We start from the raw sequence: 262,826 nt of genomic DNA on the forward strand, positions 1-262,826 counted from the left end.
CTTCCAGTCTTCTGGAACTTCCTGAGTGCTGAAAATCAACATTAATGGTCCAATGAACTCCTCAGGCAGCTCTGTTAAATTCTTACTTGCTCATTTAAAAATATCTAACTTTAGTAGCTTCTGTTTAACATCCTCCAGAGATAACTTAAAGGACTTACCAGTACGCTGGAGTCCTGAGCATGGGGGGGGAGCCTCCACCAAAAGGGGCATGGCCTCAACCAAAACAGGCGGACCTTTAAATCCCAGGCCCTTTAAATCTCAATTAAAGGGCCCAGGGCTCCAGCTGCGGTAGCAGCAGTTGGGAGCCGCAGGCCCTTTAAATCACTGCCGGAGCTACCAGCTGCAGAGGCGGCTGGGAGTTCCGGGGCTCGACGGCGATTTAAAGGGCCCAGGGCTCTGGCCGCCATTACCACAGTGGAGCCCTGGGCCCTTTAAATCATCACCAGAGCCCCTGGCTGCTGCCGCTACCCTGGGGTTCCGGTAGTGGGGCTCCAGCGGCGATATAAAGGGCCCAGGGCTCCCCGCAGCGGTCGGAGCCCCGGGCCCTTTAAATTGCCCCGATCCCCGCTGCTGGAGCCCTCGGGGTAGCGGCGGCAGCCTGGGGCTCCAGGAGTGATTTAAAGGGCCAGGGGCTCCTGGCTGCTGCTACTGCAGCGGAGCCCCAGGCCCTTTAAATTGCTGCCAGAGCCCCACTGCCCAAGCCCTGGGGTAGCGGTGCCAGCCGGGGATTCCAGTGGAGATTTAAAGGGCCTGGGGCTCCCAGCCACCACTACCAAGCGGGGCCCCGGACCCTTTAAATCACTGACGGAGCCCCAGGGGCTCCCAGCTGCTGCCGCTACCTCTGGGCTCTGGCGGAGATTTAAAGGGCCCGGGGCTCTGCTGCAGTGGCTGGATAGCTGTGTGGGCTGGACCAGGGATGACCTACGGAAGTCCTAGGGAGGCAAGTGAAAAGATGAGTTTTGGGGAGGTTCTACATCTATGACCTTGTCAATATGGACTCATGAATGTTGAAATCTCCCAGGGCAAGAAGCCTGGGGTATTTCGCCACCAACTAGATATCAGTGAAGTCCTTTCTGAACCATTTAGTCGTTCTTGGTCTTTAAATGAGCCTCAAGTCTGTTAGCTTTGGATCTGTTCCCTATTGTCAGATGAATTAATTCAAATGAAGTTGTTTTATATTCAATGCTTTGCCTCCTAGGCACAATATAACATACAGTGGTACGGAGCAAGAAGCTGTCCCAGTGGGTCACATCTGAGCAGTAAGAAAACCCTATAAGTTTGTATCAGAGAGAACTTAGGGATGGAGCCAGTGTGGTTTCACACAGGCCTGCAAATATCACGACTGCTTGTCCAGTACCCTTTACTTGCTTACTACACAAAACCAGCTTGCAGCCATTACCACAGTCCCATCCCATGGTTTGATTGTTGTTGCGAGAGGATGTATCCTTTTTAGAGATGAGCTTAATATGCAATTATCCTCATTATAGTTTAGCCAGATAATTGTTATTTCTGCAGTGCTTTTCCATGTGGCTATTTACTGGGGATTAGTGAATTAATAAATTAGGCTTGGGAAGCAAGGTGAAATTAGGACTATGATTTAAAAAGAAAGGTCAGTAGTTTGTCCATGAGATATCCAAACCCCTCATCCCCCACCTGAGAATTAATGTAATAATATCACATAATGTGCTATCATGCTTCCATATATAAAATAAGGAAATTGTATGGCTCAGTGAGTACAGTAAAGAGCTGGGACCCAGGAGGAGCCAGGATTGAAATTTTATCCAAGCAGCTCGTTCATCATAAGATCTCAAGGAAGTCTCTTGCCCTCCTGATTTCTCAGTCAATCCATGTGGAAAACTCCCTCAACGTAACACTACAATTATATAAGGAACACCTTTCCTTGCCATTAAAAAAATACAAGTACTAAAGGTGTATATTCACTATAGCATGTGCTCTCTCTCTGTCTTTCTCTGACTGAATAGCTACATGACTGTGTGTGCTGGCAAGTGTTACAGCACATTACTACAGAATTTACACCAGCTTGATGAAATGCAGTGCAAAATCTTGCTCAATTTTGCACGTTAAGGGCTGGCACATAAATTCATGCAGCCCCAGGGGCAGCAGACAAGGGAAAATATTGCCATTTTTATGTGTCAAATCTCATAAGAGATTTTAAAAATCACCTCAGTAAATAAGTTCTGCTCTCTGCTGAGAAATCAAAACTTTTTATTGAATTTAGTCACATTCCTGGAAAACGGTTTGGCCTAATCATTTCAAAAATACAGTCTCTGTGCACAGGAAAATGCTATGATGTGGCTCTAGAGACAGTTAATAGGTGGCTAGAGATTTTTATTTTATGCTATAAATGACAAAAAGATAAAGTATTTAGTATGTTCCAGCCCAACCTTGCCAGGTACCAAATGCCCAAAGACTGTATGCTCAGCACCTTGTAAGACTGAGCCCTTCATAAAGGTCATTGGACTGTAACCAAGCTGTTTATAAGTATTGTTAGCACTTGCAAGTTTGCTGAAAAGCTTAGTTTTGAGTTTGCCTTAAAAACTAACAAACTTTACCAAGCTGTTTTCTATGACATCTTTGCTTTACATCACATAATCACATCAAACTAAAGGCACCAGGCATGGTCCAGGGATTAACTTGAAGAAACACCCCCTTTATTAAATGATTGTGGAACATTTTAATATTTTTTTCAAAGAGCAGAGAGAAAACAGAACCCCACCAGTGTGGGTGCCTCTCAATAAGATGAATCTTCTTTATTGTCAATATTGAAATGTATTACCAAAGTCAATGCTGAGGAGCCAAAGATAAGCTGCTCTGGAAGTCATGGTAGAGAAAGGAATCATACCATACCTGATGAGCTGAAAGTAAATCTGACAGGAATGCTTGGCACCTGCAAAATAAACCTGCTGCTAAACGGCGTAATAACAAGCAAGGTGATTTGTACTATTAAACATCAGCAGCAGGTCAGAGAAAAAGTGGAACCAGTTCTTTGAAATACATTTTTCTACTGCACATAAAAATGAGAAACGGAGGAGAGATCATTAATATTCTCCTGACAATGCATGGAAAACGTGTCTACTGAGGTGGCTATTGAAAAGGCACAGTGCTGTTTCAAGGAGGCCATTTCATTGTTATTAGCCTGAGCTAGCTGATTTTCATTAGTTTTTAAAAGCTCATGTTTTGGTTCAGCTAAATATTAGAAATGTCTAAATAATGGCAAGAGTTCAGGTTGCACACTAGGTCTTGTTTTAAAGACCACCTGCCTATGGCATGCTGGCCTATTTTTTAAATACTTTCTTCATTTCAAATACCTAAATCCAGAGGCCACCTGTTTCCTGCCTTTGCCTTCTTCAGTCTCATAAGTTTTATTGTAAACACAGGTGAGCGAAAGACATTGCTTGATGTTAGGGCGTCTGAGGAATTTCAACAGCTGAAGCACAAGCCAGCTACTTCTGGAGCTTTCCAGCCTCAATGAACTCGATGAGAGAAGTAAAATCTTTCCCCCATGAAGATACTGTTTGTAAAAATTACCATACTGAATTTTGAACTGTGGACCATCTAGTCCAATAGTTTGTCTTTGGACTTTTAGCACACCACCTAAAACAGATCTATGGGCAGATTCTCAGCTGCTATGAGTGGAGCTACACCAATTAATATCAGCAGTGGAGCTGACCCAATGTGTTTGGGGAATAACCCTCTCATTTGCTTAAGTCTAAGTGAGAGTCAATTACCCATTCTGCTAACCCAATGACATCAAGCTTGAAAAAGGCCACTTTTGGACTATTCCTAATCCCACTCACTGGAAGTACAGTTTACAACAATAGGAAGTAAGCAAGTCATTGCAATGAGGGTGCAGGCATTATGTTCAGAAGACTGGCCTGCTGTCAACAGGCAGGTAGGATAGAAATCTACTATAAAGCTATCAACTCCTTGGTAGAGGTTTGTGACTATCTAAGGCAGTATTTCCCAAATGGTGGATTGTGGGTCACAGGAAGGTTCTGGATGGGTTGCGGGGCCGGTGCGGAGGGAGGATTGGAGAACGAACCCAACCCATAGTGGCAGTTCCTGTCCCATGGGGCTGGACCCTGCTCCGGGCATTGTGACCTTGCAACCAGGGTCACACAACCATTCAGCATTGTGACCCCATACACCAGGTCACAACACCTGGAGCAGGGAGCCAAGCCCAGCCCCATGGGACAGGAGCTGCTGCTGTGGAATCAGTATCCCACTCCAGCTCCCACTCCTCCCACACCGGCCTAGGAGGGTGGAGGGTGATGCTGCAGGTGATCAATGCTGGAGGAGAAGGATGCCGGCCTGTGACCGCCCCCCTGGCCCGGCCCCTGGTTGGACTGTAAAAAAAAAGACAAAGTACAGTTGGTGGGTCGCTTACTAAAAAGTTTGGAACCACTGATCTAAGACCTATGTGAAATGTGAATCAGTTTATCTACCAATTTAGGTTAGTCTGGTGTAATTCATTTGTTTGGAGTTCAGTCATTGCTGTGTTTGACAGTAGCAGAGTGCAGATACAAGACCGGACAGCACACATTTTAAAAAAGGTCTTCTAACTCTGTTCAGAGCATGAGAATGTCATGAAAGTTAAAACCTTCCAGAGAGGTACAGAATATTTATTAAATCCAACAGAAGTATACAAAGATTTCTGAAGAACAAAAGCCAAGAACAAGTCCTGGTTTATTATTCTCTAACATACCGAGTGAAAGTAGAAAGGTGGCTTCCTCCTTTATGGAAAAGCAGTGAAGTCTCAATGGGATTCAGTTAGACTAAAGATGCTACATGTTCTTCTCTTCTTTTCCCTTCCTATGGGAAAGCTTCATTTGGTGAATTTTAATGCTAATGTAAGTAAGGGCACTTTCTGTACACAGAAAGGCACAGTTATACCACAATACATCGCCAAACTGACCTACAGCACCTGTGCACAGAAATCATCCCAAACGCGGACTGATTCTCTGTTGTGAACAGACTTCTGCTAAGGTCTAAGTTGAGACCCCCAAAGACAGCCTCCTTCGTGAGCCATGTGTGAACCCAGCTCTGCGAAGCTGCAAGGCTAGGAACTCAGAAACCCAGCTAGTCTTCCAAGCAGAGTACATTTTTATAAACATGACAGCCCCCCAGGCTCACTCTTCCATCTTCCCCTATCATATCACTATTGTTAAAAAGTTACTGATTCATATTATGAAAGCTCACACAGCAGGCACTTATCTCTAAACATGGAAATCTGCATTTTTAAACTCAAGAGAAAAGCAACACTGATCTTTGCAGTTCATATCAGCAGTCTTATGATGGTGTCTTCATGACAGTTCTAAACATCACTACCTTTGAGCTTGTCCTTCTTTCTGTTGCTCCTTGTGAAGCATTGGAAACCATGTGTCATAAATTAACGATTACAAAAAAATGCTTTTAAAAAAATAACTTAATTGTTATATTTATGATGGGGAAAATCTTGCACTGAATATTAAATACTATTTTTAGAGCCTTTTGGTCATCGAGGGAGCAACTGCGTACAGTTAGAAAAGCAAAATACAATTTCATCCCAAAGTGCTACTAGTATTAGAAAATGCGCGATCAGAGGTAAACAATATTTTCTTCAACTCTCACTTCGCTTTCTGCATCCTGCGAGCTGTGAGACTGCGGGTTCACCAGGAGAACATCAGCAAGCGGCTGGGCCTGGGTGCAGCCGGGATTCAGACTGTGCGCTCTTGGACACCGGATCTGGGATGCAGTTAAATCTGTAACACATACAGAGCACATGGTACAACAAACAGCTGATTCAGACTCAGAATTGACAGACAAAATTCTTACTTTGTGATTGGCAATTTGTTAAACCACCACTGTGTACGTACAGTAATTGTGCATAAAGAAAACCTGTTACTATAGGAATGCACCCTACAGTGAAGCACAAAGTAGGCCTTAGTCACAGCCCAGTGATATCAATGGATATCTTTCCATTGCTTTCCAAGGGCTTGGGCTGATGGCATTGTTTTTAACTATGGTACTAAAACATAAGCAACTGATCCATAAAAGAAGTTTTTGTCTATTCTGTAGTTACTGTGTGTGCACTTATGGAATGGCATAAATACTGTAAGAGAAGGGTTTGAAAGGCAGCATACAGTACATAATACATGTTCTGTTTGCCCTTGTTAGTGAGCCCACCCCTTTCGTAAAGGTATTACACTGTCACACAGCACATAATGGGGTGTATTTTCAGCCAGGCTGAGACTTTATTTGTGGGTGCATTTTTGTGCTTGCAGATAAATTACGTAAGAATGGTCAGACCGGGTCAGACCAATGGTCCCTCTAGCCCAGTAGCCTGTCTTCCAATTGTGGCCACTGCCAGATGCTTCAGAGTGAATGAACAGAAAAGGGCAGGTATCAAGTGAGCCATCCCCCCATCATCCACTCCCAGATGCTAGTAGTCAGAGGTTTAGGGACACTCAGAGCATGGGGTTCTGTCCCTGATCATCTTGGCTAATAGCCATTGATGGATCTAGCCTCCATAAATTTATCTAATTCTTTTTTGAAACCAGTTATACTTTTGGCCTTTGCAACATCCCCTGGCAACGAGTTCCAGAGGGTGACTGCATTGTGTTAAGTACTTTTTTGTTTTAAAGAAGTTTGTTTTAAACCTGTTGCCTATTAATTTCATTGGGCGACCCCTGTTTCTTGGGTTACGTGAAGGGGTAAATAAAACTTACTTATTCGCTTTCTCCACACCATTCATGATTTTATAACCTCTATCATATCCCCCTCCCCCCCATCATCTCTTTTCCAAGCTGAACAGTCCCAGTCTTTTTTATCACTCTTCATATGGAAGCTGTTCCATACCCTTAATCATTTTTGTTGCCCTTTTCTGTATTTTTATTCCCAATTCTAATATCTCTTTTTTGAGATGGGGTGACCAGACCTGCACGCAGTATTTGAGGTATGGGCATACCATCGATTTATATAATGGCATTATGATAGTTTCTGTCTTATCTATACCTTTCCTAATGGTTCTTAATATTCTGTTAGCTTTTTTGACTGCCACTGCACACTGAGGGGATGTTTTCAGAGAACTATCGATGATGACGCCAAGATCTCTTTCTTTAGTGGTAACAGCTAATTTACACCCCAGCATTTTGTATATATAGTTGGAATGTTTTCCAATGTGCATTACTTTGCATTTATCAACACTGACTTTCATCTGCCATTTTGCTGCCCAGTCATCCAGTTTTGTGAGATCTGTTTGTAACTCTTCACAGTTTGTTTTGGACTTAACTATCCTGAGTAATTTTGCATTGTCTGCAAACTTTGCCACCTCACTGTTTACCCCTTTTCCCAGCTCATTTATGAATATGTTGAATAGCACTGGTCCCAGTACAGATCCTTAGGGGACTCCGCTGTTTACCTCTCTCCATTGTGAAAACTGATCATTTATTCCCATCCTTTGTTTCCTGCATGTTAACCAGTTACTGATCCATGACAGGGCTTTTCCTCTTATCCCATGACTCCTTACTTTGCTTAACAGCCTTTGGTGAGGGACCTTGTCCAAGCACTGAAACTCCAATTGTGGGAACAAATCTTAGGAGTTACAAGTCTATCTGATTTGTACTTGCAATCTGTAGTTAGATGTATAGTGAGGCTTGGAAGGATTAGATGTAATCGGTAAATGTTGGTAAACGTCAATTACACTGTACACACACAAACCGACAAAAATATTTCTATTGATTATTTTGAAAAATAATCAAAATTTACAGAAAGACAAAAGTAAGAAAAACACTGCTTGAGAACTTATTAGAATTTGATTTAAGGATATTTACTTTGTATATTTTCACGTGATCTTGACAATTTGTGTTGTAATGGTTATAAAACTAACTTTTTGTATCTCAACATAATTGTCTGACCCTCCCCATAATTTCCCACAACTGTGAAAATTTAAATCAATACAAATCTAAGAAAACATTGATATCCATCAAAATGATTAAAAAATAAAACATTCTGCCAAGTCTAGTTATAACTATTTAGATTTCACTGTTCAGCCACAGACTTCCAGTGTGACGCAAGACAAGTCAATCTACCTTGTGCCTCCGTTCTGTGTGTGTAAGATGAAGTCCAAGTATACTACAATGTGCAGTGGGCTCGGATTAATTTGAGTGGCTTACTGGTTTAACAATGACATCTACATATTTCAACAAAGTGATTCAGCCGTTCATATCTTCAGTGTAACTGCCTGTGATGCAAAGACACTTCAATCCATGTTTACTTTCTAAACCAACTGGTACAATAGTATTACTGTGTTTTAAATGTGTCATTGTGATGGATAAGATATTTGGTTAAACTAAGCTTTCTAGATTAACTCGTGTTCTTCTATTTTGCTAAATAGCATAACAGTAAAATGATACATCTTCCAAAGGAAACTGCATCCTCCGAGATGCACCTTTCATCACAGGGAGGAGGCATCATTGCACGAGGACTCAGCTCAGGGTATTGGCATCAGCAAGCCTTGAGTCCTGATCCTGGTTGTGCCAGTGACTTTCATTGTTACTCTGGACTAGTTGCTTCCCTCTCTTCCTCAGTTAACCCCATCTGGAAAACTGAGAACACATTCTGAAACTCTGATCACAAATGGTTCAGTTTGTACAATGAGACGCAAGCATTAAAATTTACAGCAGATGGAAACACTTCTGACTCCATCACTATTGAAAGAAATTATTTATGGAATTCTGCTCATAGACTCAGACTTTAAGGCCAGAAGGAACCATCACAATCATCTAGTCTGACCTCCAGCACATTGCAGGCCACAGAACCTCACTCACCTACCCACTCCTGTAATAGAACCTTAACCTCTGTCTGAGTTACTGGAATCCTCAAATCATGATTTAAAGACTTCAAGTTACAGAGAATTCACTATTTACACTAGTTTAAACCTGCAAGTGGCCCCATGCTGCAGAGGAAGGTGACCTCTGTGATGTTACAATGCTATGCCAAAGGCCTGCACTTTGTGGTCTAATGCGTGAGGCAGGGGGAGAGGGAACATGAGAACTGTGAAGGACCGAGTAGGTTAAGCCAAAGTTAGGAGTAGCCACTGCTTTATTATGAAGCTTTTTAAAGATAGCTCTTTCAAAGTTCAGGGAAGCATGAGTCTCTAATAGGGGAAGTTTCAGCCACTATAAGGGTGACAAGTATTTTTTGGCCTATGAATGCTCTGTGTAAGCCGACAGATGAGGAAAGCGCCATTCTTGGCTGCCATTTGGGTAGGCCGGAACATAGGCCCTGCCTAATAAAAGCACAATGTGTCCCAAAGATGACATAATCAGTCTATGAGTGGAGAGGGTGCCTGCTGTCTCAATGCTTCAGTGCCATGAGACCTCTCTAGAGAGCAGCTGGTACCACAGTAGGCAGCAAGATGCCATGATGACAGCAGCTGCTCGGAGAAGAATGAAGGAACTGCTCCAGAACAGCAAATAAGTATTTCAGGTGTAGGAAGAGTTGAACAAATGGGGCCTGCTGTACGTTTACAGTTATGCTATCCTGCTCTCTTGTTATGCATAGTAGTGACAGATGAAAAGAACAGTGCTTTATGAAGCTCTTCATACAAACTACCCACACTGGGACAGAGTTCCTTTACAAAAAGGAAGAAATTATAATAGTCAAGTGCTAAAGTGGATACTGCTAGAAATAAATAGTCAAGTATTATTCTCTAGTATTGATATGCAATGGAGGTAAGAAGCTGCTGTAGATTATGGGTAAAGGTACAGGACGGCTGTCTGTGTGAGCTTCTTTTGGTGGGTACCATCTTACTCCCATGCCTAGACCAGACACAAAATCAGTTTCATAATCTTCCTTGTGTGTCTCTGTTATATTTAGGATTAAGCAATAAATTTTTTGCTGATTTTCCACCCCCTACCCCCAACTTTGAAGCAAATTTCCAAATTTTAGGTGACCACTCTGGCTTAGCTCCAACACGGACCTCTTTTGCAGAACACGGTTTAAACCAGAACACTTCTTGTGAGGTACTGAGCACCATCAGCTCCCACTGATTTTTACTAAGCCCCTCACAAGATGTGATAAGCACCTGGCTGCACCAGCTCCTTCATGATTCAATTATTTCTCACTGACATCATTAATATTATTGCATATAACCATGCTGTGCTGAACAGGATGTTACTTCCCCAGTGACTCTAACCCCGGCAAAAGCAGATATTGTGGGAAAGGCAGAAGACGTGGCAGCCAACCTGAACTGAGGGCCAGATTCTTGGTCCCAGTTTCAGCAGCATGAAACAAGTGGAAAGTTGCCCTAGAGGAGCAGCTGAGGGTTCCTCCTGACAAAGGGGAGCCCTCAGGCAGATTAGTCCTGGTGCTGGCCTCAAAACATCCTGTAGCTCCTTCTCAGATATTAAACAAAATATACCATCACCATCTAACTGTTTAACTAACTCTTATTTAAACACACAAGGCCAAATCCTCAGCTGCACCACCTTTCCTCTAGGCAGAGCTAAGGAGAGCAGGGGAGAATGCGGGGTTGGTCAGACTCTACTCCAACTACCCTACCCCAGAGGGTGTGTCGAAGGCAGGAAAGGGTAGGAACTGGGTGACTTTGAGTAGCCCTAGACTGCTGTATGCTACACTGGGGGCTGCTTCAGCCCAGGCCAGCCCAGTATAAATGCAGTGGAAAAATGGCTTCAAGCCACCCTTCTCCCTCAGCTGAGGATCTGCCCTGTATGTTTAAATTAGAGTTACTGAAACCATTCAATGACAATTTATGTCAAAAGGAGCCGGAGGCTATTCCAATAGCTGGTGAGCTCTAAAGTCCACAAACAATTGAGACACAGAAACATATAGGCAGTTTCAGTATTAAAAATGAATCAAATTCTGTTTAAATGTAAATGAGAGCAGATATTAGCCAGCTGGCTAAAGTGCATGTAAATGAACTGTTCAAGGAACATTTTACTCATAAGGAGGTAGTTTCTGTACAGCCAAACTGGAACGACAGAGGGCAAGTATAAGCAGGTTCAGCTCCCATGGAAGTCTGAGCCAAAAGCGGACATATAAAATGTGGTTTAATTTAGGTGTAAAGTGGCAGAAAATGGGTGCAAATGACAAAGCAATGGAACTTGCACCAATCGAAGATGCAGCGCATGTGCAAAACTAACATAACCTGCACCTCAAGGGACTGGCATGGCGATCAGACAGCAAATGTGAAAAATAGGGACGGGGGTGGTGGTGGGGGGTAATAGGAGCCTATATAAGACGACGACCCAAAAATCAGGACTGTCCCTATAAAATCGGGACATCTGGTCACCCTAATGGCAATGCAGCAGGGAAAATGACTAACAGGACAGTGTAAGACAAACCAACTCCCCACCTTCAGTCCCATGTTATGCTGTATTGATTAAATACCACAAATGGTCTGCCTGATCATCACTCTGCCCTGGAAACAGTGCTCTTGAGGTCAGCCTTGGGTGCTCAAACACCATAATGAGCAGACAGGAAGGACAGACAGATAGGGTGTCAGGGAATTAGGGAGCAATCCTACCACAAAACGTGTGTGTATATAACAAAAAATCCCCTACAGCTCCCTCCTGCTCTGACTCAGATTCCTTCTCTCCTCTCAGGCCCCCTTAGGGTCCATATGCAGTGGCTTCCCCATAGAGTAGGTGTAGAAATCCTTTGCCCCAGTCCACCAATCCCAACTGTTGTCATGTTCTGCGCAGAACCAGTTTAACATGCTGAACGGGGCTACTGTGATGTTTACAGCCACACACTGTACATTTCAGCTACTTTTTGCATCAAATAGTTTAAAAAAAAAACCCAATAACTCCTCCATTTTTTCCTTTACAACTAAACAGTTTTTGTACCATGTGCCTGGTTTTAGCCCATGTTCATCTGGACTGACAGCTGACATGTCGAGTTCAGCCCAAAGCTATTTGAAATGGCAGAGGTACTGTATTTAACCCTGAAAGCAGCATTCCTACATAATGGAAAGCATTGGCAGAAGCCTGAAGTATTGTGTTGAGTGAAAATGTGATTGAGCCTGGGATTTTCAAAGGCAGGAGTTAGGCATCCACCAGCCATTGAAATTCAATGGGAATTGAGTGCCTAAGTCCTTTACGCGCCTTTGAAAATTCCAGTCTACATTGCTACTGCATCTGTCTATATTTCTGCCCATCACTGTAGTATCTGAGTGCCTTGCATATGAAATCAATAGCAATAGCCAAGTCCCTAGTGGGATTCATGGAGTCTCTAGCTCTTCTCCTTTTTTGGGGTGCAGACTACTTGAGGGTTGTTTGATTTTTATTACATGCTAGGTATTTTCCCAGTATTAAATCGATTTTACATGTTAGGGGTTCAGTTGTGGCTGTGAACAACCAGCCATGGGAGAGGACAGGATAAAGTGTGCTGCCCCATTGGGTGCCAGGAGGCAATGAGTTATTGGGTGCCAACGCAATTGCTAGATGCAGTCTCTCTGCATTCAGGCAAGTGCATCTGGCCCACGCCCTGCACAGAATGGGGAAGGCTTCTTGCACCCACTCCCCCCCTCCACAGAGGGCTGGACACAAGGAGGCCTTTGGTGTCTGAGAAGGTCTGGCATTACTTCAACTATCCCTCCATGAAAGGTTTCTCACTGGAAACTGGAAATGTTCTGAACCTCTCTCACACACCCAGAAAAATTCTGACCCTCATACCACTGAGGAAAGAGAAGCCTAATCCATTTCTTAACCAGCTGAATAAGATTGAAAATCGACCTAGGAATTTTAATGCTGCCCTTTACTTTTAACCAGTCCTACAGAAGAAAAAGCAGCTACTACATTTCTCAGGCAAACAAGCATCCTCCTGCATGAGAGATCTTTTCACAAAAAGCAGACGAGCAATTAGATCAAAACAGACCCAGGGTTAATTAGCCTTGTCAGTCTTTTGAGTATTTTGTTGTTAGTAGATTTAAAACGAAGGAATCCGAGTTCTGGTTCTATGACATTAAAGGTCTGTGACAGCATAATCTTTTTTTCTGTCTCTGCCTTCGATTGTTGATCACGGTAAAATTACTGGAATGTCACAGGGCTATATATGCCTATTATCTGTGCAATTATTAGTTTAAACAAAGCAGCATGGATTTTGTTTTAGCCTCCCAATTGTTTAGAAAGGTTCAGTTAAGAGCCTTTGGACCAAGTCCATGGCTGGCTTAAATGGGTGCAACTCCATGTTGATGACCTATGGAGTGGGGTCATTAAAAACAGTTTTGTAAAGATTCTCAGATACCATTGTTGACAACAAGGTTCAAATCTTGGACCTTCAGCATCAGATACACAGGTCTCTTCACCACTTGAGCTGAAGGCGACCTCCTTTAGGCTAAAATATTTAGTTTTGGTTTTTATCCTATTATGTAGATGTGTCAACAATTGTGCTGGCTTTAAAAAGTGCACAGCTTTTAAAACACGTTCTTTCTACAGTATTTCCATTGGACACTAACAGCAGAGATTTAAAAACAAGTTTTACTTGATATCACACCCTTCTACACATTAAATGCTTACACTCTCACCTCAGTGTGGAGCACTGCCTACCAGCTGTCAGATATTGCTTAATATTGATTTAATTAGGTGTGAATTCTCTACTAAGTTGTCTATGTGATAAGCTTTGAACCCTTAGATGGCTAATCACACACACACACACACACACACACACAGTCGAATGGATAGTCTGCGAACAATGAACACATTTTATTGACCTACTTCTTTTCCAGCTCATTAAACACAGCTGCACCCAAATGATCAAGAGAAAATAATCATAAAACCTTAGAACGCTTTTTTATACAAAAGAATCACAAAGAATGTTACCAGCTGTATGTATAGGGATCATTTCACCCATCACAGTAGCCAATCTGTGCCAGCATACTACACAAACATCAGCTTTAGAAAGAAAGTAAAGAATATTTTATCCAACTGATAAAACTGGGGAAACACAGGTAGATACCACACGTAATGTAAACACCGGAGCTGGAACTTAGCCAGGATAGTGAAGTTAAAACAAATTACAGTAAGTAGCTAAAGCTTCAGATTGAGCTATCACTGGAGAAACAGAAATTCTGTAACAAACCACACCTTAGGACAGTGCTCCCCATACTTTTGAAAACTGTATCCCCTTCAGGAAAAAACAAACCAATTGTATCTGCCCCCCACAACACTGCCACATACTGTTAAAAGCCTACACATTTTCATTTATACATCTTCTGCCACCTCAACTAACCCTTTGCACTCCGTGATGGGCACAATGCTAGCGTCGATGATCACAGTAAATCTCTCTCTCCTTTCCTACATATGTTAATGTACAGCTAAATCGTTAACAATGCAGTCATTTAAAGTATCAGAGGGGTAGCCGTGTTAGTCTGAATCTGCAAAAAAAGCAACAGAGGGTCCTGTGGCACCTTTAAGACTAACAGAAGTATTGGGAGCATAAGCTTTCGTGGGCAAGAACCTCACTTCTTCTTCTTGCATCTGAAGAAGTGAGGTTCTTACCCACGAAAGCTTATGCTCCCAATACTTCTGTTAGTCTTAAAGGTGCCACAGGACCCTCTGTTGTCATTTAAAGTATGATCATTGACATCTGAATTAGCACCTGTTGAAATGAAAAGGTCAATTCATCCCTCAAAACTATCGTTTCAGGGTCTCTGCAAACTCAGGCAGACATCACTGCATTGGTTAAACTGATATTTTGTAGGCTTTTCTGCACTCATAAAAGACAGACACTTATTTAAAAAATGAAAGCTGAGGTCCTGGAGAACTATAGCCACTGTCCCCACCTCTCAGGTCATCCTTCAACATGCCCCTCAAGGGGCCATGCCCCACTCTTTGACTAATACTGCCATAATATAATATTAGGTCACAGATTCATTACCCATACAGAAGGAAGAGTGCCTTCTACAGAGGTACTATGCACACTTTTTACTTGGTGATTTCCTAAGCACTGACCAAGTTCAACTTTCTAGCTTATAAAAGCTGACAAGACCAAAACCCAAGGTGAAGTGAGTACAAAAGGCCTGAAAACAATGTGAAGAGCCATTTCAGTAGCTAAAATAATGCCAAGTGCTTGTTTTAAATTCATTATATGCTTATCTTACCCTTTAATGGAAGCTGCTGCTGATTACTGTAGGAAAACCACGGGCATCACTAAAAGTGGAAGCATGTGATCAAAGCCTCTTATCTGATGGTCATAGTGAAAAAATGTTCATGCTCCACTGATATCAACAAACAAGGAAATGTTCCCTTTTTCTGGTCTGTGAGGGATCTCCTGACAGTCATCTTCATGTGGCCATTGCTGACTTTGCTTTGTCTTCTAATCAGCACTGGCAGGAAGCATGCTGTGATGATTTCACCTCCTGTGGTCATTTACAAAAAATACTGCAAAAACTAAACCTTGGCATGTAATTTGTGTTACCTGCATCTCAGACACAGGAAGTTTAGGGGTGTGCTTAAATACATTGAAATGGGCTCTTTTTAGATTGTTTGATAAACACACTGTTGAAACAGTTTGCGTAAAACCAAAGGGAATATTTTACATCAAGGCTGGCAAAAACACTTGCCAAATAAACTTGTGGCTTTCTCTCAACTCCTTTCAGTGAAGTGCTTCTCTTGAGCAAAAGGGACAACCTCAGACATTACTCTTCCTCCCTCCTTGACCTTCATTTTCCCCACTTGTCTCTTTTATCCATAACCCTGGCCTTACCCTTGAGTCTGACTTCATCAGCACTTCCTTCATCTCCCTTTACTAAAAATCTATCACCACATCCTGCAGCAGTGCCCATGTAGGATGCTGCTCTGATTTCACTTCTGCTGTAATCCGCAATTGTAATGTCATGTTCCCTTGCTTTAACTACTGCTAGTCCCTTCTTTATGACCTTCCCAAATGCTAGCTCTCCAGACCCCATTAGGTGACACTACAGGCCATCTCCTCCCAGAATGTAAAAAGTGGTACCATATCAGTCACATTCTCAAACTACTGCAAAGTCTCTCCAGTCATTTCTGGAGGCAGTCCAAAATTGCTCTCCATATTTTTATGCTTTTATGGAAATGCTGCAGCATATATTAAGACCAATTTCTTGCCTCGTCTGCTATGTATTATTGAATTCTGGAAATATATTCTTTACAGATACTCTTTGAAGTGGGGTTGGGTTTTTTTTGGAAGAAAGACTCTAAGCAAAATAAAATTGCACTATAGAGTAGAACTTCACTTATTCTCATTAGCATTCACATTTGGAGGATCTGGCTGTGGAACAAACTTCCAGAGGAGATTAGATTAATCGAGTCTGGCCAACCTTTAGGGTATGTCTACACTGGAGTTGGGAGGTGTAATTTCCACTCAAGCAAACATATCTGTGCTAGCTCTGATCCCGCTAGCACACTAAAAATAGCAGTCTAGCCCCAGTGATATGAGTATTTGGCTAGCCACCTGAGTACTCACTTGGATGGAATTGTACTCAGGCGGCTAGTAAGGGTATGTTTACTTGAACTGGAAATTACACCTTCTAGCTCGAATATAGACATACCTTTAGAAAATTCTACAAAACCTTCCAATTTGCTAAAGTTTTTCTACCATAAACAGAACACTGACATCATCAACATCCTCCTCACTACCACACCAAAACACCCTACCCAAAGAAGAGCTTTCTATAACCAGATAAGGAAGGCAAGCCAGAGATTCCATAAAGTTTACTAGGAATTTCACTATGGCCAATATATTTTATGTGGAAGGCACTCGGATACTATGGTGATAGGTGGCAGTACAAGACACAGACAGACAGACAATCTGCCCCAAAAATTTCTTAGCAAATATTAAGCAGATACTGTTGTGAGGTCTCATGTTACTAACACTCCATTATTTTTCTATAATTTGCTACAGGGCATTTCCTGGAATATTATAAAGTACTGTCATAAATAATTAAAGCTAGATTGCATTTTTCACAATAACCAAGCCAGGTACATTTTGTGATTCAGTAGCCATGACTTTTATTGGGGGTACTTGCATCCTATTTTGCAAAATTTGATCATCTTCAAAGGGTTTCTCTGGGCCATTAGAGCAATTATTTATTTATATTGGTGCATTGCATCTATTCCAGGCTCTAAGTGTATTACAAAATTTATATGAAACAGTTTTAATAATGTATTAAAACAAGGCACCCTACCAAGCCTACACCCATAGATCATACTGAATAAGAGAAACACAGCCTCCCCATCAGCTCTTCTTAACCTCAATCAGCAATTAGTAAAGTTTTATTGTATTGTGGCGCCCTTTCCTGAGAGACCACCTCTCTCTCCAGGACACAGCGTCACATGTGAGATCAGCAGACCCTCTCAAGTTTGAGCTCTTTCAACATAAAAAAGAGGAAGCTGAGGACTGAGTGGGTGGGAATCCTCTGTGTTGGAACTTGCTCCCCTGTCCCACTCCACTTCTCCAAATCCCAGCTAACCTTCTGGGCATGCTACAAAGCCTGTCCTTCTGGTCTCTTCTACAAGGATGCTGGGTCCTTCATTTACTTTGTGGTTTCTAATTTATGGGTTGGACACCTACAACTATATTTCAGAAATCTGAATGAATAAACGTAAATAAGTATCAAGTATCAGGGGGTAGCCGTGTTAGTCTGTATCTACAAAAACAACAAGGAGTCTGGTGGCACCTTAAAGACTAACAGATTTATTTGGGCATAAGCTTTCGTGGGCATCCGAAGAAGTGAGGTTTTTACCCACGAAAGCTTATGCCCAAATAAATCTGTAAATAAGTATGTAGCCATTGTTACAGTTAACAGACTCCGGGGATCAAGTCAATTTAATGGATTGAAAACTTGCATGTTGTCTCCATTCGATTTATGCTGTTGGAACGACCAGATACCTTATCTACCCCCGCCCCCAAAACCGAAGTCTATATGTAAAGGTTGATGATGGCCTTTATTTTTTATACCTACATAGCCAAATCCTCTACTTCTCCTTATTCTAGCAGTCCCATTGACATCAAAGCCCACTCCACCAAAATCAATGGGACTACATGTGTGAGTAAAATGAGAAAGGTTTGGCCATTATTCTGTTTTTGTGTGAGAAATTGGCATGTAAGACACCACTGAGTAAGAGGTGCCCACATATATAAAATGCCAGTGGTATGTCCGAAGGAAGGGGATGACTAATCTGAATACTGCACTTCCACAGAAGTATAATGCTATTTTAGACTTATCTCCTAATTAACAAAACCCTCAAACAGGGACATTGGAAATTGGAAAGAGTAAAATTATACAAGAAATCCTCTATTTAAATTAGCCGACATTATAAAAATGACACTTAGTTAACTGTTTTAATTATAAAAAAGAAGAACAGGAGTACTTGTGGCACCTTAGAGACTAACAAATTTATTAGAGCATAAGCTTTCGTGGACTACAGCCCACTTCTTCGGATGCATATAGGATGGAACATATATTGAGGAGATATATAAGGCTATGTAATACCACTTCATCCACTGTGGTTCAAAGACTAGATAAGATATTTTCACTAACAGAATTAGTAACAGAAGTATAAGACCCTACAACTACAGAGGCCAAAAGCAAGTGTTGGTTGAAATATGCTAATTGCAGATGACATATAATGACATATTTTTCACTTTGGTATCACACTGCCGTGTGATTTAATCCCTTTTGCCATCTGCTTTAAACAAATGGTGATGTTATTCCCGAGAGGAAAACATACTTCCCTTATGATTCACTTCCACCAAGCATCCCACAAACATTGCTTTATTAAAGTTGAACACAAAACTTTGTGTTATGTGGCATGAGACAAGACTAAAATTTGTTGCCAATTACAAAATTAAAGACGATTTTATTCTGCCCGTGAGGTTATCTGCCAGCATTAATGCATCTGTGCGATATTAGTGTTAGAACTGATGGAATTACCTTGCCTTACAAATATCTATATTTGTTCAATTAGTTGAATTACAACTATGCTTTGATCAATGGGTACCTTAGATGCAGTCACCCATACTAAGGGTACTGGGAATGTGTCTAGAACAAAAGACACAAACTACTCATCTTAGAATTAATGGAATGCTGTCAACTTGGCATCTAGTCAATTTAAAAAACCGTGTTAAAAGTAGTTTCAGATAACACACCTGCCCATGAGTCTCCCTGTCAATTTTGTGGCTTTGCAATCACGTTTCTCTATTTGAAAAAGGTTTTCTCCCCCTTATTTCTGGGTGAAAGACCTATAAAAGCAATGGAGGAATAGAGGGCAAACAGTAAAAAGTAACCATATACAATATGTTGTCAAATGCACAGAGTAAGCAAACTGGAAAAAAAAAAGTATTCTTTCATGCTAATCTGCATTTTTTTTCCCCTGCCAAAATAATGCAGATGGGATATTCAGAGGCCGTTTTGCTGTTTGCCATACAGGATTTCCCTAAATGAAATCAGAAATCCTGTTAAGTGTGTACTATAACTTGGGTGCAATTTAAAAAAAAAATGCAGATGTTGATTGCTACACCAGATGGCTTCCTAATCTGATAATTTCAAATGAACTGGCTCATTGCTGATGGGTTATGTAAGAGACAGTATGATATATGCAAAAGAAGTTTATGTTTCAATACAAAATTTGGTATTAATATTTAAAAATAAACAGTTAAAAGACAAATAAAGGAACTGTGATGACATTTTTGTAACAGTTACTCAACATCTTGAAAGTCCCAACTGATGAATGAAATCCCTATTCTATAAAGCACTTAAACATGAGCTCAAAGTTAAATATGTACCTGAGTGCTGTTCTGAATAGTGATGGTTTTCAGAATCAGGGCTTTGCTAACTTGGAACCCTAGCGAGAGAATATGAGCACTTTTAGAATGTGTTTAACACTATATAACATAAAGTGAATTTCACCTGATCATCATACTTATGCTATTTTATATGGTATAGCTCCTGTGACTTCAACAGAATTACTTCTGATTTATACTAGTGTAAATCCTAATCATGCCCATTCAGTACATTTTTAATTTCCTGGATGGAAAGCACACTGCAGCAAATTATGTGTAAATACATCTCACTATGTCATATCTAATGTTAAGGTTATTAAAATCAACATATTACTAAATACTGCATCTTAAATATTAGATTAAAGCAAGTGAAACTGGTTTGCGCTCGTTAAGAGTAGGTTCAACAAAACAATCATCAGTTTCTTTGCCTCACAGAGCAACTTTTTTAACGGATTTAAGAGTATCTAAAAGTATAAGACACTAAATAAAGACAAATATACTGGAAAAATAACTAAAGGAAAACCTCCTCCTTGGATGGGGATAGAAAGTCTAATAATAGAGTTTGCAGTGGTGTAGGCATGTTGGTCCCAGCATGAGAGATACCAGGTAAGTGAGGTAATATATTTTACTGGCTCAACATCTGTTGGTGAAAGAGACACAAGCTTTGGAGCTACATGGAACTCTTCTTCACGTCTGGGAAAGGTACTCAGAGTGTGTCAGCTAAATACAAGGTAGAACAGATTGTTAAGCATAAGGAGTTAATACATGTTGCAAGAGACCATTCAAGATGAAGTGGGCAATTAACACCTCTGCAGTCTTAGGACAAAGTAGGGTTAGTGGGTTACAGACTGGTGTAATAATTCATAAAACTGGTGTCTCTAGTGAGTCCATGATTTTTAATGTCTAGCAAAGTTATGAATGTAAGCTCCCTGGCCTGTTACATACTCACCAGCTAGACTTCTAATGGTTCACCTGAGTCTCCCTCCAACATACTTTGCTCTTCTGATCTAGAACACCTGAGTATTTATGAGGCTATCTGGGTTAACTCACTAAAGCGATAATGCTGGAAGGGGCTGAATGCCCTTAGCTTGACTACAAGGCTTGGTCTACACTAACCCCCCAAATCGAACTAAGGTACGCAACTTCAGCTACGTGAATAACGTAGCTGAAGTTCGAAGTACCTTAGTTCGATCTTACCTCGGTCCACACGTGGCAGGCAGGCTCCCCCGTCGACTCCGCGGTACTCCTCTCGTCTAGCTGGAGTACCGCAGTCGACGGCGAGCACTTTCGGGTTCGACTTATCGCGTCCAGACAAGACGCGATAAGTCGAACCCAGAAGTTCGATTGCCAGCCGCCGAACTAGCGGCTGGGTATAGACGTACCCCAAGAGGAGTTAAGGGCACTCAGCACATCATAGGGGTAAAGTGTACCCCTATTCAGAGGGACAGCACAAAGCCTTACATTGACTTAAACCCCACTTTAGCACTACTAGGGGGAGTACAAGTGGGATTTAAGTGGTGCACAGGTCTTGAGCTGGCCCTCTGCACAGGAATGAATTTTACCTAGGAGGCACTCAGCTCATGGCACACTACCCAATCTCTGAAAACATGTTTGTTGCAATAAAGACAAGGGTTCCCACCACCATGGCAAGGCTTCTGTACTTTGAAATGATGCCTAAACTGGGCAATAATTTGAAAATGATCGAGATGCCACCGAGAGGGGAGCATTGTGAATATATAAGCATGGGTGGAGCCCACCTTCGAGGAGGCTAGCTCCCAGCTCCGCCCCTTCCGCCTGCGCCGACTCCCCCACACCTGGAGCCCTGAAACCCCCTGCCCCTCCATGGCCGGAGCCACAAGCCTCCCCCCCCCCCCCCCCAGAGTCCTCCCCTCGGCTGGAGGAGCCCTGGGCCAACTGGAGCTCTGAGCACCTCCCCCCCAATGGCCAAAGGAGCCCTGGGCCAGACAGAGCCTCCCCAGCGGTGCCACACCTTTCCAGACCCCAAGCCACCCCGCGGGAAAAGCTCTCGTCTCTTCTCTTCTGGAAAAAGAACCTGAGCTTTTGATATGCGCCATGCAGGCTCCAGGGTGGCTGGGGAGGCAGTATGTGTTATTCAGCTTCCCAGGGTTCACCAATAATCTCCCTGGAGTCCAGAGAGGTTACTGATGAACCCAGGAAGCTGAATAGCAGATACTGCCTCCTTGGCCGCCCCAGAACCTGCATGGGGCATAATAATAAGCAAAAACTTCCACCAAACTTACAACCAGTGTCCAGCGGCAGCGGCTGCGCCAGGGGAGGCTGAACCTCCCGTAGCCTATTATACCTGCCACCCATGTATAATCTAAGCTAGATGAGATGAGATGAGATGAGATGAGATGAATAATTGGTGCATCCATTCAAAATTGTCTCAGGTCACTAAGGAAAACAACTGAAGACTTGAAGTTTTCATCTTTCCCCAAAAATGTGTTTTATGCTTTCAAAATGTGTCAGAATGAATAATAGCGAAAAACATATATAAGTAAAATGGTGTTATGAATTTTTTAATCTTTTGCTTGTTTGGAATGATATCAATAATTTTGGGTACATTCCCAAGAAATATTTATGTTATACTTTTCAGTACACTATACATGGACATATCTTGTGATGAGATTGCAAAAAATAAAAATAAAAAATCAAACTTCAATTTCCCCCCAGATCTATCTGTTGTTCAGACTTCAATACAATTACTGGTACAGATAACATCTGAATAGAAAATGCACTACAGCACCTTATATTGAAGCATTCATATAAGACTTTAAAAGCGTACACATTATAAGAGGTAAAGATTCAGTACAGTGCATGGCTAAATCCTTAGGCACCATTGTGGATATGAACTCAGACATGTCAATTGAATGCCGGGACATAATTTATTCAATTCTTAAGCTATCCTGACACAGAACAATATTTCATTCCTCCTTCCAATTAGCTGAAGTTGTTAAATTATCTGCATGAAAGAAGACAACAACTATTACCCTATGGTATTAAGACATTTTTCTTTCAATCATTTTCTTCCTTCTACTAAATGACTGTATGGGAGATAATGCCAGTTACAGCTTAAGGGAACTTGCCCTAGGTCTTTGGTAAGTGCGCGCGCGCGCACACACACACACACACACACACACACACACACACACTTTGTAATCATGTCAGCTATGTGAAGAAACCTTACGTCTTACCTTTTAAAATATTAATTCAGTATTATTAAGTAAAGGAATGTAGCTATTTTCATGTGGGTATATTTATAAAGTTAAATTGTGTTGCAGGTATAACACAATTTGGCAGAGGCCTGTCTCTCTCTCTATCCTGAACAGGTTTTTCCCAGGCTGCACAGTTTCCTACCTACACTATGAGTTCCCTAGCAAGCCAGACTGTTTAAGGAGGCCTACTTTGCCTCCTTCTCAGAGGTATAAACAGAGTAGTTACCCACAGGTGTTATGACCTGGCTCTTTCTAAGCAAGCACATTTATTCTTAAGGTAAAAGCATTACAGGAAAAGCATATTGAAAACCATTAAAAAACCTACGTGCATGCTAATACGCTTACCAGAGATCACACCCTCTCCCCAAACTCCACAAAGACTCTGGCTGGTGTCAGTCCTTCCAACCCTTCCCTAGAGGATTGGGGCCCTCCCTTTGGACCATACATCCTGCCCATTTGCTGGATCAGAACCAAGGCCTCAAGTCCGTTTAAACTCAGTTTATTTATCCAAAAGTCCATTCTTTGTCTGCTGTTCTCCAGAGAATCCAGTTTGAACCAGTATATGCAAGTCTCTCCAGGTGGTGGTGCCTCTCAGGAGGTTTTTTACAATCTGATCGAATTTGTCTAATCATACCCCATTGTTCTTAGTTCTTGGAGAGCTGGGGTCCCACACCCCATGGAATGAAATAGAATACCTGGCTCACGGTGATACATAAATTTAACACAGTAAGATCTAACTGAATTCAATGAGGTCTGTCCAAGATATTGCAGGATATTGCCATACCTGTCACAGTCAGAATTTTAGAACACTATGGAGCAGAACTGACTTTATCCTGAAGAAGTATCAGGAAATGTGTGCGTATGATTAGAAATCTCCCTGAACTCTGAAAGTTTAGCAAAATGCATGGGGAAAAAAATCAGTTTCCTGATATGAAATATCCACACAACTCAGCTTATTTTATGTTGGGAGATTTACTTCATTTCCATGTGCTGAGCCATTTGATTTTGCTTTAGAATGCCATCTGTCTTTCAGCAGAGAAGTTTAAAGTTCTTCTCATTCCATACTCTGTGTACAGCAGCATATGATGGATGACAGAGCGAGGCCTGAATCATTCAGACTCACACAGTGTATGACTGTAATACAAAATACCTTTCATCTCTCTTTTACAAACATTACAATGGAATATCATACCATATCTATTTGGGGGGTTCAACACACCACCTGCTCTAGCTGTACACTATGGGTAACATTTTAAAAAGTGCCTATGTGTCTTAGGAGCCCCAGGGCTTGTCTACACACAGATGTTGCACCAGATTAATGTAGAATCAATTTAATTAAACCAGTGCAACTTTTGGCATGTAACCCCTTCTGTAGGTTTAATACTGGTTACATTGGTTCAGCTTGCACCTACACATTTATCAATGCAAGCTAAACCAATTTCCATACATTTAATCCTGCATAAGTGTTGACACATTGAGTTGCATTAGTTTAATTACATCAGAATAAAAATCACAGCTTTAGTTAAACTGGAACAACCTTGACCAGGCCTAAGTCATTTAGGCATTTTTGAAAATGTTACCCTATATTAAATAGGGCCCTACCAAATTCACGGTCCATTTTGGTCATAGGATTTTAAAAATCGTAAATTTCATGATTTCAGCTATTTAAACCTGAAATATCACAGTATTGTAATTGTAGGGGTCCTGACCCAAAAGGGAGTGTGTGTGTGTGTGTGGGGGGGGGGGGGTTGCAAGGTTATTGTAGAGGGCATTGCGATACTGCTACCCTTACTCCTGTGCTGCTGGTGGCAGTGGTACTGCCTTTGGAGCTGGGCAGCTGGAGAGTGGCAGCTGCTGGCCGGGAGCCCAGCTCTGAAGGCAGAGCCGCTGCCAGCAGCAGCTCAAAAGTAAAGATGGTGTGGTATGGTATTGCCCCCTTTATTCCTGCGCTGCTGCCTGCAGAGCTGGGCCCTCAGTCAGCAGCCGCTACTCTCTGGCCACCCAGCTCTAAAGGCAGCAGGACAGGAATAAGGGCGGCATGGCACAGTATTGCCACCCTTACTTCTGCACTGCTGCTGGTAGGGCGCTGCGTTCAGAGCTGGGCGCCTGTCTAACAGCCGCCGCTCTCTGGCTGCCCAGAAGTAAAAGTGGCAATACTGTGATCCCCCCTAAAATAACCTTGCAATCCCACTGCAACCCCCAATTTGAGAAACACTAGTCTCCCCTGTGAGATCTGTATAGTATAGGGTAAAAGCACACAAAAGACCAGATTTCTCGGGGGGACACCAGATTTCACGATCCATGACATGTTTTTCATGGCCGTGAATTTGGTAGGGCGCTATGTATTAATAATTAGGTTGATTTGCTTTGTTACACAGTGTAAAACAATTATAATGATCAGACTGGCCCATTTTTTATCATTATAGGGTGACTGATCGTTATTGCTATATGGGAAGTAAGTGTGTTAAAGATAATGTTTGCTCAAGAAAGACTTGAGATGATTCTCTTTTTATGCATGAAAAAGGGAATTAAGGAGCCAACTCCTTAGTCAATTAAGTTCTTGTTTGAGTAACAACTTTAAGATCTGGCCCAAGATTACTGAAAATAACCCTGTGCGTATGCATGTTTTCAATTTTTGATCAACCCAGCTCCGCTCACCGTTTTTTTGCCCTGTTTTGAACATAACACCTACACAGTTGGTTGTAGGAAGAGTGATCTTTCTGCACTGCCATGAAGCAGGCTCAGATCTAATTCTCAGGACATTTTTATTCTTTGAGCTGGCAAGAGGTAATGTGTTCAGACCTCACCCAGTAATGCTAAATTGCCACGTGTCACTTGGAATCACAGAAGTTAGTGATGGGGGAAAAAAACCCTACTTGGTCATTTAATCTATTTCCCTGCCAGTGCCGGCTTGTCCCCTACGTCTACTAGATTTTATTTATTTATTGGCTTTTCTACCAGGTTCAGAGTGCCTTACAAACTGTAATGAATCAATGAAGATACTAAATAAGACCAAAACTGACCCAGAACCTGAAGGTACCCCAGCTAGCTGCCTCCTTGAAAACTTGATACTTTGGAGTTTATCATTAACTTTTATTTAAATCCTTCAGCAAGTTTTCAATCCATAGGACAATACTTCTTGCTAAAGCTCACCTGTACTGAGCGTGAGATTTCATGAAATAGTATCAACTGCAGTAACAGAATCCAAACATTTTATCTACAACTTTCCCTGCATCCAGTAATTTTGCAATTTGGGAGCGGGAAGGGGAGTAATCAAGATCTTACAGTAAGAGCTATTCTTCACAAACTCATACTACTTATTGTTCAGGATTCCTTTATTCCCTAGAAGTTATGTGATTTTCTTTCCATGATTAAGGTGAGTCTTTCAATGCCATTCTCAGTGGATCCTCAATGAGGTCCTGAAGCAAAGGGTGTGTTCAAGGATTACTCTAAGCACTAATCATCAGTTAGAAGTTATAAATTAAAAGCTGTTCTGACTCAGAAATTTCAAGTATTGAACAGGCAGGTTCTTGCAGTAGCCACTTGTCTGCAGCCTTGATATTTTATACAGTAATGTGAAATGCAGGCAAACCTTAGCATGTTGAAAAAAGGTCTTGATTTGGTGACACACAGGATGCAAATACAAAACACAGGATAGCTTTTGCAAAGACTGAGTTATTCATCTATTTTTGTTCCGTTCCTCTGACTTCCTTTTCTCCTCTCCCGTCAGTCAGTGTAACAGAGTTGTCTCAGTAAAATCTACTGTATTAGCAACTCTTCTTACACATCATCACAATCAAACGGTGATCAAGTATCACCCATTCATCCATTGGCACACACACACCAACTCACCACTGCAATATTATTAGTGTTCATTTTTACTACAGAATTTCCTTCATGTATAGGAATAATACCTTTGAGAGGCGATGGATTCCTTGTTTTCTATTAGATACAGATTTAAGGCATTAATTACCATTATTACAAGCATCCTTGTTGCTTTTGCAGGAGGAGGAGACCTGATGGCAGGGAGCAGTAGATTTCCAGAGTTCATTGGTGACTGCTGGTTGATTTTCACTAGTCCTGGTTACATCTGAACTGGTGATGTTTATCCCATACACACCATCCTGGTACACTAGAGATGGATTTGATCTGTTGAGACTGTTTAGTGACATCTGTACTAAAGCTTCATTTATGAAGAATGAATTTTCAGCACATAAGTTCTCCGATTGATTATGTCCTATTATCTGCACAAGAGAAAACAAGGAAAACATGTAGCTAACTACTTCATCTTTGCCTAACATCGTAAGTCCCCTTCTTATACTAGCTGCCAGTAAGGGTGAAATTCATAACAAATGCCCACTTTATTCAGCAGGTGCTAGGATGAACATATTAAGCCATTTGTGTTGTATAAGAATAATCAGCAAGAGTCTACTAAATAATGTCTCAACTCCGTTCATAACACAAGAAAACCAATCAATGTTTGCCAAATGGAAAATAACAAAGGGCCAGATCCAGGGAGGAGCTGAGCTTTTGCTGCTCACTTTGAAGGGGTTAAACTCTGTCCCTCTGCTCAACATTGGACCATGCCACTTAGAAAGAATGAGCAGAAATGGCAAGACAACCACTCCAGTTGCAAATTCATAGAGGCTTTTTAAAAGTCATCAGTGTCTTCTTTTCAAGCAGCTCTTAAGAGTGTCATTCTTTCAACAGGCAGAGAGGGTTTGTTAATACATGAGGCCACCACTGAGACAGCCTTCGGGGACAAAGACTGAATTTCAGCCATAGCAATGAGGAGCTTATAGATTTTAGTTAAAGGAATGGGAAGCAGGAACTTGATACCGTGGGCTGCCTAGATCGCTCTGGTGTTCTTCTCTCTCCATCACAGTCTGTTAGCATTTCTCCCACCCATTAGAACATTCCAATAGACACCCCCAGCCCCTCCATAACAGCTGATGGGCAGACTCTTTTTTGTCATCTCTTTTAGTAAGTCCTGCCCAGTGAGCCAAAGTACATTGGAAACTGAAATAATCTTCAGCTGCAACAGTGCTCAGACTGGTAAGTATACAGATTTAGTCACATTCACACTGCTTTCTCTGGGGTTAGATCAAATAGGGAGGTGAGTGGGAGGAGGCCCTCACTTGCCTCTCATTTTGAGCGCTGGCCAGTACCAAGCCTCAGCTGGGGCTGGTCAGGGACATATGTGGTTTTCTGCCAACTTTTTGCTCTCTGGCCCCCAACTCCCAGGATTGGGGGGGGGGGCGCAAAAAGCAATTTGGTTCTCTTCATAGCTCAAAGCAGTCTCAGGGATTCTGCAAATTGTGTCAACTGACAATGGCCCCCACCAGGCCATTATACCATCAGGGTTCACTGGCCTGAAGCACAACCCCTCCTGCCCACATCTAAGATGCTGTTTGTGAGAGAGGGTGACACAGAGGAGGTTTTATACCTAACAGGGAAACTCCCAGCTGCTCACTCGAGCCAGCACTGTTGCAAAGGGACTGGAGCAATTGTTGAGGATCTGTCCCTTAGAAGTTTCTAGACAGTCTGCACCCCACACATGGATCTAGCCTTCCTCTGAGAAACAAGGGGGTTCTATTGTTCCAGAAAACTAAACATTTCCCCAACTATTTAATGGGAAAGAAGAAGTGGCAGAGTAAAATGTGGACATGATGATTCTTTCTATTCCTCACGTTTATACCCATGGGCAGAGTGTCATTCTGCAGTGCTCCCAGCCTATGGGAAACCCTTGGATGCTCCTGAAGCTAGGTCCCATACACACTAACTCAACAAGTTGCCAAATGAAGTATCAGACTTGTCTCAGAAAACACTCTCTGCAATTTCAGCATCTTAAGTTTAGGTCACCATAATAATATAGACTGGCTTAGAGGAAAATTATTGAAGGGAAATCATGTACCTCATTGCTCCCTGAAGATGGAAATGCTGCAGGCAGACTGCTCTGGCGGCTGTGTTTCCAGTGCCACAATATCTTTTGTTGCATCTTCACGTTGTCTCTTTCCTTTTCCACCATCCTCTGGCCCTCCCTAAGCCTTTCCAGGTTCTGCTGGAACTCTTGCAGCTGAAGCTCCAGTTCTCCCCGGTTCTGGTGAAGAAGCTCTTCCTGACACAGGCAATCTCTCTCCCTCTCCTGCAGCTGATTCTCTCTTATCTCCTGCTCCCGTTGCTGCTGGTCACACTCGCGGGACCAACGCTGCTGCTCCTGTTGAAACTGTTGCTGAAGTTTGTGTATATTTGCCAGTTCTTCCCTTTGTTTTTCCAAATTTCGGCATTTTTCCTGGTCTAGCAGTAGGTTTCCACGAGAACTGTGACCCCGACTGGTCCTTTCATGCTCGTGCAGCAGTATCTTATGGATCTCCACGTAACTGTCCTGGATGGTTAAGGCTGCCTAGTAAAACCAAATATTAATGTCCACCTGGTTTTGAATTATTTTTAATAAACATTAGGTAAAAATATTACTATTTTCCTTAAGCGTCAGCACTCAAATGCTTCTTTGGAGTCTATTCATCATGAACATAAGAACAGCCATACTGGGTCAGACCAAAGGTCCATCTAGCCCATTATCCTGTCTTCCGACAGTGTTCAATGCCAGGTACCCCAGAGGGAATATACAGAACAGGTAATCATCAAGTGATCCATCCCCTATCGCCCATTCCTGGCTTCTGGCAAACAGAGGCTAGGGAGACCATCCCTGCCCATCCTGGCTAATAGCCATTGATGGACCTATCCTTCATTAATTTATCTAGTTCCTTTTTGAACCCTGTTATAGTCTTGGCCTTCACAACATCTTCTGGCAAAGAGTTCCACAGGTTGACTGTGCGTTGTGTGAAGAAATACTTCCTTTTGTTTGTTTTAAACCTGCTGCCTATTAAAAGTACAGAATTCTGTATTCATGCATGTTCTGAGAGACATTTTGTAATGAATTGAATTTCACTCTTTTTCAGGGAGTTTCTAGTTAGTGCTGAATATTATCATCTAGTTTTTATATTACAGACATGTCCAGAAACCCAAATTAGGATCAGGGCCTCATTGTTCTAGATGCTGTATTGTAATAATAATAATAGAGAGAAAGAGCTTATGCAGATAAACCTGAAATGAAGCTTTTCATCAGTAGATTTCAAAGAGCCTTATAAAGGAGGTCTGTATCTTCAATCCCATTTTACAGATAGGGAAACTGAGTCACAGAGTCATAGACTTGCCCAAGGTGGCCCAGCAGGCCAGTGGCATAGTGAGGAATAAACCCCAGGCCTCCTGAGTCCCAGTCAAGTGCTCTGTCCAGAAGGCCACACAATCCTTGTCCCAAAGGAGTTCACAGAGAAAAAGGATGGTTCAATGGTTAGGGCACTAGCCTAGAACTTGGGAGATCTGGGTTCAAGTCCCTGCTCTGCCACAGATTTCCTGTGTGACTTTGGGCAAGTCACTTAGCCTCTCTGTGCCTCAGTTCTCTCATTGTAAAATGGGGACATACAGCACCTCATATCTCACAGGGGTGTTGTGAGGATAACTACATTAATGATTGTGGGGTGCTCAGCTACTACATGAATGAGGTCTGCTTAAGTACATAGCAGAAAAAAGCCCTGTTTATTTTGTTATAGAGTAACTACTTCTTTCACTAAGAGCTGTGTTTACAGTGGGGAGGGAAGACAGAGAGAAGATGGATAATATAAACCAACACATATTATATTGCTTTATTATTTAAATTATGCAACAGTAAAAAGTCAATAGAATGTAACATGGTGACAATGTCTGAAAGAAGGGCAAGATAAAGAAACTTCTTCTAAAGGGAAACATTAATAGATGTATTACTGTACAAAGTTAACAGAGTAATCACCTGTATGCTGTACAAGAGGCGGGTTAAATTCTGGATTGCTTGTACAATCTGGAAAATAAGAGAAGGATTTTCAAAACTATGAAAACTGTAAAGTTTAACTAAATAATACATTCATATTTGAACTTTATACTCACCTCTGTCGGTGTGGAACCTGAGAAATTCATGCATTCAACCTACAATAAATATGAATACATATAGCTGTGAATAGCTGTTATAAACTTTGAAATAGGATATTCTAGGTAATGTTTTTTCCTAGCCCAAATACTCATATTGCTAATTCATGCAATACTAAGTCAAACCTTTTTATGTGTCATGTGACAAAAGACAGGAACAGTAATCTATGAAGACTAATAATTCACCAACACCAGAAATTACTTGGAAATCACTAGCGATCCCAAGGACAACTGTAAAAACAAAAGTATTTCATCCACAATTTTAATCCCCATGTGGACAACTCCTGCAAAGAAATGATATTTCCATTAACACTTTGTTTCCTTGACAATTTTGCAAATACAGTATCCTGATTACAGTATGTATAGTAGAGTGACTTGTGTGACTTACAGTCAGTTGTAACAGATTTCTGAAGAACTACAAACTATGTATTAACACAGCAAGAAACCACAACAGGGTTTATATTAGCAAACTAGGGTGAATGCCTTAAGTGTGTTATGAGGCATGAAGCAGAAGGGTGAATGCATTCAGCCCCCTGAAAAATACATCAATAGCCTACTAATATGCATCCTGTCAAGGCTTGTTGCTATTAGAGCTGGGTCATTAAGTCTACATTTCTTTTTTTTCCTAAGAACCTTTTTAAAATTTGGGAATAAGGATTTGGGCCGGGGTGGAGAAGTTACCCACAAGCCTTCCATCATGAAAAACAGCTCCTATGAGAAGGATGAGGAAAAACAAATAGTGAAGAAGCCAAACACAATCCTTTCTAGACTACTTTGAGTATACTTGCTATGTGATTACTGTTACACCATTTTTGGTTGCCTAGAATATCTGGACTCTCTCTCACTTCTCCATGACAACAGCAGCATCTTCAACAGCACTTTGTGGACCAAAACTCACTGCTGAATCTTACTTTCCATTATAAAGAGTAAATTAGGGGCCTGATTTAGTTTTGATATCCAAAAGTGAGAACAGAAAGGGAAAGGCCACAAGCTGCTGCTGAGAATGCAGCCAAGGTCAGGGGGGAAGTGGAAACATTAAACTTGATACATTTTCCCCTCCCTTTCCCTCTCCATCTTCTCTCTGTCTTCCCTCCCCACTGTAAACACTAACTGAAAAGCTGCTCAGCTCTGTAGCAGATTCCCCGCTGAAGTCCCAATGCAGCGGGAGCACTAAAAAATGGAAGAGCTGCTGACTCCCCTTCTGGCCCGGCTGCAGAGCTGAGCAGCACTGAAGAAGCAGCTGGGCTGCTTTGGTTAAGGTTTGGTTTGAGGCAAAGAAAGGGGGACAAGGAAGAGGGAAGGGGAAAGAGAAGGACAGGAGGGAAGGTTGGCACAGAAAGCAGGGCTGAGAGGGATTGCTGTAAAATCCTACAGCTCTTACGTTAAATGGAGAAAGAGGAGTATCTATGGGGGGAAAGATGACCAACCATTCCCCCTTATTTATTCTTATTAAACCTTTTGAATTCCATATAATGGGCATGAGCTGGAACTGAGATCACAGCTGGGCCTGAGTGGCAGTTGATATCACTAAAAAGTGCCGAATGGGCCAATCAGAACATAGCATTGGACAATCCGTGCCCATGACCATCCTCTAAGAAAGGTTTGAGAGCGTCAGCTGCCCTTGAAATCCCTTGTCTCTTCTCTTGTGTGTGCTTGTTCTGCCACCTCCTGGTGGCTGATTTATTACACAGCAAGAAGCTCTGGTTCCCAGCCGTTTTGCCTTGGAAGCCCAAAGTCTGCAATGGGTCTGAATGTGTCTCCTCAAACCCCAGGTGGGATTGGTGCATCTCACCTAGTTTTTGTTCATTCTCTCTCACTTTTACCCCTCTGATCTCTTTTTTCCTTTTTGTCTTTTCCCTGCCTTTTCTAAGCATTTTTACAATGTTGCTTTCCATGTTTAATATTTTCCCTCATCTTTCTCTCTCTCTCTCTCTCTCTCTCCCGCTTTCCCCCTTTTTCTGCTTCTCTGTAAAGCTCCCAGTTTGCCCCTTCTCTCTATAGGAAGGCTTTAGTTTTCGCTCAATTTTGATCCCCGTTCTAACTTTCTGAAAAAGCATCTTGCTACTGCCTGAAATGTTTCCCATGTATGCTCCGTCAGGGAGAGATTTTTCAGTCCAACAGTTTGGAATTAATTGCATGAGTTGTTTAAAGAGTTAAGGGATTTTGCAATATTGGTAGTTTCTCTTATTTTGAAATTGTTCTGTTTTGTGTCCACTTAAAATTCAAAAGTGACTTGGTGTAAGAACACCAAGTCTGTTTTACATGGGAGTTGGGAGTGAGGTGAAAGTCACCCTGGTAAGGACAGCCAGCACAAGTCCTGTTTGTGCCATCCGAGATCTATGCCAAGCAGGGGCTTTCACTACCCTGTGTCAGAGAGGGGAGTGGAGGGAGTCCCATTATCTGCCCAACATAGGTTGGTGTTAAGTAGCAGGTCAGGATGGATCCAGGAACCTTAACACTGCACAACTGGCACAGAGTGGCCCTGCAGCTGCTGCTCTAAGCCCACAGGCTTGTAAGGCTGCCACAGTTAGCTCCAGTGAACTTCATTTCATTTCATTTATTTATTTGGGCTTAATAAAATGCACTCATCCAGTGCTGTGGGCACAGATACAGTTCTTAAATACCACGTTATTATTCTTTATTTATCTGCACTGCAGGAACCTCTAGTCTGGATTGCAGAGCCCATTGGGGTGGGTGCTATACAAACACACAGGAAGATAGATCATTTACAGTACCTTATCCCCCATCAGAGAGCCTGCCACTTCATTCACGGCATGACAAATCCTGGGACTGAAGTCACAAGACTCTTCATCTCCTTTTATTTCTGTAACTAGTGATGAAAACCCAACAAAAGGTGTGGGATAGGCAGAAAAATAAGAAAAATGCTAAACATTACACAGTACACTCCTTTTCTGAATAGAGAAACAAACAGCACACCATGTGTTAAACTTACAGTATGCTGAAACTACAGATTTACATAAATTGTCCCCAACCCATACATAGATGCTGATGGGAAATACAACTGTGAGAGAGAAGGTGGCATTTCTTCCTTTTCTATCTCAAAAAATAAGAAATGCCCCACTTGTAAAAAAAAAAAAAAAAAAAAAACCCAACAACATGTTATGAAATAAATATAGCTGGAACTTCACTGTATCAGTAGTTTTACAGCGTTTAGTACCAGAATTTTCAACTGGTTAAGAAATCTACACTGTATAATAGCTCTTATGATTGGAATGTCAAGCTCTGTACCTCGTCTGATTTATAGGGCCTCTCATGAAAGTCAGCAGAAATTATTTAAAAGGCAATATATGCTTGCTATGGAGTTCAACAGTAAAGACAAGATAGTGCATTTTATACATATATGAAATATTAATGTGGACTGGAGGAAGGTACACATCAAGGCAGGTCCTCACCTGGTATAAATTATCCACTGACTTCAATGAAGCTATGCCAATGTACAGCAGCTGAGGATCTGCTCTGTGGTACTTTTTTATTACTACTATATTGTTCTTTATTGACCCTAGACTGTTATGGATTGCAGAAGGCTGGGAAACATCCTGAGACAATTAGTACTGTTATCTGGGCAAGTAAAAGTGTCATGTTTTACTTACGAGTAGGAGATTCAAATATTTCATTTGCACTAAGTGTGTGTGTCAAGCTTGGTTCTCCAGTACTCTCCTCTGATGACTTGTTTGTGTCATTTGCTTGTGATGATGTTACAGCAACATGGAGGCTTTCAGCTGGAGAGGAAAATATGTGTTACGGAAACCAATGAAACAGCTGCATTCTACATAAATAATTACAGTATTTTTGTACTGGAAAGTGATCCCCTTGGGAACTGCTGTAACATTAAACTCAAAACCCAGATGTTTAAGGCACCGTCAAGAGCAACAGAGATGGGAAGGAAAATCAAAATTAAAAATGGGCAGAAAAAGGAGGATGTGTGTATGCTCTATTATACTTAATTGTAAGTGACTTACACAGGGTTCCCATGTACATTATTGTTTTTATTCTATAAGCAAGAGATAATTATCTCGTAAGATGCACCCTCAGAGAGGTCAGGTTCCACTATGAAAATGGAGATACATCTTTCCAGCATCTAAGTAATACCTTCTTGGCAACTGATTAACTTACTTCAAATTTGGGGCTTTTCATTGTAAATCTATGTATTTCTCAGTAGACAGAATGATAACATTATACTCAGACAGTACATTTAATTCAAATATGACTTGTTTGAAATAATATTAGAAGAAAATATTCTTCCATCATGAACACCTCCAAAACATGGACAAGTTTTTTCCTATAGATTTCACCAATCATCAGTCAGAGTTTCCTTCTTTGACAGGGTTGGGGGGGGGAAGCAGTAGATGTGCTACATCTTGAGTTCAGTAAGGCTTTTGACACAGCCCCACATGAAATTCTCATAAGCAAACTATGAAAATGTGATCTAAATGAAATTACTATAAGACAGGGGCACAACTGGTTGAAAAACCATACTCAAAGAGTAGTGATCAATTGTTCACTGTCAAACTGGGAGAACGTATCTAGTGGGGTCCTGCAGAGGTCTGTTCTGGGTCTGGTACTATTCAACATTTTCATTGATGAGTTGGATAACAGAGTGGACCGTTTATTTATAAAATCTGTGGAGAACGCTAAGATAGGAGAGGTTGCCAGCACTTTGAAAGATGGGATTAGAATTTAAAATGACCTGGAGAAACCGGAGAATTGGTCTGAAATCAACAAGAGGAAATTCACTAGAGAAAAGTGAAGAGTACTATGCTTGGGAAGGAAAAATCAAATGTACAACTACAAAATGGAGACTAATTGGCTAGGCAGTAGTACTACTGAAAAAGATCTGGGATTTATAGCGGATCATAAATTGAATATGAACCAACGTGATGAAGTTGTGAAAAAAGCTAATATCGTTCTGTGGTGCATTGACTGGAGTGTCGTATGCAAGACACAGGAGGTAACTGTCCCAATCTTCTTTGCATTGGTGAGGCCTCAGCTGGGTACTGTGTCCAGCTTTGGGTTCCACATTTTAAGAAAGATGTGGACAAACTGTAGAGAGCCCAGAAGAGAGCAACAAAAATGTAAAAGGGTTAGAAAATCTGACCTATCAGAAAAGGTTAAAAATTGGGCATGTTTAGTCTTGAAAAAAGCAGACTGAGGGCGGAGCTAATAACAGTTTTCAAATATGTCAAGGGCTGTTATAAAGGGGACAGTGATCGACTGTTCTCCATGTCCACTGAAGGTAGCACAAGTAGCAATGGGCTTAATCTGCAGCAAGGGAGGTTAGATATAAAGCTTTCTAACTATAAGGGTAGTTAAGTTCAGGAATAGGCTTCCAAGGGAGATTGTAGAATCCTCAGCATTGAAGGTTTTTATGAACAGGTTGAACCTGTCAGGAGTGGTCTAGGTTTACATGGTCCCTTTTCCAGCCCTACATTTCTATGACTCCATAAAACATGCAACCCAGAGCACCACCTCCCACAGCACTAGGGTAGACGTTTCTTGGAGGTCTCTTATCCAGCTATTCACATAGCTCAAATCTGCTGAGCTTTTGAGACCTTGCTAAACCATACCATAAAGCAATATGGCTGCAAACTAAGTGGATATCAATGGATTATTTACTTCAAATACCTCCCTCGGGGCCTATCTACACCATAGGAGCTGACTCCGGAGATGCTCCAGGGCTGCAGCACGACGGAAAAAAAATTAGTGGGTGCTTAGCACCCAGCCGCAGCCAAGCTGCCCCCCCCCAGCACCTCCCACCCATCCGTGGTGTGCAGGAGGTGCTGGGAGGGAGGAGGAGGAGTGGGGACAGGGCACACTCGGGGAAGGGGGCGGAGCTGGGCAGGGGCATAGCGGGGGTGGGAAGAGGTGGGGCGGGCCTTGGGGGAAGGGGTGGAGTGGGAGCAGGGCCTGGGGCTGAGCAGGGGTTGAGCACACCCAGGGAAAGTTGGAAGCCGGCATCTGTGATCTACATAGTTGCTGCTTCATTTCCTTCTAGACAATCTCACCTTCCCTGAGTGCTGCTGCCAACAATGAGGAAGCCTGTGGCATTTCTCCAGAGTCAGGTTTGATAAGGAGATGTGGTTCCACATGGACATCCTCAAATCCACTCATATCTCCAAGCTCTGCATAGATATGCAGCTTATCTTCCAAATAACTGCAGATCTGCTGGTCCTGGTTACTCAGAGATTCTATTCACCAAATTTGGACATATTATGTTAGCAATAACACCATTCTGTTCTGAAGGTAAAGTACGCTCCCCACTCCTCCTCTTATCCATCTGCCACATTATCATTGCTAATTCAAAGCTACTACATACCTACAAACAAAGCCAAGGAGTGACTCAGCTTGCATGATACCTTTTGTAAACTGAAAGGGACAAGATTCATTCCATCCGTGGTCTGCACTGATAAAAGCTGACCCAGATCCTGACAAAGTCCCCACAGCGGCAGAAAGTCTGACTGGTAAGGAATTCTGATGACTACATTGTGGGCCCCTCAGCCATTTGATGCAGCCCCAAAAGTGGGCAATTCCATGAAGGAGGCCTGGCTAAGGCAGCTAGAGGAAGTGAGGATTCAGTGCATATCTAATTAGCCTCCACCATGAAGGTCCCAGTGGAGATCTAAAGTTGTCCTCCCCATTATGACCAAAGTATTCATAAGCACCCGAGTATTCATATCATATATGCGATTGTAATCTTTGAACAAAATATGCTTTGTGAGGTATCAATAACTTGCAGGTTAATAATATCATGGTGAAATTTGTCCACCAGACAAATCGGGGGGAGGAGGGGAGAAACCTGTTTTTCAAAGACAAAATACAAGCTGGCACCTCTAGCCAGGTGTCATCAAATCTGATTGGCAATCACACATCAAGTGGCCATTCTTTGGCAGCAAAGTGGGGGAGGGAGGGAGCAGGAATAGATCAATCTACATTTTAACAAACAACAACATGGAACCTCTTTCACCAGGAGACTCTTGTCTCAATCCTCACAGCAGGAAGGAACTTTATCCAGGGATAACCCTCAGGAAAATGCATTTCAAAGGCTGCCTGGACTATAAAAGTGAGGGGCAAAAAACACCCCAGACTTTCTCTCTCTCTCTCTTTCTCCCAAGAAGAGAAAGGAACCAGCGTTTGGATTTCGTGAGACATCCTGACATGAAAATTTGATCAGCAATATTGCTGGGAACCTGTGGTAAGAATTTTACCTTGAATCAAGTCTAGTTTAAGTTTTAGTTACTAGAAAGCATTTTATCTTTATTTCTCTTGTAACCATTTCTGACTTTAATACTTTGTACTTGTATTCACTTAAAATCTCTCTCTTTGTAGTTAAACTTGTTTTATATTTTAATCAAAACTAATCCAGTGTAGTGTGTAAACTGAATTGTTTGGTAACTGCAGTTAAAATAGAAAACTGTTGTAACACTGACACCTTCCAGGAGCAACAGGCCTATAATATTGGAACTGTCCAGGAGAGCGCTGCACAGTGCAAAACACACATATTTGGGGAAAGTTTGGGACTGGGAGTGTGTTGGGGTGACCCTGCAAGTGGTTACCAAGGCTGCTGGAAGCCAGAATGTGGCTGGTGTGAAGCTGGCAGGCTGCAGCTACACATAGGCACTTGGTGTGACTTGCATGCTGTTTGGCTGTCTGTGAGCAGCCCAGGTTTGGAGCTACAGCAGCAAAACATTGTGAGGCACCCAAAGTTGCAGGGCAGGCAGTGACAACCCCTCACAGGTCTGGATTACACTCCTGGAATGTAATACTCAAATGCTAGCAACTCTACCACTTGCTCTCCCCTGGAGTCAATCATCCCTGGGAGCAGCAGGAAAGATGTGCAATTTGTATCTCATTGTGTCAAAAGTGCAAAGCTTAGGCCTAAATGCTGCAAGTTCAGATAATATACAATGAAGTAGTGACAGATGAGTTGTTATAAAGAAATACAAATCCATGTAACTACTGAACATTTAGGCTATTTCGGCAAATAAAGAACTATACCTGTTCAATGCCTATTTGAAAACATCAATTTCTTTGGCTTTTTCAATACTTTTTCTTGTATTGATTGCAGTAGGGTAAAAATATAAAACAGGTGGATACAATGAAATATCAAAGAAATAAATGTGTCTAGGCTCAAGTCACACATGTCAAAGCACTCCCTTGCTTTACCACTTCTGAAGCTTATCAATCCAACCATCCAGAAGTCATCACTATGGTGTCTGAGCACCTGTTGTACATCCCTTTATTAGTCAGTAATCCAGATTATTCTTTACACTCCTAACTCTCTGGCACTGGGATTTTAAGCGTAGTGTGAGAGGCACTGTACCTTGACATTTTTGAATCTTGGCTGCTTTGGCCTCAGCTATCCGTCTATCCTCATCAGATTCGCTAATTTTTCCTTCTTCCTCCGGGCAACTTTAATGTTGAAATGCAAACAAAGGCAGATAAAGTAAAATCTGTATATATCACACACATACAGAAATTTTTCAGACGTAAAAAATAAAATACAACGTTAGCAACTTCTGCTCTAACAGAGAAGCAGACGCTTCTGCAGCTTCTTTTAAAATATTAAGTAGTTCAAAACTAAGCTCTGTGTTTCTCTTCACCATAGTAGGACTGCCAAAAAAAAAAAAAAGGAACACTACAGCTGTGCAAATATTTCATAACAGATCTTCAAACCTGGCAAATACTCAGTCCAACCTTAGTTCACTGAGATTTGCAAATTGGGCAAAGATTGAGACCATACCTACTTCTGTGGGCTAATAGTATGCCTTGACCCTTCCCTCCAATGTCTTTAAGAATGAATGGATGGCCCCCTCATAGCTGTGGTACTGTGAAGATATTTTGGGGGATTATGAGGAACAGATTTATCTTGTCAACTAAACCTGAGGCAGCAGGCCAGCTGGCCATCCCAAGAAGATATGAGGGAGATTTCCCAAGGACATGAGATGGTCTAGAGGTCTACAGCACCCCAGAATATCTTGAATACCAAAGACTAGGGAAAGGGAACCTGAGCTGGCTTGCACATGAGGTCTCATAGGGGAAGGGTATACAGCTTCTGACGGAAACTCTGAAAAACTCAGCTGTTTGGCCAAGTTTCACTCTGAGGTTTTGGGGTTTACTCAAAGAAAAAAATCCATTTCACCACAGAAACATACGGGTGACTCCAGTGAGTATTTGGCAATGAACTAACATAGAGTATTGGGAGCCAGATACTGATGTCAAATGAACCTGAGTCCACTTATGCCATTGCTGAATTTGGCTGTGGGGTGAAAATCCACGTGAAACAAAACCAACAAGCAAAATGGCTTGCTGAGCCCCATGCAAGCCTGAACTGACGGGCTTGGCACAGCTCTAGTGATATACAATTCCTGCCATAAGACATGCGCCTTCTTCGCATGGTAAAAAGAAATACAGACACCTTCCTATACCTTTCCACTGCATCTTGAATCTGCCTCATCCAGTTATTGCGTTCTTCTTTAGAATTTGTATGAATCTCATACATCTCAGGCCCTGCAGATGAAGCACTAATCAGAAACATCCCTCTTTCTTCATTGGCTACCTCTCTTACTATCAGCTTCTGAAGGGATATAACCGAAGGCTTCTGGTCCTATAGAAAATAATCAACACATGCAGAAGAAAAATTATCCTATTACAAAAGATAAGCATTTTTAAAAGCACAATTGTTACTTTTGCAAATTAATCTTAGTCTTGACTTTTATGGTCACACTAAGTGGATTTTGCCAAAGATCAGCTGGTGGACTCAAGTTTTGAATGATCAGGCAAACAAATATTCTATCAAGTATTCCTTTCAATAGTCAAATTATGATTTATTTTACACTGTCCTTGGGATAAATTATTGGGCTAAAACTGGTGTTTATATGTTAAAAAATGTGACTCTGTAGTATCATATAGACTACTTGTGTTAGTAATAATGTTTGTCTTTTTCCCTGATGTCTAATTGCATAGGCTTGTGTAGAGTTCCTCAAGGGTAAAATTTTCAAAACCATCCAAGTGATTTAGAAGCCTAAATCCCATTGATTTTCTATGAGATTTAGGCTCCAAATTCATGTAGATGCTTTTGAAAAATTTACCCACAGACATTTTATATATTTGACATATAATGTATTTATTACTATCGTTGCAATTAAAATAAATCTTCAGTTTTGCTTTACAGATTTTAAATTTACTTTTATAAAAAACTACAAGAACCTGCTCTATTATGGACCTTCATAATCAGGTGAGACACAACTTAAAAATAATTTCTCCCCTCTCTTTTCTGCTCAACTCCCTCTTCTTAAAAAAGACAGTTACCTTTTCCATAACTGGTGTTCTTCAAGATGTGTTGCTCATGTCCATTCCATATTAGGTGTGTGTGCTCGCCACATGCACTGGTGCCAGAAGGTTCCCCCTCAGCAGTATCTGTAGGGGTGTGGCTCTGGCGCCCTCTGGAGTGGCACCCACATGGCGCGGCACAAGGGGCACCGCCAGCTCCCCTCCCCCTCAGTTCTTTCTTGCATGAAACTCCAACAGTGGGGAAGGAGGGTAGGTCATGAAATGGATACGGTGGCCCCCGGGTGTTTCTGGGACAGGCCTGACCCTTGCACTGTGTCAGGGTCGGGTACAGCCTCACTGCTGAGTCCCTGTCCTGGGGTAGGGTGTGGGGAGGCTGCAGAGTAATCTCCCACCTCCATGCAACCAGTGGCCTGTGCTCCCTATTGCCATGTTGGAGCCTCCACATTTATTTATTGACAAACAACATTTGCAGAATTTTAAAATATTGTGCGCAGAATTTTTAATTGGTGCAGAATCCCCTCCGGAATATGGGGTGCTGTGCAGCTGTGCTGGTGGGACTGTGAGGAAGGTGGTGAGCAGTGGGGAGGTGTATGGGCGGGGAGTGCTGGGTGAGCGGTGTGGTGTGCAGGATGCTATGCAGTTGTGGTAGGAGGTCAGCAGGGGAGGTCTCTGGGAGGGGTGGGGGCTGGGCATAAAGATCTGTGGTGAAGGTCTCTGGGCGAGGGGTCGCTGGGCATAAGGGTGGGGCACTGGGCAGGGGAGTGGTATGGTGCAGGCCTGCCCTCAAGGGGAAGGGGCATGCTGGCAGCACAGGGCTGGGCAGGCCAGTGTGCGACTGGCAGTTGCAGGTTTGTAAACAGTGCCCTCCTGCTGGGCTGTGTGGAGCAGGGCTGCTCCTGCCGCGCTGTGCCTCATTGCCCCCAGCCCTCCCTTCACTATGGAGACTGACCATCCCGCCCCCTGCACCTTGCCCCATGGGGGCCCACAAATATGTTTGGCACCGGACCCACAAAAAGTTAATCCAGGCCTGCAGGCAAGGAACGGGGTGGGCTGCATCGCTCGACGTGAGCTGAGGCCCTACTTCCCGATGGGGGAGATGAGCGACCTGGCGTGGGTCTTAGCTCACCCCCAGCCCTGTCCTTCCCCTTGCAGGGAGTAGGAGACCGCCCCCCACCGGCCTTCTTTGACTTCTTGGCTGGAGCTGTGGATGGGGATCAGTGCTGCTTGTCAATGGTGCTGGCGGGGCACTACGCACCGATGCCCTGGTGTTGGGTGCTGAGTTGGACCTTTGTTTTGGGGTCGGAGTGAGTGCCGACTCCATCAGGAGCACTTTGAGTCTGATCTCACGCTCTTTCTTGGTCCTAGGTTTAAAGGACTTGCAGATTCGACACTTATCACTTATGTGCCCTTCACCAAGGCACCTGAGACAGCTACTATGCGGATTGCTCATGGACGGGGGCCATTAGCAGTGATTGCAGGGCTTAAAGCCTGGGGACCAGGGCATGCTCCGTCCCCTGCCTAAGTCCCCGACAGGACTAACAAAACTCTAACGACTGCTAAGGGCTAACTAACTCAATTACTAACTATGTACACTAACTTTACAAGAACTCTAGTTCGTACGAACGACGCCTAAGCAACGCTAGTAAGAGCGGCGAACGTTCCGTTCACAGTCACTGGCGACAAGAAGGAACTGAGGGTGGGGGGAGCTCGTGGCGCCCCTTATACTGCACCATGTGGGCACCACTCCAGAGGGCACCAGAGCCATTCCCCTACGGATACTGCTGAGGGAAAAACTTCCGGCACTGGTGCATATGGCGAGCACACACACCTACTATGGAATGGACATAAGCAAGCACTCGAAGAATAACATATACTTTAACTTTGGAAATAATCTTAGTTTTCCATATACAAATACATTTTTGCTCAGACAAGATTCCCAGCACCAGAAAAAAAAATCAATGTTACAATCAGTATAATTGGATAACAAAACCTAGAAGAGCATCTAACTTTTAAGAAACGTGCAAATAAAATATTTAAAATACATATTAAAAATGCTGTTTATATACTTACAACAGCTGCAAATATATATTTTTGGTCTTTTTCTTGTAAAAACAGCAGCACATCAGTTAGAAGCAGGGCTAAACTGTCTTTAAAAAAAAGAAAGTGGTTTTAATGAAAGATATCACAATCAATTTCTCCTTTTAACCTGAAGACAAATCTTGATCAATGAAAAAAGTTAAGAATTTTTACAGTAAACTGCAACAGAGGATCCTGTGGCACCTTTAAGACTAACAGATGTATTGGAGCATAAGCTTTCGTGGGTGAATGCCCACTTCGTCAGACGCATGCAATGCCCACTTCGTCACACACATTCACCCACGAAAGCTTATGCTCCAATACATCTGTTAGTCTTAAAGGTGCCACAGGACCCTCTGTTGCTTTTTACAGATCCAGACTAACACAGCTACCCCTCTGATACTTACAGTAAACTGAGTATGAAATATCTGCATCTCATCACAATCTGCCAAAAGCAATTTCAGGCTACCGTTTTACAGCTTGTGTGAACGACAGCACTTTTAGTTGCCACCTTCCTGCAACAGAATGCTGGATCACTTGATCAGTAAGTACTAACTTGGATGGAAAAACGGGACACTCACCAAATTGCCAGCACTTCTTCCTGAAGTGACTAGGTGTTCTTTAGAGAAATTGCATCCAAGGACAGACCCATTCTAATTTATTTTCTTGTTACTGATGCTAATGAGGCTTGATATAATCACAGCACAAGGAAATATGGGTAAAAGCATTTGTGCATTTTTTTCTAATTTATAAGCTAAACCATGAATAGATGGCTTTTAATGGGATGTTAATGACAGCAAAAAAGAAAAGTATGTATGATTAAACACTGAAGACCAAATTCTGCTCTTAGATGTACATATGTGGCTCCAGTTGAATTTGCTCCCGAGTTTTCTTCTCAAACGAAGGTGTTGCAAGTGCAGGTGAGTGTGATTTTGACACCAGAGGCCAAAATCAAATGTGAAGTACTGGGTGGTGTAAATGTACATGTCAGTATGACACGAGACAGTGTGCGTGTAAACTGCATGCTATGGGTGCAGAGGGGTAGGTTTGCAGCAAGAAATGCAAATAGCAGCAGAGTGCAAGGATCTTGTGTGATTGGTTATATCATGTCTGAATTTGGCTCCATGCCTAGGTGTACTGTGCATCACATACAAACCACAACACGTTCTGGAATTATCATGTCAGCGATTGGCAGCATTTCTTGTTCCTTTATGGTACCTTAAATTCCACTACCTCACGAACTCACATTTGTGAACTATTGTTACAATTTATTTTATCTTTTTAACCCAAATGTTAATCTTTATATATTATTTGCAAATAAAAGGCTATGGAATTTCTTTGCAAAGATGTGGTACCTTTGAAACGTCCAGTAGCAGTTTTCCAATACACCAAACCTTCATGCAAAAGTGTCCTCTCTTTCTTTTTCAAGTCCTGCTTCCTGAAAACATGGCCATTTTTCAGTTTGGTATAAGTTTTGTTTTCAATCTTATTGAGAATCTCCAGCAATTTTTGCCTTTTCTCATATTCATTGACTTTCAAGTCTACTGCTGCAATCATGTCCTTAATCAGGCAATGGGCTTTGCATAAGTCTTTATGCTCTTCTGTTCCTTCTGTATAAAACAAAGAACAGACAACATTACAGTATTCACCCTATTCAAGAGATGACATTTTTCCTGATTTTATATGATCTGCCTAACACAGTTTGAGACTTAAATCAACTGATATGTTGTAAACAGACCTGGGAAATTAATTTCTGATAAGTAATTTATTAGAAAAATATTGTCTTTTTTGTATTTGATATATGTCCCTGAGCAGTTTGTAATTATCTCAGATTTATTCAATAGTTTCCGCAAATAATTCATATACTGTTGTTTCTTTATAAGCAATTCACTTGCAGTATTCAAAATTTAGATTATACACATAGATCACATGGCATGTTGTGTCTCCTGACTGGATGAAAATAACATAGAATCTGGTTTACAGAATGAATCGTTGCATATTCTCCATTTTTGCAAATATGCCTGTCAGTTTATTGGTCACTAGAATATTCAAAGGCGGCACAGAAAGAATAGAAGCAACTTTGTATGACTATTAATGAAAAAACATTTTGTAATATTTTATGGCCCAGCACTATTTATGAGACACTTTCTTGGATTCATTTAAATAGTTTTCCAGGCTTAGTCCCAAAAAAGTTCCATATCTGACATTCAAGATCTTCTGCTAAAACAATTAGATTCCTCTGAATTTTGAGGCTTATCTGAACCTGACCTCTGAAACTTTTAAAGTCTGCCCATTCTTAACAAATATATATGCCAGACATACTGTTTGGGTGACATTTACCCTGTGTAGACAGCTTAAGTGGTGCACACAGGCTCTCAGCACAATTGCAAATTTCACGCTGTGGGACTATGTTGCATACATTATGCAAGAGATGTATTAAGGTTCCAGATTTGTCTCTGATATGAGGCAAAATTGAATCTATTACTCACCTTTTGAGTACTGTAGTATCCTTTCTACCAGAACTGGGTATTTTGTGATGCGCTGAGTGACAAGTAGAATGCATTCTGGGATTCCTCGACGTCGAGCCAAAAGATTGCTATTTCGCAGCTTTAAAAATAATTATGCATATTTTATTGTAAGTAGGAAAGTTACACTAAAATATTAATTTACTAGCAAAAGGCATTAGATCTACATGTGCTAAATAAATTGAAACTGAAAAAAATGTTAAATTATCTGCACTATCCAGTGTGAAATGGGAGTATCAAGATGATATCTGACAATTATTGAGTCTATATCTACAGTTCCAATTAATGCTGAGAAAGTGCAAATTATATACAAAACCAAGCTTTACATTCATTATCTGTGCCTCATTTGATATATAATCCTTTGTTTAGTGTGGAGATCTTGCCTATACAGTCAGAGGTAGTTTAGCTGGATGTCTGAATGATATAATTTATAATTGATGAGGTGGCTCATAACTGGAATGTGTGTGTATTACAGACTGATGTTCTAATCTAAACAAAAATGGAATTTACCAGCTCTCTGATTGAGCAGGATTCTCTGTTTTTTAATAAGCTATTGCAATAGATCTATTAAATACCATGGACCTGATTCTGAAAGGGAACTCAATCCAATTTCCCACTTTGCACCTACAATTATTTGTGCCCACAAGATTGCATGAATAAAATGGGAGGTTACTTCCTAAAATCAGGCCCTGCGTTGTTTAAATCAGAACTACAAATTATGAACATGTTTTCTGGCCACTTTGTTAACAACAGTCATATTTTTGTAAGCACTTACTTTAATAAAATTCTGGAACTTCTTGTTTTGTTGCAGCTCTTTAAAGAGATTAACAGCTTCTTTTTGATGACTACAAAATTCTCCATATATTTTCTTGATTTTATTGGCATTTTCCTCTGAAAACTGATGAAAATAATAAAGTTGTACTCAACAATAAACCTAACTGTAGAGTATGTTTAAGGATTTTTGCATACTATTGATTGTAACTTCTATTGATGTTAATGGAAATAAACCACATACAGGATCCTGACACTGCATCCTATAAATCAATGGGAGTTGTAATCTCCATAAGGAATGTAGAATCAGGCCAATAGAGGCTGGAATATATATAGCAGATTGACTGTAAAAACAACTACGCACACAAGTAAGGTGAATTGGATGTGGTCTCATATATTTAATTTTAAACCTCAAACAAATCTCCTTAGATCTGCCATTAATATTACCTTAGTTTAATAAAACAGAGAATTTTAGAAGTCTACTTGTTTTAACCATTATTTGTGCTGTCACTTTCAAGTACAGTGTGCAGTGTTGTGGTAGTCATGTTGGTCCCAAGATATTGGAGAGACAAGGTGGGTGATGTACTATCTTCTATTGTACCAGCTTCTGTTGGTGAGAGATACAAGCTTTCAAGCTTACACAGAGCTCTTCTTTAGGTCTGGGAAATGTACACAGAGCATCACAGCTAAATAAAAGATGGAACAGACTGTTTAGCATAAGTAGTTAGCACATATTTCAAGGGACCATTCAAGGTGAAGTGGCCCATTAACATCTTTCCAGCGGGGAGAAAGCTGGGGATGGGTAGGGTTAAGTGTGTTATGGATAGTTGTAATAAGCCATAAATCCAGTGTCTCTATTCAGTCCATGATTTTTGGTATCTAGCAGAATTATGAATTTAAGCTCCCAGGTTCATTTTTTGCAGGTTTCCTCTGAGGATGAGGACAGATCAGCCATAGAGTGATCATTTTGTGAAAATGTTCACCCACAGGTGATATAGTGTTTTTGGCTTTTATCATTTTTCTGTGTGAGTTCACTTGAGAGTGCAGTGATTATCTGGTTTCACCCACATAGTTGTTATTGGAGCATTTAGTGCACCGATGAGGTACACCACACGTTGTGATAGGACCCATGAATCTTGGACAGTGTATTGATCCTTTGTAGCGCATTGGAGATATGTCTGCAGGTTTTGCATCTGTTATTCTGGCTTAGGTCAGGTGCTACTTTGAGTCCTGGTCTGTGGGGAGCTTGCTTCTAATGACATGCTTGGCAGGGTTGTTTGAAGGCCAGAAGAGGAGGTAGAGAAAAAGTTTCTTTCAGAATGTCCCCACCAAGTATGGATCATAACTGTTTGAAGATAACCCATATGGCATAGGGGCTGGAAGTCGGGGTGCTGCACCTGGCTTAAAGCTGTTTCCATCATCTACAGGGTTTATAGTTTGGTTCAATGGCTCTCAGCACCCACGCTATACAAACTGTTCCAGCACCTTGTCATATGGGTTCCAGTGTGGGGAGCTAGGTGACAACTAGAGATGTGAGGTCGATGGGGGTTTTATTTCATACTGAAGCAGGTTCTCTCAGGGTATTTGGGTGGCCCATTCCATGATGCTACTTACTTCTCTGGTGGATTGTCCTTGTTTGGTGAAGGTGCTTTTAAATGTGTTAAGGTATATACCCCAGACTTTCTCCTCAGACCATATTCTATGATCTGAGTGCCAGTCTGTAGATAACAGGATTTCTTGGTGTGTTTAGGGTGGTTACTGGATCTGTGAAGACAGGTGTGGTGATCTGTGGGTTTCTTGTATATAGCTATCTGTGGTGTTCTATTGTTGAAGCAGATTATGATATCCAGGAACTTGATGCTAATTGGGGAGTGTTCTAGAGAGAGTTTAATGGAAGGGTGGTAGTGATTGAAGTTGCAGTGGAAATCTATGAAGGTCATCTAGCCAGAGGATGGAAATATCATTGATGTACCTCAGGTATATCATTGGTTCTGTGGTGCATTTGTCCAGAAATTCTTCAAGATGGTCCATGAAGAGGTTGGTAGATTGTTAGATACTTTGCTAGATACTAAAAATCACGGATTGAATAAAAACACTGTTGTAATGAGCCAAAAATCCAATCTACAATCCATTTATCTCCCCCCCCACCCCCCGCCACTCCCCGCCAGCTTTTTTTCCCCTTTCCCCGTTATGACTGGAGAGGTGCTAACGAGTCACTTCACCTTGAATGATCCTTTAAAATATGCATTATGCTAAACAATGTATTCCACCTTGTATTTAGATGTGACACTGAGTACATTTCCCAGACTTGAAGAACTCTGTGTAAGCTTGTCTCACCAATAGAACTTGGTCTAATAAAAGATATTACTTCACCCACTTTCAAGTACAGGTCAACACATGCAGCAGTAGCACAAGCTGCCCCATATACCCTGGCCAACATATATCAACACTGTTCTGGAAGACCCTCTTCAAGAGATGAGAGGATAATTCATTCTTTCAATCCTTTGCCTCTCTAACAACTGTGTCAGCTAGTGTCAGTTTTGGTGGTAGATTAAGTGATGGGAGCAACTGTCCATTATGAACTTGACTCAGACCATCAATACTCAAATAGATTATGAAAACTGTCATCCGTGTTTTTTTCCACCACATCATCAATAATTTTCTCACACTACAAGAATTTGAAGCAATAACCAAGAGATGAAAATCTTTGCATCCTATTAGCCAATCCTAAGAGATCTAGTTATCTCCCTTCCCCACAAAAATTTTGAATTCAACAAATATCTTTTTTTGGCCTTGAATATGTGAAGATTTAATTTTGCTGATCTCTTTACCTGCTCCACAAGGATGTCTCCAATTCTGTTGATTACAAAATTTCTCTCATTTCCCCCCTCACACGATTCCTGTCTTCTCTCCTTCATAGTGCAGAAGAATTGCCTGTGAATCTCTAGCAATTCATCTAAGCAGGGAAATATTTTGTCTACAGTGCTGTGATCTAGTTGCAATTCTTCTTTCATTCCTTTCCTGAATATTTCAGACATAATGAAGAGGGTGTGGATGTGATGCACTTCTGTTTGCATCAGCTCTGTAGTTTAAAGGAAGACGGTGCAGTGTAATAATCCAACCAGACATTTTCCCTCACATTATTTGACATGCATCACATAGTTTTACATTCAAATATATGGACATAAATACGATTTCTTCCATTATAAGCATTAAAACTAATAAAACAGCCCCGGCTATGGTTACATGTGCTCTCCAACCAGCACAGTTCCTCTTTTACCATTTCTGCCCCATGGCACAAATTTTGGGTCTGAAGGAGGCAGAGAACGAAGAGGACAATGCACGTGTTTGCATGCAGAGAGCAGAATACCATTTTCACACAGGAAGGATCTCTATGCAGCTACTCTGCAAAAAGCTCCTCTGGCTCCCTCTACTGCACTATGCTGACCAACACAGCATCAGAGACCAAGTCAGCAAAGCCACAGTCAAAAATATCGAACTCCAATTCTTGTCTTGCCTTTGTTAAATTATTCACCATAGTTTGACTTTAACATCAAATAGTTAGAACTTACTGAACTTACTGCGCTAATGCAAAGTGTGTCAACTCAAACATGGAAATTCCCAACCTCTACAATATTAACAACTTACATTAAACTTAAATCTTTTAAGTCCTAGTAGTAAACATTAGGAATCATATCTAACCGAATACCAAGATTCTTTACATTAGTTTGCTCTGTTTGCACACTAATACACAGGCATCACTAATTCAGTGAGTCTGAAGTCCCTGGAAGATTACTTCAGTAAGAACTTAATAAAACCTTGAGTAAGGATCTCCAAACTGGCCCCAGAATGTTTTTTTTTTTAAATACCAATTTTCTGCAAAGAATATTATTATTTTCAGTTTATCTATGAGTCTGAACATTGATCTTCGATATTTTATTCTTACAGATACCTACACTAGCTTTCTCTTTCAAATCACTTTTTATTAAAGATTTATTTAATACTGAACATTTAAGCATTTTAGGAACTTCATTTTGACTTATGAAGAATAAAAGGTAAGTAAACAAGAGAACCGAGGAAATAATTTGCAATGAGTAATTTAGGGAATTCATGTCACTTTTTCCCCCACAAACTGTTAGGGAAAAGTTGTGAACTTCTCAAACGTATTATTTACTCAAAATTATTTGTAACTTTCTTTAGCAAATAATTCTTTGGTCTGCAGTTCATCCGTAAACAATTCATCACAATTATTTGTATTTCATGTTGTGTTGGTTAGTTACATAAGGCATATTGTAGAATTTCTGTTCCCTGACTGGATGATTTACATATCTATCAAACAGTGCAAATTGTGAATTTTATAATTGAGTATATAATTCAAAATTTGTTTTTCATTACTATTCCCACATTTGAGTTTAAAATTCACTTTTCAGGAATATATATGCTAGTAAAGTTTCAATACTCAAGTGTTCACAAAAGGTGGACATGAATGGGTCAAGAATATGGTTAAATTGAAATTAACTTTCAAAACCAAATGAATATTTTTAGGCAATTGGCTTCAATATTCTGATAGTTCTACATTTACGTTACATTATTATTTGTGACAACATAGTCTTTAAATATTCTTCATTATTCATATTAAAATCAAAGCACTGAGCATTTTATTCCAGTTATATGATGTGTGTATCCCACCTCATTGCCTGTGCCAAGTTATTTTCAACTTTTTAAAAATAACTGAAACACTGACCAAAAATTACATCCTGCCTTTTGATAACATCCTTTTCTTGCTTGCTACAAAATGCCGGATCCACAACAAGACTCCAAGATTCTGCCTCAAACTCCTGAGCCTCTGTGCTGAGGTCAGTCCACAGGGAGGCATCCACATCATCTATGACAAAATAAAAACCTTGTAAGCACTGGTTGTACAAACAGGTTGGCAGTATCACAGCAAGGGAAGATCCTCATGTGCATGCATGTTTATTCATGCAGTGAGTATACTGCTGAACTGAGGTAAGCCTTAATTAAAGATTCTAACCAGTACTGAGAAAAGATTAAAATGAAAAGACAAAGCCTGCCAGTGATGACAGCATCATTATCTTACACGTTAAAATGTAAATAGAACAAAGTGGAGGCAAGCAGAGATTTGGGGATCAGAGGGAATATTTTTTTCAGGATTGGATCCACTGTTTGAAATACCACCTCAGAAGTGCCCTCTGATTTGAGGTGCCTCAAATTTATGTACACCCAACATGAGATTCCTTGTGCCGGATTTTCTCTCTCTGTGTGAATGCCCTTCAACTCTGGAATTCACACTCCCAACCCCTATTCTGAAATAGCCCATGTATATTGACTTTCCAGACATGAATGGTGGGTTGAGGAGGGCTGTTGGGAGGTGGGATTTTTGTGTTGTGGGAGGAACATGAGTGATGGGTGATACTGTTTGTAACGTGTGTGCTGAGTGAGGACGGGAGAGGGCTGGCTATCTGAGTGCCAAAATATGAGGCTGTTCGGTTTTGTAATCTCTTTTATATTATATTATATTTTTTAATTAGTGGCAAGGATGTTGAGAGCCCAGGACAAAAGTTTTTACCTGTTAATTTTTAATAATGACAACAAATTAAAAAAAAAACACTCACAATTAGCAAAGAGTTCATCACTAATTTAGACCCACTTGCAAGGTATTATGGGTCAAATTTTAATTCTCATTTATCTGATGTCATCATTTAATGGTGGTCAGAATCATAATTAAGTTACTACACACACATTTTCTTTTGATGTAGGAAGTAGTATTCTTAGACATACTAATTAATGATTCCACTTTGCATTTTGCAGCATAGGTTATAACATGTAGATTTCTCAGTTTACTTCTCACCTTCCATTACAAAAGAATCCATTGATGGAAGGGTCCCTATAGATTGTAGCAGCGTTTCAGACTGTGAGCTGGATGTCCAGCTGCTACTATCAGTGTCTTGGTCTGACGATGGCATAGATCTTCTGCAATGAAAAAAGCATTTAATTGTAGCAACTCACTTAGGAATGCTGAATAATCTAGTTAGCATACTGTGCTGGTAGCTGCCTCCTACCTTTCAAAACTGGCACTCGGAACACTTTTGGATAAAGAGTGAGGTTGCTGTGAGACTTCTTTCCTTACAGCAGAAAGTCCAACGGGCATTGAGGAAGACGGATGCATTGAGAACATTGAGGGCTGAGGAATCTCTCTAAATGATGAATCTGTGAAGTGAAATATATATGTAAGTCTTATAGAAAACCTCATATGTTATTGCCTTGTATGACTACAGCATGAAATACTACACAATTCTCTTATAGATTAATACATGCCACTGGGCGTATTCTCTTATGGTGCAAGAGCACTGTGCTCTTTTCTGAGTGGGATGGAAAAACAAGCCACAAGGTGAAGCTGAGTGGCTTTGGTGCCCATGCTGTCAATTAGAGAACAAGCTTAAGCCATGGACACACTTGCATCACACCCATACCTATACTCACACATGGTTGAGCCACACATTGGAGTACATGACAGGGAGGATTTTCAAAAGCACTCAACACTGGCTTACCTCTGCTCTCACAGTGGTAAAACTTCCATCATCCAGCTATGCAGGAGGAAGGACAGGAGACATTGGATGTGATTTAATTAGGCCACAATTATGTCTGGGAGTACCGGCAGATAAAATTGTGCAGTGCAGGTAATTCCATAATCATTTACACATACTTGGTGTGGCGGATGCTGTTGTCAGCCCTCCCCCTTCACCCATCCTGATCCCCATCCAACCTGTTGGGACCTGACCACGTCCCCCAAATGAGATGGTGGTGGGGGATATAAAGGAGTGGGGGATTGACTCCCTGCTGTACCAGTCGTAGGAGCCCCAACCCCGCCCCCATTTCTGCTCCTTTAAAGAATACTTCCTTTAAATCCTTTACCAATCCATTTTGTCTGATCACTGTATCCCTTCCCTATAGAGTACCTGCACTGGATGTCTGCCCCAGGCATACATAAGGAGTTGTGACATCACAGCCTAACCCCCCAATTATTTATTCCCAAACTAAGCCCCCAAATCACTGTGGGGAAAGTGAAAAACCCCCCACCCGACCTTGGCCAATCCAGCAGAGAAAGAGAAAATTCCTTCCCAGCCCCCAGAGAAAGGAGTGACTAGTGTAATGCCCACAGCTGATCATGACAAAACCTTGTATTTATCTACATCCAGGGGTGGAAGGGTGAGTGCTGCTCCGCCTGGTCGAGGTAAAAGAGGACTTTTCCTGCACTGGCACGGACCTAAATAGTCCCCACCTCCTTTCCAGTCACCTGGGGCAGGGAAGGGAGGGGGAAATGGGTCAACATCCCCATGCTAACCGGATATGAAGCTGCCACAGCAAGTCACTCTCTGACTCTCTAGCCCTTAAAGGGGCACACACCTTTTCCAGCCAGACAAACAACAGCCCCCACTGCTTAATATGCAGTGAAGTGAATAGGAGAAGAGTTAGACCAATTATGAGTGCTTTCGAAAATCCTACCTTATATATATTAGATACTAACAAATGCACCTGTTTTCCTGTAGATATGGGAGTCACATGGAAAAATGCTCACACACTCATACAAAATTGTGAAGAATACTTGTCCTATTATTTTATTATTCAGGCAATGCACTAAACTTTAAAATGATAGATTTATGCCTATTAGCTTGCTTGCTTACTATAATACTTACTTGTTAGGGCAGCTTGTGGTCTGGTCTTAATATGATATCTCTCTTGGAATTTCTGGTAAAGAAGAATTTCATCTTATTAAAATGAAATAACAGCTGATTACACCATGAATAGTCAGTAATCTACTTTCATATAATCATCTGGAAGAGCCCTCAAGCAAACTGCATTATGATCCTGTATTTCTGCTACTGACAAACAACCCAAAGTGAAAGGATAATGAATTTCAGCCACATTATCATACAAAATTAATTCAATTTATTTTCTTTCAAATTAATATGTTATTATGGAATTATTCTTTTGCAACATGCATATGATTTGTGAGGGCTTAAAGAAACCAATTACACATGTAGGGCTATACTTTTTAAATGAATTTGAAGAGACCTGAGGCAGGAAATTGACTCTAAGTCAGTCTGTCGGAGCCAGGATTTGTAACCTTTGCTACATTGTACACGGCTCATATGCTTAAACAAGTGTTGCATTTGAGGAGAGCAAGTAAGGAGTTTTCCCTCTCTTACCCTCTTGATGATTGGTTGGGGATATTGTCTCCTCCTGGTAAATATCCATCAGTCCTAGTAGTTATAGTACCTGTTAGAGGCAGCTGATTTAGCATTATAATTTATGTTTTAGATCCTTTTTGTAAGTTTGCCCAGAGGCTATTCAGTGTCATTGATAAAGACAAAATAAAATAAAATAAAAAATGCATGTTTTATAAGTGCAATGTTGGGCATGTTTACCCTGAAGATCTGTGCACTGCAATAGCTACTCCGATATAGCCACACTGGTGCAAATCCCTTGTTTATATGCACTGCAACAGTTTGAAAAGTGACTTGCATTGGTGTGGCTTACTCCAGTGAAATCACTAGTTAGTCCCTAAAAAACAGAAGCCCCCTTCACTGTACGGTTTTGAAAATGTAGCCCTCATTTTAATTGGGGGTTACCTACTGAGGTATGTTGGTTATTACACTCCAGGGGGCTCTGCTATACTTCAGCTCTACTTGATGATATTACCTACTGTCAGAAGCATTGAAATGATATAGCTCAGGGGAAATCAATGGTTCCTCAAGGCCAGCCCTTTTAGGTACACCTTAGAAATGTAAATCGAACTACATATCCCAATTTATCCTGCAACGCTCCAGAGATATAAAGGAAGTGACCCTACCTGTTTTCACTCCTTTTATAAAGTATTTGCTCAAGGACACTGTTTATTGCTATTGGTTGTGTTAGATGTTTATTTGGCATTCTCTCAGCCCTTTGTGTACAGACACTTGGTGGATCATTTCTACACTGTTTTCTTTCTCAGCTTCATTTTGTGGCATCCTGTTTGTTTTAGTAACTAATTATTTTTAAGTCTCCATATAACAAGTAAGTCAATCAACATGAACCTATTATGAAGCAGCCTACAAAGACAAGGTACTGTTCAAACACTCTGAATAAGTACAGCATATGCTAATCATCATAGAAGAAACTATGGAGATTGATTTAAAAAATAAGAGAGAGAGAATATACACAATAACATTATAAAAACAGTAAGGCATAGAAAGTTACCTTTGTACATGCAGGAGCACAATCCTTACAGTTTTTATGCACAATTGCATTGCAATCTGAAAGGAAAAACAGATCTCAAAGCCTGAAACTGAAAGGGGTCAAACATTGTAGTGCACTTTATTCTGGGACTTCAACATTTTTCCTCCTTCAGACCCACATACTGAATAGCCACAAATACGGCTTTAATTTTTCTCTTAGCTTTCTCCAGGGCTGTTTCAGGAATCAACTAGCAGAAGTCTCTTGTGAAGCAAGTGGCCATCACCTTTGTTCCCTTTCCCTGAGACCTGGGGACCCTAGTTGATTATGTAGAGAAGTATGTATCTTCAAATCCAGATAGTGTCACTCTTGAAATGGAATATTAAGCAAGTATCCTGCAGCAGATTTTCAAAAGTTACATAAATGCTACATAAAAGACAGTAGCTACTTACAAGAGCACTGCAATGACTCTTTCCCTAAGAGGGCTTTGTCGCATGCCATACACGGGATACTGCCTGAGAAGTTCCCAGTTATAAACTGATGTCTGTTCAGTTTGTCTTTGGCATCCTTATTCTTTGTCTTCAGATCCAACAGAGCAGGCAAAAGAAGAGAGATTAAAATAGATAAATAATCACCATAATATTATAACTTTAAAACATTTTTCTTTTAAGAGAAAATGGATTTTAAAACATTTATCTCCTCTCTCTGGTAACAACTGAGACAGTGGGGATGTGTGCCTGCATTAACCTAATCTGACATACAAATACATGCACCTGTAATTAAAGGTAGGTTTTAAAATTGGTTTTTACAACTCGGTTTTTGATATTCAAAGGGACATTGCTAGGTTAAAAATCATCTATTTTTGAAATAAACAAGTTTCCTTTCCTGTGTTACTAATAGCAACTTATGGCTACATTGTGCAACACATAGTCACATTGGGACACATACTCACATGAGTAGTCCCGGTAGTTAACATTAATAGAATTATTATGTGAGTAAGTGCTCACCAGCATGGACATACGTTGCACAATCTAGACTTTAGATTATTAAAAATGTAACACTGAAAGTATCTGATTTACTTTTCACAACTAATTTTGTGGTTACATTTAGCACTTACTTTGGTCCCTGATTCTAAAACTCACATATGCTCAGCAGCACTTATTCACGCATTAAGTTCAACAGGACTACTCAACTGAGTAAATGCTACAGTAAAGACTACAGAATCAAGTCCTTACTGTGGATAATAAGAAAAATAGACATACATTTTTGAATACTTCTATTTTTGTATATCAAGTAAAAAAAACCTTTTTCCAAATATACTGCAGACATTTAAAACTTGAGCTAAATCACAAGACACAAGATGAGTAATAATAATTAAAAAGTGGCAAGGGAACTCAGTACTGTGAAAACAATGTTACTTTTAAAAATGAACAATATCGTTTGTCTGTACAAGGACACTGACAACATATTTGTCATAAGTTTTAAATTTAAAATGTCTTATAAATACAGTTTAAATAATTGGAAAAATCAGCCACTTGTCTTTACCTAACAGGCAAGACAGATCTGATCCCAAGCTATAATGCATTTCAGTTATGCTAACAAGCACCTGGTTATATGTAGATCCGAAATTACCTTGCACTTATTTCGTGTACTAGTCATTCTGTTCATCAGGAAGCTGAAAGTACGACTCACTTTATATTTTTCCGACTCGGATTTTGTAGGTATAATATACTTATCCCAGTCCTCCTCCTGAATCCTAAAATGTAAATCAGTGAATACAGTTCATTACACTGGACATAACATCTTAAAACGGAGCAGCAGCTGGCTGATATTCTGCTTCAACTGCTTTTAACTATCACAGGATGTATTTAGTTGGTGTTGGTCCTGCTTTGAGCAGGGGGTTGGACTAGATGACCTCCTGAGGTCTCTTCCAACCCTAATCTTCTATGATTCTATTCAGGTTTAAACCATAATTATTTAAGAGGTCAACATCAAACCAAAAAGTGACATTAGTCCCTGCATAATACTAATTAGGAACACATGCATGGGTACTGTACATAATGCGAACTATACTGCAAGTTTCCCATCATTATACTGTTATCAAACCCCTCAGCAAGCATAGTCCCATATTTTGCATGTTCCTTTGGGTAGCTCCCACATTAACGCCTTTTCCTTGCTATGTCTGATCTCAGTCAGCTGTGAAAGAAGAAGCTTGGGCTGCAGCAGCCAGGGATTCTTCTGCATGAGCACCAGCCTCAGAGGTCCCAATTCAGCACAGCATTTTAGCACATGCTTAGGTGCTCTGTTGAATACTGGCTGGCCTGCTGAATCGGTCACAGATGTGTGCTGTTTCCCTCCTTCTCTCCCTAGATGGCACTGGAGCACAGGCGTGTCTCAGCGAGCCTGCAAAGCCACGATGTTGTCCTGACTTGGGGATCAGATGGAGCACATGACACAGCAGTGGGCTCTGCTGGGAGTGTCACTGCCAGACTAAAGGGAAGATGGGATTTGGATTCCTGCACTTCACATACAACGGGATGGTTCCCTGGTATCCAGCCACATCGTTCCAGAACATGCAACTGATTTTTATTTGCAATAAATAAATGTAAAAAGGAAATTTCAATAAAAGTTGCAAAATGAAGAACTCAAAAGATGCCAGTTAAGGTTGCCTGTGAAACTGCAACTCTGCTCCCCTGTGTGTATTCATTACAATACAGTCTTTACTAACATGAACACTCAGGGTTTTTTTTTAAGTTTTTTAATGTGCACAGTAAATGAACTGGAAATCCTCTCCTCATTCAGTATGCACCTTGTACATAAACAGCTCTCATGGTGTCTGGCATACAAAATAATGTGTAGAGTAACGGTAGATGCAGCACACCTACATCTAAGGGTTGTAGGGAAAAGTGCATGACATTATAGTCAACAAACAGCAAGTGGTTACAGAAGTAAAGACTATTGCACAAACGGAGAGTGCCAAATGGACTTAAGAAATGCCAAACTTTAAAGTTGCACAGTCAGGCAACAAATGTGTTGCAAATAAAACATTTTTATAGACTATATCCAACGCTCACACTAGTATGGAGTATAACATAGCATTCTGAGCTTCATTAGTAAAAGGCACCACAATAGAACATGGTCTATTGGTCTATCTGAGTCTGCTACTTTTGAGTTATGATGAGCATTACAAAGATGTGTGCTACTAGTGTTTAACTAGTAGCATTAACATGTAAATAATGGTAGATGGATAAAAATTACACTGCAAAAATTCATCTGTGGCAAGTGTCAATACCTTTTTTCCTTCAATTGCTCTGGCAAGCTGTATGCTCGTTGTTCTACAAAACACAAAAAGTTAATGAAAACTAACGTGGTTATATTGGGATATTTACTTGTTTGAAGCACATAACCTCCACCAGGATGTAAGCTCAGTCATTATATTCTGGCATCTTGGTTGGGAATTTAGAAAGCAAAAATTATTAGAAGCAGTATTGCCCAGGATAATACAAATCGTTTAATAAACAGGTTGTATTTGACAGAGTTTGCTTGGATCTGGGTTAACATCAGAGAATGCCAGTCTTTGAAAACTGACGGATTGCTTTTAAGAAGTAAAGAAAATTAATATGGATCTTTTTCTGAGCAACCCAGTTTTTTGAATGGTTCAATCTTTCATTTTGCTTTTTAGCTATTCTTTGTAAAGTGCATACCTGATTCTTTTCTATTATTTCCAAGACCAGACGTTATTTAGTTTTGTAGCGATTATCTGCAAACATATGCCTAACTTTATGTACATACATAGCCCCAACGACTTAAATGGGACTATTCCCATGCTTAAAGTTAGGTCTATGCTTAAGCCTTCTTGAATAAGGGCCCATATGAGAAAATACCCAGCAGTTCAGCAAGTAAGATAATATATTTTATCATATATGTAATGAGAATCAAATCACATTTCAGTTAATTGTCAGACCAAAGATATACAACAAGATGCTCTTCTGAAGAAATAAAGGCCATGTTCCCACAGAAAAATGAAGATAGCTTCATGCAAATTAGCACCATTGGGTTGCCATTGCAGTACTTACTACAGGGATGGAGCAGACACATTGATTTAGAGAGTGAAATAGCCTGGAGAAGGGATCGACCACTGTTCATGCACACACCATCTACACAGCAGGGACAAATTCTTTACAGTTACATACTAGAAATATCCTCCTTTAAATACATATGTAGCCATTTTATTCCTATGTGTATTAAAAAGCTTTGGTTATTGCTATGGCAGTAGGCAGCACATTTCCTACTTTTAGATTGTACCTCATGATGCAAGAATGAAACTCTCTTATTATGGGCTAATCCTTTTGGACTCAAAAATGCAAATCCGCAAACTCAGATTGGATTTTAATTTACAAGATCAGATTTTACAAGACCCCCATTTATGGCCAAATCCTAAACAAGACGTCAAAGCGGTGGAGCCGTGGGAGCAGGGTCGGTTTTAGGAAGTGCGGGGCCCGATTCGAACAGTTTCGACGGGGCCCCGACAGGGATGACTTAAAAAAAAAAAACACGTTAAAAAAACACGTGGGGCTTGTACTCACCGGGCCACGCTCCTAGTCTGTGGCGGCGGGTCCTTCACTCGCTCCGGGTCTTCGGCAGCACTGAAGGACCCGCCGCCAAAGTGTCACCAAAGACCCGGAGCGAGTGAAGGACCCGCTGCCAAAGACCTGGAGCGCCGCCGGGTGAGTAAAAATTAAAAAGGTGCCTCTAGCCAGGGAAGGGATTCTCTGCCACTTGCCCCCCACTCTGGGCGACCCTGCCACTGGGCGCGGGGCCCTCTTAAGCGCGGGGCCCAATTCGGGGGAATTGGTGGAATTGACCTAAAGCCGGCCCTGCGTGGGAGTTCCCAGCTGCCGAGAAGTTGCACCTGGAAATCTCTGCTTCCCCTGCTTGCTGCAGAGTAGTTCCATGTAGCAGCACTGTCCATGCCAACATGTTGCAGTGGGGGACAAGAGGTTGAGACAGAAGCAATGGGGCAGGAGGGCCAGCAATGTGCTCAGCAGATCCTTGATGACTAAGGCTCAGATTTTGTAAGGGATATTTTTAGTAAAAATAACGGACGGTCATGGGCAATAAACAAAAATCCAGGGAAGCCTGTGCCCAGCTGTGCTGCTGGGGCGGGGTGAGGAGGAGGCACAGCCAGGCACCTCCTGGAAGCCCAGATGCCCATGGGGAGTTGGAGCTCTGGGGTCCCCCTGCTGCCCAGCGGCTAGGAGCTGCTGGGGGCTTCCACCAGCAGTGGCTGAGAGCTGCAGGGCTACCTGCTGACCGCAGTCCAGCCCTGGGGCAGAAAATGTCACAGAGGTTTCTGGAAGTCACAGATTCAGTGACCTCCGTGACATAATCGTAGTCCTACTGATGACCCAAATGCATTGGCCAAATCGCCCCATGCTTGGAGAACACGGTGACTACAGACACTTCTGCAGCCTTGATGGGCTACAAAGTGACTATTTGTGTCCCATAGCTTGGGAAGAAGGATGATTCTAGCTCTCCCAAGCCCCAGGTAAACCCCTATTAGTTTACTCTGACTTTATATAGGAGGTCAGGGTTTAGGCCTGATTACGGCAAAGCTCTTAACCATGCTTAACTTTACGCAGTTGCTGCAGTCCCACTGACATTACCAGGACTTAAACACATGCTTAAGTGCTTTGCTGAATTGAGGGCTTTAGATCTTATGGGACATACACCCTTGTTCCTCGTCTGCTTTTTTAGACTTCTCAGATAATCTGCAGGATGAAAAATTGCTAAAAATAAAGTTACATTTAAAAAAAATCAATACAAATACTTGTAAACACCCCAGGTGTTGCAGATCGTGCACAAAAGAGTTCTGAGTAGAAACAAAGCTTTAATGTGGATTTGAGGGACAAAAAAACAACAAATTTGAAAAAATGTTCACCTATATTTTAACCAAGATTGTTGTTGCTGTTTTTTGCATTCTGCTATTAAGCATCACGTGAAAAATGCCCCAATCCTGCAAAAGTTTAAGCATGTGTTTAACTTTGAAATCAATGGTCCTGCAAGTTAAACCTGTGAGTGAGTCTTCCCAAGACACAGGCCTAAATAAAATAAAGAAGCTTCTGGAGCCAATTCAGGATAGCACTTAAGCACACGCCTCACTTTAAGTGCATACTTAAAGTTATGCTTAAGTGCTGTCTCTGCACCTTGAAGTCTTTAAACTGTGATTTGAGGACTTCACTAGCTCAGATATAGGTTAGGGCAGGGGTAGGCAACCTATGGCACACGTGCCAAAGGTGGCATGCAAGCTGATTTTCATTGGCACTCACACTGCCCGGGTCCTGGCCACTGGTCCGGGGGACTCTGCATTTTAATTTAATTTTAAATGAAGCTTCTTAAACATTTTCAAAATCTTATTTACTTTACATACAACAATAGTTTAGTTATATATTACAGACTTATAGAAAGAGATCTTCTAAAAACGTTAAAATGTATTACTGGCACGCGAAACCTTAAATTAGAGTGAATAAATGAAGACTCTGCACACCACTTCTGAAAGGTTGCCGACCCCTGGGTTAGGGGTTTGTTACAGGAGTGGGTGGGTGAGATTCTGTGGCCTGCATTGTGCAAGAGGTCAGACTAGATGATCATAATAGTCCCTTCTGACCTTAAAGTCTATGACTCTGACTCTATGACTCTAATAAGGAGGCTTTACCTAAATGACACAGCACATATTAGAAAAAAAATACACAACCATTTCCAACCCAGATTTTCTCATGCTTATAGCTTGAAGTAAGAATTTTCCGTTTGGAAGAAAATCAGGTTTGTTCTTATTCCAAAAGTAATTTAAAAAAAAACAAAGAAAATGGATTCTATTGAAAACAAACTGTTTTTCAGAGATGTGATTATGAATAAGTTTTAGTACATATCTCATACTTTACATCATTTTATGGATTTCTATTGTAGCATGTTACATAGCTTTCTCCAAGGAAAGCCTGGGTTGTTTGCTAAAAACAAACAAACAAACAAACAAACAAACAAACAAACAAACAAACAAACAAACAAACAAACAAACAAAAAAACCCTTAAAATAGAAGGCTGCTAGAAATAATTTTTAACATCTTGCAGGCAGCACATAAGCAGAACAGTTGATTATGTAACACGGGACTACGTTGTAAGGTTCTTACAAGTTTTCCTCAGTTCTCCAAGGGTGGGCAAACACCTATTAACTTCAATAGAAATCTGTCTGAGTTAGGACTGAATTGGAGCAAAGGATCAGATTATCCCTACCATGGTAAAACATGCAGAATAGAAACAGAGGGAAGGCAGGTCTGTGAGAATCCCCTCACAATGAATCCACATATCATCCCATGAAGAGGGTGGTGTTTGCTCCCCTGCCTGTGGAAAAGGTCACAGCTTACACTCAAACCTCACAGATTCCCAAGGATCTGCAGGATGCGGGGACCTTGTGCACAGAGGGCCTGTGCCTCTGCACCAAGTTTGGCCTCTCTGCTGGACTCTGGAAAAGAAAATTGTGTCCTAAGCTGCCATATCTTTTCTCCTAGCCACACCTCCAGATTGCCCACTTCTCCCTTGCAGCTCTGTCTCTATGCCCTCCCATACTGCAGGCTCTGGACCTACAGAGTACCCTTTGAAGGGCCAGGAGGGATGATGTGGAGGCAGCTAAGCCCCACTTCCACATGGGCTGATGGAGAGCTGCACACTTAGGGGACCACTCTTTACATGGATACCAGGGAGACCATCCAGACCTGCGTAAAGAAGTGAGCATTTGGCCTGTAGTAAGCATGGAGTTTGTGGCATTCCATACACACAAATGGAGTAGAACTAATGCTCACCTTCATTTGAATCACAAACTGTGAAGTCACGTGCAAAGCGAGATTTCCCTAATAAAACTTTGGGTGAAGAACATGAGTAAGAGCGTGACCGGATTCCAGAAAGTAATGATTCCTAGAAGAAATCAAAATGAAGGGGAAAAGCACATTAATGTTAAGGAAAGGCAATTGGTGTTACAGGAAAGTGTGTGTGTGTGTGCAAATTAGAGCAAGAAAAATCCTAAATTATTTCAATTGGTAGGGACCAAAGTCTGAACAGTGATGTTATTCTACTATATCAGATGGCCAGTTATCTCCTCTGCTTTTTTCTGACGGTACTTGACATGGCATTTTCACAGCAGAACAGGCCAGTGTTCCATCTAACCTAGTATTCTGTCTCCAGCCATGATCTGGATATTCCAGAGGAAAGAATTAATCTCTCTCTTCCCTTTCCCTTATGTTTATCTAATTGTGCCTGGATACCATAGTGAAAATCTCCTACCCCAGCTGGTGATCCGTTATTGATATGCCTTGAAAGTAAAGTCATAATTACCTGTGCAAAGCCCATTTCTTTTGAAAATTTAAATCAAACTAATATTATCTGACTTTTGTGGTTCATTAAATACATGGACTTGCATTTAAAAAAAACCCTATATTTTCACTACTATGCAGATATGTTATTGACATGCTAAGTGCACAGGTGGCTTCACAGATAAAACAATATTCTGTTTGTTTCAGTTCCAGATTTGAAGTCAACTTTAAAGGCTCTGAAAGAAACAATAGTGATGGTCTGTGCTCTATCAGATGGAAGTTTGCATCATGACACCAACAATGAGTATATGCAGCATAAAGTTCAGTCTTTTCTCCAAAGAGGACACTATGTGACTGAGTCACTGTTGCACGAAAACTGAACTACTTTTCACCCCTACTGAGGATGGTCATTTGAAATCATTGGCACAGACAGCATTGACATTGCTTGATCACAATGTACCTGACCTAGAAATACTAACGGGAATTTCCATCGTGCACTTGCAGCAAAGAGAGTTTCATGTTGCAAAAAACTTTGCTGAAGCAGCCTTGAGTTCCAAAATATTGTGAAAACAATATGTTGATTTTCAGTACAAATACTACTGAGCAGGTTGGAAAACTTCTGGGGGAAAAAGCATTTATGCTTCAACTGAGAATTTTCTTAAACTGCTCGATAGAAAGAAACCAGTATTTTTTAAAAATAGCTCTCTTGCATTTAGGTTTGGTAGTTGAACCTTGTTTCCTCTGGTATAATCTAAATCTCATGCCTATGAATAAAAGAGAAGAACTCTGTGTATGTGTTTGACGTTTCCAGAAATAGCCAAAAGTTCAATGAAGTTACAGTAGCCAGAATATCTGTGAGAAGCATTAGCAGAGAAAGGAGTTTGTATTAGTCAGTGTATAAAATTCAGCCAACTCCATGACTGTCTTTTTTAAAAATACTTGTTTGCAAAGGCATTAACCTTCCTCTTGTGCCATAGAGACAGGGCCGGCTCCAGGGTTTTGGCCGCCTCAAGCAGCCAAAAAAAAATAATAATAAAAAAAAAAATAAAAAGCCGCGATCGCGATCTGCGGTGGCAATTCGGCGAGAGGTCCTTCGCTCCGAGCGGGAGCGAGGGACCGTCCGCCGAATTGCCGCCGAATGGCTGGACCTGCCACCCCTCTCCGGAGTGGCCACCCCAAGCACCTGCTTGCCAAGCTGGTGCCTGGAGCCGGCCCTGCATAGAGAATACACTGGGCCACAATTTTCCTCTCTGTTATACCAGTGTAAATTAGGAAAAGCTTTGTTGACTTCTATGGAGTTAATCCAAATTTACACTAATATCATTGAGAGGTGAATGAAGCCCTTTAAATACATATTCTTATATATTTTCAACAACTTAGTTGAAAGCAAAATAAACAAAACCAAAATTATATCCAAATACCTTTGACTGCAGATTGTTAGAGTCCATCCTGTGGATGCTATAATCCAGATCAGTGCTTGTCTCAGAAGAATCTAATTCATGCCTGCTGCCAGCCAAGGTCACTGAAGAATTGAGGGAAGGGTAGCGAATATGGGATCTGTCAGAAATCCCTTCACTTCCACTGTCTACTTCAAGGTCATCAAGACTAGAACTAAAGCATACAACAAAATGTATGGAATGTAAAGCAATCTAATTACCAACCTTTCAAACTTAATGCAACGAGCAAAGAGAACAGTCTAGTAAATGGTGCTTGGGTTAGTCATGCTCTAGTCCTCTCTCCGCTTTGTGGTCCCCCCCTTATCATGCCCATGGCTTTACTCCAGTTGCATCTTGTCTATACTTTAAAATGTGGTCATGTTGTAGTCAAGCTCAGATACAAGAGGCTTAGAACTGGGGGTCCTTACCTGAATGCATTTGTAGAGTAAACAGGGACTTGGATATCTGTTGTTCTTTTGCTTCTGAACTTCAAAGTCAAGTTTAAGTGAGAAGTTGCATGATAAGAAAAAGTGCAAACAGCCTATATAATGTGGCAATTCTCAGACATCTGGGAATGAATGGAGGCTGGAAGGAAAAATCCACCAGGATATATACATAAAGCAGCGATATGCTGGAGGAGTTTCCTAGAAGCCACTTTTTGAGTAAGCCTGATTTTAAGGTGTATAAATTATTCCTTTTTTTTTTTAAAAGACAGAAAAATGAAGGAATATGACCAAGCTTAAAAACCCCCAACCCTCATGAAATCAAAAATTAAAACAATTAGAGAATGTTTGATTTGCAGATGTTCTTGAATATAACATTACAATGAGATTTCCTAGCAGTATCAACACCACAGGGGTGTTTCTCTGCGATCTTTTTGTCCCTTTATCTGTATACATAAGCTCATGGTTTCTTTATTAATGTGACTGAAGTGAATGGTTGACTGCTTGCAATAACATTCCAGTCTTCCAAGACAAAACGTTTAGAATATGCATGGTATTTCTCAATAACTACAGATCCAAACTAGGAATAGTAGCATTGTAACTCCTTCACGCAGCATTAAAATTCACCTAATTAAAAGATTTATTTTTCAACACAGTCCAAACCTGTTTGATCACTGGAGTTCTGGATGTTATCCATGTGATATTGGAAAAATAAGTAACTTAGGCTCTGTGTGTATTAATTTCCCCATTTGTGAAATGGGGATAACCATACTTACCTATGGCCCTGTGTACATGAGAAAAACATCACCATTGCAACCATGCTGATGAAGTTACACCATGCAAATGCCTTATGTAGACACACTGCACCCAGGTGAAGCAGGATGTAGTCTATCCTGGCTTATTACAGTAACTTACACTAGGAGTTGCATGGCACAAATTTCTCCAATATAGACAGGACCTACACAAAGGTGTCGAAGATTTATTAATGTTTGCCAAGCACTCTGAGGTCCTTGAACAAGGATGTTATTTAACAGCATATTTGTATTATTTTACTGTAGTATTACTTCATACCTGATCTGATCCTGTAATATGTACTCAGGAAAAACTCCCAATGAATGTTTTAGGGAGGGATAATTTTGAAGTAGACATTAAAATAGGGGACAAATCTGTGGGAACACCAAGCACAGCTCAGAAAGAATGTGGTGTGTGTGTGTGTAAAGGTAGCTTTAAACCATCTTTGTGTTCCCCAATCCTGGAGCAGGTCCTATTCCCACCATAACATAGAGCTGCTTGTAGGCAAATCCTCCAGTGGCTGGACCTGTTGAGTTTAGGGCTGCTTTTTACCAGTGGAGCAGCACAAAGCAGGCCAAACACACCAGAGATTTGGGTTCATGAAATACCAATTCCTTTAGGGTCTGTTTGGAACAGGCCCTCAGTTGAGAATAACAATTATAAATTGGCTTATGCTTCACTTTCACGGTTTATGACATTATGAAAAACTTCTCAGTGAAAATTCACACAATTAATAGTTACCTGGTTCTGTTTTTCTAGCAGGTGTCACACTTTGCAGCACCTACCACAATTTAGGCCAAGAAGTATGAAGTCGCTTAGAAACTGATTACAGTTTGTAAGAAACAAAAGCCAAAGAAAAACAGGAAAAAACCAAAATAACTCTTTATAACCACATTATAAAAATACAGAACTAAATAAAGCATCACATAAAATTTGGGATATAAGTGACCACGGGACAGTTTTTCTGAAGATATTTTAGATTTTCTCTCAGTAGAGATGTTAATATTCCAGGTTTTGTTTTATTTTTCTGAACTAAAATATACTTAGTTATAATTTGTATTAATGGGTCTTCATGTGACTCCATAGACCAATTCGAGAAGAACGTTTATAGCACAGGCCACAGAGCTATTTGCCTAGCTGTTCTGATTGAGCTGCACGTTGTTAACATGCCTGGCACTGTGCTTCCAGCTGCTCCATGCACTTCTTCTCAAAGTCATGGAAACCCACCCTTACCGTATAGTTCCACGCAATACCATTTGTGTGTGTGTGTGTGTGTATATATATATATATATATATATATATATATATATATATATATATATATTATTAAATTTTAGTCTTTTCTGGACAATACCATCAAAACAACTCCATACCTTCTTTTTTTCATGTCAGCATATAGTTGACTTCGTTCCTTATTAAACCCACGAGACTTGAGTGGTAGATATGAACCTGCTGCATACAGATTTGAAGGTGAAGTGAAAGGCTGTGAGCCTATATTGTCTAAGTTACTCATTGCCATTTGGTTATCTTCATTTTCTGCATAAATATATTGGTTGCTTTCCTTAAGTGAGGCAGATGATGAGCTCTTGGGTGTCAGGGTTGAGTGGGTTCGATCTGTGCTTGTTTCAGTGGTGACACTGTCTACGTTAATGTAGTTAACATCCAAATCTCCAACCTGGAGCACGAGATAGATATGTATTAATGCTAGTGAAAAGTAAATAATGATGTATCGCTAGAGAATAGTGATCTTTCTTCAAACTACACTGTTTTTTCCTTTATTACTTTTCTGGGGCACAGAAATTGAAGACAAACTAATATGACTAATACGTTTTTCAGGCCTCCAGATCATTCTTCCATAATTACAGGAGTGATGGGTTGGAATCTCAGTCTAATGCAGAAGTTTTCAATCTTTTTTCATTTGCGGGCCCCTAAACGTTTTGAATGGAGGTACAGACCCCTTTGGAAATCTTAGACATACAATGCAGACCCCCAGAGGTCCATGGACCACTGGTTGAAAACCACTTGTCTAATGGATTTCCCACTCGGTTTCATCCAGTTTATAATATGAAATAATTCACAATTTACTTTACACCTTAACAGCGACTTTGTTTGTTTCTTAAGCTAAAATTGTGCAGCCCAGTAGTCCATAATATAGCCTAGTGTTCAGGGTTATTTGGGGAGAGGTAAAACACCGAGTCATTTCATATGGAAAAAGCAGCTTACAAGGTAGCCATGTGTCTTTCCCAATAACAGTTTCACAAAGCCTGTAAGCTTAGGGTCAGACCCTGTATATGACCTGCCATAGTGCTTCCCCAGGATTTTGACGGGGGAAGGAATCTTTATCCCAACACCATCAAGCAACCAGGGTGTCGCTCCTGTAGCTTGTGCATATGGTATACCCCTACTCTCACACATAGAAGGGAATGGCAGCTGGAGCTACATTTACTCAGGTTCAGTGCAAGGACCACGATTTGGACCTTGGTAAGTAATGGTGACTATATAACTCCTTTAGAAACCAAGGTAGATTTTCCTGTATCACTTCTGCAAAGGACATTAATGTACAGATGAGTGTCAGTCCTTGCTTAGTTAGAAGTGGAAGGCTCTTGAAAGGATAGATGTGTAGCTAACATCTGGCTGTAACTCAGCACCTCTAGAAAGAGCTGATATAACCAAAAAGAATGAAAGCATTGAGAGTTTCAAAAGGGAAAAGCTCTATTGTTTTAGCCTACTGACTTATTCTCATCCAATTCTGGAGGTTGTTGTAAGGTAGAGACTTCTCTTAATAAACCATGAATAGAACTCCTACGATTTTTATAAAAGTCCTGTTTCTATATTCAAAGATATTAATCTGTCAGAAACCTGGTATCACTTTTGCTGTACTAAGCAAATCATGTACAAGAAGGGTAAAATTCTCCTCTCAGATATTACACATCAGTTCTACACTTCAATACAATGTCTGGGCAGTACTGCCATATTGCAACTATGGGCATTCCACATACATTAGCAGAGAAGAATATCAAGTCTAATTCCTGTTGTACAGATCCCACAGGAGAATGTGGTCCAAGCAAGATTCAACTTTCTGATATATTATTATGAGTTAAACTGTCAAAAGGTAGAAGCTCAGTCCTGAGACCCCCCCCCCCGCCCAAGAATATGCACATGCCACAGTGCATCTGTGATTGAACATGGAATTATCATGAGAATATGTGCAACTTGGATAAACACAGATACAAATGGCTGTTCACACACCTAATTAGCCATTTGCATGTGCCGTTATTCAATTTGCATACATAAAAGGGTAGTTTTATGCAGAATTGTGGCGATCAAAGGTGCATTATTGGACATTTTAGGTCATGACTGACCTTCAGCTGAGAAAATTTGGCCTTAACTACATGTTTTGTGTCTGTCACAAAGAACAATATCAGCTCTTAATGCAATGGGTGAATGTTTCAATGAGAGGAAAAAGAATATGAAGATGCATTTTCAATATCTCTGCCTTCTTCCAAGATTTTCACCTAATAGTATACAATAATGTCTTACATTTATATACTGCCTTTCATGCTGAAGGACCCCAAACTATTTTACAACATTTTATATATATATAAAAATAATAGAACCTCAGAGTTATGAACACCTCAGGAATGGAGGTTGTTTGTAACTCTGAAATGTTCGTAACTCTGAACAAAATGGTATGATTGTTCTTTCAAAAGTTTACAGCTGAACATTGAGTTAATAGTGCTTTGAAAGTTTACTATGCAGAAAAAAAATGCTCCTTTCCTTTTTTTTTTTTTTTTTTGGTAGTTTACGTTTAATACAGTACTGTATTGTATGTGTCTTTTTGGGGGGCGGGAGGTCTCTGCAGCTGCCTGATTGCGTATTTCGGTTCCAAATGAGGTACGTTGTTGACTGGTCAGTTTGTAACTCTGGTGTTTGTAACTGAGGTTCTACTGCACAAGGATCACTTCTACCACCACTGAAATGCAGCCACCGCTCGCAGGAAGTTGGCAGCTGTTTTACAATACATAGCGTCTATCCACAACAGTTTACAGTTAGGACAAAAAGTGAGGAAGAACAGCACTTTGAATTGAGATTGTGGGGAAAATTTGGATAGGTAAGATTCAATTACCCAAAATGTAGTTTGGCCAGAATCTATTGGAGCTAGTCTCCTTGTGATAAGTAATATAGCACAGCTGTTAATCACAAGTGGCCAAGACCTCAGTTTTACATCACATCTGGCAGAAAGCACTGCCAACTTTATAGTGCCCTATAACAATAATTGGACATTGGTTTGTCTGGTCACTTATTTTTTATTCCTGTTGAATTGATAATTGAGGGTCTTGTTAATTAACAAACATGAGGAAACAAGACCCTGTTTTAGATAAGAGGGAATTTAGGTGCAAATAATCAAAGAAGAAGAGCTGTTCAGCTCATAGAAAACAAAACAAAAAAAGCTAAAGATTTACATTTTCATAAAACTTATTTTATTTATTAAAAGCATCTAATAAATGAGTTGAGAACGACAGCAGGCAAGGGAACAAAGTTGCAGTTATTACATAAACATTAGGGCTGTCAAGTGATTAAAAAAAGTAATTGCGCTGTTAAACAATAATAGAATACCATTTGTTTTCAAATATATTGATTTCAATTTCAACACAGAATACAAAGTGTACAGTGCTCACTTTATATTTATTTTTATTATAAATATTTGCACTGTAAAAATAAAAAACAGTATTTTTCAATTAACTTAATACAAGTACTGTAGTGCTCTCTTTATCATGAAAGTTGAACTTACAAATGTAGAATTAGGCACAAAAAAGTAACTGCGTTCAAAAATAAAACAATGTCAAACTTTGGAGCCTACAAGTCCACTCAGTCCTACTTATTGTTCAGCCAATCGCTCAGACAAGCAAGTTTGCTTACATATATAGGAGACAATGCTGCCCGCTTCTTGTTTACAATGTCACCTGAAAGTGAGAATAGGCATTTGCATGGCACTGTTGTAGCTGGCGTCACAAGATATTTACATGCCATATGTGCTAAAGATTCATATGTCCCTTCATGCTTCAACCACCATTCCAGAGGACATGTGTCCATGCTAATGATGGGTTCTGCTTGATAACGATCCAAAGCAGTGCAGACCAATGCTTGTTCATTTTCATCATCATGAGTCAGATGCCATCAGCAGAAAGTTGATTTTCTTTTTTGGTGGTTCGGGTTCTGTAGTTTCCGCATCAGAGTGTTTCTCTTTTAAGACTTCTGAAAGCATGCTCCACACCTCGTCCCTCTCAGATTTTGGAAGGCACTTCAGATTCCTAAGCCTTGGGTTGAGTGCTGTAGCTAGTTTTAGAAATCTCACATTAGTACCTTCTTTGCATTTTGTCAAGTCTGCAGTGAAAGTGTTCTTAAAATGAACAATATGCTGAGTCATCATCCAAGACTGCTATAACATGAAAATATATGGCAGAATGAGGGTAACACACAGAGCAGGAGACTTACATTCTCCCCCAAGAAGTTCAGTCACAAATTTAATTAACATTATTTTTTAACAAGCGTCATCAGCATGGAAGCATGTCCTCTGGAATGGTTGCCAAAGCATAAAGGGGCATATGAATGTTTAGCATATCTGGCACATAAATACCTTGCAATGCCGGCTACAAAAGTGCCATACGAACGCCTGTTCTCACTTTCAGGTGACATTGTAAATAAGAAGAGGGCAGCATTATTTCCCGTAAATATAAACAAACTTGTTTGTTTGAGCGATTGGCTGAACAAGAAGGAGGACTGAGTGGACTTGTTGGCGCTAAAGTTTTACATTGTTTTGTTTTCAGGGTGGATAAAAAAATCAATGATTTAAAAAAAAAAGATTGAAAAAAATCGGATTTTTTTATTTAAATCTGATTTTTTTGATCAAATGCTTTTTGAGGGAAAAACCTATGTAAAGATAGTTTTAATTAGGATACACCATAGCTCAAAGATATCTCATCATGGAATAAGGATTATAAATTCTAATTCTGTAGTATGAGACAATATATTCATGTAATGTTTAATGAGTTCCAATAGTTCATGGATTAGGGACCCAATTTTATGGGGTTCCAGGGGCTTCTGTATAGATTATTTAGGTTAATCTTTCTATCTACCCAATGGGACTCAGTGCTCAGTCTAGAAGATACCATCAGAGATGCTTAGTTTTGCAGTTCTCAAACTGTGGATTTGTGTCTCCAGAGATAACATGCTTGTTAACAGCAAAAATGTGTTTAAATAAAAAAACAATATACAGAGGTGAGAAATAGCAGACCTCAACCCTATTGTCCCTCTGCAAATTTGTGTACACAGAGTCAATCCCTTACCTCTCTCTAAAAATGCAAAGTTTTGCAACAAACACTCCTTTCCATATGACTGAGAACCCACACGTCATTAACATGGTTCAGTCATTAAGACTAGGATACAGTCCACCCAACAGAGCAGATGTCACAGGCAAATTGCTGGATAAGGGGTATGAAAGAGAACTTGAGAAGTGTGCAAAAGGTCTAGAGGGTGAAATTGTTAACCTGAGTCTTGATGGGTGGAGCAATGTCCACAATGATCCTGTTGTATGTGCTTGTGTGACAACAGAAGAAGGGAATGTCTTCCTTACAGAAACAATTGATACATCAGGAAATGCACACACAGCAGAATGCTTACAAGACGTAGCAGTAAAAGCTGTAACAAACTGTGAAAAAAAAATGTCTAGTACGCAGCTTGGTCACAGACAATGCTGCAAATGTATCCAAGATGAGAAGAAAATTTAGAAGAGAGTAAACAGAGTCCCAAGCTAATAACATACTGTTGCAGTGCTCATTTGATGCACCTCCTAGACAAAGACTTCAGTGTTCCAGAAATAAAGGCTAATGTTGTTGAAATTGCAAAATACTTCCATAAGAACCACTTTGCAGCAGCTGCTCTGAAAAAAGTCGGAGGAACCAAGCTAACTCTCCCACAAGACGTGCGATGGAACTCGGTAGTGGACTGTTTTGAGCACTATATCAAGAACTGGCCTAATCTGATGAATTTGTGAACAAAATCATGAAAAAATAGATAGCACTGTCAAAGTCAAAGTTCTCAACATTGGGCTTAAGAGAAATGTTGAACACATGCTGAGTACCGTGAAGCCTATTTCGGTAGCCTTGAACAAAATGCAGGGAAATAGCTGTTTTATTGCTGACGCTGTTGAAATTTGGAAGGAACTGAGAGATCTTAAAAACAGAAATATGCAATGACAGAGTTAAATTACAAGCATTAAAAAAACGAATGGGACAAGCATTATTTCCATCTCATTTTCTTGCAGATATTCTCAATACTCGGTACCAGGGTCAAACCTTAACTGCCGAAGAAGAGGAGTTGGCTATGACATAGACATCCAGCAATCATCCCTCCATAATGCCAACTATAAAACTTCAGAGCTAAAGGTGAACCATTCAAGAAATATATGTTTGCTGATGAGGTTTTAAAGAAAGCCACACCAGTGAACTGGTGGAAGTCACTTAAGCATTTGGATTCAGAGACTGCTGAAGTGATAATCTCACTTTTAACAGCAGTAGCTTCTTCTGCTGGTGTAGAAAGAATATTTTCTTCCTTTAGACTAATTCATTCCAAATTGAGAAATCGTTTGGGACCTGAAAAAGCAGGAAAGCTTGTTTTTCTTTTCCAGATTATGAACAAACAGGAAAATGAAGGTGAAGATGACTGAGTTAGCTGCAGAAGCCAATATTTCAAGTTTCTCATGTTGACCTGGCTGACATAGTCGATTTAAATTTTTTTTAAATATTTCATTTAACCATTTTAGTTAAAAACAATTTTAACAAAAACAAACCTGATTTTAAAAAACTTGAATGTTTAACTAAATTCAAAAATTCTTATGATTGTTTTGTTAAAATATTATATGTTTGCTGTTGAAGAAAAAAATCCAGAATATGTAACATTGTTGTTTTAGTTAAATAAAACCATTTAAATGTCTGTCTGGTGATGTTCTCCTCCTAATACAGCACAGCAAGAAAATTCTCCAAATATTAATGATTAACCTGTTGAATTGGAGATAGTTCACCTCCCAGTGACTTCATAAATATCTGCTTCAGTTACCTTTGGTAAATGAAATAATCAAACAATCATTCGTTTTCTGATATAGCTGTAAAACTAATCTGAAAAGTTTTCAAAATAAATCACTTTAAAAATGTATAGTGTGTACCTTCTAAAAATGAAACTTACAGCTATCTCTGAGTTGTGAAGAATATGTATTAAGTTTATAACCAACAAGAATGCACTTTTATGTAGAAATCAAGGATTAAATTGAGTCTTCCTGACTAGTGATTTAAATAATGATTTAAATCAATTTGATTTAAATCAAATCCTCCGTTTGTTTTTAGTGCAGTTACGTAACAAAAAAAATCTACCTTTGTAAGTTGCACTTTCACGATAAAGAGATTGCACTACAGTACTTGCATGAGGTGAATTGAAAAATACTGTTTCTTTTTATCATTTTTACAGTGCAAATATTTGTAATAAAATAATATAAAGTGAGCACTGTACATTTTGAATTTTGTGTTGTAACTGAAATTGATATATTTGAAAATGTAGAAAAACATCCAAAATATTGAATACATTTCAATTGGTATTCTATTGTTTAACGGTGCAACTAAAACTGCGATTAATCACAATTAATTTTTTTAATCACGATTAATTTTTTTGAGTTAATCGCATGAATGAACTGCGATTAATCGACAGTCCTAATAAACAAACATAAATCACTGGAAGGCTCTACCGACTGACCCACATTTTACTAAAATTCAAATAATATATTTTACCAGGAGACAATGAACAGCAGTGTACTGAGAGCACAAAGATGCAAGATTATCTTACTTGATCCACTACCATGCAATTTGCATACACTTCATCACTTCCATTCAGCATGGTAGTAAGTGTGGCTGCAGCAAAGAAGGTAGGTGGATTTGGGGATTTCTTGAGGACATCAAGTGTAGAATGTCGTTGCTCTGGAATGAAATATGGGAAAATACAGAATTTATTTTTTCATACCACTTACTTTTCTCTTCTCTATTCTGCCATAAAAATAGCTAAGCCTAGTCACTAAGCATCACATTTTAAAGAGACTATTATTAGTTATGCCCAGAACTTTTAAGACTACATTTCTGCATTCATTCAAAAATCTGCATTTGTATGCAGAAGCTCTCTGCCAAACTACCTGATTTCACAACATTTGTCAAAAGGAAATTAGTGAGCAACAAATACAGCTGAGTGACATTTTTTGGCCAAAAACTTTTTTTTTCCTCCAAAAAATGAAGATTTAGCTTGACCAAAAAATTTTGTCAATTAAGCCAAACTGTTTCAGGCAAAAAAATTAAAATTTCCCCACAAATGTTGAAACGTTTCATTTTGACACTTCCCAAATGAAACATTTTGATTTTTCAGGCATGCTTCATGAAGGGACTTACATGCCATTGATAAAATGGAAGAGGAGGTGGAGCCTAGTGGATAGGGCATTCACCGGGAGCAGGGACACCTGGTTTCTATTCCCTGCTTCAATTAATATTTTATTATTTACACATATTGGAACAGCTTCAATAGGAGAAACAGAGAGACTCAGGCCAGAACAGCCAGTAACCTGGTGACTAGGGCATTCACTGGGGAATCAAATCCCTTCTTCAGAGCAGGGACTTAAACTTGGGTCTCCCATTTCCAAGGTGAGTGCCTTAGCCAATGGGCTATTAGGTAGAAGGAGGGCACCGCTACCCCCACCATCGCCTCTGTTTTGTGAACGGTTCCTAAGCCCCTTGGTGAATCTAGTCCTTCTGTTCAAAATTTCCTTTGCTTTTATTAAAAAACAGTAAGAATGCCCAAAATCAAAACAAAACATTTTGTTCAACCCAAAACAATTTTTTTTCAGAATTTTTGGCCAAAAATTCAGAAAAATGTTCAGTTTTGGGTTGATCCAAAATATTTTTTTTTCAATTTCTCAAAATTGCAACAAGCCAAAAAATCAGTTACTTGCACAGCTCTAGCAACACATTAATGTTCAATAAACTGCAAATGAGAATAGTAGTAGCTATCTACCTAGCTACCCAACCATGGCTACCTAGCTACCCAAGCTATCTACCTAGCTACCCAAGCATGGCATGACCATCTTAAATCCTACAATTTTCAGATTTTGCTTATAGTAAAAATTATTACCACCATTTTACAGATGGAGAAACCAGACTATAGCAGCAGCCATGCTGGAGCCTGGGGAAAGGATTTCTTCGCTGGTTCCACACAGACTCCAGTGTGCCGTCCAATCAGATATACAGTGTACTACCTTCCAGGATTTTCCTTATGTAGGATAGTAACTTCCTTTTTACATTTTTGCAGAAGGACATTTAAAGGCAGTTTATAAATATCAGAGTAATGTGCTTTGTAATGAAATGACTGATGGCATTAATTACTGCATAGTTTCATTCATCTTTAAATACTCTATAGTGTCACACCTTTAGTGCTGTGGGTGCAATAGAAAGCCTTTCATTATTATTTTCATAACAATGAAATACAAATTGGAAGGACCTTGTACTCCAACCCAGCCTCCAAGACAAGATCCATATTTAGTTATCAGCATAATTCATTCATTGGTATAGGAATCTAGGTCTATGATAGATATTGTCCATGTTAACTTTAAACAAAAATGTTTATGTGCAAGAAGCATACTATGGAAGGTGATAAGTATGCAAAAAGCTGTGCAGAACTTAGCAATTTCTATTTCTGATCCATGGTTCAGAAAAAAAAACTGGGAAAAGTTTACGTACCACAAAAACATATTTACTGGTTTGTCAAACTACCACATGATTTTAGAAACCAGTATCTGGACAAGCTGCTAGAAGCAGAAAACAAGGATTCATGCCATTTAAAAACAAGGATTCCTAGCCCTTGGATAGGATTGGTTTCTATTTTCAAACTGCATTAGGATTCTGTTCCTGATATACGGTGACAGAATTTGAAAGGTGTACAAGGTGAGATAAGATTTTGGGACTGGGATGGAATTTATGTAACTATGGTATATTATATAAGGTCTGAACTTCTCGTGTCAAAAGACATTACACATTTACATTCAAACAATGCCTTCATTTTCTCAGATATTCTCTATCATTCTACCATGCTACTTTCAATATGGTAAAAAAAGAAATAGATAAATAATTATCAATTATTTATTTGGCGTATGGAATCCGGTTGAGCCAAGCCACAACGTTCTTATCCATGATATTCAAGGCACGAAGACCTCCAGGAAGTTGAGTCATTTTGGAGTCCTCAACAATGTGTCATGGTTTGTGGCTGCCCACGCTGATATAGTGGACTATCTCTGAAACGCCACCGAAATTCTGCTGCAGCACAAATTCTATGTCCTGTACGAAACCAGTTCAGAAGGCTTCATTGCCTTTGCAGTAAATCAAACCCAGGTTGACGCTGAGTGGGGTCCAAGAGAAAATAATTATCTGTCACTTTCTCTGCAGACCATAAAGCTTGCCATCCATCCTCTACTGTAAATCCCTCACCCAGTAAACTTATCCACAACAGGCGCCGTGAGGGCAGAAGACCATGTGGTGCATTAAACAAGTTTTTAATTAATGGTAGATGTGGTATATCAAGCAATTTGGTCACAACCTTTGCTATGTTTTCCTCTCTGCAAACACTGGGCAGAGCAATATTGCAGACAACCAGTAACCATGGTACAGCAATACATTTAAGTGTGCCCGAAATAATACGCATGGTGGAATTTAGTTGTAAATTGATCATCTTTGTGTGAGACGAGTGAGCCCATACTGGAGTGCACTACTCTGCCACTGAATAACAGAGCGCCAAGGCTGAAGTGCGTAAAGTTTGGACATTGGCACCCCATGTCGTTCCGGCCAGTTTTCCGAGCTGGTTGTTGCGCATTTTGACCTTAGTCGCTGTCTTCATAAGATTGTCACACTATGCGAGAGTTCTATCCAACGTGACGCCAAGATAGACTGGGTAGGAATCATGCTTTATTTGCTGACCATTGAGAACTACGTTCAGCTCTCTGCCCACTTGTGCATGATGCAAGTGGAAGACACTTTACACAGTCTTACTTCCACTTGCTAGCAAGGTGCCACCGATGACAATAATCGGCCATAACCACCATATTTGCATTCAGAACATTCTCAAGTATGTCAAAGGAGTGCAACTGAGTGCTGAGATATATACAAACTTGCGAGACCTGATATACAGTAGGTCATTTGAACAATGCTTATCAATAAAATGCAGTTAATAAGTGACCATTTCTCACCTGTTGTAATAAATCAGGACTTGGCCTGACAGTAAGACACTGCCAGTGAAGGCTGTGCATGTTTTTCTTTTGAAACTATAACAACTTCTTGATTTCATGATTAATTAATAAAAGGTTACTAAAAATACTGTACCTATGACACACATTTTTTACTTTAGTTTCTACCAAAATACCCACAGCTTTGGATGTTGCAGAATGCTGGTTCCATACCCTATTGTTTTATCCAAGAGAAAAACCTAGCTCAGCTATGGAAACATTTTCAGTGTGTTCTGCAGACACCTTCCTTTTCAAGCTGCTTATGAGGAGAGGGCTCATGCACAAATTCACCACTTAGCAGACCAATCTGCCTAATTAGATAGTACTAAATATTAGTCAAGTTGGTAAATGTAGCCTCATCTCAGCAGCTGATTGCTGAATTTGAAAGCTATCAGAGAGCAACAATGCACAATGCCAGCCAGTTCAGTTTTAGGCAGGATGGGCAGTCATGGACTTGAAAGGTGACATTCCAAAAAAACATGTAAAATCAGGAGTTCCCTATTGAAATCAACGGCAATACACTGATGTAAAACTGACTGAGAGATACATCAGGCTCTTTAATTTTTTAAAAAGTATAAACATTTTCAGTAAAGACAGGTTTGACCCAAGTTTGTCTGGCATCAAAAACTATACAGCAATTTCCTCTCAGTTCTATGGACTACAACCTATTTCCTGCAAAGCACAGGAGGAGGAGGAAACCAATAAAGATTTGCGGATATAGGTGGAAAAACAAAGAAAACAATGCAATTGCCTCTGGAAGATGCTGTATGGCCCTCAAAGCGCACAGAGACATGAGATAAGATGTGACGGCAATGACTGGAAATTACACTGGTCAAGGTCTGGGACGTGCTTTATTTAATCCAGGACCAGTGCCAAAATATCAATGTTAGACCAAGGAATAATGCCTATCCCCCACAATCAACAGAAGAGGGATCCTGAATGGACCACAGGTGATGTACACAGTGCCTGAGAGGAGAGGGGGAGCAGCAAATGGAGGAGCATGTGTGTGGCTGGAGTGGGGGAGGGGTTGCTCCACCCCAAACAGCCTCCTTCCCATTGGCAGGGGATGGGGTAACAGGCTAGCCAATCAGCTCTCTCCCAGACTTTTCAAAAGCCTCTTGCTTCTGCTACCTACCCAGTAGTCCCTTCTCCTTAGCTGCAGTGTAGCTGCTGCAGTTTTTAGGATGCTACAGGTCTGACCAATTGCCTGTTTGGGGATCAAGAAGGAATTTTTCCTGTTGAACCAAATTGACAAGAGGTCTGATGGGTTTTTTTTCCCCGCCTTCCTCAAAGCATCATGGTCAGGATACATCATCACAGTCAGGATACAGCATTCAAGACTTTAAAAGGTTCATATTAGGAAGGACTGCTTAGCTCATAGATTCATAGATTCTAGGACTGGAAGGGACCTCGAGAGGTCATCGAGTCCAGTCCCCTGCCCACATGGCAGGACCAAATACTGTCTAGACCATCCCGATAGACATTTATCTAACCTACTCTTAAATATCTCCAGAGATGGAGATTCCACAACCTCCTTAGGCAATTTATTCCAGTGTTTAACCACCCTGACAGTTAGGAACTTTTTCCTAATGTCCAACCTAGACCTCCCTTGCTGCAGTTTAAACCCATTGCTTCTTGTTCTATCCTTAGAGGCTAAGGTGAACAAGTTTTCTCCCTCCTCCTTATGACACCCTTTTAAATACCTGAAAACTGCTATCATGTCCCCTCTCAGTCTTCTCTTTTCCAAACTAAACAAACCCAATTCTTTCAGCCTTCCTTCATAGGTCATGTTCTCAAGACCTTTAATCATTCTTGTTGCTCTTCTCTGGACTCTTTCCAATTTCTCCACATCTTTTTTAAAATGCGGTGCCCAGAACTGGACACAATACTCCAGCTGAGGCCTAACCAGAGCAGAGTAGAGCGGAAGAATGACTTCTCGTGTCTTGCTCACAACACACCTGTTAATAGATCCCAGAATCATGTTTGCTTTTTTTGCAACAGCATCACACTGTTGACTCATATTTAGCTTGTGGTCCACTATAACCCCTAGATCCCTTTCTGCCGTACTCCTTCCTAGACAGTCTCTTCCCATTCTGTATGTGTGAAACTGATTTTTTCTTCCTAAGTGGAGCACTTTGCATTTGTCTTTGTTAAACTTCATCCTGTTTAACTCAGACCATTTCTCCACTCTTCATCTCTACTTGTAGGCAGTGTTCCAGTGCAGATAAGGCTAAAAGGGACCATTGCCAAGGGGTAAATGAGACCCAGAATTATGTCCTTTTACCTTTGGGAGAAAAAGGAGACCTGAAGTCTTTGCAGACTGAGGTCCTCCCTTTGGATCCTTTACTCCCCCTCCACTTGGAGGGATGGGACGTGGGGTGGACGTGGAGGGATGGAAAGGATTCAGAAGTGAACTAAATCCTAAGCATAGGCCAAGAGGTATTCCCTGGGTTATTGGTTATATGGTAGGAGCCCTGTAACTCATCAGGACGCAGTTAAATGCCTGGTATGTGAGAATGGGGGGTGGGGCACATAACACCCCTCTCCATTGTTAAATCAAGTTGTGGTCTGAACCTTAAACCCCATCCCACATGTCTGTCATTGGTTCACCTGCATGTCCTGATCAAATACAGGTTTCAGATCATTGTGAAATCTCATCTCTCACAACCCATGAGGATTGAAACAAAAATCTTCTTGCCGCCTGGAAGTTGAAAATTCCAATTTTTAAATGGTATACTATAAACTATTTGGTTTCTAGCCCTGACAGGTTTGTGGGATTTCAGACCACAAAACCACATCCTTTATATTACCGTTTTGCTTTTCCTTCCTGCTTGAATTCCAAAATAATATTCGTGACTGCCATCTTGAGAACTGTTGGAGCTATAAACCAATTCTTTATGCCTGACTAAAACCTGGAATCCCTGTTTTAAAACTGTATAAAGCATTGTTTTCTACAGAAGTTTGGCAGATATTTGGCAGTTAAAATCACATGGAAAATGTTGGTATTTGGCAAACCAGTAAATGGCAAGTGAACTTTTCAAGTGCTGGTTCTGAACCATGGATCAGAAAATAAAAATAATGAGCCCTGCACAGCTTCTTACATACTTATTACTTTCCACAATATGCTCCCCCTCTAGTACATATACATTTCGATTGCACTTGGCATGGGCAACACTCAGACAGTAGAGTGTATAGAGTTAATATACTGCTCTGAATAACAGTCTAGGTATCAGGCTTTTTTGAATCAATGTGCAAAGCAGAGCCAATTCCTACTGAGATGGTTTACTCATGTAAGCAACAGTCCCCACTGCTGCAGTGCTGCAATCAAGTAACTGACCATGTTACAAGTTATGCATCCCAAGCCGAAGACAAATCCATGTTATATTTTTATTCATAGGGCACTTTTAATACCACATACAATACTGCATGATTTTACTACTATATAAGGGAGTAATAATCTGGTGCAGAAACCTCCAACAAAGAGCTGCTGCAAATACACATGGGCATATTAAGATATATAATTCTTTGGGATATTTTCAGCCACTAAATCTTTATTTATAGCATTTTATTAGTTAATAGGGGTAATGTGTTTTGCTGGTGATGCTTCAGTTGGTTTATTTTTAAAGCTGCAGTCTCTGAATAGTCCAATGGGCTTTTAACTAAAAATTAAACCTCAGTGGATTATTTGGGCTTTCCAATATAATGCAAGCCTGCAGCTCTTACAAAAGCAGAACCTCCCACTGATTTCATACGTGCATGAAAAGACTACTAAGTCAGTCTAACTTCATAACAGGAAAAGTATTTCAAGACTTTGCTGAACTCATGTGAGAGCACTAATAATTATACATTGACCGCGCTAGTAACTTATTTCCTCTGGAAAGGTCAGGTCATTTTTTTTAGACTGTCAAAACCATAGCAAGCATACATGTTACGCACCAAATTCCTGCAGTCCCACCGACTGCTTTCTGCCTGACATGCAATCAGTTACAATTCAAATACTGCACTTGATCCTCATGTCAGAGAAATCAATAGCAAAACTCTTATTGATTCCGATGGAAGTAACTTCTGGCCCATTATATTACAAATCGGCTGCCAATATTAACATGCTGAAAGCCCTTACTTAGGTCACTGAAAAATTAGAAATGCCAACTAAAAAAGTGGTTTCAACAAAAATACCTCAATAATACCCATCTATCCTATCAGTTGCTATGATTGAAGACCCAAGATAAAATATCGTTAAAAGAAATGGGCCAAATTCGCAAAGCTGGTGCAAGGATGTGTAGAGTATAGTGAACCCTATGATAGATGGCATCTGCCTGTGATTGACACCGTGGGTTCTACAGAATGGAGCTTTCATTGCCTCCAGTATGAATTCCGAAGGTGGAAGACTCTAAGAAGAGTCACACAACTGGTATCACTGTGGGTCATCCTACACACAAACACACTCCAACGCTGCCTGCTTTCAAGCTATGCAATTCTGTTGTAGTCCTCTTGCCCTGTAAATAACATTATGGCTTTTTTATGCGACCACAACCTGGTACCTCAGCACTGTTTCTGCCACCCCAGAGCTCCCCCCTCACCTTTAAGCCAACATACACTGGTGAAAACCCAGTAGTTGGTGTTTAGGGTGATGGTGAATATGCCCTAAAACGTTTATATGTCTGATAGACTGTTGTAGGGTGACCAGATCACCCAAGACAAATATCGGGACGCGGGGGGAGGGGGGGGGCGTGGCGGGGGGCGTGGCCAAAAAACCCCAAACAAACAAAAAAAACCACCTTCCTCCGCAAGCGCTTGTGGAGGGAGGGGGAATGGTGAGCCCGGGGAAGAGGCGGGGATTCGGGGAGGGAGCCAATCGGGGGAGGAGGGGGCGGAGTCGGGGCGGGGGGGGGGGGGGGCGCGAGCACTTCCGGGCTCTAGGCTCCAGGGCATTTCCTTGTTTGTCCAGTGTCCCGACCGCATGTCGGTCGGGACGCGGGACAAACAAGGAAATATCGGGACAGTCCCGATAAAATCGGGACGTCTGGTCACCCTAGACTGTTGTAAGGGGTTGTGATTTATTTACCCAGAAAAATCTGACAGATTCAAAACCTAGAGGTCATTAAGGCCCTCACTTTTTAATGCAATTTTCAAGCAGGGCTGGCTGCGTTGCTCTAAGTGACAAATCTCAGTACTATTACGCCATGTTCTGTAGCAAGACAATAGGCAAAGTTAGTATAAAAAAGCATGCCTGTCTCTATTAACAGAGATGTTGTAGCCATATCGTTAACAGGATATTAGAGAGAAAAGGCAAGTGAGGTAATATCTTGTCTCCCTCACCTACAGAAGTTGGGCCAATAAAAGAGATTAACTCACCCACCTTTTCTCTCTATTAACAGAGTATGTAGATCAACATCATTGACATGGTAAATGAAGATTTAAATGACAGCAAAGAACTTTATTGTTATTTAGATCAAAAAGCAAAAAAAAGAAAAATGTTGCTGGATGAGAGAAATAATAATGCCCAAAAGTTAAAAAAGTGTTAGTTGGAAACACAGTGCATCATCTAACTTTATTCTCCATCATGTTAAGTTATCATCCTACCTGAGAATCGTACATTTCAGCAAGGAGGGACGCTAACAAAAATATGTTCATTTTTAATAACAGAGCTTCAAAATAGTATTAATTTCAAATATGTTTTGTGTTGGCACAAGAAATCATATAGCCTTGAATGACCTACTTTACAGAATGGCAAGTACATAACAACACTGAAGATTTTTTTCCACTCAAGTCAAAGCTCATGTCAAGAAGTTTTAAAAGAGCACGCGTAGTGAGAGAGAACTGAAATACATCAATGTGCCCAGACTGGGAGCCAGGAAAAAAAAATGACTAATTCCTTTCTCTGGATACAATAAATAGCTTTCAGACAGCTCACCAGAATTACCTCCAGCAATCTGAATATGGATTAATGTATAACTTGAGGTATTACAACTATGGAACAAGGAAGGAAAAATCAGACAATTAAACACATTGGCCAACCCTTTCAAACCTGGGTGCTTAAGCATTTCAATCCAGATTTGGACCCAGATTTCCAATAGTACTCAGCTCCCCAAATGGAGTGAGATTTTTCAAAGGAGCTCAGCTCCCACACTGGCACCCAAATGAAGTGGTCAGCTCTTGAAAATCTGTCCCTCACACCCTAATTCAGCAAGGTGCTTATGCTTCTGTCTAACTTTAAGCACATGAGGAGTCTAAGGGGCCAGACTGACTTCAATGCAACTATTTGCCTGCTTAAAGTTAGACATGTGCTTAAGGAGCTTGCAAAGTAGGGGCCTCAGTGACTAACTTTAGGCACCCATGGGCAGGGCCGGTTCTATGCACCAGCAAAGCAAGCAGGTGCTTGGAGCGGCACATTTGCAGGGGCGGCATTCGGGCCATCTTTTGTTTGTTTGGGGGCCAGCCCTGCGGGCGCTCACCCAGGTAGACGTTGTCCCGGCCCCCAAGCTGACGCCGAAGTCCAGGTGGAAGAGCCGCAGAGGGTGGCCAAAGCTGGCCCCGAAACTCGGGTCCAGCAGTGTGTTGTGCGCGGGGGGCGCCCTGGGGCCACTGTGGTTCGTGCCGCCGGGCCTGGGCGGGCCATCCGGCAGGCTTCGACACGTGGAGCATGGGACACTTGGGCTGGAGGCCGCCCAGGGGCTGCGGCAGGGCGGCCAGGAGCAGCAGCGGGGCCATAGAGGGGACAGGTGCCCGGGGCAGGGCCCACATCCCACTCTCCAGGGCTTCGTTCCCCGCCGGCCACTCCCTCTGAGGCTGCCCTGCCCCGGCTCCTCAGCCTCCTGCCGGGGCGGTCCCCCGGCTCTGCCCTCCCAATTCCCGGCCAGTCCTGGAGGCAGGAATCCCGGCTGGAGGGACCGTGGGCCGAGGCGCGGCCTGGGAGCCCCGCTGCTTATCCCGACCCTGCCAGTGCCAGACCGGCTGGAGGTGAGGGGGGAGTGGGCGGAGTCAGGACCCCCTGGGTGCCGGGAAGGAGTTGGGTGGATGCAGCCTCCGCCCCTGATAGTGTCATGAGCAGGATGCTGATGACCCGCCCTGCGAGCAAGTCACCAGTGACCCAGGGCTGGGGCAGCAGGAGGGTGCAGGTGTGGGGGGGTGAGAGCCCAAGGCTGGGGCAGCAGGGGGGTGCGGGTGGGGGGGGAGGGCATTGGTGGGGAGCAGCCAAAAATTTTTTTGCTTGGGGCGGCAAAAAACCTAGAGCCAGCCCTGCCCATGGGTGAAAATCTTGATCATAATTTTCAACATGCTTATTTCATGAGAGACATGTAGTTCAGCAGGGTTGAGCTTGGAAAATAAGCAGAACCAAATTTACGTAACTTGTTCAGGGCAATTTCCTATTACTAAAACGAGTTAGCTGTAAAGTAGCTGTAGCACACTTGAGAGGCCTCAGCGGTTCCTACTACTGATGTCTCACCATGCCTGCTGTGTGCCTATGATTTATGGTTTGCTGGTTGTGGTAGCAGCAATTAGTAATTCTCTTTAACTCATATCGGCCAGAAGAAAAATTGCTGAAAGTGTATCTGATCACACTAAGCTGTCTGTAGGAAAGCATGGGTTGTTGTTGTTGTTGTTTTTTTGATATTTTGTATCCCTTATAAATCACCACAAAGCCAGATGGAAACTATCTTCAAGTTACAGAATGATGTCTCTGCAATTTCCAGAAAAAATGTCCACAGCTTTAATTCCAACCATTTGTGTTTCTGTTTACTTTGTTATTCAATGTGAGAGGAATTAACACATTGTGCAAGAGGGGAAGCGCAAGGCTCTTTGTACCACTTAAGCTCCATAAACACATAAGGATTGAGGTGAGGCACTATTGGGATTGCAGGTGGGCAGGGATGTCAGCACACCACCTATGTACCAAGGAAAGGGTCTCTGTACTGGAACCACTTGGTTTGGCCTAGGAGGACACAATGGAGGCTGAATAGGGAGGAGACATGAACCACTAGCCTTCTGTAGAAGTGGCCTGTCCTGGTTTGGATTTCCCTTCCCCAACCTCCCTGAGTACTTGGCATTTATGCAGATGGAATACATTTCACACTATAAAGTAGTGTATTCTTGCTATAGCAACCGCCACAGATATGACCTAGTCTGCATTTGATAGACAGATGTACTGGTATACTATTAACATTAATGAGATAAAAACCACCTATGGAGGAGAGAAGATAATTATAACATATATAACATCACAGGTGTATCCAGTGCTGTGCAGCAGGTAAAATGTGATTCATAAATACAGCAACAGAATCCCAAACATTTTACTGTCTGATGGCAAAAGTTGATAAAATACAGAACAATTATAAAACCATGATAGAGTGTGGGCTTACAGCTTGACACTTCATAGATAAAGTGGGTCTTCATGAGCTATTGAACAGAGACTATACCTCCACGATACTTCAAAAACTCATTTCACCGTCTTGACAGAATTCATACATACCTACACATGACAAAAACCTACATTCTCGGAAAGGAATAAAAGTAGCAAACTAAAAAGGCTTCTCCTCCCCCCCCCCCCCCCATTTAAATGTTCATTTTATAAACATTTTTGAGCTCTAAACAAAGCTGGTGTACATCAGCCTAGTTCCACTGATTTTAATTAAGCTAAACTGATTCACAGCAGCTGAGGTTGTGGACCTTATTTTTCTTGTTTATTTTTTCTTTCCTAAAAAACTGAAAAACAACTTCATGAAAGGAAAGGATAAAGATTACACGTTTCCCTTTGGTGTAATCATTTTACTGCTTCTCACAGAATGAAGTAAAAGTTAGCTATCCCCAGTAAAATTTTCAATGATAACCTTCTGTGTTATAAAGCTACTACCTTCCAGCTACAATTTCTTTTTAGGAAATTATGCTCTCTACACCACCACCTTGCTACAATGATATTCATAATGCTTACCTCCCAAAGCCTTCTCTGCAAAGAGGAAAGAGGATATCTAATTAAACAAGGATTCATGCAAGTCAAAGTAAAGATGACCTGTCATCTATTATTCTATGGACAGAAAAGGATTTTCCTCCGTCCTCTGATTTTTGCCTATAACTAAATATTTCCCTACTAGCTGTTAACCACTGCTACACAGTTCAGTTACAAATCACCCCTAAAATCAAAACAGGACTTTACGCAGGTCTTATATGTACAGAGAATCTGCTTATAACAGTTGTTGCAGTACTGTTTTGTAAATCCTTAGTATGTCAGAACAGCTCAGAGTCAAAGAACTCTTGTAACCCAAAGAAAAATTCACTGTGCATATAAAGAAATATAAACAAGACAGAAAATCACAGTGTGTAATTTGGATAAAACTCTTTTTTCTTACTAAACAAACTGAGTGTCTCTGATTTCAAAAAGACAAGTTACATTGAGGGTGAAAAAAAGCTAGAAAATCTGTTCATTCCAGAAGGCTTTTTACATCTACTTGCACATGATCAGCAAGAAGACAATGAAAAGGAGGTAGAACTATTAAGGAACGGGTTTAAAAGAAGACAACTTTTTCTACCTTGCTTGGTTCCCCTTCTTCGAATCCTCATTTTAGGTAAGGAAGGCCAAGAATAATTAAAAGGTGAATCGGAATCTGAGTCCATTCTTTTTACAAAATAAACAGATCAGACAGCAGATACTCAAAGCTGCACTTAGTTGTATTCAAAAGCAAGTCAAGTCTAAGAGTGATGTAAAATAAAGGAATGGACAAGGCAGGATCAAATTGCCTTCTAAACGCAGGGGAGGGAGAAGCTGTAAATGTTTGCTCTCCTCAGGCGTCCAGGCACGGAGACAGATCAGGCTGTAAATATGAAGGCAGACCCAAGGAGGTTAAAATATGAGAACTCAGAGTAGTGCTGCCACATCATGGTCCACAGCTATTTGAAAGGTCATTGTGTGCCAATGAATCATTAACCCACCTTTTCATTTTGATGTAAATGAAAACAATAGGAGTTAAGTTTGGAATGAGAAAATGTGTCTCAAAAGTAAACAACCCTACTACAATACATTTTTTTAAAAAATGCAAAACCTTGTTTCTGTGTTATAATTTTTAATAAAAGGATTGCATGTAAAGCTATGCTAAAAGTTGGAGCTTTAGAAGCAGAAGATTAAGAAATCTAGAGAAGTAAGCTAATAACATTAAGTAATCAATCTGGGGAGTATATATTTCTCCAGAGCAATAGTTCCCCATCAGTCTCAGCAGACCTTCAGATCTTGCAGCTGAAAAAAACCCACCAATAACCCACTCAATAGGCTGCAGCTCCCATCTTTCCAAATCTAAATGAGCTAGAAGCCTAAATGTTATAAAGGAAGATTATACAGACATTAGGGGAGCTCTCTTTCCAATAATATTTAGTCTGAATAGCATTTTCTCCTTCGTACTGTCACCAAGTTAGACAATGAATCATAAGGATTTTGTAAGGCTGGCACCTTTACAGCACTGGTCTAACCTCATAGCAATGCACAATAGAGCTAGTGACTAATTTACAACAAATCCTCCATTCTTATACAGTCTCCCTGAACAACTCGTAGGCAATTAGTATTCAGCAGGAACTCATTATCCCCTCCTCCCCCAACATCTTTACACTACACAAACAACATTTTATAAACAGGCTCAAATGTGGCTGTACAAGAGCCAACACAAAAATGACATGTCCACTGTTTGTTAGCTGAACTCCATTAAACATTTCTTTTAGTTATCCCACAATGTATGTGTTCTTGTATTCCACATAAAGGAGAAGAGTGAATATGTGATGCAGTTTAAATGTCAGGTTTGGAAGATGATGACATTTGAGCTTGTTAACATTCCTCACTTCACTTCAATTATTTTTCGGACTGCTGAGGTCTGCAGGACTACTTCTGTATTATGTTTCAAGTGATTCCCCAATCCACATTTTTGTAGTAGATAATGATACATTTGTTGGAAGAAAATAATTCAATTGAAAAGCAATTCACAAGTGTGATTATACAAACATCTATCAAATTCTCATGGATGAAAATAGCAGCAGCATACAAGCACTAAATAAAGTGCTTGATTTATGCAAAATGTAATTTAGTGGGTCATCATTCTTTCTTTGCCTTAACTAAATTTCTGATTACTTTTATTAGGCCAGAGAAGAACACTTTCCTCAAAGGCGGCAAGTGTTGGATTTTTACTTCAATATTAAATACCACCACACACATTTTGTTTGAATCATATGTATTATTAATGACTCCAGTGAATTAGAACAGGCCGTGGATGACCTCAGAAGGGTTACTCTGATTTAAATGGATGGTGTAGGCATTCGTTTTGGAATACCTAGACCTCCTGGAATGGCAGGTTCATATTGCATTGATAAATCCCATAGATATACAAGAACATGGGAACTGTCATAGCATTTCACCAGGGATCCATCTAGGGTACTATCCTGTCCCCAACAGTGGCCACTACCAGTTCCTTCAGAAATAGGGACAAGAAACCACAAAACGGACATTTATGTGCTCATTAGTCCACAGAAAACATTTTTTTTCCTAACCACAGGCAATTAGTGGTTGGCTTTTGCCCAGAAGCAAGAGGATTCACTCCTTATATATAATTATTCAGTCTCATGTAACTGTGGAAGTTCTCATTACCCATACAAATATCTAACCCTTGACCTCAGTGATCATAGAACATCAGGGTTGGAAGGGACCTCAGGAGGTCATCTAGTCCAACCCTCTGCTCAAAGCAGGACCAATCCCCAGACAGATTTTTGCCCCAGATCCCTAGGTGGCCCCCTCAAGGATTGAACTTGCAACCCTAGGTTTAGCAGGCCAATGCTCAAACCACTGAGCTATCCCTGCCCCCAATACCCAGTGGCAGTGAGTTTCATGGGTGAAATGCAGATTAATGGGCACCAGGGGAAGTATTTCCTTTCATCAGTTTTAAATTTGTTTCCTTTCAATTTCACCAAATGCCCCTTTGTTCTTTCTATGATAAAGGGTAAATAACAAGAGGGCTTGATTTCCCTTCTTTATGCCATTCATTATTTTGCATACTTCTATAATGTCTCATTGTTCATTTTCTCTCCAAATTAAAGTCTTCACATTTTTAGTCTATACTATTATAAAAGGCCATGCATTTATTTGTTTTTATCAGCCTCCTCTGAACTCCTTCTACTCTGCTATGTTTCTTCTGAGCATGGGTGACTGGCACCCAGAGGTGAAAGTAAGCCAGTATAGTCTGGTACGGCATACTGGCAAGAGCCAGTATGCCATACCAGACTGCCATACCAGACCGGCTTCCCCAAGCAGCAATTTAAAGGGCCAGGGGCTCCCGGCAGCGGCTGGAGCCCCAGGCCCTTTAAATTGCCGCCAGAGCCCCACTGACGGAGCCCCTGGGGTAGCCGGAGCCCTGGGCCCTTTAAATCGCTGCCCGAGCCCCACTGCCGGAGCCCTGGAGTAGCAGCGGCGGGGCTCCAGTGGTGATTTAAAGGTCCAGGGCTCCCAGCCACCGCTACCACAGCGGAGCCCCTGGCCCTTTAAATCTCCACCAGAGCCCCAAGCCCCAGGGTAGCGGTAGCAGCCGGGAGCCCCTGAGGCTCTGTTGGAGATTTAAAGGGCTGGGGTCTCTGCTGTGGTTGCGGCGGCCGGGAGCCCCTGGCCCTTTAAATCACTGCCTGGGGAAGCCGGCCACCGCCGCTATCCTGAGGGCTCCGGCAGCAGGGCTCGGGCGGCGATTTAAAGGGCCTGGGGCTCCGCTGCAGTAGCGGCGGCCGGAGCCCCGGGCCCTTTAAATGGCCCCCGAGCCCCAGAGCTCCCAGCCTCCTCCGCAGCTGGTAGCTCCGGGGGTGATTTAAAGAGCCTGGGGCCAGGGCTGGCTCCAGCATTTCTGCTGCCCCAAGGAAAAAAAAAAAAAAAAGCCGCGATCGGCAGCGGCTGTTCAGCGGCAGGTCCTTCACTCCCAGAGGGAGTGAGGGACCTGCCGCCCCTGAATTGCCGCAGGTGCCGCCCCTCTCCCTTGGCCGCCCCAAGCACCTGCTTGTTAAGCTGCTGCCTGGAGCCGGCCCTGCCTGGGGCTCCTAGCTGCCACTACCGCAGCTTTAAATCGAGATTTAAAGGGCCCAGGGCTCTAAAGGCCCTGCCTTTTCTGGTTGAGGCCATGCCCCTTCCGGTTGAGGCCCCTGCCCCGCTGGCTCAGGACTCCGGCATACCGGTAAGTCCTTTAAGTTACTTTCAGTCCTGCTGGCACCAAACACAACTGTCAAAGTGAGGGCATACAATTGATATATTTAACAGCATTAAATTACTACATGTTTCATGCTCACATTTTGTTTATTTTTCTGCACATTGAGTAGATGTTTCCACCAAGCTGTTCGCAGTGAAACCCAGATCTTTGTCCTAAATCATTAGAGTTAATTTAAAACACAGGAATGTGTATGAGTAGTTCAAATCATTCCTTTCAATGTGCTTTAATTACCTTGCATTTGCCAGCATTGATTTTCCTCTGCCATCCCAATGCCCATTCACCTAGTTTTGTTAGGTACCTTTGAAGTTCCTCACAGTCTTCTCTAGTCTTGACTAAGATAAATACTTTTGTGTCATCTATAAATTTTGCTTCCTCTTGTTCACCTCCTTCTCAGGATCATTTATAAATATATGACAAGTACTAATTTCTTAAAGTTTCAAATTCTTACATGATACAAATGTTCTTTGCAGACATTACAGCCTATTGTCTATTGTTTGAATAGTCTCTAAACTTGCAGTAATAGGGGAAGGAAGTTCAGGAATGTAACCAGTCTTCTTAGCTTACACATGGTGTACTGAAGTCACCAACGGCATTTTTAGAAGCAGCTGTTTTATCTACAATGCAAATTCTCAAACTTCAGGGGAAACCCTGATCAGGGAGGAGTAGAAAAGCAGGAGGATTCTCTCCCCTCTGGTTTACAATCACTACGAGAAGACTTTTAAATGGACTGCATGTCTGAAACCCATCTCCCTGACTGACAGCATAGCCAAGAAGAGAGAGAAATCCATTAAGTCAAATATCACTTCCCCACAAATGGCAAACGTGGCATGGAAGATGGAGCGGACACTTCAACAGGGAATGACCCAACCAACACTGCTGAAGATGGGGCCCACATCATAATCTGTGATTATGCATGACAGGAGCTTCCCAAGCCACAGCTCTCTGCACCGCGCGCTCCACACAAAGATTGGCATATTGCTTCATTCTGAAAAAACAGAGACAGCTGCAATTCTCCCCATCTTCACCTTGTCCAGGAGGCAGTAGAGCCTGCAGTTACCCGCATCTATACTGCAGCCTCAGAGGGAAATTAGAGGTGAGAGGACTGGATATGGCATAGGGAGTTATGGTGCACAAGTGGTGAGGCCCTCATCTACATGTACTCTTCAGAGAGCTCTGCAATCTCTAGGTGTGCATGGCTTTCCCCAACCTGACGCTATTTGGTTTTGCACAGTAGGCCAAATGCTCCTGATTAGCAACTATGCCTGGATAATGCCCGCAAATGATAACTTACCTGCAGTAATTTAAATTATGTTTTAACAATAATTTCAAAATTCCACAAGTGTTATTTGACAAAATGCCATCAGCCAGAGCCACCCACTAAATCTACCTCTAATCTACTGCTACTCCCAGCTGCTTAGAACAAAGGCATTTATTATTCTGTATGCTGCGGGACAGGAGAATTACCACAGTAGAACTACCAGTTTTCCTCACAATTATTCATCACATTTTTACCACTTGCTCTGCTCCTGGCAATACCTGTGTTCTTCTGACGGACATTTACATTAAAGCAGTTTTTGTTTTTACAGACCTACTAGAAAAATACCACAAAACCTGGAGTTTAAAAAAAAAAAAAAGTACTCATGGTTTCAGCCTATAGATTTATAATTGAGTCCATCATCTGAGTAAATTGGTGTGAATGTGGTCCCTTCTTCACACTGCTTTCCACTCTTTTTCTCCTTATCATTGAGAACAGGTGTATTTAATATGCTGGGGAACAAAGAGGTCAATAAAATATATACTTGCATTGGTAGAATATTACTTACCATATGTATGAATTTGATACACAGTCCAAAAGAGAAAGTAAACATTACAGATTTATTAATAGATTTTAAGGCCAGAAGAGAGACCACTAGATCATCTAACCAAACCATTTGTATAACACACGCCATAAAACTCATGTATAACCAACTGCTGCCCTCTCTACCACAATACTTAATGTGCTATTCTTCTAAATAACGTCAAGATTTTTTTTTAATTATGATGTATAATTAATGATTTCAGTCTCGAGAACCCTCTCTTTTGGCTGATTTATCTCCTGTTTTGTCTAGAAGTGGGTGGATATTGAATAACTGATCTGCTTGAGCACCTATGTGTACAGTCACTGCCCACAGGCAGCCTGTAAGCTGAACTCCATGGTGGAGTATCCAGAAAGGTGAGCTGGGTCTTCAACAGCTGATGATGTTACCCAGAATACAACAGACTGGGACTGCACCAAGTACTATCTCATCAGCATTCAGAACCAGCACCTCTGTCACTGCATGACAGAAAAACAAAAATGCCCACTTAAGGGCTGGTCTACACTACAAAGTGAGGTCAGCTTAACTGCATCGCTCAGGGCTGTGAAAAATTTCATGCCCCGTGCAACGTAGTTAAGCCAGCCTAAGCCCCAGTGTAGACATTGCCAGGTCAACTGAAGAATTTTTCCATCAACCTAGCTACCCCCTCTCAGAGAGGTGGATTTACCACAGCGACAGAAGACCCCCTTCCATTACTGTAGTAAGTGTCCACACTAGAGTGCTGCAACTGTGCCACTGTAGCATTTCTAGTGTAGACATAACCTAAGAAAAATGAAAGACAGTGCAGTGAAAAGAAAAGCAATAAGGAACCTCCTGAGTATCCTATGGACTGTCTGATACAAACACACATACCCCTCTTTTCAAAAACCAACATTTGTAAAGAGCTGCATTCAATAGTCTTGTTTCTCTCACAAAATTTAAGAGCAGTTTAACCTTAGCAAGAACTGAAATTAAGAACAATAGCTTTTCATAAGTGTATGGCAGTGCTCCAAAATTGTAGATGACTATCTATGTGATTAGGATGAAGAAAAGCAGTGCTGCAGTCAACTGACCACCATATACAATGAGGGGCAGATCCTCAGCTGGTGTGACTTGTCATAGCTCCAAAGAAATCATGATAAATCACACCAGCTCAGGATCTGCCCCTCAATTTACTGCAACAATTTTGTGAGCTCACAGCTCTTCTTGGCTCCAGAGCCTTTAGTTTGTAAGACAGCTGTGACAGGAGCCTAGGACTAGTCTTTACTTTCTGGCCCTGTTCACCTCACATTGGTCAAGGCAACAACACACAACAGGGGTCGGGATCCACTGACTCCTGTGGCTACTGTTAAAACAAATCCAACAAAATATATACACTGATATAATTTGCCTAAATACCCTTCTTGTTTAGGGTCAATTCACATCAAACCCATAGTAGGATATAATAATAATAAAAGGAGTTATACCTATCTCATAGAGCTGGAAGGGACCTTGAAGGTCAACAAGTCTGGTCCCCTGCCTTCACTAGCAGGACCAAGTGTTGTCTCTGACATTCCCTCCCCCGATCCCTAAATGATCCACTCAAGGATTGAACTCAGAACCCTGGGTTTAGCAGGCTAATGCTCAAACAACTGAGCTATCCCTCCCCCCATATACTTAGTTGAGGTTCATTGTAAGCTATGGACAGAAAGCTATTAGCTGTTTGTCCCTGATTCTGACGAAAAGGTCCCTTGATCTTGCAAAAGCTTGAGTATAAAGGGCTACGGTCAATTATAAAAATGAAAAAGCAAAGCAAAGCAAAAAAGCCTCCTTCCAACTCCTGCAGTGAAGGCCTATGCAAGGCCCAAAAATCTCCAACAACATTTAGAGCTTGCACAGCTTTGCATGAAAGCTAAATGGAGCTTTAATTGGCTCTGGTCCTTACAGAAGTTTAGCTAATGGGCTTGCAATAGAAAGCAAGTCTATGCTTACATTGACAACCTGCAGCACTGTAAACAAGATTACCTGCATAACAATTTCATTAGGATTTTTTGTGTTTTATCGGGAGATTTCAAGGGCAGGGCTGTCAAAGAGAAAGAAAGACGAGGTATGTCTCCACATATGGAATTCCAAGATTCTAACTCTGTTCCATAAACATTATTTGTGGAATATAATTCATACTTTGATGGCTAATTTCACATTTTATGGATCCCAAGTTGTTTATTTACATTAGTGTGAAATGGAGACCAATAAGGCAGAAGACAGGCAAAGAAGCTGATTTAAACATCAGAACAAAAGGATCTTCCTTTCTGAAGAATTATTTCAGCAAGCGAATTTTGGGGAGGATTTTAGACAGGGGAGGAAGACATGTTCTGGGAGGCCAGATAGCATGGGTTTGCAACTCATTCATTCTGGAAGGGGTTGCAAGTGCTTTGGAGGATAGGATTAAAATTCAAAATGATCTGGACAAACTGGAGAAATGGTCTGAAGCAAATCGGATGAATTTCAATAAGGACAAATGCAAAGTACTTCATTTAGGAAGGAACAATCAGTTGCACACATACAAAATGGGAAATGACTGCTAAGGAAGGAGTACTGTGGAAAGGGATCTGGGGGTCATAGTGGACCATAAGCGAAATATGAATCAACGGTGTAACGTTGCAAAAAAAGTGAACATCATTCTGGGATGTATTAGGAGGAGTGTTGGTAAGCAAGACACAAGAAGTAATTCTTCCACTCTACTCCGCACTGATTAGGCCTCAACTGGAGTATTGTGTCCAGTTCTGGGCACCACATTTCAGGAAAAATGTGGACAAATTGGAGAAAGTCCAGAGAAGAGCAACAAAAATGATTAAAGATCTAGAAAACATGACCTATGAGGGAATATTGAAAAAATTGAGTTTGTTTAGTCTGAAAAAGAGAAGATTGAGAGGGGACATGATAACAGTTTTCAAGTATAAAAAAGGTTATTATAAGGAGGAGTGAGAAAAATTGTTTCTTCTTAACCTCTGAGGATAGGACAGGAAGCAATGGGCTTCAATTGCAGCAAGAGAGGGTTAGGTTGGACATTAGGAAAAACTTCCTGCCAGGGGTGGTTAAGCACTGGAATAAATTGCCTAGGGAGGTTGTGGAATATCCATCATTGGAGAGTTTTAAGAGCAAGTTAGACAAACAAAATCCCTATCAGGGATGGTCTAGATCATCTAGAACTGGGTCGGAGAATGGAAGGCACTGGGTCGCAGCGGCTCTGGTCAGCACTACCGACCTGTCCATTAAAAGTCCCGTCAGTGGTGCTGCCTGGCTAAGGTAAGGCGCTGTGCCCAGGAAGCAGCCAGCAGCAGGTCCAACTCCTAGGTGGCGGGGGCCACGGGGCTCCGTGTATTGCCCCCGCCCCGGGCACTGGCCAATGGGAGCTGGGGGGGGCAATGGATGCGGGCAAGAGCCACATGGAGCCGCTTGCGCGCCTGCGCCTAGAAGCCGCTGCTGGCCGCTTCTGGACTGCAGTACAGTCCGCAGTGCCAGGAGAGGCTGGAAGCCTGCCTCTGCACCCCCATTGCGCCGCTGACTGGGAGCTGCCCTAGGTAAGCCAATGCCCAAACCCCGCACCCCAACCCCCTTCCTGAGTCCTCCCCAACCCCGGAGCCCTCTCCTGCACCCGAAACCCTTCATCCCAGGCTCCACCCCAGAGCCTGCACCCACAGCCCTGACCCCCTCCTGCACCCCAACCTCCTTCCCCAACCCAGAGCCCCCTCACACACCCTGAACTCCTCATTCCCAGCCCCACCCCACAGCCCTCACCCCAACCCTCTCCCACACCCCAAGCCCCTTATCCCCAGCTCCGTTGGGTTGCGGACATCAACAATTTTCTTCAACTGGGTCGCCAGAAAAAAAGTTTGAAAATCACTTGTCTAGATCATACTTAGTCCTGCCATGAGTGCAGGGGACTGGACTAGATGACCTTGCGAGGTCCCTTCCAGTCCTATGACTCTCTCTCTCTTTATATCTATCTATCTATAGAGAGAGAGGGGGGTTTACTTGCATAATAGTGTCTCAGACAAATCAAGAAAAGAGGGAGAAACTTTGAGAGCCAAGAACAAAAAAGCCTGCATATTTTAATGCTTAATATTATGCTTGGAGATTTTTCCATGAACTTTTAATTAAGCTGTGTTTAGAGGCTCACATTCTTAGGAAGATTTTGTAATAAAAGAGAGCTTACTTCTCAGATCTTCTTCAGCTCTCAGCTGTTAAGTAAACCCTGACATTTGATTGTTTATAGACATATAAGCATGCATACACTTTGTCTCTCTATTGAAATAAACTAAGATCACCTATCCATTGTTTAAAGAATGCTTTTGGCAAGGTTTTGTGAGAAGCCACAGACTAAAGCACTCTTCACTGTGCAGTAGCACTCACCTTGAGGTTTTGCAAAGATACCAGAAACAACTCTTAAAGAACATTGAGACCCCTGCAAACAAGAGTGATGTGTAATTTCCAGACATTAAAGGACTGCTAGGGCAATAAAATCATGGGTTTCCTCAGTTATGATGTTGCTTTGCAATTTTTAGGCCATCCCTCTTCCATAAAACTGGATAAAGGCAGGCGTTTCTGAGACTCTTCATATTGGAAAGGGACCTTCCTAAAGTGTCAACTCTGCATGAAGCAGAAGTGGGGCAAACAAGGAATGAACAGTGCCAATTAACAAAAAATAACACATTTGTCACAAAATTCTCAGTCATCTCAATAGACAATATTTAATAAAATTTTACATATTTTTAAAACATTACTTCCTATGGTCACAAACTCAAAAACAGGCATATTTGACTATAAAAGCCTTAGTTACAAATATTTTGCCCATCTCTGACAGCACATATGTAATATCTAAAAAAGAGATTTTATCCAGACCAGTAGTAGTAATTACTTTATAGACCTAACACTAATACTAAAGGCTAATACTATTTAAGCACAGGAGAACATCAAGAAAGCAGATCAATTTCTTTCTACAGAAAACATTTTAAATCTTACCAACTCCAGTAAGGAAAGCTAATTAAAACAAACAAAACAGCAACATTGAAACCAGATTTTATACAGATTACATTGTAGTTCTAGTGGTTCATACAGAAGAAAAGATCATTATATTAAATGCCTTAAGATGATATACGGTTAAACTAGGATTTCTGTGAAAGCCGTGAAAATCAAAGGACAAGAATCCACTAAAAGTTTTGCGCTGCCCTCGTCAGGCATAAATTTGCCAAAAATTTGGCTTCACTGTTTTTATCTTTCAAAGTGCAGAATGTGGACTGAAGAATTAATTTTAATTTATTTATTTATGTTTTCATTTTCTTGCTGCCAGTAATGCAAACAGGATTGACTAGAGATGTACAAAGCCCACTGCCAGGACACTTGCACTACAACTATCTGAGCAAGACAAATACTGTATTTTGAAAAGTTGTAACTTCTTCCTGCTGCCACGTTTTTAATTGATATTTTGAAAAGAAAGTCCACACTTATGTTTTGAAGTTTAAAAGGTTTAATATTTCTCTGGAAAAACTAGGATTTCTCTATTGGAAAAAGAAACTTTTACAACTTTAAAGATGGCCTTGTGGACATCCTCCTTCTCAAACTAGTTATGCAAAACAGGAAGGAATTATAAATGTTTAAAAACACATGCCCTGTTAATTCAGTTACATGCCAAACAGTAAGAGCATTCAGCTGTCACTTCCCAGACTCCTTCCCAAAAACATAGCGTTGCGGAACTGGAGAAGTACAATGCACTGTGAAGACATGTTTTAACATTAAATTTAAAAACCACATTTCTGCTTTTTCTTTCTTTTTTTGTATCTTTTACTCACTCTCCTTAATTCCCTGTTCGTTTTTCTCTCCCATCCTTTGCAGTTTTTCTCTCTCTCTCTTTCACTGAATAAATAAAGATGTATCTGTAGTGCTTTTGCTTTTGTTTTTAATTACATAGCCCGATCTCTATCGACTCCCAGGAGAGAGAGATGAAGAGACTGTTTGGTATGAAGTCCCCATAATCCAACTTTAAACCTGACCTAATAGTTCCTTTCCCCCAGCACCTTACACCTCCCCCACCAATTCTCAAATACAGCAAACACTGCCTCCAAAAATCCTTACGACCCTTTACCCTAGATGTCTCCACAGTTTAAATGGCTTCTTAAATGCCCCCAGAGATGCTCAGTGGGCATTAGGTGGCTGCTACCCCCCGACACAGACACACACACCCTCACTCTGTAGGGAGTGGATCAGGGGACTAAGGGAAAGCTCTTTGCCTCTCTAATCCTGACAGGGGCTGCTGAGAGGCAGGAAGCCAACCCACCCCCTGCTGGACAGAAGCAGAACAGAAAAAGCCTACTGCAGGGTGCAAAGTAAAGGCCCACAAAGCACCCATGTGGTCACAGCTCCTTCCCCCAAAAAATGTATAGGAGGGCATGGAGATTTAGCTCCCCTGAAGATTCTGGAGAGGGCATTGTGGACACCCCAAAATACCTTAAAGACAAATACTAGGGTTACCATATGTCCTCTTTTTCCCGGACATGTCCGGCTTTTCGGCAGTCAAACCCCCGTCCGGGGGGAATTGACAAAAAGCCGAACATGTCCGGGAAAATGGCGGCTCTGTTTAAGAGCCCGGCTGCCTGAACACTACCGGCTTCGGGCAGCCCCGTGCCTGGAGACCCTGCGCCGCCGGAGCCCGGGAGGGGAAGTGCCCGGCTGGGGGCGCAGGGTCTCCAGGCACGGGGCTGCCCGAAGCCGGTAGCTCTCGGGCAGCCCGGCTCTTAAATAGAGCCGCGAGGGCTGGAGCCGCCGGGGCTGTGTGTAACTGACCCAGTGTCAGTTACACAGCCCCAGCCGCTGGAGGCTCTGTTTAAGAACCGGGCTGCCCGAGAGCTACCGGCTTCGGGCAGCCCCGTGCCTGGAGACCCTGCGCCCCCAGCCGGGCACTTCCCCTCCCGGGCTCCGGCGGCGCAGGGTCTCCAGGCACGGGGCTGCCCGAAGCCGGTAGCTCTCGGGCAGCCCGGTTCTTAAATAGAGCCGCGAGGGCTGGAGCCGCCGGGGCTGTGTGTAACTGACACAGTGTCAGTTACACAGAGCCCCGGAGGCTGGAGGCTCTGTTTAAGAGCCGGGCTGCCCCAGAGCTACCGGCTTCAGGCAGCCCCGTGCCTGGAGACCCTGCGCCGCCGGAGCCCGGGAGGGGAAGTGCCGGCTGGGGGCGCAGGGTCCGGAGGCACGGGGGCTGCCCGAAGCCGGTAGCGCTTGGGCAGCCCGGCTCTTAAACAGAGCCTCCAGCCGCCAGGGCTCTGTGTAACTGACACTGTGTCAGTTATACAGAGCCAAAGAGGAGAAAAGCCTCCAGCTGCAGGGGCTCTGTGTAAGTGACCCAGTGTCAGTTACACAGAGCCCCAGCCGCTGGAGGCTCTGTTTAAGAACCGGGCTGCCCGAGAGCTACCGGCTTCGGGCAGCCCCCTTGCCTCCGGACCCTGCGCCCCCAGCCGGGCACTTCCCCTCCCGGGCTCCGGCGGCGCAGGGTCCGGAGGCACGGGGGCTGCCCGAAGCCGGTAGCGCTGGGGCAGCCCGGCTCTTAGAGCCTAAGAGGAGCAGAGCTTCCAGCTGCGGGGGCTCTGCTCCTCTTTGGCTCTGTGTAACTTATACAGTCTAAGTTACGCAGAGCCGCCGGAGCCCCGGAGGGGAAGTGCCCGGCTGGGGGCACAGGGTCCGGAGGCATAGGGGCTGCCCAAAGCCCGAGCGCTAACGGCTTCACGGTTTGCTGGGCAGCCTCCAGACCCTGCACCCCCGGCTGGGCACTTCCCCTCCCGGGCACCAGCTGCGCTGGGGAAGCGCCAGCTGGGGGCGCAGGGTCTGGAGGCTGCCCGGGAAACCGTGATGCTGGTAGCACTGGGGCAGCCCTTTCCCCCTGGCTGGGAGTGGGAGGGAGGAGGGGGCGGAGTTAGGGTGGGGGAAGGGGCGGAGTTGGGCGGGGCTAGGGGTGGGGAAATGGGCGGGGCCATGACCCGTGGAGGGTCCTCTTTTTTTATTTATGAGATATGGTAACCCTACAAATACCTGTTGGGAGAAGGGTATTGCTAGAACCTGAGGGGTTTGGTATAAGAGCAGGGTGTTGATCCAGGCAACTAGAAAAGGACTTGAGAGTCCTTTCAAGAGCTGCTATTATTAGTATTAACTTTTGACAGAGGTTTTGGACAGAGGGGCCATGTGGGAGAGGAAAATGGAGCAGAGAAGGGAGAAGCTAATATCCATCAGCTGCTTGATATTCAGAAACATGTAAATGACCAAACAGCACTACATAGTCTCACCATTAAATGTATTCTTTGCTTTGCTCATCCCTACCTCCTATAGACACTCTACCGCTTGCTCTTTTCTAGTCATTCTTTTTTCCTCACACCTCCCCTCAGTATCTCGCTCTATTTTTCTTCTTTCCATTTCTCTCTCCTTATCCCCCACTGCGTCTGTCTCCTGCCAAAAACACAGCCATTAATATAACAATGGCAAAAAAACACAACAAAAACCAGTCTAAAGCAGTACAGGACAATAAAATTGTGACATTTGACAGTTATTGTGGTATGGTTCAAGTTAAAACATGCATAGATTTTTACTGTTCAATAAACCCATCAAACCACCTTAATTTAATATACAAAATATTTAAAAAAATACAGTTCCCCTCTTTCCTGCATTATTTCTATGCTATATCTTACCACTTGTTCAATTCTCCTAGCCTGCAACAACACTTCATGGATTAACCCCATCAGATCTCACATAAAATGCAGACTGGGGGTGGAGTCCAGGCCCTATTGAAATTAATAGGAGATGGCCACATCTGGAAATGGGACATTGCAGGTGGCCAGAGCTCAGAGGTGGCATCGAGCATTCTCACTCTCTCAGCTGTGGGTGGGGGAAGCTCTGAGCTGGTGTTAAGCCTACAGAACTGGCTCCTCAGACAGCTGCCTCTAGGCTCAGTGTAGATCAGTGGTTCTCAACCTATTTACCATCGTGGGCCAAATATGCGGCTCTCTATGTGATATGTGGGCCGCACCCACACAATATATGTTCTACCTCTATGGCTCTGAGGATGTCACATGGGCCGCAGCTGTGTGCTGATTGGGCTGCAAGTGGCCCACAGGCCACCGTTGAGAACCATTGGGTAGATGGTGTGCTGGTGGAGGGACAGAGCATATCAAGGGTGAAAAGGGGTGAGTCAGTTGCAGGGCAGAGCACAGACCTACCAATTACCTGCTGCTGTTCAGACCCTTGAAGACCACACGCAGCTGGTGTAACCAGAGCAGGAACCAGAACAGATGTGGCTTCAAAATTAGTGAGCCATAATTGCTCCCTGATGGCTCACGCCATCCTGTGCTAAGATCCAGTCCAATAACTGGTTTTGCTTAACAAAACAGAATGTGATCATGTGGACACTATCATTTTACATGCCTGTACAGTATTATTATTTATGCAGGGCAGGTAGATTTATTCCAAAATATGAATCTGGTCTATGCACAAAGGCACCCAAGTCACATACACAAAAACTATTATTTTTGCCAACATACTCTTAATTCCCTTGATAAACTTCTACATTCCTGGGACAGGGAGGCAATATATGGATGCAACATATGCATGCTAAAGTTACTGAACTGACAGCATCTCTCACAATTGTGATTTGCGATACTGATGATTAGAAAATGGATTATTATTAGAGATTATTAGAAATATTGAGCCAGAATGTTATCTCTGGCATCTGTGGATTTACACCAGTGTAGAATTAGACCCATTCCCTCTACTGCCCCACATAAAAAAACAAGGTGGCTCTTATCTCTGTAGCAAGGTCTGTTAAGTTTGCACACTGGTTGTTTGAGTATCGACAATCTGAGTTATCTGTTCCATTTATGCCACTGTACCTTATTGCAAATTGAAACAGCCTGGCTATTTCTGGCTGGAACCCCAGCTCTCATTGGCTGAGCTAATTGACTCTTTGCCCACTTCCTTCTTGTTCTGCTTTGTATTATCAAATGTTTGCACTTTGTTACTGTAGCTTTTCCGAAACTTGGAAATTTTCCTCACTGTTTTGCTTGTGTTATTGGCTGCTGGGCTTACCTAGCTATATCTTTAATCTATCTTCGGGAACTATAATGCATCCATCCCCATCGTATCTAGACATTTCTTTACGTGTGTTTCATTTAATCTTCACTCATTTAAGTTAATTGTATCAATTCTTTTCAAGATTTCTATTTCCGCTTACATTGCTGGAAGGTCCTAGAATATCACAGGTGGATACAAGGACCTAAATACAATAGAAGAGTCTGATAGTTTTCCTTCTGAATAACACAAATTTGGCTGAGTGCGCCTTTTGGTTGTAGCCATGCGGTGCCGCTCATTAAAGTTAGTTGTCCTACTTCTTTTAGAGAAGCTGTCTGACACCTGTCTGTCTGCTATATATTTGGATCTATGATAGTATTGTAGCATATAGATCAATCACTTTTGGAAGAGTGAAAACTGCTAACAGTTTCTTACCTATATCCAACAAGACCTGGTCTTCATTTTCACTTGAGGGAACCACAGGATCTCTGAAAGGCTAGAAAAAGGAAATTTGAGCTAGATTTTTAAGATGAATGGTCAAGTTTGAACTTCATTACAAACAGTGCTTGGTGCTACCAGAATTCTCTTAAAATCTTTTCAGAACCATTTGTTCATTTCATTTATTTCAATAAATACAGAAAATAAAGAACTACCTACCCCAGGCTTTATGAACCTTTAATTCTGTTATGAGCTGGGTGAAACCTTGTTATGGGTTCAGTTAAAAACCTTGTTCTAACTCAGTGATTCTCAAACTTTTGTACTGGTGACCCCTTTCACATAGCAAGCCTCTGAGTGTGACCCCCATTATAAATTAAAAACACTTTTTAATATATTTAACACCATTATAAATGCTGGAGGCAAAGTGGGGTTTGGGGTGGAGGCTGACAGCTTGCGACACCCCCCCCCCCCATGATAACCTAACGACTCCCTGAGGGGTCCCGATCCCCAGTTTGAGAACCCCTGTTCTAACTGATGTGTGAAAATGCCCTTCATTTAAGATAGCTGTAAGAGACAGTTAAGAGACCACACCTAAACCAACGCCTAATAGAATCTGCTCAGAAATGGGCAGGAGGCTCCACTGACTATCATGACCAAGTGCATGAGTGCAAGCCAAGTCAGAACACCCAGAAACTGAGAAGAGACGGAATAGTGAGGGAGGCAGAGGCAAAAAGCAAGAAAGCCAAGCAGTGGCCTGTGAGCAGAGTGTGACCCTGGAAATAGCAAGAGACAGAACTTTTGGGTCTAAGGAGCTTGGGGCTGTAAAATATGACATTACACTCCTTTCGTTCTTGCTTCCCCCTGCATTCAGAAAAGCAGGACTTTGTACATCCCTTGGAAATAAACAAAACGGCATCAAAGAGAATACCAGACTCCACCAACTGGAACATCCCCTGAACTTTGACTAGCAAGCTGAGGTGAAAAGAGGCAACCATACATTAAAAATACAATTGCCTAAAAGATAAAACTAGCAGCCTCTCCTCCAGACAAAAAATAATCAATGAGAGATAAAAATCAAACCCAGACAATACCCCACCTCCCCACAAGCACTACTGTTCATGGCGACCCTCCCTCCTCAAGAGCTCAGGCTTTATTGTGCCTTGAAGGGTCAACAAATACAGACCGTTTTGGAGCAGAGAGGGATACAAGTTTAAAACGAGAGGGCTCCAGCTCAAAGATCTCTAATGACCAAAGCTGTGAATTTATCATATAGGGAGAGGCAGTCTCAGGCTATTTACAGCTTTATAGGTCAGAACTAATGCCTCTAACTCTGTCCAGAAATCAACAGGCAGCCAATGCAGATGAGGGGTCACTAGTGTCACATGCTCCCAGCAACATTGGTGGGTTGCTGCATTCTGCCTCAACTTCAGGTTCCAGGTTGATTTAACATGTAGCCGTATGTAGCTGCAGTAATCTAATCTGAAGGTGACAAAGGCATGGATTATGGTAGTATGGTCTGTGTCCACAAAAAATGGTCAGTCTCCTGGCGAGACGTAGAAAATCAACAAGGCCTGCTACACAGAATCATCATAGAACTGGAAGGGACCTCGAGAGGTCATCTAGTCCAGTCTCCCGCACTCAAAGAAGGACTAAGTATTATAATAATCTATACCCAGCTGTAGCTCCAACACCACCCCCAGATTGCAAATTCTATTGACAAACAACAGGCACAGGCCCTAATAAAAGGGGAAGTTGCTTCTCAACCTACAAATATCACTTCAACCTTGTACATTCTGAGCCTTAGCCAGCTAGCGCTCGTCCACACACAAATCTCAATTTTGTAAACTAGAAAAAGTAAAACTGAGACAAGGATGTCTAAGGGCACAACCTGAGACATACATATAAAGCATGATATAAAACAGACATCAAATACAGCTGACTAATCGAAATGGGATTACATGCAAGCATCATAGCTTCTCTTTCTGCTAACAAGTGTAAAACATCCTATTTTATGTTAGATTCATGTAAAAATAATCCCAAGCAGGATCAATATTTTTTATGCCAGAATTTCTCATTGGCAGTCTCTAACAGGCTCTGTGTATGATCCTGCAAATATTGCTAATGAGAGTTTCCCCATGTTATCTCCCAGGATCAAGATTACCTAAAATATAACCTCACCTTCCTGGACTTCCACTGCCCTCCTCAGCTCCACTCCTTGTGAACAATGGAACTCTCTATCTCAAGGAGGAAGCTGGTGCATGTAGGAGATGGGGCTTCACCTCAGCTGGTCCCAAGCTGTAGAACACACTCCCATAGGAATGACCACAATCATCATGACTTTCCAATTCAGATGTAAGCCTCATTTCTTTGACCTTGCTTTCTAGCCCACCAACACATGACAGATTCATTGAAGTAAATAATAAACATACATACACATAACTTTTCCCTGGGGCAGGAATGGAAAGGAAATGTCACTTGGCAGGCATTAGTCACCTTATTTATTTTTTTAACTATGGAAGATGCTCAGATACCACAACATAAGGTGCAGTAGGAGAACTTAGACAGAGGCTAGTTATTCATACAAGGATAAAGCTGTACCTTCACATCTTCACTTCCAGATGCTGGTTCATCAGATGCCAAGTTCATGGGATCTGTAAAAGCGAGATTTCGTATCAACTTCTAGTGATAAACAATGGAAGTTTACTCTTTTTTCAACTAGAAGAGGAAAAAAATAATGAACAAGCAAGCAAGCAAGCAAGCAAGCAACACAGAACAATGTACTTTTGTAGCATACACATCCCCCCCAAACTAGCATATCAGTGGGCAGAATACTAGATGGTTGTACAACAAGCTGTTATGTTATTATGGACCAATTGTAAACAGGATCTTGAGCTTAAAGGGACAGGCAGTGAAAATACATGTTGATTCATAAACGAGGCTGCGGATTTGTCCTCACAATAGCACAAATCAGAAGCTGTGCCTTAAACTATGGGAGATCCCAACTGCTGTGCACCATCCTAAAGACATGTCATACATTTTAAAAATTAGCCCCTGCATTTTCAAGAAAAAAAGTGATAAAAAACTTCATTTCTGTCGCTCTCTTTTATATGGTTTCTTCTCCAGGCAATTGGAAAGGACACAGCGAACACAAAAACATGTTCAAACTCTGCAGGATCTACCCAAGCACAGACATTTATGAAATAGCAAACAGAGCAGGAGTAATCTGCATGTAAATGAGCACAACAAGCATCTGCAGGGCTTCCTAGAACTGTTAGCTACTGTCACATTTGTTGGTTAACATAAAATAAACCCTCCCATTTTCACAATTTTTCCTTATATATAGTTTTATTTCTTGTATATTGAGGCTTGTAAATCAAGATTCAAGTCTGCCCTCAGATACAGACTCAGCCTATATCTTAATAGACTTTAAGGTCAGAAGGGACCATCATGATCCCGTAGTCTGACCTCCTACACGTTACAGGCCACAAAACCTCACCCACTCACTCCTGTAATAGACCCCTAACCTCTAGCTGAGTCACTGAAGTCCTCAAATCATGATTTAAAGACTTCAAGCTACAGAGAATCCACCATTTACACTAGTTTAAACCTGCAAGTGACCCGTGCCAGATGCAGCAGAGGAAGGCAACAAAAAAAAAACAACCCAGGGTCTCTGCCCATCTGACCTGGGGGGAAATTCCTGACCCCATATATGGTGATTAGTTAGACCCTGAGCACATGGGCAAGACCCTCCAGCCAGACACAGATATGCAGCTGCATTTTCAGCTTTGAAAAATCAGTTACTGCATATGAATTTAACCATAACTTAATACTTAAAAACATGTATATCTTAGTATTTTACGGGATATCATTCATAGATCTTTGATGCTTGCTATACCTTTTCCCATCCTGATCTCTGTGCAGAGCCCAGGGAGAGGTTACAAACCAATAACATTGTACCAATCCATCCCCTCACAAGAACAGCTGCCTGGTATCCAAGTCCAGCCGCAGACTCCAGCAACAATAATAAGGTCTAATCCTGCAATCCTTATTCAAATTAAACTATCTGGGGATGAAATCCTGGCCCCACTGAAGTCAATAGGAGTTTTGCCATTCTGTACGAGTAAAGACTACACAGGATTGGGTCCATACTGATTAATTTCTTAATCATGATCTTCTGTTGCAACCAGATTTGTGCCTTGCCCTGTTCCCCGACCCCATCTAGAGGGTTCCTGCTGAAATGCAGCAGGAATGTGAGAAGATGTGACAGTCCTCATCTTGCAGAGAGATCAATGTCTTCCACGCTAGGCGGGACCCACTTGGTACACAGTGCACAAGCTCCAAACAACCTGCAGATGGCGCAGAGGTACAAGTTACAAGCACCACAACAGCAGCAGCAATTTCAACTACTGGCTAGTAACTATTAGCATCACCAGTGAGAAAATGCTCTAAACATTAGTACATTTCTACTCCGATTCCTGCCTCAGGCTTCTCATGTGACCTTAAGCAAGTCGCTTTACTACTTTCTCTCTCAAATGAGGACAATAATATCTTCCTGCCACACAGAGGTAAGCTCTCTGTTTAGGAGATGCTCTGGATAAGGGCCAAATATAAATAGCTAGACAGAACACTGGTACTGTATCCTGCAATTATTGCATCAAACCTCATGAGTGCCACCAAAATCTAAAGGCAAGATTCCCAAAAGGTGTTTTTGGACCAGGCAACAATTCTATAAAACAACTAATTCAGCCCGATAAAATAGGTGCCATGATAATGTAAAAATTTACCCACAGTATGGAAACAGATCATCCCAGACACCACTATGTAGTAACCGTGGATAAAGAATGACCCTTTAGTGATGGCCATGGTAACTCTGGGTATGTCTACACTGCAGCTGGGAACAAATCTTCCAGCTCAGATACACAGACATATGCTGGCAGGGCTCAAACTAGTGTGCTAAAAATAGTTGTGTGGACATTTCTGTTGGGGCGGAAGCTCGGGCTTGCAAGCCTACCCAACCCCCTAAGCTTCAGAGCCCAAGCCGGAACATACAGTTGCTAGTTTTAGTGCTCTAGCTTGAACTCTGCTAATACTAGCTCAAGCTCCATTAGCTTGTTCCCAGCTGCAGTGTAGACATACCCTAATTTTAAAAAGCAAGATGGAGAAAAAGAGTTGAACTTTAGAAAGATAACGCCCAGGGAATGCTCCCCTAAATCCTCTAGACATTTTTCTAATACTACTGGCGTTAAGTTGACATTACTGTAATTCATTCTTACAATCCTTGGGGAAACTCTGTTTACTATGCAATAAGTGATTTAATATATAGCCATAAATGGCTATGGCTCTAAATAATATTCTGCACAAATATTACTTGCCACAAACTTTCAAAATTAGAAAATCACAAGATTTTTTTTTATAACATAGGAATGGCTGAAATAATCAAAGTAAAATATATTTGTACTTTATTTTGCATCCTTAATAGAGAATGTGTCATTCTGTGTATTTGAATTTAATTAAGTTGCTATGGGAGATCCACTGTTAAGCTAGCAATATCACCTTACATTGACCCACTGCATTGCCCATCGTGAAATGCAATCAAACTGCTGTATTGCTATAGCAACCTTCAGTAGATAATAGCTCAGAGCTTCTGCTAGCATTATGCTTTAAAGGTCTGTTGATCTTGACTTTAGGCCCACCCAGGAGGAAGTATTACTTATTGGAACAATAGGCGTTTTAAACTCTAAGGGGCATCCCTTTATGAAGTTACTGCAAAGAATTTTGTGCTCTGAGCTCAGCACCTAAATTAACAAAGGTATTTAGTAGAATATTGTAGGAGTTTTATGGATCATTTGTTACATGATTTTTGTTTGTAGCAGCAAAAAATTTAATTTTGTTTCCAACAAAATTTTATTTTGTCTCTTTAGCTCATTAGCAGAAGGTAGAACATGGATCAAAGTTATCAATTATATTAGTGATTTTCAGGTATCTGGGTTCAATGACTGTATGAAAAGCAACAAACACACATATAGCTAGAGCTACACATATTCCTTTTTGCCAGCTGATAGAAATATGAACATCTATGACAATACCAAACTATATGACGATATAGAAACACTGATTCATTATTATTAGATATTTCTATAGTGGTAGTACCCAAAGGTCCCATTGTCAGGATTCTGTCCCCACTGTGCTGGGCACTGTACAAATACACAGGTCTGCAAAAGTCAAGTGATAACAATGTATTTGATCAAGTCATAGGGCTAGTCTACACTACATTATATTTCTAGCAGTATAGCTACGCCCTGCAAAGCTCCTTAATGGTGAGGCAGCTTATACTGGCAAAAGGAATTCTTTTGCCACTACAGTTAAACCATCTCCCCGAACAACATAAGCTATACTAGTTAAAGGACTCTTTTGCCAGTATAAGCTGTGTCTATATGATTTTTTCCACACTCCTAACCAACATAGCTATGCTGGCAAAACTTTGTAGTGAAGAACTGGCAATAGGTACTAACGAAGAGTGATGGAACTCTCTTTGCCATTGAATTGTGATGAGCATAAAGTACTCAGCCTGCTAAGGTAATGCGTAATTCCTGTAATGGTTGAGTGCCAGGAGCTGAAGGCACTCAGCACCACACAAAGTTGCTCAGCATCAGCTTGCAGGTTTGAACCCAAAATGAGAGGGTATAGTCAGAAATTAAATGATTCCTGAAGTGCTAAATCAATATTTATTGATATTTGCTATTTGCATGCACCAAGTCAGGCTGCTTGGACAGGCACGAAGAAAAACGACCATGACTTGCATTGCCCAAGCTGCTGCTATGAATTCGCCTGCTGTTAGTGACACACAGCAGAAGGTACAAGATCACATTGACCATTGGCACTCTGAGAAGTCTGCACCCAAGATAATAAAGATTTTGATAGCACAGTATGTAATTCCGTGTATTATAAACGGTTGCTTATATTTACAAAAGTAGATTTTAGACTGGTAGTGTTAATGCTGATGGTGACGTTAGAACTACCGTTATTATGTTAATTGCCTGTGGGTTGCTGGAGAAGTTGGGCACAAATTTCCAGCAAGAGCTTAATGGTGGCAATCACACTTAAGGAACTCTTAACTATGTAAACTGGAGCTATTGTCTATTAAGGAGGTCACTTCCTCAGTCTATTAACTCACTCGGAATAATTAGGTAATACCTTTGGAATCCAATTCTTATTTACAGCATCATGCAGTGCTTGACCCTGTAACGTTTATGCAACTGCTTAACTTTATGTCGGCTTCAATGGGACTTCTCACAGTGTATGAAGTTAAGAGCATGTGCATGTTTTACAGGATTAGGGCCTTATCTTGTAGAATTAGCCACTGCATACTAGCCACTTCTTCCAGATAGACACTAATGTGCATGCAACAATGAGACCTTGAATCTGGGATAGTATTCAACTAAATGCCAGATCAGAGTATTATAAAAAAAAATCACTAAAAAGTCTATAACTCTTTTGTTCTAGGACCTTCTTGTCACAAGGTCTGCACAGCTCAGTATGATCTATCTGGTAAAGAAAAGTAATTATGGTCATGAAACAATATCCTACAATCCTTATACAGGCAAACTTGCAATTGAAATCAATATGGGAGACTCATTTAAAACCATTTGAATTTTGCCACAGTAAAGAGTTCAGGACTGGCCACTAAAACTGTTCATAAAATGCTTAATTCATTCTTCTTTAATTCACTCCTATCTTTATCAACCAGAACTTTTTGACTTTACTAGAACTTCTTGCAAGTTGACCTGTTTTTATTTCAGCTGAATACTGCCCTCTTCTGGAATTGTAGTGAGGTTGTAATTTAGCTGTTGTAATTTTTTAACATTCTTTTTAAAAGACTTTTTCAATTATTAGAAATTCTTGTGAACATTTTTAGGTTCACACAGGTAAATTAATTATTTAAAATGCATGATTTCATACCTCCCTTATAATGAAATGCCTTATGTATTTTACCATTATCTATTGCACAGATCTCTGATATCATGTATACTAAGCAATCTTCCTAAATAAATATATGGCACAAGGACACATGCTACCTTACCTAGCACTTTAGAAAGCTATTACAACCAAAGATGAAAAGCTGTACCTTCGGCAGAATCTGTTGAATTGCAGGGCATTTGTGGTCCTTCAACTGTCCCAGCTTGTTTTGAATTAAGACTCTAAAAAACACCAAATTCAAACAACAAAAACTTTCTTGGATACCCATACATATTAATACACCCATATGTGTATGCACCCCCCCCAAAAGAAAAAGTCAAATACATACATTAATGTTAATATTAAAAAGTTATACATATATTTTGGGGAGAGAATTTATAAAATATTTTAACCTAAAAATATTTGGGGAAAATTTACTTTGTGTTGTGTAACATATCAGATTTAAAATTTGTACTGTATGTAGCACATCCTTTCTCTGGAAAAAAATGTTTGCATTTATATAGCTCTTCATATAGTAAAAGTTCTGTACTTATTAACCCCCATAACTGTCCTGTAAGATACAAGAATTTTACAGGTGAAGAAACTAAAATGGAAAAGTGAAGTGACTTCCCCAAGGCTACACAATGAATGAGTAGGTGAGCCAGGATTCGAACTTAGAACCTCCTTAACTCTTAGTTCTGTGCTCATTCCTCCATCCCATGGAAATCTATATAAAGATGGTACTGAATTGAATTGTGTGTGTCATATAGTCAGTTTGAATATGTATCCTATGATGCTAAACAATTAAATAAAGGCTTAACAGGGCCATCCCTAGCCATTTTGGTGCCCTATGCAGCCTCCCCCCCCCCCCCCCACAGAGGGGGTGCATCCCTAGGCCTCCGCAGGGGGTGGCCAGGCCTCCACAGGGGGAGGGGGAGCAGGGCAGGCTTGGGAGGCAGGGGGGAAACCACCCCCCAACAAGAGCCGGCGGAGCGGAGCAGGTTGGGGCTGGGTTGCTCCACTTCCTGCCACCCAGTGAGTGCAGGGCAGGCCCAACCCCTGATGCAGTCCTCAGGGGAAGGAGTGGAGTGGGGGCAGGGCTGGGGCGGAGCAGGGGCGGGAAGAGGCGAGGCGGGGTAAAGGCTTTGGGGAAGGGGTGGAGTGGAGGCAGGGCTGGGGCAGAGCAGGGGTGGGAAGAGGCAGGTTCTGGAGTGGAGCAGGGGTGGGGGCCATTGGGAAGAGGCGGAGCAGGGGTGGGGGCAGCTTTCCTGGGCGGCTCAGCCGGCTGGGGGATCGGGCTGGCTGCTGGAGCAGCACGCAGCTGTGTAGGGCACCAGGAAATCTGGGGCAATTTGGTGCCCCAAATTTCCTGGTGCCCTACGCAGCTGCGTACTTTGCATATGGGTAAGGACAGCCCTAGGCTTAACAAATATACAAAGTTACCCGTTTCCAAGTATTTTCTAAGCTATAAGAGCATTAGCCAGTAAATCACATGCATACTGCACTGCCACCAGAAAGATCAAGGACCCAAAATAGCTCCCACATAATTTAGAGCAAGCAGCCTAAGGACTACTCAAATTTACATCAGCTGCAGGAGTCACATAGGATCTACCCCACTAGATGAGGCTGAGCTGGACCGCTTTAAAATTGGCCCAGATTTTAAATAGTATTTAGGTATTGCTGCACTCAGCATTGGCAATGCCTAACTGATTTAGGACCCCTGGTCTCATTTTCAAAAGTGAGATAGGCACTTAGGAGCCTAAATCCCATTAACTGTCAACCCAAGTCTGAGTTTTTCCTAGTCCTGCAGCTAAAGAACAGAAACAGCAACTCGGCTTAGCTCCTCCTTGGGACACCACTGGATTTTTCTGATACTAGGCAACAAAAGGGCTTCCCTATGCAGAGCCTTTAGAAACAACGATCTAATACATCATCTCTCCCTTCTCCATTTTACTGTTTACATTTGGTCACTAAAAACAAGATTTGTTCTCTCCACTGATGTTCCATAGAGTCTTCTTTCCCCACACTGATTGCATTCAACAGCAGATACACTCAAACATAGCAGCTGTGTGCAGTCAGCCATTTTTAAAGGGAGTAGGGCTACTCAGCCTGCAGGACATCCATTGTCCCTCATGATGAAAACTCAACCCCATTCTGGACTCCCTAACAAAAAGAGCTTCCTTTTGAGCCCCACCACTCAGGTTTCCCCTACTCGCTACATTCGGTGTCAAAAAAGGGAATTGTTTATAATGTAATCAAAACATCTAAAAATTGGGAGCAGTATCAATACAGTCATTTCCACAGGGATAAGATGGTTCTGAGAACGGGTCCATTGTTCATTCCAAAACTGTACTCCATTCTCCACCATCTCAGGAAATCTCTCTTCCATTACTCTGCCCAACATGAGTCCATTCACTAAAAGGAGACAGAATGGCATGAACTAGTTCTAGCAATTGAGGTCAAGTAAGCCTCAAAGCTATCAGCAGCCATTTCATGTACAGGAAAACATACAAAACCAAAGGACGTTTGCCACCACAATGGATTAAAGCCCATTCTGCTCTGCCCGCGTCTGCTTCCTGGGTCATAGTTATACACTTTGTCTGTGGAGCGATATATGTGCTCATTTATCCATACATTCTCAAGACACTATATGTTAGATACGCAGTCTTCAGCCTGTGGTAGAAGTGTTGAATGCTGTAAATGCTACATCTATTTCAATATAAGTAGCTACGTTGAAATGTTTACTGCCCTCTTCCCTCCTCAGCTTTCAAAGCTGTCAAAATCCCATTATGAGGACTGGTGGTCCTGACTGTGACAAAGAAAGAAAAATGTGTTTTTACCCTGTACTTTCCTTAGCCTAAGTTAGCTAGATCAGACCCACCCACTTGGGGTGACAATTTCTCAAATGGAGTTCATGACAATTTGATTTCCTATGCTTGGTCTAGTATTTAAATAAAAAGATTGTGTACTTTGGTATAGTGGCTTGTTTCTGCTATCTAGGTTTCACTAAGCCTACCATTAAAAATCTTCCATCACTGAAAGGATGATCTCTAGTGGTTTTTCCCAATGAGGAGGAGCTAAGCTACAGAAAAGGTCTGCGTCTGTCTCTTCAGGAAGAGGGAAAACCTACGTGGATGACTGGCAGAATGTTTTACTGATCATAACAATCGTAGAATTTTGCAACCTTTAATCTGAGAATATTTGCCATGGGCACTTTCAATATGGCACATCAATTAGCATTTTCTCCATTCCCCACCCCACCCCCCAAGTGCTGCAAAAAACACAGGGTTTGACGAGTGCAAGGGATATAAACAATATTACAATCTTTGTCATGGTTTTGTTTTTGCCTTAGGAAATCAGGATACCTGTGTGAAAGTTGTTGTACCCAAGTTAGAGCTATGAATCTGGGACCAGTTTTTATTGGAAAGCCTAGAAATCTAGGGAATGACTAAATAGGAATGTCTGTGTTATAAATCAAGCGCACAAAACTGGTGTGCAAAGGTCAAAGCATCTCATGTAGCTCATTGTTAGTTTAAAAACCTATAACCATTTTGATAAATGCTTAAAAATAATTGAACAAACAACAGAAAAACAAAACATGGAAAAGAAAAGCAAAAACAGAAGGGAAATTTAAGAACAAGAAAGGGGGAAACAATAAATAATAATAATTTTATGTAACCTTTTAAGCCAATAATTTGATATAGACAAAGACCCAAATTTAGGAAAGCAGTTAAGAACATGTCTAACTTTAAACACATGAATATTCCCATTGAAGTCAATTACGCTACTCACCATGCTTAAAGTTACACTTGTGCTTACGTACCTCACTGAATCAAGACTAAAGTGACCAAAATATCATACAACAAATACAATATAAATGTCAGCTCTTTGGAGCAGGAATTATCTTTCTTCTCTGTGTTTGTACAATGTCTAGCGTACAATGGGGTTCTGGTCCATGACTGGGGCTCCTTGCTGCTATAAATAGTAACAGCAACTTAAAAAAAATACCTCCCACTACAAAACATGAACACAAATGGAAAAGGCAAGATTAAAAACCAGAGAGAAAGGGTTTTACAAGAAAGGTATTTACCATAGGGCCATTCTAAAACATCTCTGGAAATACAAGGGCTTTATCAAGTACTCCTTTAACATTTTTTCTACACTTCAGTTTCATGCGTGAAAACAACCACTTTAGCACAGATGAAAAGCTAATGCCAATAATCCTTTGTCTACAAGACCAACACACTTACCATCCCTAAAACCTGCACGGTTTAAACTAAGAAAGAGTGCTACCCAAAAAAAACATATTGAGTATGAATAGCAAATGGTGCAAATTGTCAAAAAATATATATGTTTCTATGCATTCTGCTGATTTGGCACCTACCTTGTAAAGAAAGGTTCTATCCCAGAAGTATTTCCTGAAGAGCTTAATGTCAGACTCCAGCAAACGTTCTGCGGTGTGATTAAATGTCAGTGTCAGAGTTCCTGATGAATGAACAAACTGTAGGAAAGCACACTCACTGATCTCAGCTCTAGAAATGTCAAACGAATGACTGCCCTGAAAACTGAAACAACACACTATTTAAATTAAAACATATGCTCTGTGCACAGGTTTAATGAAAATATAAACACAGAGAACTTTCTGTTCTCATTGGTGCACAGCACTTCAAAATTCTAACTTACTGTACAAAAAAAAATATCTAAGGCAGAAAATATAAAACATCCATGAAAAACATCTCTGGGCAAACAAATAGTTACCAGTGAATCCATTCACCATAAGAAAATTCTGTTGTTTCAAGCCATCAAGATGAAAAAATGGTTAGATTAGGAATAATGGCAGCAAAATAAAACAGCAACACTAAACAACATCTAGTTTTCCCTACTATTGTAAAATAGAAATAGTACCTTTTCCTGTTAATGTTGCCATATATAGTAGCGTGAAGGAACTGGCAGGCTTACTAGCCGATTACAGTGAAAAACAGACAGTGTCTCAAGGGAGCGCTGCACTGTTTGGATGTTACAAACAAATGAGACATTCATAACAAAATGTACTGGACCAGCTTTGTAAGTCATTTTCTCATGCAAATTAAAGTAGGCATAATACTCACACAACTGTATGTTGTGCAGAGCCATAAACAAAAGAGCTCCATTCCAAAACAAAAATGTAACTGAATTCTTGCATGTATTTTATTTTCTGTTCACTTCTGGCTTTTCATTTCTAATGGGGACTTTCTGATGGTGGAATATGATTATCTGGTAGTGCACGACAATTACAAATACAATGGAGGTCCTAAACTCCATACATCTGAAACTTCAGATAATTAAGGTCCCTGGAAGCTTCAGTCCTGCAAGTTACTGGTCAGGGAGGAAGCTCCCTGGCAACTCCAGAAACTTAGCCCTGCCTGGGTTGATACTCAGCTCCTTCATTTATCCAAAACTCTGTCTTACAGATGTTTCAGAGTCCTCCAAGACCTTGGTAAAAGTGGGGTTCAATTGTACTTTTTAAACAAATTTCCTTGCCCTGGTTCCTATCAGCATTTTAGATTATTAAAACAAAAACCTGTAAAAAGTTACTTTGATTTTCACCATTTAAACAGTGTGTGTGCTTTTTCACTGCTCCTTTGCATCTCCAGAACTTGGACAATGAAAATAAACTTCCACTTTTGAGAGCAGTCACTTTCATTTTCTAGTTCTGGTGCACTAGCGCTAGACCAGTGTAGCAATGCTTGAATTGGGCTGCAAACACTACAGGGGGATGAATGTTTAAAGTTACTCAAAAAGCGGTTTTCAATTTATCTTCCCATTTGATGAAGCATTTCTATGAATAACAGATTTTTATAACACACTTTTCCCCACCAAAACCTGTAATTGGGACTTAGTAAACAATTTTGCCGATGCACAAAAATGAATAAAACACAACTCCCTCCTTTCTGCCACATTGGTACCGCAGGACTAACAATAGTAAAAATATATTTTTGTCATTAAATTAAGCAGATTTAACTCTGACTATACAGAGGGAGCAGCTCAGAGGAGTAAAAAAATGTGCCATTTCTACATCACTTTTCAGACTAGAAAAGTATATTAAAGGTTATAAACACTCAGATAACCATGGAAAAATAACTACATGCTACTGTATAATTTTGTGTTGAGGTCCCACAAATCCAAAATAAACAGTGATATTTTTAAAATATTAATTTTTAAAGCAACAGACTTAAGTCAGATGCCAAACCTAAACTATTTACTCCAAAAAGGACAAATAAAATAAATCCCTCATGTATTTATCTAATCAAACCAGAGTTTAAACCAAATTTAGATTCGTATGTTTGCCATTATATTACTGTTAAAAATGTTACCAATTTTGCCACACACCTAGAATGGAAGACATATATGAAACCTTATTTTTAACAAGAAATACAAGATTTCACACCTAAAACCACAACACTGACAACAACCAACAGAACAGAAATAAACATTCAGTTTAAACTATTTTGAAATAAACATTTTGCTCTTCAGTTTTAATGGCTAATAGTTTAATAGAGGTAATAGGCCATTACACTCACTTCATTAAGATTTCAACAAGTCTGGAGTGTCCATTCTGTGAAGCCAAATCTAATGGTGTTGCTCCAGCTTCATTAGGTAAAGCTAATGCCAATGGCCCACCAGGCTGAGATAACAGGAATCGCGAGAGTTTAACCAACCCCAATCTTACTGTGAGATGAAGCAGCGTTTCTTTGCGATTAGACTCTAAAAAACACATATGTTTATTTGTTAGTAAGCATCATATAAAACTTTTTAAAGTCGGTGCAAATACAAAATACATATAGTCCAAAGATCCACTTATTCCAAAAGTTAAAGAAAATGCTAGGAGTCTGTATTTTCTACATCTCAACTCTCTCTGTGTACAGCACCTAGCACAACGGGGCCCTGATTGCTAACTGGGCCCTCTAGGCTCTACTATGCTACAACTTATAAAGAACAAGGTAGCTTTCCAGCTGCTTTGCGTTGCCTCAACAGCACAAAACAGCCACAGCTGGGACCAAGAATCTAAAACAGTTTCTTTACAAGGCATGTGATTTATCCAGTAAGGCTGTTTATAAGTACAGCAAAAGATCCTTAATGATGCAGACATGCAGGTAAAATGTACAGGATGCATTTCTTTCATTTCTCTTTTCAACATGGTGGCTTCACCTGCCTCTTTGTTCTCTGCTTTTTAACATGTAAACATCAAGGTCAATGGAGGGTGAAGCTTAAAAAATAACAGTGAACAAGATGGACTCAGTCTCTTTCTGTCACGTCCTACCCTCACACTTCATAAAGAAAATGCTCGGGCAGCAAATAAAAAAAAAAAAAAAAAAAAGCGGGCCTGCAGCTCAGAATTTTCTTCCATTCTGTTCTACACAGGTTTTTAGAGTGCACCTATAACTGTAGTAGCTGAGTTCCTTCCAGCAATGTGACTATACATCTGTCACATGCTGGTTGTTCTCTCATCCTCTACCCAGAGGGAGAAGCATGTGTAGTGGAGATATTGGTAGGTTGGTTTTGGTTTTTGTTAAATATACCTGTTGCTAGGTGTTTGCGGGGGGAGGGCAAGATCAAACAAATATGCCTTGCACGGGGAGCAGGAAGTGGTGAGGTTTGTGAGGGAGGGAGTTCATTCCACAGTCTCAGCCTGAAGAAGTTTCGGTCTCTGGCACAGATGAGCTTTACTCTTATTCTTGGGAGTTCCATTATGCCAGAGGAGTGAAGCTGACGATCACAGTCTTCATCCTAGAGCTTTAACTGGTATGCTGGGCCAAGCCATGGAGCATTTTAAAGATAAGGACCGAGAGACCCTGAACTTGATTCAAAATTCTATGGGAAGCCAGTGTAGAGAGTAGAGGACAGGTGTGATGTGCTCACAGTAGCATGTGTTGTTGAGGAGACATGCTGCAACATGTTGTACTAGTTGATGTTTCCTAACTGCTGAAGGTTTCATGCCCAGGTATAGCATATTGCTGTAGTCTAGACGAGAGGTGACGAAGGCATGAATAACTGAGGCCAGGTCTTCATCCAACAGGGTGGGACTGAGTGTCCTATACAACTGGAGATGGTAGGGAGGAATAGCTCAGTGGTTTGAGCATTGGCCTGCTAAACCCAGGGTTGTGAGTTCAATCCTTTAAGGTGCCATTTAAGGATCTGGGACAAAAATCTGTCTGGGGATTGGTCCTGCTTTGAGCAGGGGGTTGGACTTAGATGACATCCTGAGGTCCCTTCCAACCCTGATATTCTATGATTCTATGAAAGCTCTACTCACAGCCATTGCTCTGTGAGAGCTCAGCAGAGCAAGGAATCCAAGACTACAGATTGAACTGATCAATTGTGAACCTTCAATCAAAGGAGACTGCACCTATGCCTGCAAACTCCTTAAAATATTTTCCTCTGACCAGCATCTTGCATTCTGATTTCAACATGGAGTTAAATGAACAGCTAGAACTATTAATATGTTTGATATTTCAATTTAGTCAGTCTATAGTACTCATAACAACAATCATCAAAGTCCGAAGGAACAAAAATCTCATTTTGGGCCCACCAGTTTATACAATTCAATTTCAACATTATCTCATCAAGTAAATCCATTTTTCTGAAATAAATAGAATGAAATTCAATAAGGACAAATGCAAAGTACTCCACTTAGAAAGGAACAATCAGTTGCACACATACAAAATGGGAAATGACTGCCTAGGAAGGAGTACTGCGGAAAAGGATCTGGGGGTTATAGTGGACCACAAACTAAATATGAGTCAACAATGTAACGCTGTTGCAAAAAAAGCGATCATCATTCTGGGATGTTGTGACGTTATTGATTTGAACTCGGACCATATAGAACCTGGTTGCAACCAAAGTCCTGTAGTGGCACCACATCTTGTATAAAGGGGGTCAAATGAGGTGTCTAAGACAAGGTTATGGTTTGCTGGTTATAATTATGCTATCTATATGTGTGTGTCAATTTTGTAGTTGAAGTTATGAATATTGGCTCTATACTGTCTGTATTTCAAACTTATGCTATGCTTCTGGGAAACATCCCAGACAAATTGGTGTTAGCTCTGCCTAGCCTGCCTGATGGCCCATTAAGGACCATCGGCTATACAATTGACCCATTGAGAGAAGGCAGATACGCCTTGCAACTCAGCAAAGTATGCAGGGACTTGCCCATGTGACTCCAGACTCCATTTTGCTGTAATTTTCCACAGTAAGGCCTAGTCTACACTATGAGTTTAATTCGAATTTAGCAGCGTTAAATGGAATTAACCCTGCACCCATCCACACAACGAAGCCATTTATTTCGAAATAAAGGGCTCTTAAAATCGATTTCTGTACTCCTCCCCAACGAGTGGAGTAGCGCCAAAATCAATATTGTCATTTCGAATTAGAGTTAGCGTGGCCGCAATTCGATGGTATTGGCCTCCAGGAGCTATCCCACAGTGCACCATTGTGACTGCTCTGGACAGCAATCTGAACTCGGATGCACTGGCCAGGTAGACAGGAAAAGCCCCACAAACATTTGAATTTCATTTCCTGTTTGCCCAGCACAGGAGAGCACAGGTGACCACAGAGAGCTCATCAGCACAGATAACCATGCAGGCCAATAATCGAAAAAGAACACCAGCATGGACCATACGGGAGGTACTGGATCTGATCGCTATATGGGGAGAGGATTCAGTGCTAGCAGAACTTCGTTCGAAAAGACGAAATGCCAAAACTTTTGAAAAAATCTCCAAGGACATGATGGAGAGAGGCCACAACAGAGACTCAGAGCAGTGCCGTGTGAAAGTCAAGGAGCTCAGACAAGCCTATCAGAAAACAAAGGAGGCAAACGGTCGCTCCGGGTCAGACCCGCAGACATGCCACTTCTACGCTGAGCTGCATGCAATTCTAGGGGGGGCCTGAGCTTCAGGAACGGCAGCAGGATAACAGAGTGCCGCTGCAGCCGCTGTATAACCTCCCTCCCCCCTCACCATGTTCCATAGCCTCCTCACCCAGACGTGTAAGAATGCGGGGGGGGGGGGGGGGGAAGGCTCCTTGCACCCTCCCATTCTACCCCAGTGGACAGCCCAACCAAAAGGCTGTCATTATATTTAATTTTTTCAGTGGCCTTTTACTTCCCTCCTATCCTTCTCCCAAACCTCATCCGTGTTACCTTGTCGGTTCTCTCCCTATGTTTATAATCAATTAATAAAGAATACATGATTTTTAAATGATACTGACTTTATTTCCTTTAAAAGCAAGCTGTGATTTAAGGGGGGAGGGTGGTTTGCTTACAGGGAATGAGTCAATCAAGGGGGCGGGTTTTCAACAAACAGAACTTTCACACCGTAGCCTGGCCAGTCATGAAACTGGTGTTCAAAGCTTCTCTGATGCGCAGCACTTCCTGGTGTGATCTTCTAATCGCCATGGTGTCTGGCTGTGCATAATCAGCAGCCAGGCGATTTGCCTCAGCCTCCCACCCCGCCATAAAGGTCTCCCCCTTACTCTCACAGAGATTGTGAAGCACACAGCAAGCAGCAATAACAATGGGGATATTGGTTTGGCTGAGGTCTGGCCGAGTCAGTAACGAGCGCCAGCGACCTTTTAAACGGCCAAATGCACATTCTACCACCATTCTGCACTTGCTCAGCCTGTAGTTGAACAGCTCCTGACTCCTGTCCAGGCTGCCTGTGTATGGCTTCATGAGCCATGGCATTAAGGGGTAGGCTGGGTCCCCAAGGATAACTATAGGCATTTCAACATCCCCAACGGTTATTTTCTGGTCCGGGAAGTAAGTCCCTTGCTGCAGCCTTTAAACAGAGTAGTGTTCCTGAAGGCGTGAGTGTCATGAACCCTTCCCGGCCAGCCCACGTTGATGTTGGTGAAACGTCCCTTGTGATCCACAAGTGCTTGCAGCACCATTGAAAAGTACCCCTTGCGGTTTATGTACTGGGTACCCTGGTGCTCCGGTGCCAAGATAGGGATATGGGTTCCATCTATCGCCCCACCACAGTTAGGGAATCCCATTGCAGCAAAGCCATCCACTATGACCTGCACATTTCCCAGAGTCACTACCTTTCGTAGCAGCAGCTCAGTGATTGCTTTGGCTACTTGCCTCACAGCAGCCCCCACAGCAGATTTGCCCACTCCAAATTGATTCCCGACTGACCGGTAGCTGTCTGGCGTTGCAAGCTTCCACAGGGCTATCGCCACTCGCTTCTCAACTGTGAGGGCTGCTCTCATCTTGGTATTCTGGCGCTTCAGGGCAGGGGAAAGCAAGTCACGAAGTTCCATGAAAGTGCCCTTACGCATGCGAAAGTTTCGCAGCCACTGGGAATCGTCCCACACCTGCAACACTATGCGGTTCCACCAGTCTGTGCTTGTTTCCCGGGTCCAGAATCGGCGTTCCATGGCTATAACCTGCTGCATTAACAGCATGATCTCCAAAGCACCAGGGCCCGCCGTTTGATAGAATTCCATGTCCATGTCCTCATCACTCTCGCCGCCGCGCTGCCGTAGCCTACTCCTCGTTGCCTGGTTTTGCAGGTTCTGGTTCAGCATAAACTGCACGATAACGTGCGAGGTGTTTACAATGTTCATGACTGCTGTCTTGAGCTGAGCGGGCTCCATGCTTGCCGTGGTATGGCGTCTGCACTGTTCACCCAGGAAAAAGGCACGAAACGGTTGTCTGCCGTTGCTTCCCTGGAGAGGGGGGAGGATGTACCCAGAACCACCCGCGACAATGTTTTTGGCCCCATCAGGCATTGGGATCTCAACCCAGAATTCCAATGGGCGGAGGAGACTGCGGGAACTATGGGATAGCTACCCACAGTGCAACGCTCCGGAAATCGAGCTAGCCCCAGTACATGGACGCACACCGCCGAATTAATGTGCTTAGTGTGGCCGCATACATTCGACTTTATACAATCTATTTCCAAATTTCGAATCATATAAATTCTGATTAATCCCGTAGTGTAGACACACCCTAAGAACAAAGAGGTGTTCTTATACCTGGAAAAGACTATAAAAAGGCTGATGCCTCGTCTCCATCTGGTCTTCAATCCTGCTTCTTACCTCTGGAGGGACTTTGCTACAAATGGAAGCTCTACACAAAGGACTGAATGACCCATCCCAGCTGGGGATGTACTCCAGAGACTTGATTTAAACCTGCAGTTTATTTCATCACTGCTGCAAGCCTGAACCAAGAACTTTGCCATTACTGTATATAATCAATTCCATTTAACCAATTTTAACTCTCATCTATATCTATTTCCTTTTATGAATAAACCTTTAGATTTTAGATTCTAAAGAATTGGCAACAGTGTGATTTGTGGGTAAAATCTAATTTGTATATTGACCTGGGTCTGGGGCTTGGTCCTTTGGGATCGAGAGAACCTTTTTTCTTTTATTGGGGTATTGGTTTTCGTAACCATTTGTCCCCATAATGAGTGGCACTGGTGGTGATACTGGAAAACTAGAGTGTCTAAGGGAATTGCTTGTGTGACTTGCGGTTAGCCAGTGGGGTGAGACCAAAGTGCTCTTAGTCTGGCTGGTTTGGTTTGCCTTAGAGGTGGAAAACCCCCAGCTTTGGGCTGTAACTGCCCTGTTTAAGCAATTTGTCCTGAATTGGCACTCTCAGTTGGGTCCCGCCAGAACCAGCATCGTTACAGATGTATTAGCAGGAGTGTTATAAGCTAGACACAAGAAGTAATTCTTCCGCTCTACTCCACGCTGATTAGGCCTCAACTGGAGTATTGTGTCCAGTTCTGGGCACCACATTTCAGGAAGAATGTGGACAAATTGGAGAGAGTCCAGAGAAAAGCAACAAAAATGATTAAAGGTCTAGAAAACATGATCTATGAGGAAAGATTGAAAAAACTGAGTTTGTTTAGTCTGGAAAAGAGAAGACTGAGAGGGGACAGGATAACAGTTTTCAAGTATGTAAAAGGTTGTTACAAGGAGGAAGAAGAAAAATTTTTTTTCTTAACCTCCGAGGATAGCACAAGAAGCAATGGGCTTAAATTGCAGCAAGGGAGGTTCAGGTTGGACATTCGGAAAACCTTCCTAACTGTCAGGGTGGTTAAACACTGGAATAAATTGCCTAGGGACGTTGGGGAATCTCCATCATTGAAGATTTTTAAGAGCAGGTTGGACAAACACCTGTCAGGAATGGTCTAGATAATACTTAGTCCTGCCACGAATGCAGGAGACTGGACTAGATGACCTCTCAAGGTCCCTTCCAGTTCTATGATTCTGCTCAATTTGCACAGTCATTTAGAATATGTTACCGTTCCACCAACGACAATGGAAAGGTGTGATCTGTGATTGGGCTTTGTGTGTGTGTGTGTGCGTGCGTATGTGTGTGTAAATAATCCATTAACAAAGAGCAGCAGAGGTTTGTAAAATTTATGCCCCGCCACAATAGTTACAACAAATAGAGTGACGGAAAGATGACTCAAAAGAGAGAGACAGGGTAGCTGGTCAAAGCAGCAAATAATTATATTACCCAAGAATATTGCTGAATCAACCAGTCCACTCACTGTAGCAACAGACAACTACAGTGGCTCAAAACTGAGCATGGGACAGATTCTACCATCAATACAGTGAATAGTCCCTTGCCCTATGAAAACACCTTTTATAACTTACCATAGGCATTGTGGTAACTTATTTATTTGTATCTTCAAGACATACAAAAATATGTTTTATATTATAACGTACTTATTACTTGAAAATCACATGATAATTCGGCCAGTCAAACTGCATGACTGGCTCAACATTAATCACGCTCTACCACTTAAAGAAAACACTTTGAACAACGCACCTGGCTCAGTAACAAAAACTCAGCCCACTATAATTGCACTAGGGGGAGGAAAAATGAAATATAAAAAAAATCATCCCTTACGTTACGTTTAAGGTAAACTAGGTAGTTACTACTATTTATTTGTGTGGGAGTTTTCAAAAGTGACCATTGCGCTTGGGTGCCCCAACTTTTGGGTGATCCACCCCAAGACACCTGATGCCTGATTTTCCACAATACTGAGTTCCTTTAAAAGTCCTCAAAAAATCTAGGTACTCGGAATTGATTAACTAATCACTTGTGAAAAGTTAGGGACGACAACAAATACTGCCCAGAACAAAGAGGAAATGAGTCTTTCCACCCCATATCATCTAAGCACATCTCAGAGGACTTGAGAATGGCCATCGCCATAGGGTGACCAGATGTCCTGATTTTATAGGGACAGTCCCGATTTTTGGGTCTTTTTCTTATATAAGCTCCTATTACCCCCCCCCACACACACACACACACACCCTGATTTTTCACACTTGCTGTCTGGTCACCCTACGTGGCCACCTCTAGTCTATTTTTTTTTCTGCCTTGAAAAATAATCATGCTTAAATGGGCATGATCCTGTTTTATCAGTATATTTTAATAGGTTTAATAATCCTGGATTTTCATGGCTTCTTAAAAGCTGAAAGATAATCTGCTTCCATACTGACTGCTCAGTGCTCAAAGGTTCACTCCAAAACTCACACCAAGTGACAGCAGCATGGGCAGAACTTGAGGAAGTTTTGAAAATTTACAGACTGGCAAAAGGAAAAATGAAGAGAGAAAGAAAAATGAAAAAGTAGATGGGACAAAAAAACCAAACAAACCTGGGCATCATTCATTCAATTGCATTCAGTTGCAAAAAGAAGAGAGAGAGAGAGAGAGAAAGAGAGAGAAAGAAAAAAAAGACAAGACTGGGGAAAGTTTAAATTAAAAAATGGAAAGATCTGAAAAGGCAAAAGCTTTTTGGAAAAGTTTTCAGTTTTGAGAAAAGGCCATTTTTCATTAAAGAACTATTCCCCCTCCACTTCAAGATCTGAATGAAAGATTTCAACCATTTCTAAGCATAACAGTATGGCAGCGGTTTAATAAAGGCCTAGATGCTGCAAAAAAAGGTGGTGTTGGGGAGGGGATTTGCCAACTAGACCTTGTTTTGCATCAGATCTTGATCCTGCTGCCAAAACACTGTGTTTGAGTGATAAAAATCTGAGCCAAACAATCTGTTTTAAACATTAAATAAATCCTTTTGTTCTTACTGCACCTGAATCCCTTCCTCTGTCCAAAACAATAAAAGAACAAAACAAATATTTCTCTCTGACAGAAATGACTAAGCTCTTTCTGGGCTATGAACCGCATTCATTTCCTGGAAGGAGACTGAAAACTCCAGACTTGTAACTTGAAGAGAAGACGGAGACACCACAACAGGCCGACAGTTTTTCCTGGCTCCATCTTCCTATGAACTCCTAATGCATTGTCAGGCCTTTATATTAGATAAGAGATTGTTTATAAAATGTTCTTCAGTATACCGCAGTCCTGAGAAACTTACACACACACTTATCTTTACACACTGTGAATAGTCATGTGAGTTGACTTCAGTGTGACTAATCACAACTGGGCACGTGAGTAAGTCTTTGCAGGATCAGAGCCTTAGTTAGTGCCATGTGATTAGACTGGATGACCTCTGCTTGTCCAATACCACAACCCCCCCTACAATAACCTTGCGACCCCTCCACAACTTTTTTTGGGGTCAGGATCCCTATAATTACAACACTATGAAATTTCAGATTTAAATAGCTGAAATCATGAAAATTACCATTTTAAAAATCCTATGACCATGAAATGACCAAAATGGACCGTGAATTTGGTAGGGCCCTAATGATAATAGAGGCACAGCACAGAATCTCCCACATGCAATCACCAGGGATTTCACACACAGGCCAAATCTGCCCTAGAAACTTTTCTCAATATAGCAATGTCAGTTACAGGTACAAATTTTTTGTGACATTCCTATCCCAGCAAACCCCACTAGTGTAGCTATACTTAGACCAACATAAAAGTTCTTTTGCCTGTATAGTTTATTTCACTCAGGGAACAGAGATATGCTATACCAGCAAAAGTACTTGTTTGTTGCATCTACACTAGGAGGGTTTGCTACTATGCCAGCAAACCTCCTCTAGTGTAGCCACAGCTCCAATTATGTTTGTTTGTTTGTTTGTTTGGGCAATTCCAACAAGCTGTGAGGCAACACAAGGGGTCTGTTAGCAGAATGATATTTCCCTTCCATTTCTATAGTAGCCAAACACACTTAAAAGTTGTCTAGCTTATTATTGTTGCTGTTATTGTCTACTGAGCACTGAAAATGTGCCTAATGCAGAGAGTTTCGGATCTCAAAAACAAATACCGAGAAGACAATAGAAACTGCCATAATGGAGCAGACCCAAGGCCCATTCAGTTCAATAACCCATCTCCATCAGAGGTCAGTACCAGATGTTGCTGAGGAAGATTGAAGAAACCTTCTAATCCTCAGTAGTCAGAGATTGGCTTAATCACTGAAATATGAAGCCTGTTTCAAAATTTGTTAGCACTAGCAACTGTAACTTTTAATATTTTTGTTATCTCTACAAATGTCCAATCCCTTTTTGAGCAGCCCTTTAAAATCTAAGATGGGGTGGGGAATGGAGTGGGGGATACCAGAAATCTCTTCCATGCTAACTAAGTTATGCATCCAGTATTTCCCCCAAATCCTTGAAGGAGAACACATGAGTTTTGCCAATTCCTCCACCTTTTTTTCTCAAAATACCAAATTTTAACGCAAATTAAGTGAGAAAGTCCTATACACAAATGTTTTGTACAATTTAGGGCAAGGATACAATGTGGATAAGCTGGGTGTGAATAGCTGAGACTTATCAGGAATGGCTACTATCACAGGAAGTACTAGTAAAGAGAATTACGCCAGTAAACAAAGAAAACTAGATAAAGTCTAAAATGTCACAAAATAATGAACGCTGTTCAGAAAAGCAGATGATAAATGCAGTGAGTTTGAATTCTCTACCAGCTTCTCCTACAAGAGCTATTCCTAAGAAATAATTATGACATATTTATGAAATAGGAAATCAATGTTGTTTATGCTAGAAAATTAAATATGAGCATAGGCTACTTCCTTTGCTATATCTATAATTAATTTTCAAGGTGAATAATATTCATGAAAATTCAGAAACAGAAAATTCTGTTGCTTCTACTAATGGTTCCAAACTTTAAAGAACATTATCTACCTTGAAAAGTATTATGGTTTGGGACAAAGGAAGTAGCAAATGTTCTTATTTCATTAATAGCACAGTTACAGTCATCCAGACAATCTTAACTCCAGCCTGTAGCAGACCTCTGAAAACATCCATCCATCACCCAGGGGTGTGCAAACTGTATGGGTGAGTCCCACAGTCTGTTCCCCACAAATCCTACCCCACCAACAAAATAGGGAACACGCTGTGCTGGGATCCTTGCAGAGATTTCCTCGCCTGGCCCAGACCTCTCCCACAGGTTTTTGCCCATGGGACAGGTCAATTTGGGCTGATAGGTTTTTTTCAGCAATTTCTACAGAGCCCTTAATCTCTATTCTGCTCTACAGGGGTTTTCTATAAAGGGAATAAAAAGTACCTATCACAGGAAGTATTTTAAAATATGAATTCTAGAGCTGCTTGAAAAAAATCCAATCATTTGATAAAAATTGATAAAAAAGGGAAACATTTTCTCATTTTTTGGCCAGTTCTAACAAATTCTGTGCCTTAATCCACATTAGTGATTAGCATCCTGCAGAGTTTCTTTTTCAGAAATTAAGGCTACATTTTTTTGTTTTGTTTTGTTTTTAAAGGGTATTTGAATGCATGGAGTCTCCTTTAGCTCTGGTTGCGACTGTGAAGCAGAACATCACAACCCCTCATGTATTATGTATGTGGGTAGCTGGTGACATTGCTTTCTGTGTGTGCAAACAGCCACTTATTCCAATAATAATTTATGCTTCCTGAAAGGTTCATGCTTTTATTAACTGTTCCTTTTTTCAAGTTTAAATAATGCGGCTAACAAGTTCTGACCTGTGTGACTGTATTAAATTCCTGGATTGTTTAGAACACTCAGTGGCCAATTCAATTCCTCCCTTTATCCAGCCCATTTTATACACTTACAAAGGGATTACAAGAACTGGTTCCAAATACCAAAACTATTATGAATAAATTATTCTTTTGACTGTATTTCCATCAAACCATATGTCTCTAAATACTCATTAAAAAAAATAGGTCCAAAAACACCATAAGGTAGAATAATTTCCTCCATCAATGTCATTCTAAAGTCATTTTCTTTGAATAAACACTCTGGGAATCGATAACAGCAGCCCTTTGAAAACTAACAATTCAAACAAACAACTCTTTTGTCTGATAAATGTGTGGTCCTAACGTAGGTACAGTACTCTTACAGTAACTGATAAGCAATCAATTAGTGAACAAATCATGTATATTAGTAGTTCCCAGCCTGGGATAAGAGGAAGTTAAGATATTAGTTATATAATAATTTTTAAAAAGAAACAAAATAAAACCATACACATAGAAATGAGAGGAAAAGGATATAGTGAAGGGAAAAGGGAAAAAACATGCAGTGTAGACAAAGAAGTTGACAGAAATAAAGTCAATCAGCTTATATGCATGTGTGCAGGGACTGGACTAGATGACCTCTCAAGGTCCCTTCCAGTCCTATGATTCTATGCACACACACACACACACACACACACACACACACACACACACTGCTGCTCAGTAATTTGTAAACTTGTCAAGTAGTGTGAGAGAGATGCTCCCTGACAACTTAGATTACATGCTCTTTGGGACAAGGACTACCTTTTGGTTGGGTGTTCACACAGAGTTTAGCACAATGGGACCCTGATCCATGTTTGGAACAGGGTTCCCAGGCACAAATGAATTGCAAATAATGAATAATAAGGGACCCATTCAGATATTTTTCATTGGAGCATATGCTAAAAAGGGTCAAGAATAAGAGCTCATATAGGTTATGAAAAAGCAACCCAGTATAACTACAACAATATAGCTAATACAAATGCCCATGATGTAGAGACACTGCAACAATACAAACAGGAATTGCACTGATGCAATTCACACCAGTAAGTTAGCAGAGCAAGTCACTTTGATGCAAGGTCCAACTTACTATTGCAGTGCACCTACGATGTGGGGTTTGAATAGGGTTACCATCCGTCCGTATTTCCCCGGACATGTCCAGCTTTTGCATCTTTAAATAGCAGTCCGGGAGGAATTGGTAACAAGGTTAAAAGGTCCGGGATTTTCCCCCCTCCCTTCCCTCCCTCCCATGCAGAGTGCGGCATGGTGACTGGGCGGCTGGGCCTGATTGAGCCGCTCCCATTGGCCTCCAGCAGCCAGAGCCCCTCCCCTGCTCCCCCCCCGCTGCCTGCAGCCCGATGTAACGACACAAACAGCCCCACCAGCAGCGTGTTTTGCCTACACGTGGAGCCAGCATCTGACTGGCATGGGCATGGTAAGGGGAGTCCCGGGGGGCAGTCAGGGAGCAGGGGGAGGGTTGGATGGGCCTGTCTTGGGGGGGGAAGCAGGTTATATTCTTTTGTGGTGCCCGAGCTCCAGCAATATCCAGGGCCGGGGGCCCTGCTCCAGCAATATTTGGAGCTGGGTCTCTCCCCCGGCCCTGCCTCGAGCTGGCCCCGGCCTCCACCTGCCACCCCCCTCCACCTGCCATCCCCCTCCACGTGTCCCCCGCACCCCGCGGGTCCCCCCCGTCCCTGCCCGGAAGAAAGCAGCACGCGCCTCTCCCCTGCCTGCTTGTGCTGCCCAAGTAGCACATTCCTACGCTTCCAGCAGCAACTGCTGTCTGCTGCCCCAGGGTCCTAGTGCCCCCATCCACTAATGGCAAGGCTGCCCTTAACCTGCTCTTCCACCCTAGCCCTGAGCCTCTCCAATGCCCCAAACCCCTCATCCCCAGCCCCAGCTCTCAGCCCCCCGCACCCTAATCCTCTGCCCCAGCCCTGAGCCCCCTCCTGCATCATGAACCCCTCATCCTCAGACCCACAGCCCTCACCCCTGCAGCCCCTCCTATCCCCAAACCCACTCCCAAACCCCCTCCCCCTTCCCACACACCCCCTCCTGTCCTCAAACCCCCTCTCAAAGCCTGCACCCACTCCCTTTGCACTGCCTTCCACCCCCAAACTCCATCCCAGAGCCTGCATCCCTCACCCCCTCCTGCACACCACCCCCAGCCCCAGCCCGGAGCCTGCACCCAGCACCCAAACTCTATCCCAGAGCCTGCACCCCTCCTGCACCCCAGACCTCCTCCCCCCACCCAACCCCCCTCCCAGAGCCTTGGGGGGGTGACGGGTTCTGGGCACCACCAAAATTTCTACAAACCTGCCACCCAGGGACAGGTAGGATCCTAGGGGGGCAGTTAGGGTGGGGGGTTCTCAGGAGGGGGCAGTCAGGGGGTGGGAAGTGGGAGGGAGTGGATGGGGGAGGAGCTAGGGCAGGGCTCTCCCCCTCTCCCCCCCAGTGTCTTCTTTTTTGATTGTGGAAATATGGTAATCCTAGGTTTGAAGCGCTGTAGCTACACTGGTGTACATACCCTGGTGCAAAAAAACAAACAAGAGACAGCTGTATAGAATAGTGGCACTGTGAGAAAAGCTGTTCAGAACACTGCAAATCAGAAGGGATCAACAGGAGTAATCAGAGTTCATTTTCCTGAGTGAATAGATATATTCTCTTCTTGACTCATGTATGTCATTACTATTGGTGTTAACTAGGGTTACCATTCGTCCGGATTCTCCCGGACATGTCCAGCTTTTTGAGTTTAAAAATAGCGTCCGGGGGGGAATTTGTAACTGTCCAGATTTCTCTCCCCCCGCCCCATACAGAGTGTGGCACGGCTGACAGGGCAGCCAGCTGGATCGAGCCACTCGCACGGGGCTCCGGCAGCCAGAGCCCCTCCTCCGCTTTCCCCTCCTCTCCCCTGCAGCTTCAGATCACTCCTCTTCTCTCTCTTACCCCCTCCTCCTCCCTGCATTCGCAGATCGCCGGCCCTTCGCATCGGGCCTCCAGCAGTCTGGAGCTCCTCCCCCTGCTCCCCCTCCCCTGCTGCCCAGCGCGCCGCTCAGCAGCACTATGTAAGGGTGGGAACCGGGCTATGCGCTCCGTGGGGGAGCGTGGCAGCGTGTCGGGCTCCGTGGGGGAGCGTGGCAGCGTGTCGGGCTCCGCGTGGAGCCTCACACGCTGTTCTGAGTGGCACAGTAAGGGGGCCAGGGGGTCAGAGAAGGGGCAGGGGGGTTCTGGAGAGGGCAGTCAAGAGACAGGGAGCAGGGAGGTTGGATGGGTCAGGAGTTCGGGGGGGGCTGTCAGGGAGCAGGGGTGTGGATAAGGTTTTGGGCAGTCAGGGGACAGGGGGGTTTAGATGGGTCGGGAGTTCTGGGGGGGCTCTCAGGGGGTGGGGAGTGGTTGGATGGGGTGTGGGAGTCCCGGGGGTCTGTCAGGGGGCGGGGGTATGGATAAGGTTTTGGGCAGTCAGGGGACAGGTAGGGGGTAGAGTCCTAGGGGGTCAGTTAGGATGGGGGCAGTCTCAGGAGGGGGCAGTCAGGGGACAAGGAGCAGGGAGGTTTAGGTAGGGGGTGGGGTCCTGGGAGGGGGAAGTCAGGGGACAAGGAGCGGGGAAGGGTGGGAGGTTCTGAGGGGGGCAGAGAGGGGGTGGAAAGTGGGAGGGACAGGGGCGGGGCTAGGGTGGGGCTCCCACCATCCTCTTTTTTGATTGTTGAAATATGGTAACCCTAGTGTTAGCGAGAGATCTGCACATATATGGAGAGAAGAATGTACCCTATCATGCCAAATAAATACAATTAAAGCCCTTGCAGTACTATGTGTGCTACATTCCTGACTATAGAAGTGAGGGTCCTCACCAATTGTGCTACCAATTGTGGGGAGTTTTATTCAGGAACCAGCAACAAGAGAATCACTGCTAACTTTAACAACCTTGACACAGGTATAAGGTGAGAGGTGGTTTCACGAATAGATAAGTACCACATTAGAGACTACCACCACTGCCTTGAAATGCACCCAGAAGCAAACGGGAAGTCAGTACCAAACTTTAAGTATGGCTGTTATGTGCTCAGAACAGTTCCTTCACCCTGCATAGGTGGGAGGTATCCTGCACATGTTGATGATTCCATCTGGTCTTCAAGGGGGATGGACTAGCTATTGAACATTAGTTACTGGCTAAGACAGAATCACAGGTTACAGGGAAAATCTAAAACATAGAAAATATCCACACAACACAACTGATGATGAAACACATTTGGGGCAAAGTGATCCCAAATTTCAAACAATTACATTTAATGCAGTAGTTGGGACACATTTCCCAGCTTTATCACTGCATTTGAGGCTTGTCAGTCTAAAACAAAGTGGAAAGCAAGTGCAAAAGGTATGAAAAGAAAAGGTAAAGTGAAGCCCTTTCAGCCTCTTCTGGTAGTGAGTAGTGCAATATGCAATGAAAGGAGCATTTTAAGTGAACTTGCTGGACAATAACTAAAAATTAAAAAACAGTCCAGTGATATTTAGATGGAAGCTGCTATTTTCACAGGAGTGCCTAATGGCTGAGACAGTCTCATGACCCTATGACTTTAAGACTCAGTAGGCCTAGTAGAAGTAAGTGAAGCTGCAACACGTTTAGTGTGGGCAGATGCCACGCAAGTGTCCCAATGCAGCCCTGGCTTTCTACCTCCGGATATAGCTATGTCTACTGATATTTTAGACATGGACCTCGCTAGGACCCCAAACTGAAACCCACTGAAGTAATGAGAAGATTCCCATTGCCATCTGTGGCCTTGGATCAAGCCCTTGATTAGAAACTATGCTCAACCACAATGTAGTTTAGTTATGTGAACCAATGTCTACTACACATGAGAAGGAAATAACTGAACATACTCTTTTTTTATTGCCTAAGCCAGCAACTCTCCATACATGTGTGCACTAATTCAATGCAGCACACAAGCCACTCTACCTTTAAAAAAAAAACAAAAAACAAAAAAAAAACACCTCTTCAGGTATATCCCTAATATCAAATTTTGTAGGGAAAAACAATCCTATGAATTAAACCCATTTTTTAAAACAGATTTCCAATCTCCTGAAAAACCTTTTTTCAAAAAGAACACTCCAGAGCAGTATGAAATCCACTATTATCTACAGACATAGTGGAGTTAGAAAAATCTTGAAACAATTCTCACCCAATAAATAGAACGGGGTGAAACTCAGTTGTTTGGTTTCCCAAATGTCTTTTTTCAGCTTAGGTTCACATGGGGTTGCTTGTCCTCAAATTCTGAACAATTTCAAGTACTCAAAACAAAACTCAGCCAAATGTACCAGACTGTCAGTGGAAAACACGTGAAGCCATCAAGTTTCACATGGCTTACAAGCAAAGCTATAAATCAGCTGGGTCTAAAGAAAAAGTTCATGCTCCTCAGCAAACCTTACCCCAGTTGTGTGTTTGTAATGAAACCTGAAACCGACGTTTCACCTGATTTCATTACAAAAGTTTTAGTAATACTGCTCAAATAAAGTACCGTGGCTATTTTTCATTCTACGTTCTTTCAGCACACAATCAGCCACTAAAAAATCCCATGCTTCCCTAGCAGAACATATTAATATATTAATGATGAGTCCATCTTGTACCGGGGTGGCCCTGAAACCTATGGAATACTTATTCTTCAAGGGGTTAATGCAATCCTAAGTGAGGCATCACTATTGATTGTACGGTGTTAAACAATATGCATAGTCACTAGTTAGAGTTCCTGTACTGAGACATTCTTTTGCCTGTTTTATGACATAATTTTTTTACATTTTCTTTTGTTGGTGTAACTTGTTTTTTCTTGTTGTTTTTTTTTAATATCTCATCAGTTTGGAATCAAGGTGGAGACACTTCATTATTATAATCCTTGGTTTTTTTGAAGCACCAAATTTGTCATCAGTTGTAGACAGGCATTATTCATCAAAAGGACTAAATTCACAGTGAGAGTCAAGGTACAAAAGGTTCTTTGACAGACTGAATTACAATATCAATGTGATGCTACAGGAACAAACTGAAGCCTTGATTTCCTTTATGATGGGGAACTTTCGTTTCAGAGAACAGTAAAATAAACTACAGGGATGTGGAATCTGCTATGACAGGTCACAAACACTAGTATGCATTGTACAGGTACAGGCAAATTACAGTTAAAAGCTTTTAAATCAAAAATCCTACCGTCTTCTGAACAATTTCCAAGGACGTTCCATGTAGGTGGCAGCTCTTCATGAGCTATGGCCAGCATCATATCATGATCCAGTGACTGCAAATCTTCCACAGTTAGCCCAAACTTATTCAGTAGTGTCTGGTGACTAGTAGAAGTGACGCAGTCAAAGTGGCTAACCAGAAAATGAGATAACTTGCAAGACAGATTCTGTTTGTAAGTGACATAACAGCAGCCCAGGGTCACAGGTGAATATCCCTTCGTGTACATGACCACAGAGACTGAAACTGTTTCTTGGCATCCATGGCCTGAAATATAACGTAGATTAATCATTAACACATTAGCTACTTTTAGAATATATATTGCGCTTCCCTCATCTCTTTTTTAACCTAAGAAATACTTTGAAAATGTATCTGAAATTACTGTATTTTACTTCCCTCCATTTAAATCCAGTTGTTAAAGGGAATATATCAATCACTTTTGGTCACAAATTTAAAACTGACTATACTGTTAACAAATGTCCTCCCAGTTATACTGATGTATTTGGTTTCAAAACCAGCCTTTCCAGTCCTGGGTACTTTAAGATGGTCTGCTTAAAAACACATGTCAGGTTACAGTAAGTGCTGAATGACCCAATTCAAAAGCATGAGGTGGCTTAGGGCATTTCAGCACCTACAGTAATTTAAGAGGGAAAAAAAGATGTAAAATGGGAAATTTAAATTATCTGAGTCCTAGAATTCCTTTGACAGTCTTGGTTCTACCCTGCAGAGTCCTCAGTATTCATCAGCAGGACTGAAAGTGGGAGACAGGTAGGTGGTCATTGGCAGACCGCATCTGAGCATGGGTGCTAGGTGAACAGATCCCAGCACGCAGATTTGGGGCCATGCACAGCTAGGTACACCTTCAATCCCATACCCAAAGCACATCTGCTAGGTCACAGTGAGCAGGCGTAGGGAGGGGGGAAAACAGAACTGGGAGCAGTGAATGGACAGAGCAGCAGATGTCACCTGCAGGGTAGCAGCTCTTGGCATTTAAATTAAAGATGCAACAGTCATCTGAATGGAAAATTACAACTTCCAGTGTAAGACCAGTATAGATGGTGAGTCGCCCCCAATGGCAACTTTTTCTATACCTCCATTCTGCTCCCCTAGCAAGATCAGCCCTTTATTTGTGACTGTTGTCACCAATCCTGGAAGCAGTTTTTTGGGTCGGAAGCAAGAAAAATGATAACAGCAAAGAAAGGGATTCCTGAGGGACAAGGAATGAGAGCACTGGGATTTATTTTTTTTAACATGGATTTCATACTCACTGACCTCCCCAGAAGCTTTCCACAAATGTATGTCTCTATTTATGCAACCACATTTTTGACAACACTGATTTAAAGCAATTTTAAGTTTTCAATGTATGGCTGGAATTTTCACAGGTGCCCAGCGGTGTTAGGAGCCCACTCTCCTAGACACCTAACTCCCTCAGGCTATTTTGAAAACCCCAGGGTTAGGTTCTAAATGTGAGCTGGCATACTGACATCTTAGAAATATCTCTACAAGAGTTGTGCACTGTCCTTATACATCTCACATGAGTGAACGCTGAAACCTTCTGATACTATTTTAAAGGGGAGACTTTAAAACAATGTAGGTATGCATCTAATTTCTGCATACTACTACAATTGTTCATACAAATCAGTTAACACAAGAAAATGGGCAAGTAAACAAGAAACAGTGATAGCAGTGGTCTTTAAACATAAAATGATACAAAGTATTTTTATTTGGCAACTTTTCTAAGTAAAGTTTTGTTACAATATAAAGACTAAAGCAAAGATTGAGAGTTGAATAATCTCCCATTATCTTCTACAGGAATAGGCAGCAGTTGAGTGTAGTCTATGGCCCTTTAATGTTTTTATTTCTTGTCCACAAACAATTTAAAAACAAATTCATTCCTCTATAAAAAAATTAGTTTGATACCCTGGAATAAAACATGACATTACATTTCTTCCATTTTATTCCATGATAATCTCTTCCCATTTAATTAATTAAAGAAGCAGTCATGGGAAAGCACAGAATTTTTCCTTTTAATCAAATGCCAGTTTTCAGAATCTAAATCTCCTCTAATTATTGCATAAGTAAATAGGAACAAGTAACAAGCAGAGTCTAATGCACTGGCAGATTGTATTTATATCTGCTATTTACTAACAAACGGAAAGTTCACAAGTCATTTTTTTAAAAAACCATCTGTTTCCGTATTAGAGCAGCCAAGGGGATAATCTCTTTTTAAGGCAGTAAGTGGGGTGTTAGGCTAGTCCAAGTTCACACCCTTCATTGTGAAGCACCAGTATCATATGTTTGCATCCCACTCCCCTTCCACATGTATCATCAGCTTAGGCAATGTTCCAAATACAAGCGTGGACGACTTCCTACTACAAGACTTCAAATCAGAAGAGAGAATTAAGAAGTGATGCTCCCCAGTCCTGCTCTCAGGGATGGTGGCACTAGTTGCAAGGTGACTCTAACCCAGGTCTTTACGTAGCACTACATTCATGGGTGCCACACTAATTCCGGAAGTCAAATAAGTATGGGCATTTCTCACTCCACCAAAAACAAGAGGGTTTACTTGCTCACCAACAAGTGTGTTTCCCATTCTTTTTTCTTCCTTCCCCCACAACCCAAAGAAACAAACACTTAAAATGCAGAGGCAGGTCTAGGCACTTAACCTGAACCCTGCCTCCTTGGATCTACCTCCCATAATATAATCTCTTCACATCATTTGTCAAATGATACAATGCAGGCTGGAATTGTCCACAAAACCTCATACCCAGCAAGCCACAGAGCAGCACACATATCATCTAGACCTGGACAAATCCACAATTCTCAGTAAAATCCCCAGAGCAAGCCAAGATTGAAGAACTGGAAGAACTTAACCACTACACCTCTACCCTGATATAACACAAATTCAGATACAACGTGGTAAAGCAGCGCTCGGGGGGGAAGGGCTGCACACTCCAGCGGATCAAAGCAAGTTCGATATAACGCGGTTTCACCTATAACGCGGTAAGATTTTTGGGCTCCCGAGGATAGCGTTATATCGGGGTAGAGGTGTACATCCTAGGATGGCCCACAGACTGACACAGAGGGGTTCTGCAGGCTTCAGAAGTCCAGGATGTCCAGGTGCAAGAGACCTGGGGTGAGACTTGGCTTGTTTTGTAGACGTCACAGAGGCTTAATCATCAAGTCACATCTGAAGATCATATGCACTGTACTGCTCCCCCACTGCAAACTATATATAGTGTTGCAAAAGGCATAAGAGAGCAGAAGCAAGACTAACCACTCAAACTCATCCCCAAAGTCCACCCCACCACGTTTCCCATTATAAAATCTTAATAAGAAAACACAACTATGTCAAAATATCAGATTTTAGTTCACATCAAAAAGGAAAGTGGGGGTGGGAGAGAGAAATAGAAATGTGATATAACAACAGTGCTCACCTGGAATGATGGACTGAAGAGCACTACCATTAATTCGTTCAGCAAACGTTATATGTCTCTGAGTGGATCCATTGTAAACAAAGTAACATTCAGCATCTTCTGGGAGGTAAATATCTTTGTCAAACTTTGCATATACAGTCATCTGTCCCTGAAAAAGGAATATAACTTTGTATACACCCAGCAGTGTTCTAACAGCCAATAAAAGTCTCCGAATATATATTTCAGATTTTAAAAGTTTGTTGGCTATTTTACAACTCTGCAACATGTAAAAAACTGCTATTATTCATCCCTGTTCAGAAGGCAATGCTATATTTATCAAACTGTAATGGATAGGATTAATTTTAAAAATTTTCAACTAATTCCTGTAATCCCAATTCATACCTATAGAAGAATATCAAACTTTTAACCAAGCATAAATAAGTGTGTCAAAATAAGTAGGCCAATCAACCAGTGTACTTTAATATTCATGAGGCCATTCTATTAAAAATATAAAATTTCTCCATTCTGAAATTTATTTTATGCTAATTTATTTCAGATTTATTTCAAATGAAATGATCTTATTGTTAACACTTGGTTGAAAAAAAAAAGCACTAATATCTCTCTAGTATGATTGTGCAAGATCGAAGAAATACGAGGTCCCAGAGATAGCTGCCCTTTTTGTTTTATTTTTTAAATAATCAATAGAAAGTAACAAGCCAAGAAAAATCCACTGTACAATAGCTTCAAAAAAAGCACAGGAAAGGGATCTGAAAGCAGCAAACAATAACAAATGTCTGCAATTTCTGAGGGAGGAAATTTAGATGAAGTTGTATTTCCTAAAAGAGAAGAACAGCTTGCTTCACAAGGGTTGCTGGTTGCTATGATTACTTTTAATAAGCCACAGACAGATTGTCTTAACATGTCACTAACTATGTATTTTATGGAAAACAAATTGCATTAAAACATCACAATCTTTCATACTTCAAATGGATATCTGATCTGCATCTACTCAAAACAGGTTCCTGACTGAGTGAACTAGAAGAGAACTTTTCAAAAGAGTTTCAAAAGATTATGACCATACACCAATATACAATAAAAATATTACATTTATATTGTGCCCTTGATTCACACTTCCTCTGGTGCTTTGTAATCATCACTGAAGAAGCATGCAGTTAAGTACTTGAGGTGTCCCCATAACCATCAGTCCCCCCTCTGCTTCCCACCCCTCTTGATTTTCACTTTAGTTTATTTCTGTGCCTCAGTTGAAAAGCAGAATCCAGAAAGTGCCTCTTAAGGAAGGGCTTCCATGGTACCACACCTCTGACCAAGCCTTCGGAGTGGGCATCATCACCCACTCCTCACTCAAACTTGCCCGAATACTTTGTTTCCCTTCTCTCTGGAAATGAGTGCACAAGTGTCTTAAATAAAAACAAGTGTATAGAAATTAAAGAAAATTAAAGCAAATAGTGTCAGACTACACATCATCTTGTTTAGATACAAGATTTATCCTAAGTTACATCCTAAATGTGAGCAAAGTTTAAAGTCTAGCACACTAAGGCCTGCTCTACACTAAAAAGTTAGGTTAACCTAAGCCACCTTACATCGAGCTAGCTGTGCATGTGTCAACACTTAAATTTAAATTTTTGAAATGCTTTTTCCTGACTGTCCAGTCAGGGGAGCACACCTAGCAGCTTTCCATTGCTGTGTATAACTGCCCAGCTAAAGTGACCAGATGTCCCAATTTTATAGGGACAGTACCGATATCTGGGGCTGTGTCTTATATAGGCACTTATTACACACACACACGCCCAATTTTTCACACTTGCTATCTGGTCACCCTATGCCCAGCTGACCATGCCACTACACACTCAAGATGCGCTCTGGCCTGGAGCACACAGGAGAGATTGTATCTTATGGGCCTGAGCCTGTGCAAGCACAGCTACGGATCAGCTGTAGAAACATGGACATCCATGAGCAGATTGCTTGGGGGATGCAGGAAAAAGGGTGTGGCAGGGATCAGCAGCAGGGCCAAGTGAAAGCCAAGGAACTGCAGCAGGCACATCAGAAGGCCAGGGAGGCCAACAGGCGATCTGGTGCTGAGCTGCAGACCTGCTGTTTTTACAAAGAGCTGCATGCCATACTTGGGGAGATCCCACAACCACCCTGCATACCACCATGGATACTTCTGAGAAGCCCGAGTCTCAGACTCCCTGGCATGAACAGCAAGGACAAGGAAGAGGTGGAAGAGGAAGAGGAGAGGATGGGGGACGGGTGACCGGAGGGGTCCAGCTGCACCGCAAGCCAGGAAATATTTGAGACTCCACCTCAGTCCAGTCAGTCGAGCACAGCTGAGCCCGATGCAGGGGAAGGAACCTTGAGTAAGTGTGTACATTTATTTCCTATTGCAGTGACGGTACTCCCAACTTAACAGGACATGGCTATCAACTTTTCATTAATTTACTCCTACTAGAAGAGGTAGCAATACAACAAAGAGAAGTAGTGTTATCTGCTTTTCATTCCCCTATAGAGTTAGGCAAAGGGGGTCATGCGAAGCACTTTGTTTATGTACACAGGGATCTCCCTTGAGTCCACCTGAGAGACCTCAATTAAACTTTCATGGAGGCGCTCTGCAATCCTCTGCCAAAGGTTTCAAGGGATAGCAGCCCTATTTCTATCTCTGCAATAGAATCCTTTCCCCATGCCAGCTGGCGATAACTTTGGCAGGCACTGTTGCAGTCAACAGACTAGCAGCATACAGGTGCAGGCAGCTTTGAGATGCCAGCAACAGCTGTGCTTTCTATGTATTTGCTACCTGCATGAGCGAGATATCAACTAAAATCACCACCACCTGTGAAACAATGGTGCCAGTATCCAGAGCCATTGCCCTATATTCATAGTTTCATGCAAACAAGCAATTTCCTCCTCATTTCTCTCACATCTGGCGGACTCTATTCACCCTGGCAGGTGCAATGAGTGGTGCCATGCACAAGCAATCCCAAGCAGAAGTGTCAATCAGCATGTTTTGTATAAAACTTTTGGGAAGCAAAAGTAGGAAGTTCTGAATCTGAACTTTTGCTTTCTGTAGTGCCTATGCTGACAATGGTATCTGTGCATGGTTTATCTGTAGCTGCTGCCCTTGTGGCCTGGAGGGGTTCTCCCTCCACACTTGAGCCAGATAAAGAGAGGAAAGAAGCAGACTCAGGATGACCTGTTCAGCAAGATCCTGCAACCCAGTGCTGTATCAGAGCATGAACAGAGGGCCTTGAGGCATAGGTGCCAACTCCGTGGGTGCTCTGGGGTTGGAGCACCCACGGGGAAAAATTAGTGGGTGCTCTGCACCCACTGGCAGCCAAGCTCCCTTCCCTCCCCTGCCCCACCTCCTCCTCCCCCACTGAGCGTGCCGTGTCCCCACTCCTCCACCTACCTCCCAGCACTTCCCACCTGGCTGCCGCCAAACAGCTGTTTTGCAGCGTTAGCCTGCTCCGGGGGCGGGAGGGGCGGAGAGGAGCAAGAACGTGGTGTGCTCAAGGGAGGAGGCGGGAAAGAGGCGGGGCCAGGACGGGGATTTGGGGAAGGAGTTGGAATAGGGGCAGGGAGGGGGCGGAGTTAGGGTGGGGACTTTGGGGAAGGGGTTGGAATGGGGGCAGGGCCTCATGGAAGGGATGGAGTTGGGGCAGGGATGAGGGTCGAGGGGGGTCAAGCACCCAGGGGAAAGAGAGGAAGTCGGCACCTATGCCTGGAGGATGAATAGTGCAGACTATGGAGAAGGAAAGAGCAGAGAGGAGAAAGGTCCAGGAGTCCCAGAGGAAGAGGCCAGGGAGCTGCATCAGGACATAATGGGGCTTCTCTGGCAGCAAACGCAGATTCTGCCGACTCTTGTGGACCTACAGATTCAATCTCAGGCTCACCTCCCTTTAAAGCCCATGGAGAACTGCAGTATAGCACCTCTCTACATGCCTCCCTCCAATATTCCACATGGCATCCCTGTCCCAACCACTCCACACTGGGGGACATTAAGAACAATCACAGCTTCACACACACTGACCTGTGAGAGCCACGACTGATGCACGTGTAGCTAAAATAGACATGACTGTTCCTTCCCCTTCTCTAAACTCTGTGATATAAATTTATTAAGGTTTTAATATATTTGTTTTTAACTTGCACAGAATTTTTGAAGTATTTTCATCACTCAATAAAACTCTATTGTTTGAAAAACAATTAATCGCTATTGGTTCCCAATATATGCTGCAGAATGCCTGATGGTAGTGAAAACACCCACTTAGCTGTACTGGTATACTTTGACACAACTCATAGGATGAGTGACACATGCAAGGATACAATCATAAATGTATAACAAGCACCACAAAATTAATAGATGCATTGACAATGTTATATTCATAGATGTGCATGTACCACATAATTCCTAACAGATCCCCAAACTGCAGGGCTAGCTAAAGCATAGTACACTACAACACATTACTGTGGCTCACTGTTAAAGTGCTCTTTCAAAGCCTCCCTAAACCATTGAGCCACTGTATGGCTGTTCAAACTCAGCAGACAGCTGCTCCACCTTCACCCTCTATCCTGTGGCAACTTCTTCCCGTTTGCTTCACAGATATTATGCAGGGCACGGCAGGTAGCTATAACCATTGGACTACTTTTCTCAATGAGATCCAGTCTTGTCAGTAAACAACGTCAGCATCCCTTCAATTTACTAAAAGCCAAGTTTCCAGAGTGTGATCTCCAATTGCTCCTCCACTGTCAGTGCAGCTCTCATTCTAGAGTCCCTGTGTTGGAGGGCTGAGGTGAGCTCAGCTCACAGATCTAGGAATATCCAAAAGTCCTGCAGCCACTGCTCATCATCCCAAACCTGCATTATGATGCAATCCCATCAGTCAGTGCTCATTTCTGCGGCACACCATTATTTACAGCTGCTCCGTGAATGTTATCAACAATTTTGAACTGGTTCTTGCAACATCCCATAGCAATCTACCCTTGAAGAAATCGCCACGCTCCCCGTGGCTCTGCAGATACCTGAGGATCGCACATCCTGTGCTTATAACATTCATGACAATAGCGCAGAGCTGTGCAGACTCCATGCTTCTGTCAGAGATGGCGGACAGCGACAAATCCCACTCGGGTTTGTGGAATTTTTCAAAACAGGCTTGAAAATTATGGGATAGGAATGGCATTATGGGGTAGAGAAAGCAGCATGATTGAAACTTGACCCCGCAATCCCAGTGACCCCACGCAACTCATTTCTGCCTCACCATGCTTTGCCAGAACTTCCCAAAAGTTGGACGGTACCTACCCTTGGGGCACCGCACCATGCACTGAAACAAGCACTCCTAGTGAGTATGTGCAGTGCCAACACAAGGAGCAAAGTATGCAAGCACACAAGCCATATACTAACTGCAGCAGCTTTATGCCAAAGTAACTTGTGTCACCAAAAGTTTGTAATGTACACATGCTCTACAAACATACGTGTCTGTTCCTACCCTCATGCTGACAGCTCCCTCAATCTGCTAGCATATGAGGGCGAGCCTGAAACGTTACTGTGCCTGTGAAGTGCTTTCTCCTACTTTCCTTTGGCTTGTACTCCTTTGTTTATACTCAGCAAACTGTTGATGTTTAGGTGTGAACATCCCACATCCTGTTTTAACCACGAGCTCCAACTTTGTGACTCACTTCTCTGGATGGGAGGATAGGGACTGAACCAGTCCCTGGCATAACTTAGAGCACCTCAGGAACAGCTTTAAGTTACACCTGAATGCCTATGTTTTCTAAGGGGTGATCCAATGAGATCACTGGAGCACAGGGAAACTTCAGCTATGTCCCCTTTTCCCTGGCCTCTTTTCCCTGTGCTAGTTCTGTACCACCTGGGGATTCCCCTCAGGCACGGCCAGCTGGCTGGATCTGCCCACTTTGCAGCAGCAGACTGGAACAAGGGGGATGCAGCATGACAGCACTTCTAGTCTTATCAATCTACTCTAATTTTAAAATGCAGTTTATTATTATATCCAGTGGCCAACATTGTTCTTTCCTTTAAAAACACTTAGGTTAAATAAAGATAGAAGAAATATCTAGGGAACACTAATCATATTATTTGATGCTCAGGATTATTTGATACTCAGAATTTTCACGACTACTCACCAAAACAAAAAGAAGGGGGGAAAAAGGGAAAAAAGAGCAGTGGGCAGCTGATGGATGTAGGATAAGATACTGATTTTTCATGGCCTGTACCTTACTGAGGAAGAATCTGCTTAATACTGTAAGGAAAGACTTTATAGGAAGAAGGCATCTTCGTAGCTACATTGTATCTGGAAAACATTTGGGTTATTCATTTGGAAAATCCTGCAATAGGAAGACTTCACTATGTGTTACTACAGAAAATTCAAGATGCTAGGGAAAGTAGCTTTTAGAGAAGGAACTGGAGCCCCAGATTTTCTGGTGATGGCTGATTGGTGTGGCATTGGATCCAGGTACTTCACATACGAGTTTCAAACTTCTCTTTCCTCCCTTCACATCCAGATTCTTTCTTCATATCTTCCTGCTTAATAAAACAAAAATCTACTTTTTAGTCTTTATTCTCTCTGGTAAAACCCATGTCTACCGTAGTAATTTTGTGTCTTGATTACAGTAAATGTCTCTTCTCCAATAACACCCTCCCTCTCCTTTTCCCACCTGATTCTACCCAAAATACTGCTGCTAATATCATTGGAATCTCCCACTGCTCCATCCATGTTATCACCTACTCACCACCTTGAATCCCTTCCATTGCTTTTTATCTCTTACTGCCTCATATACAAGCACCGTTGACTCATCTTCAAACCCTATATAATTATGTCCCTTCTGCATTTCAGTTCATTTCCTTCTTTATTCACCATCTCACTCCATGCTACTCCCAATCCTCTCCTCCTTACTGCTCCCTTGGTCACATCTACTCTTGCCTTTGCACCTTATATCATGCATCTCCTCTGCATAGCACAGTTGCCCACTTCTTGTCTATCAAACAACTCCTCTTCAACTGGTCTCATCAAGGACTGAATACACCCTCTTATCTGCACTGTTGTCCTGTGTTAGACTGTATGCTCTCCAAGTCAGGGACCTTATTGTAGTCTATGTTTTATAAGGTTCATGTACTGTGCTATAGACCTGCTTAATATTATTTCCATGTTAGCTTCGATAACTTTGTTAAAGTTAAAGCTATGTTAGTTATACCTTGTGACTAGAAAACGTGTAATAAAGGAAACTATTGCTGCACTTCAAAATGTATTTTATTTTATTTGGGTAATTAGAAATGTCTTGATTTAGTGCAAACTACTTGTGATGCAAAGCTGTTCCTATGTGATGCAATGTCAGTCAGCTAATGGCTATGTTTCAGTTACTTTACAGCATTTGATTAGAAGGTTGCTAAGCTTGTAAGTGGAATCAGTGTGCATGTCTCAGAGCTCTGCAAAACTGGTAGGAAAAGTTTCACATAATGTTTGCCCAATTCATTCCTCATGTGTTCTAAACCTGACATTTATTTTTTAATATCAGCACTCTTCATACAGTGATTTGAAAACATAATGCACCAGATAACTGCCAATGGGGGCTGCGGGAAGCGGTGCGGGCCAAGGGATGTGCTGGCCGCCACTTCCCGCAGCCCTCATTGGCCTGGGACGGCCAGTGGGCGCTGCCATTGGCCGAACCTGCGGAAGCGGCAGGTAAACAAACCAACCCGACCCGCCAGGGGGCTTACCCTGGCGAGCCACATGCCAAAGGTTGCCAATCCCTGCTGTAAACCTTAAACTCATGGGCAGATGTACATCCTGAAAATCAAGGATATTTCAAGGTCTGTTTCAGACACTACGGTTGAGCAGTTTTCCTTATTGACATATTTATTCTGCACAAAGGGTACATTTTTAAGATATAGAACTGATCTAAAACTACTAGTGTTCTTTTTAGGTACCAAAACCCAAACTTTAAAAAACCACACAGATCTCTCCTCTACTGAAAAACTGGCCAAGCGGCCTGAATACAAAGCAGCTTTGATACTGTGGACAGCACAGAACTTCTCTTGGCCAGATTCCTAGGAACTTGTATGGTGCTTAGTAAATCGATCACATACCCTCTTGACACTACTTTCACAAGTTCATTTGTCTATTGACGATTCAAACTCTCTCTTTCCTTTCCCCCTGCCAAGCACGTCTACGTTGTTTCCTGATTAACAGGGAAGAACATGGTACCAGTAGATCTTCATTGTTCATTTATTCATGCATAAAAATATGTTCAATCAACATATCTAACATGCCCTCCCCACCCCCCAGCACCCACCAAATAAACTCAGTCCCCTGCCTTCTTGTCCTTCCGTCTCTTAGGCAAATGCCTAGGAAAGGGGCCTTGCATCATGCCTGAATACTCAAAATTTAGGCCTGGCAGACCTATGTGGGAAGCAAGCTCCTGACCCAAGGGCCATCTCACAGAAAACACCCTGCCATCATCCTTCATATGTTTCCATTCAGGTACTATAATCTGAACATCTCAGTTGCCCTGGGAGCACATGGTGAGAGAGGAGGTGTCTCAGACCACCAGGGCCCTAGCCATATGGAATTTCATACAACGAAATCAGAACCCAGAAGTGTACACAGAAGTCAGACAGAAGAATGCAGTTTTAGACAGGGTTCCTGCAAGTAGCCCCAAGAGCAGTCACATTCTGCACAAGCTATAGCTTCCAGATGGTCCTCAAGCTAATTTCCATACAGAGCATATTGCTGTAGCAGTCCAATATGGAAGGCACAAAGGCACAGATCACTGTGGCAGTATCTGGATCTAGAGAAAGCTTTGCAAATGCCTAACCAGATGCAGGTGAGAAAAGGCTGTGTTGACCACCAGTGCTACCTGGAATTGCAGAAGGAGCCAGGGATTCAAGCTGACCCATAGCTTACAACCCACTTGGATACACAGTAAACTGAGCAAAGTCCTACAGTAGCAGGGGCAGGAACCAACACGGCCACCTCCTCCAGACCTTCTCCAAGCCTCTTACCATCAGCTCCAACATATCAAGATTCAGCCACAGACCACCTGCTGTCGTCCAAAAATTGCTTAATAGAAAAAGCCATAGCATTTAGAGAAGATGGGTGAAATCCTGGCCTTCTTTAAGTGAATGGGGATTTGCCCTGGACTTACAGAGTGACAGGATTTCACCCTATAATTTTAAGCATGTTCTCTCTAAAATAACAAAGAGCATCACCAAGAGTTAGGCTGGATTTCATTGTTTAAATTCAATTAAAATATTACTGCAAACTATTAATAGTTTATCCAGCTGAGAAGCAAGAGTTACATTTTCAAACATACATACACGATGGACAGAGATCTGATCTCAATTCATTGATAATACTGATGTAAATCAGGAGCAATTCCATTGACTTCCCTTCCTTGTGAATGAGTACAAAACCTGGCTCCAGACATACACGTGGCAGAAAATACAGAGGCAAAACAGATTTTCACATTGAACCAAAGACCTTCATAACTTGTGCAAGCAAGTACACAAATGCTCAAAGAGTTTTAAGACACCAAAAGGAATGGACAAAGTGTGGGCTGGGCTAAGTTACTGAGCATTTATAAAGATATGTGCCGAATTCTAAACATTTTAAATCCATGACTAAGCAATTGTGACATTGATTTCCTCTATTTGGGGCTTAAAAAACAGAGCACACCTCATATTAGTGAAAATGCAGCCATGTCACTGGAGCCAAAGAAGAGATTAGAAGGGTTTATGCATCTAACAGGATTTATAGAGCCAGGCATTCTCTTTCTTTTAATCAAATAGAAAAAACAGGTTTCACACACATATAGATTGATTTAGGCAGTGTGAGGAGTTGGATAGTAATTTACAGCAGGGATGGGCAAACTGGTTCTTGCCAGCAGCGGATTAAGGCAAGCTTCCTGGAACACCAAGTTCTGAGCCTCTGGTTTGGTGGAGGCCTCTGAATTTTCAAACCAGGGAACTCTAAACATCTGCCACCAACAATGTGAGAGCAGCAGCTCATCTCTCAGAATGCTGAGTGAGCTGTTCTATAGTCAGCTCCCTCTATACAATTATCAGAGAGGTCAGCACAAAGACTCCGCAGTGTTTGGGAACAGCTGGGTCTTCTCCTGCTCACATGGGAGGCTGCAGACATGCCCCTGCCCATGAGCAAGGGGGAGGGAGAATAAGGGAAACACACTAGAGCTGGGGAAGAGTAACTTCCTCAGGACTGAGAAGACAGCACTAGCATTTTCATGGGTCTGGACATCACTTTGTCTTAAATTACCCCAAGTTCTTATAAAGTAAGGAAAAGTTTGAATTTCAGGCCTTAATCCTGCACTGAACCAAAAGCTTTTTTTCGTCTTTGGACTGATTTGGTTATATTGTCACCTTCCTTTCCTTCTTCCTTTCTTTTCACTTCACCCTCCTTCTTTGGTTGAAAAAAATGCAATGCAAAAGAGATATCCACTTTGCTGTATTTGAGTAGGGTTGCTACCTGTCCAGGTTTTCCCAGGATTGCCCCTTTTTTGAGATAGCTGTCCCAAGAAATACATAGGGGTGCTCAGTATATACTGATAGCTGTCTAGTTTTATGGGATCATCCGAGATGTCCCCCTTTTTTGGACTTCAGGTGTAGCAACCCTTCAGCATGCACTGCAGGTTGACTCTGCCAAAGGATTGCTGCCGCTGGAGTTGGTTCTGATTAGCTTCATGGGTGGACACTCCTATCCAAAACAAGAGTGCCTTCTTCCTATTTACCATAACCCCATGCAACAAATTTGGAAGAAGAGTCACCTCAAATGGAGTTAATCAAGAACAGTTCCATATGCAGATAAACCCTTACTCTGGAAATTAAGCATTTGGTTCCCACTCATATTTGCCTGCACATTTGCCCAGCTGCCTTAACAAATCTAGCCTTTACTATGTAAGGAGACAATTAGACAATTACAATCCTATTGATCTGCCCCTAGCATGAGTCCTCCTAAAACTACCCGACAAATGTTTTCACTGAACTACATGAAAAGAGGATTGTTCTTTTAGGCATATCTTGAGACATTAGATATAAACTTTGTAGATTTTAAGGAAAGAATTCTCTCAACATTACATGCACCTCTAAACAGGGCCGGCTCCAGGCACCAGCCCACCAAGCATGTGCTTGGGGCGGCGCCTGGAGGGGGGCGGCGTGGCGGGGCGCTCCTGCCTGAGAGCGGGGCCGCGACTGGGCTCGCCGCCCTCCCCGTGGCGCTCCGGCCGCCGGGGGCTCTCCGCCCTCCCCTCGGCGCTCTGGCCGCCGGGGAGAGTGGAGAGCCCCAGCTGGGCTCTCCGCCCTCCTCCCGGCGCTCTGGCTGCCGGGGGCTCTCCGCTTTCCCCCCGGTGCTCTGGCCGCCAGGGAGAGCAGCCCTCCTCCCGGCGCTCTGGCCGCCGGGAAGAGCGGGGAGCCCCGGCTGGGCTCTCCGCCCTGCTCCCGGCGCTCTGGCTGCCGGGGAGAGCGGAGAGCCCCGGCCGGGCTCCCCGCCCTCCTCCCGGCGCTCCGGACGGTCGGGGATTGCTCGGTGCCCTCCCCTGCCGCGCTGGGGGTGGGGGGGGGCGGCGGCCACCCTAGGCAAAAACGCCAGAGCCGGCCCTGCCTCTAAAGGTGAGATGAGAACTTGTAAACTTGCAGTGGTATGTTGTAAGGAAGATACATTGGGGGTAGAACATATTCATTATTCCAGAAATACAGAACTCAACAACTTGAGGAGAATCCCCACAAATTCTTAACTGAAGTGGAACTTTTACCCTCCCTGGAAGCTGTAACCAGGCATTAGAATTCAACATAGTCACACACATATTAACCACCGCATTCCATGATTGATTTGTAGGCAGTCTCACTGAAAAGGAATATTTATTTTAGTTATTTAAAGCCAGCCACTAGGCATCTGTGCACCATCAATATGCTAAAATAAATCTGGTTTACTGACTGCATTAAGCTTACTTCATTATTTAATCAGGGGACACCTCATTTTATTATTGATAATAATAATAATAATAATAATAGATTTAGGTGTGTTACACTAGCATACAGAAGCCCTAACCAAGATCAGGACCCCACTGTGCTAGGTTCTCTACACGCATACATAGAATTCAAGGCCAGTAGTCACCATTATGATAATCCAGCCTGACTTCCTACCTAATACAGGCCATACAACTTCACCCAATAATTCCTTCATATGCATAGTATGAGACTGTCCCTGCTGAAGTCTGAAGTCTCTGATTTTTTTTTTAATTGAGCATTACGATACTTCTCCAGCATTATAATGAACCATTTAGGTGAGTCTAAATATTAGGGCTGTCGATTAATCACAGTTAACTCACATGATTACCTCAAAAAAATTAATCATGATTAATCGCACTGTAAAACAATAGAATACCAATTGAAATGTATTAAATATTTTTGGATGTTTTTCTACATTTTCAAATATATTGATTTCTATTACAACACAGAATACAAAGTGTACAGTGCTCACTTTACATTATTTTTATTACAAATATTTCCAATGTAAAAATGGTAAACAAAAGAAATATGTTTCAATTCACCTCATACAAGTACTGTAGTGAAATCTCTTTATTGTGAAAGTGTAATTTACAAACATAGATTTTTTTTGATTACATAACTGCACTCAAAACCAAAACAATGTAAAACTTTAGCGCCAACAAGTCCACTCAGTCCTACTTCTTGTTACGCCAATTGTTAAGACAAACAAGTTTGTTTACATTTACAGGAGATACTGCTGACTGCTTCTCATTTACAATGTCACCTGAAAATGAGAACAGGCATTCGCATGGCACTTTTGTAGCCGGCATTGCAAAGTATATACATGCCAGATATGCTAAACATTCATATGCCCCTTCATGCTTCGGCCACCATTCCAGAGGAGATGCTTCCTTGCTGATGATGCTCGTTAAAAAAAAAAATGTGTTAATTAAATTTGTGACTAAACTCCCTGGGGGAGAATTGTATGTCTCCTGTTCTGTTTTAACCACATTCTGCCATATATTTTATGTTATAGCAGTCTCTGATAATGACCCAGCACACGTTCGTTTTAAGAACACTTTCACAGCGGATTTGACAAAACGCAAAGAAGATACCAATGTGAGATTTTTAAGGACAGATACAGCACTCGACCCAAGGTTTAAGAATCTGAAATACCTTCCAAAATCTGAGAGGGACGAGGTAGGGAGCATGCTTTCAGAGGTCTTAAAAGAGCAACATTCCAATGCAGAAACTACAGAACCTGAACCACCAAAGAAGAAAATCAACCTTCTGCTGGTGGCATCTGACTCAGATGATGAAAATGAACATGCGTTGGTCTGCTCCGCTTTGGATCATTATCGAGCAGAACCTGTCATCAGCATGGACACACATGGTGGTTGATGCATGAAGGGACATATGAATCTTTAGCGCATCTGGCACATAAATATCTTGCGATGCCGGCTACAATGTGAACACCTGTTCTCACTTTCAGGTGACATTATAAACGAGACGTGGGCACATGACCATCCTTAGGATTTCTGGGACCCTACGCAGTATTATTAAACTGATGCACCTATGCCTGACAGCAGCCTGGGCTCGCAGTCTGGGTGGGGGATGGATGAGACAGCAAGGATACCGAGCCGCCCGGCCCACCTCACAGTGGTGGAGAATCACAGTTCCCCGCAGAGACCCCCGTACCCTCTCCCTCACACAGAATGTGCGGCGCTGGCTCATTCGGCTCTGTGAATACAGCCCCTGCCTAAGGAGACTGAGGTGCACGCTGGGTGTGTGGGAGCCAACCCACTCTTATCTGCTGTCATGGGTGGTGGGTGAAGCTGCCGCTTGGGGAGGCTAGCTCCCCAGCCCACCTCTTCTGCCTCAGGCCCCACCCCCATTCTGCCCAGACCCCGCCCCTCCCCACTGTCTCCCTCCCCCTCCCTGCTCACCCCCCTTCCAGACAAATCCTTGAACCCAAATGAAGCAAATGACATTAGAAATAAATTGCAGAATAGTGGGCGGGTGGGGGGGGGTTTCAAAAGAAAATGAAGAATGTTTTCCACTGGATGCCGGAAGGTGAAGACTGGACATGCAGAAGGTACCTAATTAAAAGCACTAAACTTGGGAATAAAAAATGTCAGTCACAGGTATTTTGATATACCCTGAAATTTGTCAGAGATTTATTTGCAAAAACTTTGTAGTAAGGGCGACTCAGCTGCCCTGCTCAATACATTAAATGTTATGTAATACATGATGCAGCTCCTCTATTTTACATTTTCTTAATCAGTATTTCTAAGCTGATTTTCTATTTTAAATGTACTCTTAAACCTTCATAAAGTAATCATTCCAGATTACCTCATATTTAACTCACTGAAACAAAGCCATTATTTTAAATTAATCAGTCACAGAGGTTTAGGGTACATCTACACTACAGGGGGGAGTCGATTTAAGATACGCAAATTCAGCTACGTGAATAGCGTAGCTGAATTCGACGTATCGCAGCCGACTTACCCCGTTGTGAGGACGGCGGCAAAATCGACTTCTGCGGCTTTCTGTCGGCGGCGCTTACTACCACCTCCGCTGGTGGAGTAAGAGCGCCGATTCGGGGATCAATTGTCACGTCCCGACGGGACACGATAAATCGATCCCCGAGAGGTCGATTTCTACCCGCCGATTCAGGCGGGTAGTATAGACCTAGCCTTAGTGTGTTCATAATAATGTTCATTGCTTTTAGAAAAAGGGAACACAAATTTACTTTGTGTGATCTCCAAAACAGACATGTTTATAAAATGTCACCAACTTTAAAAAATATGTTTCTAAAGATTTTAGGCATAACAAAGGACTTTATATCTTACTAAGATACTGATTTTGCTGGAGGGTTCTCTTAAAACTAGTTCATCAAATATTCAGAAGTAAAGAAAGCTGGACAAACAAGTTTCCCTATCTGAAAGGAAAGGGGTGTTGTCCCTTTAAGAGCTAGCCTCCCTTCAACTGGGGGGGTGAAGGGAGAAAGGGATGGACAGAAAGGACAGGAAGACTTTGGAAGCAAGTTTTTTGTACTATAGTAATTAAAATTAAAGTGTGTATTTTAGATAAGACTGGTCTTTTGAAGGATTTATTTAAAAAACTATATGTCTGAAGATCCAAGCATTTAAGGCTAAAGATGAATACTCAGATTGTAGATCTAAAAATCTATGCAAGGATTTTTTAAAGATGTGATTTTATAATCTTAAGCAATCTTCTAATGAAATATTTTAAAGCAAATTTTAAATTAAGGTCCTGTAGACTAACATGTTCTGAGTAAATATTACAGTAATGCACAACTGTTTTTGACAGTAAATTCAGAAACTGACAATATATGCATAGGGGTTGGCAAATGCCTGTTAAATGGCTTCATTACCACTTGAATGGCTCTTTAACAGTTTCAATATTGTGCTAATTGGTCTGGCAGGCTGGAAGTTTTTTTCACTTTTAAGTTATTAGATCCTCCTCCGAAATAAGAGTCACTGGGCTGCAGCAGCTAGCTGTGGGAGCTTGCAGGAAGGGTCAGAACAAGGCTAGGAAGAGGCGGGAGGGTAGACGCTAAGACCCAGGGGTGCCCCAAATTTTCAGGTGCCCTATGCAGCTGCGTATGCTGCGAATGCCTAAGGATGGCCCTGAATGGGCAGCATTATCTCCTGCAAACTGTAACCAAACTTGTTTGTCTGAGCAATTGGCTGAAGTAGGACTGAGTGGACTTGTAGGTTCTAAAGTTTTACATTATTTTATTTTTAAAGCAGTTATTTTTTGTACATCATTCTATATTTGTAAGTTTAACTTTCATTATAAAGAGATTGCACAACAGTACTTGTATTAGGTGAATTGAAATATTCTATTTCTTTTTTTTTTATAGTGCAAATATTAGTAATCAAAAATAAATATAAAGTGAGCACTGTACACTTTGTATTCTGTGTTGATTTCAGTTACAATATATCTGAAAATGTAGAAGACATCCAAAACTATTTAAATAAATGGTATTCTATTATTGTTTAACAGTGCAATTAATCACGATTAATTTTTTAATCGTTTGACAGCCTTACTAAATATTTTAAAGCAAATCACTTACAAAATTTTAGCTCAGTGATTTTTTTGGTCAGATGAGAATTGGTTAAAATGTCAAAATATTTGCTCTGAGCCATCACAAAGACCTCTGTAAAGAAGCTTAGCTGTTACTATCAACAATACCCGAACAAAACCTGAGACATCAAAAGGAGACAAATACCTGCCACTCCTTGTCCAGGTTAAGTAACAAAGGTCGGTTAACACAAACCAACCATATTGTCTGCTCTATAACTAATCATTAAAAACGAGGACAAAAATAAAAACACGACATATCTTTCGGATCATTTATAATGTTTAGCATGCTCTCCTTTGCTGCTAAAGTTTAGCAAACAATTGCTGGTGATTTGTTCAAAAAGCATGTGATTACCTCTTTGAATGGAATGTAACTGGATACAAGGCTAAGCAGGTATTAAAACAACAACTACACAGAAAAAGGAAGAGTATTAAATTAAACACAGACCAGCAAGCCAGAAATTAAGAGGAAAAAGCCCAACACTTTGTGTAGTCATTGCCTTAGGAGCAGAGTATGACTAATAATATCTTACATAAAGTTTAAAAGAGTTTTTTTCCCGTTTCTTTGGCTTAAAAACGAAATGAATAAATACAACTAATAGGGCTATCAATTAATTGCAATTAATGCATTTTATTAACGCAAATCAAATTAACTAGATTTTTTATAATAGTCATGATTAATAGCAGTTTTATTTGTGTTGTTTATAATAGAATGCCAATTTGAATTTATTATAAATATTTCTGGATGTTTTCCTACAACAAATTCAAATTGGCATTCTATTATAAAACGTGCAATTAATCCTGACTATTTTTTTAAATCTTATGATTAATTGTGATTATTTTTTAATCAGTTGACACCCCTAATAACGAACTAACATATTCCCACAATAGGTGTGTCAGATCAAGCTGTACTTCATGCTTGCTCAACCCGCCACCCCGCCCAGAAAGTCCTGACACAGGCTCACATGTGCTCATAGAAGTAAAGAGGAACTCACGCACCTAAGAGCGTTCCAAAACATTTTCCCTGTGTGACCCCATTTTCACAAATATTGCTTCCCCAAAGAGCACCAAGGAAGCCATTTAAAAATGGCATCCTCCACTCAGCACGACCTCACACCAGTTCAGTGTGGGTGAGGTTACACTGCATGGAGTGTGTCATTTTGTAGAGCAAAATAGAGTCTTTCATGCAGTGTGACCTCATTTATACATTGCATCTGAGGTCACACTGTGCGGAAGATGCCATTTTATAAAATGGCATCCCCCACACACTTTGGATTGCCATGACCCCATCGGGTGATGAAGCGACCCCACTTGAGGTTATGACCCACAGTTTGGGAACTGCTAATTTAGCCCTTCATGTGGAAGATTCAATGAGGGAGGAATTAAAATCATAGAAGACTTGAGGAATGTAAAAGACCATTTATTTATGGCACAACCAAATACAACTCCTCTGAAATGTAAGAGATCCAGGACCAGCAAATGTGGCTTTAATATTTTGGCCATGTCTTCATTGCGAAGTTAACTTAAGATATAACAAGTATTGTCTCAACTCACGTCCTATCCACACACAAAAACCCTTAACTCAAGTGTGATGGTGCTTTTAACTCAAGTTGGATGGCCTGGCAGGATGTATAGGCCAGTGGTTCTCAAACCATTGGTCAGGTCCCCAAAGTGAGTCATGACTCCATTTTACTGGGGTTACTATGGCTGGAATTAGACTTGCTGGGGCCGAGGGCTTCAGCCTTGGGTGGCGGGGCTCATAATACAGGGATCCCCCAGCCTGCAGCCGAAGTCCTTGGGCTTCAACTTTGGCATCTCCATCAAGGGCGGTGGGACTTGGGCGGGCTCAGGCTTCAGTCCCCCCTCCTGGGGTCATGTAGTAATTGTTGTTGTCAGAAGGGGGTTGCAGTGCAATGATGTTTGAGAATCCCTAGTATAGGCTAAAGCTGTAGTTAGCACAACTCGTCAGCTGCTAACACAACCACTCTGCAACAGTGCACATGCTAGTGTGCTACAAGTCCTCCAAACCCTTCCCACAATTCTCCATGCGCACAGAACAGACAGACAAGTTCTCCCACAATTCACTGGGAAAGAATTAATAGAGCTACTCAACTTACAGCAGTGCAAAAAAGCTCATAGGAAAAGCCCCCAGAAGTCTTAGTGCCACACATGAGTGAGTGCAGCACCAGGGTGGACACTGCAGCTCGAGTGTTATTTCTCTGTGCAGCTGCCCGCACTCAAGCCAGGCTAACTTGAGAGAAGTAAGTCAAGCACAGATAGCTCCAGTTAATGCTGCAGTGAAGACATTCCCATAGTGTCAAAGGTCTGAGGTTAAAATAAATTTTTTACTGAAAATGCAACAAACAAAAGTAAGACAACAAATGAGATCACTTAATGCTTTCAGGGAAAGCAAAGGGGCAGAAGAAAAGCCAACTCCTCCCCACAACCCAACCCCCAAGTTCCCTCCTTGGTCCTGATCCCAACTGTCAAACCCCCATCCCTAATTACCAACTGCTATCCAGCTATTAACTCTCCACAGCACCGTCTTCACACAACCTGGGGATGCCCTGGCCCTATCCCACTCTATGAGTCCCATTTCAACTGGTGTACCCCTTATTCCACCCTGCTCCTTCCAGCTTTGGACTGCTGCTCCACCTCAGTGTTCAGTCACTCCTTCTGCATGTAGAGTAGTTATGCTGGGAGAGATTTAATGTGCAAACAAACAAGATAGGAATTTACAATTAATTATGGTTGCACACAAAAAAAGTGGATGCTGTGTCATGCAGCAAGAAGGTAACAAGACCCCTTGCATAGGACTCTGGTGTGGAGACACCCTGAATATTACACTCAAGTCTGGGCATCACATAACCAGCTAAACACTGAAATCCTTCAGATTTATCACAGCACAGCAATAAAAATTACCAGGATACTGAAGGGATTAATACATAATGGAAGACTGAGGGCTAAGTTTCTAGAGTACAACTTGTACAAGTGTCAAGTAAGGTGATGGCAAGGAAACCTAGTAGTTTATGAGTATTCAAAAGGTGTAATCCTCAAGGATGGAGAGGAGTTATTTATTGTGATACACAGAGATATAACAGGGAGTACTAGGACAAACTTCAGAAACTTAGGCTGAGCATCCAGGAAAACTTAGTGAAAGTAGAACGTGCTAGGATGTGGAATCAGTGGAGCCAATTAGGGAGGGCTGAGGGGAACGAACACCCTCTCCTCAACCTCAAGGTTTTGGGGTTTGCTCAAAGTTCCATATGTCACAGAGACGGGATGGGAAGGCATTGCCTGACCACTTTTAACCACTGGTCCCATTCTAAATCAGAATGCTGCTGCCAGAACGGTCCAAAACTTTGCTCCAGCTGCATGGTCACAATGCCACAGAAATTTGACCCTGCCACCCCTCCATACAGAGAGGCAGCCAGGCCAAATTTCAGTGAGTGGCATTACATGTGGTGCATGTGTTCACAATGACACTCAATGTATGGCCCAGCTGTACCTCTGCCCAGACCACCAGGCCAAAATGGGATTGCAACCTTGCATACAAGGAGTCTGTTCCTATAGGGCAGAGAGCATGGGAGCCCTGGAGGCACCAGCTCATGCACTGTGTGGGTAAAAGAGTGGGGGGTCTCCCTGGCCGAGGGAGACCCGAGGTCCCTGAGGGGGAGGAGACAAGCAGGGACCAGAACAGGGCCCCAGCCAAGGGGCAGGAGGGACCTGAATTTGCCCGCCCCCCCCCCACGTAATATTTGAATTGGCGTCACTGTGTGGAATAGTCTTTAATGGAAATGGTTGCTCAGAAAACATAAAATGATATTTTTACAAGAAGGTAGAAACAAATGTCTTTCATGTTCTGAACAACAGAACATATGACGTATAACAATCACCAACAATTTTTTGGTTAAAAATCACCAACCCACAGAAGCCACTTCTCCAAATGTAAGACTCATGCCAAGTGATCTCTGTGTCTTATAGACTTGTTTAGGCTGCCTGACCTCTTCAGAAGACCTTTTAAGTCAGCATTATACAAACTCAAAATACAGGCTAATGGGCCAGCCTCAGGGAAGAAACAGCAATCACAAACATTAACACAATTATTAAAGAATAAAACAGACAAATGCGCCCATTAAATCGTTCCGTAATATTCAATGACCAGCTTCTCCCTGTAATCTCTTTTTTAAAAACCCAGCATAAAACAACACTAATCACATTTCTAACAGTATAAATGGCAGCTAGTCTGAGGGGAAGGGAGCAGGGAGTTTTCAGATTCTCCCACTTGGTGATGTAATCAATATAGCTGGAGAAGAGGGCAGTCAGGTGGAGCTAACTCCAGTGGAGCTGCTGGCTGGAGATGGCGCTTACCTGGAGGCCTTTGAGGAACTAGCCCAATTTTTCTGTCTGTGATAAACCAGGTTTTAAACATTACACCATTCAGCACACAGTTTGGGGAAAATCTTGTTCATTATTAGAAGTATTACTCAAGATTTCTCCTTTCCTTTCTCGCAACACCAATAAAGGCTAAAACACACCATCTATACTAAATAATACAAAATTTATAGAAACATATGTAAGAAACAAAAGAGCTACCTCAAGAACCTTATGAATGAGCTGTTGACAACAGCCAGTCAGAAAATGTCCATCAATATGATATTTAATACAAAATGGAGAGGAATTTTGAAAATTCTCTACCTCCCTATTTTTCACCTGGTTTACTGCCGACCATCAGAGACCAATTTTTTTTTTTATTTGCAAAAGGGCCATGAAGAGAAACACGCCATCTGATTTTTACTATTAGCTGAAGCAATGAAGAAGACTTATTAGATAGATTACCGCCTTCAGTTTACTTCATTATAAATGGATAACCTTGATTATTTATTATTATATAATGTGATAGTTTTAAAGCATCCCCAGTAACAATTAGGGTCCCTATATGCTAGACACTGTACAAACACATAGGAAGACACAATTCCTGCCCTGCAGAGATTACAATCTAAAGACCAAATATCAAATAAAAGGGAGGGGAGAGGGATACACCATACAAGCAAAGTGGTCAGGGTGATGAGGGACATGGTTTGTCAGCTCCAATTCCTTCTCTTTTAAAATAGATCCCATTATTCTAAATATATTTCTTCAGCATGTTTTATTTTGGCAGTGACTTTGCATATAAATGTAGGCCAATAACCGTGCGTGCACTTTTGTGTTCACACCAAAGCATCTACCCACTAAGGGCCCAACCCAGCTCAATAGTAACACTCACTGGCTTCAATCAGAGCTGGATCAAGCCCCACAAGTGGGGCTTTATGGATCAGTCAATGTAAATGGGAGATTAACATACATTATAAAAGATCATCACTTTTTAAATAGTGTTTTCATTCGTACAGCTTGAAATCACCGTTAAATATGACAGTTACTTTGGGCTGGTTGAATATCCAAACTATTGCCTAGAATTGTATCTAGCCCTAACATAGCTGAGCACAGAAGCAGAAAGGAGCGAGGAGCCTTCCTCAGTCTCCCAGGAGGAAGGTGGCAGGGAGTAGGCAAAGTTATGGCTCTGTCCCCTCAAGTGCTAGCCAACAGAATAGGGTGAACATGTGGGAGGAAGTGTGCTGCACCCCATAAAGTGATCTCACAAGTTACCCTCCCCAGTACAATACGGCAGATCTGGGTGGAACTGTGACTCTGAGGTGACACTCCGAGGTGACATGCCTATGCTCACCATCCCGTCCTATGGGCTCTGTTCCTTCTAAGGGGGCTCCTCTTACTAATCCAAAACCATTTAACGTCTAATATGAAAACAAGTGTCTAAATGTTTTCACGTTTAATTTATTCACATGTACAACAGCACTTAATTTACCCAAACAGGTCTAAGTATAATGGAAGCTGCCTACTCAATTTTTCACTGTAAATGGCAAGTGTGGAATTATATCATATCCATCTTTTTTTTTTTCCTTCTCATGGACATTTCCTCCTTCTTCCCTGTGATTTTCCTGAAGGAGTTGGTTATCCAGCCCAAAGGGTAATCTCCTGGAGTCCTCACACACTTTTTCATTCAGTCTTCGCTCAGACAAAATTCCCATTGAAGTCTTTCCTGAAATCTAACATCTATTCCCTATTATACTGTAGTTTGATTGTAAGATTTGGGGGGGAGGGGAGAAATCTTTTCACTGTATGTGCATAAAGTGCCTACCATAATGGGGTCCTGATCCCTGATTGGGGCATCTAGATGCTACTGTGACACAAATCAAATTAGTTCAAGGTCGCTAGTACCAAAATTCCCTACTCTCTCTTTTTCAATCAATTTCTCCCTCTCAAAGAGTAGATTCATTATCACTTCTCCCTGGTATGATGCTGTGGTTTTTGGATCACAAAACAATCCTTTTCATAAGCAAGGATTCTCTTGGTTGATGCATGTTTTGCTGTGTTTCTTACCCACTAGATATCTGGGTAGTTAAAAATTGCCCACGAGTATGGCAGCCTGTGCTTTCAAAAACCTTGAAAGTCAGTCAAGGAATTTGTTGTTTTCACTCTCTACCCCAGGTGGCCTGTGGCAGAGCCCTGATGTAGCTTTTCCATTATTTCATTTTTCATTCCTTGTATCTTTAGGAAAAGATCTGACAACTAACTTTTTTAAAATCAGGCATAATTTTGTGTATGTTCTTATTCAGATACGATGTACTATAAAGGTACCTGTTCACAAATACCTGTAATGGGTTTCAATTTGGGTCTTAAGGAACTATTCCCACCCACCGTACTGGAAAGAAATATCCTGAAAGAAGAAAATAATTTAGAAGTTAATGAACCTAACTAGCCCAGGTATTTGCTCAAGCACCCCTAGAGAGAGGAAACGTCCTCTGAAAAGTTATCAGAGGATCAAAAGAATTTTGAAATGCTTGTACAGTTGCAGAACGAAATGAAGATTGTACCATAAGGTACAATTAACTGAAGTAAGTTATAATATAGAGATGCCTTTATAGGGATAGGCTATATGTATGTTGACTTCTGAGAAAAACAGCCAACACAGGTCTTGGTACACTAGCATTTTGTTTCTAATTTCCCATCCCTTGCACTAGCAGGAAAGCTCCATCAGACAGACTGCCAATGGCTGGCAGCATTTTAACCATACTATTGTCTATATATGCTCTGAGCAAGTTTTAGATGGCACACTAGTTAAAACTCCAGCTGCTGGTCTGCACTAGTTCTTCCACCATTGCTACTACTAAACTAAGCTACACTGGTGGCAACAGTGGGAAATCTGAAGAAAAATGATGGTGTAGACAGAGCCTTGATAGCTAAACACATTAGAAAGGAAGGAGGATCTGGGGGTTAGGGTACTATCCTAGGATTTGTGAAACCTGGATTCAAGCACCTGTTCTACCCACAGACTTCCTGCATAACCTTAGGCAAGTCACTTCAATTCTCTGTCCCTTAGCCCCCATTTGTAAAATGGGAACAACAGCACATCTCATGGGTTGATGCGACCATAAATAAGATTATTCAGCACTTGGATTTTATGGTAATGGGGCCCACATAAGTACCTAAGAATGAAACGTAGGACACCTCAAAGAACCTTACCAAGAACAAAGCACTGACCCAAACAAAAAAAACAGGACAAGCCAAGGAACAGACATCTATAGCTGGTCTGAAAACCCACATTTTCCCCAACAGAAATCTCATTGGAAAAACCTACTTTTAAAGTTTTCTACTGAACATTTTGGGGGTTTCTGTGGAAATTTTCATTTTGTTTTGATTTAAAATTATATTTCAAAACAAAAACCATCATTTTGTTTCTGACTTTTGAAACAAAATGAAATATTTTGCTTCATTTTCTAACTTTTACCATCTGGAACAGAGTAAAAAGTGTGAAAAGTGGGCTTTTCCACAATTTCTTTTAACAGCTAAAGGAGCAGGAATAAAAAAAAGTGAGCAAAAGCCCCCAAAATCAAAAAAGGGAAACATTTTTTTGTTTCCAAAAATCCAAAACAAAATGACTTTGTAGTCAAAATAAAATGAATGCATTTATTTTTAAATTGTAAAATCAAAATGAAATTTTTCATTTTCAATTATCCAAGTGATAAATCTTTTTTGCTTTTTAAATCTACATTTTCTCTCTCTTTTTTTTTTTTTTTTTTTTTTTATAAAAACAAGGCCACATTTCCCAGCAGGAAAGTTTGTGAGAAAATTTTTGGTCAGTTTCACTGTTGCCTGGCATAGCCTGTTAGCCAATTTCCTCCGCTGCTTACATGGGTCTTTAATACAGCAGAAGTGAATGGGATTTTTTTTTTTTTAAATAGGAGCGTTTGATAGTAAAATCATAAAAATTGGCAGGGAAACTAAGGGGCAGATGTAGTACCTGAAGCTTCTGCTAACTCAATTTTTTTTAAGACAAGATTTCATGTTGACACTGTCCTTTTAACAATTCTGTTAATGATGTGTGAGAACAGGTCATTTAAACAATGCTGTATTGGCTCTATAGGAGTACAAAGCAGTAATGACTTACTGCAGGAGCAAACTGTCTCCTGTGTGGCAAAACCCCACAAAAGCACCAAGGAAACATCATGAATTTAAAAAACTGTTAGTGTCCCAATATTCCTTTGGGAGGGACAGGATCAATGCACTACCAAACAAGTTGGAAGAGAGACCTACCCAATGCTTATGGGTTGTAGTGGAATCTTATGGATATCAAGACAGCTAAATAAAGACCTAGTGTCTCCATATTGCTCTCCTGGCCTCTTCTCCCCTGTAGCAACATGGCTCCTTCTGGAGAACAGCCTCGCAGAAGCAGATTTCACAGCACAGAAGGTGAATCTGCTTGAAGATGATACCAACTGGGGCACTGTTATGTTCTACAAGGAAATATCTGCAGCTTTGTGAGTCGATGATGCCGTAGGCCTTGTGTACAGTGGTGGTGGCGTCTAGGGTACATGTAACTACATGCAGCAATGAAAGGCAGACTGCATCCACACTGTGGTACGTAGCTACGCGCAGCAGTGAAAGGCTCTGGCAGTGGGAAAAGGGCTCCAGCAGCTGCCAGAGCCTTTCCCCCTGCCTCTGCCTGCCAGAATCTTCCCTGCTGCTAGAGCCTTTTAGTGTCAGGCAAAGGCTCCAGCAGCTTCCTGCTGCTAGAGCCCTTCCCCACCACAGGGAGCTAATGGAGATTTTCCCCACTGCGAAAGCCTTTCCCAGTGGCAGAGAAGTCAGCAGGACACTACCTGCTAAAAATATTTCACTGTTATAGCAGTCTCTGATAATGACCCAGCATATGATGTTCATTTTAAGAACACTTTCACTGCAGATCTGACAAAACGCAAAGAAGGTACCAATGTGAGATTTCTAAAGTTAGCCTCAGCACTCGACCCAAGGTTTAAGAATCTGAAGTGCCTTCCAAAATCTGAGAGGGACGAGTTGTGGAGCATGCTTTCAGAAGTCTTAAAACAGCAACACTCCGATGCGGACACTACAGAACACAAACCACCAAAAAGGCAAATCAACCTTCTGCTGATGGCATCTGACTTTGGATGGTTTTCAAGCAGAACTAATCATCAGCATGGACCCATGTCCCCTGGAATGGTGGTTGATGCATGAAGGGACATATGAATCTTTAGTGCATCTGGCATGTAAATAGCTTGCGATGCCGGCTACAACAGTGCCATGTGAACACCTGTTCTCACTTTCAGGTGACACTGTAAACAAGAAGCAGGCAGCATTATCTCCTGCAAATATAAACAAACTTATTTGTCTGAGTGACTGAACAAGAAGTAGGACTGAGTGAACTTACAGGCTCTAAAATTTTACATTGTTTCATTTTTGAATGCAGGGGTTTTTTGTACATAATTCTACATTTGTAAGTTCAACTTTCATGATACAAATACTGTAGTGCAATCTATTTATTAGGTGAATTGAAAAATACTATTTATTTTGTTTTTTCACAGTGCAAATACTTGTAATCAAAAATTAATATAAAGTGAGCACTGTACACTTTATATTCTATGTTGTAATTGAAATCAATATATTTGAAAATGTAGAAAACATGCAAAATATTTAAATAAATGGTATTCTATTATTGTTTAACAGTGCGATTAATCGCAATTAATTTTTTTAATCACTTGACAGCCCTACTTTTAACATCTTGCAAGTGTTTCATCAAATGCTTGTTTTCTCTCTGTCATTTTAGTCTGTTCAAATTAAAAATTAAAATAATAAATTTTAAGAGAAGGCAACAAAGATACTATTATAAGTTAAAGTTACCTGAACTAAAACTACATTGACTCAAATGATTTATCATAATTATTGGACATATGGGCTACACAGAATCACATGATGTTATTTTATTGATCAGGTGTTAGTGGTTTGAGTAACCCTGAACATTTGTGTGGGTTACAAGGGAAAATTCTGTAATGTGGACAATAATACTTTACTTTCTAGAAGCTGGAAACAGGTCCTTCAATTAGCTGAAAAACATGTGCTTGAAACCTCTAATTTTCTCTTTCATTATAATTTATTTTTGAAACCATGACGTTTATAGGTGTGGTAACTAGATTGTGATCCTGTTGCTGTAACTGAAATTATGTATATTGAAAATGCATCAAAATAATGCATTTTCCAAATCGAGGAATAACATGGACCATATGTATTTGATTATACTTCACATAAAATCAGATAACCCAACAATGACTGGCTTTTCTGAATATATTTCCTTTTCAATAACAAAAAATAAACAGAAGTCATTATTCATTTGACTAGATTAGACTATACTATGCTGGTAAGATCTTAGACTTGCAAAGAATTTTAGGTGTTGAGTGACTATTCTAAACACTACATTACACATACCCATCCCAATAAGCCTCTTGAAGGCTTTTAATGGTAGCTTGCACACAGGTGGTTAAAAATTCACCTCCTACCGGATCTTCATGATTATTAGAATTACAGCAGGATAACATAATACTAGACGTACCCTATGATTATTCTGTTATCATCATTATTATTATTCATTATTAGAATACATTTTGTATACATCCCTAAGGCTGTCTTATATTTACTTCAGATATTCTCAAATTATGGAGGCAGTATAGTCCAGTGAATACCAGTAAACACAGATGCTAAAAATATTGAGAAAGAGTTTGAAAAGCAAACACCCCAAGGGTCAATTTTAGCCCTATGTACCACCTGGCGTAGATACAAAAATGTGGATCCGCATCCACCAGGATCAACCCACAATCCACTAGCTGTCTTTTCCCTGTATCTGCATCCACACCTGCAGCAGCAAGCTGTCTCACAAGGTCTAGCGATGGGGGGTAGGGGAGAAAGGAAGTGAGTGGGGGGGGACAGGGTCTTGTAGGGAAGAGGCAGTGTGAGGGTGGGGGCTGGGGGTAAGGGGTAGCATGGGGGCAGGGTCTCGAGGAGAAGGGGCAGCACGGAGGAGGAGACAGGAGGGAAAGGGCATTGCATTGCGTGCTGCTCCCAGGGGATTGTGAACGACGACACACAGCAGCAGCAGTGCGTGTTGCATCACAGTGGGGTGGAGGGGTGGGGTGCCAGGGACCCACCCGCTCCAATCCCCGTTGGCTGGGATGGGCCCTGCTGCCCAGAGCCGGCAGGCCGGGCCCAGGACCGGGAGCTCAGCCAGTGCTGCCGGGCAGGGCCATGGTGGGGACACTGGTTCTGCCCAAGGGGCTCAAGCTGCTGGACAGGAAGTGGCATGATGAGTGGGGTGCTGGACAGCCCCGACTAACCTGCTGCCCAGTCCCAGCCACTGGCTGCCAGCCCCAAGCATGCTGCACCGCCTGGGCTGCCCAAGCCGTATGCCGCGGGCCAGGTGCCACTAACAAATAGAGCCCTGCATGGTTGTAGCTGCATCCAATCCACCAACCGCAAAAATGGTCCATGGCTAGCCACATATTTGTAGGGCTCTACTAATACGAAGTAGATAAGTCAGTCTTTAACTACAACCAGTGCATTTTTCCTTTTCTGCCAGTTTTCATTGTGAGATTCTCCATCAGACTGAGTGGAGAAGACATATGAGCTAAAAATCATTCTACTCCTATTGGGCATAATACCTTACAATGTAACACTGAATTTTGTGAAGTTACATGTGCTCAGTATATAAGCATCATCATTTTTCATTCTGTGCCCCCACCACCACCACCTCCGTCAAAACAGACAAACTCAATTAATTCCATCATTTTTCTAATTAATGCAAAAACTCACCTCAGGCACTTCTTCAGAGTCTTCTTTAGAGACCAAAATTCAGGGTATTTCAAACAAACCCAAAAAGCCAGAAAACTGCTTAGTGAAAATGGACAAAAGAACCACTTTCACATCTAATTTAAATACTGACTAGATTGTGTTTTCCATGAAAGCCATGCAAATAAGGCAGGAGTTACTCTAATAGAAGGAACTTCCAAGATGCATGTGTACACTAATTGGACCTGGCTAAAAGAAAATGCCCTTACTCAAGGCCTCCTTCATAGAGGATAGAACAGACTTCTCAGTTGTTTTCAGATCTAAATTGAAAATTACCCAGGCAGGGGAAAATATCATGACTGGCAAGATCCTTAGGAAAGAACCCTGTTGCCTGTAAACCTTAGGGGAGGTACACAGAAATAGACTCCACCTGAGTAACTGCATCAACCTCCTGTTGAGCCTCATTAGGTTTGTCAGGGAGTCCCCAAGATCTACAGTTTATAGGAACCATCTCTCTCTCCCGTTGACCCAAGGAGGCTTGTAGAGTCTCCCATGAGCCCTAGAAGATTTGCATCTCCCAACCCCTCTATGCCAGTCTTAATAGGCTATTCAGGGATGTCTTGAACTCCAGCTTCTGAGAGACTTACAAAACGCATCAGGACACCAGCTGCTCCAGGAGTTCCCTCCACTAATCCTAGGAAGTTCAAAACTCACCATATCCCAGCCCTGGAGGGGATCATTAGTGCCCTCCCAAACCACAACCACCACCCCAGCAAGCCTCAGAGGAATAGATGGCAGTTGTGCAGGGCTAGATTACCCAATAGGCAAACTAAGCACATGCTTAGGGCACCAGCAAAGCAGGGGGCACCAAAAAAAAAAGATTTTTTTTTTTAAATTTGATATTTGATATTTCAAAAAAAGCATCGATATAGTCATCATGGGAAAAATCAGAACTTTGTTAGACTTTCTTACACTCCACTACACACTTTTCCCCGTTTTTTCTGTTCTCTTTTTCTTACTTATCCCCACCTAAACCAGGGGGGCGTCCTACTAATGTAGATTGAAATAATGTGAGGAAATCAGATCCTGACATGTATTGCAATAAATTTATGTTTTATTATTGATATATTCTTCTGAGTTATACGTATTTGATTAGTTTTTTTCCTTTCTTATATATATTATATATATACATAAAAATAGTATACGTCGTGTAATTTTTTTTTTTTTTAAGTTCAGATAACTGAGATAAGGGGCAGGATGAAACATAACCAACTGAGTGGAGCACAGAAACAAACTGGCAGAAGAAAAGAAACAAAAAACTATGGGATTGTTGGAGCTTGTGGCTCAGTTTGACCCATTTTTAGCAGGCCATATCTCAAAATATGGGAATGCTGGCAAAGGTAACCCATCATACTTATCCAAGACAATATGTGATGAACTCATTGGTCTAATGAGTGACAAAATTTGTTCAGCTATTGTGGATGAAATAAGTACTGCTGGGTACTTCAGTTTATCTGTCGACTCTACACCTGATCTTTCACATATTGATCAATTGAGTATTGTACTAAGATATGTGTCTCCCACAGATGGAAAGCCAGTTGAACTATTTATAACATTGCTCAACTTAAAAAGCCACACTGGTGAAGAAATGGCAAATCAAGTACTGCATTATCTGTGCCAAGTTTGCAAAATAGATTTCTCAAAGTGCAGAGGTCAATCTTATGACAACGCTGTCAACATGTCAGGGCGTTATCAAGGAATGCAGAAGCAGCTTTTAGAACAGAACAAATATGCCATATTCATACCATGTGCTGCACACTCTCTCAATCTTGTTGGCCGTAGTGCTGTTGATTGTTGTCTGGTGGCAGTAAGGTTTTTCTCAACAGTACAGTTACTTTATACATTTTTCTCTGCCTCAACACACCGATGGGCAGTTCTTAAAACATATTTGGGCAATGATCGTGTGTTGAAATCTCTTTCTAATACTCGCTGGGAGGCACATGCAGTGGCAACAAGTGCAATTCTGGAATCCTACTCAAAGATTGTGGATGCATTAGAAAGTATAGCTGAAGACCAATCACAAAAGGGAGAAACTATACGAGAGGCAGAAAACATTGCAAACAAGATGCAAGAACTAGAGTTTGTATTCATGTTGACCATATGGAATGAAATTTTACAACACTTTTACCACACAAGTCAAGCTCTCCAAGAAAAAGAATTGGATTTGAAAACATGTGCAGACCTCTGTCAATCATTAGCAGACCACTTACACACTTTGAGGAATGATTTCAAAAGATCTGAAGACATATCAAAAGATATCTTGCCTGATATTAACGACAAAGAAGCCCAGTCCCACAGGCGAATCAGGAAAAAACAAGCACATGATAGCAGTGCAGCAGAAACAGCATTTCACGTATCTACTTACTATGCTATAATTACAGGTTTCAAACTAGCAGCCGTGTTAGTCTGAATCCGCAAAAAGAACAGAAGTACTTGTGGCACCTTAGAGACTAACAAATTTATTTCAGCATAAGCTTTTGTGGGCTACAGCCCACTTCTTCGGATACATGGAATGGAACACACAGACAGACAGCTTCCATCCAGGACACACCACACGATCCATTGTCTACAGCCAAGCTCTAAGATACAACCGCATTTGCTCCAATCCCTCAGACAGAGATAAACACCTACAAGGTCTCTATCAAGCATTCTTAAAACTACAATACCCACTTGCTGAAGTGAAAAAAACAGATTGACAGAGCCAGAAGAGTACCCAGAAGCCACCTACTACAGGACAGGCCCAACAAAGAAAATAACAGAATGCCACTAGCCGTCATTTTCAGCCCCCAATTAAAACCTCTCCAGTGCATCATCAAAGTTCTACAACCTATCCTGAAAGATGATCTCTCACTCTCACAGATCTTGGGAGATAGACCAGTCCTCGCTTACAAACAGCCTCCCAACCTGAAGCAAATACTCACCAGCAACCGCACACCATACAACATAAACTCTAACCCAGGAACCTATCCTTGCAACAAAGTCCGATGCCAGCTCTGTCTGCATATCTATTCAAGTGACACCAGCATAGGACCTAACCACATCAGCCACACCATCAGGGGCTCGTTCACCTGCACATCTACCAACGTGATATATGCCATCATGTACCAGCAATGCCCCTCTACCATGTACATTGGCCAAACCGGACAGTCTCTACGCAAAAGAATAAATGGACACAAATCTGACATCAGGAATCATAACATTCAAAAACCAGTGAGAGAACACTTCAACCTCTCTAACCACTCAGTGACAGACATGAAGGTGGCAATTTAGCAACAAAAAAACTTCAAAAACAGACTCCAAAGAGAGACTGCTGAACTCAAATTAATATGCAAATTAGATACAATTAACTTAGGTTTAAACAGAGATTGGGAATGGTTGGGTCATTACACTAATTGAATCTTTTTCCCCATGTTAAGTTCTCCTCGCACCTTCTATGGGTCATCTCGATTATCACTTCAAAGGTTTTTTTTTTCCTTCTGCTGCTGATAGCTCATCTCAGTTGATTGGCCTCTTATAGTTGGTATGCGTACTTCCACCTTTTCATGTTCTCTGCATGTATAAATACCTTCTGTCTGTGTGTTCCATTCTATGCATCCGAAGAAGTAAGCTGTAGCCCACAAAAGCTTATGCTGAAATAAATTTGTTAGTCTCTAAGGTGCCACAAGTACTCCTGTTCTTTATGCTATAATTGATACACTTGAAGCTCATATGAAGAGGAGAGGTGAAGTGTACAAAAAAGTATCAAGTAGATTTTCTTTTCTAAATGATATGGACTTATTTGATGAACAATATTCACAAGGTTACCAAAAGCTAGTTGACTCATACCCTGTTGACTTGAACATGAATCTCTGTGGAGAAGTACGGCAGTTCCACTGTTATATACGCGCAAAGTTTAATGAAACAGGAAAAATGAAATTCAGTCACATTGATCTTCATGACACAATATTGAAAGACGGAATACAATGTGTATTTCCAAATGTAGAGATCGCACTGTATTTTTCTAACATTGATGATTACTAACTACTCCTTTTCTCAGCTGAAAGGAATAAAAAACCCTCAGAGAACAACAATGTGTCAGGACAGACTTGATGCACTTTCCCTATTGTGTATGGAAGCGGACATGCTTCGTCGAGTCAGCTTCGATGACCGTATCCAGAATTTTGCAATCAGAAAATCTAGAAAGAAGCTATTTTAATTTCAGCATACCTGTAAGTTTTGTGTCATTTCAAAAAATAAAATTTTATTTTACGGTATAGTATTGTTTTTATTTTGAATTACATATTGGGGGGCACCATAATCTTTTCAGTGCTTAGGGCCTCTAAAGGTCTTAATCCAGCCCTGCAGCTGTCCAACTGCAAACCAAATTATGCTCATGAAGCCTCCAATAAGAACATAAGAATGGCCATACTGGGTCAGACCAAGATCCATCTAGCCCAGTATCCTGTCTTCTGACAGTGACCAATGCCAGGTGCCCCAGAGGGAATGAAAAGAACAAGTAATCATCAAGTGAGCCATCCCCTGTCGCCCATTCCCAGCTTCTGGCAAACAGAGGCTAGGGACACCATCCCTGCCCAAATAGTCAAAATAGGCTTATCTGGGACTAAGAAATCCACTAAGGTTTATGTGAGGTTGAGGATGACCTTCAATGAGCCTCCCAAAGCTCAAATATAGTGATGGGCGCTCACTGATTCTAAAGTTTGGGGGATTAACCCAGCAAGCCTCTTAAGGCCTGAACGGGGGCTGATAAGCCCTCCTAAGGCTCACTACTGGTTCTCCTCACCTGTAAACCTCAGTAGCTCCACGGGAAAGAGGGAATGCCTGGCCTCTAACCACCACCCCAAACCCTGCTCTCTACAGCCCCTTAAACTGAGCAGGGGGCTTGGAAAAGAAGAGGATCAGAAGGATACCCCCTTTCTTGTGAACTTTCTGAGGTCTGCAGGAAGGGAGAACCCCCGGAGAGCTTTAGAAGGCTCATCATTCCCTCTGCAAGCCTTTTTGCAGCCATTTTCTCTTTCTTCCATCAATAAGGCTCTCAACAGGTTACAACATTTTGAAGTCTACATTTGCAAGGAAAAGAGACTTTGTTATTGTTAATGAAAGATCAGGTTTCAGAGTAACAGCCGTGTTAGTCTGTATCCGCAAAAAGAAGAACAGGAGTACTTGTGGCACCTTAGAGACTAACAAATGTATTAGAGCATAAGCTTAAGAAGAAGTGGGCTGTAGTCCACGAAAGCTTATGCTCTAATAAATTTGTTAGTCTCTAAGGTGCCACAAGTACTCCTGTTCTTCTTTTTAATGAAAGATCAGAATTCCAGCAGGCCTTTGATGACCAAATACTAAGTTCGCTGTAGCAGATAGCACCATTACAAGTCTGAACATCAATAACTTTTGTAATTAAAAGTTTAATCCTCTAACTTTTCATCCTGGACACCAGATCACAGTAGGGTGGCCAGATGAGAGGAACAAAATATTGGGATACTGGGGGAGGGGGGAGTCCACCGGCAGAGCAAAAAAAAAAAGCCGAGTGCTGCCGGCGGAGCGAAATATCGGGACAAATTGCGATCACAGCTAGGGAGTCCAGTAAACTAAATTTTATTCATTGTATGTCCTATTTTGCTTCAAAGTTCAGTGGCTTTTTGAACGCTGGTGAGTGCCTCTGTTTTTAGTCATGCAAAAACTTCTTGTCCAATCACTCCACATTTTGTTGAAAAAGTGTACCTTAGCCCCAAATATAGACTACAAATTTTGAGGCCGAGAGGAGTTTTTTGTATATGATGAGGAAGGAAAAGGGGGGACAATGACAAATTTGGGTTTATAGCAGAAACACAGTTGCAACTTTAAACTATGAAGTAACTGTTTTCCCTCCCTAAATATTATCTATGTTTCTAAGTACCAAAATTAAGAAAATCTAAAATAATGACCATGAAGGAAAAATAATTTTAAACTGACTTCAACAATGTGAGCCATAATATTTAAAGAGCACTATCCCCAGAAACGCCTGAATTAGACAGTAACATTCAGTGGCCTAAAGCCTCAGTCAGCCAGAGAACAGCTTTCTGTTTTATTCATTCACTTGAATAAGCTGTTATCCAAAAGAAAGAGCCTCTTAGGGCAAAAGCCTAATGTTGTAGAACTTACATAAAGAGGTACTTCAGTGCAGCTCAGCTTCATTGTTACAGCATCTACAAACAGAATAAACCAGAGTAATTATCACACACTGAATCACAGGGCACTGATACTATTCAGGTTCTTATAGCACGCCAGTCACCATGGTGTCTGAATATCTTCCAGAATGAGGACATTAAGAGACTAACTTTATCAAATGTGCAGTTCTTCTCCATTTTCTTACTTCACAGGGAAAAGAAATAAATGTATATTACTAGAGGAGGGGTTGTTTCTAGTTAATATGCTGTTTTTTTTTCTTTACTGTACACAGTAAACTAAACAGGTGAGTGAACATTTCTGAGTCCAGCCACCAAGATGATATAATCAACCAGTTTTAATACTTCACTTACTGTCAATATTAACAACAGAGGCAGAGAAAGAAATTGTAAATTTGATCCAGGGATGTAGTTGCACCTACTCTGGTATTTAACACCAAAAATCAAGTGTCCAGTTTTTGGGTATTTTTTTTTTAACTTCTTCATTTAAGAACCCCACAGGCTTCAGTCTGTCATTGGCTGTCTAAAAAAGCATCTAAAGTGACAAGCAACTGCTTAGAGTAATTTAACAAATGCATTTTAGATGATCAATTTCAATTATTATTATTTTAATATAGTCGAGGTAACACTGGTTTCTAGTATTATATTTTGATTTCCTTCTCTGATGCATCCACAGAGACCATTCCCTAAAAATAACATTTTTTTAAAAAATTAGAAAAAAATCAACCTGGAAGCAACCAAGCCTTTAGAAAGCCCAGGCGGACAAACATACTTACAAATCCTCTTCCTCAACTCACCAAAACAGAAAAGAAAGCCTGTCCTAAAAGGAGGCGCGCTCAACTCGGATGTGGCTGTGTTGTTAAAGTTGAACCCTTTCCAGTAATAATATGATTATGTGCTGCACAGCCTGTTCACGCATCTGCATAACCTTCTATGAGTCAGATATAATTGGAATGTTTCCCGTTTTACATACTGCAAAATTTACTTACAGAGTTTCCACCATGAACACAAAACTTCTTTAGCAAACCGTTTATTTATACTAGTCTCATACAGCCCATCTTTTCATATGCACACAAGCAAAACTGGGCATGCTGCTGTTTTGATTTTCACACAATTTTGACAAAAAGGCAAAATCCTTTGCAAGCACATTGAGCGCAAACATCAAACCAAGGCCAGTCTTTCACAGCATAAGCTTTGTAGATCTCCCCCTATATCGTACTCGTTTTGAAATCGTCTGGATTAACAGGTCGGGCATCGCCTGCTAACCCTTCCCAAACAGTAGTCAAATGAAGTCAATATTTAGTCAATAGCTACACTCCGATAGAAGATCTTGTTTTGTTTTGTTGAGGGGGTGGGGAGGAGGAGGAAGCTGGTTTCAAGGTGCCTTGTTCTGACTGCCAAACACAGATAAGGTTCTTTAGTTATTTTGCAGCCAGCCCTGAATCTGACCCAAACTGAGATTAACATCTGGAGCACACTCATGTTTGTGCAGACTAAAGAGGGTTACGAAAGTTGTTTCTTGAGGAATTATCAAATACACTGTTTTCCAAAAGTGTCATATTTCAGAAAGGATGAAGCCCATTACCTGCTATCTTGGATCTCTCATCAAACCATAGTTATTGCCACCAACATGTTATATTTATAAACAAGTCAGCAAGAACTGCATCATTTGGTGTCATGCATGACAATGAAATGAAAGGCATGTCACATCTGCTTTTGAGCTGCAACATGCCAGCTAGCAGAATCTCCACAATGTTTCTCTTTTATTGTCTAGGGAATCTATTAATCTCAAATTGTCCATGTTCATAAAGGAGTTCACAGACCATCAGACTTAAACCCACACAACCTCTTTTACAACATGAACGCTGACCCTCACATAAATCGTAGTAGCATCTCAATAAAACAAAACATGCATCTAATTATGGTCACACAATAGATATAATTCCAAGAGATATACACCAACCCCCTCTCGTTCTGCATGAGTGCACAGAGGGATGGGAAAGGCAGGGCTCCCTATGCCCTCTCCCTATTCCAGTGCATTTATGCAAGGGGAGGCATAATTTAGTACCTAATTTGGGGATTATGGTTGTGCAAATGGTCAGACTTGTACAACTCTTCATTTATTAGGAAGTGAAGTTCATAACATGTATACAGCACACACAATAAATAAAATTCACTAAAAACATGGTCCTAGCACACACATTCCCTCATGCTTTAATTATATGCTATTTAGATCATAGGCTCTTCAGGACAGGGATCTGCTCTTCATATCCACACGTAAAGTGTCCAACATAATGTTGATGCCATAGAGACAAATAATAATATAAATACAGTAGATCATTTGAATGGCAATTTCCCCTAATAAATGATGCTTACTAACCAAGCCTTCCAATTATTAGCATTAATTGGTTAATGTTTGTTTGTATAGCACTTCAAAAATATTAGAGCATAAGCTTTCGTGGGCTGTAGTCCATTATGCTCTAATAAATTTGTTAGTCTCTAAGGTGCTACAAGTACTCCTGTTCTTTTTGCAGATACAGACTAACACGGCTGCTACTCTGAAACCTGTCACTTCAAAAATGTAAATCACAATTAACATACTAAGAGGCTATTACATTTCCAATGAGGCCTTGAATTTGACCTATGCTCTTGCTCACATGAGATGTATACCCATATGAAGATCAAAAACACACACAATTTTTATTGAATTCCTAATGCGTCACTGAGTTACAAGAACAAACTCGCAGAACTCAATAACATCTAAATTTTAAATTTATTTACACAAAGATCAATTTCTCAAGCAGGCAGTTCTACTAGTATTTTTATATTCTTCTAATATATACCCATAACCTGCAAACTGCCTGGCCTTATGAAAATGTTAAACATGGTGTAGAATGCTGGCTGTATTGGCTTAAAACATACTTGTGATTGTCTATAAACAAACCTTATAATCACCAACTTTTAATGGTGTTTCCTAGAAACAAAAGGGCACTTAACCTCTTTTCACTTCCTGCATAGGAACTTGTTAACGTCAACATATATTATAATACGTTCTAAGCAAACAGTTCTGCTTTGCTGTTTCTTTCACATTTGTTTTGATGGCAGTTGTTGTTTAGAAAAAGTTCCGCACAAATGATCCAAGTCTTCCCCGCAGTGCTTAGCCCAATTCACTCACCTGGCTGCTGGGAATCATTGAAATTCACTAAAAACAAATGCAAAGCACTATATTTAGGAAGGAAAAAATCAAATGCACAGCTACAAAATTGGAAATAACTAGCTAGGCAGTAGTACTACCGAAAAGGATCTGGAGGTTATAGCAGATCACAAATTGAATATGAGCCAACAACGTGATGCTGCTGCAAAAAAGGCAAATGTCATTCTGGGATATGTTAGCAGAAGTGTTGTCTACAACCATGGTTCTCAACCTCAGGGGTCTGGGGCCCCCTGAGGAACCACGAGTAGGTTTCAGGGGGTCCATCAAGCAGGGCCAGCATTAGATTCGCTGGGGCCCAGAGCAGACAGCCAAAGCCCCACCACATGGGACTGAAGCCAGGCCCCTGAGTCACGTCACCCAGGGCTGAAGCTGAAGCCTGAGCAATGTATTTCATGGGGGCCTCGGTCTCATGGGGCGCCAGGCAATTACCATGGTTGGTGCCCCTTAATGCTGGCCCTGTCTTTTATATGCAGAAAACCAGTTGTTGTGGCACAGGTGGACCATGTAGTTTTTATAACATTGGGGGGGTGCGGGGGTTCAGAAAGAAAAAGGTTGAGAACCCCTGGCCCACAAGACATGGGAGGTAATTGTTCCATTCTATTCATCACTGGTGAAGCCTCAGCTGGAGTACTGGGTCCAGTTTCGGGCACCACACTGTAAGACACATATGAACAAATTAAAGAGAGTTCAAAGGAGAGCAACAGAAATGATAAAAAGTTTGGAAAACATGACATATGAGGAAAGGTTGAAAGAATTAGGCACTTTAGTCTAGAGAAGAGAAGGCTGAAGGGGGACATGATAGCAGTCTTCAAATATGTTGAGGGCTGTTACAGAGGGAATGGTAATCAATTGTTCTCCCTGTCCACTTAAAGTAGGATAAGTAGTAATCAGCATATTTTGCAGGAAGGGAGATTCAGGTTAGATACTAGAGAAAATGTCTAACTATAAAACTATTAAGCTCTGGAACAGTTTACCTCGGGAGGCTGTGGAATTCCCACCATTGAAAGTTTTTAGGAACAGGCTAAACAAACCACCTTTCAGGGATGGTTGAGGTGTACTTCATCTTGCTCAGCATGGCAGAATAGAGTAGACGACCTCCTGTGGTCCCTTCCAGCCCTGCATTTCTATCATTCTATGACTACGGGAGAAATCCTCCCACCGCGGCCATGGAACCAGAACAAAGTTGCTCTGCAGTCACTTCAAAAGGAATGCAATCACAGCCTAAGGAATGAAGATTTCCAGGGTCCTGACACCACATCACCCACCATCTCTGGAGGATTCATGAAACAGCAAATTATCTAGTGCAAGCCAAACTGCCACCATAGACCAACTGCACACAATTGCACTGAGAGGCACTAAGGAGTAGCTGCGCTGAGCAAAATGAGTGCAGACCCCATGCAGTTTCCTGGCATACCCACATCCCTCCACATAGCAGAACTACATGAGTTCCCTTGTGTCAGGGTCAATCTGTGTGATGGGAGAGAGAATTGGGAAGGATTTGGGCCTAAAAAACCACCATTTCCAATTTCAGCCTTCTCCCACTGAAGTCAAACTCCCCTTAACTTCAATAGTGGCAGGATCAGCCTATAAATCAGATCTTTCCTCATTAAATGCAAATTTGAGTCAGTTCAGTAGTGAACTTGACAAAAAAAATTGCGTGATTATGTGCCATAATTTGGAGAAGTCCAAGGCACAGGCTTATTGTCCAGTATAGCTGAATACCTACTCTTTATCTAAGAAAATCTGCACCAAGTACATCAATTTACACTATCTTACCACTGGAGCAAATGGGAAATCTGTGAATTTCAGAATTGTTGTAGGTAAATTCTATCTCAAGGTAAAGTCTATCAGTGATTATCCCCAAAGTTTTAAAGAATAGAATTTACCCAACAAGAGTTTTGAAAATGTCTAATTTGCCACTTTCCCCAATGGAAATTGAATTTTGTGTGTCCTAACCTACTTGAGATGGTAAAGAATGTTTATTACTTTTATCGTAGTTAAGATATATTTAAACAATTTTTAAATATTTACTTTACAAGAATCTTAAATTATATTTCGGGGGAGAGGGGGTTGTTTTTTTAATACACCACTACTTCTAGTTTTTAACTGTGTTTTTCCCAAGTACCGGAGGGACCTGGGAAGCAAATCTGTCACTAGAAAATGTGAATGGAAGTGTGTCATGCTGAGAACACCTTAATGGAAAAGGTTTCTGTTATCAAACCTTTTCAGTTTGTACATACTAGAGAAATTAGATAATGGAAAGTACACAGGAGAAATTCCAGCAATAATGCCTTTTATCGTGCTTGACAAGGTGATCATCGGACGGCCAATTTACTTTATTAATGGTGTTTTTTTCAAGGAGAATTTTCTGAGACTATTATTTGGATTGCAGCAGCACCTACTGTGTGTTAGATGCTTTCTAAACAGAGAAGGACATATTTCCTGACCCAAAGTCAAAGGCTCTGATCCCACAAGTTGGCCTGCAACTCGGTATTTGAGCCTCACCTTCCCCAAAAATGAGATGTTTACTCCTAAGATAAATAAATGAAGTACATAAGTAGAGGATTTAGGCCCCGATCCTGCACTGTGATCCAAGAGAGGCAAACTGCTGCACCATTAAACTTGGGGCTCCACACAGGTAAGCAGTCGGACTGCCTGGATCAGATTCAGAATCAGAATTGGGGCATCAGTCATTTAGTGTTTGTAGGCCTTTCAGAATAAAGTATAGTATAAAAGAAATTAAATTCATATTCTATTGCCTTTTAACCTGTATGTAGAATACAAAGTTATGTGTGTAGACACAATAACATTTATATGTTCCTTTTTGCATAATAGTCCAACACCTCTGTACCACACAGACCTATTGTAATCCCATAATTTGTAGTGTAAATTACTAAAATCAAAATGCTGACCTGTGAAAATAAACCTGCAGTTAAAAGCCATGAGTGCCTTGGAATGTATACCTCATTTCCATGATTGTGACACCCCATACTTTAATACATGTTTGTAAAACACTTTTGAGGAATACAAGTCCTATTATTATTTTCAGGGGTGGCTCTAAGCACCAGCAAACCAAGCATATGCTTGGGGCTGCCCATTTGCAGGGGCGGCAGGGATCCAGCATGGGAGCTGAGAACCAACGGGGGCCCTGGGAGCTGTAGTTCCTTGGTTAGCTCCCTGCCTATAGAGCCAGCCCTGGAGCAGGGAAAGAACTACATTTCCCAGCATTCCCTTGGCCACTACCAACAGGAAAGAGGGGGAGGGAGTGAGGTAGCTGAGACCTCATGCTGCAGTGAATGGAGAGCTGCACTGTGAAGGTAGGGATACCATATTTTAACATTCAAAAAATAGGACACTCCACGGGGAGGGAGGGTAGCCCCACCCTGCACCATCCACTCCCTCTGACTGCCCCCACAGAAACCCCAACCCATCCAACCCTTCCTACTCCCTGTCCCCTGATCACTCCCTCCCGGGACCCCTGCCCCTAACTGCCCCTCCAGGATCCCACCCCCTATCTAAGCCTCCCTTCTCCTTGTCCCCAACTGCCCGCTCCTGAGACACCCCCCCAACTTCCCCCTTAGGATCCCACCCCCTACCTGTCCCCTGACAAACCCCCGGGACTCCCATGCCTATCCAACCACTGCCTGTCCCCTGACTGCCCCCCCCAACCCCTGACCCATCTAACCCCCCCTTCTCCCTGCCCGCCCCCTCCCCCCGAACCTCCACCCCATCCAACCCCCCAGCCCCCTTACCGTGCCACTCAGACCAGCGTGTCTGGCTCCACACAGCGCCAGACACACTGCTGCATACATGCTGCCGTGCTCCCCGGCAGAGCCACAGCCTCCTCCCCCCAACACCTGCCTTCCAGATTTGAACACCTCAAAATTCAGGAGTGCTCAAGCTCAGTTTGGGCAGCTGTTACTTCATTTCTCCCAAATCAAATATACTGATCCACTGTAACTTGCTGTAGAAAAAGTAGGATAAAATTGAGCAAGAAATGCTTCCCAGTGGTTATTAGGACTGGAATTGCTATTTTCAACAGCCATTGCCTTTTTTGTTTGTTTAAAAGGAAGACAGTGATATTGCATTGTCAAATTCCCCATAGAAAGAAAGAGAGGAACAAAAGAATAATAAAGGCACCTCAACTTTTCTTCATTTATGTAGGACAGTCTTATAATATGCAACCAGATATCCTCCAGTCACACAAGCTGAAAATTGTTCCACTTTACTGCAGTTCTGTAACCATATGGGAACCAATCCTGTCTGTGTGCACATCTAAAATTCCTGCTGAATGACCTGCCGTGGGAGCGAGTTACCAGTGACCCAGGGCTGCGGCGGAAGGAGGGTGCAGGTGGGGGGGGGGGAAGAGAGCCCAGGGCTGGGGCGGCAGGAGGTGTGGGGGGGGGCAATGGTGGGGGGGAATGAGGGAGCCCAGAGCTGGGGCAGCAGAGGGTGTTGGTGGGGGGGAAGAGCCCAGGGCTGGGGCAGCAGGGGGGGTCCGGCGAGGAGCCCAGGGCTGGGACAGGGGGCAGCCAAAAAAATTTTTGCTTGGGGCGGCAAAAAACCTAGAGCCGGCCCTGATTATTTTAGAGCCCAGCACCCCAAATTTGATTTTTGATAGATTAAGAGCAACATGAAACAAAATCAGTCTTTATATTTTAAGAATAGTGGCCAATGTAAAGGTCATTAGGAGGCAAGAAAATACTTCCACTGCGCAAATACACCCCCCCCCTTACCCATGATGCCCTTATTGCCCCTTATACAAAATTATGTGATTCTGAGTGGTGCTTATAAAACCAGAGATTTCCAATAAAATACTGCTGGCCGTACGTAACTGCTTTATTGCAACATATGTGGCAACTGAACCACAATACATTATATACCAAAAGGCACTATCATTGTTTCCTGACTGTCAGGACACACTGCACAGAGATCAGATCTTATTCAGTACAGAATGTACTTTTATGCACAGCTTCTTGCCCTGGACCAAAATTAAAAGATCTTAAAATAATTCAGTGACAGAAAAAAAGTAGCCAGTTGAAGCAAGCATATGATGACTATTTAATTCCAAAATGCATGGATTTGTACCATTATAACCAAGGTTTTTCAAATTAGTCTTAATTCTAATTCTGATGAAGATACATAGCATGAAGTGGGGGAAGAAGGGGGAACATCTACCAGCCTTGAAGTCATTTACTTCATTCTAATATTATTTAAATTGAGAAGTAAAATAATCCCTTGCCTATAAATGTATAAGGAAGCAGCTTGCATAGGTTTTGATCACCTCACTTTGCACTAGTCTGCTCTTGAAAACAAGCAACTGGAGAAACTCAGCTAAAATTTCTTTTACAACACTGTTCATATCAACAAGAGAAACACACTTTGCATCTTATTTGGGACTAAAATAAAAGATCACTTATCTTCCTGAAGATTATCACCCAATTCACTGCTCAGTTAACATACTAATGCTTTCATTAGCTAAAGCCACCACTATTTTGTGTTGCATTGCAGAGAAAATATTTAAAGAGCCAAAATAAAAATGGGAGTTGTTTGAAAATTTAAGGCTGTTACACCTTATTTATTAAAAAAAAGTATATATATGTATAGTTAAGATCACTTAAACCAACTAAATGTTGTTCCTATAGCATTGCCAGACTCCCAGTGTAGCATTGCCAGACTCCCAGTGTAGCATTCTTGCTCCTTTAGTACCAGTTTTGGAAGCCATGTTACTTTTTAAGAGTGTTTTTTCTAACAGTTTTAGAAGGCACCAGCCTATTGATGAAGATATTTTAAATACTAAAGAAGCCATTGTACTGGGGCAATAATTTTGTACCACCATTAAAACCAATCTTTCTTTCTCCATCGTTTCTCATAAGGGTCCCACAAAGCTCACAGTCATAGGCAGGAGGTATCATAAAAACTCTGCCCTTGTAAGAGTACTGAATAAGTGATTTCTAGAACACTGCTTTTATAACTTTGTTCAAACATATAATCTAATACTAAGTGTGATGGTTCGTCACCTCTTCAACCTTTGACTTTTCCACATAAGTGCTCTAACTTCATGAATAAAGTTTAGGAGGTTTCTATAGCAAGCTATACTAGCTGTGTCTCTCATGACACTTTCATAATTTGCAGTTCATCCGCCTTTTTGAGCAGTGGGAAAAGGCTGCTTTGGGTATGCTATTTGTCTAAATCAGGAATTGTTGAAATACATCTATGTTGACATAAGGTTGTCTCGGCATTCTGTCTTGTTCTGAGGGTGACGCTATGGAGCGGAGTTAAGGTGTTTGGGTAACTTTAGCTATATATCTGCATACTTTCACTTCATCCCTGGGTGGCAGGGCTCAGGCTTCAGCTTTAGCCCTGGTCGGCGCGGCCCAGGCTACAGTCCCCCCATCCAGGGCTGAAGGCCTTGGGCTTCATCCACCCCGCCCATTGCGATAGGGCTCAGGCTTCAACTTTGGTCCCCGCTCCTGGGATCATGCAGTACACCTCTACCCCGATATAACGCTGTCCTCGGGAGCCAAAAAAATCTTACCTCTTTATGGGTGAAACCGCGTTATATCGAACTTGCTTTGATCCACCGGAGTGCACAGCCCCCCCCCCCCCCCCCTCCCGGAGCACTGCTTTACCGCGTTATATCCGAATTCGTGTTATATCGGGGTAGAGGTGTAATATGCAGTAATCATGCAGGGGTCGCAGTACAATGAAGTTTGAGAACCCCTGACCTAAAGCAATACATGCTTTCAATTTTAACTGCAGGTTGAAGGGGTCTTTTTTGCTAGGAAACGCCCTCAGGTTTTTTCAAAATCCACAAGCTCTTCCAGCAGCCACCCACCCCTTCTCTTCCCCCTCTTGCAGGACTAATTTTCTAAGAATGAAGGTTCCCTTTGCTCTTCCCTCTCCCAATGGGGAGCTCATGAGCTCTGCAAGTGAGAGTTTGAAAGTTCCACAAGAAGGGCTGGAGGTAAATCCATTCCTCCTTAGCATGAGCTGTAGATGTACGAAGGCTCACAAAAGATACATATTCAGTCCTGGACTGTAGCAGACTAATCTACTTTTCCTGCTATCTTCCTTAAAATGTGGCAGCACTATGGAAATCTCCCCCCTCCCAGTCAACTGCCAGCACTGCAAATCCAACCTGAGCTCTAAGAATCAAGGTGTGGTTGTTTTATTCACACGCCGTCATTAGTAATAACGTTTCTGCCATTTAAACTTGCTTAAACAATTATGTTAATGATGCATGAGGCAGAACGGATTTCTGTTCACTCTCCCATGGCCACGTTAGCATTGCAGAGCAATCAAGAAGTAAGTAATAGTAACATTTATGTCAGTAAAGTCATCAGATACGACTCAGAGTGTCGCAGGGAGCAGATTTGGTTGGGTAAGATGGCATTATTTTTAAATTGTCTCTTTCTGATCATAAATAAAATTCAGTGTGTTGTTTATGGCAGTGGTTCTCAAACTTTTGTATTGGTCACCCCTTTCACACAACAAGCCTATGAGTGCAACCCCCCCACTTATAAATTAAAACCACAATTTTTTATATTTAACACTATTGTAAATGCTGGAGGCAAAACGGGCTTTGGGGGTGGAAGCTTACAGCTCGTGACCCCCCATGTAATAACCTCGTGACCCCCTGAGGGGTCACAATCCCAAGTTTGAGAACTCCTGGTTTATGGCTTTCAGTATCCATCTTAATGATACTCAGACTGTAAGTGATCATATGGATCAAAAAGTCTGTAGTAAGTTAAAAATCAATATATATTTTTAAACAGTTATCAATGTACAACTTTGAAGAAAATATTGAAACTCTATCTGAAAAGTGTCAAGATGCTTAGAAAAGCGATTCAGAACCAAAAGGAGTAAAACACAATCAGTAGATAGAGTTGAGAAGTGACATCTAGGGAAGTTTAGATGCATGAAAAGCTGTGGTTGTAGCAATATATGTGAGCTGATTTACAAGTATACTAAATACAGTTTTTATTACAAAGTTACACTATAAATTAAATGTTTGGGTATAGACAGACACAAATTGTCAAATGTAGATCTGAAATGCATGTGCAAATCCTGTGGTCTGCATTTGCAAATGAGCTCTTGGGTGTACAAAATTATGAACTGTCCACCTAAGTGTTCATATATGCATGCAAATAAGGAATCTGCATTCTAGGCAGCCACTTCTGAAAACTGAGTCCATTGTTTTCAAAACTATGTAGCTCAGCTCAAATGATCTTAATGCAACAACAGTTAATTTGCTTTTTGATGTACAATAGCATTTCCCAATCTCTAGATAAAGCACTAGTAAAACAGATCAATTTCTACCATACACACCACACACTCCTGATAATATGGTCTCTTTCTTCAATTTTGCCTCAGACACCTGCATCACCTAAGCAGGCAACAAGAGTTGTGTGAACCCCTTACTTTTATATTATTGAAGGGAGTCACACATTAGTTGATAGCTGGAATAAGAAATAATCTTTTCTGTTGTCTAAAAATATCTAGGTTCTAGAAATGTAGTGAAGGTTCTCTCATCCACCTTGGGCCAGTGAATGTTAATATAACTGCCACAATGACTGCAAGTGTCTGGGTGATGCAGATATAAGCCTAAAGCTGTGTGTTGCTCTTGCTCCATGGAGATGCTCCAAATGCTATCAATAGGAGCTGTGTGCAGAGACTGAGCCATTTAAGTTATCCGTCTAACTATTGTTGCTGGATCCACTTCTCCTTTCAGTACTGTTAAACTGTTTTGTAACCTATTTTGGCTCTTGTATATGAAAATATCACAGACCTCATCACATTTGACTACAGTCTATAAATGCAAGTACAATGCATCTATGCAGACTGCAGTACATCACACAGGTAGCATCTATAGAAGTGGTATGGCTGGTTGGAAAATGATTTATGGAGAGTGAATGGGTGTGGGGAAACGGAGTTGCTCAGAGACCAGGATTTTATTATTATAGTGAACATTAAACGTTAATGTGCCAGGCTGAAGAGAGATTTTGAGGCAGAATCTGAAGAGTCAATAGGAAAATTCTTGTGTTTTTAAAGACTTCAAATGTATCAGCGTGTGCACCCTGTGTACAGCATGGAGCTCTGTTCTGTGTTGCTGCCTGCGTAGCAGCATGCAAGTTCTCCCATCATCCACCAAGTACAGCTACGTAAGGGCCCATGGAGGCTATCTGATACATTGCACCGGAATGGCTCAGCTGCCTGTGGGAACAAGGAGAATTCCTCCCTTGAGCCCCCCTTCCCTTCCCTATATCTGTGCAACGCATAGCCAGGATCTAAGCTGGGCACTCGGCAGAAGGTTTGTTTTATGTTCCTTTTATATTTTACCTTGCACCAGGCCACAAGATAGAGCAGCTTTCTCCAAAGTCTTGCTTGTGCAAGTAAAAGCAACGAAGCATGGCTGTGATTTTGGTGACCTAGGAAGCTTTACATCTCTACAGTAAAGACAACAAACCATATTGAACCAATAAAATACAGTTTGATGCATTTTTAATAAACCTGAAGAGCCTGCTGAACAACCTGGGTTCAGTATCATGTCATCACCAACTACTGCTGCTAGAATAAAGGATCTTTCAGTGTAAATAAGTATTTCCAGAAATTCATCACTTGACCATAACCTTTAACTATGATAAGATGAAACCTAGCAGTACAGGTATCGTTTTTATTATTGGTATTATAATAGCACCTACTAGCCCCTTTCTACTGAGCATTGTACAAACACATACTAAGTAAGCGTATATGCGCCAAATAGTCTACAGTATTATCATCCCATTTTACAGATTGGAAATTAGGGCCCAGAAGTATTAAGTGACTGACCCAAAGCCACACAGGAGGTCTGTGGCAAAGGTGGGAACTGAAGCCAGATCTCTGAATCATAGCCCAGTGCCTTAGCCATAGACCATCCTTCCTATCATCAGTGAAACACATACTTAAAAACTGTTATTTGGATTAAAAGAAAGTTAAACCATTCTGTACAGCATAGTTTTCTGAAATGTCACTGGTGCTCAATGCTGATGTCTCCACAGGGAAAGCTCCCAATGGAGTCAATAGGATTTTTGGCTGTATGAGGACAGCAGTTTTAAGCTCATTGGGAAAACATTGCTGTATATTAAATAGCTGATTGTGGGCTTCAAAACCTAGTCTTTAACTCAAGCATTTCTGCCTAACTGAGAAGACCAGCTGAATCACCTGACCTTTTATTTTTAAAACAAACCAGACCATAGGATCTGCTCATCAATTTCATTATTTTATCATCAAGTACACAAAAACTGCCCTGGAAGAAGAAAACCAAAACAAACATATTTTTAGTATAAACATTTATGAAAATACCAGTCTCCGATTTTTGTTTTTGGCTTGCTAATGTAGACAGTTTTGTGGAGACAGGAATCTGACACATGGCCCTTTAACATTCCTCCACTCGTGGTCTCTTGTACACTGCACCAAGTTGAAGCATCTCATCCTCACCTTCAAGGCCTTGGCACAGCTCCCTCATCATACATGGCACATGTGGAAGGAGACAACATTTTCCCTTTCTTTCCCTCCACTAGTGACACCAGACTTAATGCCCTGTTCCTACACCCATTCTCGTATCTGATCCTATTCCACGCAGGCCCCTCTGTCATTTTGCCAAGCCTTTTCTCATGCAAATTCCTCCTAAAAACCTATTTCTGCAAGCATACAAGAAGTCAACTTATAATAATTATAAAAACAATACAAAAGGCTTTCAATTATCCCCCCTCTAGATTTATCAGTACATCCTGTCTTCCATGTATCTGCATATTAGAATGCAAATTCTTTCAGGGGGGTGGACTGTCTTCATTTTTGTCATTGTACAGTGCTCAGTATATCATCAGCAATAAAACAATAAAAAAGGTTATTTTAAAGTCTCTCTTTGTATCATATCAATGATCAGGGTGAAAATTCATGTAATTCTACAGTGCAAGTATGAGTTTGGAAGCTCAGAGGCAATCTGATAAAATACCTGCGAGCATGGCAGAAACCATTCCCATCAGAGTCTCAAATAAACTGTTCCTATTTTCTTTCAGAATTTTATTTCTTTTAGCTCTCCAGTTCATTTTTGTTGTTGTTGATAATCAGTTGAAACAACACTTTGGTCCAGTTCAGAAGTACCAGTATAAGCATTTTTCAATACAGCTATAACAGGGGTGGGCAAACTTTTTGGCCCAAGGGCCACATCTTGGAATTGTATGGTGGGCCATGAATGCTCACAAAATTGGGGTTGGGGTGCGGGAGGGGGTGAGAACTCTGGTTGGGGGTGCAGGCTCTGGGGTGGGGTCAGAAATGAGGAGTTCAGGGTGCAGAATGGGGCTCCGGGCTGGGGCACGGGGGGGAGGTGAGGGCTCTGGCTTCGGGTGCGGGCTCTGGGGTGGAGCTGGGAATGAGGGGCTTGGAGTGCAGGAGGGTGATCCAGGCTGGGATCGAGGGTTCAGAGGGCGGGAGGGGGATCAGGGCTTGGGAAGGGGTGTGGGGAGAGGCTCAGGGGGGCAGGCTCTGGGCGGCACTTACCTCAAGCAGCTCCCAGAAGCAGCAGCCATGTCCCCACTCCGACTCCTACACAGAACCGTGGCCAGGTGGCTCTGCACACTGCCCCAACCACAGGCGCCACCCCTGCAGCTTCCATTGGCCACAGTTCCCGCCCAATGAGAGCTGCAGGGGCAAAGCTTGGGGCGGGAGCTGTATGTAGAGCAGAGCCCGCAGATGCCCCTATGCGTAGGAGCCGGAGCGGGGCCATGCTGCTGCTTCCAGGAGCTGCGTGGAGCGGCCCCCGACCCTGCTCCCCAGCTGGAGTGCGGCAAGCCCCAGACCCCACTCCCCGGCATGAGCTCAAGGGCTGGATTAAAACAGCTGGCGGGCCGGATCCGGCCCGTGGGCCATAGTTTGCCCACCCCCGAGCTATAATGTAAGTGACTCACTGAAAGTCCCAGCTTATTATTTCTGCCTTCTGCTACTCAATTGTTAATTGAGATACTATCAAAACAAGCAAAAGTGCTGGTGCTTAGCTCAAACTTGGAGGAAAATTAGCAGGAGCACAACTGCTGCTTCCTTCACACCCTGGGTCAGTACAGCCAGAATCATTCTGGGAATCCACTTGTTGGCTGGAAGCCAGCACCTGGTTCACCAGATGCCCTGCAACAGCCCAGTCAGATCTGCACACTCATAAGACCAGCCTCGGAGCTTAAATCCATAACTTTGCTAGACACTAGAAATCATGGTCTTAATAAAGACACTGGATTTATGGCTTATTACAACAATCTATAACCACTAATCCCCTTTTTTTGTCCTATGATTTTTTTGTCCTACGGTGTTAATAGGCCAGTTCACCTTGAATCGTCCCTTAGTTTAGCACAGAGGTAGGCAATAGGCGGACCACGGGCCAAATCCAGACCACCAGATGCTTTTGAATGGACCCTGAAATATTTTTATTTACTTATCATCATTGTGGGGGGGGGGGGAGGTTGTTTGGTTGGTTTATTTATTTATTGGAGTCTAGCCCTTCACTACACTTTAACCAAGAAATTTAGACCAGGACAAAAAACAGTTGACTGCCCCTGGTTTAGCATATTCATTCTGTTCAACCTTGCATTTAGCTGGGACACTGGGATTACCTTTCCCAGACCTACAGAAGAGCTCTGTGTAGCACCAAAGCATGTCTCTCTCACCAACAGAAGTTGGTCCAGTATAAGATCTTACCTCACTCACCCACCTTGTCTCTCTAATATCCTGGAACCCGCGCGGCTACAACACACAGCCTAGGGCACAGACACCTAGCAGATGAGCTCTCCCTGCACAGCCCTAGCAGGAATCACGCTGCGCTTGGAAGGGAGGTAATCATCAGAGCAGACCCTCCCTCAGGTGTGCGATTTCTCCGGCAAATACATCCTTAGCCGGGCAGCCCCCCACCCCCTTCAAGGACCCCAGTACTAGTGGCGGTCAGTTCTGCCCCCCGCACCGCTCCACCAAGCTGCATGTCACACTGCCCAAGGGGCAGCTCGCCCCAGCCCTTCGCCCCGCAGGGGTCTCTGACTAGCCCTGGGACACGAACCCGCAGCAGAGGCGAGAACAGCCGCCACGGGCGAAGGCACCTGACCGAGGGCCACAGCTGGACACAGCCCCCAGCACCGCGCAAACGCCAGGCTGCAACCTTTACCTGGGGGAGGGAGGCTCAGCCCTGCTCTGGGCGGCCGGCGTCAGGCTTCACCTGCGGGGCCGTCTTTGCAGGAGAGGCGGGCAGCCGGACTGGAGACCCGCTGATGGAGAAGGCGCCCTACACTGCCCAGAGACCAGCGTCCGTCGGGCTCGCTGCCTGCAGCGCCGCCTCCCTGCCGGCTGCCGAGGGGAGGAGCCCGGCGCTGCACAGCCCAGCGGACCTGCAGCTGCGTGTGAGCGCCGCCGCCTTTCCCCCGCGTCTGAGCGGCGGGAGGGGGAACGCGCTCAGCCCTCTCCAGCGGCCGAGACTCACTGGCCCTGCTGCCAGTTCCTGGGGAGCTTTGGCCGCCCGCTGCCCAGCCGGGGGGACAGAGGCATCGGGAAAGGGCCCGGCTGCCTCTGTAGCACCCCTCAGCGGAGCATGGTGGGCCCCAAACGTTCAAAATTCCTGAGTCAGGCTGCCAGGCACCCTGAGATTTTATTCTTAATTTAAAAGGGGCCCAACCTGACTATTCTTTGCCTTCTGGTTTGCGATCATTTTCAAAGGTTATTTTTCCCCCACACCTGCGCTTTGGAGGGTCTCAGGGAATCACTAGCCTCCAGAGTTCAGAAGCTGGGGCTTTAAGGAAAACCATCAACTATCATAAGATGAGCAATAAAGTTACAGGGGGCAGCACCATAGCATTTTCCCTTCGTGGAAGTCAGGAACTGTGTTAAGGATGGTTCGCTCTAGCCATACTGTGGTAGCACACAAAAGCCACATTGTTACAGACACTGTTGTAAACGCATAGTCAGACAGACTCAGCTCCTCAAAGGGTATTTAGGCACCTAAATCCCACCAATTTCAATGGGAGTTTGGTGCCTAAATACCTTTGAGGTCTGGACCACAGTCTCTGCCCTGAAGTGCTTACAACTTTAATTCCATGAACCTAGAGAAAGAAAGCTCTTTGATCTGCAATGTCCTTAATCTAACGAGGAAGTTATATATAAAAGTTCTTTTAGGATTAATCTATTGCTAGGTTAATGTTTAAAAAAAACTATTGCTATGTTTGTATGCAGTGTTATTGTAGCCATGTTGGCCCCAGAATATTAGAGACACAAGGTGGGTGAGGTAATATATTTTATTGGACCAATGTCTGTTGGTGAGAGAGACAAGCTTTTGAAATAAAAGATATTACCTCACCCACCTTGTCTCTCTAGTATGGCTGTGCTTGTAATTCACGCTCTAGGATGGTACCACTGCCCTCTACTGGATGGATTCACAAGGCATGAGGGATGAACTGTATGCCATAGTCCAGGGGTAGGCAACCTATGGCACGCGTGCCAAAGGCGGCACACGAGCTGATTTTCAGTGGCACTCACACTGCCCAGGTCCTGGCCACTGGTCCGGAGGACTCTGCATTTTAATTTAATTTTAAATGAAGCTTCTTAACCATTTTAAAAACCTTATTTACTTTACATACAACAATAGTTTAGTTATAAACAAATATAGTTATAAACAATAGTTTAATATTTAGTTTAGTTATAATGTTTAGTTATAAACAATAGTTTAATATTTAATATTATAGTTAAATATAGTTATAAACAATAGTTTAGTTATATTATAGACTTATAGAAAGAGACCTTCTAAAAAGGTTAGAATGTATTCCTGGCACGCGAAACCTTAAATTAGAGTGAATAAATGAAGACTCGAAACACCACTTCTGAAAGGTTGCCGACCCCTGCCATAGTCTGTATATAGCTAGCAACGTTTCTTTCCTTTTACTCAATTTGTAGGAGGCTGTGCTTTGGGATCAAAGTTCTAAATTCTACACTCGACCATCACCTTTTGAGCAGCTAGAATGTATAGTGAGAAATGTTCATTCTTTGAATGCCAGAGATTTGCCACACTATTACTAATCATTATATGGTTTGTGCACTACACAAACTTTAATCCTTATGCCCCTCAGCCCCAGTGAGATGTATAAATATTCTTATCCCCACTTCACAGACAAGGCAACAGATACAAAAAAGAATTCTTGACTAGCTCAAAGCCACACAGCAAGGCAGTGGTACTGCAAAATATACCCTAGAGTCCAGATAATGCAATAGTCTTTTACATAATAATACTTATATTCTAAAGGATCACATTACATTGTACTTTCCATACCATCCTTGTACAGTGTGTATATATCTTTCTCCCATGCTTACAATGCTCTCCCTATCGCAGTGTGCCGAGTGCCCACTCTCTTCATTCAACTCTCTCCTGAAACCCCACTTCAGCAAGGTTCACAATATTAACCTGCTGACTGAAAAGCAGCGTATGTACTACCAGGCTCAAGGGATTCCAATCTATTGTTTCTGATCTTTGTGTGCCTTTCAGACTGCCAGCCCCTTGCAGCAAGGATGTCTGCATTTAGTACAGCACTTAGTAAGCTGTCTGCATGCATGCATGCATGCATAAATAAATAAAACATTCTGCATAGAAAGCAGCTACAGAATTAGGTCCAAAATTGTCTGTGTTAGAAGCAAGAGCCACACATCACACATTAAATTAATTATAGAAAAGTTGTGACCAAGAATGTCGATACACTGGAGGCTCCTTGCTAAGAACATGAGGTCATTATCAGACTCAAATTATATAATGGAAGGCTCAAGCTTCTCATTTATGGTCTTCTCACTAGATGCCCTCAATGTAATTATTGGCTTACCTGCCCATCATTTTCTTTTATTTAAAAATAAATAGTTTTTGCCATCCCTTTTAAAGAAGCAGACCTATCACTCTGCTGCAACAAAAATACAGCTCAGAGAGGCAGCCCTGCCCCACGGGGTTTGAACTGAATCTCTGAAGGAGATCAGAACAAGGTGATGTACTCACTGTTTGCAAGGCTAGGAACCTTGCCCTCCACAAGGAAAATAAACCTGCCTTCAGAATCTGCTGACTATCATTCGTTCCTCCATTCTTTGTAGCTTAACACCAAGCTTGTCACTTCCAGGGCTCTCTGGGCCAAATCCAGGGTACAGTGAGGTCCAATGGCAAAACACCCCATTGACTTCAGTGGGACCAGGATGTGATCTTGCATACTGGTCTTTTAGATGTGCTTTACAGACAGCATACAGAGGGATCGCTTCACTGCCATTGAAATCCAGCCACCCCTCATCTGCAAGCAATCCATCTGGCACCTGCACACTTCATTAAAATTTATGAAGCAAGTGGAGAATTACTTATACAAAAGAAGATCTATTTTCCCTTCCCCCCTCCCTTTGCAAAAAGTGCTATGGAAACTTTCTTGAAAATAAGTGCTCAGGATCTTTCATTTACATCTCATCTCCAACAGTACAGTGGCCTCTAGCATTAGGCTGGGACATTGGTTCATAACTGAATTAGAGAGAAGTGTCACTTAAGCCCTGATCCTACAAACACTTGAGCACTTGCATAAACTTTATTCTTATTAGCAGTCCCAGTGAAATCAATGGGCCTACAAATTGCCAACCCAAGCATTTAATTCTCACGGTAGAAAAAAAGTCAGAAGATTGGCTTTAAAAACATTACATTTTAACAATAATTACTGTCTCTTTTGCTTTGTCTTCAGTTTTTGAGCTCTCTCTCCACAACTATGAGAGCAAAGGTACTGCATCAGGCATATCAGAAGGCCAAAGAGAACAACAGATGAGCTGGTGCCAAGCTGTAGTGAAATATCAGCTAAAATCACCTCTGTCTGTGGAAAATGGTGCCAGTATTCAGTCCCAGTTCTCTATACTCATAGCTTTATGCAATTGAACAATTCCCTCACCTCTGGCAGGCCGTACTCACCATAGCTGGCACTGTGAGTGACACCATGCAAAAGCACTCTGAAAGAGAAGTGCCAATCAGCATGTCTTGTTTAAAACTTTGGGGGATCAAGAGAAGGGAGATTATACTAACAATGGTACCTCCATAGGTGTGGGCACGGGGTATGCCAGGTGTGCCTAGACACATCCTAATGCCCTGCGCTCCGGCTGGGAAGGCTGCTCCTCCCCGCTCCCCACCTCAACTGTTTGTGGGGCAGGCTCAGATCAACTGCTCCCTGCTCCAGCAGGGGCTGAGTGAGTCTCAAAAAAAAAAAAAAAAGCCTTAGGGTTAGGTGTGGGTGGGAGTGCGGAGCTATCAGCAGCAGCACAGCCAGCCCCTGCTTACCTAGGGCCGCCCCGCACCTCTTGGGCTGGTGGCCATGGCGTCCACGTGTATGGCTGCTCCCTGTCAGCCAGGCTCGACTCCGGCCACAGCAGGCAGCAGATGACCCACGGGAGCTCAGCTAGGCTAGGGCTGGGTGCAATGGGAAGAGAAGCTCCAGATACTGGCAGGAGCCATGCGGGGGTGGGGGAAGAGAAGCCCTGGACAGGGCTGGAGCCATGTGGGGGGAGGGAGTGGGGCTGGAGGAGAAGCCCAGATCCTGGCAGGAGCTGCACTGGGGGGGGAGGAGAAGCCCAGACCCTGGCAGGAGCGGCACTGGGGGGAGGAGGAGAGGCTCCACACTGGGGTAGGATAGCTCAGTGGTTTGAGCATTGGCCTGCTAAACCCAGGGTTGTGAGTTCAATCCTTGAGGGGGCCACTTAGGGATCTGGGGCAAAATCAGTACTTGGCCCTGCTAGTGAAGGCAGGGGGCTGGACTCAATGACCTTTCAAGGTGCCTTCCAGTTCTAGGAGAGAGGATATCTCCATTATATATATATATATATTTTTTTTTAGGAGCTGCACTGGGGTGTGGGGTGGGGAGGAGAAGCCTGGACCCCAGCAGGAGCTGCACTCGGGGGGTGGGGGGGGGAAGAGGAGCCACACTGGGGCAGGGAGGAGAAGCCCTGGACCCTGGCAGAAGATGTGGGGTTGAAGTCCCCGTCTCAGGGAGCCCCAGCCACCCTAGTGGCAAAAGTTGCAGGGCTGAAGCCCTGACCCCACTCTGTGTGGAGCTGGCCCGAGCCCCTCTGTCTCCCATCCCCGCTGTGGAGCTGGGGCTGTGCGCCTCCGTGGGGAGGCTAGGAGCCTCATCTCATGGTAAGGGGTCCAGGGCCAGGGGGGTTTGATAAGGGGTGGGGGCAGTCAGGGGACAGGGACCAGGGTGGGTTAGATAGGGGGTGGGATCCCGGGGGGGTGGTGGTTAGGGGCAGGGGGTTTCTGGAGGGGGCAGTCAGGGAGCAGGGAGGGTTGGATGGGGCATGGGAGTCCTGTAGTCTGTCAGGGCTCAGGGAGTTAGGGTGACCAGATGTCCCGATTTTATAGGGACAGTCCCGATTTTAGGGTCTTTTTCTTATATAGGTTCCTATTACCCCCCCACACCCTATCCCGATTTTTCACACTTGCTGTCTGGTCACCCTACAGGGAGTGGATAGGGGTCAGGGCACAGGGAACAAGGAGGGTCCTGGGGGGGGGGACAGTTAGGTGCGGGGGTCTCTGGAGGGGGATGATCAGGGGACAAGGAGCTGGGGGGGTTGGATGAGTTGGGAGTTCTCGGGGGGCTGTCAGGAGGCAGGGGTGTGGAGAGGGGTTGGGGGATGCAGGGAACGGGGGGGGTGTATGGGTCGGGAGTTCTGGGGGTCCTGTCAGGGAGCGGGGAGCGGTTGGATAGCCGTGGGTGTGGATAAGGGTTGGGGCAGTCAGGGGACAGGTAAGGGGTAAGGTCTTAGGGGGGGCAGTCAGGGGACAAGGAGCAGAGAGGCTTAGATAGGGGGAGGAGTCCTGGGGGGCAGTTAGGGGCAGGGGTCCCAGGATGGGGTAGTCAGGGGACAAGGAGCAGGGAGGGTTGGGAGTTTTGAGGGGGGCAGTCAGGGGGCGGGAAGTAGGAGGGAGTGGGTGGGAGCAGGGCTAGGGCGGGGCTCCCTGGGTGCACACCCTAATGAAATGGGCTGCGCACACCTATGGGTACCTCTGTGTTTTATCTGTAGCAGCGGCCAATGCGGCTTTGAGGGGTTCCCTCTCCACACCCGTGGAATGCCCGAGCCAGGTAAGGAGAAAGAGGATTCTGGATGACATGTTCAGTGAGATCCTGCGAGCCAGTGCTGCATCAGACTGTGAACAGAAGGCCTGGAGGATGAATAATGCAGACTGTATGTAGAAGGAAAGAGCAGACAGGAGAAAGGCTCAGGAGTTGGAGAGGGACATAAAGTACCAGGACATAAAGTACCAGGACATAATGGGGTTTCCTTCAGCAGAAAACACAGATGCTTCAGACTATTGTGGACCAGCAAGTTCAACAATCCTGGACTCACCTCCCTTTGCAGCCCTTGGAGAACTCCAGGATAGCATCTCCCTCAACTTTCCATGTGGCATCAGGGACTGCATCCCTGCTCCTACCACTCCACACCGGGGGGGATATTAAGGACAAATCACAGCTTCACATACATTGACCTAAGAGGCCACGGCTGATGCATGTGTAGCTAAAATGGACACTAATGTTCCTTCCCTTTCTTTAAGCTCTGTTCCATAAATTAAAGTTTTAATGTCTTTACTTTTAATTTGCACAGAATTTTTTTAAATGTTTTTGTTACTCAATAGAACTCGATTGTTTGGAAAACAAGTCATTTTTATAAGTTCCCAACATATGCTGCAGACTACTTGGTGGTATTGAAAGCACCAACTTATTTGCGATTCTATACTTTGATACTACTCATAGGATCAGTGACACTCTGTGTAATAATCACAAATGTACAGCAAACACCACAAAATTAATAGATGCATTGTCAGTTTTATATTCATAGATGTACACCAAGCACCACGCAATTCCTAACAGGCCCCCAAACTGCAAGGCCTGGTAGAGCATAGTACACCAGAATGCATTACTGTGGCTCTCTTAAAGTGCTCTTTTAGAGCCTCTGTGAGCCATATAGCTCTGTGCTGAGCTCTTCAGATAATAGCACTTGCATCTGACTGATCAAACTCAGCAGACAGCCACTCCACCCCCATCCTGCAGCTTGGCAGCAGCTTTTCACCATTTGCATCACAGATATTATGCAGGACACAGCAGGCAGCAATAACCATTGGGATATTTTTCTCACTGAGATCCATTCTTGTGAGTAAACAAGGCCTGCATCCCTTCAATCTACCAAAAATGTATTGAACTATCATTCTGAACCTGCTGAGCCAGTATTTAAGTCTTTCCTTGGTGCTGTCGAGGTGGCAGGTGTATGGCTTCATGAGCCAGGGTAGTAAGGGGTAGGCTGGGTCCCCCTAGGATCACTATTGGCATTTCAACATCGCCACTGGTAATCCACCGCTTGGGAAAGAATGTCCCTGCTTGTAGCTCTCTGAACAATCCTGTGTTCTTAAAGACGAAGCCTTCATATATGTTTCTTAACCATCTAACACTGATGTCAGTAAAGCATTCCCAGTGATCCACCAACACTTGCATTACCATATAAAAATAGCCCTTGCTGTTGATGTACTCTGTGGCAAGGTGGTCTGGTGCCCAGTTAGGGACATGCATGCCATCTATTTCTCTACTGCTATTCAGGAACCCCATTGCTGCAAATCTATGCACTATGACTCCACAAATGGCTAAGAGTCACAGTCCTGTATAGGTTTCAGAGTAGCGGCTGTGTTAGTCTGTATCCGCAAAACGAACATGAGTACTTGTGGCACCTTAGAGACTAACAAATTTATTTGAGCATAAGCTTTCGTGGGCTACAGCCCACTTCATCGGATGCATGTAGTGGAAAATACAGTAGGAAGATATATATATGTGTGTGTGTATATATACACATACATACACACACAGAGAACATGAAACAATGGGTGTTACCATACACACTATAAGGAGAGTGATCAGTTAAGGTGAGCTTTTATCAGCAGGAGAGAAAAAGAACTGTTTGTAGTGGTAATGAAAATGGCCCATTTCCAGCAATTGACAAGGAGATATGAGGAACTGTAGGCGGGGGAAGGGAAATAGTTTTACTTTACATAGCAGCAGACAATTAATGGCCCTGCATGCTTACATGACAAATGACTCCGACAATGGATTTTCCAACACCAAAATGATTTCCCATTGATCAGTAGCAATCCAGCATTGCAAGTTTCTACAGTGTGATCACCACCCACTTCTTGTCAGTGCAGCTCTCATTCTGGTGTCCCTGTGCTGGAGGGCAGGCAAGCTCAGCACACAAATCTAGGAATGTGGCCTTGTGCATCTGAAAGTTCTGCAGCCACTGCTCGTCATCCCATAGCTGCATTATGATGCGATCCCAACAGTCAGTGCTCATTTCTTGGATCCAGAAGTGGTACTCCACCCTTTGTACCTGCTTCATGTATGCCACCAACAACCTTGAAATGGTTTGTCCCACAGCAGTCTGCCCTCCAGGAAATCATCATGTTCCCCCAGCTCTTCTTGCAGGTCTGAAAATATCAGATGATTGTGCATTCTGTGCTCACAACGCTAACAACAATAGGGCAGAGCTCCACAGGCTCCATGCTTCTGTCAGAGATGTTGGACCGTAACAAGTCCCACACAGGTTCATGCAATTTTCAAAACAGGCATGAAAATTATGGGATAGAGATGGCATTATGGGGTAGAGAAAGTTGCATGATGGGAACTTGACCCCTCATTCCAGTCACCTTTGTGCAACTTGTTTCTGCCCAACTATGCATTGCCAAAACTTCCCAAAAGTCAGGGCGCTGGACAGTGGAAAGTTGCACATTGGGATACCTACCCATGGTGCATCACAAAAAGCACTTCTGTTAAGTACAGTCAGTACCAAAGCAGGTATACATGCGTGCAAGTGATATACTAACTGCAGCAGCTCTATGCCAATGCGACTTGTGTCAGCAAAAGTATGCAGTGTAGACATGCCCTAAGTATCTTCAAAGGGCTCCCAAACAAATGCTGACCATATTTATCTCTGCTTAGCATAGGCCACAGCTCAAGGTTGTTTGCCTGGAGAGAATATAGATTTTAGCATTAGTAACTCAAAAGTCTTTTCCCCAATTTAAAATATGTATTTATCACATGTAGATCCAGGATATTTGATAAATACACTGCTTGCAGTGTTCCTGGCATCAAGTTACCTGAGTTGTCATGCAGTTAAATGTAATTAACTAATGGTTATTTAATTTTTTCATGCTATATAGAATGTCTTTTTACTGCACAGCAAATATGAAGTAAAGGTCATTCATATCTGTTACTCTCATAATACAGGAACTGTGTGTCTCTATTTAGAGAATAACAGCCAAGGAAATAAAGGTGTCACATAGCAATATTTATGTGGGTGAACACAAGAGTTGTTGACTCCATTTAACAGGCCAAGTTTACTGGACAATCCTTCTTTTATTATGCAATTTTGCATAAAAAATTATGCAGCTTGATTGTCTCTGCTTTTTTCTTTGATGCCTCTTATGAAATAACCCACATAATTTAAACTGAAACTTTTGATCTGCTGAGTTTTAATTGATTCAATTTGCAAAAGTAAATTGAATCCTTATTCAAAATTATTTTTTAAGATAGTATTACATAATCAAAGTATCATTGTGAGCCAGCATGACAGGAACATTTCTTCATCTCATGAATGTTGCACATTACTCCAAAAAGGAGACTGCTACAAGTAGGGAGGTCATTCTTCTCTTGTGCATGAGATACAGACCTAATTTGTTCCAAAATGAGAACACGTTGGGAATTAAAAGATGCAACACAGAGTGCTCCAGAAACAACTCTCATCACAGCAAACCTGTTCATTAAAAAGCACTACCATTTTAGTCATCCTTCATCATTAAGGCAACTGTTTGCACAATTTGTGACAGGTCGTGTAGATAGATTTTTAAAAAATCCTACTCTTCTACAAAATCCAGGAAATACTTTATTATGGAAATGACAGAATATTTGTGTGCCTGCATTGCTAAAAAGCTCACATGGGAAGAGTTTTGAATCAGTTTTGTTTTAAACTGAGTTGTACTCACTTCTTAAGGCAGGCACAGCGAGAGAGTGCTCCTTCATAGAGACTGTACAGGAATTTCACCATATTTTAAATATTCCATTGTCTTTCTGTAATAAAAATATAGTGTATCCCTATAGAATGTAAAGCCTAGATATCTTTTAGTAACCACATGTCCGGCTAATTTAATTCTTTTAAAGGTTTATGTTGAAATATTGTATAATACCCTGCCTGAATGATTATTTTCCCCAAATTCTCACCCTACCCAATTGCAGCAGGCTGTGATTGTAGGCCCAGGGGTTCAAAGGCTCTGAAGTTCCTGTCATTTACAGCAGAAGATTCTGTTGCAACTCAAGAGAGAAACAGTAGCGTACAGAACACTGCAGAAGATAGTGACTACGTACACAAAGGTATTAGGTGAATGTATGATATACACAGGTAAGGGCGATACTGTAGCTGGAGGTTAACTGCCAGCTCAGACAAATGTACATGTGTTAGCTTTGATCAAACTAGTGCACTAAAAATAGCAGTGTAGCTATGGCAGTGCTAGACATCCAAGTACATACATATGATCTTTGAAGAAATTGTACTCGTGTGGCATGAGCGATTGCCTGTGGCATTATGGCCACACTGCTGTTTTTAGTATCCTAATTTGAGCAAAGCTACCCCACGTGCATCTATCCATCTGGAAATTAATCTTCAGTTGCAGTATAGTTAATAGTTCTGATCATGCCTGTGCAACATTAAGAGTATTTTGATGTACAAACAGCATTCTAGAGGTATGATGCCCACATTGGTGATACGAGAGAGAAGTCTCTAGTACAGATAAACCTTTGCAATATAATGCTGATGCTTTTTCTGTGGGGGCAGATCAGGAAAAAATTGTTTTCCAACAATCAAAAAAGTAGATACCAGAGAACAATAAACTGCATTTTTCACTCAGGGAATGCCTTATGTCTGCTTCATCATGCTCCGAGGCTACCTGAGGATGGACCTCAAGTGAGAGTGGCCCCGAGTTGGATGTAATGCTCCCAGATTTGGGTTTGTCAGGCTGCCACGTGGTAAAGCTCAAAAGCCAGCAAACCAAACTGAATGCGAGAGATTTTAAATCCAGGACATGAGGTTTATGGCACCATTCTTAATAGAATTATGTCCCGAGAAGAGCAGGAAGCAGAGGGAGGTACTCCAGGAATGGGGGTGGCTGATGTAGCTCTCCGCCATTAAAAATGAGTAATATGGCTTCACTACTTCACTCCTCTGCCACGCCACTGCTCTCTTGCTAGCAACTGACCTACTTGGTTTACCTCAGAGCTGGTTTTGGGCCTTGTCTCTCAGTCCACACCGGTTTGCTACAAAACCAAGACTAGATTATTCGAGTACATCAAAATGTGAATAAAGCTTCAAGAAGGGGGGGCCTCCCATTCACCCAGAGACAGTGGTACCATCTCCTGTTCTTACTAGAAATTCAAACCCAGAGGCTAAGAGGCTCTGGTTTCTCATCCTTCAGCCACAATGCCCCTAAGCTTTCCCTTTTGTCAGCGTGGAACCTCAGACTCTCCATTGCAACCCTGTGATGAAGACAAAGGATGATGAACTACCCGCACCTCGCAGAGTCTTTACAACTTCATGCAACTTCCCTGAAGCCTCCTTCCACCAAACCAAGTATCACAATTTGGAGCAGCATCACAGTCTACTTCTTACCTTTAGGGCAGCAGTCCCCAAACTTTTGAGGGTCATGCCCCCCCTTGCCCATCTGCACTCCTCCCTGGAGCGCAGGGGGGGGTGGGGAGGGGAAGGAACGTGGCAGGGGTAAGGGGGCTGGGGCCACAGCTGGGGGTGGGGTTGGGTCTGGGAGCAGGGCCGCAGCCAGGGGCCCACATCCTTAGCCCTGGGCCAGAAATGAAGCCAGTGGCCAAGGCTGGGGGCTGGCGTAGGGCTGAGAGTAGAGCTGCATCAAGGCAGGGGACAGGCATGGGGCCAGGAGCCAAGTATGCGGGTAGGGCGGGACTGGAGCAGAGCTGGGGGCGGGGAAGGGCTGAGTGATGCTCCCTCCTCCCCCCTAGGCCCCACCACACCCCCTAGATGTTCCTCCATGTCCCCTTGGAGGGGGTGCCCCACACTTTGGGAACCTCTGCCGTAGGGGCATGGGAAATGACAGTTGCTCTCCAAGGAAGCCCAGAATGCTTATGTAACAGTCACCATCTTGGTCAACACACCAAGCATTGAACCATGGACCTCCAGAACATAAAGCATGAGCTGCTATAACGTGATCTTAAGACCTTGTTGGAATTGTTAATATCTGAAATTAACATTGATATGAGAGGCCAAACACCAATTTAACCATACATTCCTTTGTTAAATCCAAAGGCCAAATGGTATTTATACACTTGCTCTAAACATGCCTAAAAAAGCAGGGCTGGCCTTACCATGAGGTGAACTGAGGCAGCTGCCTCAGGTGCCAGACTGGGGGGGGGGGGGGGGGGGAGCAGGGGGGCACCACTAAGACCCCGAGTATAAACAATTGTGTCTGCTGCTGGTGCATATGTATTCTCTCTGCTCTAGATGCACAGATATGGTGGAGTGCTGTGTTGGAGGAAGGAGGGCACAAGAGACATAAGAGGCAGGCAGGAGAAAAGGTGAGAGGGAATAACAGAAAGCAGCAGGAGCTGCAGGGAGGGAGAGGAGGAGTCTCTTATGTACCTCTCTAGCACCCCCAGGAGCCTGGACTGATTAACACCAGCTTCTCAGGAAGCTTCTTGTTTCCTGCTGCTTCCCTGAACCCACTTGAGGAGAACAGGCAGTCAACTGAAGTAGTAAGAGCCAGTTAGGCACGTCAGACGCTGATATCTTCCCTCACTCAAGCCCTGCTACCAGCCTGCTTATTTGTCCCCTTCAATTAAGTGTTGAGAGCCACTATAGCTGACACAGAACAGCAGTCATGAGTGAAAGAAGAAAACACCCCTCTGGAGGCAGTATTCAGAGAAAGAAAGAAAAGGAAGCTTTTCTATCTAAGCAGGAAGGAGCTCTCCTGAGATACATAGACACAAATGTTCATGCTGAGGCTTCCTGCTCCAGTGATGGTGAGGCTTCCGGCCCCAGTGATGGTGAGAGTGATGAGGAGATGCCTGATCTCCCACTTAGTCAGAGTGCAGGTGACCTGGCCGCTACTGCAGCATCCATATCTCCATCTCAAATGGATGTAACCATGCACATTCCTGAAGAAAAGTGTAGATCAGAGATGAGTGTGGTGGAGGCACAAGAAACAGCTGCTGCTGAGTTTAGTTCCTTAAGTCCAGATGATCCAGTACTGTGGACCCACTTGAGCAGTAGCCTGAGGGACTTCCTTGTACTGCATAGGCCACAGCAAGTGAAAAACTTCATGTTCCCCAAAGACAATGAAAATAGAAGTTCCCATCCAACACATTACTGGTGTGAAATCCCCAATGGTGACAAAGTGGAGAGGCCATGGCTTATATACTCAAAAACCCAGAATGCTGCATACTGTTTTTGGTGCAAACTCTTCCAGTCTAATGTTCCAGCCACACTGGGTTCTACAGGAACAAAGGACTGGAAAAATCTGGCTAGAAATCTAGCATGCCGTGAGGAGGCAGCAAATCACCAGAGAGAATTCCATAGCTGGAAAGAGCTTGAGATGAGACTAAAGTTAAAGGCTACCATAAATGATCAGCATCAAGAGAAGACTGCATCACCGTCTCTTTACTGGCAAAATATTCTGAAAAGGCTCATTGCCATTGTGAGAATACTTGCTACCCAAAACCTAGCACTGTGTGGCACTTCAGATCAGCCGTATGTGCCAACCAATGGAAACTTCCTTAAAATTGGGGAGCTGATGGTTGAGCTTGATGCTGTACTCCAGGAGCATCTAAGAAGAGTCACCACCCAAGAAATGTAAACACACCACTACCTTGGAAAAACAATTCAAAATGGGATCATACAGTTACTGGCAACAAAAGTCAAACAGAAGATTGTGGCAGATCTGAAGTCAGCAAGATATTACTCTGTTATTCTGGACTGCACACCTGACATCAGCCATACAGAACAAATCACTTTAATGGTGTGTTTTGTAACAACAGAACCTAGTGAAAATGTCCCTGCAATGGTGACTGTCAGAGAGCATTTTCTAGAATTTATTGACATTGATGATACTACAGGCGCTGGTATGACAAATGTGCTTCTTAAAAAGCTGGAAGATACAGGAATTGCGATAGCGGACATGAGAGGTCAGGACTACGATAATGGTGCCAACATGAGAGGAAAGAAAAGAGGAGTGCAGACACGGATACAAGAGTTAAACCCTCAAGCTTTTTTTGTCCCATGCAGTTCTCATTCATTGAACTTGGTGGTCATTGATGCAGCATCAACTTCTAGTGAGGCTGCTGAATTTTTTAAATGTAATTCAAAGCATTTATGTATTTTTCTCTGCATCAACTCATCGATAGCAAATTTTGACAACATCTGGGGACATCCTCTTTGACACTGAAACCACTGAGTGCCATACGATGGGAAAGCCGAGTGGAGGCGATAAAGCCTATCAAACACCAAATTGGGAAGATAGATGTTGCCATTATGGAGGATAATGCTATGACAGGAACTGTTCGTGGAAGAACAGTGGCAGAGGGAAATGGAATCACCAGAAACATAACTTCAAATTTCTGTGTGGCTTAGTGTTGTGGCATGACATACTGTTTGAAATAAACGTTGTAAGCAAGAGACTCTAAGGTGTTGACCTTGATATATCTGGAGCAATGGAAGACTGGACAAAGCAAAGTCATACCTACAGTCTTACCTGTCACATGAGGGATTTCAAAACGTTCTGAAGAGTGCACAGAAGTTGGCAGAGGAACTTCACATTGAAGCTGTATTCTTGAATGGGTAGGAAAATAAAGAGTCACCAAAGAAGACATTTTGATTACGAGGCATGGGATAATCTCATGAGATACCCCAAACAATTCAAAGTTGAATTCTTTAACCAGGTACTAGATTATACAATACAGTCAGTTGAAGAACATTTCATGCAGCTCAAGGAACACAGCAGTGTATTTGGGATGTTGTATGATATTCCAAAACTCCTCACTATACCTGAAGAAGACCTACACCAGCAATGCAGGACACTAGAGACAGTGTTGACACATGATGACATGCGTGATATTGATGCAAGTGATTTTGGTGATGAACTGAAAGTTCTTTCAAGATACATTTCAGCAGGATCAACTCCAAAGGCAGTTCTGGAATATATGTGCACAAATAAGATGACCACCCTCTTTCCAAATGCTTTTTTTGCTCTGCCCATACTTCTAACACTTCCTGTAACAGGTGCCAGTAGAGAATGCAGCTTCTCCAAGCTGAAGTTAATAAAAAACACATCTATGCTCCACAATGACCCAATCCTGCTGGTCGGCCTTGCAACCATCTCAATAGAGCATGAGCTGGCCCAGACTGTGGACCTTCAGCAGGAAGCAGTTCAAATCTTTGCAACCAAGAAGGCACGGAAAGCACCACTTTGATTATTCAAACAGATAAAAATGCCAGTGTTTACTATGCAGACAAGAAAAGTTAACTTTCAAATGCCTGAACAGCAAATGTAAGTGTTAACTTAAAATGCCTTGTTCAAAAATTTTAAGTGTTAGTTCTCCTTTATTGGGGGAGGTAGCAGAGCAGTACCATGAGAGGAGAAGAACAGGAAGGCAGAATTGAGACCTTTCAAAGTTTTGGCCCAAGCGAGGGGGTATAGAGGTGTCATCTGAGCTCCCCTCCTCAGGTGCCAAAACATTGTGGGCTGGTTCTGCTAAAAAGCCTAACTAATAAGCAATTTTACTACATCTAAACAGTAACCAAACATTTATAAGCATTTGATCAAGATACTTACAAACAGGCTAAACCCAGGAGTGCTTAGATCTGTACAGGTTGGCTCTAATGTGGTCATATAAGTATTAGCAATGAACCCTTTAAGAGAGTTTACTTTTTACACCCTTTAATAAATAAGTGATGTCATTGCCAATTACTGTCTTTAGCTAAAAACAATTTAAGACAGTTCACCCTAATTTCCAGTCTTAATCCAGCTAAGTTTTACAACCTCCTCTCTTCCAAGGCCCTTTCTCCGCTCCTCCTTGCTGCCCAACCATTTTTCCATTGCATCTGGGTTCACACAGGCTTTAACACTTCCTATATAAATATCAGGTTCCTACTTTCCTCTTCTTGCTGGAAGACTCTTTGGAAGAATGGACTGGGAGAAAGTGATCACAGTAGGTTGAAACTTGAGCTGCATCTTTCCAAGTTTATATCTACCATTCTGTCCCTTTCTCCACTTGCTTGTACTCTACGCCCACATTAGAGAACAAAGTATCAGTTTGGGGGTTTCAGGCCATTGTGGTGACATCACCATTTTACTCCATTTTGCTGGCAAAAGAAACTAGGCCTTAATATTGCTAATTCTAAAAAGAACTCAAAGCCAAGGTTTCTCAAATCACCACCACTGCTGCAATTGCACTGATAACACATCTATGTGGCAACTACAGGAATTGTTCACACGGAGGAGGAGCAGTAATGTATTTTAAGCTAACCTAAAGAAGTTTAGCTCCTGTAAACAAGAGCAAACTCGACATAACCAGCTAGCGCTCTAGAGGCCACTGGCAAGTGTTCCATGGACTAGCAGTAGTCCACAGATCACACTTTGTGAAACTGCTCTAGATCAAGCAGCATGATACATCTAAGGTCTTAATATTTGGGTTAAAATAAAAACCCTGAGGCTAATAAGGTAACCTAAGTTGAGCTGTACTTGTGAAATATTTACTTGTGATGGGTTTCAGAGTGCTAGCCATGTTAGTCTGTATCAGCAAAAACCACAAGGAGTCCTTGTGGCACCTTAGAGACTAACAAATGTATTTGGGCATAAGCGGTCATGGGCTAAAACCCACTTCATCAGATGCATGGAGTGAAAAATACAGTAGGCAGATATATATATTACAGCACATGAAAAGATGGGAGTTGCCTTACCAAGTGGGGGATCAGTGCTAACGAGTCACTTCAATTAAGGTGGAAGTGGCCTATTCTGAACAGTTCACAAGGTGTGAGTATCAGCAGAGGGAAAATTACTTTTTGTAGTGACCCATCCACTCCCAGTCTTTATTCAGGCCTAATTTGATGGCGTCCAGTTTGCAAATTAATTCCAGTTCTGCGGTTTCTCATTGGAGTCTGGTTTTTTTGCTCCACAAAAAAAGAGAAGTCAGTCATTGAGGAATGCTTGCTTTAGTAAAATGGGGGTGGGGGAGGGGAAGTCCCACCCACTCCTTCCTCCCCTGCACTTCAAGTGTCAAAGGAATGAGAAGAGACAAGTTAACTCTTTACCCACAAACCCAGCACCATTTCTGGGTGCATGAGAAGGGACTTGGCAGCCTCTCTTCTGTCATCCTTCCACATTATCCATCTTTGGGAGGACCAAAGGTATAAGATGCAAAAGCTATTTTAAAGTGGCAACTTGAGAACACATCCCATCAAAAGCCTTCCTAAAATCAGATCATTCTGTATAACAACTGGACTGGTGAAAGTGTATTAATTGTGCATTTCAAGGACATACCAACCTGGTAATACCAAAGTGACCTGCTGGTCCAGGGAGCATGCACATGAAAGGTTTCTTCCTCTTGCCCCCTTTAAGGTGAGAAAAGCCCCACACATACACATGGTTAAGGTTCTTGTAGCTATTTAAAGCCATCCTACTGCATTCTAATGTTTTTGGATTACTAGATTGTTAGGCATAGAACATTTGTCGTAGTACATGCACTTCAGGAAAATTAATGGTATTATGAGAACCTTAGCTTCTCTTTAAGTATGCTTACATTTGCAATCAACAATGCATTAGTGCTTTAAAAAATATAAGCACATATGCTAGCATACATAAAGAGACCATTGTAGATATTTACTTGTCTATATCTGTTTCAGTCATTTATTCTCTTTTGTTCAGTTTGATAGTCTCTCCCATTATAATGCTAAAATTAGAAAAATTACAGAAGCCCTATTGGTAACAAATAACCCTCATCTTTACAGACCCTCACAGAAAAATGTAAATGTATTTATAAAAAAAAAAAAAAAGGTAGTCTCTCAAATCCTGGGGTAATTTTCAGAACAGACAGCATGAACACAATCCTGGTTAGTAGTAGCTGTGGGTGCAGCCATCACATTAGACACCCCCAGACAGCTAAAACTTGATGCCATATGAGGCAGTGAACCTGATTACCACCCAGATACTCCCAGTTTCTGTCAGTGCTGTTGTGTCAGAATAGCAATGGCCACCTGACCTACCATTAGAGAGAAACTCATCTCAAGCAAGATGACATGAATCTTAGGATCGTACAATCTTGTACCAGTAAAAAATTCTATCAAAAGCCTGCAAGGTTATTTTAGTAATCTTCCTAAAATTAAGGTCTCATATCACTAGGAGTACAAGAGAGCCATGCTTCTCCATTAATTACATATTTCTAATTACACTCTACCTCCACTGTTTTACTTTAGCAAGCTCATCTTTAAGACATCCACAGATGACCAATTCTTCTTTTACATTAAATTTCCAACTCAGGGCTAGTGGTTATTCCACCATTTTAACTGCACTTCTTCCTGTGGCTCTGCTATCCATATAATAGCAGGTCTTGGAGTTCCAGATACCCGCCTCATAGGCCCAGATTTCTTTACACAGGAGATTGAAGCTGGACATCACCAAAGCTTTCCAAGATGTTTTCCCTATTAAGATAGTAAAACATCTGGCTATTAAGAGAAACTTCCACCTCTGTGACTCAAAATTGCATTCAGATTCACCCACCAGAGGGATCATGTGAGCAAACTTTCAAGAGCACTTCATGGACTAAGAGGCCTGAGTAAAATTACACATCCCACCACCTGTGTGCCAGCAGCCCTTGCAACTCACATGAAGTCTCTAAGGTGATTGAACCTGGATTAATTACTTTAACATATTAATGTTATAATATATTAAATTCCAAATAAAAAATGAAGTCACCATTCAGACACTGTTTCCAGGAATGTTTTTAAAAATAAACTAATTAATTAATTAATGCTTAGGAGTCAAAGTTTTCAGTGTTCCAGTATCAATTGTAACCTCTCTCCTTCACCCTCCCTGTTTAGTATCCATAAGTAAAATACACACTGGCCTGCACATGTTAATGGGTACACAGGCTGGAGATTCAATCGCTCTAAACTGCAAGATACCCAGGATTTTAGCTAAAATCTACATGAACTTCATTTTATTTCTGCCACTAATATCTGTATCTGCCACATCGGGCCAAGACACCGAGATCATGTGTATCACCCTTTGTAGGCTTCAAATCCAGGTTAGGGCAGATGCATGTTAGAAATCAACTTGTGTCCTCACCACAACCTACACACATGCACTATTGACCACCAGAAGCCTCTTGGCAATATAGACCAAAAATTCCCTTCCCCAACACTTGAGAGAAGTTTAAAGGGTTGGTGCAAGGTTATAACAAACAACTCATAAAAGCAATAAGGCAGATTTAAGTGCAAGTGAAGGGATTCAGCTGATATTGGGAGAGTGGCAGGGGAAGGAGCAAAAGTTAATATTGGTGCTGGAACTGTAACTGAGGATTTCCTCACTGAGGAGTAATTTAGTTAGTTTAAAAAAATAAATAAACCTAAGTTGCTTTAAGGCAAAAACTCAATCCAAATAACCTATTTTGCCTAGAATTCTTATGAGTTAGCATTCACTTTTCAAAAGTGAATACATTGCAAGGATTTCAGTAAAGATACTGAACTCAGACTCTTCCTGTACCCCTAAAAAATGCTTCACTGTTGTCCACTATTTTCTGAGATAGAGAGAGAGAGAGAGAGAGAATTGCTTTTTACTAAGATACCAAAGATTTGAACTGGGTAATGAAAAGGGAATGAAAAAAACGCCACAATGCAGTCAAGCTATGTCAAAGTCATACTTGGTTTTATTCCTGTGGCCAAGTACCTGAGATTTGAGATATACCAATTATTATAGGATTGATGTATATTAAAGTTAAACAAACAATCTTTTTTTTTGGGGGGGGGGGGGAAGAAGAGGAGAAAAGAGGAGCAATATAAAATGAAGTTCATAGACGTATTTGGAGGAACAAAGTCTCACTTTGTACTGATCCACAAGATGTATTTTAGTAGTTAAATAGCTTTGGAATAAAACTTTAAAATCTTTGTGGTCAAAAAATTACATGGAAAGTCTGTCTTGAAAGGGTCCGCTCTTTCTGTCATCATTAATTCAGTCTCTTCAAAACACATCCTGCAGGAGTCGTTTCCATTTCCTGAAGCAAAGTAGTATTTTGAAAGCTGCTACAGAAAAAAAGTTATCTGGGGAAAGCTTCGTAGATTTTTAAATCCAATGAATTTTCCACAAATATGACGTATGGAATTAGACAGTTAGTTACTTGTAGCTTGTTCCGGAACCCTCAAAATACCATGAGTTTTGTTCTCCTCTAGAGAAGTGGCCTTTTTCCTCGTCATGGTAGCAAACAGTGCATCCATCATTCCCAAAACTTCAAGTAGTTCCGCCTGGTAATCAATTTCTTTTTCTATGATCTCTTGGAGTCTTAAGAATTGTTTATCAATGACTGCCGATTGTCCAACCACAGGGAGATAAATATCTGGATGAAGGAAAGTTAAAGTTAGTCTATGTGCGGATATCCATTGGTTCATATTTTATAAGCATATATTTTATTTTTTAAATATATAGTTATTTCTGATAAGTCTTGCTTCGTGGCAAGATGGAGAATATTTTAATAGCCTTCTGAAAAGTTATTGATATATCTTATAGTAACTTTCATGCTAGTAAGCCTGAAGGGGGCTTAAATTTTGTTTAAATGTTTACTACTTGTGGTATTATGCACTGGGAGAAGTTGGGGAAGCTAGTCATACCACACAACTGCATAAAAATAGTGCTGAGGGCATTCAGAGCCTGGGACGGGTGCTCTTCTGTACAATGAACATTAATCAAAGTGAAGTGTACAGTCTGATCAATCATCTGGCAAGAAAAAAATAAAGCTTGGAATTTGCTGATCTCTATTTTGACCACTGGCTTTTTATTATATCAGTTTTAAATTCCACGCTGGGTCGTTAGGCAAAATGTAGAACTTTACTCTTTGGAACAGCGTAAGCTTAGCTTGGATTACTAGGAGTTTCCTTTTGGTACAGTACTTACAGAACATTCATTTGAAGAAGTGGGTATTCACCCACGAAAGCTTATGCTCTAATACGTCTGTTAGTCTCCAAGGTGCCACAGGACTCTTTGTTGCTACTTACCAATAATCATTTCTGCAACTTTTATCAGCATAGGGGCAAATCTTGGCTCAACCACATACCTGCAGAGACAAAACAATTCTTAAAATGGGGGGAGGGGGGAAGGATAGCTCAGTGGTTTGAGCATTGGCCTGCTAAACCCAGGGTTGTAAGTTCAATCCTTAAGGGGGCCATTTAGGGATCTGGAGCAAACAAAACAAAAAAAACCCAGGCAGGGGACTGGACTCTATGACCTTTCAAGGTCCCTTCCAGTTCTATGAGAGGTATAAAATTAAGATACTAGCCATTTACTCCCACACCACCAGTGTGAATAAACAGTTTCCCTATACGCATGTACAATTTACCACACAAAAGTTTAACCAGACAACTGGTAAAAGCAGTCCAAGGGATGGGATAATCAGGAAGTCACACGTGGCAACCGCTCAATGAGGAAAGCACTGGGACTTGGAAAGGTGGCAATTTTCTTTTTAAATACAGGAAGATAAAACACAAGCTTCAGACAACAGGACTCATTAAGGTGGAGTGGGAGGGTTGCAGGCAAAGGGGTAAGAAGGCAAGTTTAAAGAAACCTCATCCTCTTTTTGGTGGTCTCAGACTTCCTCTAAAAAGAGAGCAGCAAACTTGATCAACATGCATTTTATAAATGAAAGGCAGTGTAGTTACCATATAAGCACAAGTCCATTAAGAACACAGAGTAATTGTGAACAACGGTAGGGGTAAATTCTAAGCTTGTGCCCCCACTGAGGTCAAAATTCCTGTTGACTTCAGTGGGGCCAAGGTTTCACTCCAACAGTCTTGAAAGAGGTGTCTGCAGGTAAAAGAGTGGCAAAAGCTGGCAACAAGAAACATCTGCCTGATGAAATAGCCTTGTCAGAGGTAATTTAGGTGAGTGATACCTTATCAAGAAAGCCAGGAGGATGCTAAGTTGTGTTTCATCTCGTCCTGCAAGTGCATTTTTCAGTGTTCCTCTGCGATTTAGCTCCTGCATGACTGCAACTGTAATTTCAGGCGTCCTGTTACGGGCCTAAGTGTATGTAAAGAGTTTAGTACCAGTGCTCATCCTCAACATGAAATGAAACCTACATACGCATAAGCAGGTCTATGTACACAAGAGAGATTTCTTCCCCTTCTAGGCCTGTCTCAAAGTTATATTATTTCATAATATGTAAATATAAATTTCAAATGAAAGCACTGAGTATTGACGCACAAAGCAGTAATGGCCTTACCTCAAGTACTACATCAAGAGCCTTGGATACCTGGAAGCTTTTTAGGAGTTTGTCATACTTTTTCAAGTGACTTCTCACAGGTTTACTGACAAAGAAATCTTCCTAGAATTGAAAGGACAGTTCAGGATAGAGCAAACATGTTTAAGTGTTTTGTTAGCACTAACACTACTTCTCAATTTCTTTATATTGTTTTTCCAGATACTACAATCTGCTGTCCAGGTGCCTTCTGTTCTTATCAGAGTTCTGGGAAAGTTTTCAGGGGGAAAAAAAAAAATGGTGTATTTGGAAAGTCATGTTAAAAATACAGTTGTCAGCACAGCTAGTTAGATCATTACCTTTAAAACCCTTCATACTAATATCAGATGGATAGATTTTAAAAAATAAGCGCAATTTTTATTTTGAAGAGTTATACAGAATGCAGCTACCACACACGCTTCTTCCTCTCCCCCATACCTGCTTCGGCATGTAGTTTCTTCCTTTTACAAAGGTTCTGTATCCTGGCCGTTTCTTCTTTGGAAAACGTTCTTTGCTTTCTTCGTGTTTTCTGTGTCTCACATTTAGTACCCCATTGGTCATACCTACAACTATAGTTTCATCTTCAGGCTAAAATGAACAAGAAATTGAGTAAGTAACCAAATGTTTTTGCTGTGATGAAGCTTTCCATAGCAGGCAGAGTTCTAAGGTTATATAAACATTGTTAATATATTTTGTATGAATCAGGTCTGATAAAAACCCCAAAGTACTAAGGCCTGCTGATCTAAGCACAATTTTTGGACACACACGGGAATGGAACAACTCCCAGAGGAGAGACTAAAGATTAGGGCTGGTCGTCTTAATAAAGAGATGATTATGAGGAAATATGATAGAGATCTACAAAATCATTAATGATGTGGGGGAAAACAAATTCTCTATTTACCCTTTCCCACAATACAAAAACCAGGGATCACCTGATGACAGGTGGCAGCAGGTTTAATACAAGAGGAAGCATTTCTTCACACAATACAGTTAACTTGTGTAACTCATTGCCAGTGAATGTTGTGAAGGCTCAAAGTATACGATAAGTGGATTAAAAAAAGAACTAAATTAGTTCATGGAGAATAAGTCCATCACTGGCTATTAGCCAAGATAGTCAGGAATGTAACCCCATGCTCACGGCAAACCTAAACCTCTGATTGCCAGAAGCCAAACGGGGTGGATATCTCCAAAACTGCCCTGTTCTGTACACTCACCCTGAATCCCTGGTGCTGACCACTGATGGAAGACAGGATACTGGACTTGACAGACCATTGTTCTGACCCAGTATGGTAGTTCTTATGTTTCCCATGGTACTAAACAGGCTGAGGTCTCTATACGCTGAACCTTGACCTTTGTTTAAAACTGTTAATGTTGTACAGTGACAGGGTCATGTTAGCATCTTTGACTCTTTGGGCTCATATTTATCTAAATACCAGACTCCCTGAGACTCATACCTCCCTTCCCCTCTGGCCCCCAAGAGATAGCTGTGAGGGGCCAAGACAAGCAGACCTCTGGAAGAGCCAGAGAAGGGGGGAGGGAGGGCTATGGGAAGGGAGAAGAGGTAGTCAATTGATGCCAGACTCTCTACCAGCTATCAGGGTGGCCCTCTGAACTACCACTGCTGGGAGAAGGGAGCTGTGTCTGACCAGCCTTCTCGGCCCCACCAAGCAGAGAATTTGGCTCTTCCCTTGACTCTCAGGCAGGGAAGGTAAAGGGATGGCTTGCCAAGCAGTTCATTCCCTTCCTCCTCTGCAGAAGTTCTGACAGGAGAGCAGCCACAGCTAGCTCTGCCTGCAGTAGGAGTGAGCTGTCAGGCAGCTCCTGCATTCCCTGCCAGGAGGTTGTTTGTCCATAGCTCCTCCTATGGAAACTAGTTTCTAATGTCTCTATCCTTAACCCTTCATCACAGGGGAAGCCTGCATGGAGAGTGAGGAAGGTTTCGGCAGATGAATTGTTTGATTCTATCCATGTCTCCCCAGACCAGATTGGCTCTAAAAGGCTCCTGGTGCAGGTCCTCCCACAACCGCTGACTAGCTTCAACAACTGGTCCACTTCCAGCTGGAGCTGCAGAAGGCTCCCCAACAAGAAAGAGTTCAGCATTCTATATAAAGTGAAGGTCAGAACACAGCAACATTCCCTTCCCAATCACTCACTCCTTGGGGGAGCACACTGCTCAAGACACTCCCAGCTCAGAGTACACTGCTAAGACCAGTGCCAGACTCAGCTGCGGGACAGCATGTTAAGCCAATAGATTGTTATGGCAGCCTAATGTATAATACTCAAAGTCTCCAGGTAATACTTGTATGTGTAGAATTAATTTAGTGATCCTCACACACATAGCATCCCTCTGACATTTAGAGATTGCAACAAAAGCTAAAATCAATTATGTAAACCACTTTTTTTTTTTTTAATACACCAGTTCCCAAAGAGCTTAAAAAATAATTTTTATATTATACTTACAGCCAATGCAAGACTCAGAATTGATGCAGCATAATCAAAGCTGTGGACTACTTTGTAGGAGGTTGTACTGTAAACCTTCACATGCCTGCATAGAAAAGCAACTTATTTACAACTTTACATTTCCATGTCTCAGTCTAGATATATTACAGGAATTTCACCTCTCTTACAAATGTCACAGACCCATCTAAAGAGATTTCAATAAATTTTACATAAAAGTTGCTTCATTCTACAACAGATTCTACTTTTACTGGTCTCTTCAGCTCTCTAGCCTGCAGAAAGATTTCATACTCTAACTCTTACACTTGCTGTACCATCAGATAGTTGTTCAAACATCTGGCTCATGGTCCAGACCTGGCCTCCACGATATATTTACGTGGTTGGTCTATAATATGCAGATTCTGCAGAAACTAAGCTTTTATTTAAAATAATATTTCAATTTCTAGCTTTCAAATAACTTTCCAAACATGAACTGAGTGTCATGGTACTACTGCCTTCCCTAGGCACCAAAGGAAAAGCCAGAAACAATGGCTCAATCATTTGAACCTTTTATCTTTTTAATCTCTTCTTGCACTAGGTACTTCCCTCTGCCGGTTTGGACCCCTCTTGCTAGTGAGTTAGAAGGAAATACTCAGAAGAAAGTAGAGGAGATAGTTCAGCAAAAGAGCTCCAAGGGAAACTGTGACCCAATCCAGGGATCAAGAGTAGACAGTAAGGACCAGGGCAGCCACTTTTGGGGGTAGGGAACAAGTGCTAATATGAATAAAGAGTGGGGTGGAGGTTGCCATTTTTGATGTAAGGTGCGAGTGAGGATTATTAGCAAGAGAGGACTCTGATCTACACTGAAATCAGAGGCACTAGTAAGTAAGTATAGCTCTCTTTTCATATTAAAATAGGAGCAATTGGCATGGGGGGGCAATTTAAGTTTGGAGTTTCAGGAAACAGAATAGCAATTTGGTGAAAAATCAGTTTGGCCCTTAGAATGATTTATTCATCTGCCACTTAAGACAATGGGAATTACGAGTGCACAATTAAAGGTAGAACAAAGCCCCAGAATGTGTTTCAAAGTTACTTGCACCAGTAACTGAAGTATTAGTATGAAAAATATTGCTTTTATTACTTTAGTCTGGTGTTTTCCTAAGTCTCCTGCCTTGATCTATAGCAGTCATGACTACAATGTGTTTTTCCCAAATTTAAAAATAACAAACCCCCCTAAAAAAAAAGTTAGATCAAGTGAAAGATACTAACCTGTCTAATGATCCTGAGAGCAGCCTTTGCCCAGAGCTACTGAGGCATAAACAGGTTACAGTTTTATGGTGATTTTTCAGCGATACTAGTAATTGCCCTCCTTTTAGAATGTCCCAGACTTTAACATACCGGCCTCCTATAAACAGGAAACACATGCAAAGCAGTTTGACATGTACACATTTAAGCTTCTTTGCATAAATTTTCAAGTTAAGAGCACAAAAGAACAAACTAGCAAAAAGTCATGGTTTCCTTTTAACACTAAGTTTACTGCCTCCACCCTTGTCCACTTATGATTATGACGTAAGTACCTGTCAAACAAACAAAAACAATTTGAGTTTATATTCTATAGGAGACATGATCTTCCTCTAGAAGCAACTGGGAGAAAAATATTGTATCACGCAGGGTATAGCAGCTGTGGGCGTCAATCATGGTCTATTAAAGATGTTAAAAAGGAGAAAACTTGTAAATTCCCTCTAAGAATATTATGGAGGCTCAGTATGGAGTTGGGGGATCTTCGGTTTGTGTTCAAGCAAATGGGGGGTGGGGGAGGGAAGACCCTGAAGAAGATGAAGATTCTTAGCTCTTCAGATCAAGGGAGAAAAAGTCACATCTTTCAAGAATAATCTTTGTCCCATGAAACAATTTATCCCATTCTTCCACCCTTGCACAATATGGCACTACGCCAATGAGAGTCAGTTTCCAGTCCTAAAGGTTTCTTGTTTTAGTTTTGATTAACAGCAAGTGGGAGCAGACTACAGAGATGAAGACCCTCTCCTGCTACCTACTCCTTCAGTTTAGCTCTTGGGACAGACAGCAAATTCACTACTATAGTGGGATCTCAGACAGCTGGAACCAGGCCACTTATGGCTGCATGACAATCGAGAGTTCAATCCAATATTAATTCATAACGCAGTAGAAGTGTTCAGCCTTGGTGTTTCAGTCTCAGCAATGACAAATGTGATAACCCGCTCTGTGGCTGCAAGTTAAGGGGGGAGAAGAAAGGAAAGAAATTTCATTTTGTTCAAATACCTGCAGAGACTAGAAGACCCCCAGAAGGGAAGAGAAGAACACTCTCCACAGGCTGTCCATGCTCTACAGTCATAACACTTTTTTCTGTCCGTACATCAAATACTTTCACAGTGTGATCGTATGAACCTGAAAAATACCCCAGTGAACAGTTTTAATTTAAGAATCCATAACATTTCAAGTACCAAAAAACCCCACACACTCATCTAAGATAAAATGTTCAATCTCAAACCAAAGTCCATAGGAACTGCTGACCAACGGAAAAGCACTTTGCTTCACAGTTTAAATAGCCAGTATTTTACATAAGTGAATTTCCATCTTTCAGATGGTATAAGGATCTCACCTTTAGTCCTACCAAGACACTGGACCTTACAATCCGTGTCATTCAGATCAGTTTTCTTCCTACCCACCCTTGAATTCATAGGACTCTAGCAGCAAGAATCACAAGAACTACCAGAGCTAGAAGACAATGTTTAATACCATGTAAAAACTTGGAATGTCAGTTTTCAAATGTAATGAAGCATTACTATAGTCCAACCAGTGGTTTGATAACCATAACTTTACGTTAGATAACTCATATAGCACAATATAACGGATAGTGTTCTGTGCAAGTGTGCATGTTATTTAATCTAGAATATTATGAAAATATCAGGAAACTCAGTCGCAGTTGGTTCTAATAGCTACTTAAACTGCATTTGTTCCAGTTTTGAAACTTCAACTTTTAGACCACACAAGCCATGTTCACTGGTGCCATCTTTTCCTAAAGTCTTAGCAAAAATTTTCAATTGCATTGATGTATTAGGTAAGTGGAATGCTTACTTACTTATTCTTAAAAACCTCAAGAAATAGTCTAGTAAGTATTTTAGCAGAATCATTAACCTTAAAGGACTAGAGTACTGTTCTACTCACTATGAAACACGGTAGAAAACAAAAAGACAAAGAACTGGCATAAGAGGCAAGCACACTGTCCTACTGTAACAAGAATCATCCTGTAAAGATAAATGCTAAGATAATCAAGATTTTAAACAGAAAAATCAAGGAGAGAACACACATGAAAGGCAGGAGACTCCCAGTCGGGGGGGGGGGGGGGGGGGGAATTAGTGCCATTTAGATGTGGAACCCAGATCAAGAAGAAACTGCTTTTCTGAATTCCTTATAGGAGTCCAATTCAAGACAGATGAGTATTTTACAGAACAAACCTGTTACAAAAAGATCTGTGTTCAGTTTACTTGTACAGCCACATCTCACATAATCCGTATGCTCGCTGTATGACACAATTTCTGTTGCACTTGGAATATCCCACAACTTCGAAGTATAATCGTCAGCACCAGAGAATATACGGTATTTATCAGACAGAAAGTCCACTACGTGTACTGCTCTAGAAACCAAAACGAACAATGTCCAAGATTACTACAAGTACTTCAAACTTTGAGTGCAGAGTTATTATAGGAAAATATGTCCACTTAATCTGAAGTGCTATGATAAACTGACTAACAAAATATCTGCTACTGGAAAATATAGTGCCACAGCTTGCAAGTTAGATACTCCCGTGCTTTTAATATAAACTTTGAACTGCTGAAGAACACAAAATGTGGGCTATACTGACTTTCTTCTTAGAATATGCATTAATACCACTCCACCCCTCCATCAAGGGCAATTACGTATTGTTTTGTATATAAAGGGAAGATTTAAATACGGTAGGAGCCTAGTAATTCTATACAAAAGTTGTAAGGGATTTGGGTGTGAGTGTTAGTCTGATTTTATTATTTCTTGTTAAAGAGTGACTGGGTGTGGTTGTCAATAAAGCCGGATGCCTGTGTTTGAGTGACACCTATCCCATCCCATTCTGTGACTGGTTGGCCCCCAGCCACAGAATGGTAATATCAGATTGTAAACATCATTTAAATGTATTTACATTATAATTCTAGATGGGATATAGGAATATTCCATATAATCTGTGTCTTTTATTTTGGTGCGCCGCTTTAATTAAACGATTCTTTAAATGTAATTCTATTGTGGTTTACTATGTTCTATGTATTCTTTCTTGCTTTATTAAAAACATTGTAACCACTTATTTCTTTTAAATAAATCATTATTTTGTTTTCGAAGAATTTCTGCTTACGTGTCCATAACACCCTGGCAATTCCTTTAGGGCGGGCCACAACCTTGTTTCCCTTTTGTTAAATTAGAAACACTAATGTATGCTAATTTTAATTGGCGCATAAAATTAAGGGTAACAAAACTTATCTAGTTCTTTTTTGAACCCTGTTAATGTCTTCGCCTTCACAAAGTATTCGATGGTATTTCAAATCATAAAATTTACACATGAGAAAGCTTTTATACACAATGAATAAATCCATGTGGTCTTACTTAGTGTGACCATCAAATTGTCTCAGTGCTGCTCTTCCACTGATATCAAATAGCCGAACGACACCTTCTTCACTGCCAGCAACAAGCAGCCTGCCATCATCTCTATATGTAGCACAATAAGCAGCATCTTTGAAGCGAGAGAACGTTTTGATTGGCTCCTGAGAGTACCGACCGTAAATATGGATCTAATAAATAAATAAAAAAATAAAAATAAAAAAATAAAAATCACAAATTTTAAATTAGTACATTCTCATACAACACTAATTGAAAAACAAAATAGGACTTATTATGAAAACTTACCCTTGAAGAGGCCGTGACAGCATAATTATGTGGAGGAATTGGAGAGAAGTCAATTTTATTCACTGCACCAAATTCCTTTATTTGAACAGGAGTCTAAATGAATTGAAGTGAGATTAAAGAAATTTAATCTTTATCAAAGATTTTTTTTTTTTTTATTAGCAGGAGTCTTACAAAAGACATGAAAGCTTGACATGGATACTCTACCATTGTCTAATTTCTAAAATGAATTACAAAATCCTTTTAAATAATTAGAACAGAAAAAATCATGGCTGTATTTTTTAAAAAAATGAGTTGCCACTCCCAAAATCTTACTTCCCTTTTTTTGCTTTAAAAAATTTTTGTTTCTAATTTTATGTTTTAAGCGTTATGTTCTTTCATTACTAGGGAATTTGCCAAAATGCAAAACATGCTCATATTGTATAAATATGTACTTTTCAAATACCCATATGTACATTATACCTAAACTGTCTGGTATACATTTTCATTTTTAAAAAGACTTTCTACAATTAACTTATTGTAATGATTGCCAGTAAGATAAATGAAGGTGACCATATTTTATTAGAGCGAACTGCATATATTAGAGGAAGCAATTTGTGATTCAAGTCAGTTTGGGGTCTTGAAATATTGACTTAAACTCATTACACGAGTAAGATACATACTTGATTTTAAAAACAAGCCATCAGGTTGTCACCTCTACTGAAGCTATTTTGCTATAAAGTGCATAAAGAGATAGTCCAGTTACAACAATGGATAGGAAAGTCTTTTGTTTTTAAGTTTTGGCCATTTATACTGTTGCATAAAATCAAGACAAATCTTTAAGCAAAAACTACTACACAAACACTTAAATTATATTCCCATATATTAACTATGCATTCTTACCTTGTAATTCTTCCAATACAAAGTATCTTGTGTGATTTTCTCACCAAGCTTGGGAAATGACTGAACCACTACAGGTTTATAACTAGCCATTATTTCATATAGTTAGGTTCCCAAAATCAGCAAGTGCAGCCCCTGCTGTTATGCTCTCGGTAAAGCAAGTGTGGTATTTCTTTTTTTAAATGCAAGTGCAGCTGAAAAACAAGAGTGTACAATAAATTTTAAATTTGAACCATAAAAAAATGCAAGTGAAATTCCATTATGAATGTGCTGAAATATCTTATCCAGCCTCCTGATTTTAAGTTTTGGGGGCAAGGCCAAGTATGAAGGGGACAGTGGGGAAGGTAAGGCCAGGGCATGCAGTAGGTTAATATAGCAGCCTTACATCTAGAGTGTTGAAGCTGGATCAGATCACACGTGAGCTCACCTTAGCTTCCATCCAGGCTCATCACAACAGACACAGACAGGTCAGTAACACAGCGCCCTGCTCAGGAGATAGATACATTTCAAACCAAGCCTAAGGACTCACCAGTCAGCGCCTGCACAACGCAACCACTGTGATAACCCCCCCCACACACACACCTTTCCACGCCACCCCGGCTATCCCCCTCCCCGCTACTGTGACAGCCCCGCTCCCAGCCGCCACAGCAGGACTCCAGCTTGGCCAGTAGTTAAGGAGTTGCCGCTGCGGAGCGGTGCGCGCAGTAGCGGCCCCCCGCCAGATGTCTGGGACAGGGGCAGCCCCGTCGCTCAGCAGCAGGCCCCACCTGGAGGACACGGGACGGGGCAGCCCAACGCCGGTCGGGCCCGGCTCAGGCGGGCTGGCGCCGCGCTCTGCACGGGGCGGGGGTATCTAGGCACAGGGGCTCGTTACCCAGCAGCGGAGCTACAGCACCGAGCGGAGCAGAACGAACCAGCAGCTCACCAGCCTCAGGAGGCGGGCGGGAGAGACCGGGGCCCGGCTGCTCTCCAGGCCGAGCGGCGCGGCTCCCTCCCGGGCCATGCTGGAGGGAGCGGGGGGCGCTGCTCTCTCCCATCGCGATCCCCACCTCGGAGCCGGATCCTCTGTCCCGACTGGATGTCACTGGGAGAGCTCTGGTCGAAGGAGCCCGGACCCGGTACCGCCTCAGCAGGCAGAAGTCACGTTGTGTCCCACGGCGGCTGCCATCGAGCATCAGGTTGGTCCTGTCGCCAAAGAACTGCGTCATCACTGCTGCGTCACGCAGCGCTACGCGTCCCCTCTCACACCTACGTCTCTGACCCGCGTGACCTCTTGAGAGGCCCAATGAGAAAAAGAAAAAGGGCACCATCGTGTCCAATCGCACCGAGCGTTATTGGTAACGTAAATGGGAACGCCCTTCCGGGACGCGCGCGCCCTTGAGGTTGGAAGACAATTCATTGTTCCGGATTCTGTAAACAGAGAGGAAGTGACGTTACCGAGAACAACAACGTCGGTAACAATACCGAGGAGCCGCAGGTGAGAAGGTCCAGCCCCAGAGACCTGTCACGGCTCGCGCCTAGAGCTCCCTCCCCACCCCCTTCTTCGCCGTGCGAGTAACGGTGACACCAGGCTCGCGGCCGAGTATTAAAGTGGCGGTAGCGGGCCTAGGGTTCGCCCCAGGCAGCGTTGGGTGAGTCTCTGCCAGCGGCGTTGTCTTAAAGGCAACAAAGGTCTCCGGAAATGAAGTGCAACCAGCACTTGTCACGTGGGGCTCTTGCTAGATTAACAGCTGCTTTAGCTGTGGCCCAACGAGTACAACGTTTGTTCTGGGTGTGGATCCCGCTGCCATTAGCTAGTGTCTTTATCGCTTCGAGCCTCGGGTTTATAGGAGGTCACCGCTTAAAATGAGTGGGAAGCTGGAACTGGAGTAGAAAGTGGTTGCTTGCTTAATAAGCAGGACTCCTAATAGCGATCAGATGACTCCTATACTCAGGATCTGTAGTTGGTATCTGTGAGCTTCTGGATAGATCTTAAGGTGTTGGTTTATATATATATATATATACACACTCATAAATAACCTAAATCTAGCCTACCTCCATAATACACTGCTGCAGATGTAATCATTCATTGGAGGCACTGATGCCAACTCCACCTTAGTATAATAACAAAGACCCCAGCACTCTGGACTGCCTTTCTGCCTCCATGTGAAATAGCTTGGATTTACCATCTTTCAGTGCTTGTTTCATTTGACCTATGAAGAGAGTCAGTAACTAAAGTTCGGTCCAGTGGGGGTGTTAGTATTTAATTGCTTGGGACAAAGGATGAGAAGACTTAATTGAAATTTTTTTATATAATTTTAGATAATTGTAGGGGGTTCAATCTGGGGAGGGTGCTTTTTTATTTATTCTAAATACAATAAAAATAAAACAAACATGATTATTAAAAATTCTTGCCATTTTAGGGTCCCTGTGCTTATGTTTACAATCTTTTTCCATTTTGTTTTCTTCCTTTTCCTTCCCACCTCATCTTTGTTCTCTCTGAAAGACTGAGTGACAGAAGACTCTGAATTTGGAGGAACTAAACATGTACTTCTGCACAGTCTAATTTACCTATAGGCATTTTTAGTACTGATCGTGACAGTTTTTGAGTAGCTCATAAACATTACACATTAGGCCTTGTAATATACCCGCAGGTTAGGGAAATATCCTTATTTTACGCAGGCACAGGAAGACTTACATGAGTGACTTCCCCAAGATTACACAGAACTGGGAATGCCCTAACCCATAAACCATTCTTCCTCCCTATAGGATCCAGCACTTGGAGTTTATCATTTTTATTTATTTATTTTGAAAAAGAAGGAGAAGACTGGAGTCCTGAACTCTGTTCTGGTTTAATAATAGTCTGGATTTTGTCTACACAAGTTAGAGATTTGAATTAGCTCTGAATGTATTGCAGTTCACACACATTCCTTTTAGAGCAAATTAGCTGGAAAAGGTTTTCCTAGGTACAGTGAAATGAATGGCCACTTGTTTCACCTAACCCATGATCTGTTAAGATCTTGATTCTGCAAGGTGACGTACAGTACGATAATGGACAACAACTGTTTCTTGCTAACTTACTAATTGGATCCTGTCTATGGCAATTTAGGCTTTGATGTACGATACAATCCTGTGAGATGTGAAGTCACCTAACTCTCATGGGTCAATGAATTATCATGCTTATTGAAATCCAAAAACTTTGTTTAACAACATTGTGTCTAGTCCTGATATCAGAAAAAATATTTTTGATTTACATTTTTGTAAGTCAATTGAGTTATATAATAGTGTAAAACAACCATAAGTGGATCAGAATCAGACCCAATAATTATGTTGCAGTTTCACTATAAACCAGCAGGCTACACTCAGGATTAGTTTTTTTTCTGAGACACACAGTCATGCTATGGGAAGGGGGGAGGGGGGATAATAATACCAAATACTGAAACGGTACTTTTTTTCTAAACAATTTTTTTTTTCTGTTCAAAGAAAAATTATTTCCTTCTGTATGTAGCCTTAGGCCTAAATCCTAGAGTTCTTACTGAGACAAAGCTCTTAATGAAGCCTACAAGATATGGCCCTATGAAGAGATGCTTTTCTCAAGCTGCTTTAGAGCAAAGTTTATGCACTGTATACAGTCAAAAAGACCAAGCTCTTTCCCTCTCCCCCACCCTCGGGTATCTTTAATACAGAAATTAACAACAGAGTTCAGGTTAAGCCTTCTCCTGAGATGTGGCTGATTCTAGGATTCCTACCTCATTAGTGCTCAGTCTTGATTCTTTTTCTCTAGTGAGTCACTTATGTCCATGTGGGAAAAAGTGAACCACCTACCTCAATGAGTCATAAAATGCACCTACTGTAATCCTTTCTTCACAAGTATTCTTCACAAGGGTGAGTGTTTCAGGCAGTCACATAGTAATAAATCAGAGTTTCAAACTACACATTTTCAGTGCTTCCTCAAACCACGTTTTCCATGCAATAGCTGGGGACAGCTAAATGATAGTCAAAGAAGCAAAATCCCTTGTTATCGATAATGTTATGTCTTATTTCTTTGCACTGAGTTGGCTGTAACCTTAGTAATTAAAAGGTCAAATCCTGAAATCCTTATTTAGGTACAATTGTTGTTTGCTTCGATTAGAATTTTGTTTGAATAAAAACTAAATAAAATCTAATACAGATTTTGTGATTTGGCCTGAAGTTTGTATCCATAGTAACATAATTGCAGCTACTTTAAAGGTAGTAGTAATAATGTATTTTTATTTCATTATGAAGTTGTGACATTGTATTCAAACCTTACGATTATTTGTGTTCAATTGTAGATTGTTCTGAAGTCCAGATCTCTTCAAAGACTGCTTGACTGGTTGGAAATTATGCTAGTAAACCACTACCAACTGGAAACCATGAAGCAACATTTTACATAGTTGAGATTGAAATCATGGCATCTTCAACAAATCTAGATATTGGGGCACAGATAATTGTGGAAGAGTGCACCAGCAGCTATAGTCTGTCTCACATGCCAGACATTAAAGTAGAGCATCAGCTTGACTCCACCACCGAAGAAGGCCCAGCTCAGAGTGTCGCCATGGGAATGAAATTCATTTTGCCTAATAGATTTGATATGAATGTCTGTTCTCGGTTTGTGAAGTCATTGAATGAAGAAGATAGTAAAAATATTCAAGACCAGGTCAACTCTGACCTTGAAGTGGCGTCTGTCTTATTTAAAGGTTGAACTTTATGGTACAAGTTGTGTGTGGAGTACCTTCCCCTTTCCCCTTCACTTTTCAGTATTTTCTTTGCTGCTTATCCTCAAGATTATAGATCAATTCATATAGTTTCCTAACATTCTAGAGTGGTTTTAAAACTAAAAAGCAAAGTTCAGGATGATTATGCCACTGTCTTCTATTTGCAAAAGATTGCATAGGGAAATATAAGTAGTGCCCATTCCTGTATTCCTTATGCATCCAAAACTCCCATTAAAGTTTGTGAAAATTTTAGGTGCAGGAGGCAAGTTCCATTGCAAATCATGCAAGCTGACTTGTAAAACTATCTTGCCTAGCCTCTTGATGTTTTAATCATTAGCAATTTTCTATAATTTATTCCCTAACATTTCTATTACACATCCAGTTCAAAAATGGTTTAATTCAAAACTCATTTCCCGCCTGAGAGTACATACATATACATATCTTTCATACTTTTTTTTAAAGCAACAGGACCGAAGAAAAGTCATAAATGTACTTAGACCATGAGTCTACACTGAGGCAGATGTCTGTCTTTTTGGAAAAATTAAACTACTCTCACATTGAGAATATAATCTTCTTTTGATGGCTTAGTCCCTAACCCTGCAATGTGTTGCACACGTAGACTCTTGTGAAAGAATTGCAAGATCGGTTGTTAGCTTTAATACACTTTTGGGGGAAGCTTAGAGAGTTTTATCTTTTCCCTAATATTTATATAAACTTTTAAGTTATTTTGTCGCTGACAGTGGCTTCTTTTGATCTTGTTTTATCAGTATGATGCTGCTAGACCTGCAGTCATTGCAATAATTGCCTTGTTGAGTCATTTTCACCTATTTTTGAAAGTGGCTAGTAATTCTGGGTCCAATTCTGTGAGCTGTTCCATGTGGGCTGACCCTAATACCTGTGTGTGCAGTCCCATTGAAGTTGAGGGGAGCTCTGTGCAGGCATTTGGCTGCTTACCCAGAACAGCTTGCAGAACTAGGCTTATGTCTGTTACTTTTTAAATATCTGTGCTTTTAAACTTAATTTTCACATTTCTGTACTATAGCAAACAATCAGTGATCAGTCTTGTCATGGTGTTGAATCTAATCAATTTGCCATAATGAATACAAGCTTTGACTCATTACGGGTTTCCCGACTCATTTTTCCCACTCTTGTATTTGGCTGCAGTTCAGCCACCAGGTTAGGGCATTTAACTCTGTAACCACAGCTGCAGCTATTTGGCCTACAAGTAAAATGTAATTTTGCTTGAACAACATTTGCCCCAGGGTGTCACACTTTTTTAATCAGTTCTCTTCCTGAATTTGCACTCAGAAGTTCTTTACAGTATGACTCCAGAGTTACTGGACATGTTAATTAACCTCAAATAATTTAATTACTATTGCACACTAATGCCAAATCAATTCAGCCAGTAATGCAGCTTAATCCTAGTTATGACTTCCTACATTTAAAGTGTTTGGGTTTGTTTTATTTGTGGCTTCTAATCTAAGTTCTCAGAAGTAATATAGCCCCTCCTGAGAATTGGAATCCAAAGTACAATGTATATAATATATCATTTTAAATTACTGTTCCTATGCTCATCTAGTGGAAAGCTAGGAAAATAAGCCCTTGCAAAGTGCAGATAAAACACGGCATAGAGTGACCTTTAGGACTCTAGCTTCCCCACACTATAACAGCTAGACATCAGTTAATTTGGGAAGTCTCCATTTCTCTTAGATCAATAGTCATAAGACATCATTCACAATGCAGTTGTAGTTTTGCTAAAGAAATGGTGAAACTGTACCAACAAGGAAACATAGTTCATGTAGACACGTGGTAGAAAATTTGCATTATGGTCTTTGGATGATTGTAGGCCATATTCATCCCTAGAGCATCATTGATTTAGGGATGATTTGGCCCTTTCACTTTATTACTCTGTACATATAATTAATAGTGGAAAGAAATACATTCCATCACTCTTATTTAATGCATGTTTTAAATATTCTATAACGTTAACGTATCTTAGTTTGATTTAGAATCTGTAGCTTTCCTTTTAGCATTCTTAAAATCACTAAAATCGATTATCTTTTCCCTGTTGAATTTAGCTGAATGCAACATCCATACTTCCCCTTCTCCTGGAATTCAAGTAAGACATGTCTACACTCCATCTACAACTAAACATTTTTCGCCCATAAAACAGTCTACTACTTTAACTAACAAACATAGGGGAAATGAGGTCTCTACAACACCTCTCCTTGTAAATTGTAAGTATTCTGTGATATAGTAAATGTTGTGAATTGTAAGTTAATAACTGCTTGTCAGATGTTTTGACTTTTTCATTGGGACCTTTCATAGAATAAGGCCAGAAGAGACCATTAGATCATCTAGCCTGACCTGCATAGCACAGGTTATAGAATTTCATCCATTCACTCTGTATTAAAGCCAATGAGTTACGCTTTAGCTAAGCACATCTTCAGGAAAAGTATCCAAGTCTTGAGCTGAAGACCTTACAGATGAACTTTCTGATTCTTTGTAGTCTTTAAATGAAAGTACTTGATTTTTTTTAACCCTATTAATCTGTTATCAGTGTAGGTACAGCAAGTAGAACTTATTAATTAATCGGTAAGTGCCAACAATGTCCTGGATGTTATACAATAAATATTCAGACAGTCTCTGCTCCGTAGCAATTATAATCAAGGAGACAGAAGATGCACTGACAGAGGAAACTGTAAAATTAATTAATTTTTAAAAAATTCTTAAACTGATAACCTAGTAGAGCTTTCACCCTACAAATGGCCACAGTTTGAGATCTTAAGCATACATCCCTCTTAAACTCAGAAGTTCAATGATAAAATTTCCCCTTTCCTATTTGGCAAGTGAATACAGAGGTATACCATACAATGGCCTTTTCTGAATGAAAGTTTGATTTCTCAGAAAGGATATACCTAACAGTGAATAGGAATAGCACAATGGACATTTATTTAATGGATAGCCACTGGCAAACAACACAGTGTTATCAATTAGTATGTATAATATGGCCTTTCCCCAAGACAGAATGGTTATACCCACAGTGAGCTTGACATAGGCAGACCCCTGTGCCTGTACAAAGCACGTTTCAGGATCAAGACCTTAAATGTTTGCTTTTAGATTATTAAAGCACTCTGCTGTAATAACTGATTCCATTCCCAAGTTTTTTGGGGGGATGGGGTGGGGGAAAGGCGGTTAATGAAAATATTTTCCTCCCCAGTAGAAAAGTAGGTCATGTTGTGTATGTTTACAAAAGACTTGATCCAATGCTTATTCAATGGGAGTCACGCTATTGACTTCAACAGGCAGTCAACTAGGTTCATACTGAACACTATGCGACCTGTCACAGTGTGTCTTGGATATTCTAATGCAACAAAGAGTTGATAAGTGCTTGCAGCTTTCTTAAGTCCTAAGACAAGTGAGAATATTCCCTTTGTCTGACCATTATCAGCAGCAGGTCTCTATAAAAATTCAGTGCTGACGAAAACCTGAGATAAGCTTAAGAATTAAACAGAAAGGAAGGAACATTGGAGGAAACATTGGTTAATAGTTTCAAAACGGAAAAGAACATATCCTCAGCGTATCAGTGAATTGGTATTTTTAATCTTTCTCCTTTAAACGTTCTTGAAGGCAATATAATCTTGATGGCAAAGTGACATTAAATTACAAGCCGGGTGGCAAGAAGCCATCTCATGGGGATATTGGCAACATAATAAAGTTTGTAATTCAACATCAGTGGAAAATATTTTGCCCTTCTAATATGATAGAGAGTTGGTGGAAAAATATTAAGCCATATGGAACCACTTTTAAGAAGACTGCAAACCTGATTCAGAAGTTAAGCTGAAATATGAGCACTTCCTTTTGTCATTGGCTTCAGCTGGAGCAGGACCATGTCTTATGTGCACATAATACATCTTTGTGCTCTTTTTGCAGCTCTGTCAGTTCACCAGCTGGCTGCTCAAGGGGAAATGCTTTATTTGGCCACACGTATTGAACAAGGTGAGAGTCTGAGGGGCTTTAAACCTCATCTTTTCTGTGGAGGATTTTTAATGGATTATATCCCCCAACATGCATCAGCTGCATAGAAAATCCCCCACAGATCTGTCACAAACCCCATAAACTCATGATATCCATTCTTTATGGATATGGATTTTTTCATATCTGTCTGTATCTTTAAAGCTGTCTAGTCTCCCATCACTGCAGTTTGGGTGCGCAAAGTAACATTAGTGTTAATGGGAATTACATGTAAATCCTTTCTACTGAAGCAGTGGGAAAAAACCCTATAGACTGCATATAGATAAACTGTGAAAGTGAGATATGCAAAAATCTGCAAATTAGTTCTGAGATGATTTAACTGTAGTGTTCTTTACTGCATTTATAGTTTGAAACAAATTCCCACTAGTGTGTATTTATAGTCATAATTTTATCAGTTAACCTATACAGCATTATATTGTAGTTTCAGCCAGCTCTTCACTGCTTATCATTCCAAATCTGAGTTATGCAATATCCTGTAGTGAAACTATTGTAATTTTATAATGGATATTATTTTCTGTAAAATAAACTGCGAAATAGCATCCATTATACTGTACATCACTCCTTTTAAGTAATTACATTAGTGTAAATATGGATGACTCACTGGCTGGCTCAACAGACTATACAAACATTTACATTAACTTCTCTGGTACGAATCTGGCCATCGTAGGCAGTTATTGAAAGTCATTACCATCTGACATCTGTTTGTTGGCCTACGGTGGTGGTATGCTTAAATATACAAATTTGAAATTTGCTTTTTGTGGGCATTCATGCAAGTAAAACTGTCTCGCTTTTGTAGGAAGCAAAGGATTGGGAATCCAGAGAAAGCAAATTCATTTTTAAAAATTTGAGCATATATTTATTTAGATTTGACTAATGGTAAAAAAAAAAAGTTACCTGTATAAGAGTTTTGGGCACCCTGACACCTAATTTATCTTACAACAATGTAAATATACTCAGCAGCATTGAAAAAACAAACATCCATCAGGAACAAATTAACTCAACTCATCCAGCCAATGAATCAGCTACAAAAACACACTTACTACCCCCATTCATTTCTGGGAATACACTTAACCCTTTTCACAAAACCCCAATCAAATACATGAATTTGCCAATTCTTTATTCTAGTCTCATAGATTTACATGTTATTTATTTGAGAGACTAGAATAGCTCACTATCTTGGAAAAGCACATTTTAGATTGCCTAATAACTATTAATATGGAACGTTCGTTTATTTTGGGGGCATCTGCTGTGCTATCTCCAAAAAGATCCATAGTCAACATTATGGACAAATGACCTGCAATATTTTAGTATAAAAATAAAGCTTTATTTGTGGAAATGTGAAAGTCATCAGAAGCTAGGTTTTCCTTCCCCCTCCCCCCACGCAGCATAGATAAGTGTATTTCTGTCACTGTCAGGGTTAGATTTTGTATGTAAAATGTCAGACTAGAGTGGACTTTATGGTAGAATTATAAACGCAGCTGTTCATAACAGAAATGTTGACACAACCTTTACTCTAACAGCACTTGCAGTACAGCAGCAAAAATGATCATTGAACTGTATTTTTCTTTTAAACAGAAAATGTAATCAACCATAAAGATGAAGAAGGTTTTACCCCTCTGATGTGGGCTGCAGCGCATGGACAGATAGCAGTGGTAGAGTTTCTGCTTCAGAATGTAAGGCGAAAATATAGTTCTTCTCAAAATCCTTAGTTCATTTTATATCGATAAGTTTGCAGATGCTACTACATCTCTAAAAGTAGTAACATTAATTGCCCCATAAAGGGGAAATAAAAGGCAAATGTGGCGGGGGAACACTCTGCTTTGGATCTCTGCCTTATGTCAGTGCATAATGTCATTGGTATCCTGAGCTCCAGCACTTCCTGCAAGTATCTTTCTCTCACCAGCTCTTCTGTGGCTCAGCCCTCCAGCCAAGTCACATAAAGCTTAAATCCCCGTTCAGGTAACTGAAAGGTCCAAATGAAAATCCAAACAAATCTGAATAAAGTTCTTGCTCCATTCAGCTTCTGAAGTCTTCTACTTACAAATCCTGTCTCAGGGCCACTCCCACAGGAGCCTACTCTACTCCCTATGGGTCTCTTTGGGACTACCCGCCACTCCATCCCTGTGGGTTTCTGTCTGTAGTAGAGTTCTGCTTCCTCTGTAGTCTCTCTCTAGAGCTGCAGCTGGGGTCTATCACTCTAACTCTAGTGCACCCAGCTGGGATCACTAATTGCCCTTTCATGGGCAGCTTGCCTTAAAGGGCCCTCCAGCCTGTGACAGTAAGGTTTTTAAATAGGACTGTTAACACCTTTTTTTTTTTTTTTTTTCTTCAGGGTGCAGATGCTCAGATTTTGGGGAAAGGGCGAGAAAGTGCACTATCATTGGCCTGTAGTAAGGGATACACAGATATTGTCAAAATGCTGCTTGATTGTGGAGTTGATGTAAATGAGTATGACTGGGTAAGTCTATCACTGGAGTGTACATTACACTGCTCTACAGCCAAAATGCTTCTGAAATAAATGTAGTCAAACTTTACTAATTCTAGGTCACTGAGAACGAAAATGATGCTTAAAATTGTTGATTGGCTCTAGTTTTCAAGATATGCTATTGGGTCAGTATATACGACCCTTGACTTGAGAATGGCGGAGGATAAGTGAGTTATAAAGGAAAGGGATCTCAATTTAAACCAGAAATGACTAAAATACATCTTTGACTGGATCTATGAATAAATCTATGACTGGCTTTGGACAGTACTTGCTTTTTAGGCAAAACAATGAACGATGCAATCTGAAGCTGGTATTGCGTCATACATGATATGAATTGCGTCATGTTATTCCTAGAAGTCATGGATGATGCAATCATAACGAAGCTTACATCACTCTGCTGAACAAATTGCCCTATATCAGCTCTAGAAATCATACAGTGTCGTGCTCTTATTTGTCAGGGTTTGATTTTGCAAAGGGACACATTTCTGTTTAGCCAAAGTGAGCAGAGATGCCTCGTACTTGTGTGAACAGTGCAGATAACTTCTGCTATGTTTGTGGTGAAGTGACTTTTGCATCACAAAAGCACAGTATAACCACTATGGTTAAGAAAGCCTATCACCTTTATTTTGGCTGCAAAATTGGAGATCAGGACAAGAGGTGGGCCCCACACATATGCTGCAACACTTGTGCAACAAATCTTCGCCAGTGGTTGAACAGGAAAAGGAAATCTATGCCTTTTGCAGTGCCAATGATTTGGAGAGAGCCAACAGATCATACCAGCAATTGTTACTTCTGCACGGTGCCTCCAGTTGGGAAAGGTGTGTCAAAGAAGAAAAAGTGGACTGTGCATTATCCAACCATTCCATCAGCTATACGCCCAGTACCCCATGGAGAAGGACTGCCGGTTCCTGATGCACCAGAATCATTCTCACTTGAGTCAGACGAGGAAGAGAGAGAGGATGAAACTTCTGGTCCTGAACCATCAATGTCACAGGACCCACATTTTCTCCCATCCTCCTCCTCTGAACCACACCTCATAACACAAGGTGAACTGTCAGGGATTTGGAACTACCCAAGAGTAAGGCAGAGCTGTTGGGCTCCAGACTACAGCAGTGGAATCACCTGGCAGGTGATGTTAGGGTTTCCATGTTCCATGACCGTCAAAAGGATCTTTAAATAAATAAAATAAATGGAGATATCCTATCTCCTAGAACAGACCTTGAAAGGTCATTGATTCCAGCCCCCTGCCTTCACTAGCAGGACCAAGTACTGATTTTGCCCCAGATCCCTAAATGGCCCCCTCAAGGATTGAACTCACAACCCTGGGTTTAGCAGGCCAATGCTCAAACCACTGAGCTATCCCTCCCCCCTATTCTTGTCCCATTCTTCTTCATGGAAGGTGATCTTGTAGCCTGCAACAACATCGATGGTGTGATGGCAGCCCTCAACATCATTCATGATCCAGATGAGCGGAGACTGTTCATTGATTCATCGAAGACAAGTCTTAAAGCTGTTTTACTGCATAATGGCAATGTTTTGCCATCAATTCCAGTTGGTCATGCAGTCCATATAAAGGAAACCTATGACAACATGAAACAACTTTTGAGGTGCATAAACTATGACCAACATCAGTGGCAGCTTTGTGGCGATTTGAAGGTTGTTGCTCTCTTGCTTGGTCTGCAGACTGGATACACAAAGTACTGCTGTTTTCTCTGCGAATGGGATAGTCGTGCAAGAGATTCCCACGACATCAAGAAAGATTGGCCACTCCGACAGTCATTGGAGCCTGGGAGGAAAAGTGTTCAGCATCCACCACTTGTTGAATCAAGGAAGATTTTGTTACCACCCTTACACATCAAGCTGGGTCTGATGAAGAACTTTGTCAAGGCATTGACAAAACACAAGCAGCTTTCAAGTACCTCCATGGAAAATTTCCAAGGTTAAGTGAAGCTAAGATAAAGGAAGGTGTCTTTGTTGGTCCTCAGATTCGTGAACTTCTTCGAGATGATGCATTTGACCATGCACTGCATGGCAAGGAAAAGACAGCATGGAAAGCCTTCCAGTTAGTGGCAATAAATTTTCTCGGAAACAACAAGGCAGACAACTACAGGTTGTTGGTGGAAAACCTCCTCAAAGCATACAAAAGCCTTGGTTGCAACATGTCACTAAAGATACATTTTTTGCACTCGCATCTAGATTTTTTTCCACCGAACTGCGGAGCAGTGAGCGACGAGCACGGCGAACGATTTCACCAGGACATTGCAACAATGGAGAAACGCTATCAGGGCAAATGGAGCCCATCAATGCTTGCAGACTATTGCTGGACAGTGACAAGAGATGCTCCATTTAATGAATACAAGAGACAAGCCAAGAAGCGTTGAGTAGACACCGAATAGGACTAAACTATGTACATAATAGTTTTTTGCCTTTTGTTTCATAATAAATGTTATTTATATAACCATTTTGCTGATTTTTAAAGTGTTACATAAACAGGACAGGTGAAATATTATCATGTAAAGCAACCATAAACACATGAAAACTCCTAGGTTTACAATTTATGATTAAAACTCTACTATCTACACAATATACATAGACATCAAATGTAAAAACTTAAATATCTTAGAAACAGTAGCCTATCAGTTGTTTTAATTGTCATATTTGAATTCAGCACATCAAAATACATAATAAATAGCACATTTTATCTCTGAAGCAGACGACTTCTCAAAAATTGTAGACCAGTGTTATCTTAGTGTGCATTGGTCAAAAATTTGCTCCTAACTCTAGAACTGACATGGATTTGAAAACCATATTAAGTTTTCAGAAATGTAAGCTTGGAAAACCTAGGACACGGTGTACTAATGTATTGTCCCTGAGAGGACTTTTTTATACAGGACCAAGAGAGTTTTTTCAGGTCTCTGTGGCCAATTGTAGTCTCTTGGTGGGATGGATAGGGGAGTGTCTTCTAAGCCGAAATAGGAGGGCTAGATGAGATTGTTCCTGGGCTCACTTGATGGCTGTGAATCAGGGACCTTGAGTGTTTGTCCTCACACCCCAGGACTTACTATGGACCTTCTGGGGAGGTGAAATGTTTGTTTTTCCCCAGACTAGTGGGGTGTTCCCTACCCAGGTCTTCTTGCCACAGAAGAACTTTGCTATAGCAGTACTTATAGAAGAGTTCCTTATGCAGAAAACTACAGAGAATTACCTATGATATTATCAGCACAGGGGAGGGCTACTCCCTGAATCCAGGAAAAAAATATCTCTGGGATGAGGGCAAAATCTGAGGTAACCTTTAAAATGCAATTGCTTTTAGAAGACAAAAACTGGCCTTTGACTCTTGTGAATTTTGCATTTCAAAGGAGATGTCATTGATTAAACTGCACTGTCAGAAACATAAGGGCAAAAAAGCCTGTATCATAACATAGCAGAGAAAAGGTCTAAGTTAAAAAAGTATTCACTTACTCAATTTTCCCTTTTTTAACATAAATGTCAAATTAATCAATTTTATGGTGTGATGAATGTTATTGTTGAATTATTTACATTTCACCATAAGGATTCCTTTAGAACACTGGCAGCAGTAAAAAATATAAATAAGAGAGATGAGAATGTATTTCAGGTTAATAGTCACATTTGAAAAGGTTTCAGTTTTCAGATTTTGAATTTATAGACAGTTTTCTAAAGTGGCTGGAATTTTTGTACGTGATGAGTGCTTCAGAAATTTTTGTACAAGTTAAATATTTTCCATATTAATGCAGTAAAAATGTCTGTTGCCACTTTATTATTTCTATTGCATCAACAGTGTGCTCAGTACTAAGCAATAGCAGTAAAAACAGTGACCCAGAATTGAGGTGTGGTTTGGTTAATTTGTGCCACTCTGGAGTCTGGGCATGGAACTGGCATAACCAGCCCTGGAGTGATCACCCCTTGTGTAGGAGTTGATCTGCTAATTCCTGCTCTTTGGGCTCTTGGCAGCTGCTATAATTTAGAACAGCCTTCATGGAAACACAAACAATGTGGGCCAGTTTCTGCCTTGAAGAGTCTACAAACTTCAGGTTCTGCAGTCTGACCCACAGAGACAGATTTGCCCATGCAAAGCTCCTTTTACTTCACTAGAACTCCTCACAGGGACAGGGGTCTGCAGACACAACCCACTTCCAAGATTGTGGCCTAAAAATAGACCCATAGAAGATGGGGGACACAGAAAACCCTAGTTGGAGAAGAGCTGGTGACCTTTTCATTGCACATTGCACCACTGTTATCTGAAGGACTCATATGTGTACTACTTATTATCAGGAGGGAATTACAGATATAGTCTGTTCAGTTTTGGAACTAGATACATGAACTCCAGCTATTAAAGACTGTAAGTCTTTTTTCTTCTTTTGCAGAATGGAGGGACACCTCTTCTATATGCAGTACATGGAAATCATGTGAAATGTGTAAAAATTCTCTTAGGTGAGCACATTAAGGATAACATTAAGAAATCAAACCTAAAATAATTTTATTACTGATAATGATAAACTATTAATTACCAGCATAATTTAGGGATTTTTTCCCTTCTATTTTACGTAGAAAATGGTGCTGATCCAACTATTGAGACAGATTCTGGCTATAATTCCATGGATTTGGCTGTGGCTTTAGGCCATCGGAGCGGTGAGTATTTAGAGCCTTTTAGGTTTGGCTATTTTTATTACAGTTTATGTAGTTACAGTAACAGTGCTTTACACGTGTAAGAAGACAAAAGTCCCTGTCCCAAAATGGTTGTAGATTGCTAAATCTGTTAGGCTGTTGTTTGTAGTTGATTTTGGGCTAATTAAATATCTTAATTATGTAAATGTTAATTGACTAAACTCACGTTTTATTTGTTTGACATGTGCTTTCAAATCCATTAAAATGTTAGCTCTAGCAGCATGTGCTGTATACATCTTACAATATGTAATTTAGAGGACAGACCTGACTTGTTCAAGGAACTAGTAACAGATACAGAGTCTTTCACCTCTAGTTCGTGAGCCCAGGTCAATAGTGAAAGAAAGTCACTGTTCTTGAGCCATGTTTTTAGGCACAGTTGGGAGTGTATCTAATTTACAAACTCCTTTGTCTATGTGGAGACAACTGTACCAGAGGAGGGATTTATTCTAGGAGAGGGCACTACTACCCCCTCCACCCCGAAGGGTTTGGCCATAGGAAGACAGCATTAAACTGTGTGTGGGGATACACAGGAGCCCTGTCTGCTGAGGCTGCCCTCTTTCTCCTGGCAGCCTTTCAGCCTGAGTCCAGCTTTCTCTGAGAGGGGAACTTTGTTGTTTGGTTTTTTGAGCACTTGGGCCAGGCCTCTGCTGTCATGTACATTAAATAGTCACAGTTTTCTTGGACTTACCTCTGGGAACGATTTGAAATTGATTGTTTTTTCATCTAAAACCACAAGCATTTCCTGGGGGGAGAGGGCATTTCTTCTGGGGTCCTGCATGAAAGGCTGGCAAGTTTGGCTATCCATTTTCAGGGCCTCCTTGGGTTGTACAGAGTCAAAAAGGGGCCTCTTCAGTGGTGACCCTGGCTTCTGGACCATGTGAAATCTTTGTTTTTTTTTAAACCCCGAACTAAATAAAAAATGATAAGCCCACCCAGGCATGTAACTGCTGCAAGCCCCTGGGCTTATGTTGGAATTGATAACTTCATGGATGGCTCAGATCTGGAACCCATAGGGGATTCAGTGTGTAAATTCTGAACACCGAGGAAAATCACTACAAAGTTTTCAACAGTGACTATGATTTTACCCCCTAGTACTCACCCACTCTCCACTTCTAGGTTAGAATCCCCCCATGCCCTACCTTAACCTATCCCATCTACATTTCCAAACCAGACCATGGCTTCCTCCCATTCTCACTCAACATGCTGGCCCTCTGTTAGCGTATTCATTGTTTTGCATTATATGATGCTTTAATTTTCATAGGTGATACAAATCCGTAGTGCATTAGTTCATGTCCTGTACAATCATCTAATCAAAATAAACAAGTCAGCATCTAGCAGTAAAATACAACAACAGTAGTGATTTGGAAATCATTGAACAGTAATTAACTAGGTTGTTTCTCCACTTTAGTTCAACAGGTTATTGAGGCTCATTTATTGCAGCTCCTTCAAAATATCAAGGAGTAATGGCCTGCTGTTCATAGAAAATTGGTCCAGACCTGAAGATTTGGACTGTGTTTTAGCCCCACAATCAGTGATAAAGGCTTGTTAACTTATTTAACTTTACCTCAGTGAAAATATTTGCTGGTTTTAGTAAGATTTTAGTACACTTTCTTTATGTATTTCACTGATGTTCATAGAAATCTGTGATAATTGATCCTTTTGTAAATGTATTTTATGTAAATTTTAAAAAATGTAATCAATGTGTGTTGCATGAAAACCTTGGGAAAAAAATATAATTATAGCTGCGTAAATGTTCACATTAAGTACAGTAGTTGACTTTCTACAGAGTATTCCACTAGGTTGTGTCAATGATATGGTATCCACATAGACTTCGTTTTAGATTTTTAGGTGTGTACCACAGAAGACAAGTTTCTTTATTGTTTATAGGACAAAAAAAGTGCACAATGTGTGGTTGTTTACAAATTCTTATGCAGTTGAATTAAAATACTTTGTCAATTTCTGTATTTGTCTGATTAAACTGTTTTTTTTGGGGGGGGAAGCAATTCGGCATTGGGAGCTCAATTCCACTCAGTAGTTTGTTTCTGATTTAGGTCCTTAAAATCTTTGGGGCAGATTCTCTGCTCTGCTTCTTTTTTGCCAATCAGGTGGTGCAGAGACAGCATCTCCTTAGCTGGGATTCCCCTGGTATGGGGGAGTCCCCAGCAGTCTTAGACCCGGCATACCTGGCTCCTAAACCACCCTCTTCAGAGTGCCTGGCAGAGTGGATGTCTGTGATCGGGGGGGGGGGGAGGGGAAGAGAGTGCCTAGAGTGTACTGTACCCCAGCTATTTCCAGCTGAGATCGTCCGTCCCTTGAGGATCTCCTTGCCAGCTAATGCAGGTTTAGAGAAGTCGTTAGGCCGATTTAACCTGCACTGGGGAAAGGCAGAGAATCAGGAAGTGGTAACTGGCTCCCTAGTAGGCTCCCCTCTGCTTTGCCAAGCCTAAACTCAAAAAGGCAAAGAATGTGATTCTTTATCTTTACACAAACAACAAATCAACTTCTGAAACAGAATGTTAGAGAGTTTCGGATTCTTAACACTGTTTTTCCACTACATGTACCTTACACTGTGCTGTTTAAGAATTATCCTCAAAAATATAAGAGGATGAAATTAGCACCATGTAAAATGTATACACTGAGCCTCAGACAAAGGGCTTGGGAAGGCCCATGGACCCCCAGACTAATCTTTGGGTCAGAGCCAGAGATATAATAAAATACAAAATACTGGTTTCATCATTTCAAAGTGAATGAAACAACCAGGGGGCAAATTTAAATAGCTACATGAATTTAGCTTGAATTCGGGCCAAATTCTCCCCTAATTTACACCTGGTACAACCTCAGAGAAGGTACAGTGTAAGTCAGGGCAGAATTTAGATTTTGAATTTTGGTTGCTAGGAAAGCCAGTGAAACATCTGTGACAGTGAGATCTCTTTCAGAGAGTGAAAATCTTAGCACGAACCGTAAAGAAGGAGCTTTGAACAGAAAAATGTCATTGATCTTGCATGGTTTGGTAAAATCCTAGCTAACGCTGACTGAGCATTATTATTATGTGTACCACTTCATCTTTCAACATCTTTAACTGCCCTTTTTCTTATGTGGGTGAAGTCACCCACCTTCTCTCTCTAATATCCTGGGACCAACACGGCTACAACTACACTACATACTTTTTCTTATGTAGCATTTATATCTCTTGCATCCCATCACAGCTCTAGTTAAATTATATATATTCATCAAGTAAAAAGAACAAAAAATCTGAGGTCAGGGGGAAAGGTAAAAATGTTCTATTATAATTTTAGAAGTAGATTAGCAAGTTCTTAAATCTATTGCTTGTAATGTGAGTAAACTCTTTAATAATAATAATTAATAATTAAAAAAAAAAGCCGGAAGGAGATGGTAATTATTGTAGAGTTGCAATATTGGAAATATTTAGATGTAAAGGCCTTTGTGGGGAAGTTAACTGATGTTTAAAATTGTTTTTAATTGTTTTCAGATCTGTTGATACATTGTATCATATACTGCAAACCATTTTTTCTTGAAATTAATGGTTTTATGATCTGTCAAATACTTCATTTCAAATATATTTCATGTATATATGGCATATAAATATGTATGAAGAACAAAAATATCCTTTTTCCTGTGGATTTATATAATAGAAAGGGGGTCATTTAAAGTATAAGCATTCAATAGCTGTTTCAAATTTTGTTTTAACCTTCAGTTGGTACTGAATAAATTGAATTAATATAAATTAATTTATTGCTGTCCAATAGTTTTAAAATGTGATTTGACCTAACTTGGATTTTCAGATTGGGTGGATAAAAGATAGAAGAAATGGAAAGAAACAAAGTATGAAAAACGAATTGTCTTCACCTTTTTGCTGTAGACTTTCAAACCATTTTGTGGGCTCTACAGTGATGTGTCATACAAATGCCTATGAATAAAGTTGAAAATGTTCATCTTTAGAAAGTTACCTATTTTCTGAAGTCAGGAGCACTTTCTGTAGCTTGACCCTTTGCTGTTAGAGCAGTGCAACTGGAATTGAAGTTCACTCAGATGGCACTATAGGGAATAGATAAGTGTTTCATGAACTATGATTCTAGCATCCTGGGGGAGGTTCAGTCAAGAGCAGGAGAACTGGGAAGGGAGAGTTTAAGTGGGGGGGGGCGGGGAACTCGTCTACCTTTATTGTTCTGTTTTCATTTGAGTCAAAAAAAGTGCAGACATCTGTTACTGTTCTGTATTCAACAGGGTGGCCCTGGTCCACATGTAGGTGCACTTTATTATTATTATTATTATTATTATTGGTGTAAACACTACTCAGTATAAAAATACAACAGTGGTACAAAATACAAAAGGGTTTGTTTTGTACCTTAAAGGAGGAAAATTGGAACAAGCTGAGAAACCCTGATACAGTTACTCACATTCCAAAAGTTAGACCACCACACTTGCTTTGATAGAATAAATGACTTCTTTAGCCTTCATATTCTGGGTCATATGGTTTTGATGGTACTACTGGTTACCTGTAAGCCAAATCCTGGGTTTGAATATAGACGTATCTTATGATTGGGCCATAGGACTGTGAAATGAGAAGGTTCTTAATTTTGATTGCAGCTCTTATGCCGACTCCCTCTGTGACTTTGGCCAAGTCTCTTGATCTCTCTTCTTCAGTCTCTCCCTACGGGAAATCAGAATAATGCTTCCCTACCTACCTCACAAGGATGCTGAAGTGCTCTGAAAATGAAGGATTTCTTTCTTCTTTCCAGTGTAAATCAGCAAAAACGCCAGTGAAATTAATGGAATACGGCTGGTGTGAGAGAGTAGCAAATCAAGCTCAAAACATACTGTGAAGTGCTGCAAATTAGTAGTCAGCCAGGAATTTTTTCACAAAATGTTTTTGTTGGAAAATGCCTAGTCATCAAAACTGAAAACTTTTATGGGAAAAGGTTGGTGTTGATTAATTTCCCTTTTCAAAACATTTTGGACTTTTTTTTTAATTTGTCAATGTCCCATTTTGGCATTTTTGAAAGAAAAAGTTCAATTTTTGGTTGAAAACAACCTGTTTTGTTCATTATTTATTATAATTAAGAAAAAAATGTAAAATTTTTAAAAGGTCAAAATCTAAAGGAAATGTAGAAATTATTGAAACAAAATGTTTTGACTGACCCATTCCAAAAAACATTTTGGATTTTTGGTATGCAAAAATTTAAATTTTTAACATTCCATCCTGATGTAAGAGAAGGTTTTGTTTTATATCTCAAATTCTCATGGCACAAGAAAACAATTTCCCTGCACAGTTCTACCAAGTGTTATATTCAGTGTTGCCACTCTGCATTTGAGTTAGTCAAAAATGTTTTTTCACAGAAAATTTGATTTTTTTTGCAGAAGAAATAAAAAAAAACCAAAATATTTCTATTTGAAAATACTGCCATGGCGTATCACAGGAATTGTAGTTCAGGAGCCTTATGCTCCAAGTCTCCTCTACATGCTGAGCTCCCTGGTTAGACTGTTCCCCATGGTACACCACAGTCTCACATATTGAGAAGGAAAGTGGTGCATATTGGGAGTCCCTGACCCTGGTGTATCATGGGACACAGTCTGGCTTGGATGTCCAGGCTATAGAGGAGAACAGTTGCCTCATATCCCCAAACTATAACTCCCATGAGGCCCTGGAGCTGCATTTCCAAGTTGAAATATTTTGATTTTCAGATAAAATATTTCAATTTTGGGGCATTTGTTTTTCTGACAAAAAGATCAACATTTTCCTTGGAAAGTAGACAATTTGCAAAAAAATGTTTAGTCAAAAACCCAGTTTTCTGATAAGTTTCAACAGAAAATTTTTGGCCAGCCCTACTCTGCATACCATGGGCCTGATACCACCAGAGCAGCTCTTCCATCCTAGATTTATTGCAGTCTGCCTCACAAAGGACAGACTGCTTGTTACGGTTTTATGTGGTGCAATATCCAATACATTTCCAGAGCGATGTAAAAGCCTTTCTCCTGTTCATTCATATTTCCAAGTTGCAGTGTATTGTGATCTACTTTGTGGAGGGCACATAATAAATTAATTAGAACTAAAAGTACATGACTGCAATACATTGACAGCTGCTACTTTGTTAGTGACAGGCTGAGATCACTTGGCAGCAGAAGACAGCCTTGAGTGATCGTAAAGACAGGCTAATGAAAGCCAAAGAAAAAAGTGAAGCTCTGTTCATGTAATCCAGCAGTACGAGTTACATCAACTAAAAATTGAAAATTAACACTTCTGCTTTCCATGTCATTTCAAGAGTTAATGATCTAGATGGGGAACTGTTATTTGGCTTGTGGTCATGATTAGAGAAAGGGGCAGCAGTGATGGAAAGATAAAGAATAACTGCAAATAAAACACTTTAAATATTTACACTATTAAAAAAGGTCTGTTCATTTAATAGTCCTCATAAGAGAATATAAATAGATACACAATTTACACAGCAAGAGATTACAATCCTGTAAAGAGAGTTTTATACAAAAGATGAAACTTAAGAACTTGTTTTTCTGAAATCCATACACATCTCCCTGTGGTAGCTTGTAATGATTGGCAGGCCCGAAGAAACCATGCAGTCTTTTAGCATATGTGAATTAGAGCCAGTGCTCCATCCAGTCCAGTGTCTGCCTCTAACCGGAGCCAGTAACAGATGCTTCAGAAGGAGATGCAAGAATCCCTATAATGGCTAATTGGTGGGGGGGTGAGGGGGGGTCTGTTCATTAGGGAAATTTCTTCTCAACCACAAGTAATGGGAATAACTATTATTTAGTGTCCAAAGTGTGCTAGGCACTTTATAAAACTGCTAGGCTGTATATACAACCCTGCTGCTTCTCCTCTGCTATGGGGCCCTGCACTCTTGGCTCCACTCTGTTGCCCTCTCGGTCCATCAGCCTCCCAGTCTGAATTCCTCACTTGTGCTTATGAGACAGGTACACGCAACCAGCCAAACAGAAGACACTTCCAAAGTTTAAGCAGCCAAAGGTAGTCTCTAGGGCTTCCCCTTGTGTCCTTAAGCAACTCCTGCTGCTGGCTGGAGTGAACCCGTATGGGTATGTCTGCACAAGCCTCCTAGCCCAGATAGATCAGTACATCGCACTAGTGGGGCTCAAGCTGGGACACTACAAACATCTGTGTGGACTCTGCAGCTCTGGTGGAGACTTGGGCTAGGCACCTGAGCTCAAGCCTGGGGGATGTGATGTTATCTAATTAGAATATGACCATGCAAAGCATTGTTGCTACCACTGTTATATAATTGCAACAAATCTTATTCAAAGTGTAATACATGGCCAGATAGGATTAAGCATCCTGCAGGCTAAATGACCCAGAGTCAACCTGTAGAGCCATGTTAGAAAAGTATATAAATGGTAATTAGGGCCACTCCATGTTAGATAGGCTGGAACAGGGGTCGGCAGCCTATGGCACGCGTGCCAAACATGGCACCCAAGCCAATTTTGAGTGGCACGCTGCTGCCTGCCACGGTCCCGGCCCCCCACACCCAGCCTTCTGCCCTGCACCCCCATACCCTCCAGCCCTCTGCCCTGACCCCCACACTGCCCTCTTCCCTGACCCCTGAACCCCCCCCACACCCAGCCTTCTACTCTGCACCCCCCACACACCCCCAGCCCTCTGCCCTGACCCCTGAACCCTCCCCCCAGGTCTGGGGTCCCGGCTGCCGGCCCCTTGCCAGCTGGCATCTCGGCCGCAGGCCCCGATCAGCCCGCTGCCGGCCTAGGTGAACAGAACCCCAGGCTGGCAGCGGGCTGAGTAGGCTGGCGGCATAAGATCAGCATTTTAATTTAATTTTAAATGAAGCTTCTTAAACATTTTGAAAACCTTGTTTACTTTACATACAACAATAGTTTAGTTATATAATATAGACTTATAGGGAGAGACCTTCTAAAAACGTTAAAATGTATTACTGGCACGCAAAACCCTAATTTAAAGTGAATAAATGAAGACTCGGCACACCACTTCTGAAAAGTTGCCTCCCCTTGGGCTAGAACTTTGAAGTTCAAACCTGTATTGTTAGAGAATTGGAGGTGATACTAACTTTGTATGTATTTATATCATGTTAGATGTTAGCCATGTAAACAGACAGTTTCTGTCTGTCACTATAGCTATTAATTCAGCGATCAAAAGGAAATAACATTTAAATGAACTGTAAACATTGTAAATCACTGTATTTATCTCTCTTTGAAATGTATAGCAAATCACCTGAGAATGGTGGAAAACGGGCAATTGCCTTATGTTAAGCCATATAGCTAATTATCAGTGATGCTTAGGAAATAGGTCTATTTCAACATCTCCATAATTGCCTATTGTGCACCTGAGGATTCCGAGCTGTCAAAGAAGACCTAGAACTGTATGAGAATGTCTGGGGTCCTGATCTTTTTTATCTCAGATCTGCTTGATGCTTCATGCAGGGGAAGCTTAAGCCAAAAGGCTGAGATCTCCAGTCCTAACCTGGAATCACTCTGAATATAAACATTGGACTATAACCTATTGTGACGATGCGGTTCTGGCGGGACGCAACTGAGAGTGCCAACTCAGGACAAATTGCTTAAATAGGGCAGTTACAGCCCAAGCCTGGGGCTTTGCCACCTCTAAGGCAAACCAAACCAGCCAGACTAAGAGGACTTCGGTATCACCCCACTGGCTAACCACAAATCTCACAAGCAATTTCCTTAGAAACTCCAGTTTCCCAGTATCACCACCAGTGCCACTCATTATGGGAACAAATGGTTATGAAAACCAATACCCCAATAAAAGAAAAAAGGTTCTCCGGATCCCAAAGGACCAAGCCCCAGACCCAGGTCAATATACAAATCAGATTTTACCCACAAATCACGCTGTTGCCAATCCTTTAGAATCTAAAATCTAAAGGTTTATTGATAAAAGAAAAAAGATAGAGATGAGAGTTAGAATTGGTTAAATGGAATCAATTACATCCAGCAATGGCAAAGTTCTTGGTTCAGGCTTGTAGCTTTGACAGAATAAACTGCAGGTTCAAATTAAGTCTCTGGAATACATCCCCCGCTGGGATGGGTCCTCAGTCCTTTGTTCAAAGCTTCAGCTTGTAGCAAAGTCCTTCCTGAGGTAAGAAGCAGGATTGAAGACCAAATGGAGATGAGGCATCAGCCTTATATAGTCTTTTCCAGGTGTAAGAACACCTCTTTGTTCTTACTGTGGAAAATTACAGCAAAATGGAATCTGGAGTCACATGGGCCAGTTCCTGCATACTTTGCTGAGTCTGAAGGCATATTTGCCTTCTCTCAATGGGTCCATTGTATAGCTATGGTCCTTAATGGGCCATCAAGCGGGCTAGGCAGAGCTAATCCCAGCTTGTCTGAGATGTCACCCAGAAGCATAGCATAAGTTTGCCATAGAGACAGTATAGAGCCAATATTCATAACTTCAACTACAAAACTGATACACACATATAGACAGCATAATCATAACCAGTAAACCATAATCTTGTCTTAGACACCCCATTTGACCCCCTTTATACAAGATTTGGGTGCCACTACAGGACCTTGGTTGCAACAATGATCTATATGGTCCCAGTTTATGTCAATAACGTCACACCTATGAACTAATTCTGAAAGAACTCTTTGTAATTGCAAAGTTCACCATCTCTACTATGAATCTGAATCTCAAGAACTGTACTCATGTCTGTATGTATATGGTTCTTTTAACAATACCCTCTCTCTTTTCTTTTTTAATAAATTTTAGTTTAGTTAATAAGAATTGTCTGTAAGCATGTATTTGGGTATGAGCTGGAATATTCATTAACCTGGGAGGTAATGTGTCTGATCCTTTGAGATTGGTAGAACTTTCTTATATTATGAATAAAATTTTCAGTAATCCTCATCATATTTGACTTGAGTGTCTGGGTGGAGGCCTAAGGCTGGGTTGCTTTAAGGCTTCTGGGTAACCAGTAAGGTATTATAGAAGCTGTTTTGTGCTGGTTTGTTAAATCTAAGTATTGGAATATTCACCAGCTTTGGGGATTGTCTGCCCCTTTCTTTGCAGTTCACCCTAATTGAGTAACTCCAGTGTGGCCCCCCAGGACTCCGGTCACAGGGAGTTTGAGCCACCTAGCCTGAATCACTGCTGGAGCCTCAACATCCACACCAATAATTTTAGTGCACTAGCTCAAGCCCTGCTAGCACAAGTCTGTCTACCTGAGCTGGGAGGCTTGCTCCCACCTGCAGTGTAGACATATCCTTCGTGGGGCCAGCTGGGAGTTGGAGGCAGGTTCTGGCTACATGACCACTCCTACCCTTTCCCCACCGCCATGTTTCATGCCTCCTGGGCCTCTCGAGAGAGCCGGCCTTTCATTCCCCCAGTGCAAAGAATACAATTGAGCTTAGCCTTTGCATGTGGGGGAAAGAAGGCTCCTGGCTCCCCTGCGTGTGCACCCTTGCACAGGCTGATCACAATTTGGCCCTAAGTTAAACATAAAACAACCTGGGATGACAAACAAAGGATCACAACAGGGTCAGATTAGAGATACTTCTTATTCCATTTGCATTTTACTAGTTTGTTTGTTTTTTTTACTTTGTCTACATCTGGGGGCAAAACCCGGATGGAGGCTGGGAGTGGATGCCAGTGATGAAATGGCAAGGCACAGTACAGCAATGCATTTCATTGCTGGCAAGTCTCTCTCTAAAGTTTGGTTGTTAAAGACATGTACTAGCAAAGGGCCCTGCTCTTACTGGAGCCAGGTGTGCACTTTGTCATGTGGCTTCAATGGGAGCAGCAGAAGATACAAAATTAACTTCTCTCCTGCTAGCTTCCTTTGTCTCATTCATCCATCCACTCCCAGCTTGGTGTGATCTTTCATGTATCCTATACCCTTCAAAAAGCTCCCAGTTAATGTATTCTAAACTCCCTCCCTCCCTCTCCCTTCTACACCTGAGGCTTCCCATCTATAGTGACCATATATAAGGTCCTACTTCATTCGCAATATTGCGAAAACTGCAGATTCCGCAGTATTAGGTTTTCACCGCAATTTTGTTTTAAATGACCTTACTTTGCCCAGTTCACAATTTTGCACACATTTTGAGGTTTGCAACACACACTTTTTCCCCCACTAGTACATTAAATTATTTTGGAAAGATTTGGGATTCACCTGCAGTTGTACAGCATTGTCCAGAGACAGCAAAGGGATCACTTTTGAACTTGCCTGATTATGTGGAGGCCGAGCGTGCAGTATTTCAGTACGGACAAGTCTTCACAAAGGAAAGACAGGGCATGAAGGAAACCACTGCAGCAGGGTTTACTGCACTAACATTCAATGCCTGAAAAATGTAAATGGCTAAAGTGACTGGGCTCAGTTTCTACAGCAGTTGTATTAAGACTTTTAGTCTTTTGAATTTTATATTGTACTGGTCACTTTTTTAATGAATGTAATATAGATGCACCAAATTGTCTGGTTATCAAAAAATTTCACAGGTATAACAATAGTGGAGTGTTTATAGCATTCCAGCAATTTTTGCTTAAGCAAATAAGTGTACTGTGGCTTTTCCAAATTACCTCTATTAATAAAAGGTCCATTATTACTTATCTGCGATTTTCCATGTCTTGTCTGCAACTCAGCTGCAATTATTTGAAGATCATCCCGTGATTCAGGTGGGGTCTTAACCATATACCATTTTCTTCATGGTAGTCCCTCCCAGGTGCTTGCTGCTTGGTGTTTTTGGTGGGGATGTGGCTGAGCTGGGAGGGGCTGAAGCCAGCATTTGCTGCTCTGCAGCCTTCTTCCCCCTTCACCCTTGTGTGGATTTTCCATCGTGTTTTTGAACTTATCAGCATGCTGTGCTGTTACTCCTCCTTCCCCCCAACCAAGGATAGGTTTGGCATGGGTGGGGAGCCAATGGGAGTACTGCAGCACAGTATCAGGCTTCCACATTGTCTTGAGATCCATGATGGGAGACCACAACCCTTGGCCATACCAGTTGGAGTAGGCTGTGTTCCAAAGGGAAAACTCGCGAGTCCCACTCCCTGGCCATTCTGCCGTCTCTCATGTAGAGATGCTCTAGCTCTCTGCGTGTAGCTAATTCAAACCATTCGTCTACAAATGTTATCCAGGTCTGAAGAAACATTCTGATTACGGATCTCTCAAGGGGACTAAAATCAGGCATTAAATAGTAATAAAAGAGTAGTTTGGTATCCACACAAGGAATCCTGTGAGCCAGATTTGAAAACTGTCCGCTTCCTATCCTTTATTCTTGGCCTGTTTTCATTATGCCTCTTATGTTTCCTTGTGCAAATAAAATGGCCCATCTCAAGCACACTCCACAGAGTAAACATGCCTTGAGCAACAATCTCATTGTCAGTCATTAACGATCTGCCCTTTTTATAGCCATGACAAACTAGGACTAATTTTAGATTTCCATAGAGAAGGTGCCTCTTTTCTTATGCCTCATAATTTAATAACTTTTATATGATTTTGAAGCAAGCTTTGAGTCCTGAATCAACTGAGAACATGTATAGAGAGCAATAAACTAGAGACAAAGATATTTTATTGCTCTTATTTTTATTTTAGGATTGCTTTCATTTTTGGACAAGCATGTTGGAAGCAGTATATCATCACCAATGAAAGATGCAGTCAAACAGAGTTTATCCACAATTTCAGGTAATCTATTCCTCCTAAATAGTTCACATTTACTGCAAAATGAACCATATGTGACTCCATAGTCTCATGACTCACTAAAGAAAATGTTTTTCATCATTCTTATGACGGGGGATGGAAATAAGAAAAGGCTGATCATGTGATGACTGCTCCAGTCCTTCACTCCTACACCAGAAAGATGGTTGTTAGCATTCCAGCACACAGTTTCCCTGACCATTGTGGACAGCAATGTTTTCTCCAAACAATGGTATAAAACCATGGAGTGTAGACATAGCCTGGCAATGGACAGATCTTCATTAGTATTGTTATAGCAGTTCCGCTTGCATGCACCTCCTGCTGTGCAACATGTATGCTTTCAGGAAGTACACTGCAATGTCTGGCAACGAATGTATCAACTGGGTGAATTAAGAATCCAGTCACTTGGAACGTTAAAGATCAAAGATATTGTTAGGGGTTATTCCCAGGGAAGATGTCTGAATAGATCTCTCAGTTGAGGTTGATTTGTCACCAAATGAAGCTAGCAGTTCTTTAGGCATACAGGACTGAAGGGCACATCCGTCTTCAGCAGACAAACACTGATGAAGTCAACCATGCACACAAGAGAATTAGAGGATCTGGGGAGAGTAGCAAAACTAGGTGGAAAAAAGGAAACAGTCTGGAACACAAAGTAGCCACAGCAGCAAGAGGGCCAGGAAGGTGAATTGCAGCAGTTTATCCACACACAGATCCTTGTATGTTTTGTGAATTTCCTGCTGAAGGAGGCTAAGTAATCCCGGGTACCCCAAAGAAATTCTGAACTGTCAGAAACCCAACAAGCAGCACTGCTTGTATTGGTGGTAAATTACTTGGACTCATTTGTTCTGTGGAGCAGCTGCATGAAAGGGTGGCGAATACACCACCTTTTCATAGCCAGCACAATTTTATGATATGTTAGTATTTTGATTTCTCGGATACAAAATGTGGCCTTAGGGCTGGCATTCTCTTCACATACTGTATCTTTGAAATCCAGTTATTTTCTTGCATGCATCCTGGGATAATATGTTATGAATGAGCCAACCCTTCCAGAACATTATCAGACAGAGAATGATGGATGTCATGTAGCCCTTTTAGCATGTTTAATGTGCTGGCACTTATCTATGTTACACCGATCCTGGGGCCTTTAGGCTGCTCTAAATTACACTGGCAGGAACAGTCTGTTGAAGACCATTCCTCTGGCTAGGGATGACTGGAGCATAACACACTCCAGTCATGTCCCATCATATCCCCACATTGCACCAATCATGTCCCCCTATTCCTAACCCTGGAGACAAGAGTGGCTGGCTGGCAGAGAGCTGGCTATGATGGCTTTACACCATCCAAGAATCCCCCTGTACCAGAGGGATCCCCAGCTACCTCTATAAGGCAACTTTCCAGCTCCTGTGTGCTGTCTGAGCAGTGCAAAGCAGCCAGAAGGGTGACTGATGATCATTTTTATATCTCTGTCTCCTATCCCTTGTTTGTCCCTTGTCCTGGGAACAAAAATAAAAATGCCCAATCAAAAGCTGGAACTAACATGCTACATGCTCTATGACTTTGGTATTATATTTTGTCCAGCTCTCCCTCACTTAATTTGGTTTTTGCTTTCCTCCCAATCCTGTAAACACTTACACTCCTGTGTAACTTTAGAGGATTGGGACCTTAGATTGTAAAATATGTGGCACATTGTGGTCTGCATCATGCAGGGGGTCAGACTAGATGATTATAATGGTCCCTTCTGACCTGAAAGTCTATGAGTCTATAAGGCCCAATTTTGTTTGGCACCTTTGGGAATTGCCATAATGCAGTAATATAGAATATTAATGTTGGTTGAGAGGCCTGCATAGTTGAGGCCAAGCAATTTTAGAAACCAGTTTGACTGCAATGGAACTTAAAGTGGGGTTCTACTCTGAAAAAAGTACTGTAAAAATGGTACCAGCTTTCTTCCGTTGGGTATTCAGAGCCATATCTGGCCCATTTTAGTGGCTAAAATGAGTTTTCATTGCTTTTTGCTCATGTTAGCCCTGCAGAGACAACACAGTTGACACAGAAACTGGATTTTATTCTATTTTTTATTAAGTTGCAGATAGTTTCACCCAGGGATTATGACTGTAGGCATAATGTGACAGGATGGGTAAGGAATGGTGTCCCTAGCCTCTGTTTGTCACTGGAGATGGATGGCAGAAGAGAGATCACTTGATCATTACCTGTTAGGTTCACTCCCTCTGGGACACCTGGCATTGGCCCCTGTCGGAAGACAGGATACTGGGCTAGATGGACCTTTGGTCTGACCCAGTATGGCCGTTCTCAGTTCTTAACAATATGGCTTCATATATGTAGCTGAGGGACTGATTTTGCCTGCAGAACCTTTTTTACAGGTCCTAATGCATGAGAAGCAAAGACCGCAGCTTAACTCTTAGATCCCAATTGAGTCTTCAGGACTGGCAGTTAAAATATCATTTTACTTGTAAATGGAGCACAGTTGCTATGGAAATCACTGAGACACAAACATGGAACCTCGCACTGTCACTTAAAGGTCACTTTTCAGAGCAGATCTGACCTCTAGACTGTGTTTAAATGTTGTTGTAAAGCCAGTGTAAAAGAGGTCTTAGTCTGCTCCTCCATTACTGGCTGACTCTCTTGAAATAACAGGGCTCAGGCCTGGTGCGACCTAGCAGAGTTCCTACAGTCAGCATATTTCAATATTCTCAGTGGCTCCTTTTAAAAAAAAAAAAAAAAACACTGGATCAAATTAGCTATTTAACCTGTATTGCAGTTGTGTTTCCTCTAGGACCCAGAGGTTTCTTAATATATGGAGATATACCTATCTCATAGAACTGGAAGGGACCCCGAAAGGTCATCGAGTCCAGACCCCTGCCTTCATTAGCAGGACCAAGTACTGATTTTTGCCCCAGATCCCTAAGTGGCCCCCTCAAGGATTAAACTCACAACCCTGGGTTTAGCAGGCCAATGCTCAAATCACTGAGCTTTCTCTCCCTCCCTTCAACTGCAGTGTCATGAGAGTGGTACAGCCAATCACCCTTTGGGGGAGAGGTGGAGGGGCATTATGGTCCTGCGGCTTAGTTTGAATGACTGCCGTATGGCCCAATGTCTGGGGTCGACAAGGTGGCCTTCCTATGCTGGGCTTTCCTATGAAGCTCAATAGCCAGAGTCAATGGGGTTTCCCTCCCAGGTGGCACTGCATGGCCTAATGGCCAGAGTCAATATGACTGCCCTCTCTATCAGGGATGTGTGGCCTAATGGCAGAGATCAATAAGGCTCCCTTTCTGTCAGGGCTGTGAGGCCTAGTGGCCAGAGCCAATAGGGCTGCCCTTTCTGTCAGGGCTGTGAGGCCTAGTGGCTGATGGGTTGGAGGGGTAGGCTGCCACCTCAAACTGGGTGGCGGCTGGGGAAGGGGGACCCAGGCCCTCCCTTCTCCACTGGGTCCCAACCCAGGGCCCTGGCGGTGGCAGGGTTGCCCACCACCAGCTTGGCAGGGATCCTGCCAAAAAAAATGCTAATCTCTGGTTCTACGACCCATTCCCCATTAAATTCCCATGGGTTACTTCCTACCCGTTTCTCTGCAGCTTGTCGTCTCAGGGTTCATGGTCTCTCCTCCCTCTGTGGCCTCAGAAGCCTGGAGGTCATGGGTCATCACCATCTGGCTGCCCTCTGAATCCTGAAATGTCAGCAGTCCTTCCACAGGAGCCTGCAGCGCACCTCCACTCCCTCTGGCAGTCAGCCTAGGCTGAGCTAAGTTGCTCCCTTTTATATCCTGGTTCCAACTGGAGCATGCTCAGCACAGCTGAGGGAACATGGCCTCCTTGGCCCATGGAGTAGGATTAACCCCTGCTGAACAAGTGCGGGGCTGGTACACTCCATCACATGCAACAGGCAGAACTCTCAAATGTCTTTGAATTCTTAACTTAGGAAAAAATTAAATGAAACACCAGTTCTGCATTTTAAATGAATAGCAATATTAAATTATTAATAAAATATTTGTAACAGCTGTGAACACTTGACATTTAAGCATGGAACCAGCAGGCAGTGCACAAAGAGTCACATGACGGTTGCAGAAGAAATGCATTACTCAGTGTGTTTGGAAAGAGGGTTCGGAGTGAGGCAGAGGTTGCCATTGTATGTTATCTGAGACCTTGTGCAGCATATCAAACTGAGTGGGAATAACTGAGAAAGTGTAGCACAGGCATAATGTGGGTTATGATTGGATACCATAGGCCAATATAATCAGCTTAGGTTGCTTTAAATTACTTCAGGCCATTTTGATCTTCAACTGGCCCAGGATCGAGGGTGAGAGGGGCAAAAAGTTCCCTTAGAATTTACACTTTGCTCAATGGAGGATAGAGCCTCTAATTTCTAAAACCTACATAATAATAATTGGCATAGAGACACAATGAATAATAATGATAGTACTTATGCATCTCAATACACTTTACAAACATTAATCAGCCTAAGATTTGTTCAGAATCGTTAGTAAAGCAAAAGGCTTGGGCTGTAGTTCCAATGCCATAAAAGCATAATTAATCCCTGCAGAACAGAGGACTATTTATTAGAATGACTCTTGCCTTACCAAGCTATAACTTCAGTGTGGCGTGTAGGTGACAACAATAAACACTCCTGCTTAAACATACTTCTCACAAGGGCATTGAATCTAACAACAGGAAATGTAATATCATCATGTAAAGTGTTTTCTTTCTGCTGGGCACCATCATTCCCTACTGGTGAGCCATTTATGAAAAGTAATTACAGAAGAAGAGGGATTATCAAGACAATAGAAAAGTCAAAAAGACCGGTTCTGCTCTGCTAAGTGCTTCAGCCTAAGGGCTCAAATAACTCACCATTTTAACCTATAAATTACTGCTTAAAATCAGATTTTAGCACACAAAAGAATCAGGGTAAATAAAGTCCTGTTCAGTATCACAGCTACAACATTAGCTCCTTCTTTTCAGTTTCTCTAAAACTATCCAGGTTGATTCACAAAGCAAGATCAATATTTTCCACTGGATGTGCAGTATCACTCAGATAACATGGATAGAGAGTTTTACTTTCAGTTCCTTCTCCATAGAAAGATTTCATTAGAACTTTCAAATCCCATTTCATGCTCTAAATGCCCGCTCTAATGCCCACTAACTTCAATGAGTGCTGGAGCAAGCCCTAAGTCAGGAGTCTAAAACAGGTGTTAAGAACAGTCTAGAAAAGTACACAACCCTGTTCCATGCATTTATGAAAACACAAGATGTGCCCAACATTTGCATTAATGAAAGGTCCTTAAATTACAATAATATTGCACTGGTTTTAAAAAGCCCTCTCTCTTCCCTTGATGAGTTTTTCAGTATAAGTGAATGATCTAGCATGGGATTACTGAGACACATATTGCAACCATATGCAATATCTTTAGGGACCATAATGAATGGTTTATGTATCACTGTGAGCCAGTGACTGTATGCAACTCCAGAGGAGTAGGGCTGCCACAGCTTTGCCAGGAACTAAGAACAGTACAATGTGTTGCAGAGCGGCAGCTCCCTGGCTCCTTCCCAAGCATACATTTCTGTCATCCATTTATCCATCCATCAGAATGTATACAGACCTCATTTCTGTAGCAGTAGGTATCTGTGCACCTCATTTTAAAATCACAGGATACCCCAAATCCTCAGTTGGGACAGCTGTCCCAACTGAGGATTTGGGGTATCCTGTGATTTTAAAATGTTGGTAGCTTTTCCTTCCCTTTTTACTTTAATTTCCTCCTCTCCTCACAATAAATGGAAAAGGAGCCTAGAATCCACAGTCCTTACTCAGGCAAAACTCCCTCTAGCTTTGGTGGGAGTTTATCCTAGTAGAGTTCCAGACCAGGTCCATAATAATAGGAGTATTTGGTTTTAAATGACAAACACAAATTCACAAATCACCAAATGCTGGTGGGCAGTTGCGACATGCAGCGAATTTTTTTGTTAGTTTTGTTTAAACTATGCATGGACAACAGCCACATTTACTAATGATGCCTAAACACACCACAATAAAATACAGTAGCACAGCTACCCAAGAGAGAGTTTTATTATTGACCTGCAACCTCCTTCATTACAAACTCCCTCCCCCCACTAGAAAACATTTCCAATCTAACTTATGTTGTTTCTTTGCTCACTGAACATGTAACTGTAAATCCTATTTTTTAAATCCACTATGCTTTTACTGTGTGAAAACATCTACATCATAAGAAGCAATTTAACTAGAAATCCTATCCTTTTCTACTTTTCATGCTACCTTCTAGGAGATAGGTCCTTATTACCTGTTGTGACAAAGTCAGGCTGGATGGCTGCAGGAGGGTCTGGGAAAACAGCTATGTTAGCCCTAGAATGCTAAAGGCCCTTTTTCCTACAAGCTGAGAAGGGGTTACTTCAGGTCAATTAGGGACACCTGAGTCCAATTAGGGGCTGCCTGAAACCTGTTAAAATCTCTCTCCTGGTGGGGGGAAGATGAATTGCTGCAAGGCTGGTGGCAGCAGGGAGATAGGTTTCTCCAGTGTGAGAGACTGCACTCCTCCCCATAGGGGAGACACCCAAAACCCAGTGCCTGTTTAGGGGAAGGACTGACACCCTGGGGCCAGTGACAGGACAACACCTGTCCCAGTGAGGGGGCCAGGGAAAAGTATTTCCTTTTTGTTTTGGTGCTTTATAGACTTGTTCCCCTTTGTTTGGCAGAGGAGCACTCCTCAGGCCTGCCCAGAGACCTACAGGGAAGGCACTGAAGAGGGAAAACAGACACACTCCAGTGTGGGGGCTGATTGACCCCAGGCCCTGTCTCCACCAGAGGAGGGAGCGCTAAGCCTGATGAGGCAGAAGGGGTGCCCTTGCCACACAGTAGAACAGTTGCTGCTAGCAGCCTAGGAATTAATTTTGGACTACCAGGGCAACCATCAAGTAAGCAGTTGGTCTGTGAACTGTAACAATCTGTATCTTACATGTGAAGCTATTGGAAAAAGAGGCTAATAGTATACTGAAACATATCTAGAGAAGTATTGTGAGAGAGAAGAGGGAATTAGTAATTCCTTTGTATACAGACTTGGTAAGATTTGTACTGTTAGGTATCTCATTACTATAAAATAACACACAGGATTCACTTATGACTCAGAACAATTAGAGAGAAAAAAAAACACAACTGAGGACAGGTACATCTGTTTTATGAAGCAAAAGTAATTGCTGGATAGCTACAGTTGCAACTGAGTTGTCATTCTAAGCCTTGTTTTGAGCCCCTATCAAAAATCCACAAAGTAACATAATAGCCTCAAAATTGGATGATTAGACCTAAGGTAGAGACTGAATTGTATTACAACATTTGAAGAAAATTGGATAGGGTGTTTGTTCTTCATAACACCCTAAATATAGGGATGGCTCAAAGTTAAAGAAGTCTTGTAACATTTTATGCCATTTTGACACACACACACACACACACACACAAATCCCCAAACAAAAATGCCCCCCCAGAAAGCAGGAGAGAAATAAGTCTTAGTTTACTGAACTCCCCCAGTGATCTAGTGCCCATAGCCAAAATGTCATTGATTAAAGTTTAATTCAAAAAGGTTTTCACTTTTAAATTAGTAATATTGTTGTGGAACATCAGTTCTTGGAAGCTTAGGGTAGGATGTAAAGAAGTGCTGGAGACCTAGCTTTTTAATTTTAAAAAGGAACAAAGCTAGTTGTTTTCCTTGCAGAGAAAGAGACCTCATGATAAAACTCAAATTCTAGTGAGTCTGGTTGGGGGAGAGAGGAATTTTCCACCTGAAGTTCTTGAAGAGGGGCTGACTAGGACTCCCTTGTGGGCTTAGCCTATTGAACCTATACTTTATTAAGGCAACCCCACCTTTACTCTATCACCACTGCCAGCATTGATTGCCCATTTGTCAAGTTTTTCAACAACAACCTTACTTTTTCCCATATCCTCTCTCTTTATGCATGGAAGGAGTTCCCCATACAATACCACTACATTATCTTCCAATATTTCACTTAAAAAAACCCTGTGCATTTCTGCACATCTTTGTTTTGTCAGAAATCACAAGCAGAAATACTTTGACTAGCTTTTTGAGAGTATTTCTAGTCCTGATGAAACCAGGTAGGACTAGCAATCTTGGGAGAAAGTGCTTTCTTGTAAGATCTCCACCTTAACGTCCAATAAAAGAGCTCTACCTATGCATGAAAGTGTTTGGATCGTCTCAAGTTGAACAGCTGAAATTTGAGGTGTCACAGCAATAAGCCTGATCCAAAGCCATTTGAAATCTGTAGAAAAACTCCTCTGACTTCAATGGACTTTGAATCAGATCCAACATGCAGGAAGGTAGAAAGGCATGCTGCAGTGGTCTCAGCACAGGGCTGGGATCTAGGAACTCTTGTATATGCACCCCCTGGCTCTGCTACTAACTACTTCTCTGACCTTGGGCATGTCACTTAGCCTCTCTGTGCTGCAGTTTCCCCATCTGTAAAAAGGAGGTAATATTCCTACCTTGCAAGGGGAACTGAGAGAATGAAGTAATTCCTAAAGCCCTTTGAAGATGAAAGTCATTGTATAAGAGTGTATCTATAGTAAGAAGTTATATTTTAATTCTCATCTGAACAGGTAATCTACATAGTAGGCTTCCATAACACTTGATATTTAAGTGCCCTAACAAGAAGGCCTGGCTTTCCAAACAGTTTGAGATGCAAGAAAGGGCTGCAGAGACTGTCTGTCCAGGTAAGATCTCAGAGAAGCAAACTTCTGAGGCTTGTTTTCCATAAATTCTTGTATAACATGGACTCTTACCACAGGGATTGCAGAGTTAAAAATAGTCATTCAGCCAGCAGTTTACCTCACTCAGAACCACAACAGCAATTGGAAATAGCAGCTTTGGCAGTGAAGGTGTGGAGAGGTGGCTCAGCCAATCAGGAAGTCCCTATTTGAGAGGAAGGGGAGTCACTCCAGTGATGGAGAGAGCCACAGTGGAAGGTTATATCTGGTCCAGGGATAGAGAAAAAACTGCCAGGGCAGGAGTAAACATTTTGGGACTGCTCAAAGAAGAGAAGGCAGCAGATAGGAGCCATTAGTGGCTGGCTGAAGGGAGATAGCAGCATCAACAGAAAGTCAGAGAGGACCAAGGAATAGTAGCAGGAGAGGTTGAGACAGAAGGGCAAGAGGGTATCTAGACATGGATCCGTTACTTGGCTCCATCGGCAATTTTTAAATTACGGGGCTAGACATTTTTAATCTCAAAGTCTTAGTGCCTTGAGTCCAGTTCTCACGGTTTGTCATCAAAGCCCCTTGGCAGAATGATAGCACCCAAATTCAAAGGTGCCTTGTGTTTCCTAGGTGCCCTAAATTTTAGTTATATCTCAAGTATAAAATACAAATCCACTTGTACTCTTTGATAAGCCAATTTCTTAAATGTCCATGTTTTGCAACCTCCACTCTTCTGAAAAGGATCAACAGCTTAGCCACTAAAAATAAATTATATCCCCAAAATGATCTAAACATTTAAAATGGAGAAATTAAGTAATAGACAAAGGTGAAAAGATGTTAGATTAAATTAAATAGCCAGTGCTATGGAGATACAGGAAGCTATTCCAGCTGAAGCATGAATCTATAGGATTTTCTATACACAACCTGTATTTAGGCAAGTAAATGTAGTTTTGTTTACCAAAGGTATAGAGTACCTACAACCTCCACTGAAACATTTGTTTAGGTTTTTAAGAATTGATTTTGGGGTATCTAATGTTAGGCACAAGCTTGAAAATGTTGGCACTCACATTCAAGTGATCAATCCTAATGCCATTAGCAGAGTCACTGAAGCTAAAACTCCCATTTAAACTATTGGCAAGGGAATCTCTGTGAGAGCCTTCTCAACTTTGGAGTTTATGCCCCCTGTTCCACAATAGCCTGAAATGTTTTGATCCAAAAGTTACTCTTTGGAGCATATTCTAAGGAATATCTATTTAGGGACATGCTGAGTGAGGTCTGTGCGTCAGGAGGATTGAGAAGGTTCTTTCAAGCAGCTGTGAAAGGGAAAGTTTGGTAGTTTTGCTGACTTGCTGTTGTCCAGTGGAAGGGCTCTGCAGCTACTTTGGTTTTTATTATGGACTTTATTTTTTAATTGACAGCGGGACAGCTACAGCTTGGGATAGGTAGCAAGTTTAAAATAAACTAGGTTAAAGCTCAAACTGTGACACTTAAAAAAAAAACCACTGGTAAAGAATGCCCTTTCAGCACTTTACTATACTAGAATCCAGGTGTTACAAGGTTTAATTTGACATTTACAGGGAAGCTAGGTCAAAGTTTTAATGATCTGCATATGCCTTTGTTTTAAATGCAAATGCAAACATGTTTGCAGTTCTGCATTGTCAAAGCTGTTCAGAATATAGGTATGAAGTTTCTTTGCTGACTGTGACTATACCTAGTGTTGTAATGGTTGCATTCAACATGGCACGGACTGGAGTGATGAAAGTACATGTTAATAAAAAAAAATTAGCTCATAACTTCCAGAAACTGGAAATATTTAGTGACAACCTCTAAAGGTTTAGGGCAATTAATCTTAACTTAAAGGAGGTAGAGACAACAGAACATGGAATCAGGCTGAGTACATACAGAAAAAAATAAGAATCTGCTAGTCAATTATATTACCGTGAACCACAACAAAAGTATGCCCCTTCCTACCTTCTTAGAATCTACTATAATCATGGTTTGATAGATATTTGGATAGTCTGACTAATTTAGAGGACTCTTAGGAAATGCAAGTATTCCTAAGTGCTGTGTGCCCTGAACTCCAGTAGACTCCATTAAGAGTATTAGATCTGCCCAGTAAATTTACAAAATGGAAACTTTTACAAGAAAGTTTCTGCCTAGTTCCATAGGTGGGCAGAAATGCTGCTATTCTGAGATATTCAAGTAACATCTTGTGAATGGTTCTCCATTTGTACCACCTCTTGGAAGTCTCTGTTGAGGGACAGTTCTTCACCAGCATCCTATATCAAATCTTGATTTTATGCAACACATTCCATCAACCATCTTTATGCCACTGCTCTTCTGATAAGTGCTTTGAGACATTACAGCAGTCCATTATTACTCAAACACCCCATATTTTACTATTGACAGAAACTAGATTAATTGAAGCATGGAAGTGTGACAGTACTGATATTCCAGTTTAATGCTATATAGTAAGTGTGCATTGTGAAACAGAATTCCTCCTACATAAAGTAGGAAACTAAACTGCAACGATTACTGTTTGAATTCTTACACCAGACACACAACTTCTACCCTGACTCAAACTGTGGCAGTTAAGAAATAGTGGAGAAACTTGTTACAAGTTGCACAATAAAGTCATGGCATGACTTACATGGCTTGGCAAGTTACACGGAGTCCCATCCTTTCTTGGTTATGAGGAAACAAGACTGGTTTGCTACCAGTTTTCAAAGTGTCATATTTGGGATCACTGCTGAAGTGTGATTTTACTCAAAGTTACTCTAAACATGACATTGTACACGTAGCTTATTTTAGAAGAAATAATTGCACTGTAGAAATCCACAAAAGGAAAAAAAAGTATTTAGCTGCCGGGACTACATTCTCAACCTCAAAGACAAACTAAAGTGCTCTCTCATCCATCACCAGAAATAGGCTCTCCAATCCAAAGTCTGGCTTTCAACTCCACTCTTCAAAAGTTTAGCACAAGTCAAACTAACTTAGTAAATATCCCTTTTCATATATGAGTATAAATCCATTTTAGTCTTAGCCCACTACAACAAATGCTGCTCAAAGAAACACAAACTTGCCATTGAAGCAAGCAGAGGTGACCAGACAGTTAATAGATCTGTTGTGTTAAAAAAAAAAAATTTACAAACTCACTTTTCACAGAACAGCCATTAGCTCTGCTGAATCTTTCCCTTTCCCAAACTCCATAGTATAGCCTAGCTTCCCTACCGTAATTATAGTGCTTTAAGTGAAAATTGATATTGGGACAATTTTAGTGAGAAAATAATAATTTTGCTATAATCCACTGGATTGGGTTTCTCTATGTATTTGTAATTTCTGAACACACGACTTGACATTAATACCTAGTTTCCTCAAGTTATCTGCAACCCTCAGTTTTATTACAGACCAATAATATGGATTTATCTGTCAATC

The 262,826-nt window shown here is 41.8% G+C and overlaps 3 protein-coding genes and 1 long non-coding RNA gene across 23 annotated transcripts; 2 read left to right on the forward strand and 2 right to left on the reverse strand.

The window, feature by feature from the left end:
* Nucleotides 1–4,628: 4,628 nt before the first annotated feature.
* Nucleotides 4,629–191,579, reverse strand: ARHGEF28 (Rho guanine nucleotide exchange factor 28). 13 transcript variants are annotated; one of them, XM_065550127.1, is made up of 37 exons: nucleotides 191,382–191,562; nucleotides 174,962–175,005; nucleotides 140,461–140,608; nucleotides 136,997–137,290; nucleotides 119,424–119,607; nucleotides 117,248–117,428; nucleotides 113,033–113,105; nucleotides 107,506–107,558; nucleotides 104,905–104,965; nucleotides 75,878–76,008; nucleotides 68,359–68,660; nucleotides 65,736–65,925; nucleotides 63,808–63,919; nucleotides 60,028–60,108; nucleotides 59,244–59,286; nucleotides 57,584–57,707; nucleotides 56,404–56,530; nucleotides 55,976–56,031; nucleotides 54,433–54,484; nucleotides 52,798–52,945; nucleotides 52,587–52,708; nucleotides 51,462–51,602; nucleotides 49,549–49,799; nucleotides 46,722–46,844; nucleotides 45,911–46,028; nucleotides 44,777–45,031; nucleotides 43,416–43,492; nucleotides 40,481–40,659; nucleotides 39,376–39,464; nucleotides 37,061–37,243; nucleotides 34,649–34,777; nucleotides 33,773–33,867; nucleotides 30,999–31,037; nucleotides 30,865–30,912; nucleotides 28,933–29,421; nucleotides 26,992–27,262; nucleotides 4,629–5,762 (listed from the first exon to the last, which is right to left on the reverse strand). In XM_065550127.1, exons 2-37 carry the CDS (start codon nucleotides 174,992–174,994, stop codon nucleotides 5,599–5,601), a joined length of 5,166 nt encoding a protein of 1,721 aa, XP_065406199.1. In that variant the 5' UTR covers nucleotides 174,995–175,005; nucleotides 191,382–191,562; the 3' UTR covers nucleotides 4,629–5,598. The 13 variants fall into 13 exon arrangements, with proteins under 13 accessions (XP_065406199.1, XP_005288312.2, XP_065406201.1 ...); XM_005288255.5 differs by lacking the exon at nucleotides 60,028–60,108 and having other exon boundaries at nucleotides 191,382–191,579; XM_065550129.1 differs by lacking the exon at nucleotides 136,997–137,290.
* LOC101950470 (uncharacterized) lies at nucleotides 43,884–52,965 on the forward strand. The gene is made up of 3 exons (XR_255354.4): nucleotides 43,884–43,965; nucleotides 44,272–44,341; nucleotides 52,868–52,965. It is a non-coding gene; the product is annotated as an uncharacterized LOC101950470 (long non-coding RNA).
* A 19,626-nt stretch (nucleotides 191,580–211,205) lies between the features above and the next one.
* Nucleotides 211,206–223,272, reverse strand: UTP15 (UTP15 small subunit processome component). Of its 5 annotated transcripts, none has more exons than XM_005288248.5 (14): nucleotides 223,131–223,272; nucleotides 222,509–222,565; nucleotides 222,085–222,275; nucleotides 221,206–221,298; nucleotides 220,906–221,090; nucleotides 219,735–219,913; nucleotides 218,539–218,664; nucleotides 217,510–217,645; nucleotides 216,265–216,349; nucleotides 214,243–214,392; nucleotides 213,790–213,891; nucleotides 213,460–213,587; nucleotides 212,567–212,625; nucleotides 211,206–211,911 (listed from the first exon to the last, which is right to left on the reverse strand). In XM_005288248.5, exons 3-14 carry the CDS (start codon nucleotides 222,172–222,174, stop codon nucleotides 211,688–211,690), a joined length of 1,557 nt encoding a protein of 518 aa, XP_005288305.2. In that variant the 5' UTR covers nucleotides 222,175–222,275; nucleotides 222,509–222,565; nucleotides 223,131–223,272; the 3' UTR covers nucleotides 211,206–211,687. The 5 variants fall into 5 exon arrangements, with proteins under 5 accessions (XP_005288305.2, XP_008165741.2, XP_005288306.2 ...); XM_008167519.4 differs by having other exon boundaries at nucleotides 222,467–222,565; XM_005288249.5 differs by having other exon boundaries at nucleotides 223,007–223,146.
* Nucleotides 223,273–223,418: 146 nt separating this feature from the next.
* ANKRA2 (ankyrin repeat family A member 2) lies at nucleotides 223,419–239,964 on the forward strand. 4 transcript variants are annotated; one of them, XM_024104542.3, is made up of 10 exons: nucleotides 223,435–223,558; nucleotides 225,845–225,945; nucleotides 226,374–226,778; nucleotides 228,875–229,033; nucleotides 230,730–230,795; nucleotides 232,407–232,504; nucleotides 233,164–233,289; nucleotides 237,702–237,768; nucleotides 237,886–237,966; nucleotides 239,411–239,964. In XM_024104542.3, exons 3-10 carry the CDS (start codon nucleotides 226,490–226,492, stop codon nucleotides 239,464–239,466), a joined length of 942 nt encoding a protein of 313 aa, XP_023960310.1. In that variant the 5' UTR covers nucleotides 223,435–223,558; nucleotides 225,845–225,945; nucleotides 226,374–226,489; the 3' UTR covers nucleotides 239,467–239,964. The 4 variants fall into 4 exon arrangements, with proteins under 4 accessions (XP_005288309.1, XP_023960310.1, XP_005288310.1 ...); XM_042855934.2 differs by lacking the exon at nucleotides 223,435–223,558 and adding an exon at nucleotides 223,574–223,712; XM_005288252.4 differs by lacking the exon at nucleotides 225,845–225,945 and having other exon boundaries at nucleotides 223,419–223,558.
* Nucleotides 239,965–262,826: the final 22,862 nt, after the last annotated feature.

This window comes from Chrysemys picta, chromosome 6 (genome assembly GCF_011386835.1).
Source record: "Chrysemys picta bellii isolate R12L10 chromosome 6, ASM1138683v2, whole genome shotgun sequence".
Classification (NCBI taxonomy): Eukaryota; Metazoa; Chordata; order Testudines; family Emydidae; genus Chrysemys; species Chrysemys picta.

Coding starts and splice junctions, on each gene's coding strand:
- ARHGEF28 (XM_065550127.1), bottom strand. CDS start 174,994: ATGAAGCTGAGCTGCACTGAAGTACCTCTTTAT. Junction 76,009..104,904: donor CCAGGTCTTGTTGGATATAG/GTAAGAAACTGT, acceptor ATTTCATTCCAG/AGCAACGACATTCTACACTT. Junction 49,800..51,461: donor AAGGCAGGATGTAATTTTTG/GTCAGTGTTTCA, acceptor TTTAAACTACAG/AGCTGATGCAAACAGAAGTG.
- UTP15 (XM_005288248.5), bottom strand. CDS start 222,174: ATGGCTAGTTATAAACCTGTAGTGGTTCAGTCATTTCCCAAGCTTGGT. Junction 221,091..221,205: donor CTGTCACGGCCTCTTCAAGG/GTAAGTTTTCAT, acceptor TTTATTTATTAG/ATCCATATTTACGGTCGGTA. Junction 211,912..212,566: donor AGTTGCAGAAATGATTATTG/GTAAGTAGCAAC, acceptor TCCTTCATCCAG/ATATTTATCTCCCTGTGGTT.
- ANKRA2 (XM_005288252.4), top strand. CDS start 226,490: ATGGCATCTTCAACAAATCTAGATATTGGGGCACAGATAATTGTGGAA. Junction 226,779..228,874: donor GGCGTCTGTCTTATTTAAAG/GTTGAACTTTAT, acceptor TGTTGAATTTAG/CTGAATGCAACATCCATACT. Junction 229,034..230,729: donor AACACCTCTCCTTGTAAATT/GTAAGTATTCTG, acceptor CTCTTTTTGCAG/CTCTGTCAGTTCACCAGCTG.